Below are 288358 nucleotides of genomic sequence, written 5' to 3' on the forward strand. Positions count from 1 at the left end.
ATTTATTATTTTATTTCAATATTTCATTTATTTAATATTTATTCAACAACAATATTTCATAAAAATAATTTGAATTTAAATTCAAACTTAAAAATCATCAGCCGTAATAATGGCTGGAAGTCATTTGCTAATTAATTAATTTATGCATAGCCAGATGGCATCGCATGTACGATTTTTAATAAATTGATTGACAGCAAGAATACGACGTCGTGACGTCACACCCCCACTGTTAGTTATTTGTCATATATTTTAATGTATGACAAATATTTTTAAAAGTCAATATATATTTTTATTGACAATTTTTCCTCTTATTATGTATAATTATTTGTTACTTTATTACTATCCTACCAAAAACAGATTCTCTGTATAAAATCGCGCCAAGTACACGTTTAAAATTTTTTACAATTAAGACAAGATTCTTTTTACAAAAAAATGAATCAAATCGAAAAAATACCAAGTACCTAATATAATTCGAAATCATGGAAAACATTTTCATAGAATTGAACAAAAAATTGAAAAAAAAAAATTTCAATGTACTTGGTGTGCGTTACTAAATTTATTCAAGCAAAATTTTTAGAATTGATTTCGCATATAAATTATTTTCCAATAAAATTGAATGATATTCTTTTTTTCCAGTTTATAGGCACACCAAGTACATTGAAATTTTTTTTTTTCAATTTTTTGTTCAATTCTATGAAAATGTTTTCCATGATTTCGAATTATATTAGGTACTTGGTATTTTTTCGATTTGATTCATTTTTTTGTAAAAAGAATCTTGTCTTAATTGTAAAAAATTTTAAACGTGTACTTGGCGCGATTTTATACAGAGAATCTGTTTTTGGTAGGATTTGTCTTTTTTTTGTCGTGTTGATTGAGAATGATTTTAATCTACACTATTAGAAATCGAGTTATAATTTAAGACACGTGAGCCTATATTGTTTATAGTATTATTTTGTAGAAACAATAAAATTGTTTGTTAACAACTATAGTAATTTTGTACTGCTAAATATCATAATCTGATTAATCAATTTTTATAAAACAAGGAGCTGCAGTTGTTTAACGACAGTTCCCTTTAAAGTTAACGTCAAATATATACGTCAACGTCGGACTTTTTCCCTAATAGCACAGTTTGCTTGAGCAAAAGCTTACTGTACAAAAGTTTCGTTGAATTTTTCGTCAAATTTCCGTCACTTTCGGACTTTTCCGTTTTTGACGACAATTTATACACAACTTGCTATACAATTTGAGGTAAATTTACTACCCGAATTAGAATGCAAATTCACTTCAAAAGGTGACTAGAAAAAAATTTTTCGTCAATTTTCAGGCAAATTTTTGCATCAATTTATTGTTAATTTGACTTAAAAAATTGTAAAGTAATTTTTTACCGTAAAATTGTAGACAATTTTATGTATAAATTTGCTTACCGTCTGAAGTGGTATGAATGAACATTACCGACTTTTTTGTGTAGTCAAAATTTACCTCTAAATTGAGGAAAAATTAACCGCAAATTTTTCTTTCCAACTTTTGCTGTCAAATCGTCGGCAAATTCGGACAAAAAATTTCAGGCAATTTCAATGTCAAATTACAGTCAATTTCAAGCTAAAGTGGCTATTAGGGTTACTGTCAGGCAATGAAGTTAAGTTGATTAAAAGTTTCATTTTAACCCTGAAAGCCACCTGAACCGCAAGTTAATTTCAAGCTACTGCCGTATTCTGAAGCCAACTTAAAAAAGAAAGCATTATCCAGCCAAGCTTGCCAGAAACTTTTTCGTTAAGGTAGCCGAAAATGTTTCACTGCAGAACTTACTGAGTAAGGTGTGGCTATCAGGGTAATTGTTGTCAAAAATGGAAAAGCCTCAAGTTGACGGATATTTCACAAAAAATTCAAGGAAGTGGTTACGTCCTCAGTGGCCTCAAGTGCCTCCATCTGTCAATCAATTAGTTAACTTGAAAAACATAAATAGCTTGTATACAAGCTGTCGTCAGTAACGAAAATGCCCGAAATTGACAGATATTTGACGAAAAATTCAAGAAAACTTTTATTCTAGTTTTGCTGTCAAATTGTCGGCAAATTCGGACAGCAAACTTTAGTAATTTTAATTGTCAAATTTCCTGAAATTCGCTGCCCAAATTTGTCGACAATTTGACAGCAAAAGTTGAATATATAAATTTGCGGTTAATTTTTCTTCAATTTAAAGGTACCCTGATAGCCAAGTTGGCCGCAACTTGTCGACGACCTACTGCCGCAACCTGTCGCCAGATTGGCCGCAAAAGTTGGCATTTCCATAAGTTGTCGGCAACTTTCCGAGGAACTTGTCGACAACTCTCAGCTTGTGTAACTGTTGCCGACAACTTGTCTACAAGTTGCTCAGAAACTTGGTGACAGGTTGCGGCAGTAGATTGTCGCCAAGTTTTTGAGTAACTTGTAGCCAACATGTAGTCAACAGTTACACGAGCTGAAAGTTGTCAACAACTTGTCGTCAAGTTGGTTGCAACTCAGGTACACCAACTTTCTGATTAGAAACTCTGGCTATCAGGGATAACTTTTTACGAAAAAAAAAGTCGTTAATGTTCATTCTTACCATTTGAGAAGATGAGCAAATTTATTCATGAAATTGTCTACAATTTCATGGTAAAAAAATACTTATCAATTTTTCCAGTCAAATTAACAATAAATTGACAAAATTTGCCTGAAAATTGACAACTTTTTTCTAGTTAACTTTTGAAGTGAATTTGCATTTTAGTTCGGGTAGTAAATTTACATCAAATTCAATAGCAAGTTGCCCACAAATTGACGTAAAAAATGGAAAAGTCTAAAGTTGACGAAAATTTGACGAAAAATTCAAGGAAACTTTTGTAAAGTAAACTGTTGCTAAAGCAAACTGTGCAATAGCACACTTTTTATAGGGTATATTTCTATACTAAATCTTACTGACCCTAATAGCACACCCTAATAGCCACTTTAGCTTGAAATTGAAGTACCTCGACATTGAAATTGCCTGAAATTTGCTGCCCAAATTTGCAGACAATTTGACAGCAAAAGTTGGAAAAACAAATGTGCGGTTAATTTTTGCTCAATTTAGAGGTAAATTTTTACTAGAAAAAAAAAGTCGGTAATGTTCATTCTTACTATTTCAGAAGGTAAGCAAATTTATACATAAAAATGTCTACAATTTGGGGGTGAAAAAATACTTTATAAGTCAAATTAACAATAAATTGATGTAAAACTGCCTGAAAAATTTTGTTTAGTCAGCTTTTGAAGTGAATTTGCATTCTAATTCGGGTAGTAAATTTACGTCAAATTGTACTGCAAGTTGTATAGACATTTTATGTATAATTTGCTTATCATCTGAAATGCAAAGAACGAACGTTACCAACAATTATTTTCTATAAAAAATTACCTCTAAATCGAGCAAAAATTAACCGCAAATTTTTCTTTTCAACTTTTACTGTTAAATTATTGGCAAATTCGGGCAGGTAATTTCAATGATGTCAAGTTACAGTCAATTTCAAGCTAAAGTGGCTATTAGAGGAGTTAATTTGCAGTGGAGGTGACTATCCGGGTAAATTTCATATCAAACTATAGTAAAAAATATAGACTGGAGCTCCACTGGTGGCGAAAAAATTAATTATTGCTATAGAAAAACATATATCATTTACTGAATCATGGCATTTCTTATAAGTTTTTATTCTCTGGCAGTGCCCTTTTCGCATGAAAAAAATTGTAAAATGATTAAAAATGGGGGTGCTATAGTATATGCTGGCCTAATTTCATTATTTAAATTAGTTCTCATTACTAAAATGGGTAAAGTTTCATAATTTTATGACGAACAATCAATCATCTTTCGACTGAAAAAGGAATTTTCTAAAATTATTGTTTTTTAAAAAAGTTTTTAAAAATTGGAGCTAAATACCGTTCGGTCTACGGTATAAAGACACGGCAGGCTCGCGCCATGACACTTCACACATATACATGTGTGTTTAAACGTGTACTTGGCGCGAGACACTACCGTGTCTCCTGATTCCATTCATTATTAAAAAAAAAATTTTGTATATTTGTTTTGCAGATATTTTTTTATTATTAAAAAAATTATTAATTTGATATTATTATTATTATTATTAATTTTTTTTTTTTTACATAATTTAAATTTAAATTTTATACTTAATCTCTTTTTTTTTTTTATTCAGATTTAATTTTTTTCAATAACTTTTTTTTTTTATTATTTAAATGCTCAAAAATAAAAATTTTACGTAACTTTTTTTTTATTATGTTATAATTTATTTTTATCAAATATTTTCTATACTTACTTTTTTTTTTTTTTTTCATATTTCTTCATTTAATTTTTAATATTATGTTTCTTTATTCAATTTATTACCATACTTACTCTTAATAATCAGAACTGAATGTGTTTTTTTTTTTTTTTTTTGATTAATTAGGTTATCATAGGTGATAATTTATTTTTATTTTATTTCTTCATCATCTTTTTTTATACGATACATAATTATATAATAGAATACTACAGTTTTTTTTTTTTTATTATAATAACAATTTTCATAAATCATAAAATTGAAAATATTCATTTTTTTTTTATATTCATGAATTTTACTATTTTTTTTCTATATACTTATCGTTTGTTTTTTTTTTTTATTTCCATTTATTATTCATTTTTCTTATATATTTGTATGTGTTTTTTCGTGATTAATATATATATATATATTTTTTTTACCATTACTTATTTACTATTAATTTTTTTTTTTAAAACAATTTTAATTTTTCAAAACTTCATCCCATGGTGCCTCAACATATAATGATGCCTGTTCAAACAACTCTTGTTCTTTCCACAAGAAGAGTTGTTTGCACTCATCACAATTTTTTGCTGGCTGAACCTCTAATATTTTCTCACCACACTTGTCACAATTTAAATTTTCCTCTAAACTGATCTTATGAAAATAAACAACACCTTCATAATTATTCCAATTGTCGTTTGCGAGATACAATCACAGTAACAGGCGATGCAAATTTTTTCTTCATCCCGCTGTCCTTTGTTTTTGATAAGCACACGGTTGGCTTCTTTACTTCTTTTAAAACAGGCAAATCTCTCTATTTCTTGGAAAATAGATGGTAACTCTTCTGTTACCAAATTCCGAACTTGCTCCAATTGAATGTAGTTGGGCCCCATGGATCGGTGTTCTGACATCTTCTAGTAATGTTATTTTTATTAAAATAAAAAAAAAAACGTTTACAAATATATTTCTATTTCTTTTTTTTTTTAATTATTATTAGATAACTTAAATAATACGTTTTTTTTTTTTTTTTTTTTTATATTTACCTTAATTATAATTATTTCTGCGTTGCTTGTTTGTTTTTTTTTTTTTTTAAATTTATTTATGTGTATATTTGTATTACGATAGTTATTTTTTTCTTATTATTATTTATTTTTTATTATAAAAAAAAATTTAGTTATATTTATTTACTTTTATTTTATTAATATCAATCTTGTTGATGTAGTGATTGATATTTATTTATGATTATTAGTTCAAGAACTAATTTTATAGTTAATATGAAATTCCTGACTTCTTTTGGAGAAGGTTGAATTTATAATGAATCAGTTATTAAAAATAAACCTGGGCTGTTACCACTTAGTAACATCCCTACTCAAAATTTTTAAAAAGAATTTATATGCGGTAGGGGTGTCATATGAGTCCGTTTTGCGATAACGCGACTTATGCATTGGATTTGCACGCATTCCAATAACATAAAAATTAACATGCATAAAATATTAAAATAATATTTAATAAAATATTTTTAATGGTAATAATAATATATATATATATATTTTATATGTATATCAATATAAAATTCTTTTGTTTTGTTTTTTTTCTTTAACTTATTTATTTTTTTTTTTTTTAGTTTTCTCTTCTTTTTTTTTATTATGTATTCTATTTCTATTCGTATTGTTTATTCATATACCTTTTTATATAGTTTGTAATAATTTTAATATATTGGATATGTATATATATATATTGTATATGTATATATATATATATTGTATATGATTTGTATATAGAGTATGTATGAATATATATATATATATATGTAAAAATTTAAATTTCGCGACGACTGCGCGCGTCGCTACCCTCCCGCGCTAAGAACATTACCAGCGCAGAGATGGTAATGTATCGATTATTTATCATATTACAGAAAGTTACTTGAAAGTAATCGATAAATAAATATATATATACTTTTATTAAGAATTATTTATAAAATTTATTATATTTAATTCTTTACGTATTTTATTCTTGTATTAATTTACTACATAATGAATTGAAATATTGTTAAAAATGTAAAAATGTATATTTTTATATAGATTCTTAATTATTATTTTTCCTATTATTATTTATCAAGTTTTTTTAATTTTAATAGTTGTTATCTCTCTGTTTTTTTTTTTTTATCATTATTTTCCTTTTTTTTTTTTTTATATATATATATATTTATTTAATAACAATATTGATAACAATGAAATTTTAAATTTCCTTAACACATTAAATTACTCATAAATATCGATAAAATATTTATTTTCTAAAATGTCGCGATAGTTTACCCAAGTATTCGCACAATCTTCAGAAATATATCCCGGTTTTTGATATATTAACACTTCACCGCACTTAATACAATTTCCCGAAATTTTAAACGGATATAACCGATGCCAATTTTGATTGCAATATTTAAATCTTTTAGTAAAAATCATTGGACAGTCTTTTAAACAATTTTCGCACATAGATGCGTTATCAAAATCATTATGATAAAACTCTTTCACTATTTCCCTTGGCATGGTACAATATGATGTTATCAAACTTGCGTAAAATTTTAAATTTCTTCCAGGAATTCTGGTATGTGGAATTCCGTACAATGCATCCAATTCTTCATCTTCTTTCATCTGTTTAAGTACTCCGGCAGGAATTTTCATCTGTAATAACACTTTTAATTTTAAGTATCATCATTAAAATTATAAAATAAAAATATTTAAAAATTTTTAAATTTGTTAGTCACAAGTTGTTAGTAATTTTAGAATTGAGTTTAAAATTATTTTATGAGGATAAACGGAACATGCCAGTTGTTTTTTGAATAGTTCTTGCTTCATTATTTTCTTCTTCATTTGTTGGTAAACTTGGATAAATTTTTTCATCTGTTGATGGTGCTGATGGTTCAGTATTTTCAACTGTTGTTTGAATTTCTTGATTTTGGGTTGGTTGTCGAATTATAACTAATTCAACATTTTCATCATTGTTTGAATTTGTATTATTATTATTATTAATACTTTTATGAATATTCTTAATGTTATTTTCTTGTGCTCTTATTAAAATGTAATTAGTACAGGCATCCCAAAATGAAAAACACAAATAAAAAGAGCATCCATGAGTTTTTCGAATTTGAAAAGCATGAAGTAATGTGTCAAATGAAAATTTTATTAGTCATATAATCATAATTATACTAAATATTCCCGCACTTGCAGATCCAAAAATTAAAAATTTTCCCCATGTTTTTTCCCATGCTGAATCAGCTAATTTTTGTAATGCATTAGTGTCAAATGAATTTAATATTGATTCACCTTGATTTGCAAAATGTAAGCCATCCATTCCTCTAGCAATATTGCTTAAAATTGCTGGTTTTTCTACTGGAGACATAATTCTATGTCTTAATTTGTCGAGATCTTGTTCAGAATAAATTCCACTTGTAGCTAAAAATTTTGGAGAAGTATATTTCCATGTTGGTTTAGTTAATGGTTGAATTTTATTTGGTGGTAAAACTTCAACTGGATTAGGTGTAAATTTGTACCATGATCCATTTATTAAAAATAAAGGTGGAAAAAGTGGATTGCAATCAATCTGAGTACCTTTTCTTACTAAAATTCTTGTTTTTGGAGTTAAAAAGTAACTGTCATTTCCTCTTTTCACTGGTAATTCGTTACAACACTCACTTCTTGGGTAAACTGATACTTCAACAGGTATGCACTTTACAATATTTATTGATTCACCTGACATTATAGCCATATAACCTGGTCCTTTCATATAATTATAAGCAAACTCGTCTGGTTTACTTGACGCAATTGATAACAAATTTTTTAAAGTATTACGTTCTAGCATACAACGATGAATTAACACATCATAATATAATTGTTTAATTTGTTTTTGTATAAATTTTTCTACATATACAAACTTAAAATTAATATACGCAAATAGATCTAAATTTTCTATTGATATTTTATTATTTAACATCAAATCATTCTTTGATGTCTCAAAGATAAATAATTTAGGATGTTCAGTTCTGATTATTTTATAGCCACAAATAATTTCAACACTTGTGGTAGTTAATGCAAATGTTATTCCATTTGATTCTAAGGAATAAATAACTTCATGTTTATCTGAATTTTTCTCAGATGTTTTATTTACTTTACCCGTATATAAAACCCCGAAATTTTGAAAATCACATTTATGTGATGGAATATAGTCCCAAAAAGTATAACCTCCCTCTAAATCCAAGCAAGATAAATCAGATAAAGTACATGTTAAACCCGATTTTAAATAAATTTTATCATTTTCATATTTAACTTCCGCGAAATATTCTTGTATTGTAATTTTTAAAACCCCTTGAACGACAATATCGCTCCAACTTCCATAAAAATCCGAATAACTTCCTTTATTACACGTTCCATCATTACCGATTGACCCTGCAAGTGTTGCACCACGCGTAGTTGAGCTATTAATTTTTAAACCGGTTACAAATAATGTACCGAATCTATATGATCCCGATTTATGAATATCTAAACATCTTTCTTTCGAAATTTCTTCAATATATTCCATACGCCCGCTATGTACTACTGACATATGAGAATAAGCCCCGCAATGATAAATATTTCGATCTACTTCGATTTTACATTGAATGACTTTTGTTAACGAATATTCTTTTAATTGTAATAATTGAATAAACGGTTCTGTTGTATTTATTTCTTTAGGATGAATGTCACAATCTCCCACATCTGTAATTGAAATTGTTGTTGAATTTGATGAAAATTTCCCGCAATCATACCCAATAATTCCATTCGCTGATGATGACCATAATAAAAAAAAATAAATCACAAAAATGATATTGAAAATCATCTGTAAACATAAATTAATTAGAATTTTCTTCATCGCTATTTTTCTTTTGTTTACGTGTTTTTTTAATTGGTGTGATTTCTGGATTTATAAATGAATATCTCAATCGATTCATGTGAACTATTTGAATTCTTTTTTCTGTTTGAATTTTTACGTTTCCTTTACCCAAAATTTCAAGAATTTTGTGTGGTCCAGAGTAATGATCTTTTGTTTTACCTGGATTTGGTCCACTTTGTAAAAATACATATTGACCTACTTTTAAATTTTGTGGATTACAATGTTTATCATAATATTTTTTAGATTTGTGTTTAGCGTCAACTAAATTTTGATAAGCTAATAGTCTTATCCCATGTAATCTTGTGATTAAATCAATTAAATAACCTTACATTGTAGGTAATTGCTCACATTCTCTTATTGGTTCGCTAGAAGGTAATCTAGACTGTTGTCCAAAGACAACCGCATAAGGTGTATTTTTAATTCCTTCATGATTACTTGAATTGTATGAAAATGTTGCTAACTCAATCCATTCGTCCCACTCTTCATCAATGGATGAGTAGTGTTTAAGGTATTCCCCAGATAGCAAAATGACGTCTTGATGAGTTCTGAATGAGTTCCTATTTATGATTTGGACGTCTTAAAAACACGTTAAAGAAGTCTTTAAGAAGTTCTCAAGATGTCGAATGCGCCACCTAGCGAACTCAGTAAGACATCTTTAAAAGTTCTCAAAGAGTTCTCAAAGAGTTCTTTTTTCTGACTCCGCAAATAAGACTTCAGAATGAACTTACCATGACGTCTTAAGGAGTTCCTAATTTTGACTTCTTTTTGACTTCAAAAAAGTTAAAAAAAGAATACATTTAGACGTCACAAAACTGACGTCTTATTTATGAAGTCTTCAAGAACTCTTAATTTAGAGTTCTTAAAAATGACACCTTTAAGAAGTCATTATAAGACTTCTTGAAGACTCCTTCAAAAATACGTCGTAAAGCAGTCATTCTGACTTTCATGCTGTCTGGGTCGTTTAATGTGTGATGTGATCGTTCTAATGAACCGTTTGATTAAGGATGATAAGCTGTAGTTTTAAGTTTTTTAATACCGAATCGTTTTGCTACGCATTTTAAAATAGCACTTAAAAAGTTACGACTTTGGTCTGTAAGGATAATTTTTGGCGGACCAAAATAACAAATAAATCTTTTAACAAAAGCAGTTGAAATTGATGTAGCTAAAGTTATAACAGGGCTAAGCTGTTACTCTGGTCGTCCTTACTAAGGGCGCCACTGGAAGTAATAACGGCCTCCCAGAGCCGGATCTTTGATCGTCAGGGTCGGTGTAATTTTTATTTAATTGTAAGAGAAGGATGAGGAAGGATAATTTATAAATAAATTGATATAATTTTATCTTTCCAATTTTTATACCTTTTTATTTATTTAAACCTTTTAACCTTTATCTTATAAACTTTATACCTTTTAAATCTTTTAAATCCTTTAACCCTTATAAACCTTATAACTATATAAACCTTATAACCTTTTATAAACCTTTTATTTTAACCTTTATTTTAAACCTTTTATATAAACCTTTATTATAAACCTTTTATTTTAAACCTTTATTATAACCCTTTTATTTTAAACCTTATCATATAAACCATATTTTATTAATGACCCGCAATATTTATTTAACCAAATTTAATAACCCGCGATAATAAAATTATAGCCGTTACCTTTGGCTTTAACACACACTCTCTCAATATAACAATAATAATTAACCCGCAATTATTTATTTCTTTAATTCACACACTCATTTACTCAGTCCCCTGGACTATAATCTACACACACACAATTTTATATATTTTCTAACCAAATGGCTTCCCGCCATAGACTAGTTCTCCTACCACAACTTTTACACTTTAATAAATAATTAATTAATTAAATATTTAAATTTTAGAGATTAATTCAATTAATTAATTATCTGGTTTTAATTCCTCCCTTAATTCTTTTACATATTTTATTTTCCGTTTTAATAATTTTATGAGTCGGTCACCTTTTCTCAACTTTTACTCTTATCTCCTTCTTCCAGTCTTTAACTATTTTCTTCACGCGTTAATTTCCTAAATTTCCTTTTCCCGTTTATCCACTTATTTACTTCACTCAATTCATTTATTTATTTCATTAATTATTTTATTTATATTAATTTTCTTAATTAATAATTTTACTTGTCACGACCGGTGACCTTGACGACAGAATTTATTCTCAATTTTCTCGAGACACTCTTTTATTTTAATAAATGTAATTTTCTTAAGTCTGTTTTATTTTGGATAATTTACTTCAATAATTAATTAATAATTTTCTCGACTAGAATATGGACTAGACCTGATAACTTCCGGTGCGTGGGTTACACGATCTACCTGGAAAGTTCTAGAATATTTCCGGCGAACTGCCTGGAAATATTTTCCTACGCGATAGCTCCGGCAACCTGCCTGGAGTCAATTAATTTAATTAATTTATATATTTTGATTCTAGCCAATTTCTTAATTTTTATTTCCCAGATTAATTTCGACGCGACGATACCTGATATATGACTAAATATTTAATAAATTTTTCCGGCTTTCGGCCTGGAATAAATTTATATAAATACCTGTACGCAAATTAATTTTCCGCTGTTTTCCGTCCTCGTCGTTTTCGTCTGGTATCTGGTCCTGGGTCCTTATGTATTTCTTTTGTCCTCTCCTCAGTGTTTTCCGTCTCGTTTTGTCCGGTCTTTGTCTCCTCACTCTCTTTCTCTCTCCAAAACTCGCGTTCTCTCCTTCACCTGCTTTTCAATTAAAATCAGTACTCTTCAAAATAATTACCGGCTATCTGCCTGGTAATTGTTAATAAATTTGGACAATTTATCGCTTGGTTCCACACTATGTACCAAGTCCCAAAATTAATTAATTACCTTTAAAATTGAAATGGCGTCCGTTGAACTCAATTTTCTGCGTCTGGTCAGTTCGGTCGTTCCGGTAACAAGTGTCGTCTCGCTTCCTTCTTCCCGATTATAATATCCTACCCCCCGCATGGCTTCGGGAATCTTCGGACTTCCGACACTCCTACTTAATTCTAATTGGGGACTGACTGACGAGCCTCCAATTTCCACTCCCCGGTCGACTAGTCGCAACCTACCCGGATAACCCTGGGTGGTGTTCAACTATACCGACAGTGCGAACAATAGATTTTATTTAAATTAAATTTTTCGCGGTAAATTCAATTTTACCCCGTTACACTCCCCCCTGCCAGACTGTCGCCCGGTGGGTGAAAATTGCAGATGCTCGTCGTCCGAGGATACAGGAACAACAATTGGAACGAATGATGTTAACGTGATTTTACTAAATAGAAAATGAACTTTTTATTCAGGAACTTTTACAGATCCATATCCTTATCGGGGTCATTGAAGACTAGGTCATCGTCTGAGTTGACCTGTAACTCCAGGAACTCTTCGTACCCTATGCCCCTGTCGTCAAATGCTGGCGTTTCTTCCTCACATCCAGAGTCCGCGGACATGTACCCTCTGCCGTACCGGGCACGTTCCCAGTTCTCGGGCTCGACCCAATCCATATGAGCCATATGGGGCCCATTCGGTCCTCGCTTCTTTTTCTTCGGCTTCTTTTTCTTCTTCTCGGGGCCAGTCGCTTGAGCTGCGGAACCACCAGCCTGGTCGACGGGTCGGGTTAAGACTCGTCTGGCAGTTCCAAAATCTTTGCCAGCTTGGCCTTCCGTTGTTCTTTACGTTTAACATTTTTCGACCGACGTCTCTCTTCGACACTGAGCACTACTGGGGTCTGCGTCGCTACATGGCGAATAGGTCCAGATGTTTCAGTCGAGGTTGGCTTAACCACACTCATCGCTGCTGATGTTGGTAAGCTTGCAGCACCCTGATGAGTGGGTTCCTTAGCTGTGGTGCAACTAACTGAGCAGTTGGTCTTGCTCGTCGACGGACTCGCCACCGCTTCCTCGGCTTCCACGGGGCGGCTGGGGACAGGTGGTCGGTCCCCCGACACCACTGGGCCTAGTCGCTGGAGTGCAGACTGGCGTGGTGCCCCCGGTGATTGTTCCTCCGGTGTCCACAATCGACCTCGTAAACTAGTTAATACACGGCGATGTGGATGCCTACCTGGAGGTCCATAGGGTCTGCCTGCCCACGTGTTCTGCCTGTAATTTCTCCGGGTCATCTCGGTATAACCCCGAACTCCCTCTCGAGATCTACGTCTCCGATGTTCCATCTGAAATATAACCGGGTTAGTCATATGTTCGGGTTTATGATCATTAGTTAATTTATTGAGGTATTTTATCAGCTAAACGACTACTACGACGCGGTATTTTTAAGTCAGGTATATAATGTGTACCAAGAGATTTACCGGAGTCATTTTTAAGCTCTACTACGAGTGGACTTATGATTTTACTGATTGTTACCGGCCCGAGATATTTCATGCCCAAGCTTGCGCTATATTTTTGGCTTTTACTACTTAATTTACGATTAGGATAGAAAACCTTATCGCCTAAATTTACTTCCGGTATCTTAAGTTCTAAATTTTTATTGTTAGATTGTCTTTCATTTTCAGCCCGCATTATACTCTCGACTTTATGTCGAAGTTCGTCTAATCGTTGGACGCGCTGTTTCCATTCTTCATTGTCAGGAAGAAAATCTTCCATCTCCAGTTCTGTCAGTTTATCGGACAGCCTGGGTTCCTGTCCATGTACCAGGAAATATGGAGACAATTTTAATGACGCATGATAAGAGCTGTTGTAGGCCAGTTGAAATTCACCTAGATGGTCATCCCATCTGGTTTGGTCTTTATTAATGTATGCTCTTATCATCGGTTTTAGAGTACGATTTATCCTTTCCACTGGATTGGCTTGTGGATGTGCGACAGCCAACGGTGTAAATTTTACTCCAACAGATTTTAAATATTCTTGTATGGTCTCATTGACAAACTCCCTGCCATTGTCTGTTACCAGGAACAGCGGGTAAGACCTCAAAGAAAATGTACGTTTGAAAGCTTCCAAAACAGCAGCTCCGGTATGTCGACGTAATGGATATAGTTCAATGAATCTAGTGTACAAATCTTGTATGACTAGAATATACTGGTGACCTTTTCTGGATCGAGTGAAAGGTCCAGTTACGTCTGCCGCGACAATAGCCCAAGGTCTTATCGGTTGTCGGGTTTGAAATGGAGCTTTAGATGATGATTGCTTGTATTTAGCTTGTTTACAAATTTCACAAGCTTCCACGTAACTTTCAACATCGTGGTACATACCGGGCCAATAAAATTGAACTTTCAAACGTTCATACATTTTTTCCCTCCCTAGATGCGCAGCATCTGGGTCTTCATGATGTTTTTGGAGTATTTGATGGATTTCAGGATCTCGTAAAACAGTTTTCCACGCGCTGTCATCTCCAACGATTGATTTTAACGGGTCTGGACGATAATATTCAAGTTTATCTTCAACAATGCGCCAATCCGGATACCGCCCTGGATTGCGTCGCACGTTGTTAAATTTTACAGTATACCAGTTTGAGACTTGTAAATGTAGACAATTATCCGATCCGAGTTGTTCTTTAATTTCCAGCCAATCTTCTGGAACTTGATCTTCATAAATTCGAGACAGTGCATCAGGACCTTCATTTTCTGTCCCTTTTCGGTGTTCAATGGTTATTTGATGTGATAATAACTCCATTGCCCAACGGGCTAATCGGCCATTAGGGTCTCTCAGTGAATGCAACCATTTTAACGCAGCATGGTCTGTGATGACAGTGAAAGGGGTGCCTTCAAGATAGCAACGTAATTTTCGAACCGCCCAGACGACAGCTAGACACTCTTTTTCAGTTGTAGTATAGCGAGTCTCAGCACCTTTTAGTTGACGACTAAGACATATTAACAGAAATTCCTTCTGGGTCTCTGGATCTCGCTGTACTAAAAATGCTCCCAGTCCCGTATCACAGGCATCTGTGTATAGATAATACGGGAGTCCTACTTTAGGTACTGATAACGGCTGAGCATCAATTAACGCCCGTTTTAAATTCTGGAACGATTCTTCTTCTATGTCTCCCCACTTCCACTCCGTGTTGACTCCAGTCAATTTGTTTAAAGGACCCTGAGCCTTTGCGACGTCCTGTAGATGTCTATGATACCAGTTGACTAATCCAAGGAAACTGCGTAGCTGTTTTCTATTAGTTGGCCGTGGGTAATTTATTATTGGAGCTATTTTGTCTGGATCAGTGTGTAAACCATCTTTATTTACTATAAATCCCAAGAATTTAACTTCAGGTCGACAAAATTTACACTTATCTGGATTTATGAGTAACCCAGCATCTCTGAAGACTTCAAACACCAAACTTAGAATTCTTTTGTGTTCTTCTATGGTTTCACTGATGACTATCCAGTCATCCAAGTATGCGAAAACTTGATCAGCCCACTTCATCGGTAATTCTCGGTCGACTAGAATTTTATGGAATCTTTCCTTCAGCTCGTCCATAGCTTTTTGGAAAGTACTAGGAGCACCGACTAATCCATACGGCATCCGTAACCATTCGAATTGCCCTCGTCCTTCCACAGAAAAAGCGGTGAGAGGAATCGACGCAATTGCCATGCGGATCTGATGGAAAGCTTCTTTTAAATCCATAGTACTTATATAGACTGCACCGTGTAATGCGCTCAATATGCGTAGCATATTAGGTAACGGGTGAGCTGGTGGTATTGTAACTCGATTAATAGGCCGATAATCTACACAAAATCTCCAGGTGTTGTTGGGTTTGGCTACCATGACCGGTGAACATGACCACACACTGTAACTTGGTCTTATAAATTTCTTTTCAAGTAATTCGTCGATCTGCCTGTTTAATTCTTCATTTATCACAGGACTTCGTCTATACGGTTTAATTCTGACTGGTCTAGCATCAGGTCTCAAGACAATCTCGTGCTCGAGGATGTTAGTAAGTCCTTGATTCGGCATTGCTTCAAATTTTTTCATTTCAAGTTTGATAAAATTTCTGAAGTCTGATTCTTCATCAGTTGTCATTGATGAACACCTCGACGAATTTTCTTTACATAAGATTAGCTCAAATTGATGTATTTCAGGATGTCCACTGAACTGCCAAGTTCTCTCTTTGCTATTTATGACGACTCCAAATTGTAAAGCAAAATCCATTCCTAGGACTACGGAATGTCCAAGGTCTTCAAGTACACTCAGATATTGTTCACCAGCGACTGATCCTATCTGAATAATAAATGGAGCACCTCCGAGGCTTTTACACAGAGTGTGATTAGCAAGTAAAACGCCCCGTTTTTGAGTCTCGTCAGATCTTAAATCACCCGAAGCATACTCCTTGATGTCTTCATATACTTTGGCATTAATATAGGACCTCTCGCTGCCAGTATCCAGGATACCATTTAATTTTATACCAAAAATCCAGAGCGATACTGGTATTCTTGCTGTAATTTCTGGTGGTTGTGGACCTGGACCGTGTACAAAAATTTTTCTTTCAGCCAGACGATATTTTTGAGCAGCTGACAATGGTTTATTTTGAAGGATTCTAGGAATGAAAGCTTCTCGAGATGTAGGTGTTGTCAATGTATCTACTACCTGCGAGTCTGAAGACTGGCGAACAGAACTGCCTAGTTCCAGAGAACGCGGTGAAGATACATTAAGCTCGAGATCTTCTGGTTCCAATCCAGGTTGAAATTCATCCTCCCATTGAGTTTCAGGTTCATCGTCATCTGGTTCTTCAATAGATGTAATTGAATAAATATTAATATTTTCATCTGGTTGATCGAGATCCTCCACAGTACAATTTGGATCTTCTAAAAATTTAATTACTTGATTAATGATTTCTATAGAATCACTTGACAGGTTTGCTTGAGTAAATTTAATAATATCTTCGACGTAAATCGTGTTCACGGACATGGTAGCCAGCTGTATTTTCCTGCCTGGAATGAAATGTTGCGGCGTACCTGCCTGCGACACTACATTCCGGCTTTCAGGTAGAGATGCTCTGCCTGGTTGAGAATAGGGCGGCGAACCTGCCTGCCCAATTTCAGACCGGCTAACGGGTTGAGATTCACTGCCTGGTTGAGAACTTTGCGGCGAACCTGCCTGCAGAGCCTCAGACCGGCTATCGGTTAATAATGGACTGCCTGGTTGAGAATGGGGCGGCGAACCTGCCTGCCCAATTACCAACCGGCTGTTTGTAATATCTTGTTCAGGTTTATTTAACCCCTTAGTTACTCCAAAATTATCCTGAGCCGACGGGGAATTCGGTCCAGGTTTTAATCGTTTTTTCGATTGTCTGCAGGTACTTTGTTATTCTCCTGACGGGCTGGAGATTGACTGTCAGATGAAGTTGGAGTAGTTGGTACATTATCATTAGCATAAACTACTAAATTGCAGTTATCACGAGTGTGTCCAACTTCATAGCAAATATTGCAGACTTCCTGTCTGGGATTTTGACATACCTCGAACGTGTGTCCTGGAACTCCGCAGTTGTAACATGGTCTGTTATATCTTGGAGCAACTGCTGGGTTTTGATTGAAGCCGGATAACCTCCCTGGCTCTTGATTCAACCGAGGTCTGAATTGTTGTTGTCTGTTGTTGTATTGGTAATTTTGAGGTCGATAATAATTATTATTATTCCTCATTGGCACGCCATATTTGTTGTTATATGTTGTCTGTGGTGGTGCAACCATCAAATTGCATCTCGAAGGTTCCAATTCATCGTCTTCGTATATCATCTCATCTACTGGAGATTGTATTATACCGAATCTAGTTTTATCTTGGAACTTCACGGTTTTGTTCACGGCAGTAGCAGGTTGTTGAGCCTCTTCTATACACCGGGTGGCCTCGTGCAAAGCATTTAGCAGATCTTCATATGTGTAAACTGATCTGGCAAATACTAGAGTTCGTAATTCATCTGTCAGATGATTACGGATGGAAGCGACTTGTTCTGGCACTGGTGGTGGTATCTGCATTGCCTGATACTTCTGTTGGATCTTTAGTACAAACTCCGTCACATTTTCCCCAGGTTTCATCCGCATCTTGCTGACCTCCATGATGATGTGGTGGTCAGTAGCCGAGCTGCCAAAAGCTTTTCTGAATTCCGTTTTAAATTGGATGTAATTTTCCCACCGTAAGTAGTTAGCATCGAACCATCGGGCTGCAGCTCCTTGGAGTATATAACTCATCGCTTTGAGTAAATCCCATTCGGACCAGCCTTCTCGGTGAGCTCTAGCCTCGGCAGCGTACAGGAAATCATTGACGGTCATGTTTTCTTGAGGAAAATGTAAATTTCCCATTTTCAGACTATGCAGAATGTCTTTCCACCGTCTGTCATCTTGATATCTGCCTGGATTCGGTTGAAATACCGGGTTCTGAGCGGGTACTCCCGGCAAATCGTGAAAACGACCTTCTGCCTGGGAGTAACTCCCTGCCCGTCCTCCTTGATGATCGTTATTAGGCACTGGAATCCGGCCTTGTTGTCCCATCTGTAGCTGACGTAATTGTTCTTGTAGATAGTTAATACGGTCTGCAACTGGTACATTCTGGCCATTAGAATCACGGTGATTATCTTGCTGCGCTTGTGGCTGGTGTAGATGTTGTTGGGGACCCAAGCTCTGAGGTCTATGAGCAGCTGGGCACTCCCCCCTCGCCAAACGTTGACCCACCGGGCCAATGTTTGCATTATTCAGCTGGAGTTCAGCTGCTCTCCAGTCCACTGGTGAGTTTGACCGCCATGAATTTTCCCGTGAAACAAATCTGTTTTCCATTTCTCGTTGACGATCCAAAAGTTCTACCATCATCTGGGACAATTGATTAATTGTAGCAGCATTCTCGCCGTTGATATTTCTCTGATTGGATGATAGATGACGTAATTGTTGAGTGCTGCTATCCATTCGGTGAAATATACGCTGCATATCTGGTGGTATATTGTCTTGTAGATGATTAAGACTGCCCGCAAAATCCAATTGACTATTAATTGCTCCATCCTGTTCAGGTAACAGCCTACGGGGATCTCCAGCCTGCGTTCTGGGTGGAAAATTCCATCCATCAGCGGCTCCGATCATCCCGTGGCTACCTGGTAACGTGTTTGTTGACAATGGGTATGGTGGTGGTAGATCCAGTGATAATGAATTTGGAAGCGATGAGTTTGTCACTATACTAGTTGTTGTAGTTACTGTCGGCGTTGTTCTGGTTGACGTGGTGACTGTTGTAACTGTTGATAATCTTAATGGTGCACCAGGAGTAGACGTGGTTGTCAAGCGGTTATGTCCCCTACCTGCTGACAATCTACGTGCTTCTGCCATTTCAAGATCTTCTACTTGATCGAACATAATTACCATTTATAATTTATTCGTTAGAATATTTGTAATAATAATAATAATAATAATTTATCACACAACCAAATTTGTTGAAAAATTTATTTTAAGTTTTATTCTCGACAGAAAACTTAATTTTCTGTTTGTGATATTTTATGTCCAAGTAAAATTTAGTCTTTCTGTTTACAATATTAAATGTGACTAAATTTTAATCTTTTTGTTTTTCAGTCTTTAGTTTTGAGGATTATTCTATTTATAGAATATTGACGCGTCCGGTAAATTTTAAGTCGATTTTATTTTACTCGATTTAATTTTTCGTATAAAATTATTTTATAGATAAATGTTATTTTAGTGAAATAATTAAGTAGATTATAATTATAATTTTTCTTAATTATTGTTATGATAAATAATTTTAATATTATCACAATTATTTCAGTCTTAATATTTTCAATAAATTATTTGCTTTTAAAATTTATCATTACTTTCAATTGTTTTTCCACCCAATTTTATCAATAAAAATGTATTTCAAAATTCACCGTTTTTCAAAAATTTTTTTTTGACAGATTCTTTTTCCAAAATAATTTTTCTCAATCTCCACGCCACACTACTTTAAAATTTACTAGTGTCCACGCCACACTTATTTACCATTTACTTATCACGCGACTTTTATTCATAAATTATTTCCTCAACCACTCTTACAATTAATTACGGGGTTTTTCATAAGTTGGGCGCCAAATATAACAGGGCTAAGCTGTTACTCTGGTCGTCCTTACTAAGGGCGCCACTGGAAGTAATAACGGCCTCCCAGAGCCGGATCTTTGATCGTCAGGGTCGGTGTAATTTTTATTTAATTGTAAGAGAAGGATGAGGAAGGATAATTTATAAATAAATTGATATAATTTTATCTTTCCAATTTTTATACCTTTTTATTTATTTAAACCTTTTAACCTTTATCTTATAAACTTTATACCTTTTAAATCTTTTAAATCCTTTAACCCTTATAAACCTTATAACTATATAAACCTTATAACCTTTTATAAACCTTTTATTTTAACCTTTATTTTAAACCTTTTATATAAACCTTTATTATAAACCTTTTATTTTAAACCTTTATTATAACCCTTTTATTTTAAACCTTATCATATAAACCATATTTTATTAATGACCCGCAATATTTATTTAACCAAATTTAATAACCCGCGATAATAAAATTATAGCCGTTACCTTTGGCTTTAACACACACTCTCTCAATATAACAATAATAATTAACCCGCAATTATTTATTTCTTTAATTCACACACTCATTTACTCAGTCCCCTGGACTATAATCTACACACACACAATTTTATATATTTTCTAACCAAATGGCTTCCCGCCATAGACTAGTTCTCCTACCACAACTTTTACACTTTAATAAATAATTAATTAATTAAATATTTAAATTTTAGAGATTAATTCAATTAATTAATTATCTGGTTTTAATTCCTCCCTTAATTCTTTTACATATTTTATTTTCCGTTTTAATAATTTTATGAGTCGGTCACCTTTTCTCAACTTTTACTCTTATCTCCTTCTTCCAGTCTTTAACTATTTTCTTCACGCGTTAATTTCCTAAATTTCCTTTTCCCGTTTATCCACTTATTTACTTCACTCAATTCATTTATTTATTTCATTAATTATTTTATTTATATTAATTTTCTTAATTAATAATTTTACTTGTCACGACCGGTGACCTTGACGACAGAATTTATTCTCAATTTTCTCGAGACACTCTTTTATTTTAATAAATGTAATTTTCTTAAGTCTGTTTTATTTTGGATAATTTACTTCAATAATTAATTAATAATTTTCTCGACTAGAATATGGACTAGACCTGATAACTTCCGGTGCGTGGGTTACACGATCTACCTGGAAAGTTCTAGAATATTTCCGGCGAACTGCCTGGAAATATTTTCCTACGCGATAGCTCCGGCAACCTGCCTGGAGTCAATTAATTTAATTAATTTATATATTTTGATTCTAGCCAATTTCTTAATTTTTATTTCCCAGATTAATTTCGACGCGACGATACCTGATATATGACTAAATATTTAATAAATTTTTCCGGCTTTCGGCCTGGAATAAATTTATATAAATACCTGTACGCAAATTAATTTTCCGCTGTTTTCCGTCCTCGTCGTTTTCGTCTGGTATCTGGTCCTGGGTCCTTATGTATTTCTTTTGTCCTCTCCTCAGTGTTTTCCGTCTCGTTTTGTCCGGTCTTTGTCTCCTCACTCTCTTTCTCTCTCCAAAACTCGCGTTCTCTCCTTCACCTGCTTTTCAATTAAAATCAGTACTCTTCAAAATAATTACCGGCTATCTGCCTGGTAATTGTTAATAAATTTGGACAATTTATCGCTTGGTTCCACACTATGTACCAAGTCCCAAAATTAATTAATTACCTTTAAAATTGAAATGGCGTCCGTTGAACTCAATTTTCTGCGTCTGGTCAGTTCGGTCGTTCCGGTAACAAGTGTCGTCTCGCTTCCTTCTTCCCGATTATAATATCCTACCCCCCGCATGGCTTCGGGAATCTTCGGACTTCCGACACTCCTACTTAATTCTAATTGGGGACTGACTGACGAGCCTCCAATTTCCACTCCCCGGTCGACTAGTCGCAACCTACCCGGATAACCCTGGGTGGTGTTCAACTATACCGACAGTGCGAACAATAGATTTTATTTAAATTAAATTTTTCGCGGTAAATTCAATTTTACCCCGTTACAAAGTGTTAGGTAATGCTTCTGCAATACAAAATTTAGAAAATAAATCTTGAATAGTTAAAATATATTCATTTCCCCTTTTAGTTTTTTGTTTTGCCCCGACAATATCCATAGAAATTTTCCAGAAACAAGCAGCTGGAGTATCAGTAATAACCATAGGTTCCCTGTGTTTTATACGAACTAATTTTTTTAATTGACAATCTAAACATTGTTGAATTCTACGTTGAATATCATTTTTCAAATTTTCCCAATAATAATCTTTTTTAATTCTTTGATAAGTTTTAGTTACCCCTTTATGACCCCCGATTGGTGATTTATGCATTTCATAAAAAATTTCATCTCTTTTTTCAATAGGAACATAAATAATTGTGCCCAAACAGATTATTACTTTAATATCAGTTCCGTCAAAAACATTCTTTAATTCTGTTATGACATTATTCCACGGTAAATTTTCTATATTTTCACTTTTTGCGAAACTTACTGTTTTTAATTTGAATTTTTCTAAAGTTTCTTTTAAATTTTCAAAAATTATTTTCAAATTTTCAATTAAAATTACAATTGATTCTTTTTTTTTTCACGAATAGGCAAAGCAAAATAATATTTATTTTTAATTTTCTTTTCGACTACTTTTCCTAACTCTAAATTTTTAAATGTCGGTAATTTATTTATTTCTTTTAATTTAATTGCGCCATTATCGCATGGTTCACCATTGGTGCTAATAAAATAAGCTAAATTATCTTTTCTAAAATGAAAATAATCTTTAATATCAACTATATTACGAATATTTCCCGCTTCTAAAATTTCTTTAATATCAGAATCACTATGATCTGATGAATCATTTTTATTATTGTTTTGTTCATTTATTATATTTTCAATATTTTCATCTGAGCTTAAAGAACTGCTCACACTTTCTTGATATAAATCTTGATCCTTTATTTCTTTTCTTTTCTTGATTTGTTTCACTTTTTCCTTACGCTTAATAATTCTTGGTTGATTTGTAATTTCTTCGTCAGTTGAATCGTTATTTTTATCACTTAATTTATTTTGTATTTCTTTTTTGTTTTTGTTTATATTTTTATTTTTATTAATTTCATTAGTTGTTTTAGTCGTTGGTTGTGGTGTGGTTTTTATTTCTTGTTTCTTTGCTGCAGCTCTTGTTGTTACTTTGATTTGTTGAAATTCTTCTGTTTCGATTGGATTTCTTGACAAAGCATCAGCAACATAATTTGTTTTACCTGGTTTGTAAATAACTTTAAAATTATATTCTCCTAATTTTAATCTCCATTTTAAAACTCTTGTGTTTACATCTTTTGCCTTTTGAAACCAAACTAATGGTTTATGATCTGTAACGAGAGTAAATTCTTTACCATAAACACATGGTCTAAATATTTTTACACCAAAAACAATAGCTAATGCTTTCCTTTCATATGTTTCGTATCTTATTTCAGCGTCTCTCAATACTCTTGAAGCGTATGCACATGCAGTATCTTCTCCGATTTGTCCTTGTGATAAAACTGCTCCGATTGCATAACCTGATGCATCAGTGGTAATAATAAATGGCATTGTAAAATCAGGTGTATTTAATACAGGTGGTTCACATAATTTATTTTTTAATATTTCAAAAGCTTCTTGAGTTTCTTTATTCCATAAAAACTTGACATCTTTTTGAAGTAATTTTGTCAATGGTTTAGCTATTTTTGCAAAATCTTTAATAAATCTTCTATAATAGTTAGTAAAACCCAAAAATTGACGAACTTTTTTCTGAGTAGTAGGAACTGGATATTTCTTTGCAGCTTCGATTTTACTTGGATCAGGTCTGATAGAATTTTTACTAATTAAATGACCTCAATAACAAACTTCTCGTTTGAGGAATTTGCATTTATCTGGTTTTAATTTTAAATTTGCTTCTTTTAATCTTTGAAAAACAATTTTTAATCGTTCGATGTGTTCCTGTAAAGTTCTTGCAAATAAAATTATATCATCCATAAAAACATATAATATAACACCAATTAATCCCGAAAAAACATCTTCCATTAATGCTTGAAATGTAGCTGGGCCATTTGCTAGGCCAAAAACCAATCTTAAAGATTCAAAATGACCTAAAATAGTAGAAAAAGCAGTTTTATGTTGATCTTTTTCCTTCATTTTAATTTGATGAAAGCCCGGTGATAAATCTAGAACAGAATAATATTCAACTCCACCCAAACTATCAATTATATCAGTTATATTTGGTAGTGGATATGCATTTTTAATCGTCTTTTCATTTAATACTCGATAATCGATTACCATTCTCCATTGTTTTCTTTCTTCAGAGTCCAGTTTCTTTGGAACTATCGAGACTGGGCTGTTGTACGGTGACCTTGATTCCATAATAACATTTTTTTCCAATAATTCTTTAATTTGTCGATTGATTTCTTCCTTTAAAGCATAAGGAATTCTGTAATTTTTAATATTAACAGGTCTTTCATCTGTAGTCAAAATTTCATGTTCAACTCTATCTGTTGCTGGTAAATATTCACCTGGAAGATGAAATCTTTCAGTATCATCTTTTATTAAATCATAAAGAGATTCTTGTTCGGTTTTATTTAAATGTTTTACATTTAGCACCTCTTTTATTTTTTCAAAACGTAATTTATTTTTATTTATAGCATCAGTATCATGTGAAGAGTGTCCTGTGGCATCCTCTTGATTTTTTTCTTCGTTCTCACGAGCATTGTTGATAACTAATACTCGCTGAGCATATATAATTTCTTTATTATATTTATTGATCGACTCATGTAAATTGTAGTCTTTATTTTCAATATTGTTATTGGAATTTACCTTTGAATTTTTTTCTTGATTGTTATCTTGCTTGATTGTATTTATATTTTCAGATTTTTCTTTTAAATTTTCCTCATTTTCAGGTTGATTATTATCTTTTTTATTTTTGTTAAAAGTTTTGGTAGTTTCTTCATTTATTTTTACCTTTATTTTATTTTCTTCTTCTTCTTCTGATTCTTCTTCTGCTTCATCGTCTGGTTCGTAGTCGGTATCACTTCCATAAATATTAAAATTCTGAAATCCCATAGCCATTATTTGATGCATATCATCATCAAAATCAGATTCTTCTTCATTTTCAATTTTCATTATTATTTCTTCATCTGTTTCTTCATTAGTTTCTATTTTTACTTTATGCACTTCTTTTTCGTTTTTTATTTCTTCTTACTCTTCTTCTTTTATTTCTTCTTTCTTCATTTCATTTTTTTCTTCTAGATTTTCTTCAGTTGTTACAGGATAAATTTTATCTTGAAAATTTATTTTATTATTTTGCACTAATTTATCACAATTAAATGATTGATTTATTCATTCATTAGTATCATAGAAAAAATATTGTTTATTATTTATTTTAATAACGCAATCTTTATAGCAAATTTGGACTTTCGCTTCGTCAAAGAAATTTGAACCCAATATTCCCGATTGCTCGATTGGAAAATCGTCAGGAACTATTAAAAATTTAATTTCTAAATCAAGAAAATCTAATTCGACTTCACCCAATGCTTCAACTGGAATTTCGTTAATTCCAAGTAATTTAATAGTTTTAGTTTTATCTAGAATTGCCCCTTTTGGACAAAAACTTTCTTTTAAAATATTAGGACCGCTACCTGTGTCTAGCATTACTGGAATTCGTCCGACATTAGGATTTACGCTATATCCTAATAAAATTGTTGGGCTTTTATTATTTTTATTTAAATTAATTAGTTCAACGCGAGTTTCTTTTTTATCGCTAATAGTTTTAAGTGGAATTCTATCAAAAATACCAAAATGTGAATTAGAGGTTGAAGGATGATTTTCTTTTATTTGTTTTCCTTCATCATTTATTTTCTTCCAACAATCTCTAATTCTGTGACCCATTTTTTTACAATAATCGCAACTAATAATTTGTTTTGGACAATTATTACTTGAATGTTCATGACTACCACAACCCAGATAGCAAAATGACGTCTTGATGAGTTCTGAATGAATTCCTATTTATGATTTGGACGTCTTAAAAACACGTTAAAGAAGTCTTTAAGAAGTTCTCAAGATGTCGAATGCGCCACCTAGCGAACTCAGTAAGACATCTTTAAAAGTTCTCAAAGAGTTCTCAAAGAGTTCTTTTTTCTGACTCCGCAAATAAGACTTCAGAATGAACTTACCATGACGTCTTAAGGAGTTCCTAATTTTGACTTCATTTTGACTTCAAAAAAGTTAAAAAAAGAATACATTTAGACGTCACAAAACTGACGTCTTATTTATGAAGTCTTCAAGAACTCTTAATTTAGAGTTCTTAAAAATGACACCTTTAAGAAGTCATTATAAGACTTCTTGAAGACTCCTTCAAAAATACGCCGTAAAGCAGTCATTCTGACTTTAATGCTGTCTGGGAAGTTAAACATTTATTAAAGTTTTTAGAATTGTTATTTAAAAATTCGTGTTTGAATCTACAAATTTTAGCAATGTGACCAGATCTATTACAAATTTGACATCTTTCAACATTTTGACTTTCTCTAGAATTTAATAATTTAAAACATTTATCAGCAGTATGACCTGCTTTATCGCAAAACTGACAAATAACAGTTTGTCTTAAGTTTGATTGTTGATTAAAATTTTTATTATTATCAAATTGTTTATTTTGAGAGTAAAAATCTTGTTTTTGTTGGTAATTAGATTGATGTGGTTTTTGAGAATTATTGTGTTCGCGATTGACTTCGTCGCAAAGAAACACGGGTTTTTCAATTCCCCTTCGTTTTATATTTTCAAATTCACTTAATTCTTTTCTAAATTTAATTTTTTGTTCGATTTTAATAGCTTCATCAAGTGTATTTTGAAAATTATTATTTAAAGTTTGAATTTTACTTTCGATTTCAGGATTAAGACCATTTAAAAAACTTTCTACGGCTCTTCGCTCAACTTGTACGATATAAGCTTCGTTTTCTACTTGTGTATGTGTTCTTTTGTGTACTTCAACTAATTGTGATGCAATATCACAAATTCGATTAGAATATTTTAAAACAGATTCCCTGTCTTTTTGATAAACGCGACCCAATTCACCCAATAATTGCATGTCTGTTTTATTTGGGGCTGCTTTTCCCCTTAAAAAGTCATAAAATTCTTGTTTTGTATTTACTGTTGCACAGTTTATAGATTTTCTTAAATCGCCTTTTAATTTTTTTCGCAATAATTTAACCAAATTAGGTTCAGCATCTCTCGGTAAAGAACTAAAAGCTTCATTACAAGCAGTTATAAATTCTGTAAGTGTCATATTTTCACCATCATATTCGGGTACAAATTCTAACGCGTCACGTAAAGAAATATCCTACCAAAAACAGATTCTCTGTATAAAATCGCGCCAAGTACACGTTTAAAATTTTTACAATTAAGAAAAGATTCTTTTTACAAAAAAAATAAATCAAATCGAAAAAATACCAAGTACCTAATATAATTCGGAATCATGAAAAACATTTTCATAGAATTGAAAAAAAAATTGAAAAAAAAAATTTCAATGTACTTGGTGTGCATTACTAAATTTATTCAAGCAAAATTAATTTCGAGAATTGATTTCGCATATAAATTATTTTCTAATAAAATTGAATTCTCTTTTTTTTTTCAGTTTATAGGCACACCAAGTACATTGAAATTTTTTTTTTCAATTTTTTTTTCAATTCTATGAAAATGTTTTTCATGATTCCGAATTATATTAGGTACTTGGTATTTTTTCGATTTGATTTATTTTTTTTGTAAAAAGAATCTTTTCTTAATTGTAAAAATTTTAAACGTGTACTTGGCGCGATTTTATACAGAGAATCTGTTTTTGGTAGGATTTGTCTTTTTTTTGTCATGTTGATTGTTAATGATTTTAATATACACTATTAGAAATCGATTTATAATTTAAGACAAGTGAGCCTATATTGTTTATAGTATTATCTTGTAGAAACAATAAAATTGTTTGTTAACAATTGTAGTAATTTTGTACTGCTAAATATCATAACCTGATTAATTAATTCTTATAAGTCAAAGAGCTGCAATTGTATAACGACAGTTCCCTTTAAAGTTAACGTCAAATATATCCGTCAACGTCGGACTTTTCTATTAGTAATTTAAAACATCAAATGGCTTAGTAGTTTGACCTCTCAGCACCTTCCACCTATTACAACTAGCATATGGTGCTAACTACTTACCCTCCCGCCCCTCTGACCCAATGAAATGCATTTTTTTCAGAATCTCAAAGGATTCAAACTAAAAAAGGGTCTACTTATGATTTTTATGCGTGTTATTTAGGTTTTAGGTATCGGGTGACAGGAAACATTCCAAAACCACTCTAACTAGGTTTATATTTTTCTGAATACAATATAATGATTTATTTATCTATTTAATCCAACTTTCTTAAAAATCTAAATAGATAATCTAATAAGTATGTAATACATTGATTTATTATTTAACTTATCGACTAATTATTGATAAGATGCAATAAATGTTGTAAAATCTCAATATGTAAATTTCAAATGGAAGTTAAATGCACGCCTCTTTATGTTTTTCAAGTTCACTAATTAATTAATAGGTGGAGGCACTTGAGACCACTAAGGACATAACATAAGGAAACTTCCCTTATAGCACAGCATGGAGACTTCCGAAGTCTCCATGTAGCACAGTTTGCTTTGACAAAAGTTTACTTACAAAAGTCTCCTTGAATTTTTGGTCAAATGTCCGTCAACTTCGGACTTTTCCGTTTTTGGCGACAGCTTATTTACAACCTGCTATACAATTTGACGTAAATTTACTACCCGAATTAGAATGCAAATTTACTTCAAAGTTAACTAGAAAAAATTTATCTTCAATTTTCAGGCAAACTTTTACATCAATTTATTGTTGACTTGAAAAATTGTAAAGTATTTTACCGTCATGTAGACATTTTTGTGTATAAATTCGCTTATCTTCAGCAATAGTAAGAACGAACATCACAGACTTTTTTTGTAGTAAAAATTAACCGCAAATTTTTCTTTCCAACTTTTGCTGTCAAAATGTCAGCAAATTCAGGCAATTTCAATGTCAAATTACTGTCAATTTCAAGCTAAAGTGGTTATTAGGGAAGTACCCTGATAGCCACCATAACCGCAAGTGAACTTCAAGCCACAGCCGTATTCTGAAGCCAACTTGAAGGAAAATGTTGGAGAGCAAACAGTTACGGTTAAAATGACAGTAAATTATCTGTAACTTGAATTCAACTTGACTACAAGTGTTACCGTCAGACAATGACATTAAGTTGATTTTTCCAACTTTTGCTTTCAAATTTTCGACGTATTTGGGCAGCGAATTTCGGTAATTTTAGTTGTCAAATAACTGTCAGTCCCAAGCTAAAGTGGCTATTAGAATATATGTATATATGTATATATGTATATCCTTATGCATACCCTAATAGCCACTTTAGCTTGAAATTACCAGTAATTTGATATTAAAATTGCCTGAAATTCGCTGCCTGAATTTGTCGACAATTTGACAGCAAAAGTTAGAAAGAAAAATTTGCGGTTAATTTTTTCTCAATTTAAAGGTAAATTTTTATGATAAAAAAAAAGTCAGTTATGTTTGTTTCTACCATTTCAGAAGGTAAGCAAATTTATACATAAAATTGTCTACAATTATCAGGTAAAAAATCGCTATACAATTTTTCAAGTCAAATTAACAATAAATTGATGTAAAAATTTGCCTGAAAATTGACGAAAAATTTTTTCTAGTCCACTTTTGAAGTGAATTTGCATTTTAATTCGGGTGGTAAATTGACGTCTAATTGTTTAGCAAGTTGTATGCAAATCGTCGTCAAAAACAGAAAAGTCCGAAGTTGATGGATATTTGAAGAAAAATTCAAGGAAATTTTTGCTAAAACAAACTGTCCTATTAGGGAGGTTTGGTCAAAGACAGCCAATGACAACACCCTAATAGCACAGTTTGCTTTAGCAAAAATTTACTTACAAAAGTTTCGTTGAATTTTTCGTCAAATTTCCGTCAACTTCGGACTTTTCCATATTTGACGACAATTTGTGTGCAACTTGCTATTGAATTTGACGTAAATTTACTGCCCGAATTAGAATGCAAATTCACTTCAAAAGTTGACTAGAAAAAAGTTGTCGCCAATTTTCAGGCAAATTTTATGTTCATTTATTGTTAATTTGACTTGAAAAATTGTTAAGTATTTTTTTATCCTCAAATTGTAGACAATTTTATGTATAAATATGCTTACCTTCTGAAATGGTAAGAATGAACATTACAGACTTGTTTTTTTGTAGTAAATTAACCTTTACATTGAGCAAAAATTAACCGCAAATTTTTCTTTCCAACTTTTGTTATCAAAATGTCGGCAAATTCAGGCAGAAAATTTCAGGCAATTTCAACATCAAATTACCGTCAATTTCAAGCTTAAGTGACTATTGGGGCATCTGTATCTGTCACCGCGCCAAATATTATACGATTTTTTGATACCACCTAGCGGATATAACTAGATAGAACTTAAGAAAATAAAAAAAAAATTTTTTAGCAACCCACAAATAGTATTTCTGTGGTATAAGTATATATCTATATATGTATGCAAAATCAGGAAACATTTAAAAAATACAAGTAAACGTTGAATGCAAAATGAATAAAAAAAATTCATCTTAGACATTAACAAGGATTTATTTATATATCATTGATATCTAAAACGTTCTTACATTCTATTGATCGTCATCTCCTGGTATGATATCGATAATTTAAGTACGGATTGTTTGAATTTTATATCAGAATTTCTATATAACTCAATGAAACTATAGTAAAAAATGCAGACTAAAGCACGGCTGGTGGCGCAAAAATGAATCATTGCTATAAAAAAATTTCAATGTTTTACTGAATCATGGCATTTCTTGCAACTTTTTATTCTCTGGCAGTGCCCTTTTTGCATGAAAAAATTTATAAAAGTGTCTAAATTGGGGGTGCTATAGTATATGCTGGCCTAATTTCATTATTTAAATTAGTTCCCATAACTAAAATGAATAAAGTTTTATAGTTTTAAGACGAACAATCAATCATCTTTCGAATGAAGAAGGAATTTTCTGAAAATTTATTATTTTAAAAAAGTTTTTAAAAATGAGAGCTAAAAAGAGCCAAAAACCACTATGTCTACGGAATAGATACACGGCAGGCTCGCGCCATGACACTTCACACATATACATGTGTTTGAACGTGTACTTGGCGCGAGACACTACCGTGTCTCCTGATATTGATTTGTTGAAAGAGCCATTGCTACCGGTTGTTCGTTATTGATTTGATTAATATTGTTATTGTTATGGTTGTCGTTATTATTATTCAAGGTACGCTCATCATTTAAAAGTGCATTGTGTGGGTGTTCATTTGTAGAATTAACTTCAGAATGCTGTGCAGAATCATTTGTTTGATTGTCATGTGTATTTACTTCTTTATTTTCTTTTAAATTTGAGGGTGATTTTTCAAACGATTCAGTAGAATTTTCAATATTAGAATGATGACCAGATTCAGAATTATTTTCAATAGGATTTTCTTCAATACTTTCATTAGTTAGTTGGTTAGTACTATGTAAATTATTATTTTGAACAAAATTTGAATAACTAAGTGAAATAAAGGTATCTTTGAGTGAACGTCTTCCACTAGGACGATAAGGATTTTTTTGTTTTTCAGTGGATGAATCTGAATTTTCTCCGGAAGGATCCAGATTGATATCTATATTATTTTCTTTTGCAAATTTCCGAGTTACTATTTTATTTGACATAGGAAATCATTTTTCCTTTGAAATAAAATTATTTCAATTATTTATTTTAATTTAAATTGATTAAAATTTTAATTTTTTTTTTAAATATTTCTTTTCCTTTTTGTAAATTGATTATATTCATCAATATTGATTTTAATTTTTATTATTTTTATAAATAATGAACAGCATCCTTATGTATCCCGGACGAGCCCCCAAAAATTTTTAATATATGTTACGTCAAAATAACACATATTAAGAGTTGTGCTCCTGTTTAGCCTTCGCCGAGCGAAATAACTGGGACGGAGCTATAAGGATGACTGTTTATTATAAATAAAATTAAAATAAAAATACTTACGGTTCGTTGTCTAAGAGATAATTAAAATCATTAAAAATTAAGTAAAATAAAATTTAATTAATTTAGTAAAATAATAAAAGCAAAATTAAAACAACTTCCAAATTTATTTAAATTAAAACAATTATTTAAAAATTATTACAAAACAAAATTAAATTTGAATTAGACAATTAAATGCAGTTTACAATTTTTAACGCTTTATAAAATGATTTAGCTCTCGATTTCACTTGTTATACAATTTATTTTAACAATCAATTTATTATTTAAATTTATTATTAATTATTTATTTAATTAAATTGTTACCTTGATTTATTTGATGATTTTTATTATTATCAACAATTATTTATTTGATTTGTTATTTATTATTCTTCTTTCTCAACCCTTGATAATTGATGTAATTTTATCAATATTGAATTTTATTTATTAAATGAATTATATTTAAATAATTCAAATTAGATTTGATAATTGATGGAATGTTTATCAAAATTATTTATTAATTAAATGAATTACTATTTTTGAATAATTCAACAATTATTTAAAAAAACTTCTGAATTATATTTTAATAATTCAGTTTATAAACAATTAAATCATCATTATTAATGATTTAATAAAATTAAGGACTTTGCCCTTAAATAATTAAAATTTCGTCAATGACGAATGAGCTCACTTAGGAAACTGAAATCTTTTTCGATTTCCAGAAGAGCTGTTACCAGGTAGTAACATCCCTTCCAATAATTATTTAATTATATCAATTATTTCATTGGTCATAATGGAATCAATATTTTTTTATAATTATTATTTATATATATATTTTTCATGACTTCCAATGCAGTTAGCAACAACGCATAAAGCATTGGAGTCGAATTCATAAATCAATATTTATTGATTCTTACTTTTTTCTTTATTGCAATATATTCTTTTATTATTTAAACATTTATAATTCATTTCATTTTTAATTATTAATAACTTGTTTATTAATAATTATTATTTAATTATCTTTTATTATATCATTTCATAATTTCATTTCATATTCATTTATTATTTCATTTCTTTATTAATAAACATATCATTAATAATTAATTTTATTTCTTTTTCTTTTAACAACAAATATCTTTATCTCTTAAAGATATTTCAAAATTCATTTCATATTTTTTTATAATAATAATTTCGTAATTTTCATTTCATATGTATTTAATTATTTTTAATATTTATTCATTCATATAATTTTATTTTCATTTCATTATTTCATATAAATTTTTATCATTCCACTATTACATTATTTCTTTACTTATTTATTTATTTATAAATTTCAATTTTTATTATTAATTATAAAATATAATATTTTGAATTTATATTCAAATTTTATAAACATTTATTTTTCATCATTTGATATTTTATTATCATATTTATTTATATTTATTAAACAACAATATTTCATAATAAATAATTTGAATTTAAATTCAAATTTAAAAATCATCAGCCGTAATAATGGCTGGAAGTCGTTTGCTAATTAATTAATTTATGCATAGCCAGATGGCATAGCATGTATGATTTTTAATAATTTGATTGACAGCAAGAATACGACGTCGTGACGCCACATAAATTTTTATGAAATTTTCTATAACTTTATGAAGTTTTCAGAAATTTATGATATTATGCAAAACTTTAAGAAATTTTACATAAACGAAGTTTTAGCCTATCACAAAATTTGACAAAATTTTATGAAATGTTGCGAAATTTTATGAAATTTCATAGAACTATCTCATGGTTTCTAATGAAATTTTATAAGTTTCTATCAAATCTTATAAAATTTTGTAAAACTTCGTAAAATTTCATAAAAACATATAAAATTTCATACCAATAACTTGTTATGTCCAATAAATTTTTTTTATTTAATTTATTTTATTTCATAAATAAATTTACGAAACTCCTCTTTACAAAAGCACGCGAAAACGCAGCGTCAGTTCTACCATCATTTATGCGTAAAAAGTAGCGTGATGATTTTTGCAATAACGATTGACGAATAAATAAAAACTTGTCGTCATTTTCCACCAATGACAACAATTTAATTACTCCCATCAAACATCAATAAAAGTTTTTAAATAGCCTGAGAACCATGGCTCAGCGCCTTAGTTGACTATCGGATCTCATGATCTTGAGCCCTACGGACCGCGAATAACGAAACCGCGAAAATTTCGTGAATTTTATTGCAGGAATTCGCGTTTGCGTCGAAAAGTCAATAAGAGAAATTTTATCTTTTTAATAAGAACCCTATTGCAGAAATCCGCGTTTGCGTCGAAAAGTCAATAGGGAATATTTAAATTAAAAATCTATATAAAAATCATTTAATCTTACTGCAGGAATCCGCGTTTGCGTTGAAAAGTCAGTAAGATCATTAAAATTAAAATTCTATTTAATTCAGTTATCGCAGGAATCCGCGTTTGCGTTGAAAAGTCAATAACTGAATCCAAATTATCTATTAAAAATTCTCAAACAACTATTAAAAATTCGGTTCGGTTGAATAGTGATACAAAATAAAAATAAATTGTAATCCAATCTCGAGTCGATTCAGTTCTGCGAATAGTAGCCTTCGGGCCCAACAAAGACGCAAAATACAACAAAATTGTATTCTAAAAATTTGTGAAAAGTATAGTATATAAGTGAAGTTCAATTAAACATATTGTAATTGAAACGTTTAATAAAAAGACAAGAGATCATAACTCCAACCTTTAGAGTTTCATTCGAAAGTAGCACATAAGATTTTATCCTACAACCCCAGCCGCGCCTATTCAACCAAATCCACTCAGGAAGAGGCCGAGTGAGCTGCAAAGTTCTGGAGGGATAAAAACCTGCCGTGTTAGAAGAAGGAATCCTCTAAAGGTAAGTAAGAGACATATAAAACATTTTCTCTCTATTGATCGATTTATAAATGCACCGTGATCAAGCTCGAAGGCGTTTGGGTTCGTACTCTTCGAAAAACCCACATTAAATAATAAATATAGGAAGTGAAAACCTTCCTCGTATTCTTTACTGTTGTCCGCATCCTCCAAATCGCTTGTTAAATTTTTCTATCGCTACCAAAGGGAGAAATCCTGGATAATTAATTTAAATCTAAGCGGCGGACATAACAAACTGCTCGGGTTCTCAATAACAATTATAAAAACTTCATAAATTTTTATGAAATTATATACAATGTCATAAAATTGTATATAATTGTATAAAATTTTATGAAACTTTATCAAATGTCACAGAATTTCACTAAATTTCGTTAGTATAATTTCATAAAATTCGATAAAATTTTGTGAAGTTTTATCAAATTTTATAAAACTTCATGCAATTTCATGAAATTTCATGAAAAAATTTTTTCCCGGGATCTTTATAGAGGAGGAAATTTCTAAAAAAAAATCTTGACTCCCGGAATTCTAGCTCCATAAACAATAATTTTTATTTAATGTTGACAATCGGATTCCGCATGGCTGCTATCTGACTCTAACCTCAACGCGGCAATATGACAGCAGCCGTGTGGAATCCGATTTTTAACATTAAATAAAAATTATTGTTTATGGAGCTAGAATTCCGGGAGTCGAGGCTTTTTTTCAGAAATTTCCTCTTCTTTGTAGATCTACTTTTTGGATTTTCGATATCTCTTATAGATATTGAGGTATTAACAAAAATCTAAGATTCCCCGAGTCGAAATTTGAATCGTTAGTCGGACGTAATGAACGTTGTAATCGTAAGTCGGACGTAATGGACGTATTGGAATCGTCAGACAGACGTAATGAAAGTTAGAATCGTCAGTCGGACGTAATGAACGTTGTAATCGTTAGTCGGATGTAATAAACGTTGGAATCGTAAGTCGGACTTATTGGACGTTAAAATTGTCATCTAGATATTTAAGATTAAAAAAGATGGACAAAATCAATTTCCTTTGGCTTTCCCGTAGGGGGTTTTAGTGGGTTGAACAGTAAAAATACTCCAGTTTTTGCATTATCTGACTTACAGACTTGAATTTTGACACAAATATGCCTCACAATCTTACGGATCCCCCACCATCGGTATTTTTCCAAAAACAAAAACCAAGGGGGGTTTTACTGGGGTGAAAGATTAAAATACTTACCTTTTTTCATTATTTGGCTTGCAGACTTCTATTTTATCATGCCGGTGCTTATGGAGATTTCATACTTAATAGTACACTGTATAAAATCGGGATAGAATTTGAAGTGACTTTTCACTCCCGTTATTCGGAGTACCGGAGTAAAAAAATAAATTATTTTTTGTAATTAGTGAACCTGAAGTTCTTTTTTCTTCGAAGTGATTTCTGAGTGAATATGGATTTTAATCCGAAAAACATCTGAGTACGGAGTTTTCAAACTAAAATAAATTTTTATTCCACCTAAATAAGTTTTATAGATGCTAATTGTAAGGATTTACCCTAGAACCATAAAATAAATAAATAAATAAATAATTTTTTTTCGTCAGTATAGAGAAAAATTCAATTTTAGAAAAAATCAAAATTAAAAAAAAAATTGATATAAAATAAAATTCAAATTTTTTGGAAGAATTTTTATATTTACAAAAAAGAAGTTGATGGCTGAGAAAAGTTATCATAATTAGCACAGTCTGCAAAGTTCAATCTGAATAAAGACGGAATCTAAATAATAATAAATAATAAAGGTAAGTCTATGCTCCGAATATGAGTAAAGAAAATTTATAAATGTGATAGATGATGTTCAAGTATCAAGATCACTATTTTTGAAAGTTAATGATGAAGTAGAAAAAAAATAACTCTAAAATTTCTTCTAGGTTCGAGAGAGGGGATAGATAGTTATGAAGAACTATGGATACTTGGATTAAAGTAATGACAATAAAGGTCATGTTAAAGCATCGTAACTTCAATCTGTAAGTAATATCTTGTCGTAAAAAAAGTGGCAATAAGTATAATTTATTTTTTATAATTTTATGAATCCTTCAAAAATTCAAATATAGTATAATATTCTATTAAGTTAAAATTTAGTTTGGAATATTAGAACATTTACTGGTTTTCATAAACAAATTTATTGACATTTCGGAAATAGACTTAAATTACACCGGCACACAAAAAAAATTAAGTAGAATGTGCATTTGACCGGACCTATCTACGGGTACGTATTTTGGTCCGCTGAATCCGAATTCGAGATCAGTTTGACCCCTACACCCTCGAAATTTCGGAAAAATTTCAAAAAACTGTAAAAATGATGAAAATTGGCAGTTTTAATAATAAAAAAATGTTTTGAAACTAAACTAAGCGTGATTTTCATGTATTTCGATCCGCTGAATATGAATCGAAACTTTATTGAGACCACGAGCCATTTTAAATGTGAAAAAATCACACAAAACTCTCGAAAATTCCGAAAAAATATAGTTTTCATGATATAAAAACTTCTTCTGGTCCAATTTAGATAAAATTTTATATCTTTTAATGTCTTCAATTCGCATCTTAATTTTTTTAGTCTATTCACCCTCTAAAGCTGGAAAAATTCGAAAAAATTGTAAAAATTACCATTCATAATAGAAAAAAAATTGATTGAACATGATTTAATGCCTAAAATAAATACTCTATAATGTAAATATATCAAATAACTTGAAATCTGTGAAAAACACAAGACATGAAAAGTTTCCCACTTCTGAAGAGCTGCAGTCGCTTGATGACGACGCCTGCTAGCCTGCTTTCTCACCCTGACCAGACGTCGATACTGGGGCTCCGACTCCCTGCATCGTAAAGTACTTATCACTTGCACCTGCCATGACGGCACACACGCCGTTAACCCAGGGACTCTGCCAGATGGTTCTGTTGCCCACCGTCACCACGTGGAGGTGCCCTGGTTACAGGCATAAGCAATTAAGTCTTCAAAAGTCAAAAACGAGAGTAAAAAAACCAACAAAATTACTTTTTTCGGAATTTCGGAGGGTTTGTGTGACTTTTTTACATTTAAAACGGCTCGTGGTCTCAATAAAGTTTCGATTTATATTCAGCGGATCGAAATACATGAAAATCACGCTTAGTTTAGTTCAAAAAAATTTTCTTATCATTAAAACTGCCTATTTTCATCATTTTTACGGTTTTTCGAAGTTTTCTCGAAATTCCGAGGGTGTAGGGGTCAAACTGACCTCGAATTCGGATTCAGCGGACCAAAATACGTACTCGTAGGTAGGGTCGGTCAAATGCACATTCTACTTAATTTTTTTTGTGTGCCGGTGTTATTTGTAAATTTTTAAAATTTACTTTTAGGGCGTCAGATATTTTTAACAAAATAAAAAACTTATAATTACACCATACTTACAATCATACATGAACTTTTTGACTACATATACCGAGCTTGTGTGATGAGTTAGACCAAAACATAACAATTTTTCTATAAGATAAATTATGATAATAAAAAGATAATTTTTTTGTAATGTTCTAAAAATTTGTTTGATTTATTTGACATATTTTAAGCAGAAAAAATAAATTTTTGTATTTTTCTCAATTTTTATAAAATTACATTCGATTCTCTGAACTAAACGCTTTTGCTGACATAGCCAGCTATGGAGTTATTATCATGATTTTGTGAGCAAATACTTGTGTGATTCAATATGTTTTTAGATTTACTCTTGGGCAGCTCAACAATACAAGCGTAATTTCAGAAAGAAAATGATGATGTATAAAAATATAAATCATCAATAGTAAATCCTTGATGATTTAAATATACATCTACAACACAATCAAATGGTTAAATTAATTACTCCAACTCGTAGCTATTTAAAGGCAAACCGAAGTACATTCCCTCTTTAAAATTAATTACTATACATACAGAATCGATGTTTACAATGGGAACTAAGGAAAATGTTTGTGTAGCAGAACACCTGTGTAAATATCCAAAAGCGTTAAATGTATGATAATCGCTATTTACTGTAAATAATTCTTCAGTAATAACTTGATGTGTGACAGCATTATGTATTCCTTGACATCCGCATACTTGTCGTCTGCAATTATAAAATTGCACTTTTATAAAGTACTCAATCAATCCCAAGTGTAGGCTATTATTCATTAAATAGCTAATTCCGTCTGATCTCGTTTGAAGTTCTGCTGGATACATATTTGAAATAATCAATTTTTTTTTCTTTTAACATTCTAAAGTACTGGAATATTTTTGTTACGTGGCCTCCATTTTCTTCATTCAAAATTTCCAGCAGATCAGGTTGTATTTCATCAACGTACTTAGACGTTCCCACGCTGTAAGAGCTCGGTCTGATTTGCTCAATAATTTTCATTTGCTTTTTTTTACTTAAACAGAAGTTCAAAATATCTCCGTCTGGTATGTCTGGGATATATCTGATTTTTTTAATGCTCCTAACATGCGACTTCGCAACTTGCGAATCTATATGGTTGGTTCCGTGGATTGCTTTTAAAGTTAATCCATTCAGATTTTCATATTCGAAGCATGAATTTGACCATAAAGGTCAAAGTCTTCGTACACAATCAGGTAAATGACGTGCTTGGTGAATGTTAATGGAACAGTGTCTCAATCCGTATAAATCTTCAAAATCTTCTGCAAATTTATTTAAAAAATCTTCTGCTGCCTCAATTAAAGTTGTTGTAATTTCATTAAAGCTAAGAATCGCACATCCAATTATTAATAATTTATAGTTCTCGAATAAATCTGGCCTTAAAATTCCTTCCAACACAGGAAGTGAATAATAAAATGCTCATACTCTGAGCTCGGATGCCTTCCAATGAATTACTTCAGAAGTAGAGCTAGTTATACGGTGGATAAATTTTGTCAGCTTAATCGTCATCAACCGCGCATCAACGGCCTCAATCATGTGATATGATGAAAATCCTTCATTACGATGCTGAGAATCAAAGAGTAGAGTTAAAATTTTTTTTATAATGCCTCCGTCCACACAATGCATCCTGTCAATTGCCATCCCTCCAATAAAGTCTGGCATGTAATTGGCGAGAGCGGTAGAACTTTTAACTCCAAAAATAGAATGTTTTTCGGTTGCGGCTTGAGATCAGTTGATGCAGTTAACTGACGTTCTCATTATCATTTGTTGTACATGTAGTCGAAGAGCTAGTAACGCACGTTTCATAAAGTGTTTGATGCACCTTGAAATTTAAAAATTTTAAATCTATTGTACGGAGAAGCAAATATACTTGTGTTGGCTTGGCCCACCTCGGAACACCAGGTAGTGCACATCCTGAAAAGGTGTAAAAAAATATGACACAAAAAAAGTGTTTGATTCAGCAGCCAACAACCAGTTATGAAAAGTTTAGGTAATTTTAAAAATACTACTATTTGGGCAGACACTTTTGAAGGGGTTTATATTTGATAAATCCACCCCAAAGTTGATTTTTTTCAAATACCATTTGAAGTGTTTGATTCACGTTGAAATTTTAACAGCGTCTAAATTAAATATAAAAAAAATTAATTACAAAAAGCCAAACACTTTTTCCGGGGTTTAATTGCCGGCAAACATGAAAATAAATATTATTTATAATAGAAAGAGATAGGCTGCGCATGGCGGTAGATGTGAGTGAGAGCGCCGATCACCACCTTTGCTGCGGTCTTTCTCTATGCTCTCATTGGCTGTTGGTCACGTGTCTTGTATAGCTGTACATTTGAAATTAATATTTTGGAGTAGAATTAAATAAATGTATTTATTTAAATAACTTATGTTCAAGCTTTTTATTTCTTTAGATCAAATAGTACAATCAATTAATAATTATGATTTATTTTATTATCCATGATGTTAAATATAATAGTATAATTCTCCGGAACTTTGACAGGAAAAAAACACTGTGCTACATTTTTTAATGTTGCAACATTTAAAAATCTAGCACTGATTGTTTTTTTCTTGTCCAAGTTCCTGAAAATTATACTAATATATTAAGTAATAATGACAAAAAATTGGAATTGAAAGCTTTTCACATTAAAAGAAGGAGATTGTGAGGTTATAATTCAAGATTCCACGATCAGTATGTATGGTAAATATTACTGGTTTATTTTTTTTTTTAATATTTTTTACAAGTAAACTTTATAAAAATGTCTAGAAAAGTATCTTTAATGTTCGTCTTCATCACTACTGTCCTCTGAATCTTCTTCTGACGAATCACTCGAAAATACCTCTTCATTGTAAAAAGTCCTTTCATCATCTAAAAAAAAAAAACCAAACATAATTTACATAATGACATCATATGTGAGAAAAGAAGAAAATACAAAATATAGAAAATACAAACCTTCGTTGTTAGGATTGTTTTCGGTAGTTGAACCAGTTTTTACAGCATCCAAAACGGTTTTCGGTATACAATCACCCTCAAACCATTTAAACTCATATCTGTTATTTTTCAGAGTCCAGCCGTATCTTTCAGGTAACAAAGATGTTGGAGTACTCAGATGAGCGTTTCGCCAAATACTTGTAATGTATTGAGTCCGCAAAAGGTTTTGGTGTAGTTCTGCTTTACACGGTGGTAAATTTGACGCATCATATTTGATCAAATTTTTTCCAAAAGGTTCGTTTATATTTTTTGATTTGTATGTAGAGCAAAACTTTTGGAAACGCGCATTATTAATATTCGTAACGTTCTTGTACCCATACAATTCACAGACAAATTTTTCAAGTGTTGCAAACATTTCATATTGTAATTCAGGGACATCCAACTGTCCAATGTCAGCAAGTGCTTTCTGATAATCCAAATTATTTTTAATAATTTGGAATGGTTTTTTTTTGCCCTTCTTAAGAAATGCAGGGTTGTAATCACATCCCGTGATGGCATAAAATCCGGGTAAACTAGCACGTACTGTCGGCCCTAATTCAATGTGAAGCTGTGTCAGATTTAAAGTTCGTCTTTTATTAGCAGCTCCATACTCCATGCATATATTGATGCCATCACTTTTTAGGTTATCCATATTGCCAAGCATGATGATCAAAACATCAGTATCACATGATTTAATAAGAACATTAGTAGCTGATTCATTTTCCAATTGACAAGCATGATAAACTAATTTGGTATCAGCTTTTTCTTGATTTCCACAATTTAAATCATCATTTATTGTTTATACAATATTATTATCTTTTAGTTTGTATGAATAACAATAATCGTAATTTAAATTGATGACTATCTGACCAATGAAAGGTATCATTTCAGGATCACGCCAATGTTCAATTAAAAAGGTTACTAAAGCTTGTTTAAATTTAATGTTCTTTAATTCTTTGTTGAAATCTGTTGGTCGAACTTGCATAGGTCCATTGATATTGAAATCAATAGTATTTTCTTCATTCCGTAAATTGCGTTCATAATCTTTGATTGACGGAGAGATATATTGATCAAAGATTATGTCAACTCGAAGAGCTTTAGTAGCAGTTAAAACTGACATAATTTTTTTTGATATGTTACCAAACGTTGCGGGTATATCACGTCATGTATGTAAAAGAAAGAAACCATCAACTAATACAACATCGAAGACGTCGAGTATGTTTCCTTGTTGGTGCTGCTTTTCAAAAACTGCCACGATAACTGATTTATTTGTTTTAAAGATTGTCCCATCGAAATAACATAAGGACATTGGGATCGGAATAATAGGAAAACATAAAATTTTTTCGAAATCAACGGAATGGTCCATTGACAAACCTAACATCCTTCCAAACAAATCTCGCTGCATGGTGACTTCTTGAACTTTACCACCGCTTTTGATTTTTTTCTTAACAACTTCTGAAGAAAAATTAAGTATTTTCAATCGTGGTATTGGCTTTTCAAATCTTTCCTCAGATTCAGTACAATCTTGAATAAATTTTTTGCGTAATTCTTCACCCTTCGTATTAACATTCAATAAGAACTGCTCTACTTCACGTAAAGCTGCTCTTCCGTTCGAAATATTGAAGAGTTGCTTTTCATCAAGGTTTGAATCGAAAGGGTTCACAAACTTGGAGAATCCATCGATAAATTTTTTAAGTTGTTCCGTATCTTTTTTTATACGATGATCTTCTAAATCCGCGGTTACGTCTTGACGTTTTCGTAAGCCAGTTGCCTCATAAGTGTATGAAATTTTCGTTGATCTTATTTGATGATTTAAACACCATCGCTGTCGAGCAGAAATTGAGTTAGTAAAGTTAATTATTCCAATTAATCGTTTCGCACTGTCAGCGTTGATTGTTTGTTCGAGTGTAAGATCAATCGGTTGCCTGGAGAATGACTTTTCAGTGCGTTGTATGCCAAAGTATCCTTTTTCCAATTTTTTCATTATTTCAGGATTAGTCGTACCAACATTAACTAAGTTATTGTGATATTTAACTAACCAACAAGCGTAATTCGGTTGATTAAAAGCGAAAAAAAGATTTGTGATCTGCGGCATAATATATTTATACAACGAGAAGTCTCCGGTTCTGATACTGCGACTTAGTGTCAAATAGTTATTAACAAAAAGAATGTACATCATATAGTACTGCGCTGTTTTTCCAAAGTCGCCATTCACGCAAGCTTCCCGATATTTTATGTAAGATTCAATCAATTCTGAGATTTCACGATTGCCAATCAAATCTGAAAATGATGATAGACCGTGGCCAAAGTGCATGAGTTCCGAACGGATATCTTCTCCAATGACCTTGTTTCTCTTGTTAAGAAAAGACCGAAAATTCATTATTTCTAAGCCAAGTGCCATTAAAGGATGCAATTTTTAGCACCTGTTGAAATGTTTACCATCTAAAAATGAATTGACCGATGCAGAAGCTAATAATCCAGTGTCTACAGCAAAATTCATCAATCCACAGCCTACAAACAATTTGCCAACAGCTTCAAAATAGGCAATCATTATGTGGAAAGAACCTAAATGAATGAATAGGTTATCGTACATAGGCTTGTCCGTTGCTTGTATTTGCATCGCAACTTTTGCAATTGCTATATCGTAAGTGACATTCATACATGTTTCCCCTATTTTCGCTGCAATTTTTTGACTTTCTTTCATAGTCTGAACAACTATGTCTTTTCCAGTTGATGAGTCATTTATGGGTGTTAAATAACATATCTTCTGCTGTGTGGAATTAAAATCTTCTATAAACTTGAAATTGAATCCAACCCACATGGGTGTTTTAGGAATCTCCAGCGCATGCGAAAGTATCCATAATACGTCTAATGTTTGAGCTAATTCTAACGTAGTTGGAGCTGATGAACATCCTTCATCAATATTTAAAATTAAAGTCTCAGATATTTTAATTTTTTTATTGTACGGTTCAATAATTGGAGTTATAACCTCAAGCGACCTTCTTCTCTTTCGACCACCTTTTGCCAAAGTCTCACAAGGATCAGAATTCTCAGGAGCTTCATCGACAACTAATGATAATTCTTCATCATATACTGCTGCATCTTTTTCCAAAATACTATCTACGTTTTGGTGAATGATACCAACAGTATCATGAAGAGTATCTTTACCGGACGAAGTATCAACAAATCGATCGAAATTATCGAAAGCAAGACCAGTATATAATCCTTTCATTCTGATGATACCTTCCGGACATGTAGTTGATCGTTGGCTCGCAGCATAAGTTGTTTCTGTTTCCAACTCTTCAGCCACATTATAACTAGAACAATGCCCATATCTGTTGATTATCTCAACGACTTTTCGACTACTCGTTAAACTCTTTAACGTCATGGCTAAAGTTAAATGCTTCTTTGTCTTTATTTTACCGTTTGTGACGTTAAAAATCGCATCTTCAGCCAATGAGCTACTAATTCTATCTGTCTGAATGTGTTTTCTCCGTTTACTACGAGTACCAGCTAGTAATGTTAAATAAAACTCTTTCAATACTTGTGGAATTGAACACTCTCCCTTTAATACATCCGATGTACGTAAATTTTCTGGCAATGGCGTTTTTTCTAAATCAAGAATTTTTTGGCGTAAAATATTCGCAGCATTCTGAACGATGTCTCTCTCCTGTATCAACGAATATTAATATTCGTCAATTTCACGATCCTTAGGCCCTACAATTTTCTTTTGGTGCATTAAAGTTAATTCAAGTAAGTCCCCGTATTTTTTTTTAATTTTTGCTCGAAAAAACTCATTCCTAAATTATTATCAAACTCCTCTCCATTGTCTGCAGCAAATTTCTTTAAGGTATCCGTATAGTATTGGCGTAAAAAAGAGAAAAAGAAACATTTTTTTTGTTTAACAATATTTTCATCAATGAAAAAGCAAACTTCTTGAAAATCTTTATCGCGATATTCTAATTTCTTATGATACTCGGTTTTTAACTTGTTGTCGTACAAACGTAGGAAATTTAGGTATTCAACTCTACAAATACGGTGAGCTTTTAAATCTACTAAGCTTTGTAATTGTTCACATACTGTCGTATTCTCCACAAATTCTTTATATGGTTGAAGAGTGTCAATGAGAGCAATTTTTTCAATTGAGTATAATGGCACGTGCTTCCCTTTTACTTTCCGACGAGCTTTGGTGCAAAAAATACAAACATCAGTTTTTTCTGATGCATTAGGTGCAGCTGTTGCAGGTTCAGAACTAGGGCCCAGACCATCTTGATTTTCCGGCTGATTTCCATTGTCTGTGTGACTAACACTCACTTGAAGTTGAGGTTCTGTTTGCACAATTTCAATTCCTACAAAAATCTGTTCACTTCTTGGAGGATTATCTGAAAAAGAAACACTGTCTCCAAGTTCAGGAACTGCCTGTTCAATTTTCTCGTTTTCGACGACTTGATCACTTCTTCGAGGAATATTTTAAAAAAAGCAATGTAAATTAGAAGTTGCTTCAATTATTCATGCAAACTTGAGATCTATGTTATTAGTAATAAAAGTACATAAATAATTTGAGGGCTGAAAAAAACTTATAAGAAATACCTGATGTAGGAAGAGATTCCAAGGAAATTGCTGACAAATTCTGCTTGTATTGTTTTTTTTAACTTGTAAAATTTGCGTAGCATTGCCGATGATAACTTCCTTTATTAGAAGACACTTCCGATGGTAAAATCACATCACAGTATTTTAATTTGTATTCTTGTCGAATTTTTAATGCGATTCGACATTTATTTAATGTAGTCTCAGTCCATGGATTAATCTCTCCAGCATCTCATTGTTTACATATCACACACGACACACATTCCATTTGTGCACTCAAAATTTGATTCAGAAAAGTACGAAAAATACAATATAACGAATTATATATTTTATTATCAATAATTTTTCAGATTTATAAAGGCATTATTATTAAAAGAAAACTTTAAAACATGTGCTCACAACAACGCCGGTTAACTGAAAATAGGGACTTACTGCATGTACAGCTATGCAAGACACGTGACCAACAGCCAATGAGAGCATAGAGAAAGACCGCAGCAAAGGTGGTGATCGGCGCTCTCACTCACATCTACCGCCATGCGCAGCCTATCTCTTTCTATTATAAATAATATTTATTTTCATGTTTGCCGGCAATTAAACCCCGGAAAAAGTGTTTGGCTTTTTGTAATTAATTTTTTTTATATTTAATTTAGACGCTGTTAAAATTTCAACGTAAATCAAACACTTCAAATGGTATTTGAAAAAAATCAACTTTGGGGTGGATTTATTAAATATAAACCCCTTCAAAAGTGTCTGCCCAAATAGTAGTATTTTTAAAATTACCTAAACTTTTCATAACTGGTTGTTGGATGCTGAATCAAACACTTATTTTGGGTCATATTTTTTTACACTTTTTCAGGATGCGCACTACCTGGTGTTCCGAGGTGGGCCAAGCCAACACAGGTATATTTGCTTCTCCATACAATAGATTTAAAATTTTAAAATTTCAAGGTGCATCATACACTTCATGAAACGTGCGTTACTAGCTCTTGGACTAATACGGGTAAACATGAGTTGTTCCGTGTTCAGTCTCAGTACTCCGACCTTCAATACAACATGCCATACACCCAAATTTTCCGTTAAATTTTTAAAAATTAAGGAAATCTGATTTTGCCAGAGTATTAGCTGTTCCGGAAATCAAAATGCCTTGAGCTCTGATAGGTTCAATGTAGTTTGGCAATGTTATATCAACGCCTTCTGCTAGTTCAGTGAATTGATCTTCAAATTTACTCATAAATAGATTGGGGTTCAGTTTTGAGTTCCCAAACCATAGTCCAAGAAGCAAAGTATTTTCTCTCAATTTCTTTACGTGAAAGGGCGACTCGTTTATCGTTAAAAAAAAGGCGTCATACTAATTTGCGATGATTTAAACACTTGGATGCCATCAGTGTACCAACTAAAAGAAATATTGTTTCGGTTTTGTAAAAATCCATTATCCATCCAATTTTTATAAATAGATCCATCGTATATGTCTACAATAATGTTATTATTTACAACTCTTTGAAAAATATGTTGCAATAATTCAAAAAATCCGTCTCGGTTAAACATTTCTTTTAATTGTATCACAATTGGCATTGTGATAAAATCTGAATTTTTTATATTTTGACAGGATGGACAGTTGTGATCTTGTGATTCTATTTCTCGTTCACATTTCGTACAATGAAAATTTTTATTCATAATTTCATTTTCGTGTTCTAAGTTGAAAAATTTTTTGAATTCAAACAAGCTATTCTTTACTAAATTTTGACTGGGACATTGTAATTGGATGACTTTAATTATATCTTCTACGCAAGTCATAGTGAGATTATGATTAGGTAAGAGAGTTAATATTAACATCATACTTTCTGTGACGTTTATCGAAGCTCCGGTATATAATGGCTCATTTGCTCTCAAATCCACATCGTTCTCGTCGTCGTCGATATTATTATGGTTATTAATATTCATATCAACTCGATTTCTGATATTTTTGATATCTATGTTTTTTTTTTTAATTCACTAGCATGAATGTAGTTTAATTTAAACTAATGATAATTGAATGTATAAGGGATAGGGAGGAAGGGAAAGAAGGGGAGGGAGTACAGGGTAAAAGAGGGGGGAGAGAGATAAGGGGATAAAATAGGGTTTTGGAATGTAGCAGGACTGAAAAATAAGGATAAAGAGTTGTGGACGGGCTTGAAGGAATGGGATGTGATAGTGTTGATAGAGACGTGGTTGGATGGAAAAGGATGGGAGAGCGTGAATGGAAAATATAAGAAAGGGTATAAGTGGGTGGTGCAGGACGCGGTAAAGACCAAAGGAAGGGGGAGAGCGAAAGGAGGGATGGTGTTGGGTGTAAAGGAGGGATTAGAATTAGGAAGACAGGAAAATAATGGGGAAAATGGATGGTTAGGAAGGGAGGTGAAACTAGGGAAGGAATGGTGGTGGATAGTGGGGGTGTATATAAAAGGCAATATAGATAAAAAACTAGAGTTGATAGCGAATTGGATAGAAGGAGAAGAGGAGGAGAGGAAAGTGATAATACGAGGGAATTTTAATGCGAGAACAGGGGAGGAAGGAGGGTTCGCAAGGGAAGTAAATGTTGGAGAAAGGGGAGTGGAACGCAGGTCTGAAGATAAGGTAGAAAATAAGGATGGGAAGAGATTGTGTAGTTTCATAGGGGGAGGAGGGAGCAGAATTTTAAATGGGTGTGTAAAGGGGGACGAGGAGGGAAATTGGACATTCATACGGGAGAGGGGGTGTTCAGTTATAGGTAATATAGTAGTGAGTGAAGTGGTAAAAGAAAGAGTGGACAGAATGAAAGTGCTAGAGAAAGTGGATTCGGACCACTTACCAGTGGTAGTATGGATTAAGGGAGGAGGAGGAGAAAATTTTAGGGATAGAGGTGGAAGGGGTGACAGAGTAAGTAGAGGGGTATGGACGAAGAGCGAGATAGAGTTGTTTAGAGAAAAACTCAGGGGTTGGGAAGGGGGGATAAGGAATTAGAAAATAAATGGGAGATTTTAAGGGGGAAGGTACGGGAGGGTATAGAGGAGACAGAGAAGGCGAGGTGTAAAAGAAGCGCGAATGGATGGTGGGATGAGGAGTGCAAGGTGAAAAAAATGAGGGTCAGGGAGAGTCTAAGGGTAGTAAGGGAGAAGAAAGGGGATGTAGGGAAATACAAGGAAAAGAAGAGAAGATTTAGAAGGTTATGTGAGGAAAAAAAGTGGGCAGAGAGGACAAGATGGAAGGAAGAGATTAAAGCAATAAGGACGGAGGGACAGGTGTGGGTGGTAGCAAATAAGGGAAGGAAAAAAAGAAAGGGAGTGAATGAAAGTATTGAGATGAAAGAATGGGATAGTTACTTCAGAGAGTTGTTAGGGGGGGTAGAGAGTAGACCAGGTGTGGAGGGAGGGGAGGAGGAGAGCATAGAAGATGAGGAGGAAGACATAGCACTTCAGGAGATAAGGGAGGTAGTAAAAGGGCTGAGGGAAAATAAAGCGATGGAGGAGGATGGAATACCAAATGAGGTATGGAAGTATGGGGGAGAGGAGGTAACTGTAGCGATTTGGGAGTTATGTAGAAAGGTATGGAAGGGGGATGGGAGGCCGGAGGATGGGGTAGTGATACCCATAGTAAAGAAAGGGGATGGAAGTAAGGTGGAGGATTACAGGGGGATAACGCTGACGCAAACGGCGTATAAGGTGTATGTAGGGGTGTTGGGAAAGAGATTGAGGGAGGAAGTGGAAAGAGAAGGGCTGCTGCCACTGATTCAGACTGGGTTTAGGAAGGGGATGGGAACAGTGTATAACATCTATGTGTTAAACTATTTGATGAATAGGGAAATAGGGAAGGATAAGAGGAAGATGATGTTACTTTTCGTGGATTTGAAGGCAGCTTTTGACTCGGTGGACAGAAAGAAACTGTTTGAATGTATGTAAAAGAGAGGGGTTCGGAGAGGGTTGGTCAGGAGGTGTGAGACAGTTTTGAAAGAAACGGTAAGTAAAGTTAGAGTGGGTAAAGAGGGTGGGGAGAGGTTTTGGACGGAAAGGGGGGTTAGACAGGGGTGCCCTCTGAGCCCACTATTGTTTATGGTGTTTTTGTCGGACTTGGATAAGGAGTTGGAAAAGGGGAGATGGGGAGGAGTAGAGTTGGGTGGGGGGAGGAAAGGAGTATGTGCTGGCATATGCAGATGATGTGGTGTTGTTGGCAAAGGAAGAAGATGAGATGAGAGGAATGATTAGAACGCTTGAGAGGTACGTAACGGGGAAAGGTTTGGAAGTGAATACGAGGAAGACGAAAATTATGAGGTGTAGGAAGGGTGGGGGAAGGTATAGAAAGGTAAAGTGGAGATGGATGGGGGAAGAGATAGAGGAAGTGAGAAAGTATGTGTACCTAGAGTATGTAGTTAAAGCGAATGGGGACCAGGAGGAGCACGTGAGAGAGAGAGAGAGAGTGAAAAAAGGAGCGAGTATGTTAGGGCAGGTATGGGGAATAGGGTAAAGATAATTTGGAAATGACTAGGGTAGAAGGGTTTGGTTGTTTGATAATTTAGTATGGTCGGTGGTGAGCTATGGAGTAGAGGTGTGGGGATGGAAGAAAAGAGAGGAGGTGGAGAGGTTACAGGAAAGGTTTCTAAGGTGGGTCCTAGGGGTTACAAGGAGAGTGCCGGGTTATATGATTCGAGAGGAATTAAGTAGAGACGGGTTAGCTGTAAGAGCGGGGATGAGGGCGTGGAGGTATGAGAAAAGAATAGAAGAAGGAAAGGGTGGAGTTTTGGTGAGAAGATTTAGGTTAGAAATGAGAAAAAGAATAAGAGCGGGAAAAGGAGTAGGGGGTGGGAAGGGGAAAGAAGAGAATATTATGAGACAAGAGGGTGGGATATGGTGGAGGTAGAGAAGAAGTGGGAAAGGGGGGAAATGATAATGGTGGAGGATAGAAAAAGGGAGTGGGAGGAAATGTGGGAGAAGATAAGGGAAGCAAAGGGAAACCGAGAATGTAAGTATATAATAGGGGTAGGGGTGCCGGGATATCTCAAGAAGGGTTGGAATGAGGAGAGGTGGAGAAGATTAGCAAAGTATAGGCTAGGGGATGGGATGAATGGAGGACTGTACTGGGAGAAGAAGGAGAAAAAGATATGTAGGGTTTGTGGTCTAGATGAGGAAACGTGGGAACAAGTATGGGAGGTCTGTTCAGGGTTTGGGGTGGAAAAAGGATGGCAGGAGATGAAGAAGGAAGTGTTGGGAGAGGAAGGACAAGGGGAAAATTGGTTAATAGAGTTAGAGAAACTGAGTGGAGAGGGGGAAGGGGTAGGTAGAAAAGGAACAGCGGAAACGGAGGTCAGGGAGTGAGTTTATGAATGCAATTAAATAACTTTGCCATAAATCTATTTTAATTGTTTAATTTGAAGTTTTCTTTTAACAACTATAATTTAAAAATCAAGTGGTTAAAAATGTCAATGTTGCATAAACTTCAAAATTATCAGTGCAAATATAAAGATATTTATGTATAATTAAAAACAATTCTATAAAATTTTTTGTATGATTAAATAAAGTATATTTTCCAATTTCTAACAATGTAAATAAAAGTAGATGACTAGATTTAACTTTATTGAAGCACTGATTCGAGCTTATTAAATTAGAAAATTGATTAATATAAAAGTTGAGTTGTAAAATGAACTGAGTTTAACTAATACTTTTCTATTGTATTTTGAAGGTAATGAAGAAAATTTGAGGAAGATGCTTGTCAATACAAACAGTGAAATCATGAAACCATCTAATAAGATATTTACTGCTGAAATTATAAATAAAAAAACACAATTGAAGGAAAATTTGAAATTACAGAACAGCATAAAAATATCTAACAAAAAAAAAAAATTGAAAACAAAATTCTAACCCAAAAGGTTATTGTAAACAAAATTTTTCTATTTAATAATCAGAGTCAGTGTATCAACGAGTGTACATCCACTTTTTGCCTTCTTTGAACCGAGAAAAAGCTTCTCAAGTTCTCAGTTCTTCTATACCAACACCAACTTCTCAACTTAAAACTGCTTATGACCCCGAACAAGTTTCCCAACTTCAGAGTTCTTTTAATCCGGTACAAACTTCTCAACTACAGCCTTACTCTAGTCAAGTACAAACTTCTCAACTTCAGACTTATTCTAGTCAAGAACAAACTTTCCAACTTCAGACTTACTCTGGTCAAGTACAAACTTCTCAACTTCAGACTTACTCTGGTCAAGTACAAACTTCTCAACTTCAGACTTATTCTAGTCAAGAACCAACTTCTCAACTTCAGACTTACTCTAGTCAAATGCCAACTTCTCAACCTCTGTATAGTTTAATGAAGGAAAATAATGATTATTTTCATGTGCAAGCTAGCACTTCTTTTCAACAGATCACTGATCAAGAAGCTGTATATGAGTTTCCATCGACTGATCAAACTATACCCGCTTATCAAGTCATTAATTTGAGGAGCTTCGATGAATCTGCCAGCAAAAATAACAACAAAAATGCATCTAAAATAAAAGAAAATTACGATGGAAGTCTACCCACTCAAACTCATTCTAATATGACAAAATCTAATACAGTACCTAATGAGATGACAAACATGTTTTCTAAATTAATCTCAAAAAAAAGTAATTATAATTTTTAAAGTTTTTATTCATTAACATAATTTAATACTGGTTTAATTACAGTTACATTAGAAACTGTTGAGTTCATGGAAGCTCTTGCAATCCATCTGAGGCATCAGTATAATAAAGAGCAGAAGGCCAACTCAGTAAAGGCAGCTTTTGAAGTAGAATTATTTTTTAAAATTAATTTTATAATAAGAAAAAAAAAATATTTCATAGTCACTAAAGAATTTTAATACATATGAATAGAAGATAAGATAGATAATAAAATCCAAAAAAGTTTGTAGATTATTGAAAGGCTATAGTATGCTATACATACTATAATGGAAAAAATCTATTTCAAAATTTGTGACTAAAAACATAGCAAGAAATTTTTATTTGATTTGCCACACGATCGTCAATTCTTTGGTTATTACTGATAATTAATCACATATACCAAAGTTTTATCGTTCTTGAGCATATATAAAAGAAGTAAACCGTTGTAGTAAACCTATATAGACATTGAATAAAAACATGAATATTTAATAAACAAATACTCGATATTTTGAAATTACTTTTTGACTTAACATGGTGGTTATTAAAAAAAAAATTTAGTTTTTCATAAAATCACCTGAATTATTCTTAATTTTTCGCGTTTCCCATTTCAACATTTATTTACACTTCTTAGTTCCATTGCAATAAAAGTGTTCAAATGCTTTTCTTAACATCCTTTTCTCAAACTATTCCTTTAATATAACTATTAGTTTAAGTAATTCATCTTAATTTATTAATTTTTTTCATATTAACAGATTCCACAGCATTATTTTGAAAATGAAGTTAACAAAGTAAGAAGATACGTTTACAGTAATCTGATGAGATAAAAATGATAAAATTCATAATGAAATACCAACCTTTAGGTTGAAATATCACTAGGATGTTGTTTTTACATAGCTGAAAACATAATTTCAGACATTAAAAAAAGGGCTGGAAACAATTGGCGTGATGTAGTGACGGCAATAATAGATGAAGAATATGGCACGGAGATAAAACATTTCTCGGCCAAAGGACGCTTTTCAAGAAACGGCGAGGAATAAATAAAAATTTATTCAATGGACTCTACTGTAATTTCAATATTTTACTTTATAAATTATGACTTGCATATAGCTTTGCAGTATTCAAATTGTTTTTATAAAAATCTAACCCTTACGTTTAACAATTCAAAATCTTCAAAAAATATTTATATACTTAGATATTTTCCTAGACCAAAAATCACCTATTTGTCTATCTATCTGATGGAGTTTTACTATTACATTTATTTTCACTTTCCTTAAAGTTTTCGGGCTTACCAAGAAATCGACTTTTATCAACTGCTGGATGTTTTTTTTTTTTTTTTTTTTCATTTAAAATGGTAGCATCAGTGACAGAACTATTTACTTTTATACACCAATCGACCGCTTTTTTTTTGCCACTGCATAAAGTATCTTTCAGAACTTACTATTGTCTGATTATCTATAATATCTGAAAAAAAAAACCTGAAAAACATCTGATTCTGCAGACTGTACGCGGAACTTGCCACTTCTTTTGATCTCGAAGTATTTAAAAGTTTACGGAATCGAGCTTAAATATTCAGTTCTTAGTATTTCAATGAGCTCATATATGGATGTAAGGCGTTCTATGACAATTTGTCTCACAATTTCGAAAATTGTGCGCATTTTTTCTAATAGCTATAACTTGGTTAAATTTACTCCAATTTGAATATTTTAGATGCAATTTGTAAACAAAATATAATTAATTATATTTATTAGATTTGGAAAAAGAAATTGATGATTCCGTGACATTATCAAAATTAATTAAAGTCATAAACGATCAGGCCTGTAATGCTCGTAAATCGGGAGATGGGGAGTACAATGAATCCAAAAAAATCGGTATGAGACAGAAACTATATGGCTTGTTACATCTCTTTAAAACTATGCAAATATTAATCGGTCATTTCATGTAGAATCGACCAATTGTTGGAATCGACCATTTTCAAATTTTCTTCAAATTTTTCCTATAATGCCTTGAAATAATCTGAAGACATCCTGAATCAGAGAGTTGTTTTTTTTTTTTTTCAAAGTTTTTAATTTTTCAATTTTAGCTAAATCCATAAATTTTCAAAATGACCTTAGAAATATTTATGGAGAGGTAGCAAAAAGTACCTAAATAACATACAAAAGATTTTTTTCGAACTTTGATGTTTTGCTTCAAGGGTTTTATCCCTTTTGAAAATGTTTGTTTAATGATAAATGAAAAGTTTTGACCGAATTCAGTCAAAATTGAAAGGAGTCGATTCCAAATATTAGTCAATTTGACATAGAATGACCCTAATGTAAAAAATTAAATGAATATTATATGTATTTTAGGTAACAATCAGCGTCGTGAGATCATCTCGGAAGACGAAGATGAAGGCATGGAAAATGAAGATGACGAAGATGGCAAAATAGATAATAAAGACGATAACGATGACGACAGCGACGGAGATGACGTATTGAATAAGCAATGATTTATCATTGTCAAAAAAAAATTCCTGAAATTTTTCGAAAAAAAGTTCTTGAAAAAAAAAAATTTTTTTTCAAAATTTTTTTTGTTCAATTTCTTCCGATAATCAATCTTTTTGATTAAAGAAGTGTTACATTCTGGGATATTACCCCAGAATAATTAAAAATATAAATAAATTTATATTAATAATTTAAATGTTCAGGTTTGACATCATTACGGTATCTATCGACCCCAGGCGTGTCCGTCGTCGATTATAAGTGATTAAGAATTTTTCACTAAATATTTGATTAGGGTTACATAATAAATGGTACACCACATTTACTAAAATTAGGTATCTTTTAATTAATAAAATATTAGGTTGAGTCAGTCAGTCACCGGACCGAGGTCCGGTGACTTAGATGTTCGTCGGCTGACTGCCTGTTCTGTCTCCGCAGATCCAGTACAGAAAATTATAAAATTATAAATTGTCCAACGTCACATCTCAGGTTACCCTAGCGAACGTCGTCGAGGCCTGGGTCTCATGCCTCGTCATGAGTTTAGACTACGGGCCACGACGGTGTTCGCGGAAATCGCTTATCTACTGTAATTACTTTGATGAAGAATTTTTTTTCACCAAAGTTTTATTATATATTATCAAAAGAAATTTTAAAATTTTTATTTAAATATAATTAAAGCCAGAACGTAACACCTCCCGACTTAAGTAAGTCGCGGCGCTTTAATAAAATCGGTGCGACTTCTATTTTTAATAGAGTGACTTTATATAAACCAAAAGTAAAATAAAAATTTTTCCTTCATATAGTAATAAAGTTCTTGGCTTTTGAAATTAAACTTAAACCTGAGACGCAACGTATTACAAATTTACTTAAACTAACAAAATAATTGCAAATTTTCCTTCCGACTTGAGTCATATGTAAATGTTAGTGATAGGATTTTCTCCAATCATTATTATTTTGCCTATCGCAAATGATATTTGTATTGAAATATTTTTTTTTCATATTTCACATTCAAATTTTTTTTTTTCCTTTTTTTTTAAACATATAAATATGAATCTCAGCGTGTATAGCCCAGAGTCTATGCACGTGAAATTACCAATTAGTTAAACGTTGATTGTGCTTGTAAAATCTTCTTTTATTTACCAATAATCTCAAATTATTGGTTATACTTTCAATTTAAAATATATTACCGAAGAATATATTTACCATAGCCATTTTTTTCTTAGAGTTTTATCACTTCGAAGTACTCTTAATGGCGAAAATTAATTCGAGACCGATCATTAAAACGTTTGAAATATTGAAAACATACCAACTGTTGAGAAGCTTAGCTTTTTACATTTTCAACTGGCCGCAAGGGCAGCCTTGACGCGAGACATTACTTTGCCTTCCGCCACTGCGAGAACTATCGCTCGTCAGCCCGGTTATATAAGGCTATTTGGTGTTCAACTTATCTCGAAAAGACCAAATTTTCAAAATGAGTTCCAGACATTATAAGTCTCGGCAACTCGCAAGTCAACGCGCGTGAACTTATCTACATTTTCAACTGGCCACAAGGGCAGCCTTGACGCGAGACATTGTTCAGCTTATCTCGAAAAGACCGAATTTTCAAAATGAGTTCCGGACATTATAAGTCCCGGCAACTCGCGGGTCAACGCGCGTGAATTTAAGTCTACTTATCTATACCAGTGGCATGCCATCAATATTAACAAAACAAATCGGCCATTAATCTCGATTTTAATTAATACAAAAAAAAATTAAATGTTAACGTTTTATAAAATTTTGGAGTTTTGACTCCGTTTTCGATTTTATAAGCACATCAATCAGTTATCTTTCCAGAATTATTGCAATGAGGGAAAGGATAAAGTTTAATTTTACACATTTGTAAAAGTTAATTATTTCCCGAATAAATTTGAAAGAATGAAATATTTTTCAAATTTCCTTTCAACATCATGAGGAGGTTGATTTTGACCACTCTAAAAGCTATGAGTAATCTCCAACAAAACCCCTCAATATTAATATGACTCAAAGATCGGTTCATGGTATTTAGAAATGAATAATTCTCAATATAAATTCATATAAATATACGTCCGTCTTGCGGTCGTTCATAAGTTACTCAATAAGTAACTGCTTAAGTCAAAATTTATAATGATAACGAGGTAACAACCTCCCGACTTAAGTCAGTTAACATCTTTAATAATTTTAGGTATTTATAGAAAAAAAAACAAGTACACATAAATATGTGTTTTGAACACCCTTTCGGTTATCTTATGCTACTACACTGCGTAATTTTTGACAAATATAAATTTTCCTGATAATAACAGGTATTAAAAGTCTTTAAAGATTAATTTATTGTCCTCAAGACAATTTCCTTAAATTTCTAAAATGTTTTGTATGAAATAGGCGCAGTTATATTATTCGAGGTCAATGACAGACGTTTAAACATTAATCGACATTTGCCACTTGATGAACTTATGAAATTTAATTAAATAATTTATCTTGATATTTTGTTATTTGAATTAACTTAATTAATTTGTCGTCAAATGAATATCGAAAAATTAAATATTTATTTAGAATATTCATTTACGAAGTTATTATTATTTTTTTGTTATTTAAATTAACTTTACTTAAATTGTCCTTAAACAAAATTTATATGTCCGTAGCAACAAATTAAGACGCAAAAAAAAATAATTTGTCATTAAACATAGGTATTTAAATTCACTTCAATAAAACAGTTAATTACAATCATCTCCAGTAAATTATTCAAAAAGATTTGTAAGTCACCATAACGCGTTAACTTTCACATTATGATCACAATATAGTCCGTAGCAACACTTCTTCTCCATGATCGATGAAAATATAAAATAAAATCATAACTCTAAGTTATTTTAGCCCGTAGCAACACTTTCATTAAATTTTAAAAAAGGAATAAAATATTTTAACTTAAATATTAAATCAGTAATGACCGTTACTATAGTAATTATAATTTTTAGTAAACAGATAGTTAACCGATAACACGATTGGTAGTCGGTTACAAGTATTATTAATATATGTGCACCTTCTGACGGAAAACTGTCACTCGCGTGTTAGATTAAAATTCAAAGTCAATGTTGATATAATCTTACTTTTCGAAGTACAGCGGTTAATCCAAATAAAAGTTATTACCGCACTGGTAATGCACAATATAAGATCTTCTTAGCACAACAGCATAGCACAGTTCAATAAAGTTTATCGTAAAATCACTGATTGAATTAAAATTATTAAATTTTTTGGTTCATTAGAAATTTCGGTATTTGTTTAGAAGAGGGGCTAACACCTGTTTCAATTGCCAGAAATTCAATTCTGGACATATCAATTTAAATCCAATTTCAACTGCCATTATTTTTAGGCGGATTGAAGATATAATTGCTTATTTAGGTGTTCTTTAAGCATTAATAAATTGTACGTGTATACCAAAGGTATAAAATTTGCTTGATTTACAGATTTAGTTTGAAATTTTTCTGTTCCGTGCTACACTGAACCATTTGACATATTTTTCTTATTATTCTATGTATTGACTCTTAAGTCAACCACAAAAAATTTAAGATATATGCCTATTTGCCATAATTTCTGTAGTTTCGTCCTAAGTACGTTAACGGACTCGTCAGTAAGGCTATGTTAACGCACTCTTGCCTTAGACTACATCTCTTACTAGTACAAGCCGGCGTAAAACTGTGTTGCGAGCTTCAGCCAGACACTATACTAGCAAAGGAAGGCGGATACCGTCCAAACTACTTGCAACAAAGTGCTAGGTGAGCTGTTGTACACCGTTAGTGTATTGAAATAACAGATATATGCCAATTTTCACTATACAAGAGCTCAAAAAATATTTGTAACTCTTAGTTAGACCTTTCTATCGCCACCGTCCATCTTACGGTATTAATAAAATTAATTATTAGTATTTATTAGAAATTTATTAAATTTATTTTGGAAAAATTTGTATGATTTCTGCCATTTTTTATCAATTTTGCACACTTTAGCTACAAGGTTCGGATAGATATCTTGTGTTATAGACATAAATGCATACAGAAAACTTAATCCGCCGTGTAGTAGAACACGTGGAAAAAGTTAAATTATAGATCTTTAAGGTGTAAGCACTTGGAACTTTCAAAAATGTAGTTAGCCCCGATTCCAAACAAATACCGAAATTTCAATTAATTAATTGTTCTCAATAATAAATTGTTCAAATGAAATTCACTCTCACTATAACCGATGACATCCTGGTCACAGCACCAATGTTACATTCTGGGGTATTACCCCAGAATAATTAAAAATATAAATAAATTTATATTAATAATTTAAATGTTCAGGTTTGACATCATTAGGGTATCTATCGACCCCAGGCGTGTCCGTCGTCGATTATAAGTGATTAAGAATTTTTCACTAAATATTTGATTAGGGTTACATAATAAATGGTACACCACATTTACTAAAACTAGGTATCTTTTAATTAATAAAATATTAGGTTGAGTCAGTCAGTCACCGGACCGAGGTCCGGTGACTTAGATGTTCGTCGGCTGACTGCCTGTTCTGTCTCCGCAGATCCAGTACAGAAAATTATAAAATTATAAATTGTCCAACGTCGCATCTCAGGTTACCCTAGCGAACGTCGTCGAGGCCTGGGTCTCATGCCTCGTCATGAGTTTAGACTACGGGCCACGACGGTGTTCGCGGAAATCGCTTATCTACTGTAATTACTTTGATGAAGAATTTTTTTTCACCAAAGTTTTATTATATATTATCAAAAGAAATTTTAAAATTTTTATTTAAATATAATTAAAGCCAGAACGTAACAGAAGTTTAGATTATTGGTGAAAAAAACATTTTGAAATCGAAAAAATGAACAAAAACCGAGAATCTTCCAATTATGGTGATATTCGGCAAAATCGATAAATTTAAAGCTTCGGGACACTAAAAAAAAAAAAATCGCAGCGCTTTGAGATTTTTACGGTTTTTTGAGGACACTTCAAGGTTGGAAAAAAAACGACGATATCCTTTGTTTATCCGTTATATCTAAAGTTAGACCAAGATTTTCGAACATCATTAAATATGTTAATTTTTACCTGTTTTTTAATAAACTTTATTGCTTCAAAAAAATTTTTTCCATCAAAAGCCACTAATTTTGCCTCATAAAGAATGTTTTGCAGTTTTTAAAACCCTACTTCCATTACCTGTACGACCAATACGTCCGGAGTTATCAATTATCAAAGCCAAAATGGACTTTTTTGCTTTGATCAATGATAACTTAGCGTAAAATCGTCGTAGAGACTTTTTTAGGCCGCCAAATTAAAGGGCATAGAATTTCCTAAGAGTGTCTTATTTCAGATTATTCAAAAAAATTTATTGAAGCCTATAGACTTGTTGGAAGACGAGCAAAAATTAAAAAATTTTTTTTTCGTCGGTTTTCTTAGGATTACTCCGGAATCGTGCATGATAAAAAAATTTGAAGTCCAGATCTGAAAATTAGAAACTTGAGGCTATAATTTGCTTTTTCTGTTTTTTTCTACGACTATTTTTCACCGAGTTACAGCATGTTGAAAATCGCCCAAAAATTTAGAAATTTTTTTCCATCCCTTATTTTTTGTGACCAGTGTATTTGGAAAAACCCGTTTTTCACCATTTCTTTTTCTAACGATGACTCTCGAACGCATCAACCAATTGAGATGGTTAAGGCGGTAATCGACACGTTTTATTAAGTTCTAGAGCTGATTAGATTTTGGAGTCGATCGTGCAAGTTGTTTCTGAGAAATCAATAAAAAAATGAAAAAAACAATTTTTTTTTTCGTAATTTACAAATATTTTCGAGTCTACTTGATCAAATGATCTGAAATTTTCAAGAAAGTTGATGGCCAACAAGCTTTTTAGGTTGCCACCTTAACCATCAAAATCGGTTGATTAGTTGAAAAGTTATAGACCATTCACACACATACATACACATGCATACATACACACAGACCGGAAAGTTAAAAAATCATATTAATAATTCAGAAGTTGAATAAAAATTCATACTAAAAAAAAAAAAAAAATAATTAAAAGTAACGATTAAAAATCAAATGAGCGTTTGAGGTTTACACTTTTGGATTTTCGTACATTTTTTTTTTCCTACGGGGATTTATTCTTTCAAGTTTCTAGATGATACTATAATTTGTTTGAATTTTTAATACAATATTTGTTATTATAAAAAAATTATTTTATATGGTACCCTGTGTTTTTAGCGGCAGTGCACCCTTACTGTAACGGCAGCGTGAAACTCTACTTTTGGCGTTAAATTAAAATTATAAATAATAGAGGTAGAGTTCGGGGAATCGGCATTCTTTATTGGAAATTTTCTCGTTTTTGAGGATCTTTTTTCAAAGGTCCAAAAATGTTGATAGTTTTTGAGTTGTTAGCAAAAAACTAAATGCCATTTTTTTCATCTTAATTTGTTAATAACAATTGCAATTTTTTATGTGCTAATACATTCTCAAGTTACATTTTTCTAGAGGTCATACTGAATTGAATGAGCTATTGCTCATAATTTTAAAAGCTTTATCGAGAATTTGCGCTTTTTTGAACTTGTTGATTACACTATTTATTCATATTAAAAATTAAATCAAATCGGATAAAAAATTTTTTTCCCAGATCTATTGCATGTATGGAGTCTTACTGTATCCAAATCTCACATCTCCTGTGTATTTCATATATGAAATACAAGGTTATAAAAAATTACCTTACACATTCAAAACAAATCTAGACAGTTCTAATAATAACGTGTGAATTTCTATTTTTTCGCTGTGTTTAGATTTCATTAGACCAAGTCTGGCCGTTTTTGCTGAATGTGTTTTAAAACTATTTATTCATGTTAACTTTCTTAAATTTACTTTTAATAAAAAAGTAATCATTATCACAATAATTTGTTTTTAAAAACATCCAAACTTCTTATCTTAATGACGTTGACGTTATCATCATTGTGAAATTAAGAACTGTCTACGTTTATAGTATAAAAGTATCTCAACCACAGTAGCAACTGTAATATTCGTTGTAACAGTAATAAACGTAACATATTTTTGAAATATTTTTCAGTAAATATATATATTCTTCACAATGGCGTTACGTGAATCATCATTCGACACTAGTTGTGTGACATTAACTAGCTTCGTGTTAAAGGAACAAAAAAAAATTCCTAATGCAACTGGAGACTTCACATTGTTGATAAATTCTATCCAAACTGCCGTGAAAGCTATAAGTTCGGCTATTCGGAAAGCTGGTATAGCTAAATTGTAAGTTTTATTTATTTTTACATGCAAGGCATAACATGCCATAATTACACATTAATTAAATATTTTTTTTGAATTTTTTTAATCAGAATTTTTCAAATGATTCAAAAATTTCCTGACCATATGTTGTAATATCAAATCATTGGAAATATTTATTTAATTTAAAATAAAATTGTCTAAGTCAGTTCAACAGATAATTGATCTTTGTCGTCAAGCACAAAAAAAAAAAAAAAAAAAACTATTCGTCCCAAATGAATCAATTTATTTGTGGCATTTTTCTGACTATTTGTCAATGACAAATAAATATATTCGGTACAACTAAATATGATAGTTGATTCAAATAATGTTTTAATTTGACTGAAACATATCATTCATTTGTAGTAATTGATATATTTGTAGCAATCCCGCATGAAAATAAAATATAGTTCTAAAGTATACTGCAAAGTATAGCCATGTGTATATTTTCTATAAATGCGGCAAAATATCTCATAAATAATTTATAACATGTGATACTTAGTTATTATAAATTCAAGATATAACACCGGCACTCAAAAAAAAAATTGACTGTAATTTTGACGGGACCGGTATATCTTTATGTATTTTGACTCGCTGAATCCGAATCGGAAGTCCATTTGACCCGTACATCGTCAAATTTTCGAGAAAATTTTGAAAAACCGAAAGAAATGACGAAAATCAGCTGTTTCAGTGATTTTAAAATTTAATTTTGACCCAAACCAAGCATGATTTTTGAGTATTTCGACCCGCTTAATACTTATCTGAAGTTTATTTAGACCATAAGCCGTTGAAAGTTTAAGTAAATTCCAAAAAACCCTGAAAAATTGCAAAAAATTCCAAAAATTGTGTTAAAAAAAATTTTATAAAATTAAAATTTTTTGACCTAAATCCTCAAAAAATTTTAATTCTTTAAAAAAATCTTTTAAAAACAGTTTATTTTTTAATTTCAATTCGTTCTCCGCTTATATCTAACCCTTTTCTCTTCAAATGACCTACATAAAGGGTTTCTATTTCGCTTTCTTATTTCCTCGGGTAGATCTCTCTTTAGTGTCCAACAATTATCTGCCATCATATTGACATCCCACTTTCCTTGATAGCGATTTTTCATTCCACTAATGTCTTGATGGAATCTTTCGCCTTGCTCTTCACTGTAATCTCCAAGATTTTCAGGAAAGTGTGAAAGGTGAGAATGTAAATAGTGCAATTTTGAATTCATCAAGCAACCCAAAGTATCGTAGCTGTACAACAACTCTTCAACTAAATTAACGTAATTCTCACTTTTCGTATTGCACATTTTACATTCTTACTTTCTACACTTTCCTGAAAATCTTGGCGATTAAAGTGACGAGTAAGGCGGAGGATTCCACCAAGAAACTAGTGTAATGAAAACAACATCAAAATAAGTAGAATTAACTCAAATTTTTTGAGGTTTTAGATCAAAAAATTTTTAATTTATATTCCACAGATCGGATAACATGTTAAAAATTTTTTATTTTTATTTAAAAATTGATTTTTATCATAAAAGACTTGATTTTTTTTAATTCTCAGTGGTTTTTTTGCCATTTACTTAGATTTCTAGAGATGTCTGGGCCATAGAACATCGAGATTTATATTCGACGGATCGAAATACATGAGAATCATGATTGATCTTAGTTTATAAAATTTTTTTCAACACAATATCTGGAATTTTTTGCTTTTTTTGCAATTTTTCAGGGTTTTTTGGAATTGACTTAAGCTTTTAACGGCTTATGGTCTAAATAAACTTTAGATAAGTATTTAGCGGGTCGAAATACTTAAAAATCATGCTTGGTTAAGGTCAAGAAAAATTTTTAAATCACCTAGACTGCCGATTTTTGTCATTTTTTTTTCGGTTTTTCAAAGTTTTCTCGAAAATTTGACGATGTACAGGTCAAACGGACCTCAGATTCGGATTCAACGAGTCAAAATACATACAGATATACCGGTCCCGTCAAAAGTACAGTCAACTTTTTTTTGTGTGCCGGTGTAATTAATTGTATAGTATTAAACTATATTTAATGGAAGATATTTATGATAGAAGGAGAAAGTATAATAATTGATATACATTGCGAATATATCAACGAGTATATCTCAAATATATAAAAGAAGTATAAAAAAAAGTATACAAATTAGTATAGCTTAGGAAAATGAAAATTATATCAGCTAAAAAAAAAATTATCTTCAGAAAATTTATCTCTCAAAGTAATTTCTTTTTACTCCAAAACAACTTAGGTCTTCCTGAGAATTTTCTTAGTTCAAGTAAAAAGTTTTGTCTGCTTATGTTTATCCATTACGTCTACATGGTAAAACTTCTTATATATTTTCTATGCAAGTTATCCAGCTGGAAATTGAGAATTATTAAATTGCACAGTTGGAATAAAATCCCATCATCAATATCATCGAAAGGATTGCAATGATAAATTAAATTTCGAAGTTCTGTTGTGTTTTTTGTTTTGAGTTATTCATGTTCTCAACTATACTTCCAGTTATAATATTCCAATATAATTAGAGTATACTCATTGTGTACAATTTGTATTATAAAATTCGGGTATAGTTTAGCTTATACAAAATTTATATAACTAAAAGTATATTAAATTATCAATCGTACTTATAATGATAAAGTATAATCAAGTATATCAAAACAGTAAAAAATAGTAGCATGAAAATATATTGAGAATTATATATTAAACTATAATTTTATATACCACAATTATAACTTAAGATATACTTTTTACCTATACACTTTTTTCATGCGGGAAAGATATTAAGTTTGTGACTAATAACGAAAAATTCGACGATACTTTACATTCTGACTACGAAAAATCATTTGAAATGATTCAAAACAATTTGAAATTATTCAAAACAATTTAAATTGATTTAAAACAATTTAAATCGACTAATATATAGATACACACTTAGCATGGACTCAATCATTTTTATTGGCAGCAATTAAATTACTCTAATATATTATATCTCTCTCACAATTAAATATTTATTTGGCTATATCCAAACATACGATGTCTTTGGCTCAAATGAACTTTTTTTTCAGTGAATGAAACTTTATTTTATTATTTGTCAATGTTCGTTGTTTTTTTTCCTTATTTGTGAAAGGAATAATTTTTTATTTTTGATTTTAAAGCCATATTTTTATATAACTTATACTATAATAAAATATAAATAAATTTTTCATTTTCACTAGAGTACATTTTATAAATAAGAACATTTTATAGAATATTAGCAAATTATTCCAGTTATACCAGAAAATCTGATAGCATATGGAAAATAAAAAATTATGCCGCTGGGAAAAGGAGTTTAAGTCCAATAGCGGCTTAGCTCATCAAAAAATTCGATTTCCCATTTTGTTGTAATAATAATTAAATAACGACATGCCAGGACTGGTTGGTGGTTAGAATGTTGGAAAAATACGCATATTTAAAAATATAACAATATTTTTATTTGTCACAGCACAAAATATCACTGGGTTGCAAATTAAATAGTTTATTTAATTTATCAATACTGTTAAATGTCTGAGCTCATGAATACGTGAATGATTGAATACAAATTATTGAATTGAGCTCGAGAAAATAAATGAATTAAAAATAATCAAGTTGAGTTTATTGAACACTGAGTTGATTGCAAAAAATGTCATGATAATAAGTAACATGATGTCAGAGGTTACTGAGCGAAGTAAATTATTGAACACGTAAATTAATATTTTTAATAGCACTGAATACATAAATAATTTAGTTATTGAGTTTTAATAATAATGATCACTTAATTGAATTGAATTTAATGAACTCATAATAAATTACACTGATTCTAATTTATTTGTTGAACACGTGGTATCATGATTGCAGAGGCTACTGAGCGAAAAATAACTTTGAATTTAATTAAGAAATTGAGCATAATGATAATCAAATAAATAATAAAACTGAGTCCTTTATTTTGATGAACACTTGAATTAATTTATAAAGTAGAAATTTCGAACCTGTACGATTTTCCGTCGAAATAACCTCCTCAGGAACAGGTTGTAGAACACTGGATTTTTTGATGTTTGTTATTATTTATTTTATGAGCTCTGGTGCTCGCAATTATAAAAATAATTATATTTTTATGTAGAGTTACGAACTCTTAATGTAATTAATTAATTACTTTTAATTATTTACTCGAGATGAGTCCAAATTTAATAGATTATATAAAACACGTGGTGTCACTAGAAATTATATGAACGCAAGATAGATAATGGCGTCGGTCTTCTCAACACGAGGCAGGAACAATTGATGCGCATGCGTCGCACTGCGCTAGTCAAGTTTGAATTGCTGGACACTAGGCCCCAGTAAGTGCTGCCTCTATTTGCCGGAAGTGCAACTACATTCAAATTTGAATGTAGTTGTGATTACGCAACACATTTAAATAACGCGGGTAATTTTTTTTTTTAACTTTGAGTATTTTTAACTTGTGAATAAATCAATAGATCGAATTGACTAATACATACTTTTGTAGGAAATTGAATGCTCTACAAAAAAGGTTTCTTATCATTTTTCGATCAATCGATCTGTTCTAAAGTTATTAGAGCTCGAAGTCAAGTCATTTCGAGTAAATTGCGAGATATTTTTACTTTTCCGTCAAAACTATAAGACTTATCATAAAATGTTATAGGTTCTTTTTTGTTGACAATCTTATTCTCTACAAATTATTGTCAGTAAAATTTTTTTATATTTCGCATTATTTTCTAGTTATTTTCATTTCAATGCCGAGCTCTTGAAATCGATCAGAACACTACTTTTTTAAGAGCTTGAAATTAAAATAAAAATAACTAGAAAAAAATGCGGGATTTGAAAGAATTTAACTGATAATAATTTGTAGGAAATGAAATTGTCTACAAAAAAGACCCTACGATATTTTGTGATAAGTCTGATAGTTTTGCCGGAAAAGTAAAAAGATCTAGAAATTTACTATAATTTGACTTCGAGCTCTAATAACTTTAGAACAGATCGATTGATCGAAAAATGATAAGAGACCTTTTTTGTAGAGCGTTCAATTTCCTACAAAAATATGTATTAGTCAATTCGACCTATTGATTTATTCACGAGTGAAAAATACTCAAAGTTAAAAAAAAAATTTACTGTGTTATCTAAATGGGAAATCGAATTTTTTGATGAGCTAAGCCGCTATTGGACTTAAACCCTTTAGCCCAGCGACATAATTTTTTATTTTCTATATACTACCAGATTTTCGGGTATAACAGTAAAAAAAAAATATAGCCTTAAAATGACACACCCTAATATATATATATATATATATATATATATATATATATATATATATATATATATATATATATATATATATATATATATATATACATATATATATATATATATTGTGACGTTATTTTTTGTATAGGGGTCAAATCAAAGTGAACGTCACAAGCACCAACGAATTTCATTGTATTTACAAGCATGGTAACTCAAGACTTATAATTTGGCTTACAGTGATTTACGATTTTGATACAGATTTTTGATTAAGTTATAGTTTAAGAATTGAATATGGAGTAACGTTTGGCTACAGTTATGGATTTTTGATAAAGAAAATGAGAATTAGAATCAGAATTATGGAAAATTATTATGGGATATGGTTTGAGATTAAAGTTTGGGAAAATGATTAAGTTTGAGTTTTGGATTTAAGGTTTTGGTATTTTGAGAATGTGGACGAGTCAGTGTTGCCGTGAAGCGGGACTTAAATTAGTCACCCAGTATCATCTGATGATGGAACCTAATTCTATCCTTCTGAGACTTTTTGGTTGATTGCAGAGGTCTGGCTGAGATGCTAGCGCTCCAGTATATAAGGAATTTGACGGACGCAGAATGGGATCAGTTTTGGAGTTTTGGTTTGGCAGGCCTCAACGGTAATTTTGTGACCGTTGCTGTTGTGGAAGCTGTTTGGTCATTTTTAAATTATTAGTCTGACAGGCCTCAGAGGACAAGTCATGACCACTTGTACCGCTAAGGAAGTCATAGGTCACTTAGTTTATAAGTTTTATGATCCCAGCTGAAGTTTGTTCCAGGAGAGCAACTGCCAAGGATATCCATACTCAGAATGGGTTTAGTGAGTACGTTTGGTGAGGACTTGAGCCTCCAGCTACCGTTATAGTAAAGATTGAGTTGGATTTAAGAATTTAGAATATAGAGGTCAGTTATTGATAGCGATAGGATTGAGTTTGGGGTTTTAAAATTGAGAATTGAGAGAAGTCGAAGGGAGACCTTCGAGGAGTATGGACGTGAGCATTCGACTCTAGTCGCTTGAAGCGAGTAGACGTGTGCAGTAATGGCGCTACAGTTCAAGGCATCGTGGAAAGACACAGATTAAGATTATTGCTACAGAAGTATTATTTAAAAACAGTGTAAGACGTTACTTGATATTTATTCATCAGTAATCAGGTATGAAATAATTATTATAAATAATGAATCGAGTTCGAGTCGAAGTCTTGAGGTATTATGCTCCTGTTTTAATTAAAGAAAGGATTTAATATCTAAGAGATTTATGAGAATATTGTTACATTTATAGAGTCACGATCACGTTTTATTGTTAATATTATTTTATAAAAGAATTATAAGGAACATGTTTGATTGTTGAACCAATTGTTGTCTAATTAACACCGAAATGAGACCCATGTACGTTAGTTTTACGATTTTGCTAAAGAAAACGTTCTAGAGTATCGAATCCATAATTATTGTTCTAGTTTACCAACTATTATTTGTACTGAGCTACCGTATTTTGTTTATTGGTAAATAGAGTTTTGAGATTATTGTTGTTAAATAAAAGTTGCAAATTCAATGTGAATCTACATGACTTTGAAATGATGTAACCCGGACCACCCGTAACCCGGAGAGAGGGCTCCATAAACCTACACACTGAGCGACACCATGGCATACCGGAACTCTGTTTTTAGTTTTCCAGTCTCCGTTTTGTTTTACTTATAAGTTCTGAGCATTTTGTTAAGTTTTAGTATTAGTTTTGCTTACGCGTGGTTTCAGTGATAATTCCACAGATCAAAAATTATCAAGTTTTATCAATGCGTGGTTTTGAGAAAATTCCACAGATCAAAAATTATCCAAATTTCATGATTTACTGGTTTGGTGATTCCAGTGATAAAAATTACATGGCGCCCTATTCGTATTGAGACTGGAGGCTAAAGGCAGAGAACGAAGTTGTAACGCAGAAATTAGCGTCTAGTTTTTGTGTTATAATATTGTAGTGATTGGTATTTTAAATTAATATCATTTATACACTACAATGATAACACACTTATATTAGAAATAACAACACCACAATTAACAGCAGTAAAAGGAAGAAAGAGCAATACATAGTTTATTGAGATATAATATTTGCTGTTAAACTGTCAATATAAGACTGACTGACTTTTGTCGCGCATCTATAAAAGAAGAGAAGAAGGGATTTGTTTTCTAGCAATTCAAATATTTAAAAAGATTAGTTTCACATTTGTTACACTACCCCCTTCTCAATAAAATCATCGTCCCGATAAAATTTGTGTTGGAAGAATCGTACTTAATTGAAATTAAAACCATTTGCAATCTTCGTTCGATTCCGCTATGGTCCCAACACACCCTATCTATCATCCTACAGGGAAAAAAACACCATAGCCAAAAAACAACCCTGTAGGCTAACACAAAGATAATAAAAAAATCAAAAAATAGTCTATAGTTTAATTGAGCTAAGAATTGATAATAAAAAAATAAAATATTCTGCTAAGAAGTTAATTGATACGCGTGATTCTATTTTCCTATTCAGCGAAATAAATAAAATTAAAAATGTAACCCTCCTCTTGATTGAATGGACCTTCAATAGGAATGGGATCAGGTATGGGATAAGAACAGGAACTCCTTCCTCTCCTCCTGAAGGACTAGGAATGGACTCCTTCTCTCCTTCCCCAATGACATTGGAAATATTATCTGCATATAATAAACAAACAAAACGAGTATCTCCAACTTTTTATTAAATTTTATAGCTAAACATGTTTCATCGTTACATCCTATTATTTATCAGTTGTCAATTATAAACTTTTATTATCGTGATCAATTCAATAATTTCGATCTTATATGCTCAATGTTCTACCGTTTGATCCATTCAGTTCATATGCCGATATGTTATCTATAGCTAACATATCAATGACACTGAATAACACACGTTGCAACGAATTTCATTTTTCTCCCTAAAAGCTCCTCGGAAACTCTCCAGGGCATCCACCTATCTCCCAGAAGTCGTGCACTACTTAAGGAAGATGTCGACTATGTCAACTCCGGGTGGATTCCAAAGCTCCAGTCAGGTTGCTCTTAGCCATTGATAAGTCCTCAGAATCAAACTTTTAATCCTTGTTGAGCTCACTCAGATCAAAAGAAATATCCAGTCTCCGATCAATGACTGAGGAATCTCGGAAACCCCACAACGATCGATCGTTCAGGGCCCACGGCCAGACTTCCCTTCAGCTAATATAATCAAACCCAGAACATTTCAGTCCTTATAGAATTCCGGGAATCGCTCAAACAACGTTACCACTGAGATCGTTCACAGCCCTCAGCCAGACTTCTTTCAGAATCTCGGGGACTCTTCAACAACGTCTACAGTGTGGTTATTCAGGGTCCACTGCCAGAATTCTTCTAAGGACTATACCAGTCTTTAGTAAGTCGTTCAGACATCTTCAATTCTATCAGTTTGCAAGATATCCTAGACTTACTAATTAACTATAGAATCCCGGGAACCCTTTACAACGTCTACACTGAGATCGTTCAGGGTCCCAGCCGGACTTCTCTTTTATTTCTTCTTATTGATAACAATACGGCGCAAGACGATTTACATGCACGATTTTATATTTCCCGTTGGGAATTTTTCTGATTCTATAAACTACATTATTTAGCCTATTTTCAATTTCATAAGGACCCTCCCAATCGCATTGAAGTTTCAGAGATTTTCCTTTGACTCTATGGGAGAAATAGAGCCAAACTAATTCTTTTTCCTTAAAAGTTAACATATTCATTTTTAAATCAAAATTTGATTTAGCTTTGTTTGATTTAATTTCAAATTTATTTCTCGTAATATTGTGATTGGAATTCATTTTCTCTTTTAAGTGACTCACGAAATCAGACAGTGACTCAGATTCCCCCGAACTCTCCAGGTCTATCGGAGAACCTCGAAGAAGATCTGAAGGAATTCTGAGTTCACGTCCCATCATGAGCATTGCTGGACAAAATTCTGTAGTTTCATGTTTAGCAGAGCGATAAGCTAAGAGGAAAAGTGGTAACCATTTAACCAAATCTTTTTGATTTTTCGAGATAAATTTTGAGAGGTATTGAAGAATTGTCCTATTTAATCATTCTACCAAACCGTTTGATTGAGGGTGCAAAGGAGTTGTTCGAGTTTTCTTTATTCCTAAATATTTTATCAATTCTTTAAAAATTAAAGATTAAAATTCTCTACCTTGATCTGAATGAATTTCTAAAGGGAGACCATGACAACAAATAACGTGACAAACTAATGCTTCAACGATTGTGGATGTTTGGTGATTTGGAAGAGGAATCGCTTCTGGCCATCTAGTGAAATAATCTGTGATGACTAAAATAAAACGATTTCCCGAAGAACATTTTGTAATTGGACCAAGAATGTCAATTGCAATTCTTTTAAATGGTGACCCTACATTATAAATCTGATATTCTGCTTTAGTTTTACGATGAGGACCTTTTTTCGAGAAACAGACTTTACAATTTTTACACCATAACTCAACGTCCTGTTTACAAGTTGCCCAATAGAATCTTAGACGAATTTTGTCAAGGGTCTTATTGATTCCAAAATGTCCACCAAATGAAGACTTATGTGCTTCATGAAGAACATCGTTGATTTTACTTTTTGGAACAATAATTTGCCAAACGATTTTCGAGAGATTTGGAGATTCCCACTTTTAATAAAGTATATCGTTTTTAATTCTAAAGAATCCCAATAGAGTAGATAAACTTTAAAGGTGTCGTTAAGATGAGAAATAGACTGCCAATTCGGTACAAGATTTTTTTTCTTAAAATCAATGATAACTTTCAATAATTCGTCTTCGTTTTGGAGTTTGCTTCAATTAATAGGATCTGCAATACCTAAATTTATTTGTTGGATATAGAGACAATCTTCTGAAATTTTCGAATTTAATTTTTGACATTTTTTACAATCACAAGGACGACGAGATAATGCATCAGCGTTTTGATGATTTTTACCAGGGCGATAAATAATCTCAAAATCATATTGAAATAGAACCTCTAACCAACGAGCCATTTGACCTTCAGGGTTTTTTAAAGATAATAACCATTTCAGTGCGGCATGATCTGTTCTAATGATGAATTTCCCCCCTATAAAATAATGACGGAAATGTTTAATTGATTTTATAACAGCTAATAATTCTTTTCTAGTTACACAATAGTTTCTTTCCACTTTGTTTAATATTTTGTTATAATAAGCTACTACTTTTTCAACTGTCTGTTCTTTACCATCAGGAGTTTTAATTCGATGAACTTGAGACAAAACTGCACCTAATTGGAAATAGGAAGCGTCAGTTTCTAGAATAAAAGGAAGATTCGGATCTGGAGGTGTTAGAACAGGGGCAGTATTTAAAGTTTTCTTTAAGTTTTCAAAGGCTTGATGAGATTTATCATCCCAAATAAATTGTATTTTCTCATCAGTTAATTTATGAAGATCCTTAGCGATTAGGGAAAATTTTTTTATAAATCTCCTATCCCGACTAGAATTTATTCCTGATTTGCCTGAAGTACCATAAGGACCTTATCAGGTAAATATAAGGTTTGCCTTATCAGGGCAAACCTGACAAGTTCCTTGTCAGGACCTCATCAGGATATCCTTATTAAAAAAAAATTTATTTGTCATCAGGTCAACCTGACGAGTTCCTGATCAGGACCTCATCAGGATATCCCTATTCAAAAAAAAAGTTATTTGCCATCGGGTCAACCTGACAAGTTCCTGATCAGGACCTCGTGAGGATATCCTTATTAAAAAAAAAGTTATTTGCCATCGGGTCAACCTGACAAGTTCCTGATCAAGACCTCGTGAGGATATCCTTATTTAAAAAAAAGTTATTTGCCATCGGGTCAACCTGACAAATTCCTGATCAGGACCTCGCCAGGATATCCTTATTAAAAAAAAAGTTATTTGCCATCGGGTCAACCTGACGAGTTCCTGATCAGGACATTATCTGAATATGCTTATTTTAAAAAAAGTTATCCTATCCCTTCAAATATTTCATTTACAGGCTAGAAATTAAAAAAAGTACAAAAGAATATTATATAAAAATCACGTCAATCATTGTAGCACGGATTTTTTACTTCTTCATCAGTTATTCTTTGACATCATAATGAATATTATATTTACACTTTCAAGATCACTTGTGTATGTCAGCTCAGTGGATAGCATCGAGGACTTTGAATCGGAAGGACACAGGTTCGAGCCCAGCAGTTATCGGGATTTTTTCATCAATAAAAAATATGTTTACTTCCTCTAATTAATGCTCTCAATACAATAGATAACATTCTCGATCGAATTAAAATTCTCTCATTTTTTTTTGCAATTTAATATTAATTTAAAAATAATTACTCATAAGGTAATCCTGATAAGGATTTGATGAGGATATCCTGGTAAGGACCTGATAAGGCAATCCTGATAAGGACATGATGAGGATATCCTGGTAAGGTCCTGATAAGGCAATCCCGATAAGGACCTAATGGGTCTTAAGCGTTACATCCATATCAGGATCCTCGTCAGGACACCCTGATCGGGACCTTATTTGAAATAAGGTAAACCCGATAAGGACCTCGTCAGGCCCTTATGAAAAATTCTAGTCGGGATAGTACGAGCAGAGTCCTAAGAAACCTCGAAGATCGGTTTTATTTTTCGGAATAGGCCAATTGGTGGTTGATTCAACTTTCTTTGGGTCGCATTCGATTTTATTTCCGGAAATCACATGACGTAAAAATGGAACTTTGTGTTGGAAGAATACACATTTTTTAGTATTGATCTTTAGGCCTGCTTGAAGAAGTCTATCAAATATGATTTCTAAATGTTCGAGGTGCTCTGAGAATGTTTTACTACGAATGATGATGTCATCAAGATAAACTTCACAAATTTTTCCTATTAATCCTTCTAAAACAATATTCAGTAATTCGATGAAAGTAGCTCGGGCATAACATAACCCGAACGGAAGAACTAAAAATTCCCAAAGTTGACCACCTATGCAAAATGCTGTCTTTTCCCTGTCTTTTTCATTCATACGGACCAGCCAATATCCGCTTTTAAAATCGACGACTGAAATCCAAACCGTACCTACTATAGAATCGATAATTTCTAATTGATGAGTAATTGGGGAAGCCTTTTTCTTTGTCACGGAATTTTATTGTCGATAATCTACACAAAATCTAAGAGTTTCATCCTTTTTCTTTTTAAATACGACTGGAGATGCCCATGGACTAGAGCTAGGTTGAATAACACCCTGACTTTTCATATCTTTTAATAATTCGAAAGCTTCTTTTCTATAATGTAATGGAATACGTCTAGGTGATTGTTTAATGGGTTGAGCATTTCCTGTGTCAATATCATGTTCAATGTAATTACAAACGCCAATGTCATTTTTATTTTTTGCAAAGATATTTTTATATTTTATTAAAAAAATATTAAATTTTTCTTTTTGTGAATCGTTTAAATTTTTAATTGATGAATCGTAAACTTCTTTTAAAAATTCTGGTAATAATAAATTTGTTATAGTTTTTAATTGATTTACATAAATCTTTTTGTTATTGTCAAAATTTTCATTTAAAAGTTTATTGAAACCTTTAATAATTTTTATTTTTTTAGAAAGTCTTTACCCGGTTAACAATCCTCTCTAATTTCCGCAAAAACAATATCTAAATCGATGGAGAAATTCGAAATTTTAATCTGACTTTTATGAATAAATTTATATGGAAATTCTTTATCAGATGCCGTATAAATTTTACAAGGTTTATAATTATTATTTTTTAGATTATTAAATAAATTAACATTAGCAATAGTAATGTCAGCCGCAGTATCAATATTCATCTCGCAAGGAATATTATTAATAGTTCCGTGTAATTTTAAATTTACATCCGAATCTAAATTATCTATTTTAATTTTTCTAATAGAATAGGTTGATTCGTCCCCCGTCGAATCAACCTCATTTAGTTACCCTGACGCTGGTTAGTTGTATTATTTTGGTTAAATCTAGGCCTCTTAATTTGTTGAGAATTTTGTTGATTGTTAGTTTATGGTTTTCTACAATCCTTTATCACATGACCTTGTAGATTTCAATTCCGGCATTTACGAATATTTTTATCAAATTTTAGTTTTCTTTTTAAATTAGTTTTACAATTATCTAATTGTTTAAAATTATTATTTTGACGAATTATATTTTTTTCGTCACTGTCAATTAATTTTGATATTGATTCTAATTCTAAAGCTCTTTCTAAAGCTTTTTTTAACGTAAAAATTTTTTCGGATCTTAAAGAATATCGTAATTTTTTATCTAGTAACCCACTAATAAATTGTTGAGAAGATTGACGTTCAATCATATCATTTGTTAAATCGGGATACGCGAGGCGAGAAAGTTTGTCTATTGTTTCAGCAAAGCTGTCAAGAGATTCGTTAAATTTTTGTTTTTATTTTTTTGCAATTCATTTAAATAAACATAAGAAAATTTTTTTTCTCCGAATCGCGATATTAAAATTTCATTAATTTTGTCGTAATTTTTAAATTCATCTGACGATAATTTTTCTAAAATTGTTTGAGCTTCTCCTCTCAATGAAGCTCCTAAGTATGATGCTTTAATTTGATCTGTCCATCCGTTGTGATTTGAAATAATTTCAAAATGTTTTAGATACCTATCAGCAGACACAGAAGCATCAAACGTGTCTGGTTTAATTGAGTCAATCGGTCTAAAAACAAATGATGGGTTCGATGTCGCGATTAATTTCGGTTTATTTTTATCAAATTTTTCGCCCGGTGTATTTTCTAAATTTTTATTTAATTCCGCGTCAACATGAATTTCCGCGTCAACGTTAATGATCCAAGGAGGAACCGCATCAAATGTTGTGTCGCGACTATTATTATTATTATTATTAGTAAGGGGTACATCACCGGATTTGTGTCCTTTTGATGTATCTTCTAATTTTTCCACAATTTTTCCAAGTAATCCTTCCATCCTGAAGAATTTAGATTCGAAGTTGTTGAATTTCAATTCGAAGAAAAAAAAAAATTGAAACTTTTTTTTTGTGTTCGAAATTTTTTTTTTTGACACTTTTTGGAAATTTTTAATTTTTTTTGTCATTTCTTTGCATTTGCTGAGTCACCAACGCAAAAATTTGAGAAAAGTCCAAAAAAAATTATTTTTTCATTTTGATTATGATTACACAATTAAAGGAACAAAACTTGCTCCTTTAATTGTTTAGCAAAACTTTGATCGATGATTCCCAAAAAACGGTTCGATAGATCAATTTAAAAATTTAAAGGGGTCTTGAGGGTACATTAAGCTAAAAAAGTCCCTGGCAATATTATTTTTTTTATCGATATTTGAAGAGTAGCAGTTGATTTACTAAAAAACCAAAAAAAGTCATTTTTTTGTACTTACTTCTAATGGATGTTAGAAATAAAAAAAATTTTTTTTTCCAAAAAATTATGACAGGATCTTGTAGGGAATTTATTGAAGTTTTTAACGCCGCCCTTCAACTTTCTGTGCAATCATTGGTACCTGAAATATCGATGATCTAAGCCAAAAGGATCATTTTCTGTTTGAAGGCTGATATCTTTGCGATAAATCGTCCTGCGAGGTTAACAATTAAACCAAATTGAAGCTGAATAAATTTGCTAAACGAACTATGCATTCGTTTAGTTGAAAGAATTTTTTCGCAGTCCGTGGGCTCTTCGGAAAAAAAAAAAAATTTAGAAATTTTTTGTCTCGCGGCATTTCTCATGTTTGCGCAATAACTGGAGCTTTTAAAAAATTTTGAAAAAAATGCACCTAAACTAGAGATTTCAAGCTATAAAATGCTTTTTTTAAAATCTTGATACGATTATTTTTCACCAAGTTACAGCCTTCCAAAAATCGATAAAAAATTTATAAAATTTTTTTGCTCCTCTAATTTTTTGCATAAGTGTATTTTACCTTATGATTTTACCAAATTTTTCTGTATAAATTAATCGTCCACTGGACGCTCGCACACTCACCCACGCTTTGGTAAAAAATAGTCCACATTAATCTTAACTACTAACTTAAATTTTTACTGGATCTAAATCACAGACAAAGTTCACCTTTATTTCCATATCGCTCCTTCTCAATTTACTCTAAAGGCCCTAGGGGTATAATTATGGTGAATCGGCCCCGGAAAGATATTTGAATGATACTTAGAGGATATGTAGGTACTAATAAAGTACCAAGATCCTGAAAGTTTCAGATGTCTAACTAAATCCGTTTCCAAGAAAATGAATATTATGTAAAAAATAGAAAAATTTTTTTTCTCAGGTTTGGCTTGACCGATTGGTCTAAAAATTCAGTATGTTTTGGGAGCTCATAATAGCTTTCAAAAAAAATAATTATCAGTTTTATAGCATCATAAGATCCTCGAAAAAAAATTTTTTTTTTCTAAATTGTTTTTTTTAACTATGCTACAATTTTGGCACAATTATGAAACAATTTTTTTTCAGAGCCTTATGTACTCCCCTATAACACATAATTTTTTCAGATTTTTAAAAAAGGTACGCCATCATTAAAAAAAATAAAAACCATTTTTCAGCTCAATTAATGCATCTATCCAAAAAGTTTAGGCTATACTTTTTTAATTTAATGCATATTCAGATAGTTTGTAGCCATCAGAAATAATATTTTGTATTTAAAACAATGACAAAAATTTTTTCATCAATGTAAAAAATTAACATAGTTAAAAATAATTAATTATATATTAATTTTAATAAATATTTTTGAAAACAACTTTTTTTTTCACAGCTTGATGATCAGAGCATTTTTTAATTATTTTTTCGTCGGCACTATGAATTTTTCTAAAAACGATTCAATTTTTTTGAAAAGATTCTCAAAATCGTCGCTAGGTGGCGTCTTGCAAAAAAGACAAATGATAAACAATAGGTAATTACCAAGTTTGTGGTTTCTACAGTTTAAAAAACATTTTATTTAATAAATAGTATTATTTAAATGATAAAAAAAATTATGTCTTCTAAGACAGTCAATGAAAAATGTTGTATTTGCTCAAAGTTTTTGAAAAAAGTTCCTGGTACTTATAAGCGTTTATGTACAAATAAAGACATTGATGAATATTCGTTTGTTTTTGATTATGATTCTTCTATTGGTGACGGTGTCTGTGGAAAATGTCGATTGGAGATGTATAAAAAAACCACAAACTCGGTAATTATCTATTGTTCATCATTTGTCTTTTTGCAAGACACCACCTAGCGACGATTTTGAGAATCTTTTCAAAAAAATTGAATCGTTTTTGGAAAAATTCATAGTGCCAACGAAAAAATAATTTAAAAAAGCTCTGATCATCAAGCTATGAAACAAAAAGTTGTTTTTAAAAATATTTATTAAAATTAGTAAATAATTAATTATTTTTAACTATTTAAATTTATTACATTGATGAAAGAATTTTTGTCATTGTTTTAAATACAAAATATTATGTCTGATAGCTACAAAATATCTGAATATGCATTACCCGGGAAAAAATCACCATGCATGATCACGTATGATCATGCAGGATTCATGCATGATTCGTGCCTGATCGTGCATGATTCATGCATAATTCAGGCTTGATCCTGCATGACTCATTCATGGCCAGGCATGACTCATTCGTGATCAAGCATGATCATGCATGACTCATTCTAGATCAAGCTTGCGCATGCATTAAGTTTGAAATAATTGTATCCAGAGATATGATCCATCAGGAAAGGTCATGCTTGAGCATGCTCTATTATGCATGACCATGCATGGTTCATACTTGATCATTCATGGCCAGACATGACTCATTGGTGATCAAGCATGATCATGAATGGCTCATTCTAGATTAGACTTGCTCATAACTTACGTTATGAATAATTGTCTACAGAGATATTATTTATCAGGAAAGGTCATGATTGAGCATGCTCTGTCATGCATGACCATACATGGTTCATACTTGATCTTGTATAACTCATTTGTGATCAAGCATGATTCATTCTAGATCAGGCTTGCTCATGACTTACGTTCGAAATCATTGTATCTTGAGTTTTTTATATATAGTGGAAACCCATTTAAATATAGTGGAAACCTAAACATGCAAACCTCTCAATAAGACAATTTATAGATAAATTGAGAAAAATATAGATAGCCCGAACTGGGAATCGAACCCAGACCAATTCGGTATCGTGCCGAGTGCTCTACCAGTTGAGCTATCCGGCACTATACTATATTCCATTCAATTTGATCTATAGCTTATTGAGCCACACCGTCCATCGTACGGTAATACACCATTTAAATATAGTGGAAAACTAAGCATATTAATAGTTAAATAAATAAAAAAACAATTTGTATTCATAAATATTAATTGTTTAATGCATTAAGTGAATAATATGTTAAAAATAGTTTTTAATGAAAGTTCAAAATAAAAGAACCAATGAAAATTGATAAATTACTCTCTATCATTTGTATAGTACGATTAATTATATACCTTAGTTTCTAATACTTACAGCAACATCTTTCAAATAAATAAGCTATGGGAATGCGTGTGCATGCATAATAACGCGTGCTCATGTATGGGAATGCCTGATCGTATTTTTCATAAGCAGCCAATATTTAAATACGACCAAACGTGCTCGAGAGGAATCACAGATTATAAAATCATATGCCTGCTCAGGGAAGATCATGCATGATAATGTATGATCATGCATGATAATGTATGGTCATGCATGATCATGTCTGGCCAAAATCCAGGCCTGATCATGCATGACTGGACACGATCATGACTTCTCAGGCAGAATCATGCATGATCATGACTGCTCAGGCAAAATCATGCCTGTTCATGTCTGGCCAAAATTCAGGCCTGATCATGCATGAGATTTAAGCCTGCTCAGGCATGATCATGCATGCTGATTTTTTCCCGGGTAAATTAAAAAATGCTGTAACTAGGTGCAAAATGGTCGTAGAAAAAAAACGGAAATAGCAAATTGTAGCCTCAAGTTTCTAGTTTTCACATCTGGAACTCAAATTTTTTTATCATGCACGGTTCCGGAGTAATCATAAGAAAACCTACGAAAAAAAAATTTTCAAAAATTTTGCTCGTCTTCCAGAAAATCTATGGGCTTCGACAATTTTTTTTAGATAATCTGACATTATGAAACTTTTAGGAAATTCTATGCCCTTTAATTTGGCGGCCTAAAAAAGTCTCTCCAACGATTTGACGCCGAGTTATCATTGATCTGAGCAAAAAAATCCATTTTGGGTTTGATAATGAATAACTCCGGACGTGTTAGTCGTACAAAGAATGGAAGTAGGGTTTTAAAAACTGCAAAACATTCTTTATAAGGCAAAAGTAGTGGCTTTTGATGGAAAAATTTTTTTTGATGCGATAATGTTTATATAAAAACAGGTAAAAATTCGCATATTTAAGGATATTCGGAAATCTTGCTATAACTTGAGATATAACGGATGAACAAAGGATATCGTCATTTTTTTTTCAACCTCGTAGTGTCCTGAAAAAACCCTAAAAATTTCAAAGCACTGCGATTTTTCCTTCTTAGTGTCCCGAAGCTTTAAATTTATCGATTTTGCCGAAAATCGCATAATTAGCGATTCTTTGGTTTTCAATCACTTTTTCAAAGTCAAAAAGTTTTTTTTAGCGACAAGCTTCGTTTCTTCGATCAAAATAGTAATTCTTGAAAAAAATTGAAAAAACAAATTTCTATCAAAAAATTTTTTTTTTCTTCAAGAAAATTGAATTTTATTTAACTTCCCACTGAGAGAATCGATTTTCAAAAAATTCAGGAAGTTATTGGTTTCACCCCGATTTTCAGAAACCGGGTTTTCATCATGTGTCGACATTTGAAGGTGCTAGGCTGCTATTTTGACATTTTCAGAGCGATGTCTGTTTGTATGTATGTATGTATGTGTGTGTGTGTGTGTGTGTGTGTGTGTGTGTGTGTGTGTGTGTGTGTTTTGCTTTTTGATGAATGGACTGATATTGATGGTTCTTGCGGCCGATTTCGATATTCGAAAGATATCTTCTGAACTTAGATTTTCAAAAAATTTTTAGACCATTTAGTCAAATAAACTCTGAGATATTTAAGAAATACAAAAAAAAAAATCTGGGCGTCGGTTGACCCTGCGGACCAGCCCCAAAATTTCCTGCTGTTTTTGTGAGTACACTTTCGAGCTCTTCGATAATACTTTTGTATGCCATTGTTTTCAAAAAAAACATTTTTCAGCATTTCTTTCTCCCACGATATCTCGCGAACGAATTAACCGATTTTGATGGTTGGGGCGGCAATAGACGCGTTTTATTAAGTTCTAGAGCTGATTTGATTTTGAAATCGAATGATTCAATTTTTTTGTAGATATCCGAAAAAAAACGGTTTTCACTATTTTTTTAATCAACTATATCTCGTGAACGAATTAACCGATTAAGACGGTTGAGGCGGAAATCAACGTGTTTTATCAAGTTCTAAAGCTGATCAAATTTTGAAATTAATTTATCGAGTCGTTTTTGAGAAATTTCAAAAAAACAAAAACAAAAATTTTTTTTGATTTCTTTCATCAACGGTTTCTCTTGAACGAATGAACCGATTTTGATGGTTGAAGTGGCATTCGACGCGGCTTATAAAGTTTTAGAGCTGAGTAGATTTTGGAATCAATCCATCGAGCAAATTAAAAGTTATCCAAATAAAACATTTTTAAAAAAAATATCTCTGAACGCACCATACCGATTAAGTTCAAATTTTTACGGCTTCAAGATATTAATAAGCCGCGTCGAATGACACCTCAAAGATCAAAATCGGTTCATCCGTTCAAGAGTTATGAATATTTACATACATACATACGTACGTACGTACACACATACATACACTCGGACATCATCGTGAAATTAGTCAGGATAGCTTTCTAGGACCTCAAAACGTCAAAATCGGATAGAAATTCGGTTTTTGCAAATCGGACCGAAACCAATAACTTCCCAAATTTTTGAAAATTTTCAATTTTCTTAGCGGGAAGTTAAAAAATTTTTTTTTTTCGTTTTTTTTTTATATTGTGAAAACTGTTGGATCGATCAATTCCAAAATCTAATCAGCTCTAGAACTCGATAAAAGCTTTCGATTGCTACCAAGAACGTCTCAATCAGATAATTCGTTCGAAAGATATCGTCGACGAAAGAAACAGCAGAAAACGGTTTTTTGCAAATATCATCGAAACGACTAAACCAATCATTCCCAAAATTTTATCAGCTCTAGACCTCAATAAAATGCGCCGATTGCCACCTTAACCGTCTTAAGCAGATAATCCGTTTGAGAGATATCTTCGACGAAAGAATGAAACAAAATAGTTTTTTTCCGTTTTTCGTGAATATTTCGGAAACTATCAAATCGATCAATTCAAAAATCTATCCAGCTCTAGAACTCGATGAAAGATTTCTATTGCCACCTCAACCGTCTCAATCGGATAATCCGTTCGAAAGATATCGTCGACGACAGAATGAAAAAAAATCGTTTTTTTCGTTTTTCGTGAATATTTCGGAAACTATCGAATCGATCAATTCAAAAATCTAATCAGCTCTAGAACTCGATAAAATCATTCGATTGCTGCCAAGATCGTCCCAATCAGATAATCCGTTCGAGAGATATCGTCAACGGAATACCCTGTGGAAAAGGTCTTATAAAATCTCATAAAAAAAATTGGCTATGAGAAAACGATCAGTATTTGTCCACGAAAAATCTCAAAAATTCTGATACAATTATTTTCTCATAGATGGTGCATCAAAAAAAATTTTTTCATAAAGTTCTCATATAAATTATCAGAATCTATAAGAAACAGAAGCTGTAATATTGTGATTATAAGTATTTATAAGTTTTCGAAAAATGTAAAGTTTTCAACTGAGAAAATTTTGGAAATGAATAAGATTGTATGAGACGATTTCTGAAGTAATCATACAAGATTTGATACTGATTAATCAATGTAAGTACAGTAATTTCCCATATAGTAACGAAAAAATTTCTGAGATTGATTAAGTTATAGTTTCTTTAGTATTGATTAAGGTTAAAATGCTAAATTATTTAATTTTTTAGCATGAATTCAAAAAGTTTTTATTATGTATACTCAAGAATATTTGTATGAGTATTTACGCGGAAAATCCTTAGCAATCTATTCACGAAAAATCTATGAAATTGAGTCAGTTCATTTATTCATCAAAAATTACTCAAGTATACATTAATATCAAATATTATAGTCATGATGTATTATGGGATATAACATAGTACAACCCAAACAGGTACTTATTGGTCTGTCAAATGACAGAGGAGTACTCGAATAAAATCGTATTGAAATTTGGAATATAACACTTCTGAAATAAATGTCTTACCAGGGACACTACAAATCGTAGGCGCGATCTCGTGGCGAGCACCGAACTACTCCCACTGCTGCTGCTTAGCACCGGTGACTTTCCCCTTCTCCATATCGATCTTTTCTCCCGAGAAATTTTTTCTCTTGGTTTAAGCAACTTTTGTTATTTTGGTCGGAGAATACAAAAATACTTGCGTGAAAAGAATAGTACTTGTTCCGAGAAATTTTATTCTGTTTAACCAAAAAAATGAAATATTGCTACAAAAAAATAATGTATCTTGCACCAAAAAAAAAAAAATAAAAATGGGGCAAAATACATTACTGGGTTTGACAAAAATCACATAAAAACTTATATTTTCACTCATCTCCGAACAGTTAAAATATTCAAAGTACAAGAAAAAGAGATAATAATAGTATCTTTGGTGTAAATTCTTATTAAAAAAAATGAAGTTAAGCAATTATTTTTGAATGAATCTGATAAAATGATTATTTTATGTAAATGGAAATTATTTATAAAATCTCATAAGTACTCCATAATATTTCATAAGTAATAGCCTTCTAAATAAAACTTACAAAAACTCATAAATCACATAGCTTTTAAATTAAAATTAAATCTTTTAAGTTTTTGCAAGTTAATTCGATTATAGATTTTCTTACTAATTCTCATAAAATTTTTATGAGAAAAAGGTCTGCATTTGTCCATGTGATTCCTGATTCAGTCTCATAAAATTTCGAAGAAATACATGTTAAATATTTTCTCACAAAATATGACAAATATTTTATGATATTCAATAAGATATTATCTCCTAGGATAACTCTTACTAAAACTTATAAATTCTGAAAATTCCGTATAAAAAAATAATCTTTTTGAGATTTTGTAAGTATTATAAAATCGGAATTCGCCTGATCAATTCTTATTGAAAATACATTAGAATAAACTGTAACAATCTTATAGAAGTGAAAGTACTTATTCAATCTCATAATCATTGGCGGAATTCGAGTCACAAAATCTCATAAATTAAAAAATCTTACTCATACTTTTAAAAATCTAGTACGGAAATCATGATAGGAAAACATCAAAAGCTTCGACTCATAGATTCTCATAAAAATTCATATAAGAATTTTTTTAAATCTCATAGATATTTTCGAAGCTCATAGATTCTCATAAAAAATATTCAATATCTTATCAGAATTTATGAGAGCTTTTCCACAGGGTAATAAATGTTAAATCAATATCTGCTTTTTTCATTGAATAACATAATAATTACTGACCCTCGCAGATTTGAATCACGGTAGAAACACCGTGGAAGTGTAAACACCGTGGATCCACTGTGATTACGTGGTGGATCCACCGTGATTTCACGGTGGCTTGACCACTGTGCATACACGGTGCTCCCACTGTGATTACGCGGTGTACCCACCGTGATTCCACGGTGTACCCACCGTGATTCCACGGTGTACCCACCGTGATTCCACGGTGGCTTTGTGCTATTTCACCACTGTGGTTCCACGGTGTATCCACCGCGTAATCACAGTGGTACAATGGAACAAACCCACCGTGTTTCCACCGTGATTCAAATCTGCGAGGGGAACATAATTACTCAAAACTAATATGTTCTTCTTTATATAAGTCATTGGAGGTGATTGCCTAAAAATCGTCATGTTCGCTCGTATCAGGATATACTTAGACGATATAGATACAACGTATCACGTAAATACTTATTTTTGAGCTAATTATTGAACCTAATTGTGAACAAATTTAAAAAATGCTCATTCATTTATTATTTTAGATTCTAAATTTTTATACTTTAACATGAAACGTATCCCTGTTGAGTTTGAAAAGCTCATAAAAAAGGGAAACAAAGGTATCTTCGAGCTCGAAGAGCTCGAAAATGTATTCACAACAACGTTTTAGAGATCAAGGTGCTTGAAAACAGCTGGAAGTTTTAGTGCTGGCCCGCAGGGTCAACCGATAGACGGATTTTTTTTTCTATATTTTTCTTCTTTATCATCTTCGAAATAATTTCGATGTTAAGATAATCAATCGTGAAGATGATAAGGATTAAAAATATCGAAGAAAAAACAATTCAAAAATATAAATTTTCTTAAAAAAAAATTTTTTTTTTTCAATTTTTTTCAAGAATTACTGTTTTTGATTGAAGAAACGAAGCTTGTTGCTAAAAAAAATTTTTGACATTGAAGAAGTGATTGAAAACCAAAGAATTGCTAATTATGCGATTTTTGGCTAAATCGATAAATTTAAAGCTTCGGGACACAAAGAAAGAAAAATCGCAGCGCTTTAAAATTTCCAGGGTTTTTTCAGGACACTACGAGGTTGAAAAAAAAAAAGACGATATCCTGTGTTCATCCGTTATATCCCAAGTTATAGCAAGATTTCCGAATATCCTTAAATGTGCGAATTTTTACCTGTTTTTTAATAAACATTATTGCATCAAAAAAAATTTTTCCATCAAAAGCCACTACTTTTGCCTTATAGAGAATGTTTTGCAGTTTTTAAAACCCTCCTTCCCTTCTTTGTACGACTAACATGTCCGGAGTTATTCATTATCAAAGCCAAAATAGACTTTTTTGCTTAGATCAATGATAACTCGGCGTCAAATCGTTGTAGAGACTTTTTTAGGCCGCCAAATTGAAGGGCATAGAATTTCCTAAAAGTTTCATAAGGTCAGATTATCTAGAAAAAATTATTGAAGCCCATAGATTTTCTGAAAGACGAGCAAAAATTAAAAAATTTTTTTTTTCGTCGGTTTTCTTATGACTACTCCAGAACCGTGCATGATAAAAAAATTTGAGTTCCAGATGTGAAAACTAGAAACTTCAGGCTACAATTTGCTCTTTTCTTTTTTTTTCTACGACCATTTTCCACCTTGTTACAGCATGTTGTAAATCACCTACAAATTTCGAAATTTTTTTCTATCCCTTAATTTTTGTGACCAGTGTATATGAAAAGACAAAATAGAAAAATTTTAATGCTTGTCGATAATGCAACCAGTCACAACACAACTAAGATTCTAAGCAACGTTACAGTTCAGTTTCTTTCACCAAGCTTAACGTCTGAAAGTCAATCTTACATGAAGGCAATTAAAGTTCGGTATTGATCAAAATTACTAGAATATATCGTTTCTTAAGCTGAAAACTGTGAAAGTAAAGAGGACTTTCATAAATCTATCACGGTTTCACACGCAATAAGATGGTTGTATTGTGCGTGAATGGACATAAGTCACTCAACAATCAAGAAGTGTTTTCACTGAGCTGGATTTTGAAGCAATGGATTGGCTAAATTAGAGAACGTGACGCTATTTTAACTGACGACGTTCATGAATTTTCTAATAACTTTATACCTGAATTAGCTACTGAAAAAGAAATGGAAGAAGCTGAGAAGTTGTTACTGATTCACGAAGAATTACCGGACGTTATTGACGAAGTGTTGAATGATTATTGATTATTTATTTAACAAAGACCAAAGTGTCGGAGAAACAGAGGGTAAAAAGGAGACAGATGAAGAAGAGGAAGAAGAAATTGAAGCAGTGGAAAATGACCTAGGTTTTGAAGACGCATTGAAGTGTGTTGTAATGAGTCCACTTATTTTCTCAATTTGATTGTAGTCTTGATAAAACAAAGGCCCACACATGTGTAAAACTTAAAGGTGTCTTACGTACCTGTCGAGCTATGCTCAGTGAATCTCAGGACGAGGGTAACCCCGTACTGGACCACTCAGTATTAAATTTAGAGAAAGAGATCTTATATTAGCGTATCAGGAAGGTTGTTTGAAATTAATTTAATACACTAATGCAAAAAATTAAAGGAGCAGAAAAATTTTATAAATTTTTTAGTGATTTTTGGAAGGCTGTAACTTGGTAAAAAATGATCGTATCGAGATTTTAAAAAAAGCATTTTACAGCTCGAAATCTGTAGTTTTGGTGCATTTTCTTAAAAATTTTTTAAAAGCTCCGGTTATTGCGCAAACATGAGAAATACCGCGAGACAAAAAATTTCTAAATTTTTTTTTTTTTCCGAAGAGCCCACGGACTGCGAAAAAATTCTTTCAACTAAACGAATGCATAGTTCGTTTAGCAAATTTATTCAGCTTCAATTTGGTTTAATTGTTAACCTCGCAGGACGATTTATCGCAGAGATATCAACCTTCAAACAGAAAATGATCCTTTTGGCTTTGATCATCGATATTTCAGGTACCAATAATCGCACAGAAAGTTGAAGGGCGGCGGTGAAAACTTGAATAAATTCCCTACAAGACTCTGTCATCATTTTTTAAAGAAAAATAATTTTTTTATTTTCAACATCCATTAGAAGTTAGTACAAAAAATGACTTTTTTGGGTTTTTTAGTTAATCAACCGCTACTCTGCAAATATCGATAAAAAAAATAATGTTGCCAGGGACTTTTTTAGCTTAATGTACCCCCAAGACCCCTTGTAAATTTTTAAATTTTTAAATTGATCTATCGAACCATTTTTTGGGAATCATCGATCAAAGTTTAGCTAAACAATTAAAGGAGCAAGTTTTGTTCCTTCAATTGTGTAACCAAAATCAAAATGAAAAAAATTTTTTTTTTCGACTTTTCTCTAATTTTTGCGTTGGTGACTCAGATCAATTTAAAAATTTACAGGGGTCTTGGGGGTACATTAAGCTAAAAAAGTCCCTGGCAACATTTTTTTTTTCACCGTGTTTGCAGAGTAGCGGTTGATTTACTAAAAAACCAAAAAAAGTCATATTTTTGTACTTACTTCTAATGGATGTTTAAAATAAAAAAAATTTTTTTTTCAAAAAATGATGACGGGGTCTTGTAGGGAATTTATTCAAGTTTTCACCACCGCCCTTCAACTTTCTGTGTGATCATTGGTACCTGAAATATCGATGATTAAAGCCAAAAGGATCATTTTCTGTTTGAAGGCTGATATCTCTGCGACAAATCGTCCTACGAGGTTAAAAATCAAACCAAATTGAAGCTGAATGAATTTTCTAAACGAACTATGCATTCGTTTAGTTGAAAGAATTTTTTCTCACCTCCGGGCGGAAAGCGTCAACTTTTGACCCGCTGTGCAAAACGAAGTTGCCGCTTTCCGCCTCCGTCGAGGAGAAAAATAGTATACACTCCTCGGGAAGTAAATAAGACAGCCTCAGATCACATGTTTGTTGACCTCGGCTTCGCCTCGGCCAACAATTACATGTGATCTGAGACATTTCTTACTTTACTTCCCTTGGTGTGTAATATACTATTTCGCAATCCGTGGGCTCTTCGGGAAAAAAAAAAAAAATTTAGAAATTATTTGTGTCGCGGTATTTCTCATGTTTGCGCAATAACCGGAGCTTTTAAAAAATTTTGAAAAAATGCACCAAAACTACAGATTTCGAGCTGTAAAATGCTTTTTTCAAAATCTCGATACGATTGTTTTTCACCAAGTTACAGCCTTCCAAAAATCACTAAAATATTTATAAAATTTTTCTGCTCCTTGAATTTTTTGCATTAGTGTATGTTAATTGAAAAACTAAACTATGGCATTTATTAAAACGAAGTCGCTTTACAAATTAATTTAATAAACATGAACAATCATTTAAAATGGCTGATGATACTGACTCGACGTGACTGTAAATTTTATGACTGACTCGACTGATTATAAATGACTCGACTGATTACAAACGACTCGACTGATTAAATTAAAATTTTTCACAATGACTCTACTGATTTTAATATTTAATTCTTCTGCCTCAATCCCAAGACCTCCAGATCCTCTAAGAAACTCCAAATCCTCAACAAATTACCTGCAAGTCCAATCCACAATGATTATTTTCCAAAACTCCAATAAATGATAACGTTGTACTCAATTAAATAAGCTTCCACCTTAGGTGGGCTTATTAGCTCATGGCTCTTATGGCGTTTGTAGTAGCCAGTAGACAGTAGTAGTAGTAGTAGAGTAGTCGGTAAGAACGTCCGTCCACGATGGTTGCTGTGAGCCAAGAGACCGACCACTCATCGTCTCTGGGCCTCGTACCCCTCTCGACTCAGGCTGGCCAACCCTTAAAACCAAATGTCGAGGAACTCGAATACAGCGCATAAGTGGCTGTACTATCTTCCATATTGGCAGTTGTTGAGAAAGAAAGCCGGATCTTTAGGCGCGAGTCGAAATTTATTTAAACGGAATGCTGACGCATTTCACCCCGATACAGTGATAAAAATGTTATCAAATTTTGTAACAAAGAAAACTATTTCCATTCAGATTGTCTATTTGATTTATATAATCAGATTGAAGAAGACTGGATCAAGAATAAGCCAAATAAATTAAAACAAACAAAACTTGACAACCATTTGAATAAAAATGATATAATTTCCAGCTAAATTTTTGTTTATGTTGTTAAATCTTTTCTTACATTCTTGGCTTTATCATCCCTCCCCACCTTCCATTCTCTGTACAATGACCACCTGCATACAATGCATACATACATAATAAAAACAAAATTCTAAGATTTGGTTTGATTTTTAAGATAACGAATAAAAGAAATGAGTACGACCCGTACTTATTGTGGGAAATTGAAGAGAGTCAATTTTTAACTTTCATATTTTATTTTTGTCTCAAACACATAAAACTTGGAAACAGTTTAGCCTTCGGTCGGCGTTATTATGTACTGTTAAATATACAGAACACTAACGACATCTCTATTTCTTTCATTTTCTTGCTTTGCTTATTTAGACACATGTCCTTCTCTAACCGCTCATTCGTATGTCATCATATTTACTTTTGTTACTGTGGGTTATTGTCTTTTAGAGTGAATTCTGAAAAATAATATAAAAGTCTTGATATTTTATCAGTTATAGAGTTTTGTTTGATGCTTATCAGTTTTTTTCTTCTTAAATGGGGAAAATTGCTGGCAATCCCAGTTATGAACAAACATTCCGTAATGAGTGGCTTCAAGACATTTTATTCTAAGATTGGATTGTTTCAAAAGAAAGTACTCCCGGAGAATTCGTTGCGTCGTGCAAATTTTGTATATGCATTGTCAGTAAAAATAATAAATATTCTGATTTAAAAAATCATGCGTGAACAAAAAAGCACGAAGAGCAATCAGATGTATTTTCACCAATGAGACGGAAAACTCTGCCACTTATTAAAAAATCTGTAGAAAAAACTAAGATCTGTGAGGTTTACATGTCACTATTTATTGTTGAACATACCAGCTTAGTAACTGTGGACCATCTTGGACAAATGATGAAAAAAGCTGTCAGCGATTCTGAAAGGATTCGAGATATTCATTTACATCGTACTAAGTGTTCCAATATAATAAAAAATGTTTTAAGTCTTCATTTCAAAGAACAATTAACGCAAGATATTGGAATTGCTAAATTCAGTTTACTTCTTGATGAATCAACAGACATCAGTATTTCAGAATACCTTGGAATTGTAATAATTCATTACAGCTTATCACCCCGAAAAATAATCACTACATTCTTAAAATTAGCTGAGTTGAGTAGTTGTGACGCTGGTGGAATAATATCTACCGTCAAAAATACGTTGAATAAATTTGACTTAGATTTTAAAAATATTCTCGGCATAGGAACCGACAATGCTAGTGTAATGACTGGTGTGAACGATGGAGTGTATAAAATACTAAAACGAGAAATTCCAAGTTTGATTCTTGTTCGATGTGTAGGTCTTTCAATCCAACTCGCTACATCTAAAGCTATTGAAGGTAATATGCTAAGGAATTTAGATTATATGACGTCTGAAACATATAATTGGTTTTTTAAATCTTAAGATCGGCGAAGTAATTATAAAAATCTTTATAAATGAATTAATGAAGATCACGAGCCCTTCAAAATAGTCCAAGTCTGCCAAACTCGTTAGCTATCTATCCATTCAGTGGCTGATAGAATTTTGAAGCAGTGGTTAGAACTGAAAACTTATTTTGAGTTGAATCGAAGTGTATATGTTGCTGAATTGTTATTTAATATTTATAATGACGAAATAAATATGGCTTTGTTTTTATTCTTGTGTCCAATATTAAGTGAATTACAACGGGTGAATAAAGCTTTTGAAGCGCAGAATGTTGATCCATGTAAACTATTTCAAGATTTGACTACATTAATTGGATTTTTAGTATCTAAAGTAGTAATACAACGTACGTACACTGATCGCTCAACTGTTGATGTTAAAGAATATTTGGATCCCAAACCATACATTGGATCTGGCTTCGAATTGAAAATTGATGAATTAAAAAATAAAAAATTGATAACAGAACTACAAGAAAAAGACCTTCGCAAACGATGTGTGATATTTTTGATTAAACTGATCCACGAATTACGTGCTAGGTACGTAAACGATTTATTTGTACATAGCTTTAGCAATTGAGATATTCTATCAATAATGTCATATAATCATAATTGTACGAAATTTTGTTTTTACAGACTACCCGACAATATTTAAGTCCTGTAAAATACAAGTTCATTGTCTTGTGAAAATGTTTTAAAAGTTCATAAAAAGTCATTAAATCCTGTGTTAGAGCATCTGCAGTATTCAACTACAGTTATATCACTTATAGAAACTCAATGGAATGCAATTCATTTTACAAAGTGGACTGAAGTTAATGATACAATTTAAGTTTGGATTGAAGTTAGAGAATATAAAGATGCAACAGGAACAAATCCGTTTGAAGAGTTAAGCGAATTTGGTTTTTCAATTTTATTATTACCGTATTCCAATGCAGGAGTTAAAAGCGTTTTTAGTGCAATGAACTTAGTAAAAACAAAGCTTAGAAATAAAATGACTGTTTAAATGACAAATGAAAGATCGTAATACTTATGAATTTTCGGATGATGTTCTTCGGAAAATTGGTACGATGCAAAGTTATCCTCAACCCACAATGGCTCGAGTAGAAGTACCTTCAACGTCCAAAAAAATAGAAAGTGATGATATATTTGAGATATTTGATTTAAATATTCAATTTGAAGTCAAACTAAACCAAAAGATTTTGTTTAAACTGTTGTGAAGATAATTAACATATTATATACATATATTTAATTTAATATTGTTATGAAACTGAAATAGTTATTGATAATTACTTGTAAGGATTATTAAAAAAATAAAAAACATAAAATATTTTGTTATATTTTGAAAAAAAAAATACATATACTCAAATTGGTTAATTAAACACTACTAATTAAATAACTCATGATTTTTTTATTTTTACGTATCTATGATTCAATGATAAGTACTTTAAAAAATATCCTTGGGTCCATTTGTAATGACTTATTACCTAAATAATCATATTTTGAAATATTTATTTGAAAATCATTTAAATAGTCAAAGCAGGCTTAAATATCGATTACAAAGAAGTCGATTTCAAACCAGTCAATTTTTACTTTTAAGAACTGGGTAAATCAAACTCTAAAATCCCTACTTGACGGTTTTGGACGAGATTATAATGTTCTCTACAACGGGAGTTGGAATCCAATGTTGGTAACGCTTATGGTAAGTCGTCTCTAGGCCTCTTTCCCTCTCCACTCAGGTTGGCCATCCCCAAAAACCAAATGTCGAGGAACTGGATCACAGCAACCCTGACGCATAAGTGGCTTGTATCTTCAGTATCGACGGCTGTTGTAAAAGGAGGTCGGCGATTTTTTTGGCGTGAGTTGAATTTGAACTTAAACTTAATGCGGGAGCATTCCACCCTGTTACAAATTGTTTTCGAACCAACGTTCAGGTAATTGTGTTTTATCGAGTTCTAAAGGATCAACTCAAGATTCACCATACGTTGACGACAACACCCAGTTATAATTGATATCATTACACGGGGTCTTTCGAGTCTTTCGACTCATTCAATTTAATTATTTTAATTTGTGGTAGACGAGATCTTGCGAGTCACCATGCATTGTTTAAAATTATACCTGTTGTATTGGAAGACGAATCAGTAGTATGCGCCTGATTGCAACTATCTCCTGGCAGTGAGTGTCGCAACTTGTGATATAACACTTACAACACGTAGCACAATTAAAGAAACATAAATTCAGAATGGGGACACATTTCATATGCTTGTCTAGCTATACCCTTTATCGTATTAATCTTGTAGAAAATAATGATCTACCCAGACTTGACCCAATACTTACTAACTCTGGGACAAATCAGAAATTCAAGCTTGTTTGAGTATCGGGATAGTAACTTCCTGCTAGGCTTGAAACTTGTAACGTGCAATTTTATCCCTGATGCTAAATAATATCAAAACCAATTCGTAACGTAAAATTTTAATATTTAATACCTAATACACATAAATTCCACTTGATGAAATTACTCAAATATCCGAATCAAACAAAGTCGGGCTATGTTACGGTCATCTCTCTCATTCTCTCCGGATCCTGACGGGCGCCAGCTAACTTTTATTTATCCGGTATCGGCAACCGGTCTAAACGTACACGTAAATTAAAACCCAAAATCTACATTATTCAAAGATGAGAGACATGAGCGGTGGTAGCGGTATGTCCTGGTGCACTCAGTATGCTAGGATGTGGAGAAAGGGTCGCGGTTCTTATTAATCATCATATCATCATATCATCTATCACATGTTTAATGAAAGTTATAATATTTTTATTAGATATCCAAAACGACAAATGATGTTTGAGATTATAGCAGGTTGATAATTATTATGTTTCAGATATGGCATTTCTGGAGAAACAAATATTCAAGGTGAAGAAACCAAAAAGCTTGACAATCTTAGTAACGAAGTTTTTATCAACGTACTATCATCCTCGTGTGCAACTTGCATACTAGTGAGTGAAGAAAATGAAACGCCGATAATAATAGCCCGAGAAAAACGAGGAAAGTATATTGTATGCTTCGATCCCTTAGATGGATCATCAAATATTGATTGTTTAGTATCGATTGGGTCTATTTTTAGCATATACAAAGTTCCTGAAAAAATGACACAATTAGAACTAAACAATGTTATACAGTCTCGCCAAAATTTAGTTGCTGCTGGATATGCGCTATATGGTTCTGCAACTATGATTGTTTTATCGATACAGCATAGTGTGAATGGATTCACATATGATCCAGCTATTGGAGAGTTCATTCTAACTGAGCAGAATATAAAAATACCAAAAAGAGGGAGTATCTACAGGTATTGTTAATTTATTTGATATTCAAGATCACGATTATTGATTACTAAACATCAGTTAATCATTATTACGATAAGAATTTTTTTGAAGTGAAACTTCCTTACAGAGGCTAAAACTGAACGTTTTAAGGCAAAAAAGAGAGGTAGCGTGAAAAAAGAAACATGGAGTGAAAGTTCAGAGTGGGCGAGAGGAGAAATTGTTTGCGTAGCAAGCCTTCTATATTTTAAAGAGTGGGGAGAGTTGAGAAAAGTCGAGGAGAATGGATCATAGTGCATATGCATCGTAATTTAACCACGTTATTCATATCGAGCGAGTGAAAAAAAATAGTCTTTGACATATACACTTATGCAAAAAATTGAAGGAACAAGAAAATTTTATAAATTTTTTAGTGATTTTTGGAAGGCTGTATTTTTGTAAAAAATGATTGTATCGAAAAAATAGAAAGAGAAAATTGAAGCTTGAAATCTCTAGTTTGAAGATCTTCCAGCAAAATAAATAGGTCAAGACAAAATTTTTCTAAATTTTTTGCTTTTAATTTTTAGGTTTACGGGGCTGGGTTAATTTTTTCGAAAACATTAATTCATGGCTCCTTTAGGAAATTTATTCAGCTACAATTTGTTTTTTTTGTTTCTCTGTACGACAACTTACTGCTCAGATATAAGCCTTCAAATGAAAAAGGATCCTTTTGTCTTTGATTATCGATATCTCAGCAACTAATGGTCGCACAGTTATTTTAAGGGCAACTCTAGAAACTTAAAAAAATTCCCCACAAGCTTTATTTTTATTTAAAAAAAAAAAAAAATTTTTTTATCCTCGACATCAATTTGAAAAACCTACAGAAAGTGGCCATTTTCTGGTTTTTTAGTCAACTCATCGCTACTTTGTAAATAGTGATGGAAAAGTTAATGTTGCCAGGTGATTTTACAGCTTGATGTACCCCTAAAACCCTGGAAATTTTCAGATCGATCCATTGAACCGTTTGTCCGGGCCGATTGCTCAAAGTTTTACAAAACAATTAAAGGAACAAGTTTTGTTCCTTAATTGGTGTGATCATTAGCAAGATGAAAAAATTAATTTTTTATCTCATGATTTCGAAAAGACCGAGGCTCAAAAAATTAATCTGCTAGAAGATCTTTAAACTACAGATTTCAAGCTTCAATTTGCTTTTTCTATTTTTTCGATACGATCATTTCTTACAAAAATACAGCCTTTCAAAAATCACTAAAAAATTTATAAAATTTTCTTGTTCCTTCAATTTTTTGCATAAGTGTATACGTCAAAGACTATTTTTTTTCACTTGCTACACGAAAAATTGGTTGCTAAACACCTCTAGAAAACTCTAACCAAAAATGAGCTCCTAATTTCCATAGGAAGGTTCTCCGCATTACAGATTTGGATTTTTTCCATTAGGAAAAAAATCATATCCCATTCATGAATTGATCGTACAGCGACACATTATATTTTGTTTTGAGGAAAATTGAATGCTCAACAAAAAGGTCCTTTCACTTTTTATCGTAAATTTCACCATTGAAAAAATATTGAAGATTAAAGTTTGATTATTTTAAGACAAATTTGTTTCTGGCTTATGAATTTTCCAACTCATGAACAAATGAGAATTATAAAATAGGCAATGCATAACTTTGTTGGGAATTAAATGCTCTACAAAAATGGTTTCGTATGTTTAGTCGATTAAATTTAGCGTTTAGGATATATTCATCATCAAACTTCAATGCATATCGATCTTACCGGTTTTTTAAATAAATTCAGAAATTTTCAATTTAATTTATGACTTTTGAGGAAATTTATACAAATTTAATGTACTTTTAACAGAAAAGTACTTCCAACGATATTTCAAGTTTTTTGAAGTGAGACTTTTTTAGGCGCGGTAGGGAAAAATTCTTGTAACTCCTTATTTCGTAACGTGAATCTTATCCTGTGAATCTTTTTTGTAACTCGTATACGTGAAGGTATATATCTGTGTGTATGTATAAGCATGTATGAGTTCCTGTATGGTTCTAGTAGTATACCAAAATGAGTAAATGTATAGTTGAGTATATATGTAGCGTTGCTACTAGGTGACGCGATCGATAAAATTCGACAGTTTCCGTCGAACATCGATTTTTTCATTTATCTATACCACATTCGGAGAGACAGTAAGTAATAGAGCGCTGGACTGCATATACGCATCCGAGTATTTTTCCTTTACTGTATACTTACAATCACTATGTTACTTTCGTTTATTTAAATTAATTAGTTGGTTTTAATAATTTATATTACCACCTCAACCACTAAATTGGTGACCCCGACGTGATTTCTTTTGTAGAAAAGCGTCGAACACGAGTATTACACAGTTCATAAAATTTCGTGAGTTCTCGCATAATTTTTTGTCGCGAATATTTTGTCGCGTTGCTGATTAATCGGCGAGACCGTGATTTTTCATTCACAGTTATTTTTGTGTGAATTTGTTTATTAATTAGTGCAGTGAATTTTTTATCATTGTGCAGTTTTTCATATTTTATCACTGCTGGTGCATTGTGGGGCATCTTATGGACGTTATGCCGCATCAGTGTTAATTTGAGGGACCTTTAGTGCGAATCGAATAGTGATAAAAGTTTTTGCGCGCTGAAAAAAAAAATTGCCTATTTCGTGCAATGTCGCGTTAAATTTTCCGGTAGCTATGTCATTGGAAATAGTTTCGAGGATTAAGCCAGAGAGTCAGCCGAACATTTCTGAGTGACGAGTCATCGCTGGATACGTAGTAAAATTAAAATAAAAAAATTTTAAGTGCAGGTGATATTATTATTTGAAATATTACTTTTATATTTTATGTTTCAAAATGTACGCATCCGCCGCAGAGAAACTTGCTGCTCTGCGTAAGCATCTTGTACTGTTGACTGCCAAGTATAGCGAAATGCTTGCTCAGGAGTAACTTCCAAATGCACGATCCAGAGCATACCGACACCACCGTCCTCGGAAAGTTAAAGAATTCGACTATTGCTGGTATCATTACAAGCATGGTGAAAATGCCCAATCATGCGCACCTGGCTGTATATAGCAGGGAAATGCCAACGAAAATCACTAGCGGCGAAGAGTGATTCTCGATCGATTTCATGCCGATTATTTATTAAAGATCGAGTCACTGGGACCGAGTTTCTCGTGGACACTGGCTCTGATTGATCAGTTTTTCCTCGCGGCTCAAGGACATCGCAAACAACTCCCTAGGTTATCAGCTTTATGCCGCAAACGGCACGATTATCGAAACCTATGGTTTATCATTACAAACACTGAATCTCGGACTGCGTCGAGATTTTACGTGGAAATTTATTGTTGCCGATGTCACCCAACTGATAATCGGGGCTGATTTTTTGAGTCATTATGACTTGCTAGTCGACCTCAAACGCAAATGCTTACGCGACGACTTACAGGTTTGACATCATTCGGTTATTTCCACGCAACACCAGCATTGGACAAAATCAAGGCTGTGGATGTTGATTCCATTTATATGGAACTGCTACGTGAGTTCGCTGATATCACACGACTTGATGTCCAACAATAAGAAAAGGAAACATTCAACGGTGCATCATATTCGTACAACACCTGGTCCACCTGTTTCTAGCAAAGCTCGTCGCTTATCGCCGGACAAATTCAAAATTGCTCAAGACGAGTTCCGTAAAATGATTGAGCAAGGCATTTGACGGCCATCGCAGAGTGCTTGGTTTTCACCATTACACATAGTCCAGAAAAAGGACGGTGGATGGAGACCATATGACGATTATCGCCTATTAAATGACTGTACTCTTATCGATAAATATGCGCTTCGATATATGGATGATTTTGCCGCGTATTTACATGGGAAACGAATCAATTTCGACAACCCAGCCTCCAAAAACCGTTAACGCACTTCGTGGATTCCTCGGCACAATTAATTTCTACAGAAAGTTCATTAAGAACGCTGCAGAAATTTTAGCGCTGTTAAATAAAGTACTGGAAGGACCGGAAATCAAAGGATCGCATTCTGTCAACTGGACAGCTGATTTGCAAATCGCTTTTGATGCCGCTAAACGATCTTTCGCTGATGCAAGACTTCTCGTGCATCCAAGAACCGACGTGGATTGGGCAGTTTTTACCGATGCATCATAAATTGGGATCGGTGCTGTCCTCCAGCAACGCATAAACAACGACTGGCAGCCGCTGGCTTTCTTTAGCCAGAAATTACAGCCGTCGATCCAAAAATTGTCGACTTATGATCGAGAACTACACGCGATCTACGAAGCCGTGAGACATTTCCGGCATATTTTCGAGGGTAGACACGTAACGATCCACACAGATCACAAACCGCTTCAACACGCATTTAAACTGCGTACGGAGAGAGCTTCACCATGGCAATTCCGCCATTTGGATTTCATCGGTCAATTTACAACTGACATTAGACATGTGTCAGGCTACGACAATATTGTCGCTGACACATTGTCACGAGTCGACGCAGTGTCTACTGCTATTACATCGGAAGAACTTGCCGATGCACAGAAGCAAGATCTCGAGCTTCAACAACTGCTGCAACAGACAACCACATTGCAGCTTCGACGAATTAATTTCGACAACGGTTTAGCATTGTACTGTGACATTGTGTCAGGTACGGTGCGACCATACGTTCCAGGACCGCTGAGAAAGAAAGTGTTCGATTCACCACACAACCGCTTGCTCACTCTGTAATCAAAAGATCATTAAAAATGGTTTCCAAACGATACGTCTGGCCGTCAATTAATAAAGATCGCCGTGAATGGGCGAAATCTTGCATCGATTGTCAGAAAAACAAAATTCAGAGATACGTGTCATCGCCAATCGCCAGTTTTGAACCTTCAACTGAACGATTCGAGCACATACACATCGATTTAGTGTCTTTAAAAACGTCAAGAGGCTTTAATCAATGCTTGACTATCATCGACTGATTCATGAGGTTTCCTGAGGCTGTCCCGTTATCCAATGGAACTGCAGAGACAATAGCACACCCACTATCGCTGTACTGGATTTCTCGCAACGGAGTACTAAAACGTATAACCTCGGACCAAGGTCCGCAATTCGAATCGTCATTGTTCTACTCGTTAATGAAAACATATGGAACAAAACACCTACACACCACGCCGTATCATCCGCAAGCTAATGGTCTAGTCGAACGTTTACATCGTCAGCTTAAATCAGCACTTTTGTATCACTAAGCCTCATGGTATGACGCATTACCAGCCGTTTTTCCCGGCTTACGCGCTGCTTGGAAAGACGACATTCAGACGACCCCGGCTGAATTAGTGTACGGTGAGCCAATTCGTTTGCCTGGTGAGTTGCTCACTCCCAATCACAAAACTACACCTCGCGATATCATTAACACATTAAAAGGTCATTTTAATTCATTGGCACTGGCTGAAATGTCACGTCACGGCAAGCATTCTGTTTTCTGTTTCAGGTACCTTAGTACTTGCAGCCACGTATTGGTACGGAATGACCAGGTTGGACCATTTTTCTCAGCACCGTACGAAGGTCCATATCGTGCCATAACCCGACACGACAAATATTTCATCATCGATTTTCGTGGACGTCAAATCGCCATTTCTGTGGACAGATTAAAGCCGGTTTACGACGCAAATTCAGTCGACACGGCGATGATGACAACAAACTCCCAGCCGATTAACACAGCAACCGAGACCATAAAACGCCGAGTCCGGTTTAATATTTAAAAATTTACGCGATTTCATTTTTTTTTTACATAAAAGTTTTTTTTTTACAAAGTAATAGTTCACCACTTGATAATATCCATCCATTTAATTATTTATTTTTTCATATCATTTGTAAACATTCCATTACTTTAATTATCGTGTATTAAATTTAAAAAAAAAAAGAAAACAAAGGGAGTTCTGTAGCGTTGCTACTAGGTGACGCGATCGATAAAATTCGACAGTTTCCGTCGAACATCGATTTTTTCATTTATCCATCTCTACAACATTCAGAGAGACAATAAGCAATAGAGCGCTGGACTGCATATACGCATCCGAGTATTTTTCCTTTACTGTATACTTACAATCACTGTGTTACTTCCGTTTATTTGAATAAAACATTTTTTTCAATTAATTAGTTGGTTTTACTAATTCATATTATCACCTCAACCACTGAATATATACTCCGGGACTTCATATAGTATATAGTTTATGAGCATTCTCGAATAATATACATCTATACATATATATTGTAACACGAGGAAAATTCGACATCAACCCGAAGTTCAATACGATTTGAAAAATAATGAATCGTTATCCGATAAGCAAGTTTTGGTGACACCTATGAGCAAAAATTTTGACTTTATCGAACCAACGCTTGGATTGAAACTAGAGATCCGGGATAGTCGCTGACCTGAACGGCCGCGTTTCTGTATGTGAACAATTCGACTCTGACCAAATGGACAATTTCGATTTCGATGACTAAACAATTCGATTTACGACTTTCGAGAACGATCAACGATTAATAATAGTGACCGACGATTTAATCCGAGTCAACAATAAACCGCCTTTTGTGAACAAGTGAAGCATCGGCGCGAAAACTGATCAAAGTGTACGAGTGAATTTGTTAATGAACAACTAAGACACATTTGCGTAATGATTAATTAATTAATTACTTAATTACGCGTAATAATCGTATAATAGTAAAATATAACGCATCACCGAAATAGAATATTATTTCTATATTATTTTATTTTAATTTAATCGAGCTATTCCAAGCAATACAGATTATCCGTGTCTCATTCGTAACCGCAGTTTTGTCGTCTTACCGTGTACAATACTCTGACGTCAATCGTCAAGTATTTTCTTAAAACGCACGTTGTATGTGTGTGTGTGAAAAATAAAATAAGTTTATTTTATTTCGACAGCCGACTGTGTTTTCCTTCGAGCAACATATATATATATTGTAACGGGTTTTTCACCACCGGGGATCTACCGGAGTGAAGTCCGAATACACTTACGATTTTTGGCAACCTTGTTCAATTATTATCAAGTTGGGCGTTAGGTGAGTTTATAATCACCAAATAAACAATTATCGAAATGTCGGCTCAGGGTGGCGGATCGGGGAAAGGTCACTTAAGATTACGATAAATAATTGATCAGAATTAAACAAATAATCAGTCGTATTTTAATTAAACCAAATCGTTGATCGGTATAACAAAAATAATCGGTTACAAAGAGAATATATATTTGCCGGTGTCGGCTTGACTTGATATAAACAAAATTATCAAAAAAAAATCGTAGTTGATCGAAAAACACAATTAGTTCATTGCTCGGATAAAACACATTCGGTTGTCGAAATAAAATAAACTTATTTTATTTTTCACAAGTAATACTTGACGAATGACGTCAGAGTATTGTAAACGGAAAGACTCTACTGCCGTACGAATGAGACACGGATAATCCGTAATTCTCAGAATTGCTCGATCAAATAAAATAAAATAAAATATAATATAATATTTTACTTCGGTAACGCGTTTAATTGCACGATGAAATGATTATTACGCGTAATTAATTAATTAATTTTTTAATTACTACACGAACGCGGTTCACTTGTTCAATAATAATATCACATATATACTTTGTTCAATTTTTGCGCCGATGCTTCGGCTTGTTTACTTGTTCACTTAATCGGTTATTGTTCACTCAGAATTTACTTGACGCGAATAATTGTTCAAACTCGGATTGTTCTTAACGGCGTAAATCGAATTGTTCAGTAATCGGAATCAAAATCGGTCGTTCGATCGGGTCGAATTGTTCAGTTCGGCGTCTATCCCGGATCTCTCGTGACAATCAATGCGTCGAGTCGATTGCTTGGCCATAGTCGAAATTTTTCACCATAGGTGTCACCAGAATTGGCTCACCGGGTAACTATTTATTTTATTCAAATAATTCCAAGCCTCGGGTCGATGTCGAATTTTCCCCATGTTGCAATATATATATATACATATATATATGTATATATAAATTAGGGTGCTTCATTTCGTAGCCAGATTTTTTTTTTCATGCGCATGTAGAAAAAATCATAGTTCAACCCAAAAAAAAAGTTTCGCGCAAGAAAAAAAATCTATGTCGATTACAAACCTAGGTCATTGAAAAATTCGATTTTCCCATTTAAATAACATGGGAACACTTTTTTTTAGCTAAAGGTATTTTTAACCTCGTTAACAAATAAATAGATCAAATAGACTAAACGATATTTTTGTCGGAAATTGAACGCTCTACAAAAACGGTCTCTTATCATTTTTCGATAAGTTTATCTGTTCAAAAGTTATTGGAGATCTTTTCACTTTTCCGGCGAAACTATCTGACTTATCACAAAATGTTATAGGATCTTTTATGTTGACAGTTTTATTTTCTACAAATAATTATTCGTAAAGTTTTTTCAAATTACGCATTGTTTTCTAGTTAATTCCATTTTAATGTCGAGCTCTTAAAAAAGTTGTTCTGATCGATTTCAAGAAGTCTGACAGTTTCTCCAGAAAAGTAAAAAGATCTCCAACTTTACTTCGAGCTCTAATAACTTTCGAATAGATGGATTTATCGAAAAATGATAAAAAACCTTTTTTGTAGAGCGTTCAATTCCCTACAAAAAATGTATGAGTCTATTTGATCTATTGATTTGTTAACCAGGTTAAAAATACTTAAAGCTAAAAAACAATTTTTCCCATGTTATTCAAGTGGGAAAATCGAATTTTTTAATGAGCCAGGTCTGTAATCGACATAGAATTTTTTTTGTGTTGAACTATGGTTTTTTCCACATGCACTTGAAAAAAAAAAAAAATCTGGCTCCGTAATGAAGCACCCTAATATATACATATCGTAACAGGTTTTTCACCACCGGGGATCTACCGGAGTGAGGTTCGAATACAATTACGATTTTGGCAACTTTATTCAAATCATTTAAGTTCGGCACCAGGTGATTTTTTAATCACCAATAAACAAATGTCGAAAATGTCGACTCAGGGTGTCAGATCAGGGAAAGGCCAGAGACTTAAGATTACAATAAATGATTGATCAGAATTAAACAAAATAATCAGTCGTATATCGAACAAACGAAATAATTAATCACTAATCAAATAATCGGTTCACAATAATATAAATAGCCGTTGTTGGCTTGACTGGAAGTAAACAAAATTATAAAAGAAAAGTCGTAGTTGATCGAAAAACAAAGTCAATCCGTTGCTCGGAAAATCAGACAGTTGTCGAAATAAAATAAACGTAATTTACTTTCTTTTACACACATATACAACGTGCGTTTTAACGGAATACTTGACAAGTGACGTCAGAGTATTGTACACGGCAAGACTCTACTGCCGTACGAATGATACACGGATAATCCGTAATTCTCAGAATTGCTAGAGGGAATAAAATAAAATAGAAATAATATTTTATTTCGGTAACGCGTCAAATTACGCTATTATACAGTTATTACGCGTAATTAATTAATTTGTTTTTAATTATTACTCTGCGTTTACTTGTTCAATAATTACATCACTTGTACACTTTGTTCAAAGTCGCGCCGATGCTTCGGCTTGTTCACAAAGGGCGGTTTATTATTCACTCGGAATTTATTTGTCGCGATCAATTGCTCGTTGTTCACTCTCGGATTGATCTTACAAGTCGTAATGTAAATTGTGCAAACGTCGGAGTCAAAAATTCTTCATTTGGTCGGGGTCGAATTGTTCAAATACAAAACACAGCCGTTCAGTACGGAGTCTATCTCGGATCTCCTTCACAATCAATGCGTCGGGTCGATTACTCGGTCGAATTCGAAATTTTCGATTTTAGATGTCACTAGAATTTGCTCATCAGATAACGATTCATTATATTCAAATAATTTTTAAATAATATTGAACCACGGGTCGATGTCGAATTTCATCATGTTACAACACCGCCCCCCAGACATCGACACGGGGTTCTGAGGTGTTTGATCGGTTTGATCAAGTTGACTGGCGGTTGTTCCTCTTTATCGTTGTTTGGTTTGATCGTTCGGTTGAACCTCGTAACCTGTTCACTTCTTCTGTCGGCCGTTTGATCGGTTTGGTCTCTTTTTCGGCGGTTGTTGATTGATCTGAGGTCGTGGCTTGGCCTGGTCATTTCTCAACCTTGACCAGTATCGAATACAAGCCCTGCAAGTCAGGTTCGGGCCGTTTTCGGCACCACAGGTCGGCGTGGTATCGGGCAGTCACGGTGGCCATGACCTGCTTGTTGGCAATTGAGGCACTTGTCACGTAGTTTTAATTCGATTGTCGGCCTCAAATCGGTTCGTCAGCTTCTCGGAGCCGGTTTCGGTGGTGTAGTCAGCGTCGGTTTTCAGCGGTTTTATCGGTGTCGATTCCGGCGATGGTGTTGGTGTCGGTTTTGGCGAATGTATCTGTGTCGGTTTCAGCGATATAGTCGGTGTCGATTTCGGCAGTATTATCAGTGTCGGTTCTGGAGGTGTTATCGATGTCAGTGTCGGCGAAATACTCGATGTTGGTGTCATCGATGGGGTTGAACCACTTGATGCGTAACCACTGCTCGAATCAGTGTCTTCTCTTATCGACTTGTTCTTCGGTTTGTTCGGTGAACGTTATTCATAACTTTTTACGGCCGTGATCACTGCTGGTTCCTCGTTGTTTCTCGGAATACATCGTTGAGAGCTTGGTATGGGTCTAGTTTGGCACACCGGTAGCTTTGCAGCCATAATTGGTCCCAATTTTATCGTACAAGAGGGTTTCGATTTGTCGGGCCATCTCTCGTTCGATGGCTTCTAGACGTGTTCACTCCGCGAATAGGCTAGCATGTCGTGTTCTCATGGCCTCAACGCAAGTTCTGGTCGAACTTCGTCGATTAGACGGTGTTAGTGAAGCAATTGTTGTCGTTATGATCGGTATCGGTCGTTGGTCAATCGTTGTTCGTTTGTTCTGATCGGCCGATGTCGGTATTTGTTCCATTGATCAATTGTTCTTTCATGTCGTGTTCAAATTGGTCTGGAGAGTCACTGGCGGTGAACGGAACATCTTGGCGAAGTTAATCAATTTAACTAGTCGATTCGGAAACGGTTTGTCTGGAATTGTCGATCGTGCTCTCGTGTAGATCGGTGTCTTCTGACCTTTTGTGCCCCACGTTGGGCGACAAAATATGTAACGGGTTTTTTACCACCGGGGATCTACCGGAGTGAAGTACGAGTACACGTACTATTTGGCAACCTTGTTCAAAAATTATTAAGTTGGACGCAAGGTGATTTTATAATCACCAAAGAAACAATTATCGAGAATGTCGGCTCAGGGTGGCAGATCGGGGAAAGGTCAGGCACTTACGATTACGATAAATAATTGATCAGATTTAAGCAAAATGATGAGTCGTACATTAAATAAACGAAATCATTGATCGATATCACAAATCAAAAATAATCGGTTTACAAAACAATATATAAATGCCATTGTCGGCTTGACTCGATATAAAAAGACAAAATTGCTCGTAAAACTCGTACTTGATTAAAATACAAAGTCAGTTCGTTGCTCACAAAAAACAGTCAGTTGTCGAAATACAAAAAAAACTTATTCATTTCATTGTCCAGAGACACACATACATCGTAAGTATTAACGAAATACTTGACGAATGACGTCAGAGTAATCTTACGCGGCGAGGTGACAAGACTGCTGTTGCGAATGAGACACAGATAATCCGTGATTCTCAGAATTGCTCGAATGAAATAAAATTAAATATAAAATAACATTTCATTTCGGTAACGCGTTCAATTACACTATCATACAAATATAACGCGTAATTAAGTATTTAATTAATTTTTAACGTACGCATTTAACTTATTTATTAACAGATTGGTTACACACTTTGTTCAGTATTCACGCCGAGGCTTCGGCATGTTCACTTGTTCACGAAATCATTTATTGTCGGTCGAAATTATTGGTCGCGAGTAATTGTTCGTTGATCAAACGTGGATTGGTTGTCTTAGTCGTAAATCGCGTTGTTCAATAGTCGGGATCGAAATTGGTCGTTTGGTCGTCGAAATGTACGAAAAAATACCGAAACGCGGCTGTTCAGTTCGACGTTTCAGCCGGATCTCTCGTTTCAATCCATGCGTTGAATAGATTGCTTGGTTAAAGTCAAAATTTTTAATTTTAGATGTCACTAGAATTTGCTCATCGGGTAACTATTTATTATTTCAAATAATTTTAAACCACGGGTCAATGCCAAATTTTCTCATGTGACAATATATATATATATATATATATATATATATGTCGGAGATAAAATAATACTTGGGTTTTTCCTGACTTGGGAAAGTCCCAACTATATTGAGTTCGTTTTTAGACAATAAAAACTTAGTAAAAATATTTTACAATTTAATCCGCTTAAGATTTTGTTGGTTTTCATATTTACGTTTATGACGGTAGACTTAAGTCGAAGGAGCCCGTCTGGGCATCCAACGTAGACACGATCGAGAGATAGCAATATTTTCGGTATAATGAGTTTTCAAACATATGGAAGTAATTGTACGAGTTTGTAAAAATTACCTGAGATATAGTTTTGGTCGATTCGGGGACTCAAGAATATTGGGTACAGAGAGTTAGTTCTAATTGAGCAAAGGAACGGACGACATTGCTATCCGACCGATCGTGTATTCGTTTCGATTTTAACTTTACCGCCGCGCACATTTCACAACAGTAACTAGAATATTGTCGATAGTTGTTATTCTCTAGTAAACTAATCGTTTGTAATAATTTGTGTATTTAATATTGTGTAATATTTGATATTTTTGTAATCTTTAATATTTTCTTGGATACTTTGATATTGTGTAGTTGTCCGATACTGATATTATTGCTTGTAATATTATTGCTTAGTGTATGCGATATTTGTGAGTAGTAATTACCTGTGTGTGTTCGTTAATTTATTTAATAAATAAGATGAGTGACAAAGGTAACAACGTAGACCCGAGTCTCATTTATACCTTAACTGGTAATTCGACATATATATATATATCGCAGTCCACATTTGTGGGCATGGGTTCGAATCCCACTTCTGACACCAAATTGTAGTGATTGGTATCTTAAATTAATATTACTTATACACTACAATGATAACACACTTATATTAGAAATAACAGGACCACAATTAACAGCAGCAAAGAAAGCAAGAGAGCGATATAGTTTATTGATACAAGACGTATCCTGTTTAGTTGTCAATATATGACTGACTGACTTTGGTCGCGCATCTATAAAACAAGAGAAGAAGGCATTTGTTTTCTAGCTATTCAATTATTTTAAAGATCAGTTTCACATTCGTTACAATATATATATTGTAACGGACTTTTCACCACCGGGGATCTACCGGAGTGAAGTCCGAATACACTTACGATTATTGGCAACCTTGTTCAAAAATTATTAGTTGGGCGACAGGTGATGTAACAATCACCAAATAAACAATTATCGAAATCGGCTCAGGGTGGCGGATTGGGGAAAGGTCAGGCACTTAAGATTACGATAAATAATTGATCAGATTTAAGCCAAATAATCAGTCGTATATTAAACACAAAATAATTGATCGGTATCACAAAAATAATCGGTTACAACAAAATAATAAATTGCCGTGGTCGGCTTGACTTGATATAAACAAAACAAAATATCTCGTACTTGATCGGAAAACAAATCAGTTCATTGCTAAAAAAAAACACAGTCGGTTGACGAAATTAAAATAAAGTAATTTTATTATCCGGAGACACACATACAGCGGAAGTATTAAAGAAATACTTGACGAGTGACGTCAGAGTATTCTTACACGGCGAGATGACAAGACTGCTGTTGCGAATGAGACACGGATAATCCGTAATTCTCAGAATTGCTCGAACGAAATAAAATAAAATATAAAATAATATTTTATTTCGGTAACGCGTTCAATTTCACGATCACCCAGTTATTACGCGACATTAATTATTTTATTAATTAATTATTAATGCACTTCACTCGTTTATTAACAAATCGGTTGTACACTTTGTTCAGTTTCGGGCCGAGGCTTCGGCTTGTTCACTTGTTCACGAACTCGGTTATTATCGGTCGTAATTAATTGTCGTGAATTATTGTTCGTTGATCAAACTCGGATTGATCTTACATGTCGTAATTCAAATCGTTCATACGTCGGAATCGAGAATTGTTCAGAGTCGAATTGTTCAAATAAAAAAAACGTGGCCGTTCAGTTCGGCGTCTATCCCGGATCTCTCGTTTCAATCAATGCGTCGGGTCGATTGCTCGGTCAAAGTCGGAATTTTTGCTCATAGGTGTCACCAGAATTGGCTCACCGGATAACTATTTATTTTAGTCAAATAATTTCAAACCTCGGGTCGATGTCGAATTTTCCCCATGTTACAATATATATATTAGGGTGCGTCATTTCGGAGCAACATTTTTTTTTTAATGCATGTAGAAAAAATCATAGTTCAACACAAGAAAAAAAATTATATGTCGATTACAGACCTAGCTCATTGAAAAATTCGATTTTCCCATTAAAATAACACGGAAAAAATTATTTTTTTAGCTTTAAGTATCGTTAACTCATCAAAAAAATCGATGGATCGAATAGACTAAACCATATTTTTGTAGGAAATTGAACGCTCTACAAAAAAGGTCTCTTATCATTTTTCGATAAGTCCATCTGTTCAAAAGTTATTGGAGCTCGAAGAAAAGTTGGATATCTTTTTACTTTTCCGGCGAAACTATCAGACTTATCACAAAATGTTGTAGGATCTTTTTTGTTGACAATTTTATTTTCTACAAATTATTTTCAGTAAAGTTTTTTCAAATTCCGCATCGTTTTTTAGTTACTTCCATTTCAATGTCGAGCTCTTGAAATCGATCAGAACCACTTTTTAATAGCTTGAAATTAGAATGAAAATAACTAGAAAACGATGCGTAATTTGAAAAAACTTTGCGAATAATTATTTGTAGACTGTCTAATACTCAACTGCATTTCATGATATCAAGGCGGGTTTGGTCGCAAATTACGCGTAGGGTATTTAGTGTTCTTCAAAAGTGCCCATAGTTACTTAGCTGTAATTTCAGCTATTTCACTTGTGTCCGTTGTGGAACTCATTTTTCCTATGAAATTGACGTTTATTGGCTTGCAAAGCATAAACCAATGAAAGTGCATCAAAAATGATTATAGAAGTTTTAAAGGAAATTTTATTTCCTTTGAAAAAATTCCTATGAGTCAAGTCGCTAAAGTCCATAGTTTCCGAGTTATAATCATTTTAATATGTTACGTCGGGGTAAACGTACAAACTATATTTGAGGGTGGTGGATATAGTTTTCGTGAGTCTGACCCTGCTAGCTCTATTTGAGACTCGTCTTTTATCTAGATTTTACTTGAACTGGCCTTACAAGACTAAAACTAAACCTAGGTACTTAGCCTAATCTCGGAGTTCGGTATTGAAGTTCTTGGTGATGATGAACTGGCGGTTAGTTGACCCTTGGAAATCGCCTCCTTGGATCAGTGGTTGACTAGGTGCAGCTTCTCTCATACTTAATTATAGGATAGTGGACTGGATCAGGTGAATTCACTCAAACTCTGGTTCAGTTTATAGTTTAGATAATTATTTATTTAACTAATAATGATCAAACTGCCACAACACAAACACACTGGTACGATTCTGATAAGCACACAACTAACTGTGTGTGATATCACTGTTACTGTAACTTACTGCACAGGGCTTCCTACCCAATAATACTCCAAATAATCAGATTATTTACCGATGCGCGTGTAACACTAACTGGTTACTATAATTGTTCACTAACTTTAACAATTATACTGGTTAATTTACCTGATTAACTAACTGTAATCAACTATAATGTTAATTAACACGGACTCTGATACGGTAGCAGCAAAAGCAAGTAAGACAAATAGCTACGATACGATATAGACTGCAGGTAGTACAAAAAGCTACTGCACTGTCAACTGCAGGTAGTATAAAAAGCATGGGGTACTGGTTGCACGTGCTTATATAGGCGGCAACGCCATATTGGAGCACGTGACAGCCACTACCCGAGCTTAAGCGGTAGCGCACGATCCCACATCGCAACAAATAATTTGAAAAATATAATATAAAAAAAAAAATATAATTGATATTTTATTTTTCAAATTATTAAAATGGTTATAACTCGGAAACTATGGACTTTAGCGACTTGACTCACAGGACTTTTTTCGAAGGGAATAAAATTTCCTTTCAAATTTTTATTAACATTTTCGATGTACTTTCATTGGTTTATATTCTGCAAGCCAATAAACGTCAATTTCATAAAAAAAATGAGTTCCGCAACGGACACAAGTGAAACAGCTGGAATTACAGCTAAGTAACAATGGGCACTTTTGAAGAACACCAAATGCCCTACAATTTGCGACCAAACCCGCCTTGATATCATGAAATGCACTTGAGTATTAGACAGTTAAAAAAAAATTAATTTAATTTCCGTGTATTTTAAGTGGGAAATCTTTGAAATCAAATGGCAAGTACTTAGCATTGGAATTAAGAGCTTATAATTAGTGGGAATTTTTTTTTTCTTATGTAGATTGAGATTTTGCTTGAGGACTTGAAATAAAAAAAACTTTTGCGGAAATGAATCACCCTAATATATATATTGTAACATGAGGAAATTCGACATGGACCCGTGGTTCACTATTGTTTAAAAATGATTTGAATATAATGAATCGTTATCCGGCGAGCCAATTCTGGTGACACCTATGATGAAAAATTTCGACTACGACCGACCAATCGATCCAACGCATGGATTGACGAGAGGTTCGTTGGAGACTTCGAACTTAACGGCCACGTTTTGATCAATTCGATTCGCGACTAAGAAGAACAATTTCGATTACGGAAAGAACAATTAAATCGCGAATAATAATTATTACGTGAATAATAATACGATGATTTTGTGAACAAATCTTCGAGTTTTTGTGAACAAGTGAACAAGCCGAAGCATCGGCGCGATTTGAACAAAGTGTACTAGTGACTTTAGTATTGAACAAGTGAACCGCGTTCGTGTAATAATTAAAAATTAATTAATTAATTACGCGAATAATTATTTGATCGTGTAATTTAACGCGTTGCAGAAATAAAATATTATTTTATATTTTATTTTATTCCGTTCGAGCAATTCTGAGAACTACGGATTATCTGTGTCTCATTCGCAACAGCAGTCTTGTTGCCTCGCCGTGTAAGAATACTCTGACGTCACTCGTCAAGTATTTTGTTAATACGAACGCTGTATGTGTGTCTCCGGACAATAAAATTATTTTATTTTAATTTCGTCAACCGACTATGTTTTTTTGAGCAATGAACTGATTTGTTTTCCGATCAACTACGAGAAATTTTGTTTGTTTATATCGAGTCAAGCCGACACCGGCAAATTTATATTTTGTTGTAACCGATTATTTTTGTGATACCGATCAATTATTTTGTGTTTAATATACGACTAATTATTTTGTGTTAATTCTGATCAATTATTTATCGTAATCTTAAGTGCCTGACCTTTCCCCGATCCGCCACCCTGAGCCGAGTTATATTTTGATAATTGTTTTTTTTGGTGATTATAAAATCACCTGGCGACCAACTATAAATTTTGAACAAGAATGTCAAAAAATCGTAAGTGTATTCGGACTTCACTCCGGTAGATCCCCGGTGGTAAAAAACCCATTACAATATGTATATAGATAAGATAAGATAAGATTTTTATTGCTTAAAGAGTACATATAGAACCCATTGCAAGGGTATACAAAATTTAGATGTATTTAAAACAAATCGCTTGCTGTCGGTCAAAAAAAACATAAAATATGTAAAAAAAAAATAGTGAGACAGAATAACAATAATATAAATGTATAAAGCCAAGAAAAAACAAAAAAAATACAAATTTTTCTATTCACATAAGCAGAAGGCTCTGGTTTGGCAGCTATTAGTAGTATAGTAGTATAAATCTTTGATCACTTCGGTTTCTTCACAGCTTAAGATCTTATTTAAAGTTCGAATGCCACCCGGTGTGGAGACAAGGTAGTGCTCACGGAAACTTTTAAAAATAGGGCATTTCAACAAGAAATGTTCGATCGTATCCTGTTCATGGAAGTTGCAGATGGGACAGTTTTCGCTTATATTGAACTTATAGTAACATCCGTTGACAATTAGATAGCTGTTATATTTCTTAGCTAGCCTGAGTTGGAGGAGGACCTTTAGGGCTTGAAAATTTGTCCTTTTTGTTAAGTACTTGCAGGCAGTTCCATCACTAAGCTGGCCAATATGATTTTGCAGGTATGGTGTTGTGCGTGTTAGCAGGAGATCTCTCTATCTCAAGAACGTCTTATATTCCGACAGGAATCTTGCTTTATGCTTTGCCCAGATTTCCAGATCAGGTTTTTTAAGATCAGCTACCAGGCCTGCATTGACAGATTTAATTATGCTCCGAAAACTCGACATTCAGTTGTACTTAAGTTCTTCGTTTACTGCGAGTTCTGTAATCCTCTTGAGGCATATTTTAGGCAAACGCTCACTGTCCATCTTGAGTATTTTTATTATCCAGAGCCAAGTTAGTTTTACCACATTATAGGCTAAAGGTATTCTGCCAAACTCAACTCTGATAAGGGCGTCTGCCGGTGTTTTTTTTTTGTTAACCCGAATATACGCCTAAAAAATCGAGTTTGGACTCTTTCAATATCATTAATGTACAGGATAGCCCATCTAGGTGCTGCGTACAATAATGTTGCGGCGGTCATGGCATCAAATAGCTTGCAGATACATTGCGTTAAGTCAGTTTTCATTTTCGCCAGAATGGAGTGAGTGAGGCCTGCGGCCATATTTGCCTTTTGAATCGCTTCCTCTGCTACAGGTTCGCTGAGCCCATGAGCAGGGACTGTCACCCCACGATACTCAAAGCTCGGCACGATTTGTATTTCCTGTTCACCGTAGAAGAATTTCAGGTTGGTGTGGAGTCTACAGGCTTTTCTACTGACCACGATTTCCGTTTTTTAAACGTTTACCACCAATTCATTTGATAAGAAATATAAATGTAATAGCTTTAGCTTTTTCCTTAGATCAGCTGGTGATGAGGCCATCGATATTTATTCCTAAGCAGCCATTAGCTCGTTGGAATTCCTCTTCATCAGCGATAAATAATAAGAAGAGAAGTAGACTAAGTATTTCTCCTTGCAGTACCCCTTCCGCAATATTAAATTGCTTAGACATCGTGCCATTAACTTTTATCATGTAGCCAGCGCGTAAATCCGCTTCAGAAGTCTGACTAGTTTTGCACTTACTCCTGCCTTAAGTAATTTTACCCAGAGAATCTTGTGTTTTACCGAATCGAATGCTCTTCTTAAATCTATAAACAGGAAGTACACAGCAGCTTTGACTTGTCGCAGTCTGAGTTGAGCAGCTATAAGAAGAACAAAGAGATCATCCAATGTTCCTCGGCCAGTTCTAAATCCGGATTGTGATTCCGGCAAGACTTTTGCGTTTTTAGCCCACCTTGATAGCCTGAAGTCGAGCATGCTTGTAAATGACTTAGCAATGTGATTGATTAAGGCAATAGGTCTGTAATTAAGTGGATCCTGAACATCACCTTTCTTATGAATAAATGAGATTATTGCCGTGAACCAACTTGATGGTACCACTTCCAATTCTAGCGCTTTATTGAACATACATAGTATGTAAAGCCTCCAATTTTGAGGAAGAGACTTGAAAAATTCATTTTTCACATCATCTGGCCCGATGGCCTTATTAGATTTGCATCTAGTTAAGGCTCTGTTAAGTTCCTCTAAATTAAATTCACAGTCGAGAGTAGGATCAGTAACCCCGTAGAAGGTGGTATGATCAGTTTCAAGACGGGAAGTGATTTCCTCATAGAATGTTTCCCACTGCTCAATGGATATTGGAATGTGTCGTACAGCTTTCCTTCTAAATTTACCAATCGTCTTCCAGAAATTTGAGGGGATATTTATGTTGGCCAGCAGGTCGAGCAATCGATTCCTGAACTGACGTTTCTTGCATTTGGTTAGTACTTTTTGTTTTTTTCTTACTGCAAGGTATTGGTTCTACTCGGCACCCTCGAAATTGGCTTTCTTAACAGCTCTGAATAGTTTATTTAAATTTTTTTTCCCAAGCTTGCTCTCCTCGTCGTACCAAGAAAGATTACTGCACTGCTTGTAACATTTATTACGAGTTATGATAAGATTCAAGGTTTCTGCTGCCTCCATAATAGCATCGTAGCAATTTCCATTGAGCTCGTTTAGTGGCGTACTTTTAAAGTCTACTGCGATTTTTTGCGACCATCTCATGTAGCTAGTATAGGATTGCTCAGTATGTGGGGACTAGATTAAAGTAGTTCTGTTGAGTTGGGTATCGGGCTGATCCAATTTTGTTTGAGCTTCTACGTCCAGTTGGAGAATTATAGGGAAGTGTTCGGAAGGAGAGTCCGCTTGCAGCACTTCCATATCATGAATTAAATTTAAGGCACTTACACTAGCCCAGATGGAGTCAATTGTGCTTCGACTGAGGTGTATGCAAGTGAAATTACTCGGTCGGTCACTGTTCGATCAGCCGTTGATGAGTACCAGACTATTATCAGTCATGAAGTCGACTAGTGTGCGTCCTCGTGAGTTAATTACAAGGTCCTTCGAATCCCTGTTGGCCTGGAGGTTACAATCAGCTATAAATTCTTCATTTACTGTGGTGAGATTTCCTATCCTGGCATTATAGTCACCAGTTAGATGTATCGGCAGGTGCCCATGAGATGCTGTTATTTCATCTACAGTTAATTTGAGCAAGTTTAAAGAAGTATTCATGTCTCGACTTGAACGAATGTATACACAGGCCAGAACACATGAAAATTTTTCTGTTCCAATAAGAGCAAATATCCAACTGTCTGAGGCTTTTAACAAGGTGGCTTTAATATGCTGAGCTATGAGAATTACTAATCCACCGCTTGCGTGTCCAGTGCTTTTCTCTTTGATGGCAGAAGCCCACAGTGCTGAGTAGCTAGACCAGAAATTAGGTAGTTTAAGAGGCGACGTTGACCACGTTTCGCATGCACAAACTATATCTGCTTCAATACTAGAGTTATGGTTGAGAAGATTTTGGATTCCCTTTAAGTTCTATACTAAAATTTTTATTAGTTTTTTGGTTGCGATATAAGCATCTCCATGCAAGTGGCAGCGGAGTAAGTACCTGAGGTTTCCGGAGTTATGCGTTTTCCCAAATCTTTTAATTTATCATTTGCCAGATCCCAGATGTACCACTTATTATCTATATTTAATCGTGTGCCGTGCATTTTTACCAAGTGACCCCTGGCTTTGTGCTGAACTGCTGCATCTTTTAGCTTTTTAACACATGCCATTTCCTGCTTTGTTAGATCGTGCTGTATTGAGATCTTGGTGCCCTTTAATGCAGTTGCTTTGGCTTTCATTATTATTTCTTTAACCTCCTGATTTATTAGTTTGATTCTGAGGGATTTCCTTTCTCTATCAGCAGGCGACACACTATCAACTGCATCACTGAAGTTGAAGTCTTGCTTGATAAAACTTTGACTCCGTTGTTTAATATTAGACATGATGAAATTATGATTTTTCAAAATTATATTGCAGCGCTTTTGTATTTTTTCCTGCGCATTTGGAGCCTCCTCCATTTGCTTAATTCTATCGTTAGATTTTTCTAAGTGTTTCTTGAAGCTGGAAGATACTAAATTTACATTATTGCTATTTGAGTCCAGGTCTATTGTCCTACTATTTAACTGTAATTCAAGCGAGGAGATCTCAGCCTCCAGGTTATCCTGTTTATTCTGCAATACTGTCCATTTTAGGTCCCAAGCGTTCTCCGAATGTCTCAGGTCTGTTCTTAGTTGCTCAATGGCTGTTTGATTTTCTGTTTTACTTAATAGGATTTGTTTCTCGATGCTAGCTTTGTTATTGGCAGCCTCCTTCCTCATTTTAGCGATTGTTCAGTCAAGAATCTCATAGATTCTAAATTTTCTGAGATACAAAGTGCAACACTGTCGGTAGACAAGGGCGGGTCAGAATTAGTAATAGAGTTGTACTCAACTGAGGATGGTGTACGATGTGATTTAGACGACTTCTTAAAAGTTTGGAGATTTTCCTCCAGATCCGATATGGAGTTATTTAGATCCTGTTCATCACGTTTGCGTTTGCAGTATTCCCTTAGATCACAAGCCGGCCCAGCTTTTTCCTTGGTGAACGTCAAGGCTTTCAAAGGTCTACCTGGATTATTTTTTACTTTAAGTCCACATGCGTCTTTGCCAACTGAGCAAGGCTTTTGGCTTGCGTTTTTTGTGATTCAGTTCGAGGTGGCAGCACCTTTATGACCGGACCCAGTGGATTTGGAGCTATCATGCGTTCCGCTCATCCTAACCTCCAATCACTCTTAAATTAATTTTTGTGTAATATTCAACAAGTTATATGTACAAGCACCTTTTTCACTATTTGTACTGTTAGAACACTGTTAGAGTCACCCGCAGTATCTGCTTTAATCTATATATATATATGTAGCGTTGCTACTAGGTGACGCGATCGATAAAATTCGACAGTTTCCTTGAACATCGATTTATTCATTCATCCATCTCTACCACATTGGTGGAGACAATTAGTAATAGACCGTGGGATTGTACACACGCATCCAGGCTTCTTACTTTACTGTATACTTATAATCGCTGTGTTATTTCCGTTTATTTAAATAAAACATTCGGTTAAATTAATTAGTTGGTTTTAATAATTTATATTATCACCTCAACCACTAAATTTGTGACCCCGACGTGATCTCTTTTTAAGGGAAGCGTCGAACACGTGCATTACACAGTGCAAAAATTTCGCGAGTTCTCGTGTTGTTTTCCCGCGAATATTTGTGTCGCGTTGCCGTTTAATCGGCGAGATCGTGATTTTTGAATTCACAGTTATTTTTGTGTGAATTTGTTTTGAGTTAATTAGTGCAGATAAATTTTTTTGCTTTGTCAGTGTTCAGTTCTTTATCTTTTATCACCACTGGAGCATTGCTGGGCATCTTATGGACGTTATGCCGCATCAGTGTTAATTCGAGGGACCATTAGTGCAAATCGAGTTGTGATAAAAGTGTTCGCGAGCTGTTTAAAAAAAATTGTTAATTAACTTTTCGTTTATAATTTTCTTTTCGTTGCCGGAAATACCATCGAGGATTAAGCCGATTCGCCGGCTGCACATTCCTGAGCAGCACACCCTAATATATATATATATATATATATATATATATATATATATATATATATATATATATATATCAGGGATAGAGAGTTACTCCTCAAAAGCTGCTCACTCCTCGATAACTCCCCACTCCTTAGGAGTTATCCTACAATGAGTTTCATTGTAGGATTCGGACGCATGAGAGTATAGATGCCTAAACTCTCCCTACTCATCGCTCTGATGATGAGTAACTCTAACGAAGAGCAAGAGAATGTAGCTCGTCACGAGTAATACTCCTTCTACGAGTTACTCACTAAGGAGTTTTTCATAAGAGACTCTTCTAGCAAAAACTCCTTAAAGGAGCGAAACTTGGATGCTTAAATCGAATACTCTTTAAAATTGTGGTGGGGTAAAAATTGAGAAAGAGCTATTTGGAAGCGATTTCTACTTTATCTACACTGAATTCTACTATATCTACACTGATACAAATTTAATATAATTTTCTTAATAAACAGAAAATAGTTTTTAATATATTTTTTTTAAATTTATGGGGCGTTGCAGTTAATAAAAAAAATTGTTTCAATTTTGAAATATATATTTATTTATTTTTGTAAAGAAAAAAATATTAATTTTAAAACAAACGATAAATCATACATGTTTTATAAACTATTAAATATATTAGAAAAGTGGAATAATTTTATTTATCAAATTATTGTTTAGATAAATAAGTAATTCAATTTTATTATTTTTTAATAGATGATAAATACAAATTGTATGATGTTTTTTTTAACGTATTTTGTATGTTGGCTTGACAGTAACATATAAAAAGTGTTACTTTCGTATAAAAAAAAATTTTTGTGTGTTAAAAAATCTGTCAATTGCGACTGTTTACACAAGATAAATACTGTGTGCTAAATTAACACACAAAAATGTTAAAAATTCAACACTCAGAATATTAACATATTCTTTTTTTTTACACTTTGACGATTTGTTTATTACATTATATGGGGCATTCCATGCCAAATCACCGAGGTTTTGACCCGGCCTCCTTCGATTTCGCTGAAACTTTTTTATCATTTTTTATCCTACCAAAGACATTTTTCTAAATTTTTTCAGATTTTTTTACCCAACCCAAAAAAAGTTACGGATTTTTGAAAAAAACCGCTCTTTTTTTTTAAATTGCTATAACTTTCTCACAAATTAACCTTTCGGCACTTTTTTTTTTTCAAAATTTGTGTTTTTAAATTTTTAAATTTTTCGGTTAAAGTCACGATATATGAAATATTTCAGTTTTTTCAAAAAAACCGTCATTTCTTCGAAGTCCGAAACCTTCGATTCTCAATCTTTTTGTCTCAAAAAAAACTTCAACTAAGACAGTATTTAACCCCGCTATTCCTATTTTGTGCCGACTTTCCTTTTTATTTTTTTTTTTTCGATTGAAAATAAAAAAATTTCTAAATTTGGCATATTTTTTATGACTTTGCGCTGAATTTTTTTTGGATTGTTTTTAAAAGCTCAGAAGTTGAATAAAATTGTACAAAAACAATCGTAAAGTGTATTAGGGACAAGGATTAATTTTTTCGGAGGAAAATTCCCAATTTTAAATATAGTAAAACCTAAACTACAATTAACCTTCTCAATAAGACAATTTATAGATAAACTGAGAAAAGTAAAGATAGCCCGAACTGAGAATCGAACCTAGACCATGTCGGTATCGCGCCGAGTGCTCTGACAGTTAATATATCCGGTACTATACTACATTCCGTTCAATTTAATCAAAAACTGTCTATAAGGCTATCTTTACTTTTCTCAGTTTATCTATAAATTGTCTTATTGAGAAGGTTAATTGTAAGTTTAGGTTATACTATATTTAAAAATTGGGAATTTTCCTCCGAAAAAATTAATCCTTGTCCCTAATACACTTTACGATTTGATTGGCGACCGTCTTTTTCTTCTCATGCAATAATTTCTTGCGACAAAATTTCTCAGCAATAATTTCTCAAGGCATATTTTCTTGAAGAATTTCGAGGCAAATAATATATAGCGAGAAATTTTCGTGTTGGATCAATTTTTGTTTGAGTAATTATTGCTGAGAAATTTTTGCGTGAGAAATTATTCCGGATTTATAAAGGCAGGGAGCCCGATTGTTTTTGTACAATTTTATTCAACTTCTGAGCTTTTAAAAACAATATTTCATATATCGTGACTTCCGAAAAATTTTTTGTATTTTGTTCTAAAATATATATTTAAAAACACAAATTTTGAAAAAAAAATGCCGAAAGATTAATTTGTGAGAAAGTTATAGCAATTTAAAAAAAAGAGCGGTTTTTTTCAAAAATCCGTAACTTTTTTTGGGTTGGGTAAAAAAATCTGAAAAAATTCAGAAAAATGTCTTTGGTAGGATAAAAAATGATAAAAAAGTTTCAGCGAAATCGAAGAGGGTCGGGTCAAAACCTCGGTGATTTGGCATGGAATGCCCCATTAACAATATCTATAAATATTATTAATAGTTATACTTATGGCTAACTGTTCATAAATTTTCGTTTTTGACTTTAAACATTAATGAATTGAAATGTGTCGAATATTTTGATGGTAAATTCGGTACACAGTTTCTATGATTCTTCCTCTACGAAATAAAAGTTATTAGATGACCTGATCCTGTAAACAGTTTTTATTTTAGAGCTATTTATTTCCGCGGTCGCATCGTGAAACGCGTTTTTTTGTTAATAAAAAGTAGTCGCGTAGGGTTTTTTGTCTGGTAAAAAATTTTTTTTCCCGTTGAATTTGTGGTTTCAAATGACCTCACAAAATTTCAGAACGTTTTTGACCTCATGAACATAAAATGTTCGCAAAGTAAAAACTTTTTTTTTATTAACAATAAATTAATAATTTTTTTAAAAATCATCACGAGAACGTTTTCAAAATGAAGTTTTTTTTTTTTTTTTTTCATTACGGTAAGTCAATAATAAAAAAAAAATCGTCTTGACAAGTTATATATGAATCAAATGAAAATCCCGATTCATTTATATATTATCGGGTCGATTTTTTTATAAAAGTTTTTTTTTATTGATAATAATATTAATAATAGAATAAGTAGTTTAATAAATGAATGAGAGAAAAAAATATTAATTTTAGTTGCATAATCGTTCTTGACGCGATAAGTTATTTATCCATTTATCGAAATTCGCAACTTATTGATAACCGAATTGTCGGATCGATTTTCTTAAAAATTTTTAAGTTATTGCTCATACAAAAAAAGAAAAAAAAATTTTGTGAATATGATGAGAACATGAGAAAGAAGTTGAAATTTATGACGACGACAAGTTTAGGGCGCTAGCGTATATGGTGTTTCATTGTGGTAAAGCAGATACCTCTCTCCGTATAGAAAGCTTCGAGAAGAACAAAGGTGGGGGGAGTTGTTGGTCAAGCGTCTTGGACCGACTCGCTCCTCTCAGGAGTAACTTCATGAGTTCTTGCTCTCATTCGACTCGCGAGTCGAGCATTTCTAAGGAGTCGACGAAAAACTCCTGAGTGGAGCGAAATACCAAAAATGTCTTTCGCTCTTACTCGGAGCTCAACTAGATGGAGAAGTAGTGGGGATCGCTCCCGAGTGAGTTTAGGCTATTCAGTCACAGGAGTACTCGCTAGAGGAGTGTTTCGTAGAAAGAGCAAAACTCCTACTCCCTATCCCTGATATATATATATATATATATATATATATATATATATATATATATATATATATATATATATATATATATATATATATATATATATAATATAACGCGCCGTTCTCCAACGACAGCGTCCGCAATTCTACACCGATCGTAATGAAACTTAGTATACTTATTCTATGGACGAGTTCGAAGGTGAGCCAATTCGGCCAATAAGTTTAGAAGTTATTGTTAATTGATATTTTGTAAAATTTCCAAAAAAAATTTGTTTACATATTTAACTGGATGTCACATTTAAACGGAAAGAGATAGCTTATCTTTGTTTGTTCCATGTGAAAGCTCGTTCGATTGCTTACAACTTCGACTATACAGCTCATTGATTTGACCATTTTTTCTAATAGATATATGGTTTTAAACATTTACAAATTATTATACAAACTAATTTTATGCAAGTTTTCAGTTTGATTGTAGCCACAATTTTAAACCGATCGGCTTGAAACTTAGTATACGTCTTTTGAGGGTGACTACCTTGTTCAAGTTTGAAAATGAGCTCAATCGGTTAATTAGTTTAGAATTTATAGCATTTCAAAATTTTCAAAATGTCCAAAATTCATATTTTTACTTATTCTTTTGAATGCTTAGGTTTCCACTATATAAAATGGTGTATTACCGTACGAAGGACCATTTTATATAGTGGAAACCTAAACATGCAAACCTCTCAATAAGACAATTTATAGATAAATTGAGAAAAATATAGATAGCCCGAACTGGGAATCGAACCCAGACCAATTCGGTAACGCGCCGAGTGCTCTACCAGTTGAGCTATCCGGCCCTATACTATATTCTGTTCAATTTGATCTATAACTTATTGAGCCACACCGTCCTTCGTACGGTAATACACCATTTTATATAGTGGAAACCTAAACATTCAATATCTTTTGAATGTGATAACTTATTGACTTTACATCAAATTTATCTGAAAGCTCTTCAAATGAACTCTAATTTTAATGCCTATATGTGTGCCTAGACCAATGAAATTACTTATTTTACGATTCATTTAATGGAATTTTGCTATTGCATTAGTTCTCCTACTTCTTAGTAAATTCATGGAGCTACTTAAATTTATATTATTGCAGTGTGACCCTTATAAAATCCAAACATATCAATTCAGTGGTTATTTCCAATTTTGTTTTATCGACAGTGTATGAATGATATGATATATCAATAACAAGATTAACATTAGTTATGATGATAATATTTTCTATATCTACTTGTCGCTTGATATTCTAATGGACTTTTCATGTCAAATATTAGTACTAATTTCAAGTATGACACTTTGATATATTACAATCAAATTTTAAACTTAGTTTATTTCATAACTGGATTTTATTGAAAGCAAATTATTGTTTTTGTCCTAATGGTAGCATTTTTGAGGAATGAAACCATAATCTATCATAATTCTTCGAATAGGATCCGAAATACCATTGGTCCGGTAGTTTTCATGTTTGCATAGGTATCTTTAAATAACGTCAAATCAAACTATACAGTGCATTATCACCAAAAATTCTTCTGAAGCTTATTTAGTTAGCTTCAATTTTTGGCATTATACTTAAAATTTTTTTATTTTTTTTTGTTTTATCATCTTGAGAATTTTTAAGAAAATGTAAAAAAAAAATTTCATTTCATTATTAACTTTTATCTGAAAGGTGAAAAAAATCAAATAATGAGAAATCTACTTCCATTTCGGCTACCGAATGGCCTTTTTATTTTTTGTATCATTAATAGTTGTTATTATTTTTTTTTTTTTATTATTGTTAACAGTGTATAGCATATTTATGCCTTTTACACTTCTTGCCTTTAATCGCAATCGCTACCTTTTTCTATTCCCTCCTCTTTTTCATGCGGCTGTGGACCGACTTGTGCTTCTGTACTGCATCATTACGTGATGCCCTATACCCCACCTTTTTGCCGTGGGAGTATAGCGGCAAAGGGAAACCACAGAGAAAACCTTTTGCCAGTACAGCTGTCATTTTTCGGAGCAGGTGAAGTTCCAGTGATCGATAAAATTCCCATTTTACCGATCACTGGCTCTTCAGTCCGCGCCTAGCGCACAGAGACGTCCGATCAAGCTCAATGCATGGCTAAGCGGTCACCCAGCCAAACAGTAACCACGCTCGGTGCTGCTTAACTTTGATGATCGCCCGAGCCACACATGAACCGATCGGCTGCCTCTGCCCCTTTAATAGTTGTTATTATTTTATTAAAATTTTTTACGCATGGATGATCCATAACATATGATCTAGAGGTATTCGCATATTCATCGCGAGTAAAAACTTGATTATTGTGTAATGGGTATGTCTTATCTGAACAAATTAAAATGGCCTCGTTTACACAAAGGTCCCACACATACATGATACTTAAAGGTTTTTCACTTACCTTTGCTAGGCTATCTCAGACCTCAGAACAGGATTAGCCCCATACTGGGTGATACAGTATTTAAGATTAAAAGAGAGAGAAAGAGAGAGAGAGACTTCTAGTTCAACTTATTTTTAACAGGAAGCTTATTTTTAACAGGAAGCTATATGAATATTAATTAGTTAATTGTGTTAAATTTGAAACATAAACTATGGCATTTATTTCGGACGAAGCCGCTTTACAAAATCTTTGACGAAAGGTGAACAATAAAATTATGTATGACTGATGAACCGACTGGGCGTGACTATTAAAATTATGACTGACTCGATTTATTTATTACGAAACTATTTTATGACTTAACTTAAATATTACATGTGATTCGACTGATTTAAATAAAATATACTGACACTATAAATAATTATAATGGTACAATAAAGTAAACGACATAGCAAATGGACTCACTTGAACTCTTATCTTACTCCAACCAGCCCTAACAACTCCAACAATCCTCGGTGATCATCCTCCTCAATTCCAATAACCTTCGGGCCTCCGAAAAAAATCCTCAGCAATCAAGTTCCTCCAATCGAATTATTCGTGACAAACTATTAAATGTGATTAAATAGAACTCAATAAAGTAAGCTTCCACTTCACATGGGCCTATAAGCTCTGAGCTTGTTTTCAATAACGTACAATTGTAATAGATGGTAGAGTGATATCCATAGTAGTAGCAGTAGTGGTCAGGTAAAGATGTCCGTCCACGACGAGTGCCAGAAACAAAGAGACCGACAGCACGTCGTCTCTGGCCCTCGAACCTCTCACTGTTCCAAGCCTACCAACCTCTGAAACACCAACTTCTTGAAACTCGACAGTAGCGACCCCGGGTATTAGTTGCGTGCCTGACTGCCGACCGTCGTTGTAAGAGAAAGCCGCTAGCTTTTGACGCGCGAGTCGATATCCAAATTTAAAGTAAACAATAAAATTCTACCCCGTTACAATTGTTATAATTGTTATAAATTGCATACATTTCGTATTTATCCTAGTTAATTTACCTCTAATGACTACCTTTTTGTTTTTTAATAAGCATCAACGAAGGATCTGAAAGTACATGGGGAACTGCAATCAGAGAATATATCAAATCGAAAAAATATCCTTTGAATGGAAATCCATATGGAGCTCGGTACGTTGGGTCTATGGTAGCAGACGTTCATAGAACTATAAAGTATGGCGGTATATTTTTATATCCTACAACCAGTACTTATCCAAATGGCAAAGTAAGTGATAATTCATGTTATAGCTTTTTTTTTTATGAATCATATCGTTGCTTGATTTTAAATCAAATCAAACGCATTGTTTGATTAATGATGATGGAGATATAAAATGCTTCTAAGTAACTTATTCTATTAAGTATGTATATATTCAGACAATGTGAATTGCCATCTTCGTCCTCAGCCTTGCGGTTCCCAATTTTCCCCGTCGCGTTGCCGTCTGGAACTACACAAGTCATAGTGCCATGGTCATATGACTAATTATCACGTTGACGCATGTCCGTAAGGGTGAAGTGAAGACAGTCTTGAGGCTAGTCCTACGCCCTAAATTATCGGTCAATCACTTTGATCTCGAATCCCTAACTGCGCAAACGTGCAATTTAACTCTTATAATTTAGTACTAGCGACTACTTGCTACTTAATTCTTTTATACTCTTATTTCATACTACGTCCTTAAAGTTAAGTTTATTTAGTTATAGTTAAGAATTTGAATAACCAAACATACGGAGCCTTGCGCCCTTTTGTAATTAATAAATAAACACTGTGCCACGCATCCAAATACTTTCACTGGAACCGTTGCCGCCAAGGAGCAACTTAATTATTGATAAGGAATTTACTGCGTACTATTGTAAGCAATTTTTATTATTATAATTGGAAATAAACATGGGATACACTCCATGTGTGTTAAAATAATACACTTACTTATAGAGTAGATTTGCAGTGAATTACTTTACTCAATCAAATCGTGACGCACACCAAATACATTCGGATCATTTTTTTTTTTATCATATATTTTGATAGCGATTTTTCCCATGATTTTCAATGCTACTAGTTACTTGGTGTTTTCAATATTTTATAGTTTTTTGTAAAGTAAATTTTTTCCATTCATAAAAAGTGTTGAACGTGTACTTGGCGCGATTTTTTACAGATAATCTGTTTTTGGTGGGATTTCTCTCTTTTTTGTAGAGCAAAGCAACTTCATATATTGTCTGAGAGTTACATTGTTTTTTATATTTCAGAATAGAAACCTTTGATACAATAATTATAAATTTTTTAATATTACGAAACATTTACGTAAAATCATCTCAGCCACTAAGAAATACGAGTTTTTTTTCATTTTGCAGTCCTGTATCCACCACAGATTGTGGGAAAATTGAATTCAGAGTTGCCAGAAAATTTTTGTTCAAGTCACCCCATCTATAATCAAAAGTAGTGAAATATTTTGTCAAGTCGTCCAATCATTTTCAAGTTGAAAATAGTTCTATTGGCTCTCAGTTTAATTTGTATTAGCCGATAAGAGGACACTATAATTTACCGCATGAATTGAAATTAACTTTAAAAAAAGTATTATTGCAATTATTTTTTTTTGTAGTGAGAAATTAGAGGATATTTTCAGGAAAAATTTGATGAAAAAAATTAATAGTCAATATTCCACTTTATTTTTTTTGTAAAAAGAAAACATAAGCATCTTTAGCATTAGTTGGCCACTGTACTGGTTGTATGTTTTTATCATTTGCTTGGATCCATGCTGAGTTATCTTCCATCATAACAACATAATGACAAGAGCTATCATCTTTTTCAGAATAAAATATTGCACTTACGACATTATACATTTTATTACACAAAGAAATCTTGGCTGAAGGCACTGATTTTATCAGTCTTTTTTTTTAATCAAAATTTTGATGTTATCTTTTAAGGATGATTCTAACTTCACGACAATTATCTGTTGTACAGAGTTTATTAAAATTTTGGTATGCGTTTCTTTGATCTCTTTACAATTATTGCAAAATTTCAATGTATTGAATTACTGTCCGAACGATGAATCAATTAATCCTTGTAAATTAAGTATATTTTTCTGATTAATTATTGGAAGTCGTAATACATCTTCTAATCTTTTATACAAATTTGTGTAGTTACACACTTTGCACCGATCAGTATATAATAGTTCATATTGTACTAAATTCTTAATATCAGGATTACACCGGCTGACATCATTTTCCTTGTTCAAGTTGTGATTATTTTTTTCCACTAATTTGGTAGTGCTGATCACGAAATTATACCTCATTTTATCGTATCACATCAGGTTTTTAAAAAAGTTAAGACATTGGCTATTTTAAATTTTTTGATTAAAATAAATTAAATTTTAGATTTTGGCGCTCTTTTCTCGAATCGTGCGACCTCTCGTGAGGAAATATATTAGTTGCAACAACGACACACCCATTCAAAACAGGTTACATGCAAATAAACCTCTACAGTTACTTTGTTTATAAACTTTTTACTGAAATTAGTGTGTTTATTTAAAAAAATTTCTTACGTTTTACTTTTAGTGTTCAATAAATTTTATATATGATTTGTTGTTGAAAAACTGTTGAAACAACAGAATGTCTTCAAGAAAGTGTCATAATAATGCGGATACATTTTGCTATATTTGTGGAAACTTTATGACTTTAAAGCAAAAACGAAAAATCACTGAATTTGTTGAAAATCCGTATAATGCTTGATTTGGCTTCAAAATAAAACTAAAACCGTGGACTCCGCAAGTAGTTTGTACTATTTGTGTTGAACAATTATGACAGTGGACATACCGCAAAAGACAATCTTTACCTTTCGGTAGACCTATGATATGGAGAGAGCAGACAAATCATATTGATGATTGTTATTTTTGCTGTACAAATGTAAAAGGTTTCAATGCTAAAAATGAAAATAAAATAGTCTACGCAAATGTATCGTCAGTTACACGGCCGATTCCACATGTTCCAGACATGCCAGTGCCTCTTCCTTGCTCAATATCTGATCTTAGTTCAACATCATCAGAACAAAATTTACAGCGTCAAGAGTCGACGGAAGTTTATGAACCTATTTTAAATCAACCACAGAAATTTACTCAAGGTGAATTGAATGATTTAGTTAGAGATCTAAATCTTTCTAAAGAATCTGCTCAACTTCTTGGATCTAGACTTCATGCAAAACATCTGTTAGCTCCAAATACATATTTTGCATGGTATAGAAAACGCGAAGAAGAATTTGTACCTTTTTTTAGTCAAGAAGAATCATTAGTTTATTGTAAGAATATCCCCGATCTTATTGAAAAGTTAGGAGCAAAATATAATTCTGGAGATTGGAGACTTTTTATAGATTCTTCGAAGCGGAGTCTAAAAGGTGTTCTTTTACACAACACTAATCAGTATGCTTCTGTTCCAGTCGCTCATTCTGTTCATTTGAAAGAGACTTATGAAAATTTAGAAACATTGTTAGATAAAATTGGATATGAAAAACACGGTTGGCAGCTTTGTGGAGATCTAAAAATTATAACCATGATATTAGGCCAGCAGTCAGGATATACAAAATTTCCATGCTTTTTGTGCGAGTGGGACAGTAGAGCACGAGACAAGCACTACGTACAAAAACAATGGAATCCTCGTAAAAATCTCAAAGTAGGAACAAAAAACGTTATACGAAAAAATTTAATTAGTCCTGAAAAAATTCTACTACCTCCGCTTCATATCAAACTCGGTATGATGAAACAGTTCGTTAAAGCATTGGATAAAAGCAATGCTAGTTTTGAATACCTGTGTAAAAAATTTCCACGATTATCTGATGCAAAAATTAAAGAAGGAGTGTTCGATGGACCGCAAATCAGATCTTTGATGGCTGATGAAAAATTTGATACCACAATGAATAACACTGAATCAGATGCTTGGCTGGCGTTCAAAGATGTTGTCAACAATTTTCTAGGAAATAATAAACATCCCGACTATAAAAATAAGGTTGCAAACTTATTGGATAAGTATCAAAAATTGGGGTGTAATATGAGCATAAAACTCCACTTTCTAGATTCCCATGTGGACTTTTTTCCTGATAATCTTGGTGATTACAATGAAGAGCAGGGAGAAAGGTTTCATCAGGACATAAAAACTATGGAGACAAGGTACCAAGGTTGATGGAATGTGAATATGATGGCTGATTACTGCTGGTCACTGACACGTGATATTACTGAAGATACTCACAAAAAAACTACACCCAGACGTAATTTTGTCGCGAAACGTAAAAGATGTCACTCTAAATAGTCCTGTAGCATTGTTTAGACTGAATGTTTTCTTTGTAAATGTTCAAATATATGTTTTTGTAATATGATTATTGATTTTTTCTTTAAATTTTGAAAAAATGCTTTTTCCTTCTTTTAAAAAAATCTGATGTGATAGGGCAAGTATGTAGGTGTTTTTGTGTTTAGTAAGCAATAGTAAGTAATAGCTATAGTAAGATATCTTTATCAACGAAAAAAAAAGACCACAAACGAAGTAGGGTTGGATAAAGACGAAAGAAAAAATGCTAAATCACGAGCTATGGTAACTCAAGTGTTAAATCCAAATGGATCTTAATACGAGCAATATACAATATATTCTCTTCACGATAAAAGAATGAACAAATCTTCAACAAATATGTATCAAATGTTGAAAATCAATGATAAAGCATTGCATAATCGAGTTAAAACATTAGATTTACAATGTTTTCCAGATTTATACCCTTATGGTAGAAATGGTCAACGTGAAGATAGAAAAGTACCTATTACTGACTTCGAATATATTAAAACAAGGTTGAAGTCAGCTGATTCCCGTTTTCGTTTAAATCAACAATATCTATTTTATCTATTGAATGATGCTAATATACGGCAACTCGGTCAAGGGATTTTTCATACTTTCAACGTTACAAATCCACGTGAAAGACACACAGCAGTAAGTTATTTAAAGCATTTAAATAGTGGTCAGTTAGAAGCTAATTTAACAACTCTGTTGTCTCGACTTCGAAACTCAGAACAATTTTGGAGTAAACCTAGAAATAACTTACATTGTATGACACGTTTCTATGGTCCAGCAATATGGTTTTTTACAGTAAGTCCTGCTAAATGGCTTTGGGATGACTTAGTACAATACGTTAAAGAAATTAATGCTCCACATTTTGATAAGTGATCTCCAAGTCAAGTAATTGCTGCTGATCCAGTCTCGGTTTCAAGGTTTATAGAAAATAAATTTCCAGCTATTCTTGACTTTATTTTATCAGATAGTCAACCACTTGGTAAAATCATTCATTATTTCTGGCGTCGAGAGTATCAAGGTAGAGGCATTCAGAATTTTCATTTGATACAGTGGGTTGAAGGTGCTCCAATCATACTTATAAATACAAACGAAGAAGTTGTTGAGTTTATAATGAAATACGTAACTTGCAAGTTACCTAATAAAAAAATATCACCAACGCTTCATAGACGTGTCACTGCACATCAACAACATCATCATAATAGTTATTGCTTACGGACTAAAAAACCAAAGTCAGGTAGAGTTATTAAAGCTTGTCGATTTGGATTTCCACGACCTACTACTGAAAATTTCACACTCCGTGATGCTGCTACTTTAATAGCAGGACGTAGAAATTTAAATAGTAAGAGTCGACTTTATGATCTTCCTCGTACTGAGAATGAAGTTAATATTAATGATTATAATCCAGCGGTTTTATCTGTATGGGAAGGAAATATGGACAAACAATTTATAGGAGAATAGTCAACATTACTGACTCAGTGTGTCACAAAATATGCAACAAAAAAAGAAGCTAGTAAAACATCAGAAACAGTCAATGAAATTAATTCAACTAAATCTCTCCCGCAACTATTATGGAATATAGCATTTCGTGGTCTAAATCATCGAGAAATTGGAGCTTTTGAAGCTGCTGACACTTTATTGGGTATTTCTTCGTATGGAACAGATTCAGATACTGTTATCAGATGGCTGGATATTCGAATGATAAGAAAGCGAAAATTGAAATCAAAAGATGACATTGAACTATTAGAAAAAGTCAATCATGAGTCAACTGAGATATTTAGTCTGTCATGGAGTGATGATTATTACCCCAATCGCCCTCAAGAATTAGAATCTTTATGTTTCTATGATTTTGCTAGTTGGTATGATTTAACTATATCTGAGCCAAAAAATAGTATGACTGAATATTATGAAATTCGCCCTTTGATATATTTAAAACGACGATCGTGAGGTTATTCAGTTTATCACTACAGATATAACGTTGCTAATCAACCTGAGAAATATTTTTATTCACTGTTGTTATTATTTCAACCATGGCGTGACACTGAAGAATAAAAAAATGAGTTTGATACTTACACTGAGTCATTTAAATTTCAGCAGCATATGCTTTAAAAAGCAGATTTATATCATGAATAAAATGAAGATTTCCAAAAAGGTTTAGATTATATAAAAATTTAATTTAAAAAAAATCTAATGATGATCAGGCCGAGGATTTAAAAATTACATCAGCAGACTGTGATCCAGCTGAAACGAGTGCAATAGCTAAGGAATTAAATGATGCTGTACAGAAACAAGACGAAAATTGCACCCTGGCAGACATGATCAATGAAATGAACGTTGATCAGGTTAGAATTTTCGAAAAAATTAAAAGAGGAGTATTATCTAATGATACAAAAATAAGATTGTATGTTAGTGGAGAAGGTGGTACTGGAAAAAGTTTTGTGATTAATGTAATCAAACGTTGGATTAAAGAAGAAATGAACCAAGAAACTGTTGTAACTGCTCCTACTGGTATTGCAGCTTTTAATATTAATGGCCTTACTGTACATCGAGTATTTCAATTGCCAGTCGAACAGGGTTTTACACCATCTTATAAGCAATTGCCAGATAGTATGTTAAAAGTATTACGAGATCAATTACAAAATGTTACTCTCTTTATTATTGATGAAATATCAATGATTTCTAATATCACATTGATATACATTCATTTAAGATTATCAGAGATTTTTAATGTTGATGACTGGTTCGGTGAAAAGCACATTGTCGTTTTTGGAGATTTGGTGCAACTTCCTCCTGGCCATGAGAATCCAAGTTATATGACATTATCATCGACAGATGCAGAAAAGTATATAAGGGTCAATGAGTTCTGTCAATATATGGACTAATTTATTCAGCTATGAAGAATTAGCAATCAATATCTTTGAGCTCTAAAACTTTGTCGTGAATACATTATCGAGCTCTTTGAGCTCGAAAATCGTTTTGTATGCCGTTCTTTTCGAAAAAAATAGTTTTTTACTATTTTTTATCAAACGATATCTCTCCAACGAATAAACCGATTGAGATGGTTGAGGTGGCAATCGATACAATTTATCAAATTCTAAAGCTGATCAAATTTTGAATTTGATTTATAGAGTCATTTTTGAGATATTTAAAAAAAAATAAATTTTTTTTTAATTCTTTCGACAACGGTTTCTCTTGAACAAATGAACCGGTTTTGATGGTTGAGATGGCATTCGACGCGGCTTTTAGAGCTCTAGAGCCCAGTCCATTTTGGAATCAATCCATTAAGCACATTAAGAGTTATCCAAAAAAACACTTTTGAAAAAATTTTATTTTTGGAATATCTCTGAACGAGCCCTACCAATCAAGCTCAATTTCCTTACAGCTTCAAGATATTGACAAGCCGTGTCGAATGACACCTTAAAGTTCAAAATCGGTTCATCCGTTCAAAAGATACAGGTATTTACATACGTACGTACGTACATACATACATCCACTCGGACATCATCGTGAAATTAGTCAGAATAGCTTCCTAGGACCCCAAAACGTCGACATCTGATGAAAATTCGATTTTCGTAAATCGGACCGAAACCAATATCTTCCCGAATTTTTGAAAATTTACAATTTTCGTAGCAGGAAGTTAAAAAAGCTGCCGATAGCTTAAGCAAAATAGAAGCAGATGCAAGTCAATCAGCTGGACTTGCCAAAACTATTACAATTTAAATCGGAGCAAAAGTAATGCCTCGAAAGAATATCGATGTTACTCTTGGTCTAGTTAATGGTGCTATTGGAACAATGAAATCGATTCCTAAATCGATTGATACAAATGGCATAGATACTGTTATTGTAGATTTAGGCACAGGCAAAGAACTCGCCATTGAGAGAATCAAAGTTAAATTTCAATTATTGGAAAGAGCTTTTGTCATAAGAGAACAGTTCCCATTGTGTTTGAGTTACGCAGTTACCATTCATAAGAGTCAAAGTTTAAGTCTAAAAAATGCAATTATCGAAGCCGGAAACAGTATTTTTAATGTTGGTCAAATATACGTAGCTCTTTCTCGGGTTACAGAATTATATGGTTTACATTTAATCAATTTTGATTCTTATTCTGTTAAAGCTAACCTTGCTGCAATCCAAGAATATAATCCTTTAAAAAAAGCTTTCAGGCCTGATCTTCCTGAGTTTTTATTTACTAATAAATGTTGGCATTAAGTATAGGATTTAATTTGGGCAGTTGATGAACATTTAGTTGCAACTGCAACAACAACATTGAAAAAGTCATCATGTAAAAATTTATTAGTGATACGAGGTATCGAAAACTCTTATAGCATTTCTGGTGGTTTCAATTCGATTGTGCAATGCATTGTAAATAATGAAGTGATTAAAATGCCAGTGAAATATGATAGAAACAATCTAGTTAACAATCAAGATTCATATAATTTATTTAACGCATATAATAATCAGAAAAATATTTTGAATTCAAGTGACATCAAACAGTAGGTATTTTAACAAGAATGTCCTGATCTAGATACTGATCCTGTATATATATTTGCTACGATTTTCAATAATAAAACCGGCCGACAAATGAAAATTTTTTGAAAGTTGTTTGTATTTGAGCCACAAATATCACCAATTTATACTATTTAAACACAAAAACACCTACATACTTGCCCTATCACATCAGATTTTTTTAAAAGAAGGAAAAAGCATTTTTTCAAAATTTAAAGAAAAAATCAATAATCATATTACAAAAACATATATTTGAACATTTACAAAGAAAACATTCAGTCTAAACAATGCTACAGGACTATTTAGAGTGACATCTTTTACGTTTCGCGACAAAATTACGTCTGGGTGTAGTTTTTTTGTGAGTATCTTCAGTAATATCACGTGTCAGTGACCAGCAGTAATCAGCCATCATATTCACATTCCATCAACCTTGGTACCTTGTCTCCATAGTTTTTATGTCCTGATGAAACCTTTCTCCCTGCTCTTCATTGTAATCACCAAGATTATCAGGAAAAAAGTCCACATGGGAATCTAGAAAGTGGAGTTTTATGCTCATATTACACCCCAATTTTTGATACTTATCCAATAAGTTTGCAACCTTATTTTTATAGTCGGGATGTTTATTATTTCCTAGAAAATTGTTGACAACATCTTTGAACGCCAGCCAAGCATCTGATTCAGTGTTATTCATTGTGGTATCAAATTTTTCATCAGCCATCAAAGATCTGATTTGCGGTCCATCGAACACTCCTTCTTTAATTTTTGCATCAGATAATCGTGGAAATTTTTTACACAGGTATTCAAAACTAGCATTGCTTTTATCCAATGCTTTAACGAACTGTTTCATCATACCGAGTTTGATATGAAGCGGAGGTAGTAGAATTTTTTCAGGACTAATTAAATTTTTTCGTATAACGTTTTTTGTTCCTACTTTGAGATTTTTACGAGGATTCCATTGTTTTTGTACGTAGTGCTTGTCTCGTGCTCTACTGTCCCACTCGCACAAAAAGCATGGAAATTTTGTATATCCTGACTGCTGGCCTAATATCATGGTTATAATTTTTAGATCTCCACAAAGCTGCCAACCGTGTTTTTCATATCCAATTTTATCTAACAATGTTTCTAAATTTTCATAAGTCTCTTTCAAATGAACAGAATGAGCGACTGGAACAGAAGCATACTGATTAGTGTTGTGTAAAAGAACACCTTTTAGACTCCGCTTCGAAGAATCTATAAAAAGTCTCCAATCTCCAGAATTATATTTTGCTCCTAACTTTTCAATAAGATCGGGGATATTCTTACAATAAACTAATGATTCTTCTTGACTAAAAAAAGGTACAAATTCTTCTTCGCGTTTTCTATACCATGCAAAATATGTATTTGGAGCTAACAGATGTTTTGCATGAAGTCTAGATCCAAGAAGTTGAGCAGATTCTTTAGAAAGATTTAGATCTCTAACTAAATCATTCAATTCACCTTGAGTAAATTTCTGTGGTTGATTTAAAATAGGTTCATAAACTTCCGTCGACTCTTGACGCTGTAAATTTTGTTCTGATGATGTTGAACTAAGATCAGATATTGAGCTTGGAAGAGGCACTGGCATGTCTGGAACATATGGAATCGGCCGTGTAACTGAAGATACATTTGCGAAAGGACTTTCAGTTACAATTGTTTTCTTATTCGTATTTGATGAAGCATTTGGTATTTTGTTTGGCAATGAAGATTGATCATTTTTTAAAGGTGGATGCTTTTTTCGAGAATGTAGAGCAACGAATTCTTTTTTTCTTATTTCTTTTAAAGTTAAGATATTTAATGGATCACACCGATGAATTGTTGGAAAATGTGTTGCCACATTTGTTCGAAAAATTTTAAATAAATGTGCACGCATAAGACTATGATCGTATACAATACTTTCTGGATTTTGTCTATATAATAAAGACACTGCAAATGCAATAGCGAACGGACCTCAGTCACTGCCATTAAGTTGATTTTGTACTTCAATAAAAATAACTGATGATGCTGAATTGATATCCAAATATGGATATATCTTTTGTAAAAAAATAGTTTGATCTTCATTTAATGAAAATTTATTTAAAGAATCGTACATATAGATATATATTTAGTATCATAGTATGTACAAATTTATATAGTATGTACAATGTTTATCGTTACTAAATTATATTTGAATGTTTTTTAGTAGCTTTGGAATAGGTAAAATTTTTTCAGGCCTTGCTAAATACAAAGTGTCACGGTGATTATAATCTGAACAATTAGCTAAGATTAATTTGAATTGATAAATATGATCATCTTGCAATTGATCTCCATTTATAACCATGTTTAAATATTTTTCATGTAACATAGGTAAACTACGATGGTCCTTACTTTTTCTACGTTTTGTTGGAGGTTTTGCTTGATTTAATCTCATCATATCAACTTTTCTCTTACGTAAATTCGTTAAGGAAATGTGATTTTCTGTACTCTTACCATTTATAATTACTTGACTTGATTTGTTAATAGACTTGTGTCAAGTACTAGAGGGTTCCCTTATATTTACATCTAAATTAAGATTATTAGTTACAAATAAGTCGTTCATGGTTTCTAACGATTCGTTGTTAAGTTTAAATTCGTGCAATGGAAAGTTATTGTGATAATTTGTACGTTTGATTTCAAAATTAAAGTTTTGGGTGGTTTCAATATTATTACAGACACTTAAGTTCATAAATTGATCACATTTGGGACTTTTTATGTTTCTCCGATTGATCTCATTTTCTCTACTTACCGGTTTGAATTTGCACTCTTCAATAATATTTAGATTACGATCATTCAGAATAGTCGGATTAAGTCTTAATAATACTTGCTTATGAGCTGTTTTTGGAAAACTAGAAATAATTTCTTTTTGAAATATTTCAATCAAATGCTTACGCATTTTATCATGATCATAGTAAAAATAGCTTTTTATTGGCTATTCACCTAAGGCAAGAGACGTAGCATATGCTATCGAATACACACAGCAATCATAATTATTTGGTTGCCTTTGCACATCAGGAAATTCAACTGTATCATCGTTAAATATAAATTTGGGGTCAAATCTTTGCAAAACAATTTTATGATTTTCGTGGAGACGGTTTGTTTTTGCTGGATCAAAAATATAAATTTTTATTGTATTGTAATAACAACAAACCCAGTGGTCAGTGTTATACTTTTCATTTTGGTTGTAGCCATACTCTGTATCACGGCTGTGTAGTATTTGGATATGAGCTTTGTTGAGATCTAGTCTCTGAATTAAGTATAGGACTTGAACGTACCGACTCTCTTGAAATGAATAGCCGGATTGTTTGTGAAGAAGGAAAGCAAAATAGTTGATATGATTATATCGTAACAAATCATTATTAGATGTAACAGAAAAATCTAATCGGCTAAGTGGTTGCATTTTTTGTAAAAATTATCAATAATATCAGATTAATTAGGTAGAAAATAATTAACAAAGTAATTGTATCAAATATTAACAGTTTTTTTATTATTTCAATTCGCATAAATTACCTATGAACAATCGAATACAATGAATTATGGTATATAGGTATTAATTATAACGTCAATTAACATTACAATAACAACAAGGGATAGCTAATTAATTCGATTACATTAAATTATTACATGAAATGATAAAAATAAAAGTATTCAATTGCGTTAAATCTATTACATAGAATTACAATAACAGAAATAATTTATTTCGATAATTAAATTCATCACTTTTTTGCAAAAATAAACAACTTAAAACAATTACACAGCAAACTGTGGATCAAGTCGCACCGCAGACTTAAGAAAGAGTGAACAAAGATCTCAAAATAAAAAATATATAAGATTAAAGTAAAGAATTTTTTTTTATCATACATGCAATATAAGTTCTATCTTAGCGCACGCTCTTTTGTTCGCCAAATAGCTGTTTGCCCATTCAACTGTTTCCACGACATTTGTGCGCGTTATACGATTATCTGCGTGCGACAAGTAAATTTGTCGCACTCAAATTTACTTTTTGACGCATGCAGATTATCGTTTAACCCACAAAACTATCGCGGCAACAGTTGAATCAGCAAAAAGCTACTTGGAGAATAAAACAGCGAGCACTAAGATAGTACTCATATTGCATTAATGATAAAAAAAACTGTGTTCAATTCGTGCGGTATTGTCGATTACTCACTCGAGCGAATAAGCGCACTCAACTTACCTCACGAGTTGTACAATATACTATTCCAAAACACGCACGTTAAATATTTATATTTGATTTGAAATCAATTGTTATCAATATTAATATAATAGTATTAATATTAATACAATACTATTAATATTAGTATGATAGTATTAATCTCAATGTAATAGTATTAATATTAATATGATACTGTTAATATCAATATAATATCAAATATTAATAGAAACTAACATTAATAAATATAATGATAAAAATTAAACATAAACATGAAATTTATTTCATCACAGCTTTACAGGTTATGAACATTCTCATTACCTGTAAATTGTCGTCAACTTAGAAATTTAACTTAGCTCAAATCTGCTGCCGAAATTGAACGACAAAAATTACGAGCACCCGGGAAAAATGAATTACATATGGTCATATATCGATCATATATGGTCATATATAGATCATATATGGTCATATATAGATCATATATGAGACATATATGACAATACATGGGAATATATAGGTTTTGATTGTTATTGTATATGAATATATATAACTATATATAGGTATATATAGTAATATATGGTCATACACAAAAGTGAACATGAAAATTTTATTCATCTCAAATTCTATATATGACCATGTATAACTTTATTCGGACATATGTAACAATACATGGGAGCATATAGTTTTCGATTGTTATTGTATATGGATATATATAACTATATATAGGTATATACAATAGTATATAGTCATATATAACAATAAATGGGAATACATATTTTTCGATTGTCTCTATGTATGAATTGTAACGTAATATTTCTTAAGACTCAATCAAACCCAATAATTACTCAAAACTTTTTACTCAACAAATTTACTCCAAAACTCAAAACTCAAATTACTCAAAATCGGGCTACGTTACACTTCGCCCACCAATCACCCCTCTCATCTCCTCCAGATCCTGACGGGCGCCAGCCGACTTTTATTTCCCCGGTATCGGCAACCGGTCTCAACTTACACGTAAATTAAAATCTATAAACTATACCCTTTGGAGATGAGAGACATGACCGGTGGTAGCGGCATGTCCTGATGCGCTCAATATGCTAGGTTGTGGAAAGAGGGTCGCGGTTCTTTCAATGCGAAAGAAGCCGATTCATTAACTAATCTAAAAGACATGAAATAACAAAACAAAACTAAATAAAATACCATAAAGATGACGCGAGAGCGACGTGGAGGGCCCAAAAGACCCGCGGTCCAGTACTCTCGGTACATCACGCAAATAAATACCTGGGTGACATCGGAAACTCTCGACGACGACGAATTACAAACTTAATACACTACTAGGTAAAATATAAATAAATAATGCGATAGTTCACGATAATTAATTAATGCGACAGACGGCTCCAAGAGCACCATACACAGGGCTACAGGCTTCAAAACGACGAAAAGTCTACGGTGGCGGTCGAGGTCCACCATGGCGACCCTCCGACTCACTACCGCTTACTCTAAGACTCCAAACTCGACTACTGGGTTGACTCGTTCACGAGCGACGCCAAGTCTCAACTTTTCTCCTCAACGGTAGCCACACAACTGTTTCACGATAATCTCCCACTCTAACTCGCATACTCTACTCCATCTCTTTCAATCCCACATTCTCGCTTCTCCATCCATTCTTACCTTCACAAGCATACAAGCCGTGGACTCACGGGCCTTCCCGTAATGTCACTCCCCGTGATATCCGAAGTTAGCGAATTGTTGGCTTCCTCGAGCATCGCAAACGAAGCCTGCCACCCCCCCCCCCAATAACCGTACACGTACCCCAGCTAACTTCGGGTACCACCACGAAGGGGCGGCGCAATCTCAGTCGCACCTCCGCGATCACCACGTCAACCCCGAGGGCTAAACCTAGGCCTAGTCGTCATCACTGGTCGGGAGGCACGTTATCTTGGCCTCTATCCGCGAGACAGCTAGACATCCCCCGTTAAATCTACGCTCTATCACACAGGGACTCCAAAAACATACTCCGTACACTACACGTACTCTATCGCACACTTAACTTACCATACACATTTATACCCCATATCCTCAACTCATTCTCTACTACACTCCACTCAACACACATACTCACGTTATCTCTCTCTAACACACGAACTCACACGTACTCAACCTCAAACCCCATCTCCTCTGCAATGTAACGTCACAGAATATATATAATTATATATAGGTATATATAATAATATATGGTCATACATAAAAGTGAACATGAAAATTTCATACATCTCAAATTCTATATATGACCTATACATGGGACCTATACATGGGAATATATAGTTTTCGATTGTTATTGTATATGAATATATATAACTATTAGGGTGCTTCATTTCAGAGCAACATTTTTTTTTTAAGTGCTTGTGGAAAAAATCATAGTTCAACACAAAAAAAAAATTTTCGCGGAAGAAAAAAAATTCTATGTCGATTACAGAACTAGCTCATCGAAAAATTCGATTTTCCTATTTAAATAACACGGGAAAAATTTTTTTTTAGCTTCAAGTATTGTTAACTCATTAAACAAATCAATAGATCGGATAGACTAATACATATTTTTGTAGGAAATTGAACGCTCTAGAAAGAAGGTCTCTTATCATTTTTCGATAAACCCATCTGTTTAAAAGTTATTGGAGCTCGAAGTAAAGTTGGAGATCTTTTTACTATTCCGGCGGAACTATCAGACTTATCACAAAATGTTGTAGGATCTTTTTTGTTGACAATTCTATTCTCTACAAATTATTATCTGTAAAGTTTTTTGAAATCCAGCATCGTTTTCTAGTTATTTCTATTTTAATGTCGAGCTCTTGAAATCGACCAGAACCACTTTTTTAAGAGCTTGAAATTAAAATAAAAATAAATAGAAAATAATGCGGAATTAGAAAAAATTTTACAGAAAGTAATTTGTAGAGAATAAAATTGTCAACAAAAAAGATCTTACAACATTTTGTGATAAGTCTGATAGTTTCGCCGGAATAGTAAAAAGATCTCCAACATTACTTCGAGCTCTAATAACTTTTGAACAGATGGATTTATCGAAAAATGATAAGAGACCTTTTTTGTAGAACGTTCAATTTCCTACAAAAATATGTATTAGTCTATTCGATCTATTGATTTGTTTAATGAATTAACAATACTTAAATTGTAACAGGGAAAAATGAGTTATTTTATCGACCAAAATCGCGATTTTTCGCTGATGGTCATTTACCCTACCCGCAACCCCAAACGAGCAATTTAATGAGTTTTTCGACTTGTCGCCGGGCGCGCTGATTGAAAATACTCTTACGCTAGGCCCAATCGTAAAGTAGTAGAGGGGTGGTTTTCCGATAGCAACCGAAGACACTCGAGTGAATTTATTAAAAACGTAAGACAGCAGCAGAGAAGAGACAGAACCGACAAGGCCGGGTAGTCATCAAGACGTACAAAGACAGAACCGGCAGGGCCGGGTAACCATCAAGACCTACACACACAACCGGACAGACCACCGAGGATTGAGACGCTGAATTCCCGCAGTACAGTACAAGTAAATTTGGAACTTTGACGAACGAGACGAAGAGCCAAAGGAACCTGACGAGACGAACCACCAGACGGAGACAAGACACCGGAAAACATCAAAAATAAAATCAGGTATTAATGAAATTGATTGTTCTAGGCCCAAGCCAGAATATTAATTTAATTCACGTAAATACTTAGTCGTTCGTCGGGGTAATCCGCGTCTAGGCCCGTAATAGATTAATTAGTTTAAATTTTGTTAAAATTAATTTGAGCCAGACGTTTGTCTAACCAGATCCAGGCCCTTCAGCCGGATCCAGCGCGTCGTTCATAATTCCAGGCCATTGTCGGAATTATTGCGTCGTAGAAATTCTAGGCCCATTGTGCGAGCACGCGCCAGAAATTTCGTGGTCTAGTCCAAGTAAAAGAAAAGTGATTAATTAAAATAGTTAAATAAAATTAATTGAATAAACAATTTGAAATTTATAAAGAGACCGTTAAATAACTAAATAAGACAAGGTTAACAGACGCGAGAAGTCTGAGACAAAATTTAATTAATTAATAAATAAAATTATTAAATAATAGTAATTAATAAATTAAAGTTTATAACAATAAAAGAAAATCAAGTGTCCGAAAAGAAAAGAATCGAAAAAGTCAAAAGTAGTCAGTAACGCATACTTTGAAGAATCGAGTGAGAAACGGGTAAATGTGGTATTGAAAATTATTGACGGAAAATTTATTGTGGTTACAGATAATTACTAAAATGAAATTGATAAAAGTAAAAGTGAGACAGTCAATAAAAAATTAATTAATTAATAAAAATATCTTTAAACTAAATATTAATTAATTAATTTTATTGTTAATGAAGGACGCTTAATTGATTGTATATTAAATGATTTGTAAATTTAAACGGTGAATTGAATTAGAGGATTTCAATATTGGTAAAAGGAAAATTGTTAAAAGAATGTGTGGATTAAAAGTGAAAATAGTGTTAGTGATATTAAAGTTGTTAGTCTTAAAATCACGTTGAGGGTCAAGGTGACCGCGTGAATTTGTTGTAAAGGTTTTATATCACGTAGAGGGTCCAGGGGACCGCGTGAATGAATTAATTGTTAAGGTAAAAGTCACGTAGAGGGTCCAGGGGACCACGCGGGAATAAATATAAGGTTTTAGCCACGTAGAGGGTCTTGGTGACCGCGTGGAAGATTAAGTTAAGGTTTAGTTGAGTCGCGTGTGTGTGTATAATAAGTCCAGGGGACTCAGTGTGAGTGTGTGTGTGATGCCAAAGGTAGTTGGCTTAAAAAAGGTTTAGGAAATCGTCAAAGGTAGTTGACGAGAATAAGTTTTAAAAGAAAACGTCAAAGGTAGTTGACGGTAGTAATAAGGTTTATAAGTGTTATAAGGACAAAAGGTTTATAAGGTCATATAAATAAAGGTTAAAATTGTTTTTGTAAATAAAGTGTTAATAATTATAAATTATCCTTCCTCTTCCTTCTCTTACAAATTAATTAATTTACACCGACCCTGATGATCTAAGATCCGGCTCTGGGAGGCCGTTATTACTTCCAGTGACGCCCTTTGCAAGGACGACCAGAGTAGCAGCAAGAGCCCTGTTATAAAAGCTAAAAAAAAAATTTTTCCCGTGTTATTTAAATGGGAAAATCGAATTTTTCGATGAGCTAGGTCTGTAATCGACATAGAATTTTTTTTCTTGCGCAAAATTTTTTTTTTTTGTGTTGAACTATGATTTTTTCCACAAGCACTTAAAAAACAACAATGTTGCTCTGAAATGAAGCACCCTAATAACTTGTTATGTCAGATTGACATAAATTAATGATATAGTGGGTATTTGGTCCAAGCCGAAGCCTATAGACCGGGAACTCCAGAGATCTTTTATTGAGGAGGATAGGTTTATTTTTTATTTAATAAAACAATATTTCATTTGAATCTTTCACTATATTAACAACTCGATTACAAAAATGTTGAGGTTTAGAGATTATGCTTCTAAATACAATGTTGGAATTACTTCCTGATTCAAATAAATTTCAATTATAATCCAAAGACAAGTGGCTAGTCAGCCGACTCTGATCTACAAGATTCAAAATTATATTTTCTATTTTAATTTTTAATTACATATGCTCGAATTTTATTTTTGTGATTCTGATATAACTAACTGAACATTTTAAACTTCCATATAACATTTCAATTTTAAACTACACGTGATCGAATTTTCATTTTGTAATTCTGATATAATTAATTGAACATTTCAAACCTTCATTTAATATTTTAATTTTAAACCACACGTGTTCGAATTTTTATTTTGTAATTCTGATATAATTAATTGAACATTTCAAACTTCCATATAACATTTCAATTTCAAACTACACGTGTTCGAATTTTTATTTTGTAATTCTGATATAATTAATTGAACATTTCAAACTTCATTTAACATTTTAATTTTTAAACTGAACATTTTTTAACTTCGTTTTTTGAACATTTTTTAACATCGTTTAGCTATCTTTTTTTCTTTTCTTTTTCTTCATTGTATATAAAAAAACTTGTGCACACTCCGATGATCGCAGCCAGAAGAGAGCGAGAGTTTCATCCTGTTTCTGGGCCCTAAATTTCTCATCGGCCCCTCCATATTTTTTATTTTGGTCGGCGCACGCATTATTCTCCCCACTAAGGTTTCCCTTAGCAGGTATTTTGCTATTCGCGTGGCTTATTGTATTTTAAAAAATTTTATGAATAAAAAAAAATTATTTTGAAAATTATAAAAATCAATCGGACGTAACAAATTATATATAGGATAATATATGGTCATACATAAAAGTGAACGTGAAAATTTCTAACATCTCAATATCATACACATCGAATATCAATCAACCAATTTTTACTGTAATAACAATAATCAATCAACCAATGTCATTATATTTTGCTTTTTCGAAAGTGATTATATTCTTTCAATCTTAAGAAGCACAGCTAAGCTTCGTTGTAACTGTCGGTCGCATAGCCTAATTGTCAAAGCGTCGGTTTCTCGTACGGAAGGTCCCGGGTTCGCATCCTACTGAAGCGGGCGCGGTCATTAATAAGTCTAGCGTTTTTTCTCTGAATTAAAATTTCCAATTCGATTAGAAATTTAATTATTCGCAGGTCTGATATTCTCTGCGTTGCCAAAAAAATTAAAAAAAAAAAATTTTTTTAATTCAGTTAAAATTTCTATACATAGTCATGTTACGTCCAAAATTGGTACGTGATTATTTAAGTTTTTGTGAGAATTTGGTCCAAGCCGAAGCCTATAGACCGGGAACTTCAGAGGTTTTTGTCTTAATAATATTGTTCGTGAAGGTTAAAATTAAATGATAAATTTCTCGGTTTAATTTAATACATATATTCTAAAAACCGTAAAAATGTTTATGATTTGCTAAATAAACTACACCGGCACACAAAAAAAATTAAGTAGAATTAGCATTTGACCGGGCCTACCTACGGGTACGTATTTTGGTCCGCTGAATCCGAATTCACGGTCAGTTTGACCCCTATACCCTCGAAATTTCGAGAAAACTTCGACAAATCGTAAAAATGATGAAAATCGGCAGTTTTAATGATAAAAAAATTTTTTGAAACTAAACTAAGCGTGGTTTTCATGTATTTCGATCCGCTGAATATGAATCGAAACTTTATTGAGACCACGAGCCGTTTTAAATGTAAAAAATCACACAAACCCTCCAAAATTCCGAAAAAAGTAATTTTTTTGGTTTTTTTACTCTCGTTTTTGACTTTTGAAGACTTAATTGCTTGTGCCTGTAACCAGGGAACCTCCACGTGGTGACAGTGGGCAACAGAACCATCTGGCAGAGTCCCTGGGTTAACGGCGTGTGTGCCGTCATGGCAGGTACAAGTGATAAGTACTTTACGATGCAGGGAGTCGGAGCCCCAGTATCGGCGTCTGGTCAAGGTGAGAAAACAGACTCGCAGGCGTCGTCATCAAGCGACTGCAGCTCTTCAGAAGTGGGAAACTTGGCTACTGGAGAGTATACTATTACAAGAAGTAATTCTTATCTGTGTAATAAAAGTCCTCATTCATTTTGTTACATTTGTGGAAAATTCAATTTAGAAAGGAATCGAAGATCGTTATCTGATAAGATCAAACAAATTTATGAAGAATGTTTTCGTCTCCAAATTATTAATTTGGATTCAGCATGGGTTCCACATACGATTTGTAGTCGATGTAACATGATGTTAACCTGGTGGGAAAAAAACAAGAAACAGGACAACTTGAAATTACAATTCCAATGATATGGTCTTCACCAACTGGTTTACAGAATTGTTGTTTCTGTATGACAGATACTACCGGGTTCACCTGGAATACAAAAAACAAAATTGTATACGCCAATTTTTCATCAGCTATTAAGCCACAAAAAATAGAAGTTGTCAAGGAAATTAATACGGTTGAAGAAATGGATGTAGAAGAAGACGATACGCTAGTTGAAGAAAGTTCGGAAGAAGAATATTCAGAAGATGAAGAGTACTTACCTGGCGGAAAAACAAAAGACTCTGAAACGTTTAGCCGAGAATAACTTAATGATCTGGTTCGAGACTTAGCTTTACCGAAAGATGGAGCTGAATTACTTGCGTCAAGGTTGAAAGAAAAACATTTGTTGGCTAAAGGTGCATCAGTGACATTCTATCGAAATAGGGAAAAAAAATTCCGGAAATTTTTTATGAATGACGATCAAAATTTGGTGGTATACTGTTCAGATGTTAAAGCTTTAGTTGATGAATTGAAACCGAACACGTATAAGGACGATGAGTGGAGACTTTTTATCGATTCATCAAAACGAAGTCTTAAAGCTGTTTTGCTTCATATTGGGAATGAATTTGCTCCGATTCCAATAGCTCATTCGACAAAACTGAAAGAAACTTATGAAAATTTACAGATTGTATTGGGAAAAATAAAATATTCAGAGCATAACTGGAGAATTTGTGGAGATGTCAAAATTGCAACACTTTTTTTAGGTCAGCAATCGGGATTCACCAAATATCCTTGCTATTTATGTTTGTTTGATAGCAGAGACCGGAAAAATCACTATGTCAAAAAAGAATGGCCATAAAGATCTGCATTGAATCCAGGTTCCCATATCGTTATACGACCACCCTTAATTCAGCCTTCCAAATATTTGCTGCCACCACTACATATCAAGTTGGGACTCATAAAACAGTACGTGAAAGCTCTGAATAAAGATGGTGATTGTTTTGCGTACTTGAGAGGAAAGTTCCCTGCAATAAGTGATGCGAAATTGAAAGAGGGAATTTTTGATGGACAATGAACGACACAGAAAAAGCAGCTTGGGTAAATTTCAAAAATGTTTCACAAAACTTTTTGGGAAATAACAGAAGTGAGGATTACAGCACTTTAGTTGACGCATTGCTGGAAAACTACAAACATTTGGGTTGTTTAATGAATCTCAAATTACACTTTTTAGATTCTCATCTTGACCACTTCCCTGACAATTGTGGAGACTATAGTGAAGATCAGGGAGAACGTTTTCACCAAGACATCAGTGAAATGGAGAGTAGATACCAAGGAAATTGGAGTGTTAACATGATGGCAGATTTTTGTTGGATGTTAAAAAGAGAAGTACCCGAAGAAAATCGTAAACGAAAGAGGAATCCGCTACGAAAATCATTTAAGGATAAAAGAGTGCGATACAAACGAAGGAAAGTTTAGGATTCGTAAAAATCAATTCTTTCTATCTTTTTATGTCTTGTGTTTTTCACAGATTTCAAGTTATTTGATATATCTACGTTATAGAGTATTTATTTTAGGCATTAAGTCATGTTCGGTCAATTTTTTTTCCGTTATGAATGGTAATTTTTACAATTTTTTCGAATTTTTCCAGCTTTAGAGGGTGAATAGACTAAAAAAATTAAGATGCGAATTGAAGACATCAAAAGATATAAAATTTTATCTGAACTGGACCAGGAGAAGTTTTTTTATCATGAAAACTATATCTGTTCGGAATTTTTGAGAGTTTTGTGTGATTTTTTCACATTTAAAATGGCTCGTGGTCTCAATAAAGTTTCGATTCATATTCAGCGGATCAAAATACATAAAAGTCAGGCTTAGATTAGTTCCAAAACATTTTTTTATCATTAAAACTGCCAATTTTCATCGTTTTTACGGTTTTTTGAAGTTTTTACGATATTTCGAGGGTGTAGGGGTCAAACTGACCTCGAATTCGGATTCAGCGGACCAAAATACGTACCCGTAGGTAGGTCCGGTCAAATGCACATTCTACTTAGTTTTTTTTGTGTGCCAGTGCTATTACAAAAATTTAATTATTTAAATACAAACTTTAAAGCAAGATTAAATGTTAAACGACACTTAATAAAAAGGAATTACTCAAAATACAAACAAAATTAGTGACCAGACTATTTTTCAAAGTCTCTTACAAAATATAATTATTCCAATATAAATTCAAGTATAATAATTCGTGACCAGACTATTTCTTAAAGTCTCTTACAAAATTTAATGTTTCCAATATAAATTCAAGTATCAAAATTAGTGACCAGACTCTTTCTCAAAGTCTCTTACAAAATTTTATTTGAACCTGTGTTTACATAAAATAGTTATTAACATACCTGGTTTACACCTTCGCAGTATTTTCTGTTGCAAAATATTCAGTTGACAGTGAATAATAAAAATATACTTTAAACTCTCAGTACAATGCTCACTGCCTCTAATTAAAAATATACTTGTCCGTTCTACGTGAAGGAACCCGGCCACTGAACCTAAGTTTGATTTATGATCCGCACGCTTGGAGATCCTGGTCAAGAGAGAGAATTTACACGACTAATTTTTCGGGTCTTAATTTTCGGGGCGTTCCAGTTGACCTCAATTGGGGAAAACCCGTGACCAATTAGGTGTTCGATTTCCTGGGCCCTTACCCTCACTCTTAGATTTTCCAGAGAGCGTCGTCTGAATTCCCACTACAGGTGGATGCTCTCTTTTACTTTTATGTATATGTGTACATATGTGTGCGTATATGTGTCCACCCACACGCGAGCACATTTACACGTGAGCAAAACACACACACACACACACACACACACACACACACACACACACACACACACACACACACACACACACACACACACACACACACACACACACACACACACACACACACACACATACATATACATTTTTAAACTAAAATTCTATCATCGTTACTATTTAAACTTTTATAAATTATTATGTATTATTTATTAAATATTATGATTTATCAAGTCTGATGTACTTACCTAGAACCTTTAACTATTATTTATTAATTATTATTTATAAGATATTAAATAAACAACACGTTATTTATTAACTATTATTTATAAAATATTATATTATTTACTAGGTCTAGTATTCTCACCTAGAACCTTTAACTATTATTTATCATTTATTAAAATATGAAATATTATTATTTATCAAACTATGAAATATTTTTTATGAATTATCTTTCTGAAATATTAGTAGATTTCATAAAAATCTAACTATTGTATTTGTCCTCATGATGGAATTTTCGAAAAATTTTGCAACCTCTAAACTCAGCTCGACGAGCTGAGTCAGGAAATACATTCAGTTCAAAAGTTTATATATGTATTTATACATATGTATATATATATATATATATATATATATATATATATATATATATATATATATATATATATATATATATATATATATATATATACAATATAACGCGCCGTTCTCCAACGATAGCGTCCGCAATTCTACACCGATCTTAATGAAACTTAGTATACTTATTCTATGGACGATTACCTTGGATAAGTTCAAAGATGAGCCAATTCGGCCGATAAGTTTAGAAGTTATGGTTAATTGAAATTTTGTAAAATTTTCAAAAAAAATTGGTTTGCCGCTTTAACTGGATGTAACTTCTAAACGGAAAAAGATAGGTCATTTTCGTTGGTTCTATGTGAAAGCTCGTTCGATTGCCTACAATTTTGACTATACAGCTCATTGATTTGACCATTTTTTCTAGTAGATAAATGGTTTTGAACATTTACAAAATATTATAAAAACTGATTTTATGCAGGTTTTCACTTTGATTATAGCCACAATTTCAAACCGATCACCTTGAAACTTAGTATCCGTATTTTGTGGGTGACTTCCTTGTTCGAGTTTGAAAATGAGCTCAATCAGTCGATTAGTTTCGAAGTTATAGCATTTCAAAATTTTCAAAATGTCCGAAATTCATATTTTTACTTATTCTTCCTTCAATATCCCGATGAAAAAAGATTTTGTCTAATCATATATGATTATATATGTTCATATATATGATCATGTATGATTATGTATAATCATGCATGATTATATATGGGGTCATATATAATTATATATAATTATATATGACCCCATAAATAATTTGATCAGATCATACCTGGCTGTTATAAGCCCACATATGAGTCTATGTATGATCAGATCTGATTATATATAAGACTATATATAATTAGATCTGATCAGATCTGATCATATATGAGTCTATGTATAATTAGATATGATCATACCTGGCTGTTGTAACCCCATATATAATCATACATGAGTATATATATGATCAGATCTATTTATATATGTCTATATATAGTTAGATCTGATCATACCTGGCTGTTATAAGCCCGTATGAGTCTATATATGATCAGATCTGATTAGATATAAGTTTATATATAATTCGATCTGATCAGATCTGATCATATATGAGTCTATATATAATTAGATATAATCATACCTGGCTGTTATAACCTCATATATGATCATATATAAGTCTATACATGATCAGATCTGATCAGACATGATTGATACTAAGCCATATATAATTAGATATAGGCCTATATATAATTAGATCTGATCAGACATGACTGATACAAACCTATATGTAGTTATATATGTCTATGTATGATTAAATTTGATCAGACTTCATTGATATGAAACCTATAAATATTTTTATATATATATATATATATATTAGGGTGAGCCAAAAAAACCAACCTATCGAATTTACGTCTTAAAAAGGACGTGTATATCGAGAAAAAAATTCACCCATTGGGCAAAATTTTTAGCTCAATTTTAAAAGGTAGCCATCTGAAATTTCCTATTTAAATAACATGCAAAACAAACTTTTTTGATTAAAAATATTATAACTTTTGAACCGTGTGAGATAAAAATTTGGCTCTAGAATATTCTTGTAGGGCATTAAATTTCTTTAAAAAAAGTCGGAGGAGTCGAATTTGTAAACTTGATATTTTATATACTAACAGGCCATCAAAGTCTAGAGTAAACAGAACCATACAAGTTTAAGGTTTTATTATTAAAAATATCAATACTACGAGAAAATTTGTCCTACATGTAGTGCAATTAAATCACCAACAATATCCAAAATATTATTTGTTACAACAATATGTTGTAACAAATAATATTTTGTTATCGATCACAATAAAAGAAAAGTATTTGGAAAATCCACATAAAACCTTACATTTGTATGATTCTGTTTACTCTAGACTTTGATAGCCTGTTAGTGTACGAGATATCAAGTTTACAAATTCGACTCCCAGGACTTTCTTTTAAGAAATTTAATTCCCTACAAGAATATTCTAGAGCCGAATTTTTGTCTCACATGGTTCAAAAGTTATAATATTTTTAATCAAAAAAAATTTTTTTGCATGTTATTTACATAGGAAATTTCAGGTGGCTACCGACACCTTTTAAAATTGAGCTAAAAATTTTGCCCAATGGGAGAATTTTTTTCTAGATATATAGGTGCTTTTTAAGACGTAAATTCGATGGGTTGGTTTTTTTGGCTCACCCTATTAAATATATATTAAATAATATGACAATTTTTCAATATCAATGTAATTAAATTTTTATTAAGTCAACTATCAATCAAACTTAAATCCCCAATACTTAGAAAATATTTAAAGGTTTCGGCAGCAATTTAAAAGTATAAATCGATATGGATTGATATACGAATATTAACAAGTTTATAGATAAATAGATTGGATTATATGTATCTAATGAATTCTATTGTATTTTATGTACAAAACGAAATTCATCGTTAGGTGTATTATTTACTTAGGATGTATCAACTTGATTATTTGAGTTAAGTAATGCCATAAACGTTTCGTAATTGTAAGTGTACAACAGACTAGAGGATCAGACTACAAACCATCGATAACAAAAGTTAAGCAGCATCGACGTGGGACATTAATTGGACGGGTGACCTCGAAGTAAAATAATAGCTAATGGTTAATAATATTTTTTTATTTAATTTAACCGACATTTATATTGATGAAGACAATAAATTCTAATTAAACTACTTAATTAATAATTTACAGATATTCTAAATGAGATTCTAAAAATGACTATATTCGTTTATGCATGATTATTTATAATCATATATGGTCATGTATGAACAGATCAAGTTATGAATGATCAGACCTGGCCAATTTTTGGATCTGATCATATATAGACAATTATGCATGATCATATATGATAAGACAAAATATTTTTTCATCGGGATCTTTTGAATGTGATAACTTATCGACTTTATATCAAATTCATCTGAAAGCTCTTCAAATAAGCTTTAATTTTCATGCCTATATGTATGCCTAGACCACTGAAATTACTTATTTTACCATTCATTTAATGAAATTTTGCTATTGCATTAGTTCTCCTACTATTTAGTAAATTCATGGAGCTACTCAAATTCATATTATCGCAGTGTGACACTTTTAAAATCCAAACATCCCAATTCAGTGGGTATATACAATTTTGTTTTATTGACAGTGTATAAATGATATGATATATCAATTACAAGATTAACATTAGTTATGATGTGTTATGTCCAAATAAAATTTTTTTTTATTTTTAATAATTATTTAAAATAATTATTTTTGAGCTCCTCTTTGCAAAGCGCGCGAAAACGCAGCGTCAGATTTTTCACCGTTTTATGCGGCAAAGAATAGTGGGAGGATAACTGCAATAAGTTTAACGAATGAACAATAAACGGTCGTCACTTTCCACCAATGACGATAATTAAAAATTCCCCATCAATTGTCAAAACAAAGTTTATAAAAAGCCTGAGCACCATGGCTCAAGGCCTTCAGTTCATTTTTAACTTCTTGGTCCGCGTAAACGGCGTCGATAGCCCGTAATCTTATTGCAGAAATCTTCCGACGTGGCAATAAGTAATCGTCGCTGATTTAGGTATCCGGCTGATTAATTTCGTGTAGGATATTATTTTATCAGTTACGGTTTTCCAAATTCACTTTAAATAAATTGTAAATCGATCTAGGTATCCGGCTGATTAAGTTCGTGTAGGATATTAATTTATTCATTTACGGTCATTATTTAATAAATTAAATTGCCAATTGAGTTAGATACTCGGCTGATAGTCAACTATCGTGTAGAGTATAGTTCTTAATTGCAATTGAAAGATCTCGAAGATCTATCCGGTTCGAGTGAATTGTGACACAAATCACGTGAATTTGTGATCTCACTTTGTGCCGAGTTCTGCGCATAAAAACCCCTTTTGGGTGTGAAAAAGGACGCATTTATAATTAAAAATCTGTTTAAAATATTCGATAAGACAAATAATCTTATAATACAAATCATATAAAAGTTGTGAAAAACTAGAGTGAACAAGTGACGTTCAGTTAAAACGTTATAATTTAAAATACTTAATAAAAGATCAAGTTCATCACTCAAGCCGTTCGATTTTCATTCGAAAGTAGTACATAAGATATCATCCTATCAACCCAGCCGCACCCATTCTACCAACCTTACAGGAAGGCCGAGTAAGCTGTTTAGTTCTGGAGGGATAATAGCTGCCGCACTAGAAGAATTGACATCGAAAGGTAGGTGAAAGAATTATTTTTCTATCATCATAAAATACTTTTGGCTAAAACAAGAGCACCAGTCTCTTCGAAGACGTTTGGGTTCTTAATTTTCGAAAAGATCCACTATAAATAATAAATTATAGGAAGATAATTTCTTCCTCGTATTCTTTATTGTTGTCCGCACCCTCCAACCCGCTTGTCCAAAATTACTATCGCTACCAAAGGGAGAAATCCCGGATAAATAATTAAAAATTAAGCGGCGGACATAACAGATGATAATATTCTCTATATCTACTCGTCGTTTAATATTCTAATAGGCTTTTTATTTCAAATATTAGTACTAATTTCAAGTATGACACTTTGATGTATCACAATCCATTTTTAATCTTAGAATATTTCATTAGTAGATTTTATTGAAAGCAATTATCGCCTTTATTCTGGTGGTAGAATTTTCGAGCATTAAAACCATAATCTATCATAATTTTTCGAATAGGGTCCGGAATACCATTGGTCCGATAGTTTGAATATATGCATACGTATCTTTAAATAACGTCAAATCAAAACATATAGTGCATTATCATCAAAAATTCTTCTTAAGCTCATTTAGTTAGCTTCAATTTTTGGCATTATACTTATAATTTTTTGATTTTTTTGTTTTATCATCTCGAGAATTTTTAAGAAAATGTCAAAAAAAATTTTATTTCATTATCAACTTTTATTTGAACAGTGGAAAAAATTAAATAATGAGAAATCTACTTCCATTTCGGCTGCCGAATGGCCTTTTTAGGTAAATTTTTTTTAGTTAAAATATTAAAAATGAGACATTTGTTTAGTTAAAACATTCCTTAAATGAGTTTAGAATGTGTTTAGATCTTATCTATAATTCGAAAACGCGTAAAATTTCTATTTGTTTGTTTGTTTTGGTCTCAAGCCGTTAAAAGCTTTTGTGACGCACGAAAGCGATTTCTAAAATGACCAGCGCAGTACTTAATGTATATTCCATAAACCATACGTTGAAAAATTTATATATGTATGTATATATATATATATATATATATATATATATATATATATATATATATATATATATATTAGGGTGCTTCGTTTGAGATGACTATTTTTTTTTTCCAAGTCCCATGCCAAAATATCATTGTACACATTGAAAAAAAAATTCTCACTAAAGATGAGCTCTTAATTTCAATTTTAAGTACTCGCTAAATGAATTTGAAATTTTCCCATTTGATTAACACGTAAATTTTAATTTTATTTATTCAATTATCTATAGCTTTACGGCATTTCAAGATATTTGATTGACCATAGGTGGAAATCACAGAGGAATCGTTCCTCTTTGAAAGTGCTTGTAGCTAATTTATGTTTTGTAACCGAACTCACCGGTAAAAAATCGTAAAGCCAATTTTTTCTCAAATTCCATGGTTTCTTTTATTTTACTCACAAACCATCAACTTCACGACAAAATTGTACAGGACTTTTTTTGTAGGGAATTTGATTTCCTACAAAAGGAGTTATTCAAGCCATTATCGTAGAGCTAGTAGTATTCGAGATAAATCCAATTAAACATCTCAAAATTTGAAAAATCGCTGTTTTATCCAAGATTTTAGTACTTTTTGATAAAATTGTGGCCGAAGAAATATATGACATATCATGGTTAATATATGATCAAAAATATGTCATGTAAAACAAAACTGTCTCCTACTACATTTCCTCCGTCTTTTCTTCATTTAATCCAATCGCCTCTATTTGACCGTCGGAAGCTTTTTTAATTACTTTCTCTCTCAGTACAAAGATAATTGTTTCATACTTTTTCTATTTACATATGAATGTGTAATATGTATTTTTATATATTGTTCTCATACATTATTTGTGTTTTCAGCGATGATTTTACCAAAAAGTACTAAAATCTTGGATAAAACAGCGATTTTTCAAATTTTGAGATGTTTAATTGGATTTATCTCGAAAACTACTAGCTCTACGGTAATGGCTTACATAACTTCTTTTGTAGAAAATCAAATTACCTACAAAAAAAGTCCTGTACAATTTTGTCGTAAAGTTGATGGTTTGTGAATAAAATAAAAGAAACCATGAAATTTGAGAAAAAATTGGCTTTAAGATTTTTTACCGGTGCGGTCGGTTACAAAACATAAATTAGCTACAAGCACTTTCAAAGAGGAACGCTTCCTCTGTGATTTCCACCTATGGTCAATCAAATATCTTGAAATGCCGTAAAGCTATAGATAATTGAATAAATAAAATTAAAATTTACGTGTTATTCAAATGGGAAAATTTCAAATTCATTTAGCGAGTACTTAAAATTGAAATTAAGCGCTCATCTTTAGTGAGAATTTTTTTTTCAATGTGTACAATGATATTGTGACATGGGACTTGGAAAAAAAAAATAGTCATCTCAAACGAAGCACCCTAATATATATATATATATATATATTAGGGTGCTCCGTTTGAAACGAAGATTTTTTTTTTTTCGTTCCCCATCGAAAATCTTGTTCTACATGTAAAAATAAAAATTCAGTAAAATTTTGAGCTCTTAATAACAATTTTAAGAACTGGAACAACGTCGTTGAAGTTTTCCCATGCTAAAAGCATGTAAATTTTGATTCTTTTCTTTTTATCGAATAAAACTCAGCCCCGTATTCACGTATCTTATCGGTTCAAAGTTTTCTTGGAAGAGAATTGTATGCTCTCTGAAAAAGCCTGTATGTGCTTAGCAGTACCTTCAACTACAGCCCTCATGGAAGCCTTGAAAGTCTAATTTCCTACGAAATTAGTGGTTTTTTGTTGTTAACTTGTAAACGGTTGACTTTTGGGAAAAAAAGTACATGACATTTTTTGTAGGAAATTCAGTCTTCTACAAAAAAGTTCTCATAAGTCAAATCTCTAAAATCAATATTTAAAAAGATATATGAACTTTAACTAAGTAAAATTCGAAATTTTAGCTAAATGTCAATGTTCAATACTATACAATATATTCAGTTATTAATTTATGGTAAGTATCAATTAATATATATTTATATAAAATATAAAATGCCCGTAATTATTCATCGAAATTGTTCTTAAGTACTAACCTCATTTGTAATTCTTTTGAAATATTGAATGATTAAAACACAGGTTTGAAGAATCTCGTTCGAATTTTCGATGTCCTCGGGACCTAACAGATGGATTATGTTAAAAGAAACATGGTTTATGTAATGGTTTTGAATTATAAAACCGTTAATCTTGACATTTAGCTAAAATTTCGAATTTTACTTAGTTAAAGTTCACATATCTTTTCAAATATTGATTTCAGAGATTTGACTTTGAAGAACTTTTTTGTAGAAGACTAAATTTCCTACAAAAAATGTCATGTACTTTTTTTCCCAAAAGTCAACCGTTTACAAGTTAACAACAAAAAACCACTAATTTCGTAGGAAATTAGACTTTCAAGGCTTCCACGAGGGCTGTAGTTGAAGGTACTGCTAAGCACATACAGGCTTTTTCAAAGAGCATACAATTCTCTTCCAAGAAAACTTTGAACCGATAAGATACGTGAATATGGGGCTGAGTTTTATTCGATAAAATGAAAAAAATCAAAATTTACATGCTTTTAGCATGGGAAAACTTCAACGACGTTGTTCCAGTTCTTAAAATTGTTATTAAGAGCTCAAAATTTCACTGAATTTTTATTTTTACATGTAGAACAAGATTTTCGATGGGGAACGAAAAAAAAAAAATCTTCGTTTCAAACGGAGCACCCTAATATATATATGTAATAGAACCAAGTTTTGAGAACACGATTGCGCCTAGAATCCTTATCGGATCCTAATGAAATTTTTTACACTTATTCTATGGGCGATTACCACAGTTAAGTTCGAAAATGGGCTAAATCGTTCGATTAGTTTAGAAGATATGGCTGTTTCAAATCCCCACGATTTTTCAAAAAAAAAAATTTTATCCACTTTCAAGTTCATATAACTTTAAAACTAAAACTCATAGATAATTTCCGTAAAAAGTATTTGAAAGCTTGTCTAATAAGCTTTAATTTATGACCTTAAACTTGATGTGTTGGCCAATTCTTCAAATAATTTGATAGCCTTGAAAATTTTAATGGAATCAAAAAATGTTGAAAATATGGTTTTCATTCAACATCATTTATGCATTTCCCATTATAATCAAATTTCGTCAGTTGTATTTTATTGTGCACAAAATAACCTGTAAATTTCACAGCTATTTTATATTTTAAAGATATTTCTTTTATAACTTATGATGTATCAAATGTACCTCTACGACGTATGATTATAACTGGTCTTGTCATTACGACAGCACCTACAGTTCTTATCGGATCTTAATGAAATTTTCCACACTTATTCTATAGGCGATTATCTTGATCAAGTTCAAAGATGCGCTGAATCGTTCGAATAGTTGTGAAGTTATGGCTGTTTGAAATTTCCACGAGTTTTCGAAAAAATTAGTTTTTATTCACTGTTGAAGTTCATATAACATTAAAACTAAAACTAATAGACAATTCCAGTAAAAAGTATTTGAAAGCTTGTCTAATAAGCTTTTATTAAAGACCTTAAACTTAATGTTTTGACCATTTCTTCCAATAATTTGATAGCCTTAAAAATTTTAATGGAATCAAAAATTGTTGAAAATATGGTTTTCATTTCACATAACTTATGCATTTCCCATTATAATACAATTTTGTCAGTTGTATTATAGTGTGAAGAAAATACCCTGTAAATTTCACTGCTATTTTCTATTTTAAAAGTATTTTTTTTATTATTTATGCTGTTTCAATCGTACCTGTACGTCCTATAATTATAACTGATCTTGCCATCGTAATAGTAATTACAATTATGATCTCATACTAATTAAAATTTCTATACTTTGTTTACGTGAAGGTTAGTTTAGTACATTACCTATATAATGTTTTGTCAAATCAACTATCTGAAGTTCTCTATCGAAAATAGTCGTTGTCTTTTTTTACTCTCACTCTTAGAAAACGAGCCTAATTTCATATCATGACTATACACTAACATGTATCACAAGATATGTATTTATGAAACTTTTTATATAGATTAATTGGAAAATCTACCTTCCATTTCGGCTGCCGAATGGCCTTTTTTTTTTAAATTATAACATGAAAAACATAATGTTTAAATTTTGCCAGACGTAAGAGTCATATCGAGTCATATATGGCCATATCAAGCTATATATAGTCATATCAAACTATATATGGCCGTATGAAGTTATATATCGTTTTATATCGCCAATTTCTATATATGGCCATATATAATTAGTTTTTTCCGGGCAAATCGAGCTAGGAACTTTTACGAGCAACTTTCTGTCAATCTGCACAGTATGTCGCATTTAGATTGCAGTCACAAAATTTCTAGTAGAAGTTGACATATTTTTTCAGTCAAATTAACAAAGACATCTTACCCAGGAAACTTTGAATTCTATTTGCTCGACATTTACTGCCGGCGTTGGGAAGCAAATTAAAGGCAAGCGTTTGCTCAGCCACCGTAGCTGAGTTGGTGTGTAATAAAAATAATTGCCTAATTTATCTGACAACTTGAAAGCAACTTTTCGTTCTTAAAGCTTTTTTCGTGACTTTCAGGTGATATTTTTTGTTAACATGCTGTTTGTAGACGTCAAAGATTTACACGAATCCTATTTCCAGGAAGCCAGGCTCTGACAAGTACTTTGCCTGCAAATTATCGTCGAATTGGAAATTCAACTTAGCTAAAGTTGAAGAGCAACTTTTGCGGCTAACTTTCTGTCAGTTGATGTTAACCTTCAAATTGGAAGAAAATTTCCTGATAGATAGATTATCTGATCAGACAGTTGATATTAATGACCCTAATAGCACACTTTGCTTGAGCAAAAGTTTACTGAGCAAAAGTTTCGTTGAATTTTTCTTCAAATTTCCGTCAACTTCGGACTTTTCCATTTTTTACGACAAGTTGTATGCAACTTGCTATTGAATTTGAGGTAAATTCACTGCCCGAATTAGAATGCAAATTCACTTCAAAAGTTGAATAGAAAAAAGTTGTCTTTAATTTTCAGGTAAATTTAATGTCAATTTATCGTTAATTTGACTTGAAAAATTGTTGAGTATATTTTTACGTTCAACTTGTACACAATTTTATGTATAAATTTGCTTACCTTCTGAAATGGTAAAAATGAACATTACCGACTTTTTTTTCTAGTAAAAAGTTAACTCTATACCCTGACAGCGAGGGTTTCTCGTCCAAAAGTTAGTATTCATAAGTTTGCGATCAACTTGATGACAAGCTGTCGACAACTTCAGCATTTGCAACTTTTGGCTACAAGTTACCACCACTTTCTGAGAAATTTGACGCCAGTATGGAGCCGCTACTGGAATGCAGGCTTCTGAGAACTTTCTCAGAAAGTGACCGTCAACTTATTGAATTTTCAACTTTTGCCACCAACTTTCTCAGAAAGTATCTATCAACTTTGGAAGTATCAACTTTTGCGGCCAACTTGGTGTCTAGTTGCGGCTGTAAGTTTCACGCCAGTTTCTCACCAACTTGGCTATCAGGGATATAAATTGAGCGAAAATTAACCAAAAATTTTTCTCTCCAAATTTTGATGTCAAATATTCGGCAAATTCAGGCAGCAAATTTTAGGAAATTTCAATGTCAAATTACAGTATATTTCAAGCTAAGGTGGCTTTTAGTGTTACTGTTGATTACAAGTTACCAACTTTCGCATTAAGTTGACGACAATCTACTGCCGCAACCTGTTGTCAACTTATGGAAATACCAATTTTTGCAGCCAACTTGATGACAAATTATTGCAGTAGATTGTCGATAGCTTAGTTATCAGGGTTGTCTCACAGGAAATGGAATTCAATTTGCTTGAAATCTACAGACGGTATTAGACATCTAAATTGAAGCGAACTTTTCTTAAGCCCCTGATAGCCACCTTAACCACAAGTTAACTTCAAGCTACTGCCGCATTCTGAAGGCAATTAAAAGGAAAGTGTTTGAGAGCAAGCAGTGACCTTTAAGTTGACAGTAAATTGTCTGTAACTTTGAATTCAATTTGAATACGAGTGTTACTTTCAGACAATGATGTTAAGTTAATTGCAAGTTTCACTTCAAATTGACGGCAAGTTTTTCTGTCAGATTACATTCAGATGATGACGGCAATAGATTTGCATTAACTTGCACGCAAGTATTATCTAGCCGAGGCTTGCCAGAAACTTGTCGTTGAGTTGGCTGTAAATGTTTTACTGCACAACTTGCTAAGCAATTATATTTAGAGTGTGGCTATCAGGGGCAATCCTAACTATCTTGGCACATCTGACTACACTTCATCTTATTAACGAAAATTTCCGGATTTTCTCTACAACTAAGTTATAGAGAAACAGTTGCAGTCAGTATGCCGTCAAGTTGACAACAAAATCAGACCATCCGACTATTGGCTACGAATTAGTATCAATTTCCCCAGAACGTTGGAATCAATCTGCGACCACGAAGGCAACTTGACACAAAAAGTTTCTACTAAGAAGCTTGCTTTTTATTGAGAAATAACAAACAATTTTTAGGAACTCAATGAGGAAGTTGCTAACAACTGTTGCACAAGCCAGAATATCACAGGAATGTCGACGTCAAATTCTAGCTGCAAATATATGTCAAGTCATGGACGGAATGACTATCTACGAAGTTTTTTAGAATTGAGACACTCCTCAAATACAAATTGGCGACATCTTTTGAAATGTTTGAATGTGGTCAATCCGCGCGCAGATCCGAGCCGTTAATTAACAGTAATTTGCAGTCAAAACGGCATTCAGAGTTACTATTAAACGCACGCAATCAACTGAGTATTTATTGATAAAAATATAGAAACAATTAAAAATTTTCTGCCTAAAACACAATTGTCAATGTTAGGGAAATGTTTTGGATAATTTTGGGATACTGATAATTGGACAGCCAATTTCCATAAATATTGTATTTATCAAATTTTTTATTAGACAGAAAGTTAATGGATTATAAAAAAATATATATTAAATAAATATTAGGATGGGTTAAAAAAAAACTTTTTTTTTTGTTTTTCTTAGCATGTGGGTAGAATTTGTACCTTATAAAAAAAAAATTTTTTTCAAGAAAAAGAAAATTTTTTTACTCATCATTTTGAGGTGGCCTACTCGTTTTTTAAATAAATAATTGATTAAACGGGATAGTTCCAACAAAAAAATTTTTTTTTGTCCAAAATCGTAGAAAACATCTAATAATTGTCGAATGTGATTTTTTTTACTTCATTTTCATTATAATTCAAAAGAAAATGCTATTTATTTTTGGATTTTTCACTTAAATTACAAAAATAATAGAAAAAAAATTTTTTCAACTTCTGACTTTCAATTTGCTTTCAAGAGGACACCCTACAGATTCTAGAACACCATGTAATTTTTTTCGTTGGGACTACCCCGTTTAATCAATTATTTATTTTAAAAACGAGTGGACTACCTCAAAATGTTGAGTAAAAAATTTTTTTTTTCTTGAAAATTTTTTTTTTTTATAAGGTACAAATTCTACCCCCATGCTAAGAAAAACAAAAAAAAGTTATAATAAATATACGTGTGTCGTATAAGTTATGTGTAATTTATATACATATGTAAACACACAGATACTCATCTGTGTGTTTACATATATACATTAATGTCACCGCCTCGTTTACCCCTTCTTCCACGATCGTATGGTTGGTACCGCCCTTGCCAGGTACGGTGCCTGTAACCGTCACCCCAGTACCCACGGTTCCTTGCTGAAAGCCAAAAGCGAATCATAAAAACAATTATTTCTAAGAGACCAATGGCAATTTTGTAATATCAAATATGATCATTGTATTGAAGCTTATATTCTAGCGGTAAACCCGACGATGATGCTGTACCGAATGCTGGTGCTGGCTCGTATGTTTGTACTAGCACATGGGCTGGTGCTGGCCCATTTACTGGGACTGGTACATGGACTAGTGCTGGCCCATTTACTAGGGCTAGCACATGGACTAGTGCTGGCCCATTAGCTGGTGCTGGTACATGAACTGGTTCTGGTTCATGGACTGGTTCTGGCCCATGGGCTGGTGCTGGTACATAAACTGGTGCTGGAACATGGGCTGGGGCTGGCCCAATAACTGGTGCTGGTACATGGACTGGTGCTGGCCCATTAACTGGTTCCGGAACCTCGACTGGTGCGGGCTCATGAGCTAATGCATGACGACAAGTTCTTAACCATTTTGTTCTAAAATAAAATAAACAAAATAATTCAAATTCACCAAACTTATATTATAAAACACCAAGACAGTGACTTACCACCAAAAATATTCTCATCAGCCATTTTGAAAGTCTACTGAAATAAAGAAAAATATAACATGTAATACAAAAATATCAACACAAGAAATTTGATCAAAATTCGACAATTCTAATTGACAATAATTTATATATACAAGTGCGGATAGTTTTTTTTTTTTTTTCATGAATTGTAATAGACTAATACAAAAATAATATTTTACTGGTAACTCGATAATTATTTATAAAATTTTACAACTTATTCAACTACATATTAAAATGAATCGTTCATTAAATAATAATAAATTACAATATGACCGAACTTTTGCTCTATGGAAGCAATACCGGTAGATTAGATCGTCAATTTAATATAAATAAATGAATATAATCATTTTTTAATCAAAATAAATTTATTTATTGACGAAAATATTACTTAACTAATTCTTTAAACTCAGTTTATTCGCGTGTGTTACTTATTTTAAAAAAAAAAATATATATTAAATGTCGTTATAAATAAAAAAGTTTTCACAATCGTACTTACGTGTTAGCTCATTGACTGATAAATCCGTAATGGCCGATATCCACGCAAATATTCTTTTTAACAACAATGATCCCCACTATTGTTTTACTTTTAAGCGCCACTTTTTTTAAGATATGACACATGCCAACTTAAATAAACATCAATAAACTAATCAATCAAATTGTTGACTTGTATGGTAATTTTTGGTTATTATACCATTATCGAGTTTGACAAAACTGTAACTATACACGAAATTATTTATATTGATTTTGTTATAAAAATTGTAATGTTGTCACGTAACCATTCAAATAAATCTATAATTAATTAGTAATAAGAATTTATAAATAGTATTTAAGCTTAAATTTGAATGGTTACGCGGGAATTTCGATACTACGCCGGTGCGGAGACAGCGTTTGCTCGTGGAGTGGCGCATGCGCGCGGCGTGAATGAAAGCACGTGTATGATAATATTTTAACTTATAATTTAAAAATAATCATCGTCAACATTTATTGTTTATATGGAAGCATTTATTATTTTGCGTTATCTGGAGGACATAATGTGTGGTCACATTATGCCCCAATCATTGTTTTTATTTTATTTAGTTTAAACTTTACATCCAGGTATTGAGAAGATGAGAAATAGTGACCGCAGAGGAGGGGAAAAATCAATATTTTCCCCTGCAGTATCGATGTAAAACACATGGTCTAAATAATTATTATCTAATTGAATATATATTTTAAAATTATGATTTTGGTATAAATAAATACTAGATAAATGCATTTAATTTAATATGTATCATTCAGGTTGGGGAAAGAAGTTTTTATAATTTATTTAGTGGATTTAAAATAGGCCCAGAGCTAGATAATAATAATAATAATTAAGGGCGATTGTTGCGCCACGTGGGTGGCCAACAAGTGACCGGCCCAAGAAGCAATTAGAAAGGTACGGATAGTCTTGACGAGTGGACGCTGTCGTTGAAAAATTTAGAAAAATACGTTGCTATTACGTTTCATTCTTTTGTTATCAGTTAACAGTAATTAAATAATCAAAGTGAATAACTTCACCGGGTGAATTTGCTGTCAGTTCGAGTCTTTGCTTGGAATTATTTCGGGAAGCAGTATTGAGTGAGTACTCTTGTATTCTCTCTCCATGCATTGTCACTAATAACCTCCCCGGAAATTGTTGGTATTCGCGACGCAAAATTCACGTGTGTGTATCACACACCCGTGAATAATGTGCTTAATTTTGTACTTCATTTTTCCCTGAATGATACATATACACATATAAAAAGAATTGTTCACAATAAAATAATTATATTTTGTATAAATTTTAATTTCAAAATTAGAAATTGCGCGCTTACAGCAGTTTGCTGTATATATATATATATATATATATATATATATATATATATATATATATATATATATATATATATATATATATATATATATATATATATATATATATATATATATATATATATATATATATATATATATATATATATATATATATATATATATATATATACTTGTAGCTATAGCTATACGCCGGCTCCGGAAAGAAAATTCCTGAGTCGACGACGTAATAGTTCAAGGAACAATTCCTGAACAGTAATCATAATTATTAAAACGGAATTAATATTATTTATTTTATTATTTAAAATTATTGTCATTATTATTTAAATAATTATACCCGAAATATTATTATTTATTTTTCTTTTCCGTGTATAATTTACAGTTATATTCTATCATTATATTTTCCCCCAGCGGTCAATTAATTTATATTATATTTTTATATTTTTGACTATAAATAATTATTAAAAAGCGATAATTAGTACTGTAAAGAAATTTATATTATTTAAAGTATAATTCTGGAAATTTGGTGAATGAGAGTGAGGGTAAGCCGTATCTTTCTCCCCCTATAAACTGTAAAGGGGTAACCCGGATAATTATTGTGATTATTCATTTTTTATTAATTGATCTTGATGAATTATTTATTTTTTGTAAGGAAATTATTATGATATATTGATTATTATTGGTTTAAATATTGGATTTAAGTTTGAATTTTTGAGTTTATATAGATTCTACCTTCAGGGGTTATTAATGATTATAATTTATATTTATAATTAAAATATTGTACCAAAGATTTTGGTGTTTTATAGAAATAAGTTAAGCCAACAATTTTCGGGGAAATACTCAGTATTAATTTTTCCTGGGTCTTTTCCTACTGTATTTAATTTGCTTTATTATTTTCTAAATGTTTAATTGTGCTTATTTTCTGATTATTTCTTGTTTAATTTCATTCGATTGTTATCCGCTTCGAACAAGCTGCTCGCTCTGATCAATCCTTGCAAATTTTCCCCCTGATACATTATTTTTGTCCGTTTTATATAAACGGTCTGGCGCCTACGTGCACTAATCCAGCCTGAGGAGCTGGTTCAGGCACACCCTTATTTTATTTATTTATAATTTAATAACATTATTATTTTATTTAAATTTAAATATTAATTGAAGTCATATTTATTATCATTTTCATTTTCCGGACTTTAAATTTATAATTTTTTTTTTTACACACGTGGGTGACTGCATACGGTACTGGGGTTGTTCACGTCTCCGTCGCGGATTTAAAAAAACAGTATTCGTTATAATTTAAATAATGTACTGGTATTTTCAGTTGATGGAATCAATCATGATTAATTTATTAATATTGAAAATACTTTCGTGGTCATTACTTATTATTTAGTCATACCGTAGGATTGAAATCAAAGTTCAGTTGAGCGGGTAAATACCGATAATTTAAAATTACCACTTTGTGGTGGATAATGTCACTTGCGTGTGATTAACAACATTAAAAACATAAAAATATTTTAGTTTGGGACTGTTGGTCAAACTGAGTTCTTGGTAAACTTACCATATTATTAGATTCGCCGAGCGAACTCCCTAATAGAACAGTTTGCTTTAGCAAAAGTTTACTTACAAAAGTTTCCTTGAATTTTTCGTCAAATATCCGTCAACATCGGACTTTTCCGTTTTTTACGACTATTTGTATGCAACTTGATGTTCAAATTGACGCCAATTTACTGCCCGAGTGAGAATGCAAAATCACTTTCAAAGTTGACTAGAAAAAAGTTGTCGTCAATTTTCAAGCATATTTTTACTTCAATTTATTGTTAATTTCACTTAAAAAATTGTAAAGTATTTTTTTACCGTGAAATTGTAGACAATTTTATTTATAAATTTGCTTACCTTCTACAATAATAAGAATTAAAATCACTGACTTTTTTTTCTCGTAAAAAGTTACCTCTGAATTGAGCAAAAATTAACCGAAAATTTTTCTTTCCAACTTCTGCTGTCAAATTGTCAGGAAATTCGGGCAGCAAATTTCAGGCAATTTCAATCTCAAATTACTGTCAATTAGGGAGTTTGCTTGACAAAAGTTATTTTTATAAAAGTTTCATTGAATTTTTTGTCAAATGACCATTCATTTCGGGCTTTTTCGTTTTTGACGATAATTGGTGTACAACTTGCCATAAAATTTGACGTAAATTTACTACCTGAGTTAAAATGCAAATTTACTTCAAAAGTTGTATACAAATTGTCGTCAAAAACAGAAAAGCTTGAAGTTAACCGACATTTGACGAAAAATTTAAGGACTTTTTTGTAAAGTTAAACTTTTGCTAGGCAAACTGTGCTAATTGGGTATTGTTTCAAATAAAAAAAGTTACCTCTAAATTGAGGAAAAATTGATCGCAAATTTTTCGATTCAACCTCCGCTGTCAAACTGTCAGCGAATTCGGGCAGCAAAGGCCCTAGGGGTATAAGCATGGTGAAGTTGCCCCCGAAAGGTATCGGCTTGATACTGCGGGGATTTTTAGGTACTAATAAGATATTAAGATCCTGAGAGTTTCAGCTTTTGAAACCAATCGGTCTTCGAGAAAAAGCCAAATATGTAAAAATCAGATAAAATGAATATTCTCAGAGACTATTTTATCGATTGACTTATACTCGGGATATGTTTTTGGGGTCGATAGTAGCTTCTCGGAAAAAAATTGGGAGCTTGATCGGTCGACAACAACCTCGAAAAAAATGACTTTTTAGTTTTAATTTCGACTTTTCACGATGTTACGGTTCTGGTACAATTATGAAATAATTTTTTTTTGATTCCTCATCCAATTTCCTATAGACTTAAGTGCTTTTAAAATTTTTTAAAAAAGTACGCCATATAGAAAAACAATAAAAACCACTTTTTAATTAATTATGTAGTTTTTTTTTGCAGTCATATTAAAATTATTTTCAAATTGTCGCTTTTAGTCATTGAATATGGTATGTTATCGACTCAGTCGTCTTATGGGCAAAAAGATCCGCACGACCGACGCGCCCACTGGCGTATTTGGTCGTATATACAACAGCTGACAAAAGTGTTGTTTATGATCTGAATCTGAGAGATTGTCTGTTCACATTTTATTTATTAAGCTCATAAAATGAGTCCAAATAAAACAATCAATGATAAGTGTTGCATTTGCTCAAAAATAGTAAAGAAAGTTCCGGGAACTCCTAAAACTTTATTAACAGAACAAGACATTGATGAGTTTTCTGCAGTATTTGATGGTGAATTTTTTACTGGTGATATTGTTTGTGGTAAATGTCGTGTAGAGATGTATAAAAAAAGAAAAGTTGAACCGGTGGTTTTCGATGCTGAAGATGGATCTGAATCTATCGTTAGTGGAATGTTAGAACGAACGGAGTCTAGTCTGTCACACATGACATTGTCTCAGTCAAGTTCAGATGATCCTTCTTTTAGAGTCAACATTACTCCTACCGATTGTACAGAGTACGTTGAGATTCGTATGAAAAGAACTATTTCAACTCATCGATACTGTTGTCTTTGCGGTAATACTAGTGACTTAATTATTATTCCTCAAAAAGCCCGAATGCAGTCATTCATTTAGCGACGAGTCTTCATACCAGATGGAAATCGATGCTGTCGAAATCATTTAATAAACAAACGATTCTATGATGAATCTCTAAGTTTGATCAGAGTTTATTCTAACTGGACTTTAATTTCATCAGTAGAATTAAGTAATATGATGGAAAATTTTGCTGTTGAATGCGATTCAACATTACTGAATAAAATGGAGGATTATCGTTTATCAGATGAGAAGCTTCGTGTTTTGACTGGTTTAAAATGGGAAAATGTGATTGAGTTGCGGAATTGGTTAGTTTCAATGAGAAATACTGATGCTCGAAGTGTAACTCAAGCAATAATAGTGTTTTTGGTTAAGCTTCGCACAGGTAATTCAAATAAGTTAATATCTACAATCTTGGATATTAACGAAGATCAGTTAGTGTCAAAGTATTGTGAGCAAGTCATCCAATCTTTCGAAAAAGACATTTTACCTTCGCGTTTTGGTTTAAACGCAGTATCTAGGGCTGATCTTATTGAGAATCATACATCTTCAGTTGCTAAGAAACTTCACAATGATTTGAATGATAAACTCATTTTAATTTGTGATGGGACTTATGCTCGTCATGAGAAAAGTTCTAATAATGAGTACTAAAGAAAGTCATATTGTGGTCAAAAAAAAGTACCACTATGTAAGCCATTCACGATTTGCACAACTGATGGATACATAGTTGATATGTTGGGACCGTATTATGCTAACCAAAATGATGCTACTATAATGCGGGATATCATAGATAATCCTGATGGTATATGTCATTTATTAGAACCTGGCGATGCATTTGTGGAAGATCGAGGATTCCGTGATGTGAAAGGATACTTGGAAGAAAAAAATTATAAAGTATTAATGCCAGCACTCAAAGGAAAACAAAATCAGTTAACAACAGCTGAGTCTAACGCTTCAAGAAATGTAACAAAAATTCGTTGGGCTGTAGAAGCAGTTCATGGGATGTTAAAACAAAAATATCATTTACTCGACCAAAGAATTGACAACAAAATGCTTCCTAGGGTTGGAAGTTTTTGTAAGATTGCCTCATTTTTGCATAATATGTATAGTAAGCGTCTTACTTCCGACTCAGAGTTTTTGGATGAAGTCATAGAAACAATGAAATCGCAAAATAATGTAGTAAATACGTTAGCTGAAGACGTTCAAAAAAATGGCTGGCAGCGAAAAAAATTGCCGTTTCAAACAATTTCATCTGAAACTCTTGAAGACTTTCCACAAATGACAGGAAATGATCTGCGTATTTTTTTCACTGGTTCCTATCAATTGAAACAGGCTGTTTCCTATTTAGCAGAAATTCTTGATGAAACAGGTAATCTCACTATTCAATATGTGAAAGAACAGTCAAATATACTCAAAATTCAAGTTCAATCCAGACACATTAATAGAAAGATTATAGATGTTTCATTGAGTATAAAAAAAATGCTATTGGTCCAAAAAGCATATTGAGGCATAGTTGTGAGTGTGCAAATGGTCTGAGAACAATTGGATGTTGCTCTCATGTTGCTGCTGTTGTTTACTATTTATCACACGGGAGATATTTAACAAAGATTTTAAGGCCTGCTGAAATACTTAGCAAATTATTTGATAGAGACAGTATTTCACCTGTGATTGAAGAGGATAGTGATGAAGACTGATAAAATATGATTATACATTTTTTTCCTCAAGTATATCTTTCATTTGTTGTTATGTATTTATAATTTACAAACTAAAATCTATTTCCTGTTTTATATGTGTATAATGTTTATAATATTTTAGTTAATATTATATGATATGACAAAATTTAACTGCTGATGCAGAGATTATTTTTGCAAATAACATTCAAGAACATATACAAACTAGAAAAATAATGATTCACACTTTAAACATGTAAATAAAGTAAATGTTTGCTTAAAAAGTGGTTTTTATTTTTTTTTTCTATACGGCGTACCTTTTTTAAAAATTTTAAAAGTACTTAAGTCTATAGGAAATTGGATGAGGAATCCAAAAAAAATTATTTCATAATTGAACCAGAACCGTAACATCGTGAAAAGTCGAAATTAAAACTAAAAAGTCATTTTTTTCGAAGTTGTTGTCGACCGATCAAGCTCCCAATTTTTTTCCGAGAAGCTACTATCGACCCCCAAAACATATCCCGAGTATAAGTCAATCGATAAAATAGTCTCTGAGAATATTCATTTTATCTGATTTTTACATATTTGGCTTTTTCTCGAAGACCGATTGGTTTCAAAAGCTGAAACTCTCAGGATCTTAATATCTTATTAGTACCTAAAAATCCCCGCAGTATCAAGCCGATACCTTTCGGGGGAAAATTCACCATGCTTATACCCCTAGGGTCTTTTAGGTAATTTCAGTCAAATTATTGTCAATTTCAAGCTAAAGTAGTCATTAGGATAGTTAATAGTTAACCCAAACTCGCTCATTCATTCGTCATAGGTAAAATAATATTACGCGTTAGGCCTCGTTGCTTGTGCATACAAAGCTGTGTCGGAGAATGGAAGCGCTCTCTAGTGTTAAAAAATCAAGACAGATTTTTAAAATTTCAATGTTGAGTCAATCGTGCTCCTTGTTACAATTATTTATTCTAAGACGGTAATAAATAAGCATAAATTTTAGATGAAAAAAATTTCTGAAATCTCAAATTTTAAGGTACTATAGTATATGCTAATGTTTTTCATATATTATGAGATAAATAATAATAAGATGTGATAACATGCAGTTGATAAAATCGGAGTGAGACACAAATATTCAGAAAAAACAGAAGTAAGCCGTGTTTAAATTTTAATTAAAAAAAATTCAATTCGTAACCATAAAATACCACTCCGACTCAAGAAAAGAGACAGGTAGGCTCGCGCTACACACTCAAATATAAACATAAATATAAACATGTGTTTGACCGTGTACTTAACGCGAGAGTCTACCGTGTCTCTGGATTTTTCGAACAATTACTTCAGCCGGAATAAAAAATTAATTGTTCAATGCCAAAAACCCCGTGTTATTTAAATGGGAAATTTACATCGCATTGCGGCACGGGTTGAAATTGAGATAGAGACCTAAAACTTTGGAGATGTTTTTTTTAAATTTATTTCGAACCACATAAGCCTCTGAGAGCATAAAAATTCGAAAAAATCCAAAATAAAGACCACCCTAATATATATATATGGCATTCCATGTCAAATCACCGAGGTTTTGACCCGACTCCCTTCGATTTCGCTGAAACTTTTTTATCATTTTTATCCTACCAAAGACATTTTTCTGAATTTTTTCAAATTTTTTTACCCAACCCAAAAAAAGTTACGAATTTTTGAAAAAAACCGCTCTTTTTCTTTCAAATCGCTCTAACTTTCTCACAGATTAACCTTTCAAAACTTTTTTTTTCAAAATTTGTGTTTTTAAATTTAGTTTTCAGAAAAAAATACAAAAAATTTTTTGTAAGTCACGATAAATTTTTTGTATTTTTTTCTGAAAACTAAATTTAAAAACACAAATTTTGAAAAAAAAAGTTTTGAAAGGTTAATCTGTGAGAAAGTTAGAGCGATTTGAAAGAAAAAGAGCGGTTTTTTTCAAAAATTCGTAACTTTTTTTGGGTTGGGTAAAAAAATTTGAAAAAATTCAGAAAAATGTCTTTGGTAGGATAAAAAATGATAAAAAAGTTCCAGCGAAATCGAAGGGGGTCGGGTCAAAACCTTGGTGATTTGGCATGGAATGCCCCATATGCTTATATCTAGCAAGATCAAATATTTGGATGCATTTGGATATCAACAGATGTAACGAGATCCAGACATATCTGGTTGGATCCAAACGTTTTCTATCGGGAATGTTATTTATTTATAGATTAAATTTCATTTTTTATTTATTTACAAAACTTAAAATCGACTAATACACGATTTGGCTGCAGTTCGTGAAATGACTAGACAGTTTACGAACTATCCAATTCCACGATCTGTCTACGACATATATATATATATATATATATATATATATATATATATATATATATATATATATATATATATATATATATATATGTAAAGAAAATGTATATTTCTTTAAATTTGAATTACGCCGCGCTCCAGGTCGTTCGCATACTTGATAGTTGGTAGTATAGGTCTCTGCATAATCGAAAGCAGATATAGGAAGTACGGAAGTGAGGGGAGGTTATGGGACGGCGTCATACTTTACAATATTAAAATATAATATAGAATATAAGTATTAAAACAAATCTATTTATTAATAAATTAAAAAGGGATAAAAAGAAATTGACATATTGAAAAATAAACTTTTAATGTCGTTTCTTTGTTTTCAGGTAGGAATTAGATAAATTATGTATTAATGTTTAGTAATAGAATTTATAACAAATAAAATAAATAAATCTTTGTTTACAGAGCAACACATTACAGTTTGTTTAATTTATAACCTTTGAGAACATTAAAACAATAATCTTATAAAACGACATTATTGTTCATAAAAGGAAAAAATAATGAAAAAACTTCGTTTTGAATTTTCATTACTACCTGCAAGTGACGGGAAAACGAATATTTATTCTGTAACCTCAATAATCACAAGAGAGAATAAAACATACGCAATACCAGATGAGTTACATGCAGCAGGTCATCACAAAGAACTAATGAAAACAGCTGCTTTTAATGAAGTGAAAAATAGTCTAATAAAACGGTACCAGACTATAAAAGTTTGGATATAAAGGAACTTACAGAAACTTACGCAGATGAAGATGGTAACTTACAATTCGGGGATCAATTTCTAGAAGAATTGGAGGAAGAACAACTTTCAGCGGCTCATCGAAAAGAATCAGGGACATTAGAAAAATTATTTGAAAAACTAGTTGAAAATACAGAGGCAAAGGGAAAACAGAGCTTAAAAAACATTGCTGAAAAATTTGTGATTGAGAAATTTACAAGTGAAAATTCCGATGCTAAGCAGTGGATTGATATTTTTGAAAAAGAATGTATACGCTTGGAAGTAACAACGGATGAAAAGAGAATTGAAATACTCAGATTATTTATGGATAAATCCAGTGTAGATTGGTACAGCTCAATGATTATGAAACTAACAATAAATTCAGAATGGGCAATGTGGAAAGAAAAATTCTGTGAATCGTTTGCAAATAAAGGATGGAACCCAGTCACTAATGCACTATCATTCAAATATAGAGATGGGCCGTTATTGGATTACGCTATGAGAAAAGAAAGGCTTGTATTAGAGATGAGAAAATCAATTGACACAAATACGTTAGTGGATCTTATCGCAGCCGGATTACCAGAATTTATCCTTAATAAAATTGATAGAGAATCATTACAGGATACAGCAGATTTATTCAATGAATTGAACAAGTATGAACATATACTAAATAAAAAAAAATAATTTTTGGAGAAAAAAACGTACAAATACAGAAACAAACAGGAAAAATGAAAACAAAAGTTTTTGCAAAATTTGTGCAGGACTAAATAAAGGCACCCGCTATCATTCTGAAAATTCATGCTGGTTCAGGACAAAAGAGGACACTAAGGTAAAGAAAAATTTCATTAGGCATGTAAACAATTCTGTGATTGAAGCGGAGTTGAATGAAACGAATCAAAAAAACGAACAGTAACACCATTAATAAAAGTCAAACTACTATTAAATGATAAATTAGAAATAGATGGGATTTATGATTTGGGTTCAAACGTCTCTCTAATTAATTCTAAGTTACTAAATCTAATAGGAAAAGGGAACAATTTGAATGAAGCAGATTTAGTAACGATTAATGGTGTTAAGAAAACAAGTGGTTTGACAAATTTGAAAATAAAAATTTTTGAACTAGAAGAGAATGTTGACGTGTATATCATTGATAGAGAAAATTTCAAATATGATTTTTTAATTGGGTTAGACTTGATAGAAAAATTCAAACTAATTCAAAATGAAGAGTTAAAAATAACCCAAAATGGGATTACTAAGAATAAAAAAGAAAATAACAATATGAGTACAGAAGAATACATAATAAATTTTAATGAGCATATAAAGGTAGAAGATTTTGAAATAAAAATTAATCATTTGAATCAATATTAAAAATCTGAAATGAATACACTAATTTGCAAACATAGGTCAGTTTTTGCAAAAGATAAATATGATGTCGGTACTGTTAACGGATATGAAGCGAGAATAGACTTGTTAGTGGACAAATATTGTTGTAAGAGACCTTACAGATGCACTATAGAGGATAAAAGGGAGATAGAAGAACAAATAGCAAAGTTACTAGATAATAAGTTAATAGAAGAATCCTATAGTCCATTCGCTGCACCGGTTACTTTGGCATTTAAGAAAGAGGAAAACAAAAAATCAAGACTATGGATAGACTTCAGAGAATTGAATAAAATAGTAGTACCTCAAGCTCAACCATTTCCATTAATTGAAGACCTAATGATAAAAACAAGAAATTGTAAATTTTTCTCAACCCTAGATATAAATTCTGCATTTTGGTCAATTCCTCTACAAATTGAAGACAGGAAAAAGACAGGATTTGTTACACAAGAAGGGCACTTTCAATGGACCTGCCTACCGTTCGGATTAAAAACAGCACCGGCAATTTTTCAAAGAATACTTATTAATATATTAAGGAGATATAAACTTACGGATTCTGCTGTAAATTTTATAGATGATATACTTATATTTTCTAAGAATTTTTCCGATCACATTATTCATCTAACAGAGTTGCTGAGAGCAATCGAAAAAGAGGGTTTCAGGTTAAAATTTACGAAATGCACATTTGCATCAGACTCGGTAAAATATTTGAGTCATATAATACATAATAATTCTATCAGACCGGTAAAGGATAATTTGATCTCAATAAAAAACTTTCCGGTCCCAAAAACACAGAAAAATATAAGACAATTTTTAGGAAAAATAAATTTTTACCATGAGTATATACCGAAACGTGCAATAATACTAAACCCATTGCATAATTTACACAGAAAAAATCAAAGGTTCTTATGGTCTGATGAATGCCAAAAATCTTTTGAGACGATAAAAAACCTGTTATGCTCAAAACCAATTTTGGAAATTTTCGATCGAAATTTACCAATCAATATTTATACTGATGCTTCTTCAGAAGGTGTTGGAGCCGTTTTAAAATAAACATAGCCGGGTGGTAAAGAAAAGCCAGTGGCTTACTTTTCAAAAAAGCTAAATGAAACACAGAAGAAAAAAAAAGCAATATATATTGAGTGTTTAGCTATTAGAGAAGCGATGAGATACTGGCAATACTGGTTGATAGGTAAATCGTTTACAGTTTACTCGGACCACAAACCCCTAGAAAACATGAATCTGAAATCTAGAGTTGATGAAGAGTTGGGTGATTTAACTTATTATCTATCGCAATATGAATTTAAAATAAAGTATGCCCCAGGAGAAAAAAATTTAGAAGCAGACTGTCTCAGCAGGAATCCAGTGTTAGAATCGGACGAAAATACAGATGAACAGTTAAAAGTGGTGAACTTGATAAAGCTAAAAGATATTCTAACAGATCAAAATAATAATGAAGAATTACAAAATAATAAAAGCAAATTTATGAAAAAACACGAGATATATTTAAAAAAGGTCCGGAAAAAAGACAAAATAATTTTATCTGAAAAATTTAGCATAAAATTCTTGAAAGATATACATGAAAATATGTGTCATATTGGAATTAGACAAATGGAGAAAACAATTAGTCCGCTCTACACAGCCAAGAATCTGACGGAAAATATCAAACAAATTTGCCGACGCTGTGAAATTTGCATAAAAAATAAATCAAGAGGACACGATAAAATTGGGTTAATGTCACATCTAGGCCCGGCTACGAAGCCTTTTGAAATAGTATCTATGGACACAATTGGAGGTTTCGGTGGTTCGAGATCAACGAAAAAATACCTACATCTACTAGTAGATCACTTCACGAGGTATGCATTTATTCTAACATCGAAAACTCAGAGTGCGAATGATTTTGTGAAACTAGTCAAAAGCATATCAGAAACGGAAGACATTGGCATGCTTCTTACCGATCAGTACCCAGGGATCAATTCAAAAGAGTTCAAGGAGTTCCTAAATAACAATCAAATACCAATAGTTTTCACAGCAATAAATGCGCCATTTTTGAACGGACTAAATGAGAGACTGAATCAAACATTAGTAAACAAAATTAGATGCAAAATTAATGAAAAAGGTGAAAAGAAAGCCTGAACGACAATAGCTCGAGAATGTGTAAGTAAATTTAACGACACTAATCACTCAGTCACTGGTTTTACTCCGAGCTATCTTCTATATGGTACAAACAACAAAATTTTGCCGAAGGAATTAAAGGAAGAAACATCGCGCAATGACTGGATCAGAGACAAGAAAATAGCACTTGAAAATACAATAAAATCACATCATTACAATAAAATTTTGTACGACAAAAATCGAAAATACTACGAGTTCAATGCAGGAGATATGGTGTATGTGGAAAATGGAAACAAGCTAAATAGAAAAAAATTGGATGAGCTAACAATTGGACCATATAAAGTTATTGAAAAATTCTCAACCTCAATATACAAAATAGAAACAGGCCACAAAAATAAAGAATCAAGTCTTTTCCATATCACAAAACTCATTCCAGCCCCTTCTAAAGAGAAAATAACAGAATAGAATTAAAAAAAAAAAAAAAAAATCCCGAAGGGGGGAGATGTAAAGAAAATGTATATTTCTTTAAATTTGAATTACGCCGCGCTCCAGGTCGTTCACATACTTGATAGTTGGTAGTATAGGTCTCTGCATAATCGAAAGCAGATATAGGAAGTACGGAAGTGAGGGGAGGTTATGGGACGGCGTCATACTTCACAATATTAAAATATAATATAGAATATAAGTATTAAAACAAATCTATTTAATAATAAATTAAAAAGGGATTAAAAGAAATTGACATATTGAAAAATAAACTTTTAATGTCGTTTCTTTGTTTTCAGGTAGGAATTAGATAAATTATGTATTAATGTTTAGTAATAGAATTTATAACAAATGAAATAAATAAATCTTTGTTTTCAGAGCAACACATTACAGTTTGTTTAATTTATAATCTTTGAGAATATTAAAACGATAATCTTATACATATATATATATATATATATGTCGAAAAGTCATTACAAGCTTGGGCGTTATCTCGAGTATTGGTCTCCATATTAATATCTCTCATCTTTATTTAAAATATGACCAAATAATAATTGTGCAACGTGTTGGAGCTACGGTTTACTACATTATCAGCTACTCACCAAACAGCGGGCTGTTGGTCATGATGGAGCTCACAGTACAGTCAGATCACGAACTGATGAGCGTAAAAACCTTAGTCGACCAAGATTCGGAAGTTTTATTTATCTCAGAGAGAATTAGCCAACATTTTCATTTGCAGCGTATCTCGACCTCGATTCCTATTGTCGGGATAGGAGCCCACGTCTTCAGCAGCATTAGGGGGATCGTTCATGTTAAATTACGCGCTTACTTAATCTTCACCAAGGTTATGACTATCTAAGCCCACATCCTGCCAAAGCTGACAACCTCCCTACCATCCACAATGCCGACAATCACTTTCTGGCCGCATTTGCAGGCACTTCAGCTTGCTGATCTAGACTTCTGTTCATCAAGACCCATCGATGATATCCTCGGAGCAGACGTACATGAGCAGATCACCGTGGAAGGCGTAGTCAAAGTAGCTGATGCTCCAACTGCTCAGTTGACCGAGTTTGGGTGAATCGTATCGGGCCCATCAGGCTTCAACTTTACGGCATTAGTAGGCTGAGTACAGCATATAAGCATTGATTCTAAGTTCCGCGCGTTCCTCCGGAGGTTCTGGCTTTTAGATGAAGTACCCAAAACTCATAACTCAGGGCTGTGCAAGGACGAAGGAGAATGTGAGGCTCACTTCAAGGCTACGCACTCGAGAGACGAGATAGGAAGATACGTTACACGTCAACCTTTCAAGAACCCACCTGACCAACTAGGAGAATCACGATCCAATGCCTATAGAATGCTGTGTATCCTCCCTAGAAAATTCCAGTGCAATTAAAACTTTCAAAAGGCATACACAGCTTTCATAGATAAGTATGGCAGCTTCAAACATCTCAAGCAAGTTCTTAGCTCAGCTCCAGAGTCAGAGTCAGTGAACTACCTACCTCATCACGGCGTACTCAAAGAAAGCAGCTTGACGACCAAGCTGAGCGTAGATTTCAATGGCTTCAGTCGCATCAGCACTGGAAAGTCACTCAACAACCAATTACACTCTGGAGCTAATTTTCAAATGAATCTATTTGTTGTTCTGCTGCATTTCTGGCTCCTCCAAGCTGTCTCCTTTCTTTGATTTGGCTGGAATAATTAAAGAATCTTCGGCTCGGGAAAGTAGAAAATCTATCAAGGGATGAACAAGCAGATAATGAGTTGTTAGGAACCCGACAGAGACAAGTGGAAGAAGCCCTTTACATAGGGTATGGGTGAAAGCTGCACCCCACTACTTATCCTACGCAACCATGTTGAACAGAGCTGGGAGTCTAGTACCACGGGGGGCCTTTCCAAGCCCACTTCAACCAGAGGCTCTTTATTTCCTGAGGTGGAAGTAGTGTTTGGTCCGAGAGAGGTAGGATTCGTGGTGGCTGTGGTTAGATACTACGCGCAATGACGATTTTTGATTATACCTTCAGTTAATGTCCACCTTAGTTGTCGCTTAATTATATTTGTCGACTAAGAGTGTCGTCTGGGTAGAAGATGGTGATGCCTGCAGCGCGTGTATGCCCAAAAGTGTGAGGAAACGGCCTCCCGTCAAACGGAGGTGGACTCCGGTGCCGTTACATTAATTAATTGTACTTCCGACTCTTCCGATATGTGTTTTCTGCTAACATGGGAAAATTATATCGGCAGGTTAAGGTGCGCCCAGAGGACTGGACATTTCAGCGTATCCTTTGGTACTCAGGCAGTTAACTGGTGACTTACAAGCTCACTACCGTCACCTATAAGGAGGCGTGTGCTGCTTTCTTGTACCTACTTGCCTTCCAGAATTTTCCAGCGATAATTGTGGATAAAGGAAATAAAGTTCCACTGGCAATACCAGCCTTGAAGAGAGGTTACTATGTGGATGATATCATCAGTGGGGCTGAGACCATCGGAGAAGCCAGATAATAAATCGCTCAAACAATCGAGCTCTGCATGGCAGGCGGCTTTCATATTCAAAAATGAAATAGCAATCACTCTGGAGTCTTAAGTGAGGTACCAGAGGAGAGAAAGCTCACAGTGCTGTAAAAAGCGCTCGTCAAGGACTCAGTGACTCATGATCTCGGCTTGAGATGGCAACCTGATAGTGACAGCTTTTACTTCACTATCAAACTCAGCACTACAGCGCCTATCACGAAGGTCATCGACGCGGTGTTTGCTCAAGACTTGTGGATCATGAGTTTCACGCGGGGCGAGGAGATATCTCAGGAGTCATCAACTAAATGGATCAGCTATGTACAGCAGCTCAAGGATCTAGAAAAGCTGTCAATACCATGCTAAGCTGGCCTAACTTCAACACCATCAGCAGCACCTCATGGCTTCTGTGATGCTTTACAAAAGGCCATGGCTGCTGTGGTCTACATCCGCGTCTAAAATCAACATGGCAAAACCTCCAGTCTTATATGTATCAAGATCAAGGTGGCACCACTCAAGAGGCTTACCATCCCACTCCTCGAACTCTGTGGAGCAGTGCTGTTGATGAAACTGCTCAAGCATGTCATAATCCCCATTAGCTGGAAAGGCTTACCGGTCTACTACTTGACTGATTCAGCAATCTCATCCGATCTAGTGGAACGTGCCAACCGTGCTCATACAGCCATCTGAGCATCGACCACATGAGGTACATGCACACTCAGAAAACCTACTTCTTTTTGGATATCAAAATTCTGAAGAAAGCAAATACCAAGGACCAGTCCTTTGATATGACTGATGCCAACAGTAGATACTCTGGGCGTCCTGCAAGTCAGAGGGCGACTGCAAAACTTGAACTTCAGTCCGAAAGCTAAACACCGTATAACAGAAAACTGTTATTCTGGACTTAACCAAACACCACGCAGTCCCATGAACCCTCTACGTGATTAAGACTTATTTAACAATCTTTACTTATAATTACACTTTTACTATATCACAAACTTTTAACATTATTCCTATTTTACTTTATTACTTAATAATATTAAATTTCATATTATTTATTTTCCAATTTTTCAATCACTAATCAATTAATTATTTATTCACGATCACATTTTCTTTATACCATTTTACTAATAATTTTATTCAGCCGAGTCTACTATTTCTTTATTTAATTTTACGCATTACTTATCAATGATAATAAACCAAACGTAAAAAAGAAAGAATATACAGCAGGTGAGTGTTTCTCTGAATTTACTTGCTTGTAAGTTTGGGTTTTATTATTGAGTTGGTGATAATGAGTTATCATCACCAACTCAACAATAAAACCCAAACTACAAATTCTCACGTTTGACGTTGATGAATTATGAATTGATTTTATTCCTTATCAAATTATATTCACATTATTCTAATTTCCATGATTAATTTTATGACTGGATCAGAAAGAACTTTCCAGTGCGTAGTTCTCACGAACTACCCGGAAACTTCTACGTCAATATAATTCCGATCCGACTGCCTGGATTTAACGGAACTATTATCCTCATGTCTGATTTGCGATAAATTTTACACGTTAGTTAATTATGACTATCAACAACGAAGATGTGACAAAAGTCCACGGACACGACGTATGACTTATAATTATAATTATTAGTATTATTATTATTATTATTATTATTATTATTATTATTATTATTATTATTATTATTATCATTTCTTTTGTTGTTAATTGCTCAGGGGGTTATCCCCGGTAGTCCGACTTTACCAAGGGCCACACCTGAGTGCCAAATCATTACTGCTGCGATGCTTCATCAACAAGATGATCAGCATGCGCAGCAGGCCAAGCTTCTTTGCCTAAGTAGGCGGAGGGACCCGAGGATAACAGCCTTTTGCATCCGCGATGCCAGAAACTCAACTTGCGCTGAACAAGTTGGTATTCTAGCCAGTGCAGACACAAACGACTGCTTCATCCCTCCTAGGATGCCAACATTGAGAACGACAAGTTTGACACGGAATATAGTAAATAAAATAACCACTCCCAGTTCGGGCTATCTATATTTTTCTCAATTTATCTATAAAATGTCTTATTCAGAAGGTTTGCATGTTCAAGTTTCCACTATATTTAAATGATGTATTACCGTACGATGAACGGTGTGGCTCAATAAGTTACAGATCAAATTGAACGGAATATAGTATAGTGCCGGATAGATCAACTGGTAGAGCACTCGGCGCGATACCGAATTGGTCTGGGTTCGGCTCCTAGTTCGGGCTATCTATATTTTTCTCAATTTAAATGAAAACTATTCAAATATAGTGGAAACCTAAACATGCAAACCTTCTCAATAAGACAATTTATAGATAAATTGAGAAGAATATAGATAGCCCGAAAAACTTTTAAGCTATTTTATTATGCAAGTTAGATGTCCACTGTTGCAATAACGAGAAATCATATTCGATACGCTATTTTCTAATGTAAAAATCTCGGTAGACTTGAAGTTACAAGACTTATCTGAGGTTATGAAAGATTTTCATCAAAATCTCAGACGTTCCATTCAGACTGTTCCTCTGACCTGTTTCCCTATGTCCTGAGACTCGTTCAGAATACCCCATAGCCTCAGACTTGTGAGGTCACTGCAAACTTGTCAGAGTCCCTACTTTCACACACATGTATTAAAAATATCTATTTCTAAGTCAAATAAAGTTTATCATACAAACTACATTTTTTTTTCAGCTACGTCTTCTCTATGAATGTATTCCTATGGCATATATTGTGGAAAATGCGGGAGGGAAAGCTTCAAATGGTGAGATTGATATATTGGACGTAATCCCTGACAGAATACATCAAAGAACACCGATATTTTTGGGATCGTCAGAAGATGTTGAAGATTTATTAACTTATACTAAAATCACTTTGACTTAAAAACAAGCAAACGGCAAAAAAAATTGTATTTTTGAAGTATGATGAATTAGTATCACAAAACTTCTCTTATAACGAATAAAAAAGAATCTTTTCGTTCTTAATGATATTAAAGATTTTCATATTTTATTTTTATAAACGTTTCTATGGTTATTAACTAATTGTGAATAAATAGATTTCTGATTATACAACAAAACCACGTATTTGTTCGTTTATTACTTAGTAATGAGTACGGCTTCATAGTATTGGGACAACTAAATTGTAGACTCATACTAAGAAAATAGTGTTACAATCCCGTAATATTTTATTGATTAAATTAAATTAATTATTTTTAATAAATTAATTTTATGCAATGTAACGGAAATCGGTTACGATAAGAGAGTCGCCATGGCTCGCGGGTAGTCAAAACAGATGACGATGCATGAGACACGGACAACGACGATTCTCTTACAGGGAACCCGAGATGCAGCGTTAACATTTTGCCAACTCTGTTGGCTTTATTATATTTTTACAGCGGTTAAATACTCAGTCTTGAAAGAGAGCTCATGGAGCTTGAACCTCTGCTTCATGAGTAATTAATAAACTACAATTAATCCTAAATTAATCCAACTTTATTTTGAGGTAATTGGCACCCCAATATTTTCATTCGCCTGCTGCTATTATAAATAATATGGAATTGGAATCGGCATCGAAAATATTTTAAATCTCGTAAATTAAATGAAATAATAATTGATCAAATAATCGATGACCAAGGCCGACCGGGGGTCTATCGATACTCCAACGAGGCCAAGCCTGGACTAAATTAAATAGTTAAAAATAATTTTTATTTTTAATTTATTTGGGATAATATCCGAAAACGTAACAGTAGTGCTCTGACCAGACAATACAAATAATTAAAAATTAATATTGGGAATTACCCAAAACGTAACAATAGTATTTTCTATAATTTATGCACTAAAAATATTGAGTTTCTTTAGTACTAAAAATCCCTCTCATTTTTTTTTGGCAAAATTTTCAAGAGAATTCTATACAGAAGAGAAAGACGAGAAGTCTTGAATATTAGAAAATTAATTAAAAAACTATTTCTACCGAGTAAAGATTCTCTAAAAGAAAATATAATATTTGAAATATTACACAGCTTAGATTTTAATCCGGTCTAAAAAACTACAAGATTCTGGCAAATGATTTTTTCATAGAAATTTTATGCTTAACATTGAATAAAATTCTAATATAATGGTAAAAATATTTATTATGGAATGTTGGAAAATTTAAAAGTACACACCTCAATCGCTCATTTCATTTTTAATCATTATTTATATGTTATAATGTTAATTTTGTTTTTCTACACTCATGCCACAAATTTACGGAACAGAAAAATTTTTCAAATTTATTACGATTACCTCACAATCGGTTTCAATTACGGCAGAAAAAAATTCCCTTAAAGTTTGAGCTCTTAATTCCAACCGAACCACGTGTCGTAAATTTTGTTTTTGTGATTTTTTGAGTTTATTATATTTATTTATGAAAAAGATCTATTTTATTAATAATTTATTATAGTTAGAAAATTGTAAACAAATAATTATTTCGATATTATAATGCACAAAACTATCAACCTTTTGTTTATTATTTATTGCTTAAAACAAATAATAAACTTAAAGGTGACCAACTTATTTAAGCAAATATTGAAAGAAATTTAATTTATTGATCATATTTATCAACTGTTAAACTGAGACATAATATGATTAGTGGCATTGATATACCGATCTTAGATATCAATTGAAAGCATTATGTATTTTTGAAAAAGACACATTGTCAAATAACATAAACAAAAATATTTCTTGAAAAAATCATAAAAAAAAATTTGCGGTAACTCTTCCCGTTAGAAATAAGAGCTTAAACTTTAAGGGAAATTTTTCAGTTGTAATTGAAAAAAAATGCTCCTGATTACTGTATTAGTGCAACAAAGATATGCCGTTCACCCACTTGGGTGCGAGAATGAAAAAAAGGAAGAACTTGTGAAAAGGATTATGACAGAGTGATTAGCTTGCCAAGTCTGGTCGCACCTAAGTATTATAGTCGAATATTAGGGCGCCACTGGAAGATGGACTCGGCCTTCCAGAACCGGATGTTAATTGTAATTTTTGATTCTCAGGGTCGGTTGTAAATTTTATATTTTGTGAGAGAGGAGAGGAATAGTGAACAGGCTGAAATAAATTTTATTTTAAACTTCACTTTTAATTTTTTTACAATTTCAAGCACCTTGCTTATTATTTATTTAACTTTGAATAACAATTAATTACTTATGACAAACTAAATTCCTTATGACAAACTAATATTCTTATGACAAACTAATTTTCTTATGACAAACTACTTATCTCGTCCCCTGGACGGTTTTCCTTATGACAAACTAATAATCTCGTCCCCTGGACGGTTTTCCTTATGACAAACTAATTTATACCTCGTCCCCTGGACGGAATCTTATGACAAACTAATAGCGTCCCCTGGACGTTTCCACACCCACACACTCCCGTTAAAAAATCGTCCCCTGGACGTTAAACCTTATTAATTTGTCCCCTGGACATTAACCTTAGTAATTATTATTAAAATACCGTCTCCTGGACGTTGAACCTTAATACCAATTAACAAATTTGTCCCCTGGACATTAACTAAAATTTTCCTTAACAATTAAAACATCCCCTGGGTATATAACGAATCTAATCTTAACATGTCCACCGGACCTAAATCACAGACACAGTTTTCTTTATTCTAATTTGACTCTATAACTAAGTGACTCTACTCATTAACTTTCTCACTCAATTTTTCAACACTTCATAATTTCCCATACTCAATATAAATTTTTTCTTTCTATGATTTACTGTCCTTTCCAATCACGTTCCGTTGGTATTCTTATAGTCTCGTTCCACCATTTCGGTTCACTCCCGAAAAACTTAGTCTAGGGGAGTGGCGAATATTCGGGTCTATATAGGTGATCGTGCGACACCCGGTGACAAGTCGCATCACTAACTCGCAACTTACGAGGTCGTTGGCCGGTTAACGGCGGGAAACGAAATTCAAATTCAAATATTTAATTTCTCACAAAATTTATAATTCGCCCTGTTACAGGATGCAGAGTGATTTGATTTGTTATTTGAAAAAAATTTTAGATAGAAATAAAAAAAATTTTTTTTCTTTTCTTTCCATCATGCTGTACCCCCAAAATTATAGTAGCTAAAAATCTGTAAAGATTCTAAGAAGTGGCTGCTAATATGAGGATAAAGTCTACAGAGTTTTAAATTTTTCGAACAATTACTTTAGCCGGAATAAAAACTTAATGGTTCAATGCCAAAAACCCCGTGTTATTTAAATGGGAAACTTACATCGCTGTGCGGCACGGGTTAAAATTGAGAAATAGAGACCTGAACCTTCGAGGGTATTTTTTTTATTTATTTCGAACCACATAAGCCTCTGGGAGCATAAAAATTCGAAAATGTCCAATATAAGGACCACCCTAATATATATATATATATATATATATATATATATATATATATATGCATAAAAATCATGATTGATCTATTAATTTAGCTCTATAGAATTTATTTTATCACGGTAACTGCAATTTTTCGCTATTTTCCGCTATTTCCATGAGTTTTTTGCCATTTACTCGAATTTTTAGAGGCTTAAGGTTGAATTAACTTCAGATTTGAATTCAGGGGACAAAAAGACATGAAAATCATACTTGATTAATAGTTCCATAAATTTTTTTCTTATCAAAACTGCGAATTTTTTGCGATTCTTATGGTTTTTTGCAATTTACTCAAAATTTTGAGGGTGTACGGGCAAAACTGACTTCAGATTCGGATTTAGCGCGTCGAAATAAATAAATAGGTAGATCTGGTCAAAAAGACTGACCACTTTTTTTTGTGGGTTGGTGTTATCGATTTGACTTTTTGAATTCCCGCTAAGAAAATTGAAAATTTTCAAAAATTCGGGAAATTATTGGTTTCGGTCCGATTTGCAAAAACCGAATTTCTATCAGATTTTGACGTTTTGAGGTTCTAGGAAGCTATCCTGACTAATTTCACGATGATGTCCGAGTGTACACTGAGAAAAAAAATACTATTTTTCAAACAAGAATTTCTTGGTTCAAGAAATGCGTTCAAAATATTTATTTTATTATTATTACTTATCGATTTCTTGAGAAAAGAGCATCGAAATTATTTTTGTTATTATATGAATTTGATATTATATTATGAGTAAACAAAAGAATAGCTTTACTTGAATTAAATAAAAATTATTTCCTTCAATTCTACGAATTCTTGAGACAAAATTATATATTCTTAAAAATTATCAAGAATACATGTTCTTGTATCAAGTAAATGTTCTCAATAAATATATTTTTTTTTTCAGTGTATGCATGTGTGTACGTACGTACGGATGTAAATATTCTATAACTTTTGAACGGATGAACTGATTTCGAACTTCAAGGTGTCATTCGACGCGGCTCGTTAATATCTTGAAGTTGTTAAAATTTGAGCTTAATCGGTAGGATGTTCGGAAATATTTCAAAAATAAAATTTTTTCAAAGATGTTTTATTTGGATAACTTTTAATTTGATTGATGGATTGATTTAAAAATCTAATCAGCTCTAAAACTTTATATGCCGCGTCAAATGCCACCTCAACTATCAAAATCGGTTTATTCGTTCAAGAGAAACCGTTGACGAAAGAATAAAAAAAAAAGTTTTTTTTTGGTTTTTTTGAAATTTCTCGACAACGACTCGATAAATCAATTTAAAAATTTGATCGGCTTCAGAACTTGATAAAACATTTCGATTGCCGCCTCAACCGTCTTAATCGGTCAATTCGTTTACGAGATATCATTAATTAAAAAAATCGTGAAAAACGTTTTTTTTCGGATATCTACAAAAAAATTGAATCATTCGATTTGAAAATCTAATCAGCTCTAGAACTTAAGAAAACGCGTCGATTGCCACCTCAACCATCAAAATCGGTTGATTCGTTTGCGAGATATCGTGGGAGAAAGAAATGTTAAAAGATGGTTTTTTTGTAGAATAATGGCATACAAAAGTATTGTCGAGCTCAAAAACAGCGGGAAGTTTTGGGGCTGGCCCACAGGGTTAACCGATAGACCGGTTTGTTATTTCTGATATGCAGTTGAAAATTTCTTTATTAACTTTTTTTGAGTTTTTGGTAAAATCGTTCTGGCCCAGTTGCCGCAATAAAATATTAAGGATAGACAATCCAGTGATAATTAGTATTTTGTTATATTAAATAGAAAGTACAGTTCACGTTTTATTTGTTATTAAAAATCTTCAGAAGTACATTATTGTCAACGCTCGTAAGTCGTTTGCATTATTATTTGTTGCATCGGCTATTGCTGGATATTCATTAGAGTTAATCGCAATATTTGATAAAGTAATATTTTCACTTGAGTTATTACGTTAATAATAAGTTGAAGATATTCGGTGTATGTCTCAGAGTTTCATGAAAGGATAGAGTATTTAGCTCCTTATCTTACAATAGTATTTAACTCGATGTTAGAAAATTATGTTGGGATATTATTAGTAATTAATGTTATTATTTTAAGTTAAATAGTAAACTGATATTAAAAGTTATATATGATTTTCATTAAATTGTAATATTATTGTGAAAAGTTAATGAGAAGTAATTATTATGAGCAGTATGCAACCCAGTGTTGCCAAACGCATAATACCCGCCCGTGTCTTTCTCTCCTCAGCGTAAATGATATGAATAACAATAAAGATTAATATTTTATTTATAAACCACTTATCAATTTTTTTATTTATTTATTTGACCGGGGAACTATGTCCCCCGATTACCATAAGAAAAATAGACTAAAATTACAAAGTCTAGAATTATAATGTATAGATATGTATAAATGTTGTTGCGTAATCACATTTGAATTTAAATGTAGTTACACTTCCGGCAGATAGAGGCAGCACCTACTGGGGCCTAGTCTATAAATTTAAACTTGATCATACGCATTGCGGCGCATGCGCATTGACCGTTTTCTGCCTCGTGTCGAGAAGACCGATGCCATTATCTTTCGTTTTATATACATTCAAGTCAAAACACGCGTTATTATAAAATCGTTTCATTTTGCACTCATCTCGAGGAAAGAAGTTAAAATATTAATTTGAATCAATCAAGAAATCATAGAGCTCTATAATTATATAATTATTTATATAATTCATAAATTATAACTTAGTAAAATAATTAATAAAGGACTCAAGAATTCCAGCGATCATCAACCACGTTTCTCAAGAGGTTATTCAAACGGGAAACATCACAGGTGCTTAATTATTCATTAAATTAATTATTACAAGTGCTCGTATAAATAATAGACTCAATTTATAATCATTTAATTATCATTATGCTCAATATTTTAATCAACCTCGAAGTTAATTCTCACTCGGTAGCCGCTGCAATCATGCTACCACGTGTTCAACAAATAAATTCAATTGAGTGTAATTTATTACGAGCTCATTCAATTTAATTAAATTAAGTGATCATTATTATTAGAACTCGATGAACTCAATTACTTATGCATTTGGAGCTATTAAAAATAGTTATAAAAGGGTTCAATTATTAACTTCACTCGGTAACCTCTGATTTCATGTTACTTATTATCATGACATGTTTACAATTTTTTTTTTTATGGTTTTTTATTGTCTCTTTCGGGTTATAAACCGGACCTCCGTCCCCTTCTTACATCCATCTTTTTACAAAGTACAAAGTACAAAAATAATACAAAAAAGAAACAAACTTACATAATAATAAAAACTTACATCTACCGCCTTACAATTTTATTCCTTAACCTACTTCCACTCTTCACAATCTCTACAAATCCTTACATTTCATTACAGTTTTATTTCCTGACACAACCTTCCACTCCCAGGATCCAAAAGAGAAAAAACAAAATTTTCCAGAAGAAAAAACTCTTTGGCATCCTCATTCCTCCTTTCTTTCCCACTCGCTCCGACTTCCGTTTCTGCTGCTCTTTTCTATACATCCTCCCCCCCTCTCCTCTCTCAATTTCTCTATCTCTATTAACCAATTTTCCCCCTGTCCTTCCTCTCCCAACACTTCTTTCCTCATCTCCTGCCATCCTTTTTCCAACCCAAACCCTGAGCAAACCTCCGATACATGCTCCCACGTCTCCTCCTCTAACCCGCAAATCCTACATCTCTTTTTCTTCTCCTTCTCCCAGTACATCCCCCCTTTCATCCCATCACCTAGCCTATACCTCGCTACTTTTCTTCACCTCTCCTCCTTCCATCCCTTCTTCAAGTATCCCGGCACTCCTACCCCTTTTATATACTTATATTCCCGGTTTCCCTTCGCTTCTTTTATCTTCTCCCACCATTCCTACCTCTCCCTTTTTCTATCCCCCTCCATCATCTTTTCTCCCCTCATTTCCCCGTTCTCCCATTTCCTCTCTACTTCTACCATGTCCCACCCTCTTGACTCGTGGTATTCTCTTTTTTCTCCTTCCCACCCACCTGTTCCCTTCCCCGCTCTTACTCTTTTTCTCATTTCGAACCGACACCTCCTTGCCAAAACTCCACCCTTTCCTTCCTCAATTCTTTTCTCATACCCTCACGCCCTCATCCCCGCTCTTAGCGCTAAACCATCTCTACTTAGTTCTTCTCCAACTATATATCCCGGCACTCTCCTTGTTACACCTAACACCCACCTCAGAAACCTTTCCTGTAACCTCCTCCCTCTTCTTCCATCCCCACACCTCCACTCCATAGCTCACCACCGACCATACGAGTTTGTCAAAAAGCCAAACCTTTCTCCCCCAGTCATTCTCGAATTTTCTTTTCCCTATCTCTCAAACCTGACCTAACACACTTGCTCCTTTTTCCACTCTCTCCCTCACGTGCTCCTCCTGATCTCCATTTACTCTTACTACATACCCTAGATACACGTATTTTCTCACCTCCTCTATCTCTTCCCCCATCCATCTCCATTTCACTTTTCTATATCTTCCCCCGCCCTTCCTACACCTCATAATCTTCGTTTTCCTCGTATTCACTTCCAAACCTTTCCCACTATTATATCTCTCAAGCGTTCTAATCATTCCTCTCATCTCATCCTCCTCTTTTGCCAACAACACCACATCATCCGCATATGCCAGCTCGTACACCTTTTCCCCTCCTCCCAACTCTACTCCTTCCCATCTTCCCTTTTCCAACTCCTAGTCCAAGTCCGACAGAAACAAGACAAACAAAAGTGGGCTCAGAGGGCACCCCTGTCTAACTCCCCTCTCCTTCCAATACCTCTCCCGTCCCTCTTTACCCACTCTCACTTCATTCACCGTTTCTTTCAGCACTGTTTCACACCTCCTGACCAAACCTTCCCTAACCCCTCTCTTTCTCATACACTCAAATAGTTTCTTTCTGTCCACCGAGTCAAAAGCTGCCTTCAAGTCCACAAAAAGTAACATCATCTTCCCCTTTTCCTTCCCTATTTCCCTGTTCATTAGATAGTTTAGTACATAGATGTTATCTACTGTCCCCATTCCCTTCCTAAAACCAGCCTGACTTGGTGGCAGCAGCCCTTCTCTTTCCACTTCTTCCCTCAACCTCTTTTCCAAAACCCCTAGATACACCTTATACGCTGTTTGCGTCAGCGTTACCCCCCTATAATCCTCCACCTTACTAGCATCCCCTTTCTTTACTATGAGTATCACTACTCCCTCCTTCCACCCTTCTGGCCACCTTTCCCCCCTCCACACCTTTCTACATAACATTTATTACGCTACCGTTATTTCCTCTCCTCCAAACTTCCATACCTCATTTGGGATTCTATCCTCTCTCATCGATTTATTTTCCTTCAGTTTCTTTAGTACCTCTCATATTTCTTGAAAAGATATATCCTCCTCCTCATTCCCTATGATCTCCTCCTCCCTTTCCTCCACACCTGTTCTAATCTCCACCTCCCCTAACAACTCTCTAAAGTATCCATCCCATTCTTTCCTCTCAATACTTTCATTAACTCCCTTCCTTTCTTTCTATCCTTGTTTACCACTTCCCAGACCTGTCCCTCTGACCTTATTGCTTTTATCTCTTCCTTCCATCTCATCTTCTCTGCCCGCTTTTTTTCCTCACATAAATTTCTAAATCTTCTCTTCTCGTCGTTATATTTCTCTACATCCCCTTTCATCTCCCTTACTGCCCTCAGACTCTCCCTTACTCTCATTTTTACCTCCTTACCCTCCTCATCCCACCATCCATTCATACTTGTTTTACCTCTCGCCTTGTCTGTCTCCTCTATACCCTCCCTTACCTTCTCCCTTAGCATCCCCTGTTCTTCCTCTACTCCCTTACCCCCCCTTCCCACCCCCTAAGCTTTTCTCTAAACATCTCTATCCCTCTCTTCGACCATACCCCTCTACTCACTCTGTCACGCCTTCTACCCCTACCCCTAGATTTTTCCCTCCCTACTACCCACTCTTTCTTTTACTTCTTCACTCACCACTATATAGTCTATAACCGAACACCCCCTCTCCCCCATAAATGTCCAATTTCCCTCCTCGTCACCCTTCGTACACCCATTTAGAAATCCCCATCCTCCTGCCCCCATAAGACTACACAATTTCCTCCCATCCTTATTTTCTACCTTATCTTTGGACCTTCGTTCTACTCCCCTGTCTCCGTCGATTCCTACCCTTGTAAATCCCCCTTCCTCCCCTGTTCTCGCGTTCAAATCCCCTTTAATTATCACTTTCCTTTCTTCCCCTCTCCTTCTATCCAGTTCGCCATCAACTCTAGTTTTTTATCACAGTCCCCATTTATATAAACCCCTACTACCCACCACCATTCATTCCCCAGTTTCACCTCTCTTTCTATCCATCCATTCTCTCCATTGTTTCCCTGTCTTCCTATTTCTAATCCCTCCTTGATGCCCAACAACATCCCGCCTTTTGCTCTCCCCTTTCCTTTATTCCTTACCGCGTCCTGCACCACCCACTTATACCCTTTTTTATGTTTTCCATTCAACCCCTTCCACCCTCTTTCATCTAGCCATGTTTCTATTAACACAATCACATCCCATTCTTTCAAGCCCATCCAAAACTCCTCATCCTTATTTTTCAATCCTGCTACATTCCAAAACCCTATCTTATATACCTCTATCTTTTTTCCCCCTCTCTCCCCCCGTTTTCTTTCCTCTTCTCTCCCTTCCTTCCTATCCCTTATCCTCATTCGTTTCCCTTTTTCTCTACCCACTTCTCCCCCACTTCGTCCCAGATTTTCATCTCCCCATGTACCCACATCTTCATATAACCTGACTTCACCCTATTTCCCTTTAATCTTTCCATCTGTGCTTCTCTCTCTATCTTCCACCCTGTCCTCCTCTCATCCACCGTTAGATCATCCTCAATTCTTTTCCGATCCCCTTTCAGCTTGCTTTTCGCCTTCATAACTTCCTTTTTCTTTTCTATCCCCGCCAGCTCCACCCACACCATTCCTTGACCCTCTTTGTCTACCCCTCCTACTCTTCTCATTTGTTCCTTTCCCCTCTCTACTCCTATTTTTTTCTATATCTTTTCTACTTCCTTCTCGTATTCCACTCCTTCCCCTACTTTAACTCCTCTAATCACTATGTTTTTCCTTCTAACCTCCCTCTTCCTCTTGACCATTTTTACTTCTAAACCCCTGAGCCTCCTTTCCTCTATCCCATTACCTCTCCCCCTCCCCCATCTTCAATATCTGATCCCTCCCCCCTCTCCGCATTATTTCCACTTTCCTTTTTCCCTTTTTCTAGGCTTTCTACTTTTTTCTCTAGCTCCTCTATTCTTCTTCCCATTTCCACCCTGTCCGCCTCCCATATCCTCCTCATTTCCTCCCTCTCCTTCCGCGCCTCTGAAGCCAGCTCCTCTACCCTTGTCCCTATTTTTCCACACTCTGATTTCATTATCCCCTCCACCATTTTGATCATATCCTCCATTTTAGCTTCCTTCCCCTCCTTCTCTGGTGTCCTCACTACTATCCTACTTCTTTTAAACACCTCTGCCTCCTCTAATTCTTTCGACAATCTTATTTCCCCTTCTTGTTCCCTCTCTTTTCTTTTTCCTCTCAGCATCGCCTCTACTAGATTCCCCTCACTTCTCCTTCTGCTAACCTTACTCTTTCAATACTTGGTCTCTTTATTAAGTTATCTTTATCACCTATACCCTACCTACTCTACTCGCCAACTCACTCCTTTTCTTATCCACTTCCGATACTCTGTTACCTATTCTCAACGGTGTCACGACTAAATATCCGCGACAAAATATACAACGACAAAATAATCACGACAAAATAACCGACGACAAAACACACAAAACCATGATAAAAGGGCGGTTATTTTGTCATTTGGTTATTTTGTCATTCGGTAATTTTGTCGTCGGTTATTTTGTCGCGGTTATATTGTTGCGGTTATTTCGTCGTTGGATATTGTGTTACGGAACCATTCTACCCCTTGCACTTTTTACCCTAACCTCACTTTCTTTATCTCCTGCTGAACTTTCTTTAAAAACCTTTACACCACTCTACCCCCTTATACTTTCTATTTATCACCCCACTCTAAAAAATTTTCTCTTTTCCACCCACTACTCTCCCCTTTTCTTTTTCCCTTAACTCTACCTAAAAAACCCACTGCACTTTTCCCCTACAAAAAACACACACACTTTATTTGTTACCGGAAACGGAAGTTGACATGTTTACAATTAACTCAGTGTTTAAATAGACTCAAATCAAGTATCTCAATTATTTCGATTAATTAATCGAGCTCAAATCTATGATTTTCATTCGATTAATTACGTATTCATGAGCTCAAACAATTAACAGTATTAATGAATTAAATCAACGATTGAATTTTGTAACCCAGTGATATTATGTGCTGTATCAAATAAAAATATTGTTATATTTTTGAATATGCATATTTTTCAAACATCCCAATCACCAATCAGTCCTGGCATGCATTTATTTAATTATTATTACATCAAATATTCTGATTGGAAAATCTTCTTTATCACTCCATTATTATCAATAGTCAAACTGTAATTAGATTTATTTGATTTAAATTTACTAATAAGAAATAACATATAGAATAACAACCAAATATCCCAATAACTCTATAGAAAAATTGAATCGCTTATTCGAGAAACCCCATAAGTCAAGAAAACAAAATTTTTCAGGAAACACAAAAAACATTTTCTTGGAAAAGCTTGACATTAAAATAATAAATGAATAATTGAATACAATAATGTTAGCGTTTCTGAAAAAGATTTCAACAAGATATATTTAATATTTTAACTAAAACTACTTGAAAAAATTATTTAACGTTGATTGACTTATGGGGTTTCTCAACCAATCGGGAAAAAAAGTTATAAAATCATTGTTTTTTTAAATGTTTCCATTTAAATCATTTATTACACTGATAAAATGAAGTATTAAATATGTATTTGAACTCTGAAACTCAGAAATTATAAAAAATTATCATTCATTTTAACATTTCAATTAGTCATACAACAGTCAACAATAAAACAACATTTAAAATTAATTTCTCAAAAATGCGCAAATTTTAAGTAAAAAAAAAAAAAACATTATATCTGTAAAACGAAAACTGCTTATGTTCATTTGAGTCATTGACTTGTGGGATTTCTCAATTAAATGAAATTGCTGTCACCCGGTTAATTTTTTTTAAACGCTGATTTGATGCATATTTTGATTGATTTCTATGGAGGAACATCCAAAGACCCCAAAAATGCATAAAACCCAATTTCGTAAAAAACATGACTCATGGAGTTTCTGAAATAAACGATTCAAATACATTAGGGGAGAGGTGCTGCAGTTGTAACAAAAAATTTTATTTTTTCTATTTCATTTGTTTTTTTTAAGATAGTAATCTTAAAAACTGTCAGAAAGGTAGCTGATAGTATATTTTATGTGACTGACTTAGTTAATTAGTAAATAGTCAATGTAAACTTATTAAAAAATCAATTTATTTAACTAAAGTCAGGGGCCAAGATGGTGGCACGCGTGGGCTGCAAATGCAACACAGTGCAGGGGCAATAGTAACACGAAACAAAATAGATATTTTTCACCAAATTGCTTTTATTATTAAGTCTTAATACATACTATTATACTTTATTAACTCTAAAAGTCAAGTATTTAAAATTATAGAATCACATACACTAATGGAAAAAATTAAAGGATCAAAAAAAAATTCCAAATTTTTGGGCGATTTTCAACAGGCTCTAACTTTGAGAGAAATAGCCGTACAAGAAATAAAAAAAAAGCAAATTGTAGCTCCAAGTGTGTACTTTTTGGATTAGAGCTTTAAAATTTTTTAGCGTCAGCAGTTTTTGAGTAATCTTAGAAAAACCAGCGCCAAAAAAATTTTCAAACTTTTTTGATTTTTTTTCTTTGGTTCCGGGCGTGGAAAAAATTATTTTTGTTTAACCACTATGAGGATCGGATACCTTCATTATTTAGCTTTAATTTCTTTTTTTATGGACCTTGATACGTCCACTTCTCGCTGAGATATCGGTCTTCAAATGGAAAAGGATCCTTTTGTCTTTGATTATCGGTATCTCAGAAACCAATGATCGCACAGAAAGTTAATGGTCGGTTTTAAAAACTTGAATATATTCCCTTCAATGATAAGCCATTGCTTTTTCAAAAAAAAAATTTTTTCCTATCGTCACATGAATTTAACAATGCAACAAAAAAAGGACTTTTTGTGGTTTTTTGGAAAATCAAGCGCTGAAACGAAAATATTGTGGAAATCGATAATGTTAACTGTGCATTTTACAGTTCAATATGTCCACAAAAAGCCTTCAAAGAGCCAGATCAATCCAACCAGCCGTTTATTTGCTTCACTCGATCAAATTTTTGAAAAAATTAAAGGATCACGTTTTTTGCTCTGAAAAGCTCATAATCTTTAACAAGATGAAAACAAACATTTTTTCTGAGCTTGTCCACAATTTTATTGCAGGCAGTGCTTAAATTTCCAAAAAAGTAAAAACCTTTTTTTTCGAAACAAAATTTTCTAAAAAAAAAAATTTTTTCAAAAAAATTTTTTTTTGGAATAACTTCAGGAAATTTACAAAACCAACACCCAATAATTTTCAACACGTTTACGTCGCTGCATTCCGTGATTTTACTAATCTCTCAGTCATTAAATTCAAAAAAATTTTTCTTTTGAAATTTTTGTTTCGAAAAAAAAGTTTTTTCTTTTTTGGCAATTTAAGCACTGTCTGCAATAAAATTGTGGACAAAGCTCGGAAACAATGTTTGTTTTCATCTTGTTAAAGATTATGAGCTTTTCAGAGCAAAAAACGTGATCCTTTAATTTTTTCAAAAATTTGATCGAGTGAAGCAAATAAACGGCTGGTTGGATTGATCTGGCTCTTTGAAGGCTTTTTGTGGACATATTGAACTGTAAAATGCACAGTTAACATTATCGATTTCCACAATATTTTCGTTTCAGCGCTTGATTTTCCAAAAAACCACAAAAAGTCCTTTTTTTGTTGCATTGTTAAATTCATGTGACGATAGGAAAAAATTTTTTTTTTGAAAAAGCAATGGCTTATCATTGAAGGGAATATATTCAAGTTTTTAAAACCCACCATTAACTTTCTGTGCGATAATTGGTTTCTGAGATATCAATAATCAAAGACAAAAGGATCCTTTTCCATTTGAAGACCGATATCTTGGCGAGAAGTGGACGTATCAAGGTCTATAAAAAAAGAAATTAAAGATGAATAATGAAGGTATCCGATCCTCATAGTGGTTAAGCAAAAATAATTTTTTCCACGCCCGGAACCAAAAAAAAAAAATTAAAAAAATTTGAAAATTTTTTTGGCGCTGGTTTTTCTAAGATTACTCAAAAACTGCTGACGCTAAAAAATTTTAAAGCTCTAATCCAAAAAGTACACACTTTTTTTTATTTTTTGTACGACCATTTCTCTCAAAGTTAGGGCCTGTTGAAAATTGCCTAAAAATTTGGAATTTTTTTTTGATCCTTTAATTTTTTCCATTAGTGTATGTTGGGATCTTTAACATAAATTATCAAATATTTATAAATATTGAAACGATCAAAAAATAACACTATCCCAGAGTAGATTTGTGATGCATCCAGCTTGCGCAGATCCCATACACGACTTTGAGTGTTACAATTGCTACTCATTCAAGTGCTACAATTGACGCTCACGGTGAATTGTTAATTAAAATCTAATTACAATAACAAAAATCAGTGAATTGATACAAAATTAGATCATACAATACTCTTAATATGTCTCTTAAAGTATTAATACAAGTCTCAAACCATAACATTAGAAAACAAATTTGTTATTAAAAAAATTGTGAAGGGTACATAAAAAAGTCTTACGTGTATTTTCAACATTTCTCAATATTTTGATATTGGAACAAGATTAATAACTGAAACTTTGATCTAATCAATTATTTACTATTTTGAATAAGTTAAAAAAAAAATATAATAATTTTTAGTTTTTTCAATAGTTTTTCATTGAGTTTTACAATTGCCCCTTGTTACAACTGCAGCACCATTCCCCAACAAGAGGAGTTATGTAGCTCAATCTGATTTTTCCAGATCTATTAAATAATTATAGCACTATCTCTTAAAATTCGCAAGACTTGAGGCTGTTGTAATATGCGGTGGTATAGAGTTCCAGAAAGCTGTGCCCAGAGTAAGAAAAGAATGCTGGTAGATGGTTGTTGGTTGGTCGGTCTCAGTGGAGCTATGGACATTCCAGACCTAGGAATAAAATCCTTTAACCTAGTCGTTTTATTATTATTAGATGAAAGATCAGCATTAAAACTATCAATATCACCTAGGAAACATAAACTTGTAATTTTTTACTCTGACTTCATAGTCATTTTCGAAAGCATCAACATAACCTGACTCTGGCAATCGATAAACAATTGAGACTAGTATTTTGCACTGCGAAGGCCCCCAAATTTTAGTGATGAGATATTCTGGTACGATGTTAAAGCCATCACTAACTGAGGTACTAAGCAGGCGCACATTCAGTTCATTTTGTACATAAATCGCTACTCCACTACCACGTTTGCTATGATGATCAACACGAAATATTTTGTATACCGGTAGATATACTGGCTGATCACCAATAGTGTTATTTAACCATGTTTCTGTAATTCCAATTATATGATATGGATTAAGCGTAAAAACTCTGTAAATTTACAAAATTGTGCCATTAGTGATTGTGCGTTTAGTGGACATATCTTTAGTACTGGAAAAACATTGTTAGCAAATGCACGTGATGTAACAGTAGATTCATATAGTTATAAACTAAGCTGTTGTATGTTCGTAGATGGTAGAATACGAACGGGTCGGTCATTTTGTGATTCACAGATAAATACAACACCATTCGCAATCTACACATGTTTCTGCTCAATTTGATGGAAAAACTTAATTACGCGGTCCCTAAGTTGGAACAGTTAAGCAGGCTGACGATGATTAATGTAACCTTTAGCTTCCGGAAATGAAGTGTCAACTTGGGTTACGAAGTTGGTTCGTGCGCCTCCGTCCATACTCGGTCGAGAAATTGTCACGTGAGACAGTACGTCGACGAGTCTATAAAATAGCGCGCATTCTACAAGCTTCAGCTTTTTTCAGTTTTGAACCAGTCGCTAATCAGAGCATTTAGTTCCACTGTTTTATATTGAAATCCAGCTTGCCAGCGAAAATTAATACATAATAAATCACACTTAATTAATTTCAATTAATTATCCAGTGTAATTGCTACAGTTAGTTAACAATTACAGGAATCACTTAGTATTATGCGGGTGTTCGGACCTTGTCTAACAGTTATTAGTCGATTACGTAAAGCTCCCGCGCAGTTAGTTGCGGTAACCGTTGTAATTATTACAGTTAGTTAATTAATACACAAACTTTGGTATTAGTGTGTGTGTGTGAAGTGGCAATAAAATAATTATTTCCTTTAATAAATTATTATTTTATTAACTATAACCAGTACTGAGTGAATTCGTCTGAATTCTCCTGCCCACCTTTATCGTTAAGTGTATTATAAGCCGCATCCTGATCCAACATCCGATCCAAGAGGGGTATCCTGGAGGATCAAACCACCAGCCACGTTCAAGGGCACCTAGAACCTCCAGCGAACTCCCAAATTAGGCTAAGTACTAGTATCAGTTTAGTTTTGTGAGACCAGTTCGGGTAAAATATTTACAGAAAAGTCTTATGATTGAGCTTGTCGGCCAATTAACTCACGAAGGCTGTATAAAGGACACCATAAATACAGTTTGAACGATCACCAACATTTCAATGGCACCCAACGGGTTTTAATTAGTTAATTAATTAATTAAGCCGAAAAATTTTGTCTTTTTGATTACATAAACTTATATTAGTCTCTTTGAAACAAAAACATTCCAGACGTAAAACAATAAATTTTGATGAAGAGTCTGCAAAATAAAAATTAAGAACATCGGATAAAATCATCATATATCAAGCGGGTTCAATTACATAAAATTGTTCCAGTAAATTCTCAAAGCCTTGACTTTTTACCGCGTTATATCAAAAAGAAAACACGCAATTCCAGTTTTATATTTTCGCTTCAAAAATATAGCAAACTCCCACTCTTGTTATTTTTAATACTCGCTACAATTTAAATTTCTATACATAAGTGCCGAATATTTGCACCCTCAACGGATCGTGCACGAAACTACTGATACAGCTGTTTTGAATATTTACCAATTATAGTCCAGTCGATGTGGACGAAAAAACGGTGCAAGATCAAAAAATCCGCTTTTATCAACCGATTTTAAAAATTTTGTTTTCAAAATGCTAGAAAAAATTTAAAACAAAAAGTTGATTTAAATTCGATGTGTGCAAATTTTTTTTTTTATAAAAAATTAGATGTAAAATTGAATATCTCAGAAACTATTGAGAAGTTAACAAAAGGCTGTAACTCGGTCGCATATCAATATTTTTACAAATTTTTTTTTATTCTTTTGGTAAATCATATATCAACCATAAAAAAAATTGGTATCGTCCAAAAAAATTTTTTCGAATTTAAAATTTAAAAAAAGTAAAAATCACATTTTGTTAATTAAAAAATAGAAAAAATAATAAATAAATAAAATGACCTTATGGATAATTTTGTTTGAACAATTACCTAAACAATTACGGGTAATGACGGTTAAAAAAAATTTTTTTTTCATAAGAAAATGCATTTTAAAAATTATTGGAACTTATTAACAATTAAAAAAAATATATATTTTTTTTCGATACAACATAAATTCATCTCGCGAAATTCTGAATCGAATGGTATAAACTAATTTGGTTGATTTTTTAAAATTTTTTCGTTATAATTTTCAGTATGAGGACTTAAAAAAATTTCTTGCTACGGGACTTAGAAAAAAAATCGACTTCGGATATCTTCGGGAATTGCTAGAGAGAGAAAGTAGGCATAAGACGTAGTGTCGTTTTCTAACGGATAACGATTACTTTTTCTCTCTAGCAATTCCCGAAAATATCCGAAGTCAAATTTTTTCTAAGTCCCGTAGCAAGAAATTTTTTTAAGTCCTCATTTTTTAAGTCCTCATACTGAAAATTATAGAGAAAAAAATTTTAAAAATCGACCAAAATTAGTTTATACCATTCGATTCAGAATTTCGCGAGATGAATTTATGTTGTATCGAAAAAAAATATATATTTTTTTTTTAATTGTTGATAAATTCCCATAATTTTTAAAACGCATTTTCTTATGAAAAAAAAATTTTTTTTAACCGTCATTACCCGTAATTGTTTAGGTAATTGTTTAAACAAAATTATCCATAAGGTCATTTTATTTATTTATTATTTTTTCTATTTTTTAATTAACAAAATGTGATTTTTACTTTTTTTAAATTTTAAATTCGAAAAAATTTTTTTGGACGTTACCAATTTTTTTTATGGTTGATATATGATTTACCAAAAGAATAAAAAAAACAATTTGTAAAAATATTGATATGCGACCGAGTTAAAGCCTTTTGTTAACTTCTCAATAGTTTCTGAGATATTCAATTTTACATCTAATTTTTTTATAAAAAAAAAAAATTTGCACACATCGAATTTAAATCAACTTTTTGTTTTAAATTTTTTCTAGCATTTTGAAAACAAAATTTTTAAAATCGGTTGATAAAAGCGGATTTTTTGATCTTGCACCGTTTTTTCGTCCACATCGACTGGACTATATTTTTAAGATTTAATAACGAACAAAATGAACTGTGACCGATGTCTCTATGACGAATAGTTGCTGAGATAAAAATGATTAAATCGCGAAAAACGAGAAAGCGCGTCATTTTGCCCGCGCGTGGATAAACAAAAGGCTGTGATTCGGCAGCAAATTGAAATTATTGCAAATTTTTTTTTTATTCTGTAAGTAAATCATACATATACCATAAAAGAAATTGGTAACTCCCAAAAAAATTTTTTCAAATTGAAAATTAAAAAAAAATAAAAATCCCTTATTGTTAAACGAAATTTGAAAAAATTAAAAATAAATAAAATTACCAGATAGATAATTCATTCGAACAATTAACCAAAAAATTACGGGTAATGACACACGGAAAAAAAAATATTGCTCCTCGACCGATCTAAAGTATAGTAACTCGTAGATCGTTACCACAACAATACGTATGCTTATAGTAACAATACCGTATCGTTCCAGTAACTATCTATTAGATAGCTGTGAGCCCTGTACGACTTTCCGTAGTCGTCACCTCACCCGGCACCGCCTTACCTAACTAAACATCCGTTTTCGCGCCAACTTTAGAATATTGTATAATTGTTGAACTCGATAAAACACGTCAATTGCCGCCTCAACCATGAAAATCGGTCAATGCGTTCGTAAGATATCATGGGAGAAAGAAATGCTAAAAACGGTTTTTTTCGAAAACAGTGGGATACAAAAGTATTTTCGAGCTCGAAGAGCTGTTGTAATAATGTTTTATTTACAGATTGGATTTCCCCAGATCCTGCGAATGATACTAGATCAATTTGCAAATATTGTCGAGCGAATTTGAAAGCACACAGAAAGGACTTAGTAGCTCACGCTCCTACAGAGAAACATAAAAAAGCAGTGGAGACAGATAAGAGTGCGAAATCATGTCGACAACTTACATCTACATTTATACCGACTTGTCCTGAGAATACTAAAACTGCATAATTAAAACTAGCGGCTTTCATAGCGGAGCATACATCTGTACAAACTGTTAATCACTTAGCCGAAATTTTGCCAAAGTTAGATAGTGATTCAGGTACTTTGTCTAAATCAAGGCTCCATAAAACAAAGTGTACAATGGTTATAAAAAGTGTACTTAGCCCTTGCATGTTAGGAGATGTAATACGAGAAATAAGTGATTCCGCCTATTCTATCATTGTCGATGAGACGACAGATGTCTCGACTCTGAAAATTCTTTGTATGATGATACGTTTTTTTTTTCAATTTCACAAAAAAGATTAGTGATTACTTTCTATAGAATAATTAAATTAACTAACTGTGATGCTCAGAGCGTATGTGATGCAATAACAAATCAATTAAAGGATTATGGTCTGAATATTCAAAATTTGGTTGGAATAGGCATGGATGGTGCTAACGTAATGGTAGGTAAACATACATCTGTGGCTATCATTCTGAGAAAAGAATAACCAGATCTTATTGTTGTCAAGTGTGTTTCGCATTCTTTGCACTTATGTGCAGAGAAGGCAGCCGAAACACTGCCTAGACAATTAGAATTTCTGGTTCGAGAAATTCACAACTGGTTCGCTTACAGTTCTAAACGTATTGAAGAGTATAACGATTTGTATGAAACAATTAATAATAACCGTAACGTTGAGAAAGTGCAAGGGCTCAGTGGAACTCGTTGGTTGGCGAGATTTAATGCTGTAAATACAATACTTGACCAATGGACAGAGTTAGAACTTTTGTTTTCACTAGCTAAAACCCAGAACAAATGCTATATGGCTGATCAGTTACATGATATTATGAAAAGATTACCATTTAAGGCTTTTCTGATATTTTTGAGAAATGAACTCAAGACTATCACTCAGTTGAATCAGCTTCTTCAAAGTAATCAAGTGGAACCAGTGAAATTATTTGAAGATTTATTTTTACTGTACAAAAATTTACTTTAGAAGATCGTAGTACCAGCTCAACTGCAAAAAGTCGAGAACAATGAGCTCGTTAATTTTGACTTTCACTCACATTTGATGCACACTTTGTCAATATATTTTGGTTATGATTTCGAATCTCTAAGCCAACAAATTGATTCAAGAGATCTACCTGACATAAGAGAACGATGCAAAATCTTTTTAGTAGTTTTAGCTGAACAAATTCGAAATAGATTGCCTGAAAATTAATCAATTTTAAAGATGATAGCAACTCTTGATCCGAAAATTGCAACGTCTCAGGTGAAACCTGGTCTCCAAGATATTCTCAAAGAAATTTCAAGGACTCATATTTATGGTGAAAAGCAAGAAATTGAAAATGAATGGCGTCAATTAGAAAACAAATCTTGGAGCAATATGTCAAATACAGAAGTATTCTACGCAGAAGTTGGTGAGGATAATGATGCAGTAAGTAATAAAAGATTCAAAAATATCACTAAATTTGCGACTGCGTTACTTTGTCTGCCAAGATCCCAATATACACTAATGGAAAAAATTAAAGGATCAAAAAAAAATTCTAAATTTTTAGGCGATTTTCAACAGGCCCTAACTTTGAGAGAAATGGTCGTACAAGAAATAAAAAAAAAGGAAATTGTAGCTCCAAGTATCTACTTTTTGGATTAGAACTTTAAAATTTTTTAGCGTCCGCAGTTTTTGAGTAATCTTAGAAAAACCAGCGACAAAAGAATTTTCAAATTAAAAAAAATTTTTTTTTTTGGTCTCCGGGCGCGGAAAAAATTATTTTTGCTTAACCACTATGAGGATCGGATACTGTTATCTCCCTAAGAGTAAATTCAAAAACCCCTAAAACCCCCTAACTGACAATTTGAGAAATGTAGGTTCTTATTTAATATTAAAACGTTTAATTTAAAATTTTTTTTATTTTAGATACTTAAAAGTAGCGTAAAAAAACTTATTTATGGTTATTATTATAAAAATTACAATTATTTATAACCATTTAATAATAATAATCATAATATTAAGAATAATAATAATAATACACCAATGGAAAAAATTAAAGGATCAAAAAAAAATTCTAAATTTTTAGGCGATTTTCAACAGGCCCTAACTTTGAGAGAAATTGTCGTACAAGAAATAAAAAAAAAGCAAATTGTAGCTCTAAGTGTGTACTTTTTGGATTAGAACTTAAAAATTTTTTAGTGTCCGCAGTTTTTGAGTAATCTTAGAAAAACCAGCGACAAAAGAATTTTCAAATTAAAAAAAGTTTTTTTTTTTGGTCTCCGGGCGCGGAAAAAATTATTTTTGCTTAACCACTATGAGGATCGGATACTTTGATTATTCAGCTTTAATTTCTTTTTTTTACGGACCTTGATACGTCCACTTCTCGCTGAGATATCGGTCTTCAAATGGAAAAGGATCCTTTTGTCTTTGATTATCGGTATCTCAGAAACCAATGATCGCACAGAAAGTTAATGGTAGGTTCTAAAAACTTGGATAAATTCCCATCAACGATTATCCATTGCTTTTTCGAAAAAAAAAATTTTTCCTATCGTCACATGAATTTTAAAATGCAACAAAAAAAGGGCTTTTTGTGGTTTTTTGGAAAATCAAGCGCTGAAACGAAAATATTGTGGAAATCGATAATGTTGACCGTGCATTTTACAGTTCAATATGTCCACAAAAACCCTTCAAAGAGCCAGATTAATCCAACCAGCCGTTTTTTTGTTTCACGCGATCAAATTTTTGAAAAAATTAAAGGATCACGTTTTTTGCTCTGAAAAGCTCATAATCTTTAACAAGATGAAAACAAACATTTTTTCGGAGCTTTGTCCAATATTGTATTGCAGACAGTGCTTAAATTTCCAAAAAAGAAAAAACTATTTTTTCGAAACAAAAATTTCAAAAAACATAATTTTTTTTGAATTCAATGACTAAGAGATCAGTTAAATCACGGAATGCAGCGACGTAAACGTGTGAAAAATTATCGGGTGTCGGTTTTGTAAATTTCCTAAAGATATTCCAAAAACAAATTTTTTTGAAAAAATTTTTTTTTTGAAATTTTTGTTTCGAAAAAAAAGATTTATCTTTTTTGGAAATTTAAGCACTGTCTGCAATAAAATTGTGGACAAACCTCCGAAAAAACGTTTGTTTTCATCTTGTTAAAGATTATGAGCTTTCCAGAGTAAAAAACGTGATCGTTTAATTTTTTTTTAAATTCGATTGCGTGAAACAAAAAAACGGCTGGTTGGATTAATCTGGCACTTTGCAGGGTTTTTGTGGACATATTGAACTGTATAATGCGCAGTCAACATTATCGATTTCCACAATATTTTCGTTTCAGCGCTTAATTTTCCAAAAAACCACAAAAAGCCCTTTTTTTGTGGCATTTTTAAATTCATGTGACGATAGGAAAAAATTTTTTTTTCAAAAAAGCAATGGCTAATTGGTGAAGGGAATTTATTCGAGTTTTTAAAACCGACCATTAACTTTCCGTGCGATCATTGGTTTCTGAGATACCGATAATCAAAGACAAAAGGATCCTTTTCCATTTGAAGACCGATATCTCAGCGAGAAGTGGACGTATCAAGGTCCGTAAAAAAAAGAAATTAAAGCTGAATAATCAAAGTATCCGATCCTCATAGTGGTTAAGCAAAAATAATTTTTTCCGCGCCCGGAGACCAAAAAAAAAAATTTTTTTAATTTGAAAATTCTTTTGTCGCTGGTTTTTCTAAGATTACTCAAAAACTGCGGACGCTAAAAAATTTTAAAGTTCTAATCCAAAAAGTAGATACTTGGAGCTACAATTTCCTTTTTTTTATTTCTTGTACGACCATTTCTCTCAAAGTTAGGGCCTGTTGAAAATCGCCTAAAAATTTAGAATTTTTTTTTGATCCTTTAATTTTTTCCATTAGTGTATCATTATTATTATACTTAATATTATGATTATTATTATTAAATGGTTATAAATAATTGTAATTTTTATAATAATAACCATAAATAAGTTTTTTTACGCTACTTTTAAGTATCTAAAATAAAAAAAATTTTAAATTAAACGTTTTAATATTAAATAAGAACCTACATTTCTCAAATTGTCAGTTAGGGGGTTTTAGGGGTTTTTGAATTTACTCTTAGGGAGATAACATTTCAAGTGTTGGCGACACTAGCCAGGGTTAACTTATTGTCGCGTCTAAGTATTATTACATACGAATACCAGATTAAAACAGATTAGGCAGAAAGAAAAAAAATAACAAGTATACACGTCTCTTTCTAAACAAAGACACAACTAAAAGTTGTTGACAAGTTAATTTATCACGCAATGAAATAAAACATATCAAGTAAATGAAATATATTTTAATATCGAGTATTAAAACGCCCGAGGATATATAACTTGACATATCCCTCGCGGACTCGGGATTACTCCGAAATCATGGTGAAATTTCGGTGAAATCATAGTGGAAAGATAGTGAACCCATAGTGAAATGACAGTGAAATCACTGTAACTTTGTGCCATTTGCTTACTGTGTGATAATTATCATCCGATGGTAATTTTATGATGATTTCACCATCGATTCATAGTAGAATCACAATAGCATAACAGTCAATTTACAGTAGTATAGCTGTAAGTTGACAGTAGTATTACTGTGTATTTACAGTGATTTCACTATCAGTTTATGCTGGATCTGCAGTGCTTCAGTCATGCTTTCTCAGTAATAATACCGTGATCATACAGTGATTTCACAGCAGTCTTACTATAGATTCTTCGTGAAATCACAATAATATCGCTGTGAATTGACAGTAATATTACTGTGATTTCTTAATCATTTAATCCTGGATCTGCTTAGTTTTCATCGAGATTTAGGGGCAATATTGAGATCCTATATTTATTGATTCAAAGATAATAATAATAAAATTAATAATAATATTATAATAACAACAATAATCCTAATCTTGGTTTTTCAATAAATAATTTTTCTTGTTTAAAAAAATTATTCAGTATCCCTTTGTACGTCTTCATGTAATTCCTCTGGAGGATTGACTGCTATTTTTTTACCCTCGGTAAAGAAGGAATTTTATTTTTTTTTAATGCATGATGGGACTCGAACTGCCGACCTTTCGATTGAGAGTAGCTTAAGTCATGTACTTTAGCTCGCTCGGCCACCACACGCATTTGGAACTAAATACTTAATCTGTTACTTCATGTTATTCAATACTATATATACTCAAGATTAAGCTATAAGAAAAATTATTTTATTAAATACTATAAAATTAAAAGAATTCGATATTTATCAAAAAAAATTTTTGCCTTCATTTGTAAATCATCAAGTTTTCTTAATTTAAGAATATTTTATTTTAAATTATGATAAATAATAAATATTTACTATTGAAATATTAATCTAAATGATGTTCTCTTTATTTTTTGCAGTAGTTTAAATTCAATTTATACAGTTTTAAAAAAAAAGTTATTCAATTTTTTTATTTATTTATTTTTTTTCATAATTCTGAAGAATTGAACCGTCTTAAGCTTTTATAAAATTAACTAAATTAGATAATTACAGATAAAGTTTCGCTCGGAAATTCCTAAAATAGCTAAATTTATAATAAATAAAATACATATGTGCCCAAATATTTGCTAAACTTACAAATAATTATAGGAGCATTTATGAAATAATTGATATTATTTTTTTTTTAATTCCATTTCTATCGATTAATGACATTAAAAATTCAAATTTTGATTTTGAAATTGGATTAATGATAGATGTACCGTATCAGATCACTATCAAAGTAGAGTGAAATCATGGAGAAAACACTAATAATTTGCTGTGAAAATATCATAGAGTCACAGTGCTAATACTACTAGGTTGTCATGGGATCACGGTAAATTCATGGTTAAACCACTATGAACTGACTGTGAAACTATTGTAAAGTCACAGAGTTAACACTATCAGATTACTATGGAATCACAGTGAATTCGTAGTGAAATCACGATAAACTGACTGTGAACCCATGATAAAGCCTCAGTGTTACCATTGTTGGGTTATCATAAATCGATAGCTGATCGACAGTAAAATTATCATGAAAGTATGGTAATTTAATTCTAAACCTACAAAAGAATCAAAAGTGAAATCACTATGGAACTACCATAAAATTACTATATAACCAGAGTGACGAAATGGCACAAAACGACTGTGAATTCACTATGAAATTACCATCAATACACAGTAAACTTACGGTAAAATTGATTTCACTGTGATTTCACAGTAACCCAGAATCCGCGAGGGATATTCGGTAAAATTTGATAGCAGGTTAACCACGTGCTAGAATTACAAGCAGGTATTGACTTAAATATATTTTATATCATTAAATAGATAAAATAAAATAAGTCATAAATTCAAAATGAAATAAAATAAATTGAGTTTTAAAATTTTGAAAATATATAGAATATTATATTGGAAAAAATAAAAATTTTTGTTAATCCATAAAACGTGACCGCGAATAATAACACATAAGGTAAAAGTCCATATTATGAGACATTGTCCCTATTTATGATACATAACGTAAATATACTAATTTATAAAAATAATACGGAATTACACTTTTAAAAAATTTTATAAGTATATTTTTTCATCAATTTTGAAAGCAATTTACAAGTCTTACTGTTGATTCTTTCCCAGTAATAATAAAAAAAAAATTATAATAGTACATGGTTTGATATCTGCACTTGAAACAATGACTATAAAGAGTTAAACTGCAATGACCAAGCAATTTTTCAGTCGGGTTAAAATAATTGTTTGTTATATTTATATACATAATTTATGTGTTGATTGAAAGCTAATGAGTCTTAGATTTCATTTCTATACGCATTTATGCTTTTTTATGATAATAATATTTTATATTTGAGTGTCTCATAATACCTACACTTACAATCTTGAATGTACCGGTGTATGAGACACTTTAGTCAGTGTATCTTGTAATACGAACATGTGCGTTTTTGTTTGTCCCGATTAGATGAGACAACGTACATTTATAAAGTTTTATATTATTAATGAGTGATATTAATTGTTAAAATATAACATTTAGATTGTATAGAGGATTGGCTTTTATTACATTATTAAATATTTTCATATAAGTAAGTATTTTAAGTTAAATAATGTAAAATTATAAATCTAACCTAAAATTGTGGAATTAAGTATTGACTTTATTGACTTTACGAGAAAATTTATTTATTTTTTCAATTAAATATTTTAATTTAATTTATAATATTTAACTGTATATTTTATTAATTTGTTGAATGTTTCAGATTGTATACCACCAGTAAATAACAAATAAATTAAAATAATAATCTGAGGTAATGGGAAATAAACAGAGATCCAAGAGGATAAAAAAAAATCACTCAAAATCAAACAAACCAAAAGTGTTGTGCGCAAATTCCGATAAAAAACCTATGAAAACAAAGCTTAAAAGAAATAAATATGATTCATCAAATATTGAAAAAGCTTTACAAGCAATAAAAGATACAGGATTATCTATACGAAAGGCAGCTGCTGCTTATGGAGTACCTGTAGCCACACTAACTAGAAAAAAAAATGTTGGTCCTGAGAAAGCAAAAAATAAAACAGGTCCAGATACAGTTTTATCACCGAAAGAAGAGGATAATATTGTTCAGTGGGTGCTGTACAGAGCATCAATGGGAGCTCCTGTGTCTAAAACTAAACTATTAGATTGTGTGCAAAGATATGTTCAAACTATGAAAATCAAAACTCCGTTTACGGATAACCGTCCCAGTCGACACTGGTATGAAGGTTTCCGAAAACGTCATCCTGAGTTATCCATTAGGAAACCCCAACATTTGAGCACAAGTAGGGCAGCTGTTAATCGCGAAGAATTGCAAGAGTGGTTCAAGGATTCTGGGAAATATTTAGAAAGTAAAAATTTATTAAATATTCCTGCCTCTAGAATTTTTAACTGCGATGAAAGTATTATACTTCTGTGTCCTGACGCCGAAAGTGTATTAGCTGAAAAAGGATCTCGTGCAGTTTATAAAATAGTTGATGGTGGCAAAGAAGCATTGACTGTTTTATTCACGTACAGAACAGATGGAACTCGTGCTCCTCCAATGCTTATGTGCTCTTATAAGAAAAGTATACCTAAGAAAATAGTGGAAAATACTCCAACAGGATGGGGTCTTGGAGTATCGGACAGTGGCTGGATGACAACGGAGACCTTCTATGAATATATTACCAACGTGTTTTATCCTTGGTTACTTGAAGAAAAAACCGAATTTCCAGTTATTTTATACATGGATAATCATTCTTCACATCTAAATTCACCCTTGGTTACTTTTTGTAGAGAAAAACAAATAGAATTGGTAATGTTACCTCCCAATTCCACCCATATTATGCAGCCATTGGATATTTAATTTTTCCATCCATTTAAAGAGACATGGAAAAAATGTGTACCCAAATGGAAAAATGAACATGGTGTTGGACAAATTAAAAAAGAAGATTTTCCTCAAGTTCTTAAGTTCACGTTGGACAGTATGAAGAATGAAAAAAGTGCAGTCGTTAGTGGATTCAGAGGAGCTGGACTTTATCTATTTAACTCTAATGCAGTAGACTATGATATTTTACAGAAGACTAAAAAATCCGAAAAAACTGTTGATCGGCTGGATAACAATAGTGCAGATGAAAATGGAGAAAATCAACTGTTTTTGTTAAGTTTTGAAAAAAATTTACCGGAAGATATGCTCTCTGAATTTAAAGAAGCTGCAAAGTGTGGATCATGGAGCGGAGATCTAGAGAAGAAAGCATTATTCGATTACTGGTTCAAAATTTCTAACACTTCCACGGGTATTTAAAATAACAATTACGTCATTTTAATTTACAATCATTGACCTAATTACAATTCATATTAACAATTTTTTTTTTCGAATTTTTTTATAAATTTTTTATATACAATTTTTTTTTTATAATTTTTTTATATACAATTTTTTTTATGAATTTTTTATATACAATTTTTCATTACGATTTTTACAGTTCACTATATACGAAATGTAATTTTTAAACAATATAATTTTTTACATTAATTAATTATAATTTATACTATTCATCATTTTTTTCAGTTAATTCGTTTAATTGATTCGGTATATTTTTTTTTATTACATACTTACACATTTTTATAAATAGGTGTTACTACAAAACAGAACCCAGTAATCAAGAGTATTGAAATTTATAATGATCACCATAATCAACACAATTTAAATAATGACTTAAACACTAATCAACCTTATTTATCAAATGATATTGTTTCAAACACTAATTCTTCTACTGATTTTCTCTATACGATTGATCAAGAACTACCTAATTTGAATATTGAAACAATTAATTTGTTAAATAATAACAAACTATTGTAATCTATCATTATTGAGGACAATGATTCTAGTGTGATTAACTCTGAAGAAACTAGTATTACTGATGATGGAAAAATTTTAGAGTTTATATTAAAATCTGGTCAAGTTAATAATGAAGAAGTTAAAGAACTACAAAAACAAATCAAAGAAGAAAAATAAATTTATTTATATAATATGTGTTGATTAGTCGTTTAATTTCGGAAAAATCTATTATTTGTTGTTTAAAGTCTGAAATATTTTCTTATTTTATAATTATAATGATCTCAAATTAATAAATACATAAAATATATTAGATCTTTTTTATTTCTTAAGTGTCTCAAAAATAGGGACCTGTATCATGAGACACTGGGGACATGTGTCTTTAAACTGTCTCATAAATAGGGTCATAGAGGTGCCTCCAAAAAAAGCTTATTTTTATTAATTTTTAATTTAAAATGTATTATAAACAAGGAATATTGGCTAAATAATCATAAAATTAACAGATAACACAATAAATATTGGGTTTTTCATTCAAATATATTTTATATTAACAAGAATGTTCGACCTACGTCGAAAAGTGTCTCATAATGGGGACTTTTACCTTATATATTGAAAGTTAACAGGTGATACAAGCAACAAGGACGGTAGATTTTGGTCAGAGTGTACTCAATAGCTCAAGTATTGGACATCATTTTTATTATAAATTAGTTTTATATTTTTTCCATATTTGGTGGTGGGTTTTTATTTTTTTAGATTTATTTTTCGGTTTATTCTGTCTCGTAGACAAAAATAATAAACAAAATGGTCAAGACAAGGTAAAATGTAAGAGGCTTGGCAGGAAAGTTGCAGACGATGAACGAGACCATCGCAAAATTAAAAGAAGAGGTGGAAAATAATAAAAGCCAAAAATCAGACCAGAGAGATGCTCAAATTGACAGACAATCAAACCAGAAAAATAACATGACACCCAATCAATTAACAAACCAGGGAAATAATCAAGGAGCAATCAAGAAGACGTTTCCAGTAATAACAGAAAAGAAATCTGTACAGAAACCGTATAAAATCATAAGACAAGACCAATGGCGACCAGCTGAAAATTACGATTTCATACACTAATTGGAAGAAAATGAAGATATGATAATACATGACCATCCTCAAGATAGTGACAGCGGTTCAATAAGGGATGAGAATATAACATTCCTCACAAAGGAAGAAAAAATGTGGAGACTTGATAAATTGAAGAGGCAAATATTCCTAGAAAATATGCAACGAGCTGTGGATTTGCAAGCAAGAGAGGCAGAATGGACCAAGTCAACAGCAAACCTGGTCCGATGAATAAAGAATAAAATCCAGAACGAAAAAGATGTAACAACACGCACCGAAATGATCGAGTCACTGCCACAAATAACAAACAAGTACCAGATAAGTTCTTTGGAAAGAAAACTGGGTATAAGAAAAGGAGACAACGGACACTGGCAGAGTTCAATAGTAAATTACATCGCCAGAGGAGTACAGCTATGGGATGACACGGTGAAATTGAATGGAATACAAAACTTAACAAAGATATTTCAAAAACACCAGAATGATATGAGGTCACGCGTGCAAGAGAACGTGCGAACAAATAATTATGACACACACGCGAGACACCAGCAAACACAATAGTCGTACTACAGACCGGAATATCAAAGTCAATATCAAAATTACCCAGTGTGCCCAAATTCAGCAACCATGTCTCAAAGTTATAGAGATAATTCGATGAGAAAAACAGCGGAAAAAATTAATCTGATGGAAACTTTAATCAGGTTGAAAGGATTAAAATTTACAAAATCCTCACAGCCAAAACAATGGATCAGAAAACTACCAGAGGTCTGTATGGAACAAAAACGTGATTTTGAGGACAGACTAGAACTACTAGAAATTGCTATAAGCGAAGAAGAAGAATGTCCATAAATCACACAAAACTGTGATTTATGGACAAGCTGGGATGAAGTAGAAAGATCATTCAGGATAACGTTTTTCAAGACAATGAAAAATGCTGATGTACTACAAGAACTATTCACCACATATCAGAAAAAAAATGAAGATACCCAAGAATTCATCAGAAATATGAGAGCCAGATTTAAAGAATTGGACAAACCATTAGGCCTAGAAGGAGAACTAGACATATTAATACCAAAATTAACGGCAGAAATGCAAAATGAATTAAACAAAATGCCGCAAATTATGTCATATAAACAGCTGGCAGAAGCAATAGCAATTGCAGAAAGAAGGTTAGCAGATAAAAAAAGGGCCAGAGATATTTCCAGGACGACAATAAGAAGACTACAAAACACAAGAGATTCAGTGTCACAGACGGAGACAGATTCACAATCTGATGAGGAACGAAGAACAGTACAACGCCTTCTGAGAAAGAAAAGACATCAAAGAAGACCCGAAAGAAAAGAAATCACTGAACAAAAGAAACAAGTCGACAAAAATGACGAGAAAAAAGTTAACGTTGTTCTGATAATAAGAATAAAATTAAATACAGAGACAGATCTCAATCAAGGGATCGTAGTAGAAGGTCTGGATCAAATACATCAAGATCATCAACAAGATCAGTAGGAGGCACCTACATTTGCCTGAACTGAGGAGAGAAGGGAGGATATCGGCCCAGAGACTGTAGAAACAGAGACTAGAGAGAGTGATCATCTGCGTCAACTGTTTGAAAATAGGAGAAACAGTGAAAACATGCAACTGCATAAAAAACTAGCAGTGCGAGTGCAACAGGATCAGGGGGTTGCACTCGGCGCACTTGTAAACCCCGACGTACCAGTTTGGAGGGGAGCCCACTCATGCAGCCACTACGACTCAAGCAGCGTAGAGGAGGATACAGACGGCTATCAGTTATCAAGCAAGTCGGATGTAAGTGACGGCTGTAAGTTTAATTATAATATTTATAACCAGTTAACCAGTGTCAGCATGGGAAACTGTCTGGCAAACTGCTGCGGCGCGGATTACCTCGTGCCAACATCGGTTAGAGAACAGAAATTACCGGTGAACAGTTAAGAAACAAACGAACGACGCAGTATTATCGTACCTGAAGGGGCGAGACTAGGCATAAGCTACAGATAAATGTAAGTAAGCATATTATTTGTTGCGTAAAAATCAATCAAATAAATTGTACGGCATTGTTCGACTCAGGTGCTAGTAGAAATTTTATGACACTACAGGTCGCAGATAAAATACAGGGCAATATTATTAAAACAAAAATCGATTCGACTAAAAATTCCTTTATATTAGCAGATAATTCAGCGATCCAGAGTCTAAGGAAAATATTCGTCACTTTTGAAATAGGCGGCATCGAGATAAATACATGGTTTGAAGTATTCGACAGAATGCCAGACAACATCATCTTCGGGATGAGATTCATGATGGACCATGGGATAGGGCTATGTGCAGATAAAATGATATGGACGTGGAAGTGCGACACTCAACAGAAGGTTTGCCATGTGATAACACCAGGTAATCATATCTGTACAATTTATTTAAAACCAGACGAATCGGAACAACTAACCAGATTTTTAGACGCTGAATTTAAATTAATGGACCAAGCAGATCTGGGTACATTAAAAGAAGTCGAATATGAAATTGAATTAAATGATTATCTACCAATTCGCGTCAAGCCTTACAGAAGATCACCTAAAGTTACTGAGGCTCTACATAAAATTATTGAGCAACTGTTGGAACAGAACATCATCCAGCCCAGTACGAGTGAATGGAGTTTTCAACCAGTTATGGTTAAGAAAAAATTACTGCCAGGGCAAGACGCTGATGACATCAAGACATGGAGAATGTGCATCGACTATAGACCATTAAATAAAATCATGAAGATGGTCAATTATCCAATGAGAAGAATCGACACATCATTTGAAGTTATTGGAGAGGGTGCATATCGCAGTGTCATCGACTGCACAAATGCGTATTATCAAATTCAGATAAAACCATAGCACCGCAAATATACTGCGTTTGCCGTTGAAGAAATGGGATCGTTCGAGTCCGTACGAATGCCCTTTGGTTTATCAACAGCACCGGGAACATTCCAGAGAAATATGGATTTGATAATACAGAAAATGAAAGAAGTATTACGCCAGCTAAAATTACCACATTACCAAATTACCACACCAGCTAATAATTAGCACATTGGATCAACTATATCCATCAATATATGGATGTCTGGGTCATCGCAACACCAACTAAAAACCAACTTGAAATCCATCTACGAACCCTGGGGATATTATTCCAAGTCTTCAGAGAGGTAGGATTGTTAATTAAGGGAGAAAAATGCTGCTTTTGTGTTGCAGAGATGAAGTACCTAGGAGTCATTGTCAGGGGAAATGAATTATATCCAGATCCAAATAAGCTGAGCGCAATGAGAGACTACCCAGAACCAGTAAACAAGAAACAGCTAAGAAGGTTCTCGGGCATGGTAAATTGGTACCGAAGACACATGAAGATTGTCGCAAAAATTCAAAACCCGCTCACATCTATAACCAGTAAAAAATCCAGTTGGATTTGGGGACCTGAACAACAAGAAGCGTTCAGAAAGATGAAAGTTTTATTATGAAATGCACCAGCTCTGACAGTACCAGACTACAACTTACCATTTATACTGTATACGACTGTTGCCACGCCGGTGCTGAGACAGCGTTTGCTCACGCATGCGCGCGGGGTGAATGAGAGCACGTGTGTGCTAAAATTTTAATTTATGATTTAAAAATAATTATAATCAATATTTATTGTTATTACGGAAATATTTATTATTTGGCGTTATTCAGGGGACATTATATGTGGTCACATTATGCCCCAATCATTGTCTTTATTTTATTTAGTAAGAATTTCATATCCAGGTATTGAGGAGATGCGAAATATTGACCGCAGAGGAGGGGAAAAATCAATATTTTCTCCTGCGATATCGACGCTGATTACATGTGTTAAATAATTATTATTTAATTATATATATATTTTAAAATAATTGTTTTGGTATGAATAGATACTATATAGATGTATTTAATTTATTATGTATCATTCAGGTGGGGTAAAAATGTTTTTATAATTTATTTAATTGATTTAAAAAGGCCCAGAGCTAGATAACGATAATAATAATAATTAAGGGCGATTGTTGCGCCACGTGGGTGGCCAACAAGTGGCCGGCCCAAAAAGTATTTAGAAAGGTACGGATAATCCAAGTGAGCACACGCTGTCGTTATCTAAAAAGTCTAATTATTCGTTTTTGTTGTTGCTAATTAACAGTGGTTATTAGTATTGAAAATATCACAAAATTCATCGGGTGATCGGTTTCTGTGGGTTCTTTGTGTTTGGATTCGTTGGAGAAACCATATCGAGTAAGTACTCTTGTATTCTCCTGCTATGCATCGCTACTGATAACCTCCCCGGGAATTGTTGGTACTCGCGACGTAAAATTCAACCAATAATTTGGCTGATTTATATTTCGTTTCCCCTGAATGATACATAAACTCATGCAAAAAGGGTTAAATATAATAAAATAATCATATTTTGTTTGAAGCTTAATTTAAATATTAGAAATTGCGCGCTTACAGCAGTTTGCTGTACATGTACATATATAGATATATTGTCACGAGATATTCCCGGCTGGGAATCTAACCAGCGAGAATTCTCTGTACAATTTAATTATGGCTTACCTGCAGTTCCCGTTGGACGCCAGGTAATTTTTGGAGAGAATTACCAAACTCACGACGCGGAAATTTACTAGTATGGAGGGTTCAGGGAAAACGAGCTTCCTGGACGGCGGGAGGAGTTGGGTCTGGATATTTTACCGACTATTACCGGCAAAGCAATTATTTGATAAAAACAAGAGAAGTTTTATGGTAAAAAAAAACTTGTTAAACACTTTAATCAAAAAAAAAATACGCAGTTCTCAACAGTATAATTAATACATCGTTTCGCGTATTCACCTTAAAAATTACATACAAAAATCATACCACGCGGCACCCTGATCATACAACACGCATTCAAGTATAATTGCTGCTCAGAGATTCGATCAAACTTATATTTACTTCTTTGAATTAATTTGTCAAGTCGCGAAATTATTTTGCACGCAACCAACAACAACAAACCTCAAAAAAAATATGTAACCCATTATCTTGACTCATAGCAATTACAAAAAAAAATTACAATTCATAACTTGTTACGTAACTATTATGACCGTAAATTACCCAACGAGTCTCAAATATTTTGATATTTTGCGTAACTTTTTAAAAAAAATAATAAGTTTTAAAAGCTAATAATCACTACAAGTATTTTCAGTGACGATACTTATTTTACATCTAATAAACGCAGCAGTAGTCCATGATTCAAGCAAAAAAAAAATAATACCATAAACTAAGAATCGCGACTTAGTTTATTAAAAAAAATAATTAAATTCCCTACGGATTTATCCTAACAGGAATAAATAATATAATACTCGCGTCACGTACCCGCAGCGACGGCGAACACAAAAAAAAACCAACGTCCTTGGTTCGCGAACTCAAGTGAATACAACGAAAAAAAAAATAAAGTTACGGTAAATTAACGAGGTCAAGGCTACGCCAACTCGCTCTCCTTAATGGAAATACTTCGATAATGACCTATATTATTATCGACCATGGCATCCGATCCAGTTGTTCGAAGATGCACCAGAACATTGGAAACTCGTCGCAAAACCAGAAACGCACATGTCAATCATATGCAAAGCGCATGACGAGCTTCTGTCTGGACATATGGTGGCGTAACCAAAACATACCACCACGTAGCAAGTCATTATTATTGGTCGAATATGTACCACGATGTACTCAATTATGTGAACAATTGTGAAGTCTGCAAGATACAAAAACCAGATACTAATCCACCTTAGGTGATACCAGGACATTAACTCATCAGTGAATTATGGGAAAGTGTGTCAGTAGATACAGTGGGACCACTGCCGAAATCCCATCACCAGAAAACACACTTGATCGTTCTGTGTGACATGTATTCATGATATCTGGAGGTTCAACCGATATCAGAACCTACAGGTAACAAAAAAGTATTTTTCTTACGATCTGTATTCAATCTTTGAGGTTACCCAAGAGTTGTCGTCACTGACAATGGCACAGAATTTGTTAATAAAACAGTTACCGAGTACTTGCAGACTAACCAGATAATATACGAACTGACACCGACGTATCATCCACAGGCTAACCCTGTAGAAAGAATAAACCGAAATTTAAAGTCTTTAATTAGAACTTTTCTTTTAGATAAATATTCTAAATGGGACGAAAATCTACCTGAACTTGTATATGCTTATTAGGGTGCTTCAAAAAAAAAACTTTAATTTTTAACTTGCCGCTAAGAAAATTGAAAATTTTCAAAAATTCGGAAAGTTATTGGTTTCGGTCCGATTTGCAAAAACCGGATTTCTATCAAATTTGGACGTTTTGAGGTTCTAGGAAGCTATCCTGACTAATTTCACGATGATGTCCGAGTGTATATATGTGTGTACGTACGTACATACGTACGTATGTATGTATGTAAATATTCATAACTCTTGAACGGATGAACCGATTTTGATCGATGACGTGTCATTCGACGCAGCTTGTTAATGTCTTGAGGCCGTATCAATTTGAACTTAATCGGTAGGGTGCGTTCAGAGATATTTCAAAAATAAAATTTTTTCAAAAATGTTTTATTTGGATAGCTTTTAATTTGCTCGATGGATTGATTCCAAAATCTAATCAGTTCTAAAACTCTCTAAGCCGCGTCGAATGCCACCTCAACCATCAAAATCGGTTCATTCGTTCAAGAGAAACCGTTGACGAAAGAATTCAAAAAAAATTTTTTTCCTTGGTTTTTTTGAAATTTCTCAAAAACGGCTCAATAAATCGAATTCAAAATTCGACCAGCTTTAGAACTTGATAAAACACGTCGATTGCCACCTCAACCATCAAAATCGATTAATTCGTTCGCGAGATATCGTGGGAGAAAGAAATGCTAAAAAATGGTTTTTTACAAAACAATGGCATACAAAAGTATTTGCGAGCTCGAAGAGCTCGTAAATATATTCACAATAATGTTTTCGAGTTCAGCGAGCTCGAAAACAGCGGGAAGTTTTGGGGCTGGCCCGCAGGGTCAACTGACAGACCGATTTTTTTTTTGCTCTTACCCCATAAAACGTTAGTAGTTGCCGAGAAAAAAATCCTTCCAAAAGATGGGCCCTCTAGCTCAACTCTAAGAGGTCGCTATTTTAATTTGTCACGATATTTGAATATCGTGGCAGTTTCGCATCAGGTCGGTAAGGCAACAGGGGGCAGCACACGCTGCTCACACGTCTCATGCGTTATTATTATTATGATTATTGTATTAAATTTAAGATTTTGTTTATTTTATTGTGCCATTGGTACAAGATATATTTCTTAGGTTTAAATTACGGCGGAATCAGCAAAATTCGCTGATAAATATAAGTATGCATTTCAATTTTGCAGTGCCCGAAGGAATAATTGCAAATTTTATCTATGTGCTTATGATTATTGGCTGGATAACGCATGCGCGTAGATGCAACAGTTCGCATCAAGAAAATTTATTTATAATAAATAAATTTAAATGATTTATGTATAAATGAGGGTTTGATTTATGAATAAATCGGGATAATAATCACTTGTTGTGGGAAAAACAATTGGTCAGTTGATGTCGGAACGGGCTAAGTTGTATTGTTGACAGCATGTTTATGATGGTGCGGTCGTATGAGATAACATGCGACAGGTATATGTCTCCATTGGTTAACATGAGATAGAAAATAACATGGCGTCGGCTGAAGTGCCGGCATGAAATTCACGTGCTGCCGTGGTCAGACGTGGATCATCTATTGTACGAGTAGCGTGTGTGCTCGTTGTTGATAAAATAATAAATTGAGACGCTATTTGGTTACATATATATATATTGAATTCTTAATAATATTGAGACGCCATTTGGCATTATGTTGAATAAAATATTGGATAATAACGCAAAGTTATTACTAAGTTAACCAGTGGAGTTAATAAGTCCAGTAGCTGTTACAATACCTGTAAGTACCTTTGAAATAATTCATTGGCGTGTAATTTGGCTTCCCGCGTTGATGACCAATTGTGCTTTCCATAAGAGTGAGTGAGACAGTTTATGGCCACGGGACGCCATAATCATAATCATAATGGCAAATGCGTAATTGTTCATCTCCTTGGGTTTCATTAAATAATTACCAACATTAGTTAATGATTGCGAGTATAATTCATGATTGTAAGCGGTGACTATTTAATTATTATTTATTCTGCGGTGAATATTTATATAATTGCAATTATTGTTTACTTAGTGTGTATTGATGGTAAATAATTACATATTTGTGATTATTATTTAATAATTGTTATTTTTTTTGCGGTAAATAATTAAATATCTGTAGTTATTATATACTGATTATTATTTTGCGATAAATAATTACATAGTTGTAATTATTATTTAGTAATTATTATTATGCGGTAAATAATTAAATATCTGTGATTATTATTGTACTATTGTTGTATTTGGCGTAAATGCGTACATATATACAAATAATATTGAATAGTATTTATCTTGGCGATAAGCATTTACATATATGATTTTATTATAACTAATTGTCGTTTGTAAGCTCATGGTTATTTAATTTCGGCAAATATTTAAAGCGTTATAATTATTGTTTTGTTATTATTTGTAAACCGTTATACACGATATTTAATTTATTGTTAATACGTTCATTATCCGATATATATATTGTCGCGAGTGGTAATTGATTACAAGAATTATAATTCCCAAATTATTGTTAAATATAACTGAGTATTAATTGGTCATCAACCCGGTGTTTTCCTATATAATTTATATTGTTTATTTATTGCATACTATCTCTTTCTTGCTATCCTTTTCCTACACCTGAAACTGCTCTCTGATTTTTATTATTTCATTTTTCATTTTCATTCATTTATTTATTATTGAGTATATTTTGTTCGTGGGGGTACACGAACTGGCGCCCAATTCGGATTTCTAACCCAGCCTGAGTAGAGCTGTGTGTCCAGTGGGGATTGTGGAAATCTCTAAGGGACATTTTTGTTTTGTTTATTATTTTTATTTTCAGTTTTTACCATCGGTGGGCCAAAACAGCTATTTTGCACACACCACACTCCGCCGTGGGTTGTGACAAATAGTAGTGAACGTTATAAATTTTAATTTCCCATCTGATTAACACGTAAAAATTTATTTTTTCATTCAAAGTGTAATTACTCGTACACTGCTCAATATTTTTCAAATTTATACATAAACCTTTAAAGCTAAGTCCTCAAGCTTTTCAAAACCCTATGGCAAGTCATAATTACCATTATTCAAATGTCAATTGAAGCTATCTGAAAAGTATCGATTTTGTATTTCAAAATGAAATTGTTAATTTTCGAATTTTTTTTTGCTTGCTTCAATTAGGGATAATTATGACTTGTCATAGGGTTTTGGAAAGCTTGAGGACTCAGCTTTAAAGGTTTATGTATAAATTTGAAAAATATTGAGCAGTGTACGAGTAATTACACTTTGAATGAAAAAATAAATTTTTACATGTTAATCAGATGGGAAATTAAAATTAAAATAGCGACCTCTTAGAGTTGAGCTAGAGAGCCCATCTTTTGGGAGGATTTTTTTCTCGGTAACCACTAACGTTTCAGGGGGGTAAGAGCGAAAAAAAAAAAGTTTTTTTTTGAAGCACTCTAATGCTTATAATACATCTGTTCACAGCTCGCTGACCGTCAGCCCAGCATATCTTAATTTTAGTCGGGACCCGAGATATTCTCTATCGGGGAAGAAAAGTTCTTACGAAACTAAATAACCAGGACAACCGGAGTACTGTATTATCACGTATAGATAAATTGAGACATTATATCGAGTCGTTTATGATTAAAGCTCAAAATCGACAAGATGAGCAAGCACTAGAACCTAATATTGACATCGTCATTGGTGCCGAGGTATTTATCAGAAACAAACAGTTAAGTAAAAAGGTTGATGGATTCGCAGGTAAGCTATCGCCACCCAGAAAAGGTCTGTATTATGTACACAGTTTTGACTCTAACAGTTTAGTTAATATATGCGATAAAGAAAATGTATTAATGAACTTAAAATTCCACGTAGGTCAAATAGACATCAAAACCAGGTCGAACAATGAGTCGGTTAGGTTTAGAATAAGAAAAATTGTAATTACGTAACCAGAAAAATACTAATACTAGTACATTGCACAGCTTAATGTGTTTTATTTTTCCAGTATGACTTCCCTGGGCGAGTTCCTGTTGACCACAGTCAATGGAAAACCGGAAGACGAGACCAATCGATGTCTACTGAGGAATCAGCGATACCACGGTAGGATTGGCGATCGAAATCCATACTGGCTAAATCCGGCATTCGCAACTCCAGCCGGATATTTGGGATTCAATATCCCTGTAACCACCGACATCACGCTATTGTCGGGCTTTCACAGGAGACTCAGCAATGTCCTGATATATCAGGAAAAGAACTCTGTATTGGTAGTGCCTGAGCCACCAGTACAGGTACCAGTTAAATTACCGAAATTAGCCATACCATCAATACCAGTCCAATGTCAAATCAGTAGGGGGTCAAGCAGTTCAACCCATTGACATTAATTTGAAACGCATACTCAGCAAGACCGAATGGCAAGCAGCAGTAGATAAGGTTGCGCAAGATTTTGCACCGAAGTCAGTACGAACGGTTGCAACGCAAACTATCGAAACTAGAGTGGCACCAATGCCCGAACCAGGGTGCCTAAAGTATAAAGAAAATGGGCATACCTTCAACAAATGCCCAAACGAATTGCGAGGTGACTGCTATTGCACAAATTGTCGACGATTGGGACACACCAACAACACGTGCCCATATCAGCATTGGCGCACTGAAGGCTACAGAGCAATGAAGGGATACTGCCGCCATTGCTCAACGCAGTACCCATTTTTTAATGATGCCTGCCAGACATGCAGACAGCGCGTACAGTCAACTAAAGCAGCTCGGGGAGCTTATCTCACATTGCCCCCGTAAATACCGGAATTGACATCGAAAGAAGTTATGTGAACCAGAAAGAGAAAAAAAAAACTGCTCAACCAAAAAATGTCATATGAACAATAGTGATTTTTATATACACCGGTTTTTGTTTATTTATTATTTTGATTTTTATTTTTGTATATTCTCTTTCACATAAATTCGAACTCTTGATTATGACAAATATGTTAAATTAGTGAAAAAAATTATGTTTGTTTGTTGGTTTAACTATGTAATTTAATTTAACTATAGTAACCCAGATAGCAAAATGACGTCTTGATGAGTTCTGAATGAGTTCCTATTTATGATTTGGACGTCTTAAAAACACGTTAAAGAAGTCTTTAAGAAGTTCTCAAGATGTCGAATGCGCCACCTAGCGAACTCAGTAAGACATCTTTAAAAGTTCTCAAAGAGTTCTCAAAGAGTTCTTTTTTCTGACTCCGCAAATAAGACTTCAGAATGAACTTACCATGACGTCTTAAGGAGTTCCTAATTTTGACTTCATTTTGACTTCAAAAAAGTTAAAAAAAGAATACATTTAGACGTCACAAAACTGACGTCTTGTTTATGAAGTCTTCAAGAACTCTTAATTTAGAGTTCTTAAAAATGACACCTTTAAGAAGTCATTATAAGACTTCTTGAAGACTCCTTCAAAAATACGTCGTAAAGCAGTCATTCTGACTTTCATGCTGTCTGGGAAGGTTCAAAACGAATGAACCAAAGACTGTTATTGTCAGTATTTGTAATTTTTAGTTTTCAGTTACTATCAGTAATTTATATTTTTATTTTTTGTTTTTATCTACTACCAGAAAAGTACCTCAATGTAGATAAGAGGACATTGATGCGTCCATACAAAGCTGAGATAATAATTATGATTTTTATGACATTTATAATATTGGTAATGATATTTATTATTGTATTTAGTGTATAAGAATACAAAAGTTTTTATATTTTATTTTTCTATTTGACTGGAATACTAGCTGGTGACTTGTAAAGCAGTATTTCCAGACTCGAACCACAAAATGAATGTATAATATTGTATTGTATGAATGAGTATGTTACTGTCGGCGCTTTTGAGAAATGGGTTAACTTCATCCTGTACTATCATCAAATGTCATTGACACTACCTCGGGTTAAAGTTAAGGAGGGTGGTGTTACGAAGTTGGTTCGTGCGCCTCCGTCCATACTCGGTCGAGGAATTGTCACGTGAGATAGTGCGTCAACGAGTCTATGAAAGAGCGCGCATTCTACAAGCTTCAGCTTTTTTCAGTTTTGAACCAGTCGCTAATCAAAGTATTCAGTTTTGCTGTTTTATATTGAAATCCAGCTTGCCAGCGATAATTAATACATAATAAATTACACTTAGTTAATTTCAATTAATTACCCAGTGTAATTGTTACAGTTAGATAACAATTACAGTAATCACTCAGTATTACGTGGGTGTTCGGACCTTATCTAACAGTCATTAGTCGATTGCGTAAAGCTCCCGTGCAGTTAGTTGCGGTAACCGTTGTATTAATTACAGTTAGTTAATTGATACACAAACTTGGGTATCAGTGTGTGTGTGAAGTGTGAAACGTTGGGGATCGTTCAAACTGTATTTTTGATGTTAATATACAGCCTTCCCGAGTCAAATGCTCCGCTAGCTCAATCGTAAGACTCGTCTGTTATGTTTTACCCGAACTAGCCTGAAAAAACTGAACTAATACTAGTACTTAGCCTAATTTTGGAGTTCGGTAGTAGTTCTAGATGTCCTTGAACGTGCCTTGATTCTCCAGGATACCCCTCTTGGACCGGTTGTTATAGCATATAACACACTTAACGATAAAGGTGAGCAGGATAACGCAGACGAATTCACTCAAGTACTGGTATCAGTTGATAAGAGAAGGATTTATTAACAGTTTGTAGATTAGTTAACTCAGTGTAACTAATATACTATTGTACAGTAATTAACTAAGTGTAATTACTATACGGTTGCCGTAACTAAGTGTACGGGAGCTTTACGCAATCAACTAAGTGTGACTAGTTCTAAATTGAGAAAACTCAGAGTAAAAGCTGAGTTATACTAGTACCTCCGAAATAAAAAAGCTGAAAAATGATTGATTGCGCGCTCTTTTATAGACTTGTCAACGCACTGTCCCACGTGACAGTACCTCGGCCGAGTATGGACGGAGGCGCACGAACCAACTTTGTAACAAGTGGCAATAAAATAATTATTTCCTTTAATAAATTATTATTTTATTAACTGTAACCAGTACTGAGTGAATTCTTCTGAGTTATCCTGCCCACCTTTATCGTTAAGTGTATTATAATCCGCACCCCGATCAAACACCCGATCCAAGAGGGGTATCCTGGAGGATCAAACCACCAGCCACGTTCAAGGACACTTAAAACCTTCAGTGAACTCCCAAATTAGGCTAAGTACTAGTATTAGTTTAGTTTTGTAAGGCCAGTTCGGGTAAAATATTTACAGACGAGTCTTATGATTGAGCTAGCGGGGTATTTGACTCACGAAGGCTGTATAAAGAACACCATAAATACAGTTCGAACGATACCCAACGTTTCACTTGTTTGGCACTCAAATTTGGCTTATACTTTTTGGTACTAACTATTTTATTGCAGAAATCATTAGATTTGGAAGTTAGAACTATTAATCTTGATCTCACTGAAAAGCATGAGTTGAGATTATCATTAACCGACCTATGTTTTTTTCCAATTCTATGAGCTTTAACTATATTATCATTGCTCGATTGCACACCAAGAGTCTTCACAGTGTCCTTGATCAGTAATTTCGGGTTTCCATTGTCACTCTCGGGCAATCCATTGATAACTAGTTGGTTAGAGAGTTGCTCACACGCAGCACACAATAAGACAGCTTCATCAGCTGCGGTTAGCGATGATTTCACTTCAGTTGTCTTTACTTCAAGGATAGAGAGCCGACGATTGAGGTCAGTTGCCATTTCAGTCACTCTATCAACTTTAAGATCAATGTCCGTCAATGAGGATTGTAGTGAGGTAACCCTAAGACGTAGTGATTGAACATCTTCACCAATCTTATTAATTTTAGTATTGTACTGCTTCATACCATTTAACTTTTCACTAATAGTCTTGATTAGATTTATCATATTATCATTCGTGACTTCACAGATTGGACATTGATTACAAATAAGTTTTTCAATGTCACTATCGCTGACAACACTGTCAATTTTATATTTGACGATAAGACAGCCAGCATGAAAAGTGTGTATACAATTTTTTCCCATGGTAAATGATTTTTCTTGATCCCCGACCCGAAAGTACGGACTTTCTGGCTGCTTCTTGCTCCAGAAAGAACGACTTTTGTGGCTTACACGAATTACAGCGCGCTCTGGTGGACTACGTTTATTTTCTGGCTCAGTCCTATAACTATATTCATAAGCGCGCTTGTGTCAGTATACTTACACTATGAGTTATACACTATAAAGTGTATAGTATACAGTGCCGGCGTACTGACAGCTCAACGTAACCACCAACATAACCAACACTGATCATTTTAAATCGTGATAATTATTATAATTTTTAAGAGTTAATGGCTTACAACGATTATAACCGTATGAAAATTTCATTAATTAGTTAAAAAAAATTAAAACTTCAATTGAAAAAATTAAAACGTAGTTGTAATTTCACCGAGGTATATAATTTAAAAAAAATTACTTGCAATTGATATCAATCAGGAGTTAAACGAAATTCGTTGAATAAATTTTAGCCTATAAAATTTGAAAATTGGAATTATAAAATTGACATGAAGATTATACTGAAATTTATTTTACAAATTTTGTTCAGCTTCCAATTGAAATCAACTGTAAATAATATTTTTTTAAATCTATATCTTAGCGAAATTACGACTACGTATTTATTTTTTTACTTAAGGTTTTAATTTTTTTTTAATTAATTAATATAATTTTGATACGGTTATGACAATTGAAAATTTTTAAAAATTGGGGGACACTATCTGAGCTCCAGGATGGCCTGCAGGGTCAACTATTTTTTAGATTTTTTTTGTTTTAGCCCGCCCCGACCAGCAAAACCTCTGCTTCGCCTCGGCTTTGCAAAAGTCGGGCGGGCCGCCCCCCCCCCCACCTTTGTCTGTATTACCGTCCATTCGGTTGGGGATCTAGAAAAATAGTATACAACCCACGGCAAAAAAGTTGGATGCTCTGACGCAAGGAATATAGATGCCGAGGCTTCGCCTCGGCATCTATATTCCATGCGCCAGGAAATCCAACTTTCTGGCCTAGGGTAGTAATATACTATTGTTGAGCGTCTGATAGTTAAAAAAACAGAGGGCACATGGTACAGGAGCCATTTTTAAGTTAGAACAAATGTCACTAGGTGTCGCAAATGCAGAAGATGGCATGATAATAATTCAGCGAAAATATGCACTCTCAGTAGTGGGAGATAATGGCAAGTTAAGTTTGTACTATAAGACGAACAGAATGAAAACATAAGAGAGCAGTGCAATCAAAATAAAGTTACAGCGACAGTGATTCATCAAAAGATGTCAGATCAATAGATAGAATATACAATCGTCTTTTATCTTGGGATTCTCTGGCTTAAAAACAAGAGGAAAAATTAAATTTAAAATTAAGTGAACCCATACATAAGTACAAAAGAATATGTAGGGTACATTCAATATGTAAGAATAGTAACAACTGAAATAAAATAAAATTAATTATAAGAAACTGACATATGGGCGTATTTGTAAATAATAGTGACTAATCAATCGATTTATCTATTTAATAATAAAACATTAATGACATCTACTTAATTATTGTTCTGACCCATGGATTTGAAGAGGTTAAGCGTATTTCTACTTATTGACCCGTGAGTAAAAAGACAAACTGCTAGATTATTATTAAATCAGGTATTTGAATAGATGTAACAATTCATGCAAAACCCATTATACCTTGAATTTCTAAAAGTCAATGTCTTGATGCTTATACCCGTGGATTTAAGGAAGAATGATAGATTATTGAATGTCCAGCAATTAAGCGAACAAAAACATGATGTTATTTATCAGAATTAGTAAAATTGTCGTTTTTATAGACCACACAGTAATCAATTCCTTTATTTATTGGAGAAAAATAGACAAGTCGATAAATTTTATTTGATTGTTAAGTTTTTACCCGCAGATTTAGAAAAAAAAAAAAATAGTGAAAGACACTATCATAAAAAATCAACTATTTCTTTAATAAATATTTTTTAAAATAAACTTTGATTTAAGTCTCTGATACTTGACATTTTTTTATGAATGGCTAGAATAATTCAAAATAAAACTCAAAAATTCAATAGTATTGTAGTATTCCAAATTTATTGATTAATATTACTTATACTACAATAATAAGACACTTCAATTAACAAGCAATTAACAGCAGTAAAAGAAAGGCAAAGAAAGATATATTTGTTAGAATACATATGTATGCTGTTATGCTATCAAATTATGACTGACTGACTCTAGTCACGCTTCTATGAAACAAGAGAAGAAGGCATTTGTTTTCTAGTAATTCAAATACTTTAAAGATCAGTTTCACATTCGTTACACTACCCCTTTCTCAATAAATTTATAGTACCGATATAAATTATGCTGGAAGAATCGAACTTAATTGAAATCAAAACCATTTATAATTTGGTTCGATTCCGCTATGGTCCCAACACACCCTATCTGTCACTGTTCAGTCACGAGCTTAGGCAATTTGAAAAGCTTCGTGCATTTCCGCTACGATCGGGAGTAGCCGAACTCGCTACTGACTTGAATGTCAGAATAGTGCTGGGTCACTCGCTATTTGGGCCCGACACATACAATTTCTTGCTCATGACCGTGTCACGGCGGCATGAGAACCCGCTACCAGCCAACCAATCAGAGAAATTGGCGGCTAACTATTTCCTGTTGGCGCGCTTTTAAGCCAATGGGAAAAATCGTTACTGCAGCCATGCTGCCACGTCACCACCGAGCAGCAACGACGGAGGAAGACGCCGTCTCAATTTCCTATCTATATCGTGCAGTCTTACTAACCACCACGCGTTTTTAACCGCTTTACTTGTCGCATTCGCTATCGCTTATCTATTTTGTCGAATTCGCTATCTAATGTTAATTCTCACCATATTTAACTGTATAAAATGTAAATAAATAACCTAATTATTTATTGATAAAATCTGTGTAATTTTTAATTGTTAAAATTCCATCACACCTAAACCAGATCCTTTTTGCGCATTCGTTCACTTTACGGTCACCATACAGGGAAAAGAACAACATAGCTAAAAAACAACCCTGTAAGCTAACGCAAAGATATTAAAAAAATTATAAAATAGTCTATAATTTAATTGAGCTAAAAGGCGATAAAAAAAAATATTCTGCTAAGAAGTTACTTGATGTGCGTGACTCTATTTTTCTATTCAGCGAATTAAAATAAATAAAATAACAAATGTAACCCCCCTCTTGATTAAATGGATCCTCATTGATAATGGGAACAGGTTCAGGATGGGAACAGGAACTTCTTCCTTTCCTTCTTGGACTAGGAATAGACTCCTTCTCTTTTTCCCCAATGAAATTGGAAATATTATCTGCACATAATAAAGAAACAAAACGAGTATCTCCAGCTTTTTATTAGATGTCATACTTACACATATTTCATCGTTACATCTTATTATTTGTCATTTGTTAGTTTATAAACTTTCATTATGATTAGTTTAATAATTTTCGATCTTACATGCTCAATATTCTACCACTCGATTTATTGAATCCATATTCCGATATGTTATCTATAGCTCACTCATCAATGACACTGGATAATACACGATGCAACGAATTTCAATTTTTCCCCCTGAAAGTTCCTCGGAAACACTCCAGGGTATCCATCTATCTCTCAGAAGTCGTGGCCATCAACAAAAAAGAAATGCTGACAAAGTCTACTCCGGATGAACTTCAAAGCTCCAGTCAGGATACTGTTGACCGATAATAAGTCCTAACAATTCAAACTCTTGATTTGAGCTCAGCTCACTTAAACCAAAAGAAATATCCAGTCTCTCATCAAAAGCCTAGGAATCCCGAGAACCCCTTAAAACGAGCAATCGTTCAGGGCCCTTTGAAAGACTTCCTTCCAGCTAATAACCGAACTTAGAACATTCCCAGTCCTAATAGAATCACGGAAATTCCTGTAATACTGTTACGTCAAAATAATACATATTAAGAGTAGCGCTCCTGTTTAGCCTTCACCGAGCGAAATAACTGGGACGGAGCTATAAGTATGAATGTTTATTGAAAATAAAATAAAAATAGAAATGCTTCGTTGTCTAAGAGATAAATGAAAATATTAAAAATTAAGTAAAATAAAATTTAATTAATTGAGTAAAATAATGAAAGCAAAATTAAAACAACCGAATCGATTATTTGAGAAAACCCATAAGTCATGTTTCTTACGAAATTGGGTTTTTTGCATTTTTAAGTTCATTGGATGTCCCTCCATAGAAATCAATCAAAATATGCATCATATCAGCGTTTTAAAAAAATTAACTGGGTGACAGCAATTTCATTTAATTGAGAAATCCCATAAGTCAATGACTCAAATGAACATAGGCAGTTTTAGCTTTACAGATATAATGTTTTTTTTTTATTTAAAATTTGCGCATTTTTTGGAAATTAATTTCGAATGTTGTTTTATTGTTGACTGTTGTATCAATAACTAAAATGATTTAATTAATTATAATTTATTATAATTTCTGAGTTTCAGAGTTCAAATACATATTTAATACTTTATTTTATAGGTGTAATAAGTGATTTGAGTAAAAATATTTGAAAAAACAATGATTTTATAACTTTTTTTTTCCGTTTGGTTGAGAAACCCCATAAGTCAATCAACTTTAAATAATTTTTAACTTCCCGCTGAGAAAATCCATGATTTTCGAAAAATCCGGGAAGTTATTGTTTTCACCCCGATTTTCAAAAATCGAGTTTTCATCAGATGTCGACGTTTTGAGGTCTTAGAAAGCTATTCTGACTATTTTCGTAATGATGTCCGAGTGTCCGAGTGTGTGTGTGTGTGTGTGTGTGTGTGTGTGTGTGTGTGTGTGTGTGTGTGTGTGTGAGTGTGTGTGTGAGTGTGTGTGTGTGTGTGTGTGTGTGTGTGTGTGTGTATGTGTGTGTGAGTGTGTGTGTGTGTGTGTGTGTGTGTGTGTGTGTGTGTGTGTGTGTGTGTGTAAACTCTTTATAACTTTTTAACTAATGAACCGATTTAGATGGTGAAGGTGGCAATCGAAAGAGCTTGTTGGCCGTCAACTTTCCTCAAAATTTCAGAACATTGATTATAATTATATATTGTGACGTTACATTGCCGAGGGGATGGAGTTGAAGGTTGGAGTACGTGGGAGTCGGTGTGCTAGAGAGAAATAAAGTGACTGTGTGTGTTGAGTTGGGTGTAGTAGAGAATGAGTTGAGGATATGGAGTATAAATGTGTATGATCAGTTAAGTGTGTGATAGAGTACGTGTATGATATGGGGTATGTTTCTTGAGTGTTTGTGTGATGGAGCGTGGATTTAACGGGGGATGTCTAGCTGTGTCGCGGATAGTGGCCAAGATAACGTGCCTCCCGACCAGTGATGACGACTAGGCCTAGGCTTAGCCCTCGGGGTTGACGTGGTGATCACAGAGGTGCGACTGAGATGTCGCCGCCCCTTCGTGGTGGTACCCGAAGTTAGTTGGGGTACGTGTACGGTTATTGGGGGGATGGCAGGCCTCGTTTGCGATGCTCGAGGAAGCCAACAATTCGCTAACTTCGGATATCACGGGGAGTGACATTACGGGAAGGCCCGTGAGTCCACGGCTTGTATGTTTGTGAAGGTAAGAATGGATGGAGAAGCGAGAATGTAGGATTGAAAGAGATGGAGTAGAGTAAGCGAGTTAGAGTGGGAGATTATCGTGAAACAGTTGTGCGAGTACCGTTGAGGAGAAAAGTTGAGACCTGGCGTCGCTCGGGTACGAGTCGACCCAGTAGTCGAGTTTGGAGTCTTGGAGTAAGCGGTAGTGAGTCGGAGAGTCGCCATGGTGGACCTCGACCACCACCCTAGACTTTCGTCGTTTTGGAGCCTGTAGCCCTGTGTATGGTGCTCTTGGAGCCGTCTGTCGCATTAATTAATTATCGTGAATTATCGCATTATTTATTTATATTTTATTTTATATCTTATTTGGTAGTGTATTAAGTTTGTGATTCGTCGTCGTCTAGAGGTTCCCGATGTCTTGCCCAGGTATTTATTTACGTGATGGACCGAGAGTATTGGACCGCGGGTCTTTTGGGCCCTTCGCGTCGCTCTCGCGTCATCTTTATGATATTTTATTTAGTTTTGTTTTGTTATTTTACGTCTTTTCTATTAGTTAATTAATCGGCTTCTTTCGCATTGAAAGAACCGCGACCCTCTCTCCACAACCTAGCATACTGAGCGCACCAGGACATGCCGCTACCACCGGTCATGTCTCTCATCTCCAAAGGGTATAGTTTTTAGGTTTTAATTTACGTGTACGTTTAGACCGGTTGCCGATACCGGGGAAATAAAAGTCGGCTGGCGCCCGTCAGGATCTGGAGGAGATGAGAGGGGTGATTGGTGGGCGAAGTGTAACGTAGCCCGATTTTGAGTAATTTGAGTTTTGAGTTTTGGAGTAAATTTATTGTTACGTCCAAAGTAGCTGGTACTGTGATATGGACAATAATTATTAATTAATTTTCGGCCCTAGTCTTTTGACCAATAGACCGGGATCACTCTGAGTTGTATTATCTGGGAGGTGTTTTGAAATAAAAAAAAATTGTTTATACAATTAAAATCACTATATATTCTACAATTAACAACTTTTCAATTACGTGGATACAATAATTTGAAATTAATTTACACTTAGAAAGCTAGTTAGGCGACACTGATTTTTCAAACCGAAAAATGATTATTAATTCGAAATTATAGCGGAGACGTAAGGTGGCGAGCCGCCTACACTTACTCGTATACTTCGAATTTTACAAAAGAATTAATTCTTACTATGAGACCTTTCTAGTAATTTTAACATAAAATATCTCTAAAAATTGGTGTCACGAGAGATTTTCGGCTTGGAAGTCCGTTCGTATTATATGGTAACTTAAGTTTACAATACCTGGTGTCGCAGCAATTGGATAATTTCTATTGTAGTTGTAGTAGATTTCACTGATTCCAGCGTATTATTTTTGTTTAAAATTCTGTTTTCACCGTTAAATTTATTTTTATAAAAACACTAAATTAATAGAATACTCGTAAATTCCTAAATTAGCACTGAACTAGTGTAACTTGAAACGTATGTGTGTATACTCAATGAAAACTAAGCTAGTGCGGAACTAGTGTAACTTGAAACGTATGTGTGTATACTCAATGAAAACTAAACTAGTGCGGAACTAGTGTAACTTGAAACGTATGTGTGTATACTCAATGAAAACTAAACTAGTGCGGAACTAGTGTAACTTGGAACGTATGTGTGTATACTCAATGAAAACTAAACTAGTGCGGAACTAGTGTAACTTGAAAGTGTGAGGACACTTGTAACTAATTGTCCTGTTAGACCCGGAACTAAAACTGAAGAGAGAGTGTTTCTTTGCTCTGCGACACCTTTTATAATTTTCTAATTAGTCTATTTTGTGTATTGTTTTGGGGGAAGACTGTGTCCAATCGGAGCACAGTTTTCTTGGGGCCTTCCCTTTCCCTAAGGGTTTTTACCCAGGGAAATGGTAAGGGCACGCCCCAATGTGGGCCTATGTGCGTGCGCATCCGCACATACACTCACATGTACAATATTATATTTGTTATAATGGTTTAAATTTATTTATTATAATAATTAAATTTACTTATTATAATAATTTAAATTTATTTATGACAACAATTTAAATTTAAGTTTTACTTATTATAATAGCTTAAACTTATTACGAAAATTTAAGTTTTATTTATTATAAAAAAAATTCAATTTTTATTTATTACGATAAATTTAAATTTTATTTATTATAAAAATTCAAATCGTATTTAAATCTCTATTATGAAAATTCAAATTAAATCTTTATTATAAAAATTCAAATTTTATTTATTATGATAAGTTTAAATTCTTATTTATTATAAAAATCCAAGTTGTATTTATTATAATAATTTTAAATCCTGATTATGAAAATTCAAATTTTATCTATTTAAATTTTATGTATTATAAAATTCTTATTTATGTTTATTATAATAATTTTAAATTTATTTGTTATATTTTGCACTAGGGCAACTTGTTAATCTTTGAGTTGTATACTTATCTATTCGTTTATTAATTATAGTAACTTATATTTAGCCGTTATTGATCTGAGTTCTTGAATTATCTCGTATTTCCTTGTTAAAATTATATGTCAGATAATTTTTGTTAGAAAGTATTTCGTTGAAATTATATTATATAAATTTTTTTGTATTCATAATTTCTTTTTTTTAGAAATTATTTATTTAGAATTTATATATTTTTTTCTTTAATGGCTGTTTCGTCATTAAAATCTGTATCCGTCTAGACATCTAAATTTTCTTAATGACTATTTTGTCATTAAAAGCTTTTTCCGTCTAGACATCTAAATTTTACTTCCTAATGGCATAAATGTCTATTTGTTCTATGATAAAATATTTCAACAAAAGTGTACTAAAAAACGAAAGTAAGGGATTAAGATTGTGTCGAGATTATTGTAAACTAAGAACTATTTACTTCTTACCTATTCCACGTACACTTTTGCTGATAAATATTTTCAGTTACTTTTTATTTAAAGTGTTTCCAGATGGCCTTTGGGCCTTGATAATTACCAGAGGGGTCATTAGAACTATATTTAGGTGTTTGCTCTAGCATTTCGACAAATGACAAAACAAACAAGCCTAAACCTTTTAAAAGCTATTTTAAAAACTACATTTATGTCTTATCTTTCTAATATTACTTAAAAAATAAAATTTGGTCGCCAGACAAATTTTTAATTTAAGCATAAAATAAAATGCAATTATAAAAAAAATATTGGGAATTAAAATAATATGTTCAGCATTTTAGCTGGACGTAACACCCCCGCCGTTAGACGGAAGCACGAGCGGATTCGAAATGAATCGCATAACCGAGTGCGACGACAAAATTTTAATTTTTGGAGGTCTTAACTTAAAGAAGGTCTTCTTACTTTATCTCTAGACGAAGGCTCTTGTAGTTTGATTCGTAGCCATGGGTTGGGGCGCAGTTGGCGTAGTTTGCTGAGGTAGTAGTGGGTAGATTTCTGGAACAGTGGGAGATAAACTCTCTCCCTTCTCGACATCCTGGATTGCCGGAGGTGAAATTGATTCTGATTGATCCGAGCGTTGTTTCAAATGTAACAACAAATGGGTTAGGGAGTCCCAGAGGGCTCCGAATAGGTACAGCGAGCATCCATAAGCTGTATGCAAAGCATATCCATGGATTATGGTGTCTGCGATGAGTTTTAATATACGGAGACACATAATGATACCAATGATTCCAGCGCAATATGTGCCGAATCCCGTAAATTTGCCCCATGTCCGGGCCCAGGCGCTTTCTGCCAGATGGTCCAGTATTTCTTCATTGAGAGCGTTGATCAGTGACGGTGCTCCCCGGGAGAAATTGGTAAACTGCTGGGCCATGGTCTCCATGGCTGTGGACTGCTCCATGGTGAACATGATTCTTCCTCGCATGGCCTCTAAATCTTCTTTGGAATATATTCCGCCGGTGGCCAAATTGGTTGGGTTTTTGTAATTCCAAGTCATCCTGGTACTTGGCTTTAGCGTCTTTGGTGGCATCGTCTCAACCGGTTTTGGCATGAACTTATACCAGGTTGTGCCTAATTTGTAATGTTGGAGTAAAGGTGAGTTACACGGTAACTCAGTAGCAGAATTTGTGATGACATGTGTTCTTGGTGTCAAATACATGGTTTGGTTCCCTTTTTGAACAGGCATCCGACTGTAACAACGGTCGGCTTGTTGAATTTTGACCTCCACGGGTACACACTGTACGATGTGCACTACTTCCCCGGCTACTACGGCCATATATCCTGGCCCCTCCATGTATCGAAAGGCGAATTCGTCAGGCTGCGTCGAAGCGATGGACAACGTATTCTTCAGTACTTCCTTTTCTAATTTACATTTTTTCCTTAATACATCTACGTAAAGCGACTGGACCTGAGACCTCAGGTAGCGTTCTACATATATGAATTTAGCGTTGACATATAGGAACATGTCCAAATTATCCGGGTTAGAGTCTACTATGTTATTTTTCTTTAGCGATTCCAAATCCTTTTCACTCACGATGAAAAGTTTGGGATGTTCGGTTCTAAACACAGTAGTCCCACATGAGGTCTCACTTCCAGCAGTACTTAATGAGAAACTGGTGTCTCTTACATTTAGTGAGTACACCGTTTCCTTACTAGATTTTAGCTTAGTAGCTGGACCTTGATATAATACTGTATAAGTGTTTGGGATGCAATACCTGCGAGGCAAAGCATCCCAAAAGGTGTAACCGTGTTCTGGGTCTATACATTGACCCTTACCGAGTTTGCACGAATATCCGGATGGTAAATAAATCTTATTATCATCCACTTTTACTCTGGCCTGATGGGCCCTAATAGTAATTTTCGCGGTACCGACTACGAAGACACTATCCCATGTTCCATAAGGATCACTGTACTGCGCATTGGTACAGTCAGCATCATTATTTACACTACCCGCCAAAGTTAATGCGCGAGTAGTAGTAGTATTGACCATTAGTCCTTCGATAAATATGCTCCCGATTCGGATGCTGCCATGATCATGCGCGACCTGGCACATCTCGCGAGAAATGGGATAGATGTATTCGTTTATACCTTGGTGGACAATCGAATTATATGACTGCCAACCACAGTGTTGAATGATTCTATATATCTCTATTTTACATTGTACAACCGTAGTGTGTTCGTATTCATTTATTTGTAATAACGCGATTTCGGGGAGAGTAGTTTCTACCCGATCTACTTCGAGTTCGCACTCGTCGATATCGACTAAGGAGATAGTGGTCATATTCAATATCTTATTCCCACAGTCGTATCCGATTAATGCCTTTGCCGGGCACAAAAGACCCAAAATGGTCACTAAGGTTGTAAGGTTGATCTGCATGTCTGGAACAAAAAAAGTTATCTAAGGTCTAAAGTCGGGATCAGCGTCCACGACGTTAGATCTTTTCTGTTTGGTCGGTTTCGAAGTTTTGAGATTCGTTTTCTTGAGACGATTGGGGTGTACTACCTTTGTATGTTTCCCCATTTTGATACTTACGTTCCCGTTGGGAAATACCTCCACAATTTCGTAGGGACCATCATAATGATTCCCGAACTTGTGAGGTTTCGATCCTTTCAGAAGGAAAATATAATCTCCAACGTGGAATTCTACGTGTTTCAATTTTTGATCGTAGAGGTTTTTGGATTTTTCTTTTGCGCCAATCAGATTATCGCGAGCTAATTGGCGAATTCGAGTTAGCCGTTCTACTAATTTGCCTATGTAGTTTTCGTATGACGGCAGTTGGTCGAGTTCGTGAAGTGGTTCACTCGACGGAATCCGTGCGGGTTTCCCGAAGACTAATTCGAACGGAGTATACCGAGTCCCCTCGTGGACACAGGTATTGTATGAGAAAGTGGCCAATTCTAGCCAACTGTCCCACTCACTATCTTTGTTAATATATTGTTTTAAATATTCCCCGAGAACGTGATGGGAACGTTCCAAGGAACCATTAGACTGGGGTCTGAATGCTGTAGTTTGTAGTTTTTTTATTTTTAAACGTTTGCAAATGCGTTGCATAAAGTTACTAATAAAGTTCCGACCCTGATCGGTGAGTACTGCCTTTGGAGCACCAAAGGTACTTACATAACGTTTGATGAATACATCAGCTACGGTGGTGGCTAACATGTCCGGCAGAGGGCATGCAATACAAAATTTTGATAGTTGGTCTTGTATTGTTAAGATGTATTCATGACCGAGGTCGGTACGTGGGAGCGGACCCACTATATCCATTGCAATTTTTTCAAATACGGTACCTGGGGTGTCGGTGATCAGCATGGGTTGTTTGGTCTTTACACGTACCAATTTTCGTAATTGACATTCCAGACATTGTTGAATGCGGATTTGTATGTCCTGTTTGAGGTTTTCCCAATAAAAATCGGTCCGGATCCGATTAAAAGTTTTTGAGACCCTTTTGTGTCCTCCTATGGGAGATACATGGGCCTCGAAGAAGATACGGTCACGGTCCTCCCGCGGAACGTAACGAACTGTCCCTAGACACACGATAATTTTCCTTGGCTCATTCTCGTAAATTTCGTGGATTAGAGAAAGAACAGTTTCCCAGGGGACGTTTTCGATGTATTCTGTTACGGCAATGGAGAATGTCTCAATATTCTTATCTCGTAAAATACCCTTGAGTTTAACCAGGCATTTGGCTATATTACTTTGGACAATTAACGAAGATTCCCCTGTGGAACTTCGAATAATTAACCCAAAATAATTACGATTTCCCCGTTTGGTCCAAAACACCTGTCCAGTGTCCATGTATCCAGCGGTTGGTAATCTATTTATAGCCTTGAGAGCTCGAGAACCAGCGTCACATGGTTTTCCAGTTCCATCCAGAAAATATACTAAATTATCATGTCTGTGTTCGAACAAGTCTTTAATAAGTATGATGTTACTATCTTTACGGAACCCTTTCTGTATAACGGACTCGTCTGTGGATTCGGATTCATCGGAGTCGTCAGATGAATCGGTTTGTATTTCAGGGTCCAATCGAGGTGTCGGATCCTCAAGATCCGATTCCTCCTCGGTTAGTGTTACCTGAGGTTTTGATGGCCTACCCCGTCGTCTGGGGACCACCAGGTTTTTCTGCAAAACCGAACGTTGATTCTGTGGCGAGTGTGGAATTTCGTGATTAACAACCGGAGGCTGACTCTGTGAAGAGTGAGCAGCCTCAAAATCAAAAACTGGAGGCGGACTCTGAGGAGAGTGAGCAGCCTCGTTACTAACAGCTGGAGGCGGACTCTGTGGAGAGTGTGCAGCCTCGTTATTAACAGCTGGAGGCGGACTCTGTGGAGAGTGTGCAGCCTCGATATTATCTTTACGCGGTCGGCCCCGTTTTCTAGGGATTACCGGGTTTTCCTGTGATGTTGGGAGTCGGTTCTGTAGAGAATATTGAACTGGAGGCGGATTCTGTGGAGAACGTGCAGCCTCATAATCATGTATTTCAGAACTTTTATCTTCAAGGGAGTGTTCCCTTGCCCATTGAGCCCGTGTTGTGACATTTACGACTTCTGGGGGGTTTCGAGAAAAAGCGTCAGCGTTTAAGTTAATTTTACCTGGTTTGTAGATTACCTCATAGTCATAATCAGCCAGGCGGAGACGCCATTTCAGTATTCTGGTATTCCCGTCCTTCGCGGATTTAAACCAGACGAGAGGCTTATGGTCAGTGACAACGGTGAATGGTCGCATGTAGACATATGGACGAAAATGTTTCACTGCTTGCACTATGGCCAGAGCCTCTTTCTCGTATGTATCATAGCGTAATTCGGGTCCTCGTAGAACTCGAGAGAAATACGCTACTGGTCGGTCCTTACCGATTTCCCCTTGTGACAACACCGCTCCAATGGCAAAACCTGACGCATCGGTGATGATTATAAAAGGTTTGTTGAAATCGGGATACTGTAACACCGGAGCTGTGCACAGTTTTTCTTTTAACTTTTCGAATGCGTGTTGAGCGGTCTCGGACCACTTAAATTCAGCCTCCTTTTCCAGTAGTTTTGTGAGAGGTTTCGCAATCGTAGAATATTTTTCTATAAATCTACGATAGTAGCCTGTCAATCCCAGGAACTCGCGGATATTCCTTTGGGTTTTAGGTACTGGAAAGTTTTTAACGGCAGTCAATTTAGCAGGGTCAGGTTTCAAACCTTCCTTACTAATGACATGACCCAAGTAATTGACTTCAGGTCTAAGGAACTCGCACTTGTCAGGTTGTAATTGCAGGTTCGCTTCGCGAAGTCTCGACATCAACTGGTCAATTTTTTCCTCATGTTCCTGTAAACTACGAGCAAAAACAATGATGTCGTCTAGGCATACGAATAGTGCGGTACCTTGTAGACCAGTCAAAACAAAGTCCATCAAACGCTGAAACGTTGCCGGAGCGTTTTTCAATCCGAATGGCATTCGAAGATATTCCCAATGTCCTTGGGGGGTAGAGAACGCCGTCTTATGACGATCTTCGGGGTCCATCTCGATTTGGTTATAACCGGAAGCCAAATCGAACACGGAAAAGTATAACGACCCCCCCAATTGGTCCAAAATGTCGGTAATATTAGGTAACGGGTATGCATCGGTGATAGTTTCTTCGTTAAGGAGTCGGAAATCTATCACTACCCGCCAACGTTTATTACCTTGTGAGTCGGCCTTCTTGGGAACGATCCAGACAGGACTGTTGAAAGGAGATTCGGAGGGGGTTAAAATACCCACATCCAGTCCCTCTTTCACCTGTCGGTCCAACTCTTCTTTCAGAGCTTGAGGAATACGGTATTGTTTTACCGTAATTGGACGTTCGCTATTTGTAGGTATGCGATGTCGGTATTTGCCGGAGGAACTCAACGGTTCCCCGGGGATGTAAAACCTATCGGCGTATTTCTTTACTAGATTCTCGACATGAAGTCTCTCCTCGTCAGCCAGATAGTCCAAACGCAACAGGGGTTTGACTTTTTCAGCCCTCTCGAGATTCTGATAATCTCTAACAACGCTGAAAATGCGTTTGGTGGTTTTACAACTAGTATTCAGTTCAGTTGAGGAAGGTGAACTTAAGGTTTCAAGGTTTTCGATCTCGCGAATCGACAACGTGGGGATTTTCACTGCCACCTCTTCTTCGGTTGTATTGTAGATCTGGAGGTAAGCGCGGTTTTTATTATTGACTGAAACTAGACAATTACCAGCGAATACCCCCTTACAGATCTTTAAGTTTGGGATGAAACCCATTCTGACTTCGGGGTTTTGTACTTCAATGAAAAAGGTGGATTCACTACGAGGTGGAATATGATTACTCCATCCTCGACCCTGTTGGCCTGATGAAAAGGAAAATTTTTGCCATCCAATTCCAACTCCTGGGTTTTATAATTAATTTTTGCCCCGTGGGTCGCGAAGAATTGCGACCCCACTAGACCGGCATGAGGGATTACCATGTCATCAGGAATGAGATGACACATGGTTGTTTTGCCGAAAAGCTGAAGATTAATACTGCCCAGAGTAGTGATAGGAATATTCGCTATTCCATGAATCTCGATCACATTATCTCTATCTATACTATAATCTTTACTTACATAACTAGACTTAATAAGATTGGGAGAGGCCCCGGAATCTAACATCACCACGATGTCGATTCCATCGGACGTTTTACCCGCCAACGCATAGGGTAAATTGTCCGTATCCAGATTCAGGTTGATTTTGTTTACTCGGAATCGTCCTCCGGGGACGGTTCCACTGCTAGGTTCACCGGTCGCGGTGGTCGGTTGTTCTTTCCCGCGTCCTGGGGAAAAGAACCATTTGATTTTATTTGCATGGAGTTCGTGGGGTACTGGACAGCCCGACATTCATTAGTGTCATGTCTATGTGATCGGTGATAATCGCAATATTTGTCAGGTGCTGCGTATTGACTTACGGTCTGATTCTGGTATTGCTGTGGGAACGGGTTGGGTACACGGGGATAGTTTGGACTGGAGTTCCGGTAAAAATTTTGAGCAGATTGATTAAACCCGTTTGGTTGGTACTGCTGCTGGGGTTGAGCAGATATCGTCCGTTTATTGGGATTTGCCGGACAATATCTAGCGGTGTGTCCATACGAATCGCATAACTGGCATTTAACTTTAGCGTATGGATTGTTTTGATTACCCGAGTGCAGCTCGGTACAATTTTTTGCATTGTGGCCTTTTGAGAAGCAAATTTGACACGTTAGGTTCGGGCAATCTCGGGCGAAGTGCCCGGCTTGTTTGCATTTGTGACAGGTCAAAGGGTTAATTGCTATTTGATTTATCTTATTATTTTCTTGGTTTTGTCTCTGGGATGGTTTAGGATTGTTGGTTTTAAGGATGGGATTGGTGGGTCCCGCAGGATTTCGCGAAGGAGTGTTTGGTGCGGCATAATTGACCGGTTTACTCCCGTTCTCGTTCTTTGTGTCATCTTTTTTTGGATCCCGTTTCTTATTCTCTGAGTTTACATCGCGGCGTAACTCTCTGCGTGAGTTTAATTTTTTTTCAATGCTGATAGCTTTCGCGATTGCTTCCTCTACCGTTGCACACGTTGGCATACGTTGGTCTATCTCGTTGATTAAGTTTTGTGCAAAGCATTCAGCAATAGACTGGTTAGTTTTCCCAGTAAAATCGTCCCGAACAGCCGCTTCCACGTTGGGGTTGTCCGCCTTGTAACATTCCACGATTTCGCGCCCCTTCTTACGGAGTCGATTTATGAAGTCGATTACAGACTCATTTTCACGCTGATAAATTCGACCTAGCTCTCCTTGGAGCTGGAAAAGCGACTTGTTTGATGTATACAATTTTTTTAGAGCTTGTGCCAGAAGATCAATTGTTGCCGGGATTTTGATATTTAGCGAGGTTTTGACCTTACCTCCTAATCTAGTCCCGTAGATGAGCTTCACGAGATTCCCCTCTGCTTCCGCCGGTAGGACAGATTTCGCTTCCGTGCAACAATTTAAAAAGTCGATAAGCTCGTTGGGGTTACCCTCGAACTTAGGCACAAATGACAGTGCGTCATTTAAAGAGATATTTTGGTTTGCCGCTAATGCCATATTAACGGGTTTTGGATTAATATTTAGATTGATATCTAGCTGTGCGAGCCCAAGGGGGTTAGCTTCGGTGGCCGGATCAACCTGAGCAGCTAGTGGGATCTCGTTTGGATTTACTTCCTCGACTTGTTGTACTACAATTTGTGGAACGACAATGGGGTCACGGGCAGGAACCACTACTGTGGCAGCAGCTGAAGGAAGCTGTACTCCTGGGGTAGTGCCTTTTGGGCTGCCGGCTGGATTCTCTACAGGACGAGGGTCGTCTTCGTCCTCTGAAATTTCAGGGTCCTGAAGAGTCTGACCCAAGCCTGAATCTTCTGGTACTTTACTGAATTGAAATTTTCGAGGTTTTCGCGTTGGAAGGGGTAATCCTTCCGAAAAGGGTGCAGCCCCTTTGCCCCTTAATGAATAGGGATTATTTGGTTTTTCATCGGACATAGAAACTGTATGAGCTTAATAGTTTAATCAATTCGGGTTTGAATAAATTGTATGTACGTAAATTAAGTATTTTTTCGGAAATATTAGGTGGCTACCTGCCTACCTTAAAATTAAAATTTAATTACGGTAGGCTTAGATGGTTATCTAAACATAGGTGGCTAACAGCCAACCTGAATAATAAAAATTAATATTATAAAATATTAGGTAACGATATTAACGAATCGGAATATCTCAAAACTACGAAACCGAATGATACCACACATATTGGAGTAATTATGTTAATAAATATCCTCAAATCAATCAAAGTATATAAAATGTTATAACTAAAAAATGTATATTCTTAATCTAGAGTAATGACTGGACACCAGCCAACTCGTGACACACCTAGAGATAATCCTGGAGGTTCCGGGTTCGGGAGTCGTACCCGATATAGTTTCTGACCCGGTCTGTTATCCCCAATGGAATTTTCGAAAATCACTAGTATTATATTTCGGTTTATTTTTCGATCGTTGACTACGCGGAGTATTTTTTGATTTTGTGTTAATTCTATTTCCCTTTGTGTCTCGTCGAAGAGTTCCCAGAACTTTTTCCAATATTGGATTCGACGTCCTGCTTTCTTACTTCTACCAGGCATACAGAGATATTTGTACCAAGGGGGTTTTTCTCATGTAGTGAGAAAAAAAAAAAAAAAATAAAAAAAAAAAATAAAAAACAGAAAGCTGGAACGCTTTTTCGCGCGCCACACTTGGAGGAAAAAAAAATTTAAGGAAGCTGAAACGCTTTTTCGCGCGCCACACTTGGAAAAAGTGAAGAAAGCTGGAACGCTTTTTCGCGCGCCAAACTTGAGAAAAGCAAAGGAAGCTGGAACGCTTTTTCGCGCGCCAAACTTGAGAAAAGCAAAGGAAGCTGGAACGCTTTTTCGCGCGCCACACTTGGAAAAAGTAAAGAAAGCTGGAACGCTTTTTCGCGCGCCAAACTTGAGAAAAGCAAAGGAAGCTGGAACGCTTTTTCGCGCGCCACACTTGGAAAAAGTAAAGAAAGTTATTTCCTCAAATAAAATTTGAATTTAAATTTAATTTTTCTGAACTCCCAAATAACTCAGATGTGTCCCTGTTCGAGCGCCATTTTGTTACGTCCAAAGTAGCTGGTACTGTGATATGGACAATAATTATTAATTAATTTTCGGCCCTAGTCTTTCGACCAATAGACCGGGATCACTCTGAGTTGTTTTATCTGGGAGGTGTTTTGAAATAAAAAAAAATTGTTTATACAATTAAAATCACTATATATTCTACAATTAACAACTTTTCAATTACGTGGATACAATAATTTGAAATTAATTTACACTTAGAAAGCTAGTTAGGCGACACTGATTTTTCAAACCGAAAAATGATTATTAATTCGAAATTATAGCGGAGACGTAAGGTGGCGAGCCGCCTACACTTACTCGTATACTTCGAATTTTACAAAAGAATTAATTCTTACTATGAGACCTTTCTAGTAATTTTAACATAAAATATCTCTAAAAATTGGTGTCACGAGAGATTTTCGGCTTGGAAGTCCGTTCGTATTATATGGTAACTTAAGTTTACAATACCTGGTGTCGCAGCAATTGGATAATTTCTATTGTAGTTGTAGTAGATTTCACTGATTCCAGCGTATTATTTTTGTTTAAAATTCTGTTTTCACCGTTAAATTTATTTTTATAAAAACACTAAATTAATAGAATACTCGTAAATTCCTAAATTAGCACTGAACTAGTGTAACTTGAAACGTATGTGTGTATACTCAATGAAAACTAAGCTAGTGCGGAACTAGTGTAACTTGAAACGTATGTGTGTATACTCAATGAAAACTAAACTAGTGCGGAACTAGTGTAACTTGGAACGTATGTGTGTATACTCAATGAAAACTAAACTAGTGCGGAACTAGTGTAACTTGAAAGTGTGAGGACACTTGTAACTAATTGTCCTGTTAGACCCGGAACTAAAACTGAAGAGAGAGTGTTTCTTTGCTCTGCGACACCTTTTATAATTTTCTAATTAGTCTATTTTGTGTATTGTTTTGGGGGAAGACTGTGTCCAATCGGAGCACAGTTTTCTTGGGGCCTTCCCTTTCCCTAAGGGTTTTTACCCAGGGAAATGGTAAGGGCACGCCCCAATGTGGGCCTATGTGCGTGCGCATCCGCACATACACTCACATGTACAATATTATATTTGTTATAATGGTTTAAATTTATTTATTATAATAATTAAATTTACTTATTATAATAATTTAAATTTATTTATGACAACAATTTAAATTTAAGTTTTACTTATTATAATAGCTTAAACTTATTACGAAAATTTAAGTTTTATTTATTATAAAAAAAATTCAATTTTTATTTATTACGATAAATTTAAATTTTATTTATTATAAAAATTCAAATCGTATTTAAATCTCTATTATGAAAATTCAAATTAAATCTTTATTATAAAAATTCAAATTTTATTTATTATGATAAGTTTAAATTCTTATTTATTATAAAAATCCAAGTTGTATTTATTATAATAATTTTAAATCCTGATTATGAAAATTCAAATTTTATCTATTTAAATTTTATGTATTATAAAATTCTTATTTATGTTTATTATAATAATTTTAAATTTATTTGTTATATTTTGCACTAGGGCAACTTGTTAATCTTTGAGTTGTATACTTATCTATTCGTTTATTAATTATAGTAACTTATATTTAGCCGTTATTGATCTGAGTTCTTGAATTATCTCGTATTTCCTTGTTAAAATTATATGTCAGATAATTTTTGTTAGAAAGTATTTCGTTGAAATTATATTATATAAATTTTTTTGTATTCATAATTTCTTTTTTTTAGAAATTATTTATTTAGAATTTATATATTTTTTTCTTTAATGGCTGTTTCGTCATTAAAATCTGTATCCGTCTAGACATCTAAATTTTCTTAATGACTATTTTGTCATTAAAAGCTTTTTCCGTCTAGACATCTAAATTTTACTTCCTAATGGCATAAATGTCTATTTGTTCTATGATAAAATATTTCAACAAAAGTGTACTAAAAAACGAAAGTAAGGGATTAAGATTGTGTCGAGATTATTGTAAACTAAGAACTATTTACTTCTTACCTATTCCACGTACACTTTTGCTGATAAATATTTTCAGTTACTTTTTATTTAAAGTGTTTCCAGATGGCCTTTGGGCCTTGATAATTACCAGAGGGGTCATTAGAACTATATTTAGGTGTTTGCTCTAGCATTTCGACAAATGACAAAACAAACAAGCCTAAACCTTTTAAAAGCTATTTTAAAAACTACATTTATGTCTTATCTTTCTAATATTACTTAAAAAATAAAATTTGGTCGCCAGACAAATTTTTAATTTAAGCATAAAATAAAATGCAATTATAAAAAAAATATTGGGAATTAAAATAATATGTTCAGCATTTTAGCTGGACGTAACATTATCGAGTAAAGAGTTTTGAGTAATTATTGGCTTTAATTGAGTTTTAAGAAATATTACGTTACAATATACATTGTGTAAGATGAGCGAATGCTCTGTGGGATTCTGGTGTAGGTGTGGTGAATTCAATAATTAAAATTTACACACTTTTCGAATAAATAACTTAACTATTTATTTACACTTATATACACTTAAATGGTAAGAATACTGTATAGCGAATGCGACTTAAACAATGTACGTGAGAGCGAATGCAACACAAAGTACGTATGAACGCAACACGTGGTAATAGAAGCGGTTGAACTCGGAAATTACTTTAAGTAATTTTTTAAGCGCGGATGACAATTTATTTATATCCAATAAATAGCAGCCTTGATATACTGACTAAGTATTGAATATAATTCAGCACAAGATTTAGGTAATAACTCAAGAAAGCGTTTATAAGACAAAGCGGTTTTAGAACACGAGGTGAACTTTAGAAGAGCACGTTGTGAATTAATGAGGAAAACGTTGTAAAGTGAAAGCTCACAACGGTTTCTTCATGACGTCAGAGCGGTAGACCAATAAGAAAATTAATAGCCGACGCTGACGAAATTTCAGCCAATAGCGAAAATCACGTAGCTTGTAGAAATCTTGAGCCAATGAGTGCGTTTCATGTCGCAACTCTTTTATTCAAAGTTGGAACTAATCATTCAAATGGAGGAATTTCCTCATTGGCCAAGATTTCGCGCGTTTTATTCAAGTAGCGAAGGTGCTGCCGACCTATTGGTGAGTCTCGGCGTTCTCAGGTGGTAGCGAAGTGGGTCTTGACTGAACACATTGATTAGAATCTAAAAATAGGTGGCTAGTCAGCAGACTCTAATTTACATTAAAAAAATTATAGAGGTGAATATTATTTATATGAATTATTAGGTGGCTAGTCAGCTGACACTAATTTACAAAATTCAAAAATTATATTTACTATTTGAATTTTTAATAACGTATGCTCGAATTTTAATTTTGTCATTCTGATATAACTAAACTGAACAATTCAATTTTCATTTAGTATTTCTAATTTTAAACTACACGTCTTCAAATTTTAATTTTGTGAATCTGATATAACTAACTGAAGATTTCAAACTTTCATTCAACATTTCGATTTTAGACAACACATGTTCGAATTTAAATTTTGTAATTCTGATATAATTCATTGAATATTTCAAACTTTCATTTAACATTTCAATTTTAAACTACACGAGTTCGAATTTTTATTTTGTAATTCTGATATAACTAAATTTAACGATTCAAACTTTCATTTAACATTTTAGTTTTCAATTACACGTGTTCGAATTTTTATTCTGTAATTCTGAAATAACTAAATTGAACATTTCAAACTTTCATTCAACATTTTAATTTTAGACAACTTGTGTTTGAATTTTTATTTTGTAATTCTGACATAATTGTTACGTCCAAATCAGACGCTGAACTTTTTTTTTTTTTTTTTAGTAGATTTCATAAAAATCTAACTATTGTATTTGTCCTCATGATGGAATTTTTGAAAAATTTTGCTACCTTTAAACTCAGCTCGACGAGCTGAGTCAGGAAATACATTCAGTTCAAAAGTTTATATATGTATTTATATATAATATAACGCGCCGTTCTCCAACGATAGCGTCCGCAATTCTACACCGATCTTAATGAAACTTAGTATACTTATTCTATGGACGATTACCTTGAATGAGTTCGAAGATGAGCCATTTCGGCCAATAAGTTTAGAAGTTATAGTTAATTGAAATTTCGCAAAATTTTCAAAAAAAATTTGTTTGCTGCTTTAACTGGATGTAACTTCTAAACGGTAAGATATAGCTTATTTTCGTTTGTTCTATGTGAAAGCTCGTCCGATTGCCTACAATTTTGACTATACAGCTCATTAATTTGACCATTTTTTCTAGTAGATAAATGGTTTTGAACATTTACAAAATATTATAAAAACTAATTTTATGCGGGTTTTCACTTTGATCATAGCCACAATTTCACACCGATCACCTTGAAACTTAGTATACGTATTTTGTGGGTGACAACCTTGTTCGAGTTCGAAAATGAGCTCAATTGGTCCATTAGTTTAGAAGTTATAGCATTTCTAAATTTTCAAAATGTCCAAAATTCATATATTTTTATTTATTCTTCCTTCAATATCTTTTGAATGTGATAACTTATCGACTTTACATCAAATCCATCTGAAAGCTCTTCGAATAAGCTTTAATTTTCATGCCTATATATATGCCTAGACCACTGGAATTACTTATTTTACCATTCATTCAATGAAATTTTGCTATTGCATTAGTTCTCCTACTCCTTAGTACATTCATGGAGCTACTTAAATTCATATAATCGCAGTGTGACACTTATAAAATCCATACATCTCAATTCAGTGGGTATATACAATTTTGTTTTATCGACAGTGTATAAATGATATGATATATCAATAACAAGATTAACATTAGTTATGATGATAATATTCTCTATATCTACTCGTCGTTCGATATTCTAATAGGCTTTTTATTTCAAATATTAGTACTAATTTCAAGTATGACACTTTGATGTATCGCAATCAATTTTTAATCTTAGAATATTTTATTAGTAGATTTTATTGAAAGCAAATTATCGCCTTTGTCCTTATGGTAGAATTCTCGAGCCCTAAAACCATAATCTTTCATAATTTTTCGAATAGGGTCCGGAATACCATTGGTCCAATAGTTTGAATATATGCATACGAATCTTTAAATAACGTCAAATCAAAACATATAGTGCATTATCAAAAATTCTTCTGAAGCTCATTTAGTTAGCTTCAATTTTTGGCATTATACTTATAATTTTTGGATTTCTTTTGTTTTAAGAATTTTTAAGAAATTGTAAAAAAAAATGTTATTTTATTATCAACTTTTATTTTAACAGTGAAAAAAATTAAACAATGAGAAATCTACTTCCATTTCGGCTGCCGAATGGCCTTTTTTTTATTGTATTCAATTTTACTTTATTATAAAAATTTAGTAGACGACCAAATATTACTTTCAAATGAATTTAGACTGATAACACATAATGTAATTTTGAGTATGCTTTTAAAAGATTTAGGCTTGTTTGTTTTGACGTTCGTGAAATGCTAGAACAAACATCTAAATATAATTCTAATGACCCCTCGAGTAAGAGAAAAGGCCCAAGTGCCATCTGAAAATACTTTTTTAGAAAACAATTAAAAGATTATCAAAATATACGTACGTAAAATATTTTAGAGAAAACAAGTAAATTTTAGAATGAATTTTTAACAGTGACTTATTTTAAAATAAATAAAATAATGGCTTAATCTTATAAAACTTTCCTGTTTTAAGTGCACTTTTGTAGAAACATTTTGGTATCTACGTAAACGTAGAACAGGTGCCCAAATGTGATTTTGATGACACAATAGTCATTAAGAAAATTAAAAAAAATAATTTTAAACGAAAGAATTTCAACTGAAAGAATATTTGAATAAACAATTTTAAACAAAATAAATTTTAACTAAAAAATTAGTTAATAAATAATAAATACTAATTCAAATAATATTTTTGCCAAAATAATAATCGATAATAAATTTTTCTTTATAAACAAATAACTTTAAATGAAATAATAAGTGGAATAGAAAAATTAAACTCAACGCCAATCAAAAAAATAAAATGTTAACTAAAATTAATATTTTAGAGTTAACAAATCATGATATTATAAAGCATAATAAATGAATTTAAACGATAACTATAAATAAATTTAAACAATAATTATAAATAAATTTAAACATTTAAATTTAAAATATTGTTATAAGTAAAATATTGTACATGTGGATGTATGTGTGGGTGCGCACGCACATATGCCCACATAGTGGTGTGCCCTTACCACTTTCCTAAGGTGAAAATCATAGAGGAAGGGAAAGGACCCATAGGAACTGTGTTCCGATTAGACACAGTTTTCCCCCAAACAATAGACGAAATAGGATCTGATAAGAAAACATAAAAAGGGTCCTTAAGCACAAAAATAGTTTTCCCAGATAATTACACTCACTGTGATCCCGGTCTATTGGTTGAAAGACTAGGGCCGAAAACAATAATAATAATAATAATTTGTCCAAAATATTACGGTACAAGCTACCATTTAGACATAACATAATCAACTGAATATTTCAAATTTATTTAATATTTTAATTATACCTGGTTCCCTGTGTGAATACATGATGTACTTATACCAGTTTAACTAACTCATTTCCTTTTCTTTTTCTTCATTGTAAAAAAAACTTGTTTACACTTTGATGATTGCAGCCAGAAGAGAGCGAGAGTTTTTCTTTTTGTTTCTGGGCCCTAAATTTTCTTATCAGTCCCTCCATATTTTTCATTTTGAGCTGCGCACGCATTATTCTCTCCACTAAGATTTCCCTTAACAGATTGTTATGGCCCGGTGATATTTGGGCCGATGGGAAATATTGTTTTTATTGTTTTGTGTTCACTCAGAAGAGGTTTCGGCGCCCTCTAGGGAGCGTCAGACCAAGCAAGTGCTACCCTCTACATGAATTCTGAGACTATGACTCCAACCGTTAGCGGTGCCCGCATGTTTTGCACCTTGTAACATGTGGCAACTCCGTGGTTGCAAGAAGCTAATAGGCACCTCCGCGCAGGCGAAGCCATCCTCTTTTGACTGTCTTAAATATCTAAGGGTAATAGCCCGTACACAATACCATCACTAGCTATAGCTAGCTACAGTAATATTCACTTGGTGATGACGGTAGAGGGCAATTCTCTAATAGTTGCCCTGTCTTAGATCTAAGTAGGATAATGTGGAAGAAACCTGTTGTAATAATAATAAAATAAATGCATGTCAGGACTGGTTGGTGGTTAGGATGTTGGAAAAATACGCATATTTAAAAATATAACAATATTTTTATTTGTCACAGCACAAAATATCACTGGGTTACAAATCAAATCGTCGATTTAATTTATTAATACTGTTAAATGTCTGAGCTCATGAATACGTAAATGATTGAATACAAATTATTGAATTGAGCTCGAGCAAATAAATGAATTAAAATAATTAAGTTGAGTTTAATTGAACACTGAGTTGATCGCAAAAATGTCAGAATAAGAAGTAACATAGAATCAGAGGTTACCGAGCGAAGTTAATTATTGAACACATTAATTACTATTTTTAATAGCACTGAATGCATAACTAATTTAGTTATTGAGTTTTAATAATAATGATCACTTAATTTAATTGAATTTAATGAGCTCATAATAAATTACACTGATTTTAATTTATTTGTTGAACACGTGATAGCATGATTGCAGAGGCTACTAAGCGAAAAATAACTTTCAATTTAATTGAGAAATTGAGCATAATGATAATTAAATAAATAATAAAACTGAGTCTTTTATTTTGATGGGCACTTGAATTAATTTATATAAAAGAGTAGTTAAGCACCTGTACGATTTTTCGTTGAATTAACCTCCTCAGGAACAGGTTGTAAATCACTGGATTGCTTGATGTTTTTTATTATTTATTTTATGAGCTCTGGTGCTCGCAATTATAAAAATAGTTATATTTTTATATAGAGTTATGAACTCTTAATGTAGTTAATTAATTACTTTTAATTATTTACTCGAGATGAGTGCAAACTTAATTGATTATATAAAACACGTGATGTCACTTGAAAATTGTATGAACGCAAGAATAATGGTGTCGGTCTTCTCGACACGAGGCAGGAAATTCATACGCGCATGCGTCGCACTGCGCAAGTCAAGTTTTAATTGCAAGACACTAGGCCCCAGTAGGTGCTGCCTCTTTTTGCCAGAAGTGCAACTACATTCAAATTCGAATGTAGTTGTGATTACGCAACAAAACCCTTTTAGGGTAACGAGTTATGCTGCAACTCACCACTTATCTGCAGCCTGTAGACCAATACAGGGAATTGGTACCAAGGGGCCCCATTCCAAGCCCCATTTCCGCCAGAGTCTCTCTATTTCCTGAGATGCAAGAAGTGGGGGGCCCGAGTGAGGTAGGACTCGTGGTGGCTGTGGTTAGATACCACACGCAATGGGGATTGTTGATTATACCCCTAGATGATGTCCAGTCTTGGTTTCAGCCGAGAGCGTCGTCTGGGTGGAAGATGGGTGATTACGGAGCGCGAGTATACCCAAAAGGGCAAGGTATCGGCTTCCCGTCAAACGGAGGTGGGCTTAACGGCCCCGTTACATTAGTTAATTTTTGTTTTGTATTTTTAGGAATGTACATATTCCTATGAATAATCTCTGATTATTGAAAAAGAAAACTATAATGTTATTTCTACTCACAGTGGTGAGAAAAGGGGACTTATTTAAAGAGGTGCCTTTACTTAAAGTTAGTCCGAAACAATTAGTTCGATGTGGTCGTCTGGAACACCCTTGCATGGATCCAACTGCGATGGACCGGATAAGAATTCATCCGCGTAGACATAAAAACGTGGATCTCTTTCGCCAATGTAGATTAATGGTATGGTCCTTTCGACCTCGGTTATTGGAATCAGATTATAGTCTATTTGCCTAAATTGGAATAGGTTTGAAAGGGATATATCCCTTCTTACAAACGATGAATTAGGTTTTAGTAATGGTTTATGATAACGTTCACCAGAACATATCTTAGCGTACTCTGTACAAGATGCGCAATCACAATATTTGGGTTTTGTAACAGAGCCCTTAGGCCTATGTAATTTTGGCGCCATTGGCTCTGTTCGAAAACATATTGTGAAGATGTTGGATCATGGGCCTCCGGGGTATTTCGATTAGTAACTGTCATGTGATATAATATGGCGGTAACGTCTATAAAAGGGCGCGCTACCGCATTTTCAATACCTTTCCGGTAGAGCCGTTCTCCAGAATAGTTTGAGTAATAAAGCAAACTATTACCAGTTGCCTTAAGATCATTTAGTATCATAACTGCGTAGTACAATTATAACCAGATATTGTCAGTGATAGTTTATATTATAGTAAATTACAGTTAGTTAATTTGATCAATTATCCGGTGTATTCATTACAGTTAGTTAATAAATACAATAATCAGTTAGTATTATACACAAATATCGGGTAGTACGATAAGGTTAGTGTGCCAACTTGATAAAGGTCCTGTACAGTTAGTTACATAAACATTAATTGGTATTAATAATAGTTAGTTTATTGATATCAGACAGTTGCGACCAGCGTATGTGTGCGTTGTGGCAATTAGAATAACGTTAGTTAAATAAACGCATATTTTATGAACATTGAAAACCATCGTTAAGTTAATTCACCTGAAGTAAATTAGTCACCTCCTATAATTAAGTATAGTAGAAGCTGCTGCTGGGTACGAGTGCTGCGATCCAAGAGGGTGTCTCAAGGATTAACCAGCCTGTCCATCATCATCAGGGACATCACCGAACACATTGTTTAGGCTAAGTATTAGCATTAGTTAAGCATTGTAAAGCCAGTTCGGGTAAAACTTCACAGACGAGTCTTTTGATTGAGCTAGCAGGGCAATTGACTCACGAAAGCTGCATAACAAACAACATAAATGTAGTTTGAACGTATCCCCAACGTTACAATATTAATAATGAAATTCGTCCCGAAAGACGCTCTCAAAAGAAATCAAAATGTAGAATAGTAATCGGAAAGGAAAACAGAAAAATGAACTTGTTCCTGACGCAGAATCTAAGATTCTTTCACTGACTCTTATTAAGAAGTAAAATAATTAAATGATTCGATTAATTGAATGATTGAGACCTCTATTTATTATTGCATGTTCGAACAAGATGAGATGAACAGGAAAAACAAATGGTTTATTTATTGGGATTTTAAAATACACTCGTACCACCCAATAAATGATCATTGACCAACCCGGGTTGATCTCATAGTCACTATCTGTCATCACTGTGTATTTAGGATAATTTTAAGATGGCTATTTTCCTGGACAAGAGGAGAGGGTAGATGATAAGAGATTTAAGAATTAGGTACAGGTTTGTTTGAACTGAATTGGTTTGAATTCAAATTTGAATCTCAATGGATTTGGCTGATGTTAATTTGAATTTGATTGACAGGGCGAGTTAATTGAGAAATTCCAATAATCAGGAGAAGAATAAACTTTGAGTAAATATCTTTGTTCTGTTAATTTATAAATGCAATAAATGAATCCGTCAATGAACCTCTGACGCTGAATCGGATTTTAAAGAAAATCATCAGCTGAAAAATCAATCAATAAATTCCTCAGTCAAATAAAACTCTTGAATCAAACCTTTTATTAAACAGTAAAATGTATTAATGATTTTTCAGTGTAAATAGATTTCTTTTTTTAAGGAATTTTTGAATTTTGACAATTTCAAAGATTATGAATTGAAATAAATAGATAAATAAACTTAAAAATTCTTCAAATGAGTTGAGAATTGAATGTATTGAGTATATTCAAGAAGGAAAAATTTCTATTGAACATCCCTGTTGCGTAAATATCAAATGTTCGCGCCAGAACACTTGATAACTCTACGCTCTACTATACCAGAGGTGCTGGTATCGACGCGCCCTCTGATACTCGGAATTCCAACTCGATAGCCAGCTACGCGGCAACTGGCATTATTCTACAACACCTGTTATAGAACACCACGTGCTATCAGTATTTATAACATTTAATTACATCGTGCGAAGTACTCTGTTTCATTGATTATATCATTTTGATTATTACTCGCTGATTCATCAGGTATTGTTTATTATCTATATTTTTTAATTATATTCTCAACTTCATACATAAAATCTGTAATCATTTTTGTGTTGACCGCGTGTCAAACTAACCTGCCGGCTATATCTATATATATACTCGCCATCACGTGACTTTGCAGCCACAAATAATTTATTTTAAATTTACAATTACTTTCATTACTCATTGCTTAATTATTTATTCGTTCTCGACGCCAACTGGTGTGATTGATGTCATCAGTCAGTCATCCAGTCATACTTAATCTCAAAAATCAATATCAAATTTTATTTGTGACTGCAAAAATTATTATACGTTCAGACTCGGCTCTCTACACATCTAATTATTATTACTCGGTTCTTACTCGTACTCTATGTCGCGTATTAAAATTATTGTGACTTAAATTTATACTCTAAATATTTGTGATAGTTGTAAATTATTAATTGTCAATAATTTATTCATTAATGCGCTCTATATAATATATTAATTCACGTGTATGGTGCCGTGTAAATATATAGAAAATCGTAATCCATAACTCGATAATCTCAATCTTCACATCACTGCGCTCTATATATATATATGTATATACTATAATATTCATGTGTACGGTGCCATGTAATATATGTTGAACTCAACGAAAACTAAACGCAATTGAATTTTGTTTAATAAGTGCTCTGATATAAACTCGTGATCGACTCTTGTACTCTATGCTATTATCTGTGATTTATTTTTATTAAATATGGACAATACATTGAAAAAGTGAATTTTTATTTCTTTCACCATCCCGATCCAGCAAAATAAATATTTAATGTAGTTTTTAAGTTAATATTTTACAATCTTAATAAAATTTGTTAATGTTACGTTCTGGCTTTAATCAAATTTAAATAAGAATTTTTAGAAATTTTTTTTTTGAAGTATCGAATCATTTATTCACCGCAGTGGGCGAATAAACGGTTCGAAACTTCTTAGAATCATAATTGATTAACAAATTAATAAATCGTTACTTTGTTGGCGATATTATTTTTATTCGCCGCCAACAATGTAACGGAAATCTCTTGCGATAAGAGAGTCGCCGTGGCTCACGGATAGTCTAAACAGATGACGACGCATGAGACCCGGGCCACAACGATTCTCTCATAGGAAACCTGAGATGCAACGTTAACACTTTGATAAATGTACTTAGTCGAAGAGCAGCAGAATCAGTTCAGTCAATCGCGACATCTCAAAGAGCACGAAACTCTGTACAATTGACCGACTGATTCTTCTGTCTCTACCGGTTTAAAGGAATAAAAACCCAAAATTTAACCTAAATAAAAATCTTTTATCTTAGAACCTTAAGGGGCGAGCGCTTACTAGCTGTTCCACCCTTCCTTTACTCAGAGCGCTAAACCGCAGTTCGGGCTCCTTCACCACCTATCATAACAACCTTCATACCTTTAGGCCGACGGAGCAGAAGATCAGGACGTGCTGTACAGCTCGGCCACGTAATTCAAGGCGTTATCGCGGACCTTGCCCAAGGTCGTCCGAGAGTTAGATCTGAAGAAGCTCTTATTGTGCCGGTAACTCTAGTAATACCGCGGGTGGTCGTCAACGATCGTGTGCTGTTGAGCTTCCGAGCTCGTGTGCTGTTGAGCTTCCGAGCACGTGTGTTGTTGAGCTGTCGAGCTCATGTATTGTTGAGCCGTCAAGCTCAGGTGTTATTGAGCCGTCGAGCTCAGGTGTTGTTCAGCCATCAGGCTCTGGTAGATTGATCGACCAGCTACAATTACTTGCCCTTACGGAGGAACCAGGCCTTCAAGGCTCGTCCCGTTTAAAGGAGAATCCAAGGGAGAGCCCGGCCGGAAAAAAAAAAAATTTTTCAAAAAACGAGACCAAACAAGAATTTTTTTCACATTTTTATTTTTTTACGTTTTATTCGGAGGGTTATTTTTTTTTTCGTTTTTCGGAAAAAAAATTTTTTCTTTTCTTTACCTTACATTTACTGAATAACTAACGCAAAAATGAAAGAAAATCCGAAAAAAATTCATTATTTCATTTTGATAACGACTACGCAAATTAAAGAACAAAACTTGTTCCTTTAATTGTTTTGTAAAACTTTGAGCAATCGGACCGGACAAACGGTTCAATGGATCAATCTGAAAATTTACAGGGTTTTTAAGGGTACATTAAGCTGTAAAATTACCTGGCAACATTATTTTTTTTATCAATATTTGCAGAGTAGCAATGAGTTGACTAAAAAACCAGAAAATGGCCATTTTTTAAAGGTTTTTTAAATGGATATCAAGGATAAAAAAAATTTTTTTTTAAAAACATCGAAAATGGAGCTTGTAGGGGATTTATTCAAGTTTATTAAACTGCCCTTTAAATTACTCTGTGACCATTTCTTGCTGAGATATCAATAATCAAAGACAAAAGGCTCCTTTTTCATTTGAAGACTGATATCTCAGCAGCAAATTGTCGTACAGAGAAACAAAAAAAAGCAAATTGTAGCTGAATAAATTTCCTAAGCAAGCCATGAATTCGTTTTTTTTAAAAAATTTTTCCCGGCCCCGTAGACCTAAAAAACGAAACCAAAAAATTTAGAAAAATTTCGTCGCGACCTTTTTCTTATGATTCCGCAAAAACCGTGGCTCAAAAAAATATTTTGCTGAAAGATCTTCAAACTAGAGATTTCAAGCTTCAATTTGCTTTTTTAATTTTTTCGATACGATCATTTTTCATAAAAATACAGCCTTCCAAAAATCACTAAAAAATTTATAAAATTTTCTTGTTCCTTTAATTTTTTAGATAAGTGTATATTCTTTTCTGTCATATACCTCAATATATATGGGTAAATAAATGTTAATATATATGAATATTAAGTATAAAATCATATATGTTAAAAGATATATGATACTAATATATTATTCTATATATATAGTAAATATATAATTTTTTTGATTATTTGATATTATATGTATTTATTATAAAAAAAATATATGAATCATTATATATGTTTTCATATATGTTACTAATATAAGTAAAATATATTTTCTTCCATATAGTTGAACCTACATTGTAAAAAATGGCAAGTGAATTCGAAGTGATTACGGATTTTATTTAAATCTGAATTCACTTCGATTCAAAGTTTTAATATCAAAATAAACTCCCTTTAGGAGTGAATTTTATTTCGAGTTTCATTATTAAAAACAACTCCCCTTTGTAGTAAATTTCACTCCAACGGAAGTAAATAAATAAACAGTCATCCGCTCGCATTCACTCCGGATTTAATCCACGTTCACTCCGCAACTTTTTTACATCTTTTTTTTTTTATTAATTTAATTAAAAGGACCAAAAAACAAATGATTTCGTTATTTCACTGATCCTGGCTGATGTTCCCAGTGCTCCAGCTGTCAAAGACGTCCGAAACAGTCAGGCTGATCGACTTTATTTTTTTTTTTAATTTATAACGTTCACTACTATTCGTCACAACCCACGGCGGAGTGTGGTGTGTGCAAAATAGCCGTTATGGCTCACCGATGGTAAAACTGAAAATAAAATAATAAACAAAACCAAAAATATCCCTTGGAGATGCCCACGATCCCCACTGGACTCACAGCTCTTCCCAGGCTGGGTTAGATAACCGAATCGGGCGCCAGTTCGTGTACCCCACGAACAAAATATAATAAACAATAAATAAAGAAAATGAAAATGAAAAAAATGAAATAATAGAAAATAATCAGAGAGCAATTTCAGGTGTTGGAAAAGGAAAGCAAGAAAGAGATAGTATGCAACAAATAAATAATAAAATTTAAATAAATCCCGGGTTGGTAGCCATTTAACCCGATATATTTTAAATCATGATGTTTCAGCGGGTATAATAAACAATAATATAAATAAAAAGAGTCACTTCACAATATAAATTATTGACCAATAGTCAAATAACGCAATAAAAAAACAATAACAATATTCGGCTTGCTATCACTCGCACGTGATAGAAAATAAATATAATAATTAATAATAATAATTATTATGCACTCAATATAATTTTATCACAATATTAATTAGGAATACGCAGAAAAGAAATAATAATACTTTTAGCAACTGTAAATAATTACTGCCAATAATCACCAGTGTGTAGAATTTATAGTGAACTAATTATAACAATAACCAACGCACAATAATAAACAAATGGTTATTAATAACAATCCCAATACAAATGTTTAACTCAAAATAAATTCTCCCTGATAATAAATTAACTCGTTATCGCAAAATAATACAACAACCACTGGTGATATTTAGTTAGTTGTAGAATAAGTTCCACATGGTGACTACTGATCACAAATAATAAATGACAGATGGGTATATATTTACCGCAAAATAATAAATAGTATAAATAATAATTATCAAGTAATATTATCGCATTAAATCAAAGTGTTCCCAGATACTACTTAACTATGTGTAAATATATACCACAACTAAAAGAAAAACGTTCCCACTAATAATCAAAATAATTATCTAAAAATGTAAAATAATAATTGTAAATATTAATAATTATTTTTCGCCAACAACACACACACCGTCACCAATAATTAGTTAATAAAATATAATAAACGTAAACGGTAATAATTATTTACCGACAAAACATACAGACGGTCACAAATAATTATTGAAAATGTAAAATAATAAGTGTAAATATTAATAATTATTTACCACCAACAGCACATGAACGGTCACTAATAATTATTAAATAATATAAGACAATAATTGTAAATATTAATAATTATTTACCGTCAATCATATACACGGTCAACAATAATTATTTATAATATAATAACAGATTATCAACTTCTAAGTTTTGGGTAAGATTTTATCGCCGGGACAAACAAGTACGCGAGTGTATATATATATATGGAAATTCAGAATAATTCTTACGCTCGCTCTCTCACTCACACGTGAGATATGCGAATGGCCACCAACACGGGACAAATTACACGCCAATGTATTGAACACAAAGGTACTTACAGTCGTCGTTGTAAAATAATGTGGTTATTGGTTCCATTGGTCTGAATTTTAATTGCAAAATTAATTAATGCCACACTCAAAGCAATATTATTTTCCAAATGGCCAATAAATTCTCAATTAGATGCAAATTTGCCCAAGCGGCGTCTCAATTTATAAAATTTTGCGGCAACAGCAATAACAGCACACCTTACTCTCACAAAGATTATCCACGTCTGGCCATGGCAGCACGTGAGTCCCATGCCGGCACCTCGGCCGGCGCCATCTTATAATGTTTTCTCACTTCAACCAATGGAGCAATATACCTGTCGCATGTTAATTCACTCATCGACACCAACATGATGCATGACTAGTTTTTCGTGTAATTTGTCCATTCCCGACATTAAATGACCATTCGCACATTTTAGAGCCAATCATTAATGTATTTTACCGGTAAATCTCGCATTGGTTTATTTATAAAAATAGTAAATTTATAACGTTCTCTCCTATTCGTCACAACCCACGGCGGAGTGTGGTGTGTGCAGAATAGCTGTTATGGCCCACCGATGGTAAAACTGAAAATAAAAATAACAAAAGAAACCAAAAATATCCTTTGGAGATGCTCGCGATCCCCACCGGACACTCAGCTCTTCCCAGGCTGGGTTAGAAAAACCGAATTGGGCGCCAGTTCGTGTACCCCACGAACAAAATAACAAATAAACAATAAATAAGAAAATGAAATGAAAAGAGAAATAATAAAATATAATCAGAGAGCAGTTTTCAGGTGTTGGAAAAGGATAGCAAGAAAGAGATAGAATGCATTAAATAAAGAATAATAAAATTTAATTAAATCCCGGGTTAGTAGCCATTTGACAACCCGATGTCTTTAAATTATAATGCGGGTATATAAACAATAATATAAATAATAAAAATTCACTTCACAATAATTTCTTGACCACTGGTCAAGTACGCAAAATAATAATTATATAGAAAAATGTTCGTCTTGCTATCACTCGCATGTGATGGCTAATAAATATAAATAGTTAATAATGGTAATTACTATGCGCACAATATAAATTTAATTTAATCACAGTTTATAATACGCAGAAATAATACTTTAAGCACGTGTAACTATTTGCCGCCAATAATGCTAATCGCTGATAATACTGGTAAATAGATACAACAAATAATCACCAGTGTTCATACATAATAATTCAATAATGGTAAAATCATCAACGCAAAATAATAAGGAATGATCACAAATAATAATTTACATATGAGTAGATATTTACCGCAAAATAATAAATAAACCAAATAATATTATCGCATTAAATCATAAAATGTTCCCAGATAATAATTAATTAATTGTAAATATTTACCGCAACTAAAATAAAACGATCCCAATAATACTCAAAATTATAAATAATAAATGTAAATATTTTTAATATTTACCGCCAAAACATATGAACACTCCCCAATAATTAATCAACAAATAAAATGATAATTATTAGGTTTCCAAGTTTTGGATAAAAATTTCCGCTGGGACAAACAAGTACGCAAGTATATATATATATATATATATATATATATATATATATATATATATATATATATATATTGGAACCTACTATAAGTATTGCTCTTTCTCTCACTCACACGTGAGACATATACGAATGGCCACCAACGCGGGAACAAATTACACGCCAATGTATAAAGCACAAAGGTACTTACAGTCTTCGTTGTAATATAAAATGCGCACAGGTTCCATTGGCATCAATTCTTAATTTGGCAATAGTTATTGCAGCAACTCAAATCAACCCCGATTGCCAAGTGTCCCATACACTTTATAAATTTCAATAATTGCCAAATGGCGTCCCAACAAAGAAATATTTTACGGCAACAGCAACACACCTTGCTCTTACAATTGCTTATCCACGTCTGGCCATGGCAGCACGTGAGTCCCATGCCGGCACCTCGGCCGGCGCCATCTTATAATGTTTTCTCCTTTCAACCAATGGAGCAATATACCTGTCGCATGTTAATTTGCTCATGTACACCAACATGATGCATGACTTGTTTGGCATGTAATTTGTCCATTCCCGACATTAAATGACCATTCCCATATTTCAGAGCCACTTAATAATATAATTTTATAAATAAATCTCACATTGTTTTATTTATAAGCCCCGTAAATTTATTTATAATAAATAAATTTACTAAGGCCAACTGTTGCGTAGCCGCGCATGCGTCAACCAACCAAAATAATAATAATAGTAATTAAATAATTCAGATAAATAAATACGCAATTATTTATCCCAGCGTATATAAAACCCATTTTACCGTTTATAACATTCAGTAAATTTTACTGAGTTGAACGCAATTTTTACCTAGGAAATTAGACAAATAATAGAAACACAGTAAATAAAATAAGATAATACATAAAATAATAATAATAATAGTAAGATAATAATAATAATAATAATAATATATGAGACGTGTTGAGCAGCGTGTGCTGCCGTCTGTTGCCCCTCTTCGACCTAATGCGAAGATGCCGCGATATTTAAATATCGTGACAAATTTATTTAAAATAAATAAATTTACCGATGCCAACTGTTGCGTTGACGCGCATGCGTCAACCAACCAAAATAATGATAATAGTAATCAAATAATAAAATAAATAAATGCGCAATTATTTATCCCGGCGTCCATAAAATCAATTTATCCGTTTATAACATTCAGCAAATTTTACTGAATCAGACGCAATTTTTACCTAGGAAATTAAATACATAATAAAGACACAGTAAATAAAATAAAATAATACATAGAATAATAATAATGATAGTATGATAATAATAAAGGTATGGGAGACGTGTTGAGCAGCATGTGCTGCCATCTGTTGCCCTTCTCCGACCTACTGCGAAGATGCCGCGATATTTAACTATCTTGACAAATTGACACAATCAAAAAAAAAAAATTCCGATATTCTACTGATCCTGGCTGATGTTCCAAGTGCTCCAGCTGTCAGAGATGTCCGAAACAGTAAGGCGGATCTACTTTTCCTTTTTTAAACTGACAAGATCAAAAAAAAAATCTGGGCGTCGGTTGACCCTGCGGGCCAGCCCCAAAACTTCCCGCTGTTTTCGAGCTTAAGGAGCTTGAAAACATCACTGTGAATATATTTTCGAGCTCGAAAATGCTATTACAAGAAATTATTATTTTATGAGCTTTTCAAGCTCTAACAAGTTACGTTTTATGCTAAAGTTTGAAAAGTTAAGAATCGAAAATTGTTAATGAAGATGCTGTTTTTTTATTTTTATTTTCGATTATGTACAATGAAATAAATGTATCGAGGCAGAAATCAATGTCAGTGATCAAAATCAAGATTTAAATGAGTTTTGACTTAGGTCAGAGCAATAATATATATGGAATATCCGAGAAAAACATTAAAGACTGGGTTTTTCAATTTTTTGCTGACAATACGTTTAAAACTAAGGAACAAGTTATATGTCATTATCTGACGATCGGAAGAGACTATAAAGAGAAAGAGTTGGTATGATTTCAGACACATTTTAGCACATTATATTTTGATTTATCTGGAAAAAATAACATACAATGTTATTTTTTTAACTTTTCAGCGCTGATATCTTTTGAACTAATTAACCGATTTTGACGTTTGAGGTGGCAATCGACGCGCTATCTTGAATCCTAGAGCTGATTAAATTTTGAAATTGATCGGATAAGTCACTTCAAAGATAATCGAAAAAAAACATTTTTTATCATTTCTTTCGCCATCGATACCTCTCGAACAAATTAACCGATTGAGATGGTTGAGGTCGCATTCGACGCGGCTTATAAAGTTCTAAAGCTGATTAGATTTTGAAGTCGATCGTTTGAGTCGTTTCTGAGAAATCACTAAAAAACTAAAAAAAATAATTTTATTTTTTTCGTAATTCGCCAATATTTTCAAGTCTGCTCAATCAAATGATCTGAAATTTCCAGGAAAGTTGAGGGCCAACAAGCTCATTCGATTGCCACCTCAACCATCCAAATCGATTCATTAGTTAAAAAGTTACAAAGAGTTTACACACACACACACACACACACACATACATACATACACTCGGACATCATTCTGAAAATAGTCAGAATAGCTTCCTAGGACCTCAAAACGTCGACATCTGATAAAAACTCGACTTTCGAAAATCGGGGTGAAAACAATAACTTCCCAATTTTTCGAAAATCGTCGATTTTCTTAGCGGGAAGTTAAAAATTATTTCGACATTCTACTGATTCTGGTTGATGCTTGCAGTGCTCCAGCTGTCAAAGACACCCGAAACAGTCAGGCTGATCGACTTTATTATTTTTTTTAATTTACACAATCAAAAAAAAAATTCCGATATTCTACTGATCCCGGCTGATGTTCCAAGTGCTCCAGCTATTAGAGATGTCCGAAACAGTCAGGCTGATCTACTTTTTCTTTTTTAAACTTACAGGATCAAACAAAAAAATATTATTTCGACATTCTACTGATTCTGGCTGATGTTCCAAGTGCTCCAGCTGTCAGAGATGTCCGAAACAGTCAGACTGATCTAATTTTTTTTTTTTTAATTAACAAGATCAAACAAAAAACAAATTATTTCGACATTCTACTGATTCTGGTTGATGTTTGCAGTGCTCCAGCTGTCAAAGACGTCCGAAACAGTCAGGCTGATCGACTATTTTTTTTTAATTGACACAATCAAAAAAAAAAATTCCGATATTCTACTGATCCTGGCTGATGTTCGAAGTGATTCAGCCGTCAGAGATGACTGAAACATCCAGGCTTATCTACTTTATTCTGGTATTTTAACATTTTTTTTTAAGTTTAAAACTATATATATATACATAGTTTTAAATTTTAATTATACATAGCGTTATATATAACGTTCTTATACTATTTATTGTACGATCATGTATGATAAATGATGTGTATGGTCTATGATGTACACCTATTTTTATTTATATTAATTAACCAACTTGGTCTAATTTATTTATACGTAAGTGTATATTTAATTATTTTGGATACATTTAAATAAAGTTTTCAAATGTATATTTTAACTAAAAATTAGTAGAACGGATATTCATTATAATCAATTAAACATTCAATAGAATTTATAGTAAATGAAATTCACATAATTTATTAAAATCGTTAGTGATAACATTTTTAAATATATATATATATATATATATATATATATATATATATATATATATATATATATATATATATATATATATATATATATATTTATATATATATATATATATATATGTTCGCTACAATATATAATATTAAACCTAGAAACTGAATGATATCAGAATAAGAGTCAGTTAATTTTTTATCACTTATAAACCAAAAAACTTAATTACCCATGATAACTTTATATTTTGTGTATGTGCGTATTCGTATTACACATTTATTTACCACAGTAACGTCAATAATTCATAATCGCAATTATGTACGTATGCAACAAAGAAATTTAACTCACTGATTTCTAAAACTACAATTTTTTTTTCAATTGATTCAGTACTTACTGCTGCTAACATATCTACTTTATTATCTAATACAATTAAATGGTTCAATCTCCGGTTTTTTTTCAGTGGCTCATTTTTAAATGAAAAATAATGACCTATTAAATAAGTACTTTCATGAAGAGTTGTTTTAAATCCAATAAAATGAAGTACTTCAAAAATGAATCCATTTTTTAACATTACAAAATAATTTTTTCTTTTCTTTTCACGACTATAGTTTTTACTTGTTACTACTTCACTATTTATAATACATTGATTAAATTCGAAAATAGCAGCATCATGATCGGTGGTAATATTTATTCGTCGTAATGTAGAATATATATTACGAGGAATTTCATTCAAAATAATTGGGTTTCCTAGAACTCCACAGTTATTAATCTGAAAATTTGATGAGGGTTTAATTTTTTTATTCAATAAAGTTTTCAAATATTCCTCTTGACCGAACGATAAATCATTTTTGCATAAGATAGCCAAGCGATCTATTGTACACTTTAATCGAAATGAGTCGCATATTTGTATTTCAACTCCATTAGGGCTTTTTACGTATCCTTTGATTACTTGGTTGAAATTTTCATAAATAAAAGCACTATGTGTCCAAAGGGGACCCCAGTTTCCAACACTAGTGGCTAAATGAGATAAAAGATGAACATTGAAATTTACGTATTTTTCACCGTAGAAAGATTCAACTCCAAGAATAAATTTACGTAAACATTCATCAGCATATATCAATTCCGATTTAAGAATAGACTTTTTAACTAAAATTGAAATGCCGTCTACTAATAGGGCCCAATGATCTACATACAGTTGCGGAAAACATAATTTTAAATTTCATAAATATAATCTGTGAATGAATTGACATTCAAAATCGGTATTATAATTTATCTCCGTTTTACAGATGATAATGAACTACTTATGAAACACATCGAAATATTAGAAGGTATGATTTCACCTCTGCGTCCAAAATATACTGAAAATGATGAAAATGATATAGAAAAAATACATAAAAGAAAATTAGAAGACGAATACGAGGAAGATGAAGTAAAATCAGCTCTAACTTATCTACCAGTAGACATACTTAAAACATTTATTTTTATATTTTAGCAATCAAACAGTAAAAAAAATAAAAAGCGTACAAAAGATAATGCGACTCCTGGATGCAGTTATGCATCATCAGACTCAGGAAGAAAAAAAAAATAAAAAAATTCATAATGAGAGTGCTGAAAATTTTAAGGACAATCAACAAGCATCAGCATCAGTTATAGTAAAATTTTTCGTTTTAAATATTAAATAATATACAGGTGCTACTGAAATTACTAAATAAAAACCAAAAACCTTCATGACATTTCAATAAGAAATACGAAACATTATACAACGTGATCTATTTTTTTTTTTTTTGAAAACAACAAAATATAATTTATCAGACTATAGTAATCAGTACTTTAAACTTTTGAAAGAGTTTATATTTAATAGGTGATATAATTATAGATTTTATATTTTTATTGCAACTTATCACATTTATGTAACAATAATTTTTCCTATTATATTAATCATATCCATTTTTTGAGTTATTTATTTATTTATTTTTTTTTTTTTCATTACAAAAAAATTAAATTTCAGTAATAAAAATCATTTTAGATCTTAAAAGATTTTATAAAATTAATTGCTTTAAGTACCAAACGATAATTACGACTCATGATTAATAAACAAAATAAATAAATTTTCAATATGCCATAAAATTATTATTTTCTAATTAAATCATTTATTACTTTTTTCAAATTATTAGGAAACTGAAAAAATTAAAAAAAAGAATAAATCAAAAAAATCAAATGAAAACTTTAATAGTATGAATGATCACGTGGAGCATATCAATTTAGATAATGAACACGAGGGTGAAAGTACTTCTGACAATAGGGAATTTGATCATGATTCAAATTTGGATTTTGAAATTGGTGAATACAACAACGTTAGTTCAAAATTAAACAATAATTCTATTCGAAAAGGTATTATCAATAATTTGTTTAGTAAAAATGAGATCTAAAAAAATTATTTTTTCAGGAAACATTCTTTCAAAATTATTTTTAAAGTGATCCTCTATATTCTAATTAAGAAAAATGATTTGCAATGATTCAAAATAATTTGAAATAATTTGAATCAACTGATATATGGATTATAATTTAATCCATACACTTAGCATGGATGAAGTCATTTTTTTTAATCGGGATATATTTATTTTAAATGATTGGGTAACTTAGAACTTTTTTCTCTCAAATTCATTTATATATTTTTTTTAACTCTTAGTGAAAATTTATGTGCATTATCAACTACTATTTTTAAATTCTTTGTAAATTGGTTGGATTTTTTTTTAATTTTTATGTTTTATGATATTGGCAATTTATTAATCGATACTTTAAATCTAGAAATATAATAATAAAATCGATTTTAATAATTTTAGATAATGAAATCATAAAAACAGCATTATTGAACATATGTAAAGAACTTAAAGCTGTCAAAAAAACACAAAAAAGATATTTTTAATGTCAAAAATAATCCAGTTGCTCCAAACGACAACGATAATGATCAAGTAAATTGAAATAAAAACATTAATTTATAACAAATACTAGTTTAAATTTTGCGACGGAGACGCGAATTATCCCAGTACCGTATGCGGTCACCCACGTGTAAATCAAAAAAATTATAATTATATTATAAACTCAAAAGTCCGAAAAAAATAAAACGTTGATCAATTTCAATTCAATTAAATTTTAAATTTATAAATAAATTATAGTGTTATTAAGTTGCAAAATAAAAATAGGGTGTGCCTGGACCAGCCCCTCAGGCTGGGTTAGTGCACGTAGGCGCCAGACCGTTTCTCAAAAACGGACAAAATTTTTATCAGGGGGAAATTTGCGAGGGAAAATCCGAGCGAGTACAGCCAGTAACAAGGCGAATAAAATCGAAAGAAATAATAAAAAGAGAAATAATCAAGAAAAGAAAATAATATGCACAGTTGAAAATATATATAAATAATAGATTAAATTAAATATAGCAGGAAAAGACCCAGGAAAATAAGTATAAAGTATTTCCCCGAGAATTGTTGGATCCAATTATTTATATATAAATTATTAAGAAATTTTAATACAATATTTCACTGATAATATAAATTATAATCTTTCATGAACCCCTGGGGGCCGAATCTATACAATGCAAAAAAATCTAAATTTCAAATCCAATATTTAAATCAATAATACAAACATATTATAATATATTGTTTAAACAAAATAAATGATCCACCAGGATTCATTAATATCCATAAAAATAATCACCACTTCAAACTTTGGATTACCCCTTTACACTATATAGGGGGAGAAAGATACGGCACACACTCACTTTCAATACAAATTTCCGGAAAATTATTACATAAATTATGTAAAATAAATAATCATCAATCTTTCAATAATTATGAATAATCAAAAAAAAATATAATATAATTTGCTTGACCACTGGGGTAAATAAAAAGAAAAATATAAATAATAATTCGGGATTAATCAATTAAATAATAATAATAATTGTAATAAATTATAATATAAATATTAATAACAATAATAATAATTCCACTTAATAATTATTATTATTTGCTCAGGAATTTTTCCTGTGAACTATTACGTCGCCGGCTTAGGAATTTATTTCCTTAGCCGGTGTATAGCTATAGCTATAAGTATATAGATATAGGTAGTTATCGATATACGTAACTATCGATACATCTATATAGCGGACTACCGCAACCGCGCAATTTCCAATATTAAATCGCAAATTAAACAAAATACGCTTAATTTAGCATCCCCAACTTCTTTTATATATAAAAATGTAACATTCAGGAGTGGTAAAGTATAAATCCGTCAAATTATTAGACTCGCGAATTCCAACAATCCCCGGGGAGGTTACAGGTAACAATGCATGGAGAGAAATCAAAGTACTTACTAATTACTGCTTTACTTCCAAAAAAGGCCTCGTAACCACGCACACGGTGAACAAGACGATTTAATAATCTTTACTAGATTTATCACAAATGATGTTAAATAAAACTTAATTGCGTTCAATTCAAAACGTATTAGCAACGTATTATTGACACAGCGTCTGCTCAGTTAGATTTCCCGTACCTTTCTGAGTACTTAAGGGGTCTACCCTCTTTAGAATTTTGAAAAAATCGAATTTTTTTTTTTTGTATTTTTTGAAAGTATACATATTTAAAAGTATCATACTGGAAATTTATAAAGATCCGAGCAGTCTAACTGTACTTTTGGACGACGTTTTCGGAGCGGTACGGCCTACCTGCCTTTGTATTCATTAGCAGCTGCAACCTTTTTCAGGTATACTGACAAATGTATAATATTATAATATACTATCCATACTGAAAATTTTCATTTGGATGAAAATGTGCACTATAAAGAAGATGAAGGCATAATGTATGGTGCAGGCATCGCTGATTAGACGTAAGTAAGATTTTTTCACGATTTTTCGTTACAGAAAACTTTAAACGCGTTTTTCTCGGAATGACGTTTTTGGACGGCTTGTTGATAAAATCTCCGAAACTATTCAACCGAACCTTACCAAAATTTAACCACATGTTCTTGATAACTATAGCTATGGCGCATATCATACGATTTTTGAAATTTTGAGTTTAACTATTTATTTTTGGCAAAGAACGACGGAAAAAACGTGATTTTTCGTACTTTTTCGAAAAATGGCTGCCATTTTGTCATTTTTGAAAAAAAAAAAAATCGTATGATATGCGCTATAGCCATTTACTTACTGAATCTAAAACTATTTTTTTTTTTTTTTTCAGATCATCCATTCCAGATATTTCATCAACAGCGCACACTCATCTTTTTTTTTGGACCAGTCTTCTCCCTCATTTTTATGTATAAAAACTGATTAAAATAAATATAAAAAAAATTTTCTTGTGTAATCAAATAGTGTATTTTTTAGGCCTAACACTTTTTATGTCCATATTTATGACGTATACCGGTCAAAAAAATTCGTGAAAATAGCCTTATCTTTGCCCGTCTAAAGAGGGTAGACCCCTTAATGGGCCGGCCACTTGTTGGCCACCCACGTGGCGCAACAATCGCCCTTAATTATCATCATCATTGTTACCTATCCCCGGGCCTTTAAATTAATTAAATAAATTATAAAGACATTTTTACCCCACCTGAATGATACAAAATAAATTAAATACATATATTTAGTATGCATTTATACCAAAATGATAATTGTAAAACTTATATATAATTAAATAATAATTAAGTAAGCCGCATGTTATCCATCGATATTGCAGGGGAAAATATCGATTTTTCCCCTCCTCTCTGGTCACTGTTTTCATCTCCTCAATACCTGGATATCCAATTTAAACTAAACAAAATAAAAACAATGATTGGGGCATAATGTGACCACACATTATGTCCCCTGAATAACGCAAAATCATAAATATTCCCTTATAAATAATAAATAATAAGTGTAATTATTTTTAAATTAAAAAATTAAAATTTATGCACACACGTGCTCTCAGTCATACCGCGCGCATGCGCGAGCAAACGCTGTCTCACCGGCGTAGCAACGAAATGCCCGCGTAACCATTCAAATTTAAACTTAAATACTATTTTTAATTACTTATTTCTAATTAATTATTAAATAATTTGAATGGTTACGTGACAAATTATAAAATGAAAATTAATAGTTTCATTATAAATTTTTTAGTTATAAGTTTTAATTAATTAAGGCCATTCTGAGACTACCCCCTCCCGATTTCTCGGAATATTCAATGATGTTATACTGTCATAAACGTATTAAAATTTTATGAATTACTTAAAATAAAGTTTATGCATCAATCGATTTATTTTCTTAAGTAAGTTTCAGTAAAATCACATTAAAAAAATTATAATTCGAAGCTTGAAATTTTTTATGCTTAAATTCATTTAACAATTTTCGCTAACCAGGTAATTTTAAACAACTACTAGCCATTTATTTCAAGCCTATGTCATAAATGAAGTAAAACTATATACGTTGTCTTTTTTTCATTGAATGAATTTTGTTGATCAATTAAGAATATTTTAATACGTTTGTGACAGTTAAAAGTCATTGGACATATTTAAAAAGAGTGGGGGAAAGCTATGTATCAAAATGCCTTTGCATTACATTTAATAAAAAAAATAAGTCAATACACAAAAAAAAATTCTAGACTGAAAATAAATATTCTTTATTCAAGAAAATATTTCTGAAAATCTCAATTTTCTCGGATAAAGTAGAATTCTACTTTCTGATTTAAATGTCTTCGGAATAAGACAAATTATCTTGGCTCAAATAAATCTTGACTTATTTCCTGAAAACGTTTGCCTTCCAAAATATTTTTTTGACTCAAGATAGCGTTTTTTTCTGTGCAGATTTAATAAGTGTAGCAAAAACACGCTAAATGATTGGGCACGAGAAAGAACATTATTTCAGATGAAGGTGTCAGGCATCGCCTTTAGCTCGAACAATCAACTTCACCTTCATCTGAAATCATTTTGGTTTATCTTATGTCATACAATATACTATCATTCATATCAGAGATACTTGTTTTTCTAACTTTTATATAATTGTTGTACTTTAGGTTGAAATTGGCCATCGCGGGTCAAATGTATATGTGACCCGTCAGCAATGGGAGACAGCGAATAGTAGAGACAGCTTTCAAAAAATGGGAGTATCGTTGGTCCAAGCACTATTTACGAAAATATTTTAATAAATTGTAATTTAAGAGGTGGTCTGAGCAAGATTAATAAAAATCAACCGCGAAAACCAGCTTTGGATCAAACTATTATTAATGCAATTATCGGTAAAAAAAAAAAAAAAAAAAAAAAAAAAAAAATTTTAAAACATTGAGGGAAAAATTCTGAAACTTCTTCCTTTTTTCATAACACACTCATTCCATTTTGTCATAATTCTATACTATCGTAAATTATAGTTTATATCTGCTAGAAATGAATTAGTAAAATTTTAATTGATTTAGGCAGGTTTATTCTGCCATTATTAAACAAACAGTTTTTTAAAAAATTTACCTAAATTTAACAAATTTAATTAGTGATTTCAACTTGAATTCATTAAACAGTATTTCAAACTAAAAAGTCAGTAAAAATTAATCACTTTTTCAGTGTCTCAATTACTCACCCTTGAACCAATATTTTTATCAAGCAATCAGTAAAAATTTTACTGATTCACTTCGTGACTTAATTTTCCAGTATTAAAGTGGTAAAATTTATTTATACTTTTACCACAATCAGAATGAACTAACTGTACGCTCCAAGAATTTATGTTACTGAACATTTCAATCATTTTAAATTTATTTATTTATTATAACGTATGTAATGTGTATGCGTTTAAAAAACTATTTTTCAAATGTAAAATTATTTTATAGAAGCTGTAAAAACGAAATTCCCAAATACATATAAAAAAGGTTTATTTGGCAGCGCAGTAAATAATTTAATGACTGAAACCCGTAGGAAAAATAAAATAGCAGTTACAAATCTGGTTTGTTCAACATTATCATTAGTAATCAATTTGCAGTATAATTTATATTTTTTTCTGTTCAACGTGATTGTAAAGTATATGGCACGATATGGGATAAAACAAAACGATTTCAGACGAGAGGATGAGGTTGACTGCTCGAGCTGAAAGCGCGGACTGACATCACTCTCACCTGAAATCGCATTATTTATTATCGTGTCAAACACTAAATTTGTTTTATTATCTCCATTGATATATATATATATATATATATATATATATATATATATATAATATCATATTTCATTTTAGGAGAACAACCACGAAGAGAATCAATGATTTGTATAAGTAAAGAAGTCTGACTTTCCTAAAAAAATGAAACATCAAAATTTGTTTTAAAAAAAAATAAAATTCAATTTGTTGTCGTTAAAAACTCAATTATTATGTTTGTTATTGCTTTATTTTATTTTTTCCTTGTAATTACGATTATTTGCTATAGAAATGTGATTATAATTCTTCTTATTGTATCTACTTAAAATTTTTTTAATTCAAATAAACGTTCATTGCTAAGAAAATTCTATTAAAACTTATTAACAATTCACTGAAGTTATTTTATTATCAACGCTGATTATAAACTCAAATTGGTTGATGGGAAGGCATTGGAACCAAAATTCCAAAATGAATTGCAATCAAATTCAATAAAAAATTTAAAAAAATCATGTGATTTTCTAGTTAAAACTGATTTAAAATTCGCTGTGAGTTTTAATCTTAGTTTTTTATAAAAAATCCTTATATTTTACAGCATATAGTGTAAGAGCACCAGTCCCCAGCCCCTTACCAGCAGCCAGCCGTTCATATATTTTAACATTGGCTCAATATATATATAGATATAATTAAACATGAAGTGGCTGCCCGGGAAAAAATGATTTTGCCTAATCATATATGATTATATATGTTCATATATATGATTATATATAATCATATATGAAGTTATATATAATCATGCATGATTATATATGGGGTCATATATAATTATATATAATTATATATGACCCCATACATAATTAGATCTGATCATACCTGGCTGTTATAAGCCCATATATAAGTCTATATATAATCAGATCTGATTATATATAAGTCTATATATAATTAGATCTGATCAGATCTGATTATATATAAGCCTATGTATAATTAGATATGATCATACCTGGCTGTTATGACCCCATATATAATCATACATAAGTCTATGTATGATCAGATCTATTTATATATAAGTCTATATATAGTTAGATCTGATCATACCTGGCTGTTATGACCCCATATATAATCATGTACAAGTCTATATATGATCAGGTCTGATCATATATGAGTCTATATATAATTAGATATAATTATACCTAGCTGTTATAACCCCATATATGATCATATATAAGTCTATACATGATTAGATCTGATCAGACATGATTGATACGAACCCATATATAATTAGATATAATCCTATATATAATTAGATCTGATCAGACGTGACTGATATAAACCTATATGTAGTTATATATGTCTATGATTAAATCTGATCAGATTTCATTGATATGAAACCTATAAATATTTAAATATATATATATATATATATATATATATATATTAGGGTGTGTCATTTGAAGGCTATATTTTTTTTTTACTGCTATACCCGAAAATCTGGTAGTATATAAAAAATTAAAAATTATGCCGCTGGGTGAAAGGGTTTAAGTCCAATAGCGGCTTAGCTCATCAAATAATTCGATTTCCCATTTAAATAACACGGGAAATTTTTTTTTTTAACTTTGAGTATTTTCAACTCGTGAACAAATTAATAGATCGAATTGACTAATACACACTTTTGTAGGAAATTGAACGCTCTATAAAAAAGGTCTCTTATCATTTTTCGATCAATCCATCTGTTCTAAAGTTATTGGAGCTGGAAGTCAAGTTATAGTAAATTTCGAGATCTTTTTACTTTTTCGGCAAAACTATCAGACTTATCATAAAATGTTATAGGGTCTTTTTTATTGGAAATTTTATTCTCTACAAATTATTATCAGTAAAGTTTTTTCAAATTCCACATTGATTTCTAGTTATTTTCATTTCAATGTCGAGCTCTTGAAATCGATCAGAACACTACTTTTTTAAGAGCTTAAAATTAAAATGAAAATAACTAGAAAACAATGCGAAATTTGAAAAAACTTTACTGATAATAATTTGTAGGAAATAAAATTTTCTACAAAAAAGACACTATGATATTTTGTGATAAGTCTGATAGTTTTGCCGGAAAAGTGGAAAGATATCGAAATTTACTATAACTTGACTTCGAGCTCCAATAACTTCAGAACAGATGGATTGATCGAAAAATGATAAAAGACCTTTTTTGTAGACCGTTCAATTTCCTACAAAAGTGTGTATTAGTCAATTCGATCTATTAATTTGTTCACGAGTTAAAAATACTCAAAGTTAAAAAAAAAATTTCCCGTGTTATTTAAATGGGAAAACGAATTATTTGATGAGCTAATCCGCTATTGGACTTAAACCCTTTCACCCAGCGGCATAATTTTTTATTTTCTATATACTACCAGATTTTCTGGTATAACAGTAAAAAAAAAATATAGCCTTGAAATGACACCCTAATATATATATTAAATAACAAGACAATTTTTTAATATCAATGTTATTAAATTTTTATTCTGTCAACTATCAATCAAACTTAAATCCCCAATACTTAAAAAATGTTCAAAGGTTTCGGCAGTAATTTAAAAGTATAAAGTATCAATTTGATTATTTGAGTTAAGTAATGCCATAAACGTTTCTTAATTGTAAGTGTATAACAGACTAGAGGATCAGACTACAAACCATCGATAACCAAAGTTAAGCAGCATCGGCGTTGGACATTAATTGGATGGGTGACCTTGTGGTAAAATAATTGTCGATGGTTAATAATTTTTTTTTTTTTTTTTTTTTATTTAATTTTAACCGACATTGATATTGATGAAGACAATAAATCCTAATTAAACTACTTAATTAATTATTTACAGATATTCTAAATGAGATTCTAAAAATGACTATATTCGTTCATGCATGATTATATATAATCATATATGATCATGTATAAACAGATCAAGTTATGTATGATCAGACCTGGCCAATTTTTGGATCTGATCATATATAGACAATTATGCATGATCATATATGATTAGGTAAAATCATTTTTTCCCGGGTGGCTACTGGTTTGGGGCTGGGTACTGGTGTTCTTACCCTATTATTAATAGGAACCAAAAATATACTCATGAGATATGTTATAACTTCTATATATGCATCATATATTTAGATCATATAAAAATTATTACATTTTATATCATATATTAATAATATATTAATTTATATATTTTATAAAATATATTTGTCATGTATAAAAAAATATATCAATGAACTATATTGTGAATCATATATTTAAATATACGTAATTAATATATAACGTAGAATATATGACTGAATATACTATAAATATATAAATAATGTATGAGTTTATGTAAGCTTAAAAATCTATTTTTATATATTTAAAACGGCCAAAATACCTATATGGAAAAATATACAGTATTATATACTTTTTCATATATTTTTATGTTATAAAAATATATGATACCATATATTTTTTCCATATATTGTTTTTTCATACGGGTAACGACGTCAACCTGGTCAAATTAAAAATATTCTGTCTGATCAATAGATAAGCCAGAATGTAACATTAATAAATTCAAAATAATGTCCCGGGAAAAAATCACCATGCATGATCACGTATGATCATGCAGGATTCATGCATGATTCGTGCCTGATCGTGCATGATTCATGCATAATTCAGGCTTGATCCTGCATGACTCATTCATGGCCAGGCATGACTCATTCGTGATCAAGCATGATCATGCATGACTCATTCTAGATCAAGCTTGCGCATGCATTAAGTTTGAAATAATTGTATCCAGAGATATGATCCATCAGGAAAGGTCATGCTTGAGCATGCTCTATTATGCATGACCATGCATGGTTCATACTTGATCATTCATGGCCAGACATGACTCATTGGTGATCAAGCATGATCATGAATGGCTCATTCTAGATTAGACTTGCTCATAACTTACGTTATGAATAATTGTCTACAGAGATATTATTTATCAGGAAAGGTCATGATTGAGCATGCTCTGTCATGCATGACCATACATGGTTCATACTTGATCTTGTATAACTCATTTGTGATCAAGCATGATTCATTCTAGATCAGGCTTGCTCATGACTTACGTTCGAAATCATTGTATCTTGAGTTTTTTATATATAGTGGAAACCCATTTAAATATAGTGGAAACCTAAACATGCAAACCTCTCAATAAGACAATTTATAGATAAATTGAGAAAAATATAGATAGCCCGAACTGGGAATCGAACCCAGACCAATTCGGTATCGTGCCGAGTGCTCTACCAGTTGAGCTATCCGGCACTATACTATATTCCATTCAATTTGATCTATAGCTTATTGAGCCACACCGTCCATCGTACGGTAATACACCATTTAAATATAGTGGAAAACTAAGCATATTAATAGTTAAATAAATAAAAAAACAATTTGTATTCATAAATATTAATTGTTTAATGCATTAAGTGAATAATATGTTAAAAATAGTTTTTAATGAAAGTTCAAAATAAAAGAACCAATGAAAATTGATAAATTACTCTCTATCATTTGTATAGTACGATTAATTATATACCTTAGTTTCTAATACTTACAGCAACATCTTTCAAATAAATAAGCTATGGGAATGCGTGTGCATGCATAATAACGCGTGCTCATGTATGGGAATGCCTGATCGTATTTTTCATAAGCAGCCAATATTTAAATACGACCAAACGTGCTCGAGAGGAATCACAGATTATAAAATCATATGCCTGCTCAGGGAAGATCATGCATGATAATGTATGATCATGCATGATAATGTATGGTCATGCATGATCATGTCTGGCCAAAATCCAGGCCTGATCATGCATGACTGGACACGATCATGACTTCTCAGGCAGAATCATGCATGATCATGACTGCTCAGGCAAAATCATGCCTGTTCATGTCTGGCCAAAATTCAGGCCTGATCATGCATGAGATTTAAGCCTGCTCAGGCATGATCATGCATGCTGATTTTTTCCCGGGGTTATAAATTGTAAATATATTTTGATTCGATTTGAGTGATTTTAATATGTCAATATTCTTCAACGAGTTCAAAACTACTAATAACTGCAATCAATATTAATCGATATTAAAAAATGATTAACTTAATAGCTATCAGATTGAATTTACTGGATTTAGAGTGTCAATGATTAAATGTTATTAAATTGATAGATTTTATGTTAGAAATTAGAGCTGTACAATTTAGCCGGTTAAGCCGGTTAAAGAAGTTAACCTGGCTAATTAGCTGGCTGACTGCTTGGCTTAGCCAGTTAACTGAAATTAGCTAGGCTAATTAGCTAAAGGCTAAACCGGCTAATCGGCTAATTTTATATTTTATGAAATATCTATGTTTTCAAGTATTGATAGGCATAATTCGACTGAAAATGAATTTATTACTTAGTATTTAATATTAATAACAACGATTTGCATTTATGAAAGTTTTTTAATCTAGTTTTTCTATCATATCTCTATTTTGGTATAAAAAAATTAGAACATTAGCAGTTCCTGGTGACAGACAGCTTCTTTTGGCAGAAATTCTCTGTAGATTTCCAGACAACCCGCGTACAGGATCGAAAAGATAATTTAAATCTCTCCCTTTGATTTTTACTCAAATCAGGTTCATTTACTATAATTCTCTGATTACAGTGAATGAACCCGATTTGAGTAAAAATCAGAGGGAGAGAGATTTAAATTATCTTTTTGATCCTGTACGCGGGTTGTCTCGAAATCTGCAGAGAATGGCAAGTCTTGAAGGCCAAAGTGCTATTAAGAAAGAAATGATGAGATTTGACCGAGAGCCTACAATTCCAAAGACAGAAAATCCACTACTTTGGTGGAATTCCAAGCGGAACAAATTTCCGATCCTGGCAAATTTTGCCAGAAAGTTTTTAGGCATTCCTCCTTCCAGTACACTTTCCGAGCGGGTTATTTCAACGGCAGGCAATATAATTTCCGCCAAAAGAAGCTGTCTGTCTCCAGAAACTGCTAATGTACTAATTTTTTTATACCAAAATAGAGATATGATAAAAAAACTAGATTAAAAAACTTTCATAAATATATTTCACATATGTGAATTGTTGTTATTAATTTTAAATACTACGTAATAAATTCATTTTCAGCCAAATTATGCCTATCAATACTTGAAAACATAGATATTTCATAAAATATAAAATTAGCCGATTAGCCGGTTTAACCTTAAGCTAATTAGCCTGGTTAATTTCGGTTAACCAGCTAAGCCGAGCAGCCAGCCAGCTAATTAGCCAGGTTAACTTTTTTAACCGGCTTGACAGGCTAAATTGTACAGCCCTATTAGAAATAAAATTAAATGAACAACTTTAAAATAAAAAGATTTTTCTCCTCGACGGGCGGAAAGCGTCAACTTTCGTCCCGCTGTGCAAAACGAAGTTGCCGCTTTCCGCCTCCGTCGAGGAGAAAAATAGCATACACTCCTCGGGAAGTAAATAAGAAAGCCTCAGATCACATGTTTGTTGACCTCGGCTTCGCCTCGGCCAACAATTACATGTGATCTGAGACATTTCTTACTTTACTTCCCTCGATGTGTAATATACTATTTCTTGCTCCACCCGCCGAATGTACGGTCTTTCTGGCTGCATTCAACGCCAGAAAGAGCGACTTTTTATGGCCTGCTTGAATCGCTGCGCGCTCTGCTGGGCTGTGTCATTTTAGAGCCGGTAGTACAGCAATCTCTATACTAGCGTAGCAATTTGTGTACAAAAAACCCAACCTCAAAATGTAATCATTCTCATGATAAATCATATAACAATAAGTAAAATATAACTCATAAAATATATATAAAATATAAGATATACATAAGATTTAAAAATATATATAAAATATAAAATATACATAAGATTTAAAAATATATATAAAATAATAACTCCACAAATTTATCATTAAAATTTAACGTGAATAAAAAAAGTAATCACCAAAATGAATGACTCTTCGTCTGAAGGCTCTACCGACGAGGAAGAAGTGTTGAAATTATTTGACAAAGAAGCAAACGATATCATCCATAGTGAAACATTACCAAAAAAATCGGCTGATCGGTACCTGCTGAATTAAAATGCCTATAAAAATTGAAAAGTAAAAAATAAAAGTTGTCTCTCGGCATCAGAAGAGAACAACTTAAATGTTTATTTTGATGGCTTAAAAAAAAGTTGAGTCCATTAACTCTATGGAGTGTGTGGAGCATGCTTAAAAGTACATTAAGTTCAAATGATGACATTCAAATAAACAATTTCTTAAAATTAAAGGGCATTATTAAAACAAATGCTAAAGAACATAAACCTAAAAAATCTTTTATTTTAACATGGGAACAAATTAAACAATATATTAATGAAGCTCCTGACGAACAACATTTAGCAGTAAAGGTAATAAAAGAATATTAACATACTCGCTTTTCAAATTAAATGTCTTCATTCTCACGATTTAATTGTATGTTTCATATTTAATAACAATTTTTACAGGTTGTATTAATATTTGGAATATGTGGCTGTTTGCGATGTAAAGAACTAACGGAGATGAAATTTGAAGACATAGAAGATTTGAAGGGAAGATATTTAGTAACAATTAATGAAAACAAAAATAATTATCCCGGACAATTCCTTATTGGGAATCGCTTTTACCCTATAGTTAAAAAGTACATTGCATTAAGATCATCTGGTGTCTTTTCCGATAGATTTTTTATTCACTATGCAGAGGGTAAATGCACTCGATCACCTATTGGACGTCATACTATAGGAGCAATGCCTAAAAAAATTGCTGCTTTTTTTAAGCTGCCTAATATGAAACGATACACCGGACATTGCTTCAGAAGATCATCTGCGACGCTTCTCTCCAATTCCGGTGCTAACATGCAGATGATCAAGCAGCTAGGGAGATGGCGTTTAGATATAATTGCCCAGGGTTATGTAGAAAATTCGTTACATAACAGGCAGATGATTTTTGATGCACTAATTCAGAACGAGACCACAATAGATACTCAACCACAACCATCAACCAGTAAATAAGTAACTGTCAACCCTCAACCAGTAACTACCAACCCTCAACAAGAAACCAGTGAGATTGAAACAGAAATTAACGATTTAAATTGGTCAGACTTTGATGACGACTTCAATGTTAATGACGTTGAACCGATTTCAAGTAAGTAAAGCAATAATACTCATTTATTTACCGAAACACGTTTATATACCACCTCTAATTCATATTGTCATTTATAGCTGGAGCCGTTATAAACAGTGGTTTCAGTACAGCAAAGAAAAAGCCAATTTCTGTACCAATTAAGACTAAAAAGAATCAAGAAATTAACAATAATAAAACACCATTCATGGCCAAATCAGGGGCAAAATTAACTTTTCTAAATCAAGCACATGTTCAGCCTCCAGCAGCTAAGAAAAAAAAATTGACTGTTCAAACACTCCAAACCCTAATAAACTAGACTTAACATCAAAAAAACAAGATATGACATTCAATAACTGCACTTTCAATAATTGGATTTATAACGTCACCAAATGTAACTGTGATAAGGAAATATCCCTTAAAGTGAGACGAGAATAATCTCAACGTGAAACTATTAACTAATTAAAATCTATGGTTATATTATGTTATTATTTATTTTATTTTGAAAATTGCGTTATTGATAAAGTTTAATTATAATATTATTAATATATAATTTGCAATGTTATGCCAAAGTTTCTAACAATTTATGTAATAAGTATTATATAAATACAATAATAAAGTTTTATTTGAACTGTGAATTCAAAAATTTTTTTACTTAAAATTATATTACTGTCCTTCGTGGAGTCCAAATTTTCATTAGTTTTAGATGCGCGCCCCGACCAGCAATACCTCGGCTTCGCCTCGGTTTTGCAAAAGTCGGGCGCGCCTCCCCTTCCCAGTATTTGCAAAGTCCTCGGTTTTGTAAAATACGCAGGTACTGTATTATAATTAATAACTATAACCTAGTTTTTATAATAAAATTGAGACAAGTGATACCAGGAATAATATTTTTTTATGTATTAATCTTATTGTTAAACGTAATTTCGGCAGAGGATCAAGAAAAATAGTATACGACCCACAGCTAAAAAGTTGGATGCCCTGGCGTATGAGATATGATGGCCGAGGCTTCACCTAATAATATTACTTAAACCTTGTAATATGAAACTAAACGTTAGTATCTTGCACTTTAATTACCTCCCGATTTGGTCATTTGGTATTATTAAATGATTATATGAATTGATTAATTCTAAATATAAATTCGTATAGATATACGTCCACTTTGCGGTAATTCGTAAGTTACTCAAGAGGTAACTGCCTAAGTCAAAATTTGTAATGATAACGCGATAACAACCTCCCGACTTAAGTCAGTTAGCATCTTTAATGTTTATATGTATTTATAATAATCAAAGTAATTAAACATTAATTTAGGTTTGTAAACCTCCTTTCGGTTATCTGATACTACTATACTGAGTAATTTTTAAGTAATATATTAACAAATATAAATTTTCCTGATAATAATAGGTATCAAAGAATTTAAAGATTAATTTGTTATCTTCACGACAATCTTCTTAGGCTTCTGCCTATTGATAGTTCTAGTGAGACTGGTCCAATCTGGTTTTGGTTGATGGAATTTGAATTTGAAATTTGAACTGCTGTTGGTCCTTGGATAACCTTTGGACTGGTTCTGTATTGGTTTGGCGATATGTTCCGGCTGCTGATGTTGGTTAAAAATGTTTAATTTCTGTGTTATTGTATACACTACTACGACAACAGTAACTGTAAACAAGGCACACTGTGCAGCTGGATAAATAATGCTTATAATCAGGCATCCGATAATATCGAATCCTATGATGATGAACCCAAAATTCGGTAGGTCATCTAAATTGCATCCCAGCTTGTCCTCGTGCTTGAATTCGTTGCTCGGAGTATTAGTAGACCACCCTTCTGTTGTTGATAAACAGTTAGCGTCGATTATATTGAAAAGTATGTTTGTGTCAATGTGTATAAATTTGACTTTTATACACATGAAACGTTTAGCTGCCCCAACATCATCTGCAGGACTGAAAATTTCGTTGCCGAATACCTCCACGGTACTGTTCCGTTGTACTACTACAGCACCCAATAGACGCTTTTTCGTATCATCCAAAGGCCACGCCGTCGTTACACATCGCACTAACCAGATTGAATCAGTTCTCAAAAGTTCTATTCTTTTTTTAAATCGAGATATTATCATTTCAAAATCCTATACTTTAAAACTAAATGCCAAATTATCTTTAATTTATTTAATAACTAGAGATATCAAAAATAAGTCAATAGAGTCTAATCGTTCGCGGTCCACAATAAAGCCATGATTCCGATATATTTTTTTAACATAATTATTATTATTCTTGTTCCAACAATTATTTCTATCCGGAGGAACTTTAATTTTATTCTTAAAGCTATACTTCTTAAAGTGTAAGAAAGTAAAACAAAATCGTAATTCTTTCTTAGATAAAGTTAATTGATCATATATGTATTTTAAAAACATTATGATAAAATACATATATTTTATAATGTTGGAACATGCAAGCGTTACAAATCTATTTACATTTTTATTGAAATTCTGAAGTTTCTGTACTTCCTTTTGTTGTGAACTGTTGACCTCTGCAATAATCCACAACTGCGAATCATATTTCGAGACCAACGATTTAATATCATTTTCTTTCATATGATCACCTGGTGAATAGAGCAGCTTATTATCAACTGGCAACAAATCTACAGTTTTGACGCGTTTATTCCCTAATTTTCGCTCGATCTCAACTTCCTGATCGAATTGGATCGGCGACGTATGATTTCCCGTTGTCGCGAGAACTACATGCTCATCGGCACAATCATTGAACGATTCGGTACTAAATTAATTTTGAGTAAACCGATTACAATGATCTCCTGAGATACTGGGTCTAGGTAGCTCCTTAAATGACGCGTGCTGCTCTATTTCCAGTTATATCTTTAATGTTCTGTACTCCAATGATACTTATTGAACAAATTTTTATCGTTGGTTCCGATATTTTAGTTATATTGAATTTAAATGGTTCGCTTCCATGCTCAACTTTGTTTATATTTAAGACTGACCTTCTGCGCGCAGTCTTAATTATTCTTTTAATATTAACGGGATTGATTGTTTCATTTAAGAACTCCCGTCGGCCCCGGTCAAAATTATCTACGGGAGTCTTTAATTTTCCAGTAACGAAATAAATTTTCGTACCGGTTTATCAAATGTAGAATTATTTATCCCAGACGATCTGGGACTTATGAAACGTTCGTTATTAACGTCCGGATATTTATTACAAACTACTGCCGGGCGAATCTGTCTCGCCTTCGGTTTTTCGGCATTATAACCCGGAACATGGGCCACCGTGGCCACTTCTGGTATTCGGAAGCGTTTTGTATTTTCTTCCTGGATTTTAAACGCGGCGATCGACGACACGTATGTTTGCTCTAAGGCATTGTGCGATTTTAGCAAACATTGTACTTGGAGTAAAGGCGGAATACCATTGAGGAAAGCCGAAATCGCGTCTTTCTCAATTTCTAATTTTTCTGCTTCAATGAGCGTACCCCTTTCGGTTGATTCTGCGTCTAAAATGTCACGATAAATTGACCGAGTGCGATTTACGTAAGAAACCATATTTTCTCTGGGAAGCATTACGATGTTCTCCAATTTTGCTTTGTATTGGTTTGCGGAACGGTGACGATCGAAGACGGTACGGAGGAGGTTTTCGAACTCCTTCATGGTAGTGTACTCCATATTTCCGACAGTAGTCCGAGCGTCGCCTTTAAATTTTTGACGCACGAGTGTCAAAAATGTAAATTCGGCGCTCGGCGCGAGCATAGAGCAAGCGCGATTGCATGATCTTATAAAGTCGGAGACCGAGGTGCTTTTACCGTCAAAAGCAGGTACATATGACAACACGTCTTTGATTGTAATACTCGGGTAATTAACATGATTGTTGGACCCGCTATTTCTTAACAGAGACATCTCCGCTCTTTCTTGAATCACGCTGAGACCTCAGTCGCGGTGGACCTTTTTATGTCCTTGAGCTCCGAGCCCGAACTTTGCAATAATTTGAAGTCATTTCGCAACTCTTTTTCCCGAGCCGCGACCGCTTTTTCTCTCTTGACCAGATCGAGCTCCCGTTTATTAAGATTTTCTCGGAGATCCGTCAACCCGCGTTCCCGCTCATTCAGCGCAGCTTCGCGTTTATTTAAGCGCTCGACTTGTATTTTTCTAGCTTGCTCTATGAGTCAGCTAGATTCCGCTTCGCGCTCTTTTAACTCGTAAAGCCGATGTTTGATCTCGTCCTCGAGATCGTTAGGCTCATCTTTGCTTTTCAACTCACGTGATTTTAATTCGAGTTCCCGTTCCGCCAACGAAATTTTTAATTTTCGTGATTACGTTTCTAATTTTCGCAATTGAGCGTCTGCTTCACTATTTTTCTGGTCTCGGCCGGCAAGATCACTTAATCGATCGATAAGAAGTCGTTCCCGTGCCTCCAGAACTGCCTCCCGATCATCGTGCA

At 33.0% G+C, this 288358-nt stretch overlaps 4 protein-coding genes and 1 long non-coding RNA gene across 5 annotated transcripts; 4 read left to right on the forward strand and 1 right to left on the reverse strand.

Annotated features, from left to right (window-relative positions):
- Positions 1-36920: 36920 nt before the first annotated feature.
- Positions 36921-37274, forward strand: LOC130671148 (uncharacterized). Its single transcript, XR_008990479.1, has 2 exons — positions 36921-37048; positions 37178-37274. It is a non-coding gene; the product is annotated as an uncharacterized LOC130671148 (long non-coding RNA).
- Positions 37275-41389: 4115 nt separating this feature from the next.
- Positions 41390-43627, reverse strand: LOC130671147 (uncharacterized). Its single transcript, XM_057474869.1, has 2 exons — positions 41634-43627; positions 41390-41549 (listed from the first exon to the last, which is right to left on the reverse strand). The coding sequence occupies exons 1-2, from the start codon at positions 42313-42315 to the stop codon at positions 41458-41460; spliced, it is 774 nt and encodes a 257-aa protein (XP_057330852.1). The 5' UTR covers positions 42316-43627; the 3' UTR covers positions 41390-41457.
- Positions 43628-62378: 18751 nt separating this feature from the next.
- Positions 62379-183399, forward strand: LOC130671195 (fructose-1,6-bisphosphatase 1). The gene is made up of 4 exons (XM_057474929.1): positions 62379-62650; positions 95017-95481; positions 125899-126088; positions 183033-183399. The coding sequence occupies exons 1-4, from the start codon at positions 62475-62477 to the stop codon at positions 183219-183221; spliced, it is 1020 nt and encodes a 339-aa protein (XP_057330912.1). The 5' UTR covers positions 62379-62474; the 3' UTR covers positions 183222-183399.
- A 20084-nt stretch (positions 183400-203483) lies between these two features.
- On the forward strand, positions 203484-204486 carry LOC130671196 (E3 SUMO-protein ligase KIAA1586-like). The gene is given in 2 exon segments (XM_057474930.1): positions 203484-203714; positions 203717-204486. Coding segments are annotated over 2 exon segments (834 nt in total). The 5' UTR covers positions 203484-203600; the 3' UTR covers positions 204437-204486.
- Positions 204487-210001: 5515 nt separating this feature from the next.
- LOC130671194 (tigger transposable element-derived protein 1-like) lies at positions 210002-212473 on the forward strand. Its single transcript, XM_057474928.1, has 2 exons — positions 210002-210557; positions 210729-212473. Exon 2 carries the CDS (start codon positions 210780-210782, stop codon positions 211845-211847), a length of 1068 nt encoding a protein of 355 aa, XP_057330911.1. The 5' UTR covers positions 210002-210557; positions 210729-210779; the 3' UTR covers positions 211848-212473.
- Positions 212474-288358: the final 75885 nt, after the last annotated feature.

The sequence above is a fragment of the Microplitis mediator genome, chromosome 7, assembly GCF_029852145.1.
Source record: "Microplitis mediator isolate UGA2020A chromosome 7, iyMicMedi2.1, whole genome shotgun sequence".
NCBI lineage: Eukaryota > Metazoa > Arthropoda > Insecta > Hymenoptera > Braconidae > Microplitis > Microplitis mediator.

Coding starts and splice junctions, on each gene's coding strand:
- LOC130671147 (XM_057474869.1), bottom strand. CDS start 42,315: ATGCTTGGCAATATGGATAACCTAAAAAGTGATGGCATCAATATATGC. Junction 41,550..41,633: donor AAACAATCCTAACAACGAAG/GTTTGTATTTTC, acceptor TTTTTTTTTTAG/ATGATGAAAGGACTTTTTAC.
- LOC130671195 (XM_057474929.1), top strand. CDS start 62,475: ATGGCGTTACGTGAATCATCATTCGACACTAGTTGTGTGACATTAACT. Junction 62,651..95,016: donor AAAGCTGGTATAGCTAAATT/GTAAGTTTTATT, acceptor ATTATGTTTCAG/ATATGGCATTTCTGGAGAAA. Junction 126,089..183,032: donor GTACTTATCCAAATGGCAAA/GTAAGTGATAAT, acceptor TTTTTTTTTCAG/CTACGTCTTCTCTATGAATG.
- LOC130671194 (XM_057474928.1), top strand. CDS start 210,780: ATGGGAAATAAACAGAGATCCAAGAGGATAAAAAAAAATCACTCAAAA.